A 288,358-nucleotide genomic window follows, 5' to 3' on the forward strand; every position below is an offset into this window, starting at 1 on the left:
ACATACAGATATCTCTGATATATGTATGCTTGATATGTTAAAGTTGGGTGTGCTGAAAAATATGACTGATTATTTAAGTTACGCGCCCGAAGGGCGCGCCGAAAAATACAACTGAATGATGAAATTTGTGGCTGACACTAGCATTTTAGGCAATGATGAGCTGTGTCAAAATTCAAAAACACACTGACCCCCCCCTATTGGGCATTTCAAAAACATGGTGACCCCCCCTATCACCAAAGTCAAAAACAGGGTGACCCCCCCATGAATCCACCGCCCCCCAGGCTGAAGAAACTGACCAGTCCCTTAGTTCTCTTTCTGTTTCCTCCATTCTTTGAGTAATTCTTGCTTCAAGGATTCCATATCTTTGATGAGGTCCTTTTCTGGCCAGAATTCAGTCCAATATCACCCGCTGGCGGCTGCAGATGCAATCGCACAGCAAAGGGCAATGTCAAGCTGTGAACAATTTGTGATTGTACGCATTCGTATCGACACCATTGACATGCTTCGTATACCTGCAAATGCCATTCCAATGTCAGTCTATGTTAGCTTCCAAAGAGAAGTTCCAAATGGCAAGATCGATGGACAGTTGCTTGAAGCCGGATACAGCAACCTTGCAGTATATTCCAGCCACTGGCTGCAGTATTAGGGTTTTGTTGTATACACTACTAGTAAGCCCCCACCTACAGTAGAAGAAGTACACACGAAACGGACCATTTAATAGGCTGTACGCCAAATCATTTACATAGGTCCGTGTTGTTTGACAGAAAAACTGACAGACAAGTTTCTCCAATTTCTTTTGTGGACAAAACAACTTATAAGAACTCTCCAAGTAATGATGTCTGGACACATTGATACAAGGGGGTTATTACCGGTCAATTTTAACCAAAATGCTCCAGAAGTAGTCGTTAAAATGACTTTTTCTCAGGGCGACGTAATCTTGTGACCTTTGACAAAGTAAGTGAGTAAGTAAGTGGCAAGTTTAAGTAGGTAGGTAGGTAGGAAGGTAGGAAGGTAGGTGGGTAGGTAGGTAGGTAGTTGGGTGGGTGGGTAGGTAGGTAGATAGGAAGGTAGGTAGGTGGGTAGGTAGGAAGGTTGGTGGGTAGGTAGGTAGGTAGGTAGTAGGTAGGTAGGTAGGTAGATAAGTAGGTAGGTAGGTAGGTAGGTAGGTAGGTAGGTAGGTAGGTAGGTAGGTAGGTAGGTAGGTAGGTAGGTAGGTAGCTGGATTAGTGGGTGGGTAGATAGGTAGGTAGGTAGGTGGGTAGGTGGCTGGGTGGGTGGATGGGTGGGCTTGGGTAGGTAGGTAGGAAGGTAGGTAGGTGGGTAGGTAGGAAGGTTGGTGGGTGGGTAGGTAGGTAGGTAGGTAGATAGGTAGGTAAGTAGGTAGATAAGTAGGTCTAGGTAGGTAGGTAGGTAGGTAGGTGGCTGGATTAGTGGGTGGGTAGATAGGTAGGTAGGTAGGTGGGTAGGTGGCTGGGTGGGTGGATGGATGGATGGGTGGGTGGGTGGGTGGGTGGGTTGGGTAGGTAGGTAGGTAGTAGGTACTGAGGGTAGGTAGGTTGATGAGTGGATGGCTAGTGGATGGCTAGTGAGTGAGTGAGTGAGTTGCTGTGGAAAAGCATTCCAAACGACATCTAACATATCGCAAAATTTCACTCAATGACATGGATGTGTAACTCCTTGGATGTAGAGGTTTGTTGTACTTTTTAGCATGCATGGTTCACTGATCAGTTAGCACTTTCAAATACTTGGAAAACTAACAATGGCAGCATTGTCACAAACTTTTCATGTTACGTAGTAGGGAAAAATGCCAAGTCCTGCTGCACTCGTGCGGTCAGAGCCCCTTGGGTCAGACGACACAAAACCGGGTCCATGTGTATTGTATGTTGTGGTGCTCCTTTGGAGTAGTATAAGAGCGTGCTTTCATTTGGTTGAATGTCCTTCAGGTATGTCAAACAAGTTTTCTGTCAGGACATTCCGACAAAAAGATCAGTTCACTTACACTTTCAACAATAGTTCCTGGTCGTACCACCGCCGCCAGGGTACAAATCATTGCAAAATCATTTCCGTTTTTTTTTGTTCTGCTCAAGAAATATACTCGATCGATATGGGCGTCGAGTGTTACAAACTGCTTGCATTTAATAATGGCATTTAATTGTGTGTGTGTGGTGAGAGAGAGAGAGAGAGAGAGAGAGAGAGAGAGAGAGAGAGAGAGAGAGAGGAGAGAGAGAGGAGAGAGAGAGGGAGAGAGACAAACATTTTACAGCAAATAAGTTTTCAACTATTGACAGTTAAACCAAACTTTCACTGAGTATTCACATGGACGAAAACATAGCGCGCTCAATGCAAAGAGTGTGTAGGCTAAGTATTGGTGATTATGATGTCATAAGTAACCATGTGTTCAGGTGATTGGCATACTGCATACCTGGATGTAAGTAAAAGAACTAAGTTTGCTTCTCTAACAAAAAAATTGGGATAAATGTATAACTAACTTTAACACGATTGGAACTAATTTGGGATAATTGGATTTTCATATTTTTCAAATTTCTCAAAAGTGTTAGGTGCCGTATAGCTGAATGTTGCAATATTATAAATTACTCATAAAAACAAGTGTGTAATGTACAAGTCATTGTCAATGACATAGTCCCCACTTGTAATAGGAGTATTAGTCTTGATGGGGCAGGGAAATGAGGTCATTAAGAAGTATCACTGGAGTGTATATGTTCAGATCTATGGACACATAGGTCTATGTCATTGTTCCCAATTTGAAACAAGAGGCATGTATAAGTTATGGTTCTAAATCAGGAAAAAAGATCAGACCTCAAGTTGTATTGGCCAGCCAAGAAATACATATGTGCATAATAAATGAGGTACAAGATGTGACATCTTAAGGTCTATTATCCTATCAAAATCAAAGCGTAAAGAACTTGTGGTTACTGAGATATGCATATATATGCATATTGAAGGTCAAAGGTCATCAAGGTCACGTGACATTTTGAAAAAAAAAAAACTTGTATTGCTAATTAATCCATATATGCCAAAATTCAGACCTCCAGCTCTATTGGCTTGGCCACAATTATATATGGGCATAATTAACGAGGTTAAGCATGTGTTGTCATAAGTTCTTCCAACCTACTCAATATAAAGGACATAGCACTTGTGGTTACTTATTTATTGACATTATCGTGTATTGTAGGTATAAGGTTATAGAGGTCACATGACATTTTGTCAAAAAATTTCTATCCTATAGTCTATCCCTATATACTAAAAATCGTACATTTACCTCTATCGGCTCGCTCAAAATTAGATATGCGCATAATTAATGTGGTACAATATGTGGCGTCATAAGGTGTCCCTTCATACCAAATATGAAGAGTGTAGCACTTGTGGTTACTGAGTTATGCACAAATATGTATATTTGAGGTCAAGGGTCATTGAGGTCACGTGACATTTTGTCAAAAAAATTGTATTGCTAAGTTATCCCTACAAACCAAAAATCAGACCTCTGGCTCTATTGGCTCGCTCAAAATTAGATATGCACATAATTAATGAGGAACAATATGTGGCGTCATAAGCTGTCCCATCATACCAAATATGAAGGGTGTAGCATTAGTGATTACTGAGTTATGGACAAATATGTATATTTGAGGTCAAAGGTCACCAAGGTCACGTGACATTTGTCAAAGTGTCTGAGATATCTGCGTGAACGGATGGACTCACATGGATGGACTCACGGACTGACATGACCCAATCTATGAGCACCCTGGACTTTGTCTGTGGGGACTAAAAACTGTGTCACTGCATCCTTTTTGCAATATGAATACTATGAGAAACTAAATTTTTATTTTTCTTGGCCTTATACATGGGAGTCTATGGACTGCCTTATACATGGGAGTCTATGGACTGCCTTATACATGGGAGTCTATGGACTTCCTTATACATGGGAGTCTATGGACTGCCTTATACATGGGAGTCTATAGACCGCCTTATACATGGGAGTCTATGGACTGCCTTATACATGGGAGTCTATGGACTGCCTTATACATGGGAGTCTATGGACTTCCTTATACATGGGAGTCTATGGACTGCCTTATACATGGGAGTCTATGGACCGCCTTATACATGGGAGTCTATGGACGGCCTTATACATGGGAGTCTATGGACTGCCTTATACATGGGAGTCTATGGACTTCCTTATACATGGGAGTCTATGGACTGCCTTATACATGGGAGTCTATAGACCGCCTTATAGATGGGAGTCTATGGACTGCCTTATACATGGGAGTCTATGGACTGCCTTATACATGGGAGTCTACGGACTTCCTTATACATGGGAGTCTATGGACTTCCTTATACATGGGAGTCTATGGACGGCCTTATACATGGGAGTCTATGGACTGACTGCCTTATACATGGGAGTCTATGTACTTCCTTATACATGGGAGTCTATGGACTGCCTTATACATGGGAGTCTATAGACCGCCTTATACATGGGAGTCTATGGACTGCCTTATACATGGGAGTCTATGGACTGCCTTATACATGGGAGTCTATGGACTTCCTTATACATGGGAGTCTATGGACTGCCTTATACATGGGAGTCTATGGACCGCCTTATACATGGGAGTCTATGGACGGCCTTATACATGGGAGTCTATGGACTGCCTTATACATGGGAGTCTATGGACTTCCTTATACATGGGAGTCTATGGACTGCCTTATACATGGGAGTCTATAGACTGCCTTATACCGGTACATGGGAGTCTATGGACTGCCTTATACATGGGAGTCTATGGACTGCCTTATACATGGGAGTCTATGGACTTCCTTATACATGGGAGTCTATGGACTTCCTTATACATGGGAGTCTATGGACGGCCTTATACATGGGAGTCTATGGACGGCCTTATACATGGGAGTCTATGGACTGACTGCCTTATACATGGGAGTCTATGGAGGTGAAAACTAAAAAGTCCTCTAACACCGCCAAATTTGATCGCATTGTGAAACAAATCGACGTGCATCTGTATGAGGTAGGGTACTATCCTTGTACCAAGTTTGAACGAAATCGCTCCAGGCGTCTCTGAGATATCTGCGTGAACGGACGGACGGACGGACGGACGGACGCACGGACGGACGGACGCACGGACGGACGCACGGACATGACCAAACCTATAAGTCCCCCCGGACGGTGTCCGTGGGGACTAAAAAAGAAAAGCAGATGAGCTTACATTTGCAGATTAAACAGACATTACTTCGCCATCCAATTATCCCAAATTAGTTCAAATCGTGTATTCTCTTCAATTTAGAAATTGAATTTCAGACAATAAACAAACTTTAATTCGTGTTTTTAATGTTAAGGTTTTTGTTTCTCCTCAACCATGCGTTATTCAAGTCCAGTGTTATGTGTCCCCTTGCCCAGTGATGTGTATCTCTTTCGTCGGACTGTACTTGTGATTACTGGTATCCATACTGGACGGCCTCACCGTTACACAAGAAAGACATTGTGAGAAAGACGACGCGACTCATTAGAATACACAGTACCGTAACGTATGTATCACGCACAGAACGATATATGTTAGAACCCCCCCCCCCTTCCAATAGAGATAATGGGATGGCAGCCATTTTGAATTTCAAATGTCTTAAATTTTCAGTATCCTTTTTTTTTCTATCAATACAAAATTTTACGTTACTTGATAAAAACCTCCTTCTCGCAAACCGAAGACTTACAGTGCAGAATTATCATCGAGGCAATCAATACTGGGTATATGATGTGGTCGTTGACATTCCAGACACATGAGGACCCGTATAAGCTTTGTCACGTGTTAGTAGTAGAATTTCATGGGCATATCAAATTTAGCAGTCGTAGGTGTGGTCAAATAATGTAAATAATCCTTTGTGTCTATATTCACACAGAGCCAGCACAGTACTATAATGCTCGTTAATCCCTGATTTGCATATTTGTTTGTGTAAAGGGAATGGTTTGAAATTTCCTTTAAGAAAGTTTGTGCAAAAGTGTTTGACTTTCGAGGCGCCTGCTACATTAATACACGCCTGATTTGATCTGTATTCAATTTCACTTCTGCCTCCTCTCTGGTATATGAAAAATATGAGATGCCAGAAAAGGGAAGTGTTTTTCACGAGTTTGCATGGCGACGTCATGACTTGGTTAAATATCGTACTTTCGTCGGTAATCTCTTTGTAGACACGCCAGCATGGCCACCTAAGTAAAGGAACACCTGTCTGAAGTTCAACCATTATATTTCACAAGATGAGCCTACCATGGAAGAGGAATTTTACGTTACTTGATAAAAACCTCCTTCTCGCAAACCGAAGTCTTACAGTGCAGAATTATCATCGAGGTAATCAATATTGGGTATATGATGTGGTCGTTGACATTCCAGACACATGAGGACCCGTATAAGCTTTGTCACGTGTTAGTAGTAGAGTTATCATGGGCATATCAAATCATCCGTTTTTTAGGTCTATGATCAAATTTAGCAGTGGTAGGTGTGTTCATTGTCAAATAATGTAAATAATCCTTTGTGTCTATATTCAACACAGAGCCAGCACACTACAATGAGTAAGGTAGAATGCGCCTCGGGGACAGATATTCAGACTCTAAACCTTTACATATTTTGGTATATCACTTGTGGCAGCTCATTTTAGAGCTCATGGAGAAGCCGAAGTTTCAACCACCTGATTTTTATGAAAATCAAAAATTTAATTTTCCTCCATAGAATTAACATAGGGATGGCGGCCATTTTGATTTCAAATATCATAAACGTTTGGTGATTTGTTTCTCTAGTGACAAAATTTGCAAGGCGACGCCTTATTTTCGTTCTTGATTGTGAAGGGGAATGGTTAATAGATTCCTTGAGGAAAATTTCAGCAAACGTGTAAGTCTTCTAATTTCGAGGTGCTAACCACCTTAAAGGACCCACTCTTTTCTGCATTGATTTCACAGCCAGCCTGAGTCATGAAGGCGGATTGTGAAGAGATGTACGTTGCTCTACTTCTACAAAATCTCGCCTTTATTGGCTCATCATTTTTGTATCTATATCGCTATTTTGTGTGTTGCAACCTTTCCAAGGTGTAATAGCGTCCCTTTTATAGAATGCTCTTGCTAGTTGTACTATTTTAATCAGTATTTGATGAGTCTGAAGGCAAATTTCTACATTTATTTTTGGACAATAAAGTAATTAAATTGAACTGGCGTATCACTAACACGAACGACCACATCCCAATCATTTACGGCAGAATCACAGGGTATCGCAAACATCACTCGTCTATAGGTTAGCAACACCTTGTGGGCTGAATGCATCTCGACGACAGTCTAAGACAGTCGACCTCTTTGCAAGTAACTGATCGGGTTTATTTTCATGAAGAGTTATTTTATGCACTGAGCTCATTATTAATATTTTAGGAACCATGTGCATGACGTCTAAGGGACAACAGCTGTAACTTTTGGTAATATTTTCATCATTTTTGATCAAGAAAATACGCATTCCTGCTTCCACTCTCAAGTTCGTTGAAGTACGAATTATTAGCCTTAGGCTGGAATATACATGTTATTGTTGAGAATGAATTGATTTCCGTCGAGCAAGTTACGACATCACGCAAAGACAGATGCTGTCAACAAGTATTAACACACTACGACATTTCGCACAGGAATAGAACTAGAAACTGTAAATTTACACACAGAACAGAAATGTTCGGAAATGCATCCAAAGACGCAACGTATAGATCTTAGTGCGAACGTACAGTCGTTCAGCTGAACGTACTGAAAAAAATGGTTGTTTTGTGCCAAAGGCACGGAAAGAAGTAATATTTACAAAGCGGCGAACGCAACTCAGTGTACATATAGCTTGGCTGACCAAACTTAGAAATATATGTGGAGTTAAGCTTCTTAAATTGTTTCTCACCCTCCCTGCTTTAAAAAAATATTCACGGGGACAGAAAGTTTAAATACAAAGACCGAAGTCATCTTTCTTGAAATTCAAGTACCTGTCATCTTACGTAACTCCCAAAAAACCAAAACAAAAAATAAACAACAACACAAAACAAAACGAAAATCCCCAAAATACCCGCTTTGGATGGTGAATACTTGCTTCACGTATTTTCGTGGCACGGCCATCATATACAACACTGTCGAATTCGTCTCGAGTGAGCTGTCGATCCGATCAGAAAGCGAGCAACTCATTATTTTTCACCGGACAAGGGTATCAGATTACAGAACGACAGTCGCTTACATCTTATCGTGAGAACCAGAGTTCTTGACGACTGGGAAAACGTCACTCTTAGTCGAAACTTGTGTCAAATTTGTCGTTCAAAATAGTCCTTGGGTCTGAAGATGCGGATTTTCCTCTTCCTTAAATGATCACGTAACCGCGCTGCCATCACGATTTGTTTTTAGTAGTGCAGACAATGCACCTCGAGCACATCGACCTCTCAAAATTTTTCAATTCTTTTCTGATATACCACTTGTGGGGGCTCATTTTAAAGCTCTTGGTGTGAGAAAACGTTTTACCGGCTTAGTTTTTCGAAATTCGATTTTTTTCATTTTTCTATATAGAGGTTAACATGGGGATAGCGCCATTTTGAATTTCAAATATCGGTAAATCTTGGGTTATTTGTTTCTCTAGTACCAAAATGCAGGGTGACCCCTGATTTTTATTTTGAGTTTGAAAGAGAATAATTGAAAGATTCACAAATATACGGACGTTCAAACTTTACAATACTTTTTGTCTCGCACTTGCCGTGGTTTATTTTGAAGCCCATGGAGTAATAAAAAAAAGGTTTTCACCGGATTATATATGTGGAAAATCGAAAATTGTAATTTTACCCCATACAGTTAACGCAGGGGGCGACCATTTTGAATTTCAAGAGTCGCATGTGTTCCCAGCAGGCCAGTTTCTGTGTGGGGAAAAGTTGGAATGCGGTAAATTTTGGGTAATTTAGTTCTCTAATACCAAATTTTGCACTGTGACCAAGAACTTGTATTCTTGATATTGAAGGGAAATGCTTTAAAGTTCTCTTTATACAGAAATTTTGAGCAAAAGTTTAAGTCTTTTCGTTTGGACGCGAGTACTATCTGAAAATCAACCAAGGTCACAGAGACCTACTGGTTGACATTTTAGACAGAAAAGACGCTGAGAATTAGCAACGAGGCGTTTTTTGCGGGCAGCATTCCCAAACCGATTCCTTTGCGTGCAATTATAATTTGACAAATAGCAGTGATTTTGGTGGTATTTCCATTATTTTTGTAGCAGGAAAACGAGTTCATTTTTCTTGAACGTTTCCGTAACGTATTATCCTGGCAAACTCGGCACATTCGTCGACCGGACGTACATGGGTGCCCTGTTTTTGTTGTTGACACTGATACACGTTGGTCGACAATGACCTTGAACATCATGTAGGCTGTTTTGCCAAGTTGATCGTCAGGCATCTCGACGTTATCTGGCGACTTGAACGAGTAACTACTGCAGTTTAGAAAATTAAAAGGAAAAAAATTGAAGTTTGAGCTTTTCCATATCATCGATGCGAACTTGGAGATCTTTCATCCCGAACAATATGGACAGACTGTGCGTGTTTCCAGGAGTTCCTGATAAACAAAAGACCAGCAGCTTTAACTTTTTTTGGATGCTATATTTTGATTTGAATGTCGACTACAGCCTCATGTTCTGTTCTCCAAAGCATGTTGAGATTCACAGCATTCAGTTTGTCAACTCAGCCTGTACATGTGTAGACTGCATTGTTATTGTTGACAAGTGAATTGAGGTCCGGACTAGAATTCAAATGTAAACAATGACAGTGCATGTTACACACGTCCCGTAGAGGCTGTGTTGACAAACTAAGGGAGCCGTCATTATTTACGGCCTGGGGGGGTCGGAGGAATTGCTTTCGAAACTCCAAAATTTCGAGTAACCCCCCCCCTGCCAACCATGACGTGTTTGAGTAACCCCCCCTCTCCGCTACAGAAAATTTGAGTGACCCCCCCCCCCCTCCCCCCAAAAAAAATTGGGAAAGTTAAATATCTATACAGTAAAATGGATTGCTGCTGCGACAGGCCCTGTACAGACCCTGATTAAACCCTGTGGTATAGGTCTTTGTCGGAAGGAGGTTCCAATTGCTGTGGCAGGGGCTGATGTACAGGTCTGTATCCAGTGCTCTGGTGACATGCAGTTATTCTGTAGGATTTTTTTTCAAGAGGGGAAGATGTGGTGCGAAAGCACCACAAGAGACCGCATAAGCGGTCGCGGGGGGAGGTCAGGAGGGGGTGTCCCCCCTCCTGCCATTGGAGCTTTTGAAAAATAGAGATTAAAATGGTGTTATTTGGTGGCACTTGGGGAGTATTTTTTTCGTATAAAAAACTCAAAGGAAAATAAATCTGAGACAGTATTCCAAAACTTATATTTCAGTTCACTGATTTCAACTATATTTTTTGAAACCGAAAAAATAGCGACAGACATACATTTATTCACATTTATTATTTATTATTATTTTCCTACAATAAAAGATGGATTTATTGTCAAGGCATTCAACTGGTTTTAAACTTCATAGCATCAGAATAAGCTTGCTTTACACATTTTCCCCTATCGGTAACCTATACAATGTAGAATATAGAAAGCAGACGTTTCTCATTAATGATCAGGCAAGTATATCAATCTTTAATCAGGAAATACTGAAAAATGTACTCAGTACTAGCCTCTAACATAAGGCTTGCCACGTCGAATAGCTGATCATTCTCGTCTGAAGATCACAATAACGTGAAACACATAGTGTAATGAGATTTTAGTTTCTACTTGAAACCACCTGTATTATTATATATATATATATATATATATATATATATATATATATATATATATATATATATATATATATATATATATATTGTGTGTGTGTGTGTGTGTGTGTGTGTGTGTGTGTGTGTGTGTGTGTGTGTGTGTGTGTGTGTGTGTGTGTGTGTGTGTGTACACAAATACCGGGTATGAATATACATATCTTTACTGTTATTGTTGTATTAATTCGTAACTCCACTAAATGCTTCAATACATGTCAACAAAATTGAGTAGCCCCCCCCTTTCTTGTTCTCCACTTTTGAGCAACCCCCCTTGTAGCTTTCGATTTTTTGAGTGACCCCCTTCAGATTCCTCCGACCCCCCCAGGCCATAAATAATGACGGCTCCCTAAATATCTAAATACATGCTTTCGGAGGGGGGGGGTAGAATAAGAACTGGCAGTTGACTTAAGGTAGAACGCACCTCGGGGACAGATATTCGGACTCTCAAACTTTTACAATTCTCTTCTGATCTACCACATGTGGGGGTTCATTTTAAAGCTCTTGGTGAAAGAAAACTTTTAACCGGCTTAGTTTTTCGAAATTCGAAAATTTTTATTTTTCTCCATAGAGTTAACACAGGGATGGCGGCCATTTTGAATTTCTAATATCGGTAAATCTTGGGTAATTTGTTTCTCTAGTACCAAAATTTGCACGGTGACCCCCTATTTTTATCCTTGATTTTGAAAGAGAATGGTTGAAAGATTCCTTGAGGAAAGTTTGAGCAAAAGTTTAAGTCTTTCACTTTCGAGGTGCATACTACCTTAAACAAAACTAGTGAAAAACCGTCAATAGTCAGCTACATACTTATTCATAGTTGTTTATTGTCCTAACTTTTGTTTCTGTTATAGGCCTACTTTTTTTAAAATAATCGCGATGTTCCTGTAACCTCCACAAATGTAATAATCTCCATAAATGAAACATCAACCATAATTGTAACAAAAATCAACCATAAATGTAATAAATACACCAACCACAATTGTAATAAATGGTAATCATAAATGTAATAAAAAAATCACCCATAAATGTAATACTTGTCAACCATAAATGTTATAAATCTATTTTGTCGTTGCAATTGAGGAATTAGCCCTTAAATATATATCTATGTAATAAGAAAAGCGACTCTACGCATAATTCATATCTTAGTGTGTTTTGTATATTTGAAAGTGTATTTTACGTTTCCCTGTTTTGTGTACAGAACTGATTGGCCATGGCGAGACACAGCTGTAATCTGAATGTCAGTGCAGTCTTTGCTCCAGAGTGGAGGAGACTGTATAATACTACGATTCTTTAACGCCGTTTTTCGAAAATTGCCGTACTTTCTTAATCAATCGCCTTAAATTCGTCTTCAGAGGATAAACTGTCTGGAGTAATCGATAGATTGTCTGTATTCCTATGTTGTCCCACTTGAAATTTGTTCCTTCACTGGGGATGCTAGGATGTCTAATTTTGTTCTATTATGTTCAAGGTAGGGATCTTATTACATGCCTCGTATATCGAACGTCGCGCGCTCCATAGGATTCAATGGTAACTCGTCGATGACGTCGCGGGCCGCATAGTCATCATCGACTGAAAGTGAACCGGAACTACTTTAAATTTGACAACTTTTCGATGTAAAAATGTTGAAATTTAATGTTTTGCATAGGAAATCCGGTTGTTGAAAAATTTTGCAAAAAGAAATTGATAAACCGCATAGGCCCTAACAGTAATTTTTATATATAATTGCGCCATTCGATGTTGAAAATCGTTCTATTTTTAACGGATTTTCGTCTAAGATGGAAATAAAGCATTTGTTCATCATTTGTCAATAAACCTAATATTTTGAGTGAAAATTGTGTAAGAGAGCCATGTAATAAAAATATTATAGCCCAAACATTGGACTATGTACCCTCGGGGCAGGAGACCGTTTGCCCTCCTTACACCGGGCAAATGGTCACCTACCCTCGGGCACATACTCCCATGTTCGGGCTATAATATATAATATTGCTTTTACTAGATTGAAATATGGATATATGTTCTCGTGAACATGTTTTGTGTCGTAAGTTTCTGTTATAAGGTTGTATATTTCTCTGTTATTTGTTCTGAGTCGTCTGTCATAAACTTTGTGTTGTATCACTGGTTGATGAGTTATTTTGACACTAGTCTTCCTGTTTATGTAATTATCAGTGTCTAGAACTGCTGTTCCACTTCCATTATCTAACGGTTTGATCAGTACCTCGCCGTCATCTGATTGTGTTCTCAAAGTACTATATTATGTGTTTCGGAAAGGAAACCTAGTTTCAGGAAAGTATGCAATAACATTACACTAGTCTTATTAAAGTTATTAATTTACTCGGGGCATCAATAAACAAATGATCACATATGCAAGTTCAAGTTTATTACATTTATGGTTGAGTTTTACTACATTTATGGTTAATTTGTATATAACATTTGTGATTGCGGGTTGTTACATTAATGGTTGACTGTTTTATTACATTTGTGGTTGATTTTATTACAATTGCGGTTGATATTACATTTGTGGAGATTATTACATTTGTGGAGGTTACAGTTCCTGGTTTTGGTTTGTCTACCGAACAAACGCGCGGCCAAGATCCTGTTCACAACCCGGGACGAATCAGTTTTTCTGTAGTTTGTTGGTCTTGGTTTTGAGTTCAAAGAGAAGGCCTGGTCTCTTCTCAGGATGCGTCATCGAACTGTCTGGTTCATGGCAGACAAACTATGACTCTCCCATAGATAACACTACATATGCTCGATAAGACGGAACGATTTGTTAAAGTTCACTGAACCATATCCCATATATCGCCCAAGACGTTCAACTTTCTTTCCTTAAAAGATGAACGAAGGCGTTGTAAGAACAGATACGTCCTCAGAAATGATCTCCTAAATCTCAGTGCCCACTACGATGCTAGTCGTGATTTTCTCGAGTTCTATACAGCGGAAACATTCCCGCGCAAAACACTTCTCAGAGTTTCCTACTTATACTCAGTTTAATCACCATGACCTACACTTTGTATGCCTCATAGGGGTGGAGACTCCTTGTGCATCGGCTCGGTCACAGACTCGACCCTGGATGTAGCGCAGGGTTCTCCGGGGTTTCCCATCGATTCAACGGCTATCCATGCTATTGCCAAACTCAGTCTCGTGAACTTCATCGATGACACCCTTCCCATAGCTTTGTGTCGTGACTCTGTTATCACTTCAGAAGGCCCGGTAAAATGTCTGTCAAGAAGTCGGATTGGGTTTTTATCCATGTCGAAAACATGACCATGTAAATATTTAATCGAATACGAATATTTTCAAGTATACTGTCTACCATGTGTTACTACTGCTCATAAGTATGATATTTTTGTCACAAGTCAACAACTAAATGAACCGATTTCTAAGACTTGTAACTACGAATCTTTCTCAGTGTTGAATAAACTTAAAGGGGAATTTCACCAAGGATGATTTTTACATATGTGCTAGCTTTTAGGTCATTTACCCAGGAAAAGCTATTTTCGCCTTATATAACTCGCGCGATTGTTTACAAAAACCGATAAAAATAGTACAGGAAGTTGCCCATGTAATTTGAATCATGGGAAAAAGCTCCAAGCTTGGAGCTTGCATCATGTGATGTGGAAGGGACCATCTTCCCGCGGGTATGGTTCCCACATTGTCCACTCACAGTAACACAGTAGTAAACAGCAACACAAAATCTGACAGTCAAAAGTGATTCATCGTTTCTGCAAGGATACTCAGTATAAACAAAAGTTATGTAAATACGCACAGCCTGGTTTGAGCGTGGCTGAGTGGACAATGCCATACCCATCCCCTTCCACATCACATGATGCAAGCTCCAAGCTTTGAGCTTTTTTCCCATGATTCAAATTACATGGGCAACTTCCTGTACTATTTTTATCGGTTTTTGTAAAAAATTGCGCGAGTTATAAATGGCGAAAATAGCTTTTACGGGGTAAGTGACCACAAATCTAGCCCATATGTAAAAATCATCCTTGGTGAACTTCCCCTTTACAATTGAAAAGAGAAGTGAAAATGCCATCATTAACAATTTGAAGATATTTTTCATCCCAGCATTCAACACTTAAACCAGCCCACTCGTCATTAAAAGTGCTCCGAATTGTCCTCTCAAGTTACAATATTGTGCTCATATAAGATTCTTTGGGAGATGCGCTTGCTGTAGTGGAACGCAATTTCCCCGGAAGAAAAAAATCCCCCCCCCAACACGTTCTCCATCAGATGATGGAGAAGGTGAAGAAATCGCCAAGAAATCGCCTATACTGACACATTTTGATCAAAAACAGCTTACGTCCTGACGCAAAAGATCTGTTGCATTATTGCTCCGTCTGGACATCTAAAAAGGTGTAAGACATACCATCGCCGTAACTTCTCACTTCGGACAGCAAGCGGAGGCGTTGCTAACGGACTCCTGTCGGTGTCTTTTGGTAGATTCGGAGAGCAAATGAAACACTTGGTCGTCAGAAAGAAGCTTTCAGTACACACACGTCTCTGTATCATCTCGGGTGTTGAAGTTTTGCGAGCGTAAATTGTTTGTATTTTGTGGATGGAAACACCTTTTCCACAAATTTCACATAATTCTTTTAAAGTCTGAGAAAAAAACGTCTCTGATATATCAAAGCTGCAATGAAACACACGGAAATACCAATCGCCTTGTCGGCCTTATTTCATGAAGTTCTACGATCAACTTGAACTTTTCGCTCATGTCGTGTATTTTCAGAGTAACGTGAAAAGTGGTTGACATGACTGCTCTGTATCTCAGAGTGAAAAAAATGATAAACAAACGTAACTCCTGTCGGTTTAGCAACCGGGTGCTTTATCAAGTACGCTATCGATATCGTCTCGGTGTGCATGTCTGGGTGTGTGTAGTAGTTAGTGAGAGTGTCAGGGGTGTGTGTAGCCATTATTGTAGCCGTTATTCAGTAATAATAAAGTATGCCTGATATATTTATCGGTAATACACAGACGATAGAACTGCATTGCTTCATTACTGCAAGTTGCTATTCCAAACTGCTATATACATAGACGAAATGGGGTCACAAAAAGGTCAAATGTAAACTAGGGGTTTCAATCTCTTGCCCGATGTCTTTTTCATTCAAGGGATGGCCAAATCCTGGGGCAAAATGCTGTACTACATTTCTGTTTACCGTACTTGGTACATTGCGACAAACAGTTGACTTGGAAATTTTGAGTGTTTTTCAAATCCACACTGTCAGGCTTTGTTATTTCTAGGCACAGGCGCTTGGCACATTGCTGGGATAATAATCGTATTTAATCTGTAGAATGTCTATATACGACTTGATTATTCAATAAAAGAATCACCGTACGTGATATTAGTGTAGGCCTATAGGCCTACATGTTGACATTGTAGTTGTACCTATGGCTGCCAGGCTCAGGCCCGGCGAACGCACTGCATAATCATCAATGTGCAGAATGTCTACATGACTTCATTATTTATTAAAGAATAACGGTACGTGATATAACTGTACATGTCAGCTAGCTTAACCGAGCGGCTGTAGAGCTCTGCAGGGCTTGGGCCCGGCTTTGGCCCGTTGTCCACTGCTGCACAGACTCCTGTCTGTGCAGCAGTGGACAACGGGCCAAAGCCGGGCCCAAGCCCTGCAGAGCTCTACAGCCGCTCGGTTAAGCTAGCTGACATGTACAGTAATATCACGTACCGTTATTCTTTAATAAATAATGAAGTCATGTAGACATTCTACACATTGATGATTATGCAGTGCGTTCGCCGGGCCCGAGCCAGGCAGCCATAGGTACAATGCCAGTCAACGTGTAGGCCTATAGGCCTACACTAATATCGCGTAGGGTGATTCTTTTATTGAATAATCAGTTCAATATAGACATTCTACATATTAAATACGATTATTATCCCAGCAATGTGCCAAACGCCTGTGTTTCTAGGCACATTTAAACCTACAGAATCTTACTATACGAAGTTTTTATTGACACAAGTATTATGTGGTAGCGGAGACAGACAGACAAATTACATAACCTGCAGCGGAGACAGACACACAGACAAATTACATAACCTGTACTTTGACAGTCACGTGTTGACAACTGAAAGCTGACACAGGCTTGTGAAACAATCGGACATACAAGATCACCTCCAGAATTTGTGGCTGGGTTTGTTGCATGATGTGGAACTGTGTAGAGCATGTTTGTACGTGCTGTCACCGGCCAGGGGATCTGATCTGATTTCATCCTGTTGCTTCAAAGAATTTCACGTTGGTTCCGCACACAAATTTTTCAATATCTTTGAAAGACTGAATGAATCTGTCTTGACAGTTACACTGTGGATGATAAATTGGACTCTGGGAAAATCCATCTGGATGACAAATCGGTTTTGGGAGATACGTCAGAGGAAGTTTTGAGCTAAAAACCTCCACTAGCGTCGACGTCCCATAGGAGTTGAAGCATGGCAAATTATTAAAACCCCTTAAGTAAATACATGTATATATAAGATGCCTCCATAGATTAGTTGAAATGTATTTCCTTGTTCGTGTGTCAAGAGATTAAATAGAAGCATGCCAAACAAATACCTGCTCCACTGTCTATACGGTATTTGAGGTATTTCAAGTGTGTCATACGCCGTTGAGAGCAGACAGATTTGAATTAACTTTATTTGTATATTTATTCACGCATTGAATACCATGGCTTTTATGCATAACAGTTATTCTCTGACGTCGACCGTTTTCATAATTAAGGTAGAACTCACCTCGGGGACAGACATTCGGACTCTCAAACTTTTACAATTATGTTCTGATATACAACATGTGGGGGTTCTTTTTAAAGCTCTTGGTGAAAGAAAACTTCTTACTGGCTTCGTTTTTCGAAATTCAAAATTGTTTATTTTCTCTATAGAATTAAAACAGGGATGGTGGCCATTTTGAATTTCTAATATGGGTAAATCTTGGGTAATTTGTTTCTATAGTAGCAAAATTTGCACGTTGACCCCCCTATTTTTATTCTTGATTTTGAAAGAGAATGATTGAAAAATATTCCTTGAGGAAAGTTAGAGTAAAATTTTAAGTCTTTCACTTTTGAGATGCATAGGCCTACTACCTTTTAGCGCCCATATTAAAATGCAAAAAATGTGACAATAAAGTCATATCGGAACAAACCAAATAACTGTCAAAAATATGGAGTAGGTTTTGTGAATTGAAACCCATTGCAGCATTAGAGTTTACGCCGATGAGAGCAATTTAGACCAGTATCACGGTCCCTCTGACTGTATGCAGTGCCCCCCCCCCCCCCGCCTAGTACATGTGTAAATAACCGCAGATTCACTGTAAATACTCGGAATATTTGAGATGCATTTGATATCGAAGAATTCACAGATCGAACCATGTCGTGGCAAACTTCCCGCCTGCCCTTAAATCATTCCGATAATATGTTTACAGTTAGTCGACTTGCTGTGGAGTAAATTGTGTTTTTAGCTTACCCAAGCCACCAACACGTGGCGTTAGGACTTATTTTCTAGAAATAGAAAACTTAAGATTCGTTTACGCGTGAAAGACCGATAAAGGCAGCGTGGCGCTAACGGTGCGGGGTATCAAGCTTTCCTTTGATGTCAGGAGAAGACGCTAGTATCAGCTCATTTAGCATCAAGTCGTGATACACGACGAAGAAAAGATTTAACGAAGTACAACGAAATCGACGTTAAGTGAAATCATGTCCAGACATACACCTACGCTGTGTAGGGGGTCATGACCCTTCCGTTGTCCACTCCACCTACCTTTGACCGGCGTTTCCTGTGCAGAGGCGTCCACAATAACAATTTTGTAAAAATAGGGCATTCTCCAACAATCAGGGTGAAGACGCTTGGAGTTTCTTCGCGAGAAGTTGGTTTAAATCCTTAAGGTAGAACGCGCCTCGGGGACACAAATTTGGACTCTCAAACTTTTACAATTCTTTTCTAGTGTACCACTTGTGGGGGTTCATTTTAAAGCTCTTGGTGTAAGAAAACTTTTCGCCGGCTTAGTTTTTCGAAATTCGAAATTTTATTTTTTCTCCATAGAGTTAACAGCGATGGCGGCCATTTTGAATTTTAAATATTGGTAAATCTTGGGTTATTTGTTTCCCTAGTACCAAAAATTTCAGGGTGACCCCCGGTTTTTATTCTTGATTTTGAAAGAGAATGGTTTAAAGATTCTTCAAGGAAAGTTTGAGCAAAAGTTCAAGTCTTTCACTTTCGAGGCGCATGCTACCTTAAAGAAAGGGAGATTCGAGAGATTGATGTTGCCAAGGAGATGCCTATTTTGCTAAGTCAATTTGAAAAAGTTGTTCTCATTAACTTTCCTGGATAACACACCGCTCGTCTGTTTTGTGTTTCCCTCATTTAATTTTTGCTTAATTTTTTTTGCTGAGTCATGGATCAGTTAAATTAAATTTAAAACTGATCAAAATCAAATGTTTGGGATAGTTGTATTTCAGTTAGAGGCAGATGTCCCAGAACAATATTTCTTCATTTTTAAAATCCTCATTTAAGGTATAAACGCCTCTGAGATAGATAATACGGACTCTCATATATTTACATTTTCTTTCTAGTCTACCACTTGCACTCGAGGGGGCTCATTTCAAAGCTCTTTCAGTAGATAAAGTTTTCATCATCTTGGTTTTGTGAAAATTGGCAATTTAATTTTTCTCCAAAGAGACAATATAAGGATGGCGGCCATTTTGAATTTTAAATACCAGCCTAGATAGGTAATTGGTTTCTCCGCTACAAAAAATATTGCACTGTGGTTACCCCTGACTGTTGTTCCTGCTTTGTTAAGAGGATGGTTGCAAGTGTTGTTGAGGAAAGTTTGAACAAAAGTTTAAGTCATTAAATTTCGAGGAGCGTACTGCCTTAAACAAATTTGTGATCGTGATGACCCGACAAAAACTAAACGAGTGAAACCAAAAGTAGAAGAGAGAATGTTCTCCGACGACTATGTTTCAAAAGATAAACTTTTCCCAAGAGACAAACTTTACCAATTAACATTGCAAACTACATGCTAACAATGAAAATCGTGTGTAGGCAAAGAGTCGGTGTATGAATTTACAGTCCGTCGTTTCTCGTGTATTTTTTAATTCGGAGTGTTATGTTACGTGGGGCATTATTATTAATTACAGATGTCTGCTTGTCGTCAGTCCAAGTTCGTAGAGCGGGATACGAGCATTGCATCTTCCATTGGGCGGCAGCCCTGTCAATGTGTACGGTGTAATCGCTGTTACCCCGTTCGCTGTGTATCGGTCTATACGTACTATGGGAGTCAGCGCATGAGCCGAGGTCTTAAACCCGGTGTTGGAACCGCTTTAAATTCAATTTCTGAGAGCACAGTGCATGATGGGCACAGCTAAAACACCTAGATAACGAAATAATTTGTATAAGTTCATATTAGCGGGTGGAAATTTTTCGTCAATCTACTTGACTTATTTGAAAATTGATTGAAATTGAGCGACCACTATGGCCGACAAAATGCTACGATATACTCGTTGAGGGACGCATCGATGATTGCGATGTCCAAAAGCTTCAGACGCTATCACATGTTTTACTTCTCCAGAAATTCAATTCCTTCTCGTCGTTTTGTCAGTGCTTGAAATCATTAAGTACTTTTCAGAAATGTCTACCTAGTGTGATTAATACGTAGAGAGATATTCCATTCGGCTTGGCCGTTTCCTAGTCACGTTTTCGAAGGGTGGGCGGCTTCTCGAGGCGTCGCCTTCGGAACGCGGTATTGCAAAACCGTCGCCGGAAGTACGGTAGAATGACAAGGAGAACTGGTAAAAATTTTCCCCTACTCTTCCCCAATAGAGATAATTTCTGAATTCCAGCATGGGTTGTAACGTGAGTTTGAAGAAATTTGGGCGTAAAGGAAGATGTATCTTCTCAATTTTTACGTTTTACCCCTAAACTGGTGACTTTTAAACCGGACCTTCGCCATGACGCAAGTCGCTGGACAAATATTTCTGAATAGCTGTATTAAAAAAATCACCAACATCCGACAAAATTTGTTCCCGTTTTCTCACTAGAAGGGGTGGAAATTTCCATGAAAGATTTCTCATAATTTCAATGTTAACAGAAAACACTTTCACTGATATGATATCATCGCTACGAAGCACTATTTGATGAGATTTTGCAAACCGTCACCGCTGGTATTAGGTCGTTGTTGGATCATACCACACGGCAGCAGTACAGCGTTGTCGTCTATGGATTATGTGAAAGCCACGGTGGCATGGCGGTTATAGCGGTGTTTTTTGCCAGCTCGTCTTCGGTAAGTTACGTTGTTTATTAAGCACAAACAGCCGTTTCCAACATTAAATGTCTTCCGAAGATCGAATATTTTTGGCAAACCCGAAAGACCAAGATTTTTATTTTTTCTGAAGCCACACCTCCAACTACAGTTCGCTGTTCGCCAAGACAGACTTTGTCTCAAAACAATGACAATTAACAAAAAGTAAAATTCTTCAGTTTTTAAGGTGGCAAGAAAATACATTAGATCACTGACTTTTTCACGGTCAAAATTAATCTTCTTGTGCTACAATATTCAAATGTGGCCTCGACAATATGTCGTCAAATTTTGATATTGTCTTCAGGCTGCCCATAGTCTGAAAATGGCCGCCATGTCCGAGTCCCACGACGTTGTCTGAGTAAATACGAGAAAACACAGGTTGAACATTTCTCCCGTAGCGTGCATACACTCGATCAAATACAGTATCAAGCGGAAAAACGTAGTATTAGAGATGTACTGTCGGCTGAAGTACCGTCGGTTATTTGACCGGAAAAGGACAAATTTAGGTTCTCGGCGGCGACAAGGCAATTCTTGGCGCTATAGGCTGTTTGCTGGAATTTTACTGAAGTTAAAGTTACGCAGCCGGTGACAAAACTCAAAATGTCCAGATTATGTTCTCGCCGTCTTCGTTTTCGTTGTTGTCGTCCTCCCGCAAAGTGGATCGTCAATGACAGTCGTCACGTGAGTCTGAAACGAAGTGTGACAGCCATCGCATTTTGCAATTTTTGGTAGAGATCCTTTTAAGAGGAGTTTTTCTTATAACGGTGGATACCTGAACGGGTTGTTCGAAGCACGGAGGTAAATTTTCACAGACACATACCATTTTTATAACAGTAGGGTTATTTGTGTCATGGCAAACTTCTAAGTCGCAGTTGTTTGAAAAAAGGAGCCATCAGAAGACTTTGTCACTTTGGTTAGGTAGCCTACGACACAGAAATGAAAAGATACAAACATTTCTGCGAAATATGTTGTGAGTAACACAGAGTACGGGTGTGAAGGTATAGGTTGGCTGGTTTCACCTCAATGATAGGGACTCTGCGAGAAACCGCCAATGCATGCTTTAAAAGCCCGTACGCCCTTCGTAAATAGTTCCAAAACTTGAAAAATTAACCACCTGCTATTGGAAATTTAAGCTGTTACATATAAAAATATGTGTATCCGGCGAATACAAGGGCTGAAAACGGACAACGGACATTGATGTATCGCACCCGTGCACACAGAACCAGGCTGAGAGAGCAGAGTAGATACCGATTCTGAATTAAACTACCGTGTCTTCTCGCAAGCAGGGTCGAGGTAACTGCCCATTTTAACCATGTGAACGGTAAAATTCTTAGTTAAATTTGAACAAAAAACTATCTCCCCTAATTTAACAGAGGCGTTGAAATTTCAGAACAAAAATATTCAACATTATGATCAAAGAGGTTATTTCAGATAAATGTCACTTTTTTATGGTCAAAATTAATCTTCTTGAGCAACACATGTGACTCATGTATGACCACTTATTTATATTTTGACAAAAAGTCGTGTAAAAAGATCAAAACTTAGCGAATTGTCTTCGAAATTTTATTTTTATTTTAAGGGAACACTTCACCCAACACAGGGTATTTTGCTCAAAATAACTTTTCAATATTCATTCAATTTCAAATAATATGTTAACTCAAGATTAAAATGTTGGTTAGGTTCACCTTTCAGCTTGTCAGGCAGTCGTAAGTTGATAAGTGATAAAGAAGTGTCAATTTATGCAAATCACTCGATTTCCTGGCCTCTCTTTTCTCCAAATTTCAAGATTTCCAAAGAATTTAACTCTATTTTGGTTGGGCCAAATTTTCTGAAATTTTACATTATGTTCTTTAAATGCTATATAAGAAAAAGACTATTTTGTTTGGTAATAAAAATATTACGTTTTGAATAAGAGGATTGTAATTTTGCTAATCATGCTTTAAATTGCTTTTTTTGAGTGTCAGTCTTTCAACCCATGCCATTTTAGAATGGGGATAGATAACGCAAATTAAAATGGTCGTGTTTTTCTTCATATATTCTTGCTTCATTTGAAATATTACATTTTAGAAAATAGTGTCAAATTTTTGACTTAAATCAATATTTATCATTAATTACAAAATTGAGGTTTTTTACCCTAAATATACTTCCTGTTCATCCTTCCAGTAAACTACTGCTACCTTACTAAACTTTAGAGTCTCTGCTTTTTTAAAACATACAGTATGAGGGGGTTTCCTTGTCATCTTTGATGAGAAATATTGGTTTGAAAAAAACTATGTTGGCAGCATGCAGCTCCACCTTAAAGTTCATTTCTAAAATTCAATTTACGATATATTACTGTTATGAAATATACTCAGTCATTCATGTTCAACAAGATTGGAACTATTTTGGGAGAATTGGATCTTTCTATTGTTAAAATTTCTCAAAAGTGTTAGGTGCTCTATAACGTCAAGTTGCAATATTTAAAATCACTCGTAGAAACAAGTGTGTTGCAAAAAAGAGGAGTAGATGAACTTGCATTTGTATTACGATATTACGTCATTATCCAATTATCCAAAATAAGTTCTAATTGTGTTGTCCTTAAATTCAAATGGTACCCTGATCACCTGACGCTATGATTCATTCCATTGATATTTTTCTGTATCGAAAGTCATCGTTTATAATGTGACGAATTTAATGTTCTGTGCACCTGTTTACAAACATTTTTGTCTTCATTTTGTGTCAGTACCCGCGTCGTTGCCAGTTTGTTGGGATGAGCTCAAACTTAAAACTTGTTAGTGGGCTATAAGAGGGTGCAATGTCCTGGAAGTTTGTCAGTCAGATTTATTGAATTATCAAGCCTGAGTACAGCCAGTGGGAGTGAGTAGATAGGGAAAGTTTAGAACAGGGGATGGGAAGTGGACCTACGCTGCGTGGGGAACCGTACCAAGTAGGGAAAGGTACCGGCCGTGAATACCTCAGCTTACCCACATCTAATTAAACGTTTCTGGAGGCATTCTGGACCAAAGCGATGGACCATGCTTCTGAGTCATACACTGTGTATAAACATCGATTGTTTACCCAGGTCTACGGAACAAAAACCTGGATCCCATCGAGCGGTGATCGGCATGCTACCTCGATTTTGCACGCTGATTTAAAAAAAAAACAACACTACGGCGACTTCCGTTCCGGGTGATTTTTAAAACGCATTTCGATCACACCCGGGCGATCACACCACTGCAGAATAAAGAGGTGGATAATCCGATAATAACGTTGAGAGTAAATAAAGTGTACAACTTGTTCATGGAAGACCCGCATATGGCGAGAGGAGTGGGAAAGAATTTCGAGAGTGTTTTTAAAAAAAACTATCAAGGAGTTGTCGTTTGAGAACCGCGGTGAAGTGTTTGACAAACAGCATGGCGTAACATGCATGCAATTAACGAGCCTCACCCGTTGTACCAATTTGAATTCTGACTCAATTAATGATGAATTTGCGAAAGGGTTGACACTAAAGAACCACAGTCACTGGGTTTTGGTGCTTTCTCTGTTATGATATAGGTTTTTACATGTTAGTCAGTCGCAGGCTGAAATAATATCGACCATGCGTGATGTACGAATAAAACGACTATAATCGTGCTGACTTCCGTTTGCAGTTTCCAGAAAAAGCCGTCTGGTCATTACCACATATTTGTCACCGTTTTCAATATAATTCTACTACAGTTATCTTTTCTTTCGTCTGTTATATCTCATCAAACGTGAAAGTGTTTTCTGTCGACCGCACTGTCGGGTATTTTTATATTTGATGTTTCAACAATTTATAATAGACATTTTCGATTAATGCGGAGCTCACACAAATTGAGAAATGTTAAGTCTGATCAAGAAAGCGTCCGAAAAGGCGACTCTTAATACGGACAAAAACGACAGACAAAAATACTACGAACGGACAAAAACCCCAAAAGCACCTACAGCTTCATTCTCTCACGTCTTATCTTGCAAGTAAAGACAACGGGTTGAGAAAGGCATGCATTCTGTTTTTTTTTTGCAGAGGAATATACTCGGTATTTTTCTCATCATGCTATGACAGGATGTGTTGGATCTGCTCAACGGTCCCCCCTGGATAGCAGCTTACGAATGTGATTGGTTTGGCTCGGGTGGGACGACTTGAATTCTTCTTGCACGGAGGAGACAGAATGAGGAAGGGGATCTGAAAGGAGAAAAAAAAAAGAAGAGAAATTTCGCGTCAGACTTGTTGAGATTTACTGTCTTTGGAATAGGAAGTGGCCTTGAGCCGAGTTTTAAGTCTGGAATTAGAAATGAACAGCAAATTACGTTATCACGACTGACAGTTGTGTCCACATCTTACTAGCAATATAATATTTGTCGTTTTCTTTCTTGTTTGTTTCCGTCATGTTTCTGTCACGTGAATTAGCATTGCTTTCCGTTCAAGTTCACAAGCATATCACGTGATTTTATGTTTTCAACCGGGCTGCCTATTCAGTGTTGTGGCTGACTGTAGTTTTGTAAATTGTCGTTTGAGCGATAATCGATGGCCGGAAATGAATACAAAATTTCTTCCAACGAGTCAACCAAAATATATCTGAGACCAATTCCACCTCACGACGTGATCTTAGAATGTCAGGAAACACACCCAGGCAAAGTCAAGCTCATGAAACGAGACATTTTCAAGATTTCATTGCAGAAAGTCGCTAATGTACACAGCGTCTGCATTCGCCCGATTCTTAGTACATGCGAATACAGTGGCGGAGGGGACTGCGACGCGCGAAAATGACACTCGGACCTAAAATTTACTCTCCAGTCATAACTCCTCCTGAAAAACATCTGAAAATTGAAAACAAACAAACAAACAAAAAAACAACAAAAAAACAGAGGGATAAACGCCCGATGTGTCTTAATTTTTTGCCTATGACGTTGATTGGTTGTTGTGCTGTATTCTTGACGAAGAGTCACTTGTTCATCTTTTCTATAGAATGTGATCAGGTTGGATAGTTTTGCAATTCTTTGACGTGGATCATAGGTATTTAATATGTGTTTCACTTGCAGTCTAGTCCTTTGGCGATTCAGATTTCTCTTTGCTGTTGAATTTTATTTACACTTGTGGAATTTTTTCAGAGAAAAGTTTGAATTTCTGCAATTCTGTAGTTGTGGACATGTTTGAGTGTTTATATACACGTATAAATCGGTCTTGTTCATTGATCTACCGTATATTTTGCCTGATGCAAGGGCAGCAAACCAACCTGTTCGTGGACAAATACGGTATTCGCTCACAGTTTCTTGTCGGACAAGTTACTTTTTCTCTCGTATCAGCGGGCGAAGAAGAACGGGTCAACTTTTCAGCGTCAGCGGGTATACCCTAAGACAAGTTATTACGCAGTCGACTTGGATACAGACCATAGGACGGGCGGAGAGTGAGAGACGGTTGTTTTTCAGGGTTTGCTGGTGAGGAAAATCAAAATAATGAGACGGATATAGGGTAGTGTGGAGCTTTTGTACATATCGAAAAGAGGTATGACTAGGTAGAGAGAGGTGCGGAAGGGGGGAGACACGGTGAGCGTAAGGGCAGTTGCTAGGAACAACCTTCACGTATCCTACAAATTTTTAGCGTTTTCAAAATACCTTACAATAAATCGTGTTCACAATGCTCTGTTTTTAGTAAGCGTTGTCAGCATTTTGCAGGTTTTTTCTTTTATTTATCTTCTTTGCGTATTCTGTCGTTGTAATACCATGTACGATATGGACAACCACACTTACATTTCATTGGGCGTCATCAATTGCTGGTATCACCCCTCCCCCCGGAAGTAAGAGCAATTTTCGTAGAAACACTTGGTTCCTGGAAAACACTGAAACACAGGGTCGTCCGTTCAAATGTGAATAAACAAGTCTCGTATTGTATTCCGAATGCACGGATGATTTACCCGAGAGTGCATTGCATTTTGTTGGCGAAAAAAACGGTGAAAACGACACGGCACCGATTTCCACCGCAATTTAAAACGGTCTTCCTCTATTCGATTAGAGTAACATGACACCTCAATGACGAGATTTGTTGTTATTCTCTCGGTCTCTCGGTCTCTCGCTCTCTCTCTCTCTCTCTCTCTCTCGGTCTCTCTCTCTCTCTCTCTCTCTCTCTCTCGGTCTCTCTCTCTCTCTCTCTCAATCTCTCTCTCTTTCTGATACTCTCTCTCTCTCTCTCTCTCTCTCTCTCTCTCTCTCTCTCTCTCTCTCTTTCTGTCACTCTGTTACAGGATGCACAAACATCTTTCATCGTTTTTCTCTCTTATAATTAAAGTCCTTATAAAGTCTTGATTTTAGTTACTTTAAAGTTATGCAAAGTGCGTTTGCTTTTAACGACCACCGTATTTCCCGAGAAGAGACTTTAGCATATCCCTTGGTTGTGGCATTTGGCCAACTGAATGAACACTTATTTAAGATTTGTTCAAATTTTGTCTCTTTTTCCCTAGGAAAATATACATTCCACACAATAGAACATCTTCATCGACTGATGACGTATCAGACAAAGATTATTAGAGGCATATTGGTTTCATCGGGGTTCTTCTTCTTAGGGGCCCAAGCCGACCGGCTGGGACCCTATTGTTATTGCTGGAGTTCTACTATTTCTTCCTCCTCTTCTTCTTCTTCTTCTGCCGTTTCTTTGTCAACCTAGATCTCTTAAACGGCTGCACGAAAACTTCTCAAACTTGCAGGACTTATTGGTGTCAATTAGTACTCGTGCACCTGACCCTTGAATTTTTAATTAGTCATGTGACCTGGCTACAATTTTGAAATGAAAATGTTTTTTACTGTCCCATTTCCATAAAATTTGACCGATCCAAAATCTTTTCGCAAACTTTATAGGCAATACTACCTAGATGCTATATATGAAATTTCAAGGAAATTGACCTGGCGGTTTTTGAGAAGAAGATTTTTAAAGTATTATTTTTCTGATTTTTCAATGACCTTTGACCTCCCCTATACTTCTGCAGCTAAGCTATATCAATGGCTTATTCTGGCCTATGTAAGAGTCATATCTAATTCTGGGCAATCCAATAGAGCCAGAGGTCTGATTTTTGGTATATAGGGAAAACCACGGAAAACAATTTTTTTAATAAAATGTCACATGACTTCCATGACCTTTGACCTCAAACATACATATATGTCCGTAACTCAGTAACCACAAGAGCTATATCATTCATTTTTGGCATGATGGGACACCTTATGATGACACATCATGCACCTCATTAAATATGCACATATCTAATTTTGGGCAAGCCAACACAGCTAGAGGTCTGATTTTTGGTATATGGGGATAGGTATGGGATACAATTTTTTTAACAAAATGTCACATGACTCCGATGACCTTTGACCTCAAATGTACATATATGTCCATATCTCAGGAACTACAAGTGCTACATCCTTCATATTTGGTATGATGGGAGACCATATGGTGCCATATGCGGTACCTCATTAAATATGCACATATCTAATTTTGGGCAAGCCAATAGAGCTAGAGGTCTGATTTTTGGTATATAGGCATAACTTAGCAATACAATTTTTTTGACAAAATGTCATGTGACCTCGATGACCTTTGACCTTGAATATACGAGTATATGTCCATAACTAAGTAACCACAAGTGCTACAGACTTCATATTTTGTATGATGGGAGACCTTATGACACCACATCCTGTACCTCATTAATTATGCACATATCTAATTCTGAGCCACCCAATAGAGCTAGAGGTCTGATTTTTGGTATATAAGCATAACTTAGCAATACAATTTTTTTGACAAAATGTCATGTGACCTTCATGACCTTTGACCTTGAATATACGTATATGTTCATAACTAAGTAACCACAAGTGCTACACCCTTCATATTTGGTATGATGGGACACCTTATGACACCACATCCTGTACCTCATTAATTATACGCATATCTAATTCTGAGCCAGCCAATAGAGCTAGAGGTCTGATTTTTGGTATATAGGGATAACTTAGCAATACAATTTTTTTGACAAAATATCACGTGACCTCGATGACCTTTGACCTTGAATATACGTATATGTCCATAACTCAGTAACCACAAGTGCTACACCCTTCATATTTGGTATGATGGGAGACCTTATGACACCACATCCTGTATCTCATTAATTATGCGCATATCTAATTCTGAGCCAGCCAATAGAGCTAGAGGTCTGATTTTTGGTATATAGGGATAACTTAGCATTACAATTTTTTTGACAAAATGCCACGTGACCTCGATGACCTTTGACCTCGGATATACATATATGTCCATAACTAAGTAACCACAAGTGCTACACCCTTCATATTCGGTAGGATGGAAGACCATATAGTGCCTTATCTGGTACCTTATTAAATATGCACATATCTAATTCTTGGCAAGCAAATAGAGCTAGAGCCTGATTTTTGGTATATTGGGATAGGTATGGGATAGAAACTTTTTGACAAAATGTCATGTGACCTCGATGACCTTTGACCTCAAATATACATATACGTCCATAACTTAGGAACCAAAAGTGCTACATTCTTCATATTTAGTATGATGGGAGACCTTATGATGCCATATCCGGTACCTCATTAAATATGCACATATCTAAATCATGGTTTGGCCGCCATCTTGGATTTTGTGGAAATCGTACTTAAATCTTCAAAATGTTTTTTTTCAAAAATAACCACCGATTGAGCTGAAATTTTACTTATGTCATCCTTGGAGTGATCTCTTTCATGCTTGCAAAAGACATTTGGATCTGCCAAGCGTTTCTGCCGTCATATTGGATTTTGCTTAAAACTTACGTTTACTAGAACACCAACAGTAACTATGAAATTATGTTCAATTTCCTTCTTAACAAGATGCAAAAGATTTTTCCAAGTTCAAATTTTGTACATATTATGATCAGTTGAAGGACTTCAAAACAATGTTAACCGCTTGGGCCCCGGCAACGCTGCTTGCAGCTTTAATTCTTTCTTCTTCTTTTTCCGTCAATTCTTTGACAGCCTAGATCTGGAAAACAACTGCATGTACGCTTCTCAAACTTGGCACATTGATCAGGATCAATGGGAAGTGGTGCACCTAACCCTTGAAATTTAATTAGTCACGTGACCTGGCGGCCACAATCTGATTTTATGAAAATCTATAAATAACTACTTCTCAAAAACCACAGGGCAAATCATCTCCAAATTTGGTGTGTGGCATGCTTGCACTTTGCTATATAGTCGTAACAAATAAAATTCTTAGCGGTCAACGTGACATTGGCCTAAGTCTTGGATTTTCGGAAAAATACCATTTTAATCTTTAAAAATCTTCTTCTACAGAACCAACACACTGATTCAACTAAAATTTTACATGTTTTTACATTTTACATCTTCAGTTTGGCCTCTTTTAAGTTTGCGAAAGGCATTTGGATCGGTCACATGGTGTGGCTGCCACAGTGGATTTTGAGAAAATCGTGGTTTAATCTTTCAAAATCTTCTTCTCCAGAGCCAACACACCGATTGAACTAAAATTTAACATGTAAAATAAATAGTGTGATGTCTTTCAAGTTTGTGAAAGGCATTTGGATATCGGTCGCGTGGTTTGGCCGCCATATTGGATTTTGCGAAAATCGTGATTTAATCTGTTAAAAAATCTACTTCTCCAGAACCAACACACCGATTGAACTGAAATTCTACATGTAACATGTAAAGTGTGACCTCTTTCAAGTTTGCAAAAGGCATTTGGATCGGTCACGTGGTTTGGCCGCCATATTGGATTTTGTAAAAATCGCAATTTAAAGTTGAAAAAATCTTCTTTTCCAGAACAACCACACGGACTCAACTCTTATTTTACATGTATCATTTATAGTGTGATCTCTTTCAAGTTTATTTAAGTCATTTGGATCGGTCACGTGGTTTGGCCGCCATATTAGAGTTTCCAAAAATCGTAATTTACTCTTTAAAAATCTACTTCTCCAGAACCGAAACACCAATTCAACTGAAATTTTAGCTTTACTATAATTTCATTCATCCTTGACCAAGTTCAGCTTATTTAGACTGTACAACATGAAAACACTTTAATTTACTTTGTTATACTAAGTCAAACTTTAAACATATACATGATTTAGGACTACACTTAGATATTACAAGGCCATTTTACAAGAAGTTGTACCGTAATTGTGCTTGGTTTTCATATGTTCATCAAATTTTGAATATAAACTCTTTCTTGCAGGTATGGCAAAAGAAAGTAAGTTTAGAAGCAAAACAGAATTTAAAAGATCGTGTTTTTAATTTAGCATGATTGTTTTTCACCAGTATGACGTCAGTGATAAGGATAGTTGCCATATCGACGGCGCACTGGCGTTCAAGCCCGCATGACCCGCATCTCTTTTATATAGTTTTGTGTGTTTACGAAACATCTTCAAGTTTTTACTCTCAGTTCCTCTGATTGTGATCATTAAATGAATACAAGCTGTGTCAGCTGTGACTTATTGCCCTCTCATTTGTCATTTGTCGACAAAAAGCGAATTTAAATGTAACATTTTTGACAGTCTTTCTGCCTCAGAATGCAGCTCATTTTTTTCTGCTCAAACAATCATGTCCATAATATTCTGCTTAAATGTCATTAAAATCCTGCGTGTGTGACACTCAATTTATTGGTAGAATTTCCGTCTTGACTGGAGGCAATATGAAATCATATACATACTGTAAACGATTGTAAATTGTACACAAACCATCGTATAGCAACGAAAACGTTATGTCTCCTGCAGAACAAAACTATAACGTATACACAATGTACATCGAAAAGGCACTTTTATTTTCCATTGAAATTTTACTGACTGTTACAGAGTACACTTTTTAAGCTAAGGCATAATTTAATACTACTATTATAGTAGTGTAATAATATATAAGATCAAACTCAATAACAATTGCTTGCTATGAAATTTCAAATGCATTTCAACATGGGGGGGGGGCGAGAATTTGGATATTATTACAATGAAGCAAGCTATACCTCGATCAATGCCTGTAGCAGTTTTTGGTGTAATTTTCAATATCGTTCTTCTTATTGGCTAGAAAGCAGTACTGTTTCTTGTTCTACGCCCCGAGTCCTATCCAAATACCCGGTATCCGATTTCGCGATACAACCTGTCTGTTGATGTTCAATGTCACTGTTGATATTTTAATTCTAGTCGGTTCTAGAACTCATTTGCAAGCAGTGACACTGTGAAATGTGTTTGACGGGGCTACTGTTTTACACTCCAAAGTCCTTGAATAAGAAGAGAGTGATTACAAATGTTTTTGATTTTGTCAGACCAAAATTATCAAATCCATAGCGAGGCGCGACTAGAAATTTGTGAACGACGACGCATGTTGTAGGCCTACACCGAGTGTTGTATTTGCAAGGCGATTACTATCAATTGTTAATACTTTGAAAAAAAAAAAGAAAAAAAAAGAGATTTTTTTTACAATTATAACATTTGTCCAAAAGTTATGACTATCGTCACGGGAAATTTGCTGCCTTCACAGAGAGCCAATGTGCAATTATCGGTTTCTTGATGTTGATTGGTTATAAGTATCAGTATCGCTGTGAGACGCGCTCGTGTGATTCAGTTCTGAAATACATTCGATGCAGCAATGGAACTCCTGGCATAGAAACCGGGAAGTTTTCACTTTTTCGATTTGTAATTGAAGAAGGGTTAAGGATTATCAAGCATAAAGCAATTTTGTAGCGTCATGGCGGCAGAATCCGGGTCACCAAGTGTTTCCAATAAGCGATGCAAAACTTACACACGGCCTCGTCGGCATAGCTTTTGACTTATAGGCCTGAGGTGTCACAGGCTGTAATGCTTCGTCGCGAGGATATGAAAGCGTGAAAATTGTCCTACATATCATGATGTAATTAGTTGGCCTCATGCAGAGACACTTTCGAATTAATGATAAAGTTGTTGTTTGTTTTTTGGCATTCTGTAATATTGTACGATCGCGAATAATGTATGAAATACCAGCCTGAATGTATAACCAGCAGCTTCCCGCCAACTCTTTCGTTCGAATTTTACATACTACACGCGCCTCAGGGGCAGATATTTGGACTCTCAACATTTACAATTCTTTTCTGATCTGCCACTTGTGAGGGCTCATTTTTAAGCTCTTGGAGTAAAGAAAAATTTGATTATCTTAGTTTTTTGGAAATCCAAAATGTTTCCCATAGAGTTACCTCAGATGGCAGCCATTTTGAATTTCAAATATCGATATAAATGTTAGGTAATTTGCTTCTCTAATACTAAACTTTACACTGCCTCTGGCGTTTATTCTAAATTGTGTGTGAGGATGGTTGAAAGTGTCATTTAGGAAAGTTTAAGGAAAGCTTAAGTCTTTCAGTCTTTCTTTCTGGGCGCACATTACGGTAATGCCTTATAGAAAACAGTTGAATGATAAAAAAATTAGCAACAATATGGCGATTTTATTCAGCGTTAATTTTCACTGCAGACTCCAAACGAACCATCCTCCACATATTTTTGCTCACTTTTCTCCACTTTTGACTCCTTGATAAATTTATCAGAGGATTCTTACAAGCGTTTTACCAGGTGTGCAGATGAATATACCAAAATAATGCCGTCGATAAATGGCCTCTTCAGCCAATGGTTGCATTCAAGCTTACAATGAAAGCTATGATGGTTTCTGTCTGGCTACAACACTGGAAACCGTTGTTGTGCAGGTTGAGTAATGTGTTAAAAATGTTTGGGTGAGATTTTAAAGGGCCAGTAATGCTAACTTTTGATTATATTTTCTATATTTTTATTTTGTTTATCAACTGCAACTTCTTATTCTACTGCCAAAAGAATGCTGACGTGACACAGAAAGCTTTTCAACTTAGCGTTTATATGTTTAAAATACACTGTTATTGTTTACATTTGAATTCTGTTCCGGACCAGAATTTACTTGTCAACAACAACAACAACAACAACTCAGTTTGCACAATGTACAGGCTGAGTTGACAAACTGAACACTGAATATCAACATGCCTTGGGGAGTAGAACAAGATGATCATGTACGGCTAAGATAGTGTAATTCCTAGCTCACGACGAACCAACATCCGAGAACTTAGAGTTGGGTTGAGCCGCGATGCAGATGTCCAAATGCAAAGTAGCAGACCCTCGGGATTATAGGCGGCTTTTTCATAAGGGTGCTTGTCAAAAGGAATTATCTTTGAAATTTGCCAGACTATCGATCGAATGGAAGAAAGCGTCATGAAAATGCACTGATGCGACGATCAGGGAGGGCCTGGTAGCCCTTCTTCTTGGGTGGGAGAGTAAAAATTGCCGACTGCGGGAGTCAAATTTGCAAAGCAGGGGGACAGTCACGAACAACCCTCTCCCCTCTGAATTTTGTTTAAGTTAAATGTTTCTGAAATCGGGGCATGGACACACAAAACAGGTTATGTTGCATTTTTCATAAAGCGAACAGTGTAGGCTGGTCTCGTTGCTACCGCCATGTTTAAGAGAAATCACCAAGTTCCTGTGATTGATCTTGGGCGGGAAGTCTGGACTTACTGGAAACTGTAGATCGGACCTTTTGGCAAGGTTTGTCTACACGTAGAAAGAAAATTGAGATGTTTGCGGCGTATAGGAAATAGCAGACACATGCCTTCGGCGCCAGTTCATTGACTCGGTAATGTGTTTAATATTATGCGTAATATTATGGTAATAGACGGTATTGGTGTGAAAGCATCGGCGGTGACTTATCGGCGGTGACTTATTTCGCTAGAACAGTAACTTTGTGATTTGCCGCATTTTGTCAATAAGCGTCATCCCGTACAGAACACCATTCCAAAGTCAAATTCATAAAATTCTAGCTTCAGCACATACACTTTAGACAGATTCCGTCCATTAAATGAAACGGACGCGATTAATTACTACGGGATATTGTCTTGGCCCTTTGGCCTTCCGCTGGAATCACGGTACGTATGGTCGTAGCGTACTTTGAGAAAACAAGCGAGTTTCCCGGAATCGGCATGTACGCCGAAGGTAACGCATGCGCCAATTCAACCGCTTTAGAATACACATCAGATTACATCAGAGTAAATACATATTTATATCCACTGGGAGATGAGAGGGGGGTTCCCATAAACAGATATGAAGGCCCATTTTATTTAATTGTCGCCTTCAAAATGAGGCTGGGCATACATCGCAATAAGGCCGACTTTATATGTCATGTAGATGACATGGCGGTAATTTTACTGACCGTCTAATTATATCATGCAGCAAATTCATAGATAACATATGGAATTATTTTGTCAACTACGAGAAATTCCTTCCGATAGAGTCATTTTGTATGTCTCTAGCCTATATGAAGACTCTACAAAGAAACGTCCTTGTTATTGTATTTGTTCGGATTTTATTACCTTGAATGACTTGTTGTCTGTTTTGCCTCGTACTATAAACATCCCAGCTACAGCTCCGGTAGACGTAGCTTTTGACGTATTTCCATTTTGCTTCTAAAATACGTTTTCCTGTTCTTTCCCGGGAATCATATTGGAAAACGTGTTCAGCCAACACCGCTTGGTATGTGCTTGTACACGCTGTCTAAAATTATTGTTGTGAAACGAGTTGCAGTCAGGACCAGAGTTTACATTCTTTACTATGACATTTTAACCTTTTGAAAACTGTCATTTTTTCCACCAAAATTTTAGCGCAACATTTACCAATCTCCATGATTTTTTCTGATAACTTTGGACCACATGGACATCACATTTCATTGGCTACAGTTTTTATCAAAATTATTGCAAAAATCTGAAAAAAAAAAAATAACTGAGGTATATTTTAGAAAGACGTCAAAAATTGACTTTGGCACTCAAAGGGTTAATATAATCATGATGGACAAAATTCGATGTATTGGTCATGGTCAGGTTGTTCAACATACATCGAGGAGAGAAGATGGCAGGTCTGGGACCCCTCCTTGGTTACGGTGTATACTTCCTCCGAAACCTTTGGAGGAAGAGTAGCGTACACTGTAACCAAGGAAAGATCTTAGGAAGAAGGAGAACAGACACATAGGGTTGGTTTTATTTTGCTCACAGTCCCTCCGGCACGTGCTTTACTGAAACAAAGGAAATGAAAGTACTGTTGAAAACTAACAGCTGTTGTCTCTAAAACGAATTCCTCGATGGATACAAGATGCTGTATATTAGACTGTTTATCCTGTCCGAGGGCTATCGCAACAGTCGTGACACACTGCAGGATCTAACAGTAGAGAACCGCTTCACTGTTTATGATCGAACAGAGATGTAGCAAGTGCTCTGGAACCATCGGCGTTCTTCGTGACTCTCAGATCATGCACGTGTTCTGTTCATGGAAGCGCTGTTCATGTGAGAGTCTTCATCATTTACAGGGAGGAGGGTGCCGGCGGAATTCAAGAAACGTATGCTTTAAACGTGACCACCTCAATGTATTCATTCTAAAATATGACCTCCTTTATTCATCAATTGTAAATGTGACCCACTGTCAAAATTATTGATCTGATTAATAAAAATTATAATGTAGCCATGATGTGCCATCGAGATGTGGCGCGATTGAAAACAGTTATTAAAACGTTGTACAACCTTATAGCTGTTTATAATCTCATGGTAATTTCACTTACTTGATTCATGTAGATAATACAAAGCTGTTTACCCTTTTTTCAGACAAGATGTGTCATATTGACACAACAAACCAGTATTTACTATCCCTTGCTACAAGCCGGGATAAGTGAAGTTTGTTGTTGTTTGTTTACCATTACAACCAGCACTGAAGCTGATAGAATCCTATTTATATTATTCCCACACTTCATGTAAGAATAAGCCATTTTTTTAAAATTTTCAGTTCTATTGTAAAATAGAGCCCTTCAAACTGTTAACTGAAAATCTTGACCCATTTCCATAACTGTTTTATAAAATTCACCCCCCCCCCCGCATCTCCATCTCCTCCCCATAAAAATGAAAGCTACCTAACTCCGTAGAGGATTTTTTCATCAACACTGCCATCGCACCGGTAAACACACTAGCTGGTCCCGTTTGGCAAGTCAGTGTAGATAGTCTCCCTCAAAAAGGGCGGGGGAGGGGGGGGGGCTGCCCCAGTAAACTCCCTTCGCTAGCGAAATTGCCATAAACAGAAAATTTATGCGCATGTAATTATCACTTTGAGTACACAAAAGAGACTTAATAAATCATGTTTCCACCGAGCATTGAACTTGAAGATTACATTCAGGGTGAAAACATACCGCCACCCTTGTCATTCATTCCTGGAGGGATCTTCCCTTGCACCTGGGGGACAGATATTTGGACTCTCAAACTTTTCCAATTCTTTTCTGATATACCACTTGTGGGGGTTCATTTTAAAGCTCTTGGTGAAAGAAAACTTTTCACCGGCTTCGTTTTTCTAAATTCGGAAATTTTATTTTTCTCCATACAGTTAACACAGGGATGGCGGCCATTTTGAATTTCAAATATAGCTAACCTTGAGTATTTGTTTCTCTTGTACCAAACTTTGCAAGCGGTGACCCCCGATTTTTATTCTCGATTTTCAAAGAGACTGGTTGAAAGATTGAGCAAAAGTTTAAGTCTTTCACTTTCGAGGCGCATACTACCTTAAAAACATATCCAGCAGACCAAGACTATGACCTGGAGTTAAATTCGAACCCTTTAACTTTGAGTTCCCAATAATTTTCGGAGTTCCATGCTTCTTTTTACATTTCACTCTATTTATATTAGGAAAGAGAGATAACTAAACATTACAAGAAAGTCACCATGCTCAACAGTGACTCTGGTTTTGCAGTTTTTTTCTTTCTAGTTTGCCACTGGCTTTGTCATGTGCTCTGGGAAAATATTGAAAGCATACACCGATTTTTTTTTCACACGAAGTTTCTTCTCGAACGAGTTCTTTCAATTTTATCAAATACGACAACATCCGGTCAAAATGGCGATCTTTGTTAACGGCGATGAGAATATGCCCTCTAAAGACCGCAATCCTCCAGCTTTTTAAAGATCTATCGAATAGCATTTCCACTTATTTGTCAGCCGAGGAAGTGATCTCCGCGTTCCTAAAAAGAGTTCTAACATGCATGCCGATAACCTATCAGTGAACAAATTGTCGAGTCTAGAGCTCACAATCTTCTGAACGAGGGTAGCATGCCCTGACATTATCAAGGGTATAGATGATCCTGGGCTTTGGCTACAGTACAGTGTAGCTCGAGACTTTACGTGGGGCTGTTAGTCGGATCCCCTCACACATACAAAAAAATACCATGAAAATAAAACAGAATAAACCACTCTTTGCAGCTTTTATGTTGCAAGTGAAATTGGTCTTGATCTTTTGCATAGGACTGTGGCCACCATGTTTGTCATAAGTTTGACCCTGGCACTGAGTTACAACTTAAATACAAAAAAAACATGTCCAAAAACGAAGTGTCTGTAGACAGGCGCTGGGCATTTGTCGCCAAAATGTTTAAAATTGTACATATATACTGCTCTTCATCACATTGTTTTGTCATGTAGAAGTTACAAAATTAGTTGCAATACGCGGATATTTAAATTTATATATATATATATATATATATATATATATATATATATATATATATATATATATATATATATATATATGTGTGTGTGTGTGTGTGTGTGTATGTGTGTGTGTGTGTGTGTGTGTAAAATGTGTGTTTATATGCATACGAATAACATGACTACACACACATACACACACACACACACACACACACATATATATATATATATATATATATATATATAATTATATAATATATGTGTGTGTATGTGTGTGTTTACAGTGCAAATGAATAACATGACTTGTATAAAATAATTATATGTCACGCGGGAGAGGTTTTGAGCGGGGGAATATAATGGGGGAATTTCACTCACTTGGTAGAACTAACTCGCTTGGCTAAGACTGGGCTGGGAGGTACCTTTACAGAATCGTGCTGACATCCGAATAGAGAGACACAAACACTGGGAATTTATGATGCAAAATAAAATGTGTAGAATTTAATAAAATAAGCTGACTCGAGCACTTACTAATACGCAAACTACTGCCTAAAATTGCCTAGTTAACAAAATAGTGCAGGGGTAGCGGAAAGCAAGATGTCTAAATCATGGAGGAGAGGAGCGTCCAGCAGTTGTCTTGTTCTGCGTGGTCTTCAGGTCGTCAGGATTCTCCTCCTACGTCGATGCTCCTCCGTCGATGCTCCTCCGTCGATCCTCCTCCGTCGATCCTGCTAAAACGTATCTTTTTAGTCCTTTTATTCTTATTTTAACCTATTGTATACACCCGCACGTTTGCGCCAGTCATGTTATGAATACTTAATTATAGTGTGGGCTGTGGCGTCAGCATTGTTTATCACAGTCATGGGGAATCTTATGTATATGGAAGTTAGAATTTAGCTTGGATTTTGAAATACCCACAGCCCTTATCCAACATCAGATTGATATCATAATATGGGAGTTCCTCAGCTAATGGAGTGACCTCACTCCATGAAAGAAGTAAGCGCTCGAAAAAAAAAATCCGTAAGTTTACATGTCGAGGCAACAAATCTAACTATACATCAAGTGCAGTCCAGGATACAGAGATGGTGGTTTCTGGAGTCGTCTCGTGTGTGGTCGCGGATTGATTGTATCACTGGACTGGTGCTAGTTTTTTTTTTAATGTTGCCTGTACTAAAAAAGTGATAGAAATCCTCTTCTCGTGTAGCTTTGAGAAGATAGAAATTACATTAGTAGAAGTATATACATTGAGAATACATCGTAAATTGTTCGTAAAAACAATGACTTTAAAATCGAATACAGAAAGTGACATGGTTCTTTAAGTAAAAAGATCTTTGAAAGCGAATATACAGAAAGTGTCAACGTCATGTTTTAAGTCAAAAGATCCGCAATCGAAGGGTCAAGAGTGTTGAAGAGTGGAATCTCGACAAAAACGGGTTTATTCCCGATCAATAAACGAATAGTACATCCCGTATCTAAGATTTTCCGACATGTAGAAGACATGCCAAGAGGTATTTGAATTTTTGAAGGCAGTGGAATGGTAAAAATAGTGTCATCATCGATGATTAATTTTGGTGCACGCCATTCCACGTGCAAGAAGGACCGAAATAGACCAGATTTGACCTCCATAGAGCAGATTGGCTTTCTAGCCATGTGCTTCACTCTATTTGGGGCGATTGCAATATGCTGTACGCACAATGTTACTGAATCGGACAGAGTAGAAATTTCTAAGAAAATAAAAGAACCTGAACTTTGAAGAAATGTTCTAGGAAATAAAAAGACTTTCAACTTATAAAAGAGTTGTTTGGACATATAATTATAGTATGTTCATTGTAATCGTGAGAGCAATAATGTATTTTATATAGGTGAAATGATCGAAATAAGAAGAAGTCACATCTTCAATAGGAAGATGTGGTGGAGCGATGGATGTTTGAGGGAGGTATAATATAGGGGACGCTTTTGTTTTCGGAATGTGACTGAGTAAAATTGTTAATTTTCCGACTTGCATATGCAATTTCCTGAGCTTTAAAAATAAAAATACAAAAGCAATTGCCGTTATGACAGCAAAAATTGCGGTCGGAGAAAAGATTTGTGCCAAGTAGGAAAGTGGTGAATTCTCATCGTCCTAGCCCTTCAAGTTGTCTCCAAATACAATAAAACGTCAATAAACATCCTCAATTATCTAATGGACCCACATTTTGGAAATGGGTCGAAGTGCTTCCTTTTCAAAACATACACGTCGGGGCAGCCTCATTTGTTGGTGATCAACTGTCTGAACTGTCGAGTTCTGTTAACTGAGGCTGTTAACTGGCACGCTCCTCCCATAGCCTGATTGTGTCTATTGACAGGCGTCGATGCGACATCGTCCACAACAACTATATGCCGCATTGCGGTGACTTTTTCCGTATTTCCGTGCATAAAAGGCTTTGTAAAGCTTTCTGAGAAGTATGATGGGGCACTTCATTCCGCCAATATCTGGAAACTATAGACGATAAACGTAATGCGCGCGTCATTACAAACTTTTGTGGATATGACACGCACCTGTCTATAGCCCGTGCAAAAAATAATCAAGCCACGGGACTACAGTCTATACCCCTGCTCTTCAACTGTGGTCTTTGCTGCAAATGACCGACTTTAATTCTAACGACAGAGAATTCAAACGCCTGTAGTTTTTTATGGTCGTTGAGTATTTTTTTAAAAACTAAATAAAAACATGCGAAATTACATTCAAGAGTATGTCTCATAGCCATTTACCAGGAGGGCATTACTATAAGTCGAGAAGTTATCCCTACGTATACCAATCTGTGTATTCCGAGCGTTATGCCGAGGGCACACGGTCCGGCCGGTACGCAGGGCTGGAGAAGTGAGGATTTTTGTAAATTTAGCAGGCACAAAATGGAGCCCGAGTTCCCCTGATCTTAAACTTCTCCCCATGAATAGGGTATTTACGTCCACTTCCCGGTGAAAATTCCTCATTATGGAACAAGGAAAACGAGAGATAAAGGTGGAAAAAGTCTATCATTTTTGGCAAGGGGATACTAGATTTCGTAGAGACGTATCCGTACCTCGGTATAGGGGTTTTCCCGCTTTGCTCTCAAGATATCGAGGCAACGTCAAGAAACAGTTTTGTCATTGACGTAGTCTTGATATCTAGCGATATTTCTTTTATTTTTCCAAGGAATTGGATTTTAAACATAATTTTACAGAATGCTAGCTGTATTTGTCATATTATTCGTAGCGGCTACCTAAAGACGACCAGCCAATCAGCGTTTACGTAACTACTCTACATCACAGGGACACGCTGACCCAAATCAAGATTACAAGTTACATATTTTGCGTGCTGAAGACTCTGTATCTTCACACATGTTTACCAGATTTTTGCGCCGAGAATGGTTGAAATTTAACCGATGTTGTAGGATATGAAAACATGCATGGGATCAGCGCGTGTTAAAACTGGTAACTCCTCAGACTGAAATATGATTTCAAGTGTACGTTCAAATCAATCATAACATTGATACATACTTTCGGAATCAGCAAGGGAGAGGCAAAGTTAAATAACATTCTTTTTAAGATGAACTTTGACCCGCGCATCATGCAGTGAGTTAGTGTTCAAAGATGTCGTTATCTATCCAGAGACCAGATGAAAGAATTTGAAGGTCTGTTTTGAGATGTTTTCAGGCTTTTATGTAATATTTCGGAGAAAAGTGCTTCTTATCAGAGTTCTGACTATTTATCACAATACTCCCTCAATATTTGTCTTTGGCAATGGATTACTGATAAATAAGCGATCCTATCTTGATTGACAGCTTGTATCTCTGATAAAACCCTTGCGGTTTTCTTTGAAGGAAAATGGAGAGCTTAGCGTTGGGGAAAAACCCAGTTTCATGAGTAAATATCGACGTTTGTGACTCTGCTCGTGAATTTGACCTTGATAAAGAGCATCTAGGAATGCACAGTCCCTTTTCAATCTAATAGTTTATCAAGCACTTCCTAACTACACGTTATGTTTGGTATATTTTCCAATATTGCTGTGTTTTTGTACAGTCCCCTTTTCTAGCCAGCAGATTATGTCGAAATATTCACTGTTCAACCATAGACAGTAGAGAAACTGTTCATGGTTCAACTCAGTCCATGAGAGTATGCTTTCCAAATTGCTGTTGAACTTGACATTTGAATTTTAGTCCAGACTTGATTTTTTTTAACCAAGACAAGATTGCACAAAATGTATGCTATCTGTTGTGTGTTCGAGGTTAACACTTGCCCTTCAAAATACATTTGCTCAGAAGAAATGAAAGACAGGCGTTTAAAAGCAGGAATATGAATGATGCAATTGTCAAATATTACATCTGTAGTTCTTCTAGCCATACGAACAACGCACCACAATGTTGATTGTTTGTCAACATCAATAACAGAAAGCTGGCTTTGGGCAAGCGAAAAAAATAGAACATTCATTTCAACGTCATCGCATATATGCATTCTAATTAGATTACATATTTTGTGTTGTGTCTCCTCTCTACCACTGGGGTGAGAAATGATTACAAATAGCTTGTTAAATGTCTAAATACAGATCTTGAACGTCCGACTATTTTTGAAGCTCGAACTTGTGTTTCTCATTCTCCGCCACACACAATTGTGGCGCTTCGAAACAGCCGTGCACGCCACGACCGACTGTACAACTATCGAAGCTTCTTGACTGGCACCGAGAGTTAGTATATAGTTTTCCGTACCCTACTCAGGCTTGCCTCCGATCGCCTGGCTTTTCTCGGCAGCAGTTACTGGCTGGCCAAGGCGTTCACCCCACGATCTAAGCGCCAGCCTACCATCTAGTGTGACCGTCTGCTGAAGTTGATTCCTGCAGTTTATTGTGTTCTGAATACTTATATGCCCACAGACTTGGAGCAAGTCTACTTTTGCCTTCACTTTGCACGCGACATTTATCTAAAGCTGGCTCATCTTTACGCCAGCGTGTTTAAAATTTGATTTTCATCCGGTTAGGGACTGCCATAACAACTACATTGAGAAATTTCGGCTCACCGTTGCTTGTGGTTTTAACACGACTGTCGACTCCTGTGACCCCAAAAATCTGGGTCATTAGGAGGCGTCCGCATTGCATTGCATCTAACAGGCAACTTTGTTTGGACTCGCTGTTTGGGAAAATAACAACAGAGATTTATTTAATACCAGAGAGAAGATAGAAACATTCTAGAGGCGTAGATTTTATGTCAGCCTTATCTAAATTGATCACTCTAATAAAAAGTTCAAAGGAAATCAAAAGACACAGGTCAAGTCAATAGTCGTAGCCAACCAAAAACTAATACCAGAAGCAGGAATTGTATTCTGACCGTCGTAAATTTGATCACCCTTTTACGGCAACAGCTTGGCGCTACCCGCAAGCCTGCGGAGCGGGAATTATGCTCTGGATATGAAATACTTAAACTTTTGATCAAACTTTCCGTACTAAAACTTTAAACCATTTCCTTTGGAGATAAACAGTAAACAATCGTTGGTCACGGTGCAAAATTTTGAACAAGAGTCAAGAGAAAGAAATTTCCCAATATCTACCGACACTGGAAATTCTAAGTGGTCGCCATCATGATTACTGTGTTAACTGTATGCCTTGGGTAAAAATTAGAAATTTTTTCGATTTCATAGAAATAGACTGTTGAAATCTTTATTTAGGCCTATTTCCATTAGCTTCATAACGAGCCCAAACAAGTGGTAGACCAAAATGGCGTTGTAAAACTGTGAGAGTCTGAATATCCGTCCCGGGGGTGCATTCTACTAAATTTGTTGGAAAGGTGAGTGCGACACACCTACTCCACTCACGTGCAGAAGACAAGATTCGCCATACATAGATTCTGTAGGGCATGGCAGTCTACCTCTCCGTAGATAGTTATTCGTACTTTAAATTGTACCAGATCGTCTGAACCATAGAAAATGGCTAACATGATTTGTGTATGATATATTGCTTGTTTTTTCAGTTGTTTCCACAGTCGCCCGTGGACTATTCAGCTCTGGGACTATTCGCCCCATAGACGAGTGTACAGAAGCGGGTTGTTTCTCGCTTCTGTACACTCGTCTATGGGGCGAATAGTCCCAGAGCTGAATAGTCCACGAGCGACTGTGGTTGTTTCCGTCAAACGCAGGAAGCAAGACGTCCCAATATGTTGCCATACGGTGTCCACATTTCACCGTTGGTGGCGTTTACGACACTTCTTGGAAGCTACAACAGACGATGACGATGCGAATGAAGCGTGTTACAAATAAACATAAACTATATAAACCACCTGGCCCAAAAATATGTTAAAGGGTATTTTTCGAAGTCAGTTTCCCCGGGGTAATGATTTGTAGGAGATTTTGCCCTGTCACATGACCATTCGCAGAGTGTCGTCTGCCGCATTGAAAGAATGGTGGGCGGTCATAGCGATGTACCTCTGAAATAAAAAGCAATATACTGCATTACAAGGGTAAAGAGCTTGAAAAGCTAATTGATAACAGAGACCCCTGTGCAATCAAGAATGTTATTCTGTATGCTTTGGACATCTTTGGGTTTTTTTGAAGAAACTGGTACTACCATGACTTCTATAAAGAACTTGCCACAATGTATTTTTGCAGTCCAAACTGAAGTAAGTACACCGCACGGGTGGAAGCAGTAGTATGTTGAATGTCATAAAATACCTCTTTAATACCAGGTCTATATTCGCAATGTAGCGCCCTTTTTTAATCACCCCGAGTAAATTGGGTCACTCATTGCTATTTCCCTTTAGCTACGGCGTCGGGAAATACAACGTCCATCTGGCGACACAAGACGAGTATTGGGTAATAGCCCGTCATGACCAGGTTAGAGATGTTCAATTTTGTGCAGCTTTCTCTGTAAAGTCCTGTGCAAGGCGTCAGATTGTCTTTCCGGGAAATTAACTTACTACACTCATGGAGGTAAAAAAGGCTACAATTCGAATATATAAAAACAAAAAGGCTATGATGACACCTCAACAATCCTCTTTAGACAGACTAGAACAAACTTGATCCCGGGGATAGTCCCCTACCTTTATGGCATGATCGATTGTCCGCCAATCAGACTTCATACCAGTACACCTATCTGCGTGTCTATTCTCCTGGGTCTCAAAACGCCGGTATGTCGGTATGTACACGTCTTTGTCCTTCGTTCGGTCTGATGATCAAATGATAGATGACCCATTCTTCTGTACTACGTCATCGACACAAATCCAAAATTAGAATGTTTCTAGTTTTCCCCGTTCTTTTCCCCCGTATAGAACCACAATAACGCTGACAGAGCAACCGACCAATTGTTACGAATTTATGAGCCATCCTTAGCAAAGTTAAGGTCATCTGAAGAGGTTGAGATCAAAGATAAGCCGATAATGTCGATAATTTTGCCGATTTTAATGCCGATGATTTGTCGGTAAAATTGTGATTCTTATCAGGCCAAAGAAGAACTGGTGATCTGAATTGTTATTGACCTTATTTTCCTCGGCTATGAGACGTCAATGATAAACTTTCCGGGTGATTTGTACGTGTGGAAATACCACATTTGGCACGAGGCATAGTTCAAGTATATTTGTGTGTAGGGATTTGCTTTTGTGGACAGATGTGCCAGAGGTCGAATGATGCGACCTCTACCTACTTGGCATATCTTGTCATGGTGAATTCAATATCACGCTGACTGGCAAACCTACAAAATATCGAATTACTAGTAATACGAAGTGAATGGAATTATGATATTCCCAGTAAGGGGTGGACCATTTGATATCCTGGGGGGGGGGCTTGGAAGATTGGTGGAGAGCCATTATTTTTTTTCCCATGTGCTTCACGATGAATTATTTTTTTTCTACAGGGCTTATGCTGGCAACTTTTTTTTTCACTTTCCTTCTTCGAGATATATTTTTTTTTACCAAATTTCGGTGCAATGTTTGTTTGCTTGGTTTTTCACACCCAGTAACAAGATGCTGTTCTATCGCACACAGACTATATTCAAGAAACTAAATAAAGATATGTAAATACATGTACATTTTTTATTCACTTTACAAAAACATATTTGTAAAATAATGTACATCTATGGCATTTACTTGTCCTTACATTGAAAGTAGCCGGGTAATTTAAGAAAGTAGACGGGTGGACTGCGAGGGAGCAAAGCGACTGAGTGGCGAGTGAGCGTAGCGAACGAGGGGGGAGAGTGCGAGAGGGGGGTGTCCCCCCTCTCGCAAGGCGAAAATTGAAATTTTGGAGTGGAAATGGTTTTCTCTGGTGGCATCTGAGGTGACATTTACAGACTGAAACAGTACTTTTGTTGTGTGTCTTAGACGTGGCTCACATACAACAAAACAAACAAACATGATTTTGTTTTGTTTGTATTATTTATGACTCACTTATGGTTTTATTTGCAGTGAAGATGTAACATTTAATCTTAAATCACCTGCTGTCTGCTCATTTCATTGCCCATTTCCCATTCTTCATTACCACATAGTAGTTTCCCCAAAACCATCAAACTCATTCAATTCTAATCAAAACACATTCGCTTTTGTTAAGAAAAACATTGGTAAGATAATTCACTATAACAGTGTTCGCATTTACGAATAAAACATGCGTATATAGAAAACTCATAACAATGAAAAAATGTGTAGAGAGTCGATCCAATGCGTAATAATATTACGCATTGGATTGAGTCTCTACAACGCATTTTTTCATTGTTATGAGTTTTCTATACGCAAACGATAATAGTAAAATGTTTGCAGGCTGTCTCTCTTCTTGTGGTATTTTGACAAAATCCATACATTCAGATTTACGCATTTCTGGAAAACACTGGTGAGCAACTACAATTTCAGCATACTTCCTCTAATCAGAAGGTCATGTATACTGTACAATTGTTCATATTCAATTATTGTTCCTCAAGCTTGAAATGGTTTATGCTTTATAAAACTCCAGAGCTACTGCTTGATTTTTATTGATGCTGCAGTGTGCATCGAACAATTGCCAAGATTTTTTTTTCCGAGTCGCAATGGTCCATAATTATTTTTCCATCAGCCACTTAAAGCCAGATTTTTTTTTTCGAGCAACTCCACCTGGCATCTTTTTTTTCCCCCCAAATCTTCCAAGCCCCCCCCCGGATATCAAATGGTCCACCCCTAAAATCATTATGGAGCCGCTTTACGTGACGTGTCGGCGAGTTGGACTAGATTGGTTGCCATAACTATTTTCGACGCCCTTGTCCGCTGTATCCAGTCTTACTAATATGTAATGTGCATGCATTTATTTTTATTGTATTACTGACAACAAAGAATTCATTTCGATTCTATTCAAATTGCAGCAACTGATAAACACGTTAAACTGATAAACACGTTACTGCAAGAGGATTACGTGGCATGCGTTATAAACAGAAATAAATCGCTGGATGACAAGAATGGAAGTAGACAACTGATACGATGGTAAAGTGACATGTAAGCCAGTCCCTTGGTGTAACGATACTGAAGCAATATTACAAACTTGTTTCGTATTATTATTCCCCCGTGAAAAATCCTTCGATACATTTCTGTTTGAATTTTTTTTATCACGCCATAGATTTTGTGAGTGAAAATTGACGAGGCTGTAACTTTTGGATAGCGATTTAATCAATCCATTAGTCCCTTCTTTCGTAGTCAGTTATAGACTGTGTCATGGAAGACTTTGAACTTGTAACCAGAACTGATATTATGATAGACACCGTTCAAAAGGAAAATTTCCATTGCGGTGACATTCACAAGACAACTATACATATTTTATGGATAGGATACGGTCTCGGATCAATCTTATTTTCTTTGGTTTTTGACACTGCGTTTGTCTTTTGACAAGTTTGCACGCCTTATCTGCCTAATCCTTCAACCGAGCGAGCGAGTAACGACAAGCAGTTTCCTGCTAGGCGGGACCATTATACTGTAAAACCTTTATGTATCAGTGTTATGTTCAGCCGTGCATTGTGAGAGTTGCACACTGAACTTGATTTTTTTGGTACAGACCATGAAATGTTCAAATGTTTAATCTTGCCAGGCTGTAAGAATAGCTTTTGAGTTTTAGCGCCGTTGACCTACATTTCAGCATGTTGCAAGGAGTCACAACAATACAAATTACTTTTCATATAGCAAAATTCTTTAAAAATGCTAAAAAAGTGACTATGGCCCTTTGAACATCCTTACAAATTTCAACGCTCGATCAGATTCCGTGTTACAAATTCACAGAGACGGCATAAAAAGGATATTTATAATTTGCTGCCTTGATTTCATCAGACCCTCTCGAAATTTCGGGTGTAGAGCCTTTGTTATCCTCTTCAAAATAGCGTGACAGGAAATGACAGTGCGTTTTCGTCGGATAGAAACTTTTTTTCGGGTACACAGTTCCAAATTGTAAACGATAACGCGTCGTCAGTTTGACCGGCGTCAGTGACCTTTATTGTGGATCACGACCGGTTAGTTATGGGGATTTTCCCTTCACTAGTCCCAGACTGTTTAAAATGCTTAAGTGTAGACAGGGCTGACTGTCATCCGCGCTTCCAGGGAAACCGGGGTTATCAGAGGTCAAAGATCACGTGATAATCACTGCTAAAGAGGGATATCGTATTGTGCATTTTCCCACCCCGCCATATAGAACTCGTAAACAGCTCATGCTATCTGGATGTAGTCTGTCAGCGGAAGTAGGTGGTAAATTACACTCTCTCGACTCCTGCAGACGACACATTGCTTCTGTAGGCTGCCCGTGCTTCAAACAGACCCCACGTTCCATCCGTTGTCCGTTCTTGTTTTCGCCATGGAAACCAAGTGAAATGTTGTACAATGTCTTGTTTCAAAATGTACAAAAATGTTGCTTCACAAACATACGGGTGATGATACGGGTTTAACATTCCTAGAGAGCGCTGGTAGTTATAAATGTTGTTCAGAACAATAAGGCTTAAAAACTTTTTTTATCACTCTTAGTCTAGTTTTATTGACGATCACGTTAAGATATGGTAGGGTCTTGGTTAAGGTTAAATTCAATGCCAATGGACACTACCGAGCGAGACAAATACACAAATATTAGATAACCAGTACACCAGATTTTCATCAAACCGATTTCATTACAAAAACTCGAAAGTTTAGGAAAAGGTTAGTATCTTCCTCAACTGACTGGAAACTAAACTCTCTGCTCCCTGTGGAAGAATGCGTGACTTTGCTTCGGTTGGCAAGACATCAGCCCTTAGGCTGAGTTCAACTTTAAGGACACCTTTGGAGAAGGCATCTAGAAAAGTTCAGCTTATTTTTTAGTACCCACATAACAAGCTCTAAAATTCAAGTACCCTCATAGTGATTGAGAACCCCCATACCCCAAATGTAAATTATATCTTCGGTCTGCAGAGGCAGTAGCGGGCCATACATTTCCATTTTTGCACATGGCAAAAGTCTTGTAACCTTTTCTTAAAAAACAAACAAACCTGACAATCGAAGGAAAATTGTGAACTATATGATGACCATATCGCAGAACTGTTGTGGGTGACCTCAGGGTCAAGAGGAAGCTATATGTACATGTTCAATAAAACCTCATGGTAAGTTAATATGTGTACACTGTTCCGCTTAAAGTTACTCTGTCGTCTTGTTTGGATATGTAGAAAGGGGGTTCCACATGTCAGGTCTGTCGGCACCGATAGTTTCACGTCCTTAACAGGGAACACTGCAACTTATTGTTTGTAGACTGTAAAGCATAAGTTCGCAAACATTCTGCACCAGACGAGAGAGTCACTGTATAAATCACGGACGATTCCCGGACAAATAACGTTTTTCTTGACACAACGGCGAAAGTGGCTGGAGTAGTTTCATGTAATTTGCGATAACCTGTATGGTTGTGAGAAAGTATTTTTGTAATGTATGCGTACAATATGGTACACAGCTGCGAGCAATTTTGGTTTGACATTTATATTTTGCGTTATTGTCTGTTCAATATTTGTCCATTTCTACACTTCCGATGAGCAGCAATATTTCTTTAAATCCCGCCCAATCTGCCATTTTTTCTTTTCAAGCCCCCGCAAATCTCCCCCTCCGGAGGTGATATCACAACTCCTACATAGTTTCTAAGGATCGGATTAAAATTCTCTCTCCCTGCTCCCACTTTGCAAGGCAGCCGTTTCAAAATCTGTGACATAAGTTAGTGTGCCCTCAACGGCCGAGGTCTACGGGGCAGGGTGACACCATTATCAAAATCAGGACAGGAGCCGGCCACACTTCGCAGCCATCAAAGGTCTGTACATTTTCACCCGTTGTTATTTGTGTTCATACAAATAAAACGACTTTGACATAGTAAGCACCTCGAAACTGAAATATTTTAACGTTTGTGTTAAAAAAATTCACGCCTCAAAGAAACGTTCTAGTGCAATTCTAAATGTATAACAACAAGTTCTGTGTAACGTAATGAATTTTTGTAGAACACATGATCAGTCTATTTACAACGTCTTCAGATATATATTTTATGATGTGTATACTTACGGGCCGGTGGCCTGTAAGCATAGTATGTGAATAAAAATATTTAACACAAAAGTAATTTTGTTTTTGAAATATTTTAACACAATAAACTTTTTGCAAACATTTCTCCCAAGAAAACTGTAATCTTTTCGTTTCTGAATTGATGAATAAAATCAGGCGTCATAGTGTAAATGTTGGTACTGTAGATCATATATATGATAAAAAAGCAAGAGAATACAAAATTTATTTACACATAAGTGTCAAAATCAATCTACACGACCAGCATACCAGCAAAGAATTTTTAAAAGATGCATTTCTATCTAAATGAGCATTTCCGTCAAAACAAATCAAGAATTTATGTTCTTTAAATAGACATGACGTGTTACATCACGCGGTGTCAAGATTGATGAGTGAAGCCTTGAGTGAAAGAATTAGACTTGGTTGGGAAAAGTTGACTTTGAAAGGTGGTAGAAAAATGACTGGTGAACACAGCGAGCAACTAATGAAGGGTTGGGAAGAATTCTCAACAACAGTCATGGATTAAGAACACAGATCTTGGAACTTTCTCAGGTTATCATCAAAAGTTAATTATCACAAAAAATTGCACATGACATAGAAAACGTGATAAACCGTGAAAATTTCAAGACCCAAACCCTTGTATTAATATTTATGCATGTCTGTGTTGGATAAGAGCTGTCATAAGTTCGTGCACATTTTCCTTGGTGAAATATTTGCCAAACGGGATGAGGCGGAAAACCTAAAAGGAGTGGTGAGTTTTTAACAAGATGTATGTATTGACAAAAAGTAACATTGTTGACGTCGTGATTCAATTTTACTGACTTTGATTTAATTTTGCACAATGAAATCCCTGTCAAAATACATGAGTCTTTTTTTTCACTGATTTGCAACCATGTCAGCGGGTCAATGGAGGTAGAACTGTGAATTTTCCATTGCAATGCATATGACTAAGAATAAATTTGTTGAAATTTGGACATTGATTGTTAGATGGCGTGTTTTTTTTATGGAGACAACTACAACGAAGACCAAATTCAGAGCAGGAGAAAGTTTGGAAAACCAATTTGAAGATGACGTAATGTGAAGTCAAGTTAAGACAGAGCAATTCGCAATAAGATTTCCATATGCTAATATGCTAACCTGACAGTTCTTTGCCAGGCTTTGATATGTGTTGGCCCATCTCGATATCTACGGAAGATATTGACTTTTCAGTGTCTCTTTTTTTAATTAAAACTGACAATGTAATATTTCCCTGAGCGTTAACATGGAGTCTGGCAGCCATTTTGAATCCCCAAACCAACCAATATGGCGTAATTGATTCTTTTCTCAAAACTTTACATGGTGATCCCGACATGTTTATTCTTGATAATAAGAGAGAATGGTTTTCATTGGCCTTGAGCAAAACATATGTGAAACATAAAAATATATAAAAGTTTCATTTCCAGGGTTTTTATCAGCCCAAACGCGTACCGTGACCCATATAGCGATGTTGACAAGTCAATGAACTTAATAAACTTTGCTTTGACGGTCATTGTAATGCGCATACTTGTATCGGACATCTGAACAATTTAGCGTTGCTAAAACTACAAAACAAAAGTAGCATGATGAAATCAGTTCCAAGGTAATTTTTAATCCCTTTTTAAACTGATGACGAGGCATGCATTGTGTACTGCCCATGTGCAATGCATATGTCCCTGTTTGTGTGAATACAGAATCCAAGTGTCCGGCAGGGCATTACCTGTGTTGTTTATTGAGATCACATGATATTTGTAAATGTGCGTCAATATTTTGGTGTTTGCGTCCAAATCAGTGACTAAGTACACATTTACCGGTAAACAAGTCAGAAAAAACATCATTCATTGAATAAGCACGTCTTATAGATATCAATGAATTGAAAATAATTGCCTCGGATAGATAATTGTTGCAGTAAGCACTTGTAGTATATGGATGGATAGACCGATTGATGATGCTATATGTAAAGTGCCATCGTGAACTGGGTGGAAAATATTGTGAGAAAGTATCAGAGCTCTGTAAAAAGGATGGATATTGGGAAAATACTTGTAATATAAACACAATTTGAACTAATTTGGGATAATTGGATGGTGAAGTAATGTCGATTTAATCTGCAAAATGATAGACTTGTTTTTATGAGTAATTTGTAATATGCAACATTAAGCTATAGGGCACCTAATTATCCCAAATTAGTTCCAATCGTGTTTATATTATAGGTGTCATTTATTTCTCTACATTTTGAAGTGCATAACATCAGACTTGTCAGCAAAAATGGACAGCTGCGGGACTTGCATCTCTGTACCGGTCTAGGGACCTCTAAATTGTGACTCGGGACTTGATTATAAAGGAAAGACCTTCGTATCTCATAAAATATATCATTGAATGAAAAATAATGAGATGTAAAAATGAGATGATATTCAAACGGACATAGTGACATATTGATAAGTCACGTGACAGTGTTACTCTTGATATCATCTCTCTTCGTGTACCGTGTTACATTTTTGAATGAAAGTACGAAGATGGAACTTGGTATATTTGTAGGTTTTGGAGTCTGATTCAGCATAGCTGTGGTACTGACTACATGATTGAGGCCACGGAAGTATCGGATATTAACTGTATTGACGACACAACAATTTTTCCCCAGTCAAACATACAACATTCTTGTCAAACTACAACATCCATATGGCGTACACCATTAAGAGTAGTAAAATGTTCGGACCACAGTTTTAGTTTCAATTTGAACCTTTATAAAAAATACCGACATTATAAGAGGTCCAATTTGTATATATATATTTTTCTGTACTCTATCGAATAGCTCAGCAATGCAGAAATCTAAATATTTTACCATAGTGACAGCTAACAAATACAGTTATTTATTAATGTTAAGTATCACTTAGTCTTTTGTGTAATTAAGCAAGTGTACACATTACACCGAGACTATAATCTTGCATAGCTTTTATGTTGAGACAGTATGCAACATTCACATCGCCCAGTGACAGTACAATAAAACCCAAATCTGAAATGACGATGCTTGGGAACGGTTAAACGTTAGACTGTGACCCTGTCCCATTCCTGCCACTGGCTGCGCTGTTTGGGAGCGGCAGAAACTCGGCAGGGAACTAAACTAGAGGTAAGGGGAGAACCATTTGATTTCTGGGGGGGTATGGAGGATTTTGAGAAAAAAAAAATTTGTCGCCAGGTGAGATAGAAGAAAAAAAAAATGATCCTGTCATGGCCTGAGAAAAAAAAATTGTCATAACAGACAGAAGTGAAAAAAAAAATTGTCACAATGCACCAGAAATTAGCAAAATTTGGAAACCCTATTCTCATGTATTCTTTGCCGGCGCGCCGCCATAGGCGGCGCAAATGTTTTTACCACAAGTAATTCTTATGTTTTTTTCCCAGCACTTATGATATAAGCATGCACTACATAGGTCTACTTTACACCTCAGTACACTCAATGTTTTCCTTCCCTTTTCTGACCCAAGAAATCATATTTCAGGATTTCTGTTGCAATATCTCAATGGCATAGGCACTATCTAAAGGGGACTTTTTGACTTCTGTAAATTGTGAAAATTTTAAAACACAAGACAGGAGTCAATAAACTAGTGTTAAAATCAATATATTATTCTCTCAATATAAATATATTAGGAAGATGTACAAGTTGACAATGAAAAATTGAGGAACAACAAATATAATGAAATACAAGGGAGGGGGCGTTACTCAAAATGTGGAGAGGAAGAAGGGGGCGGGGTTACTCAATTTTTTTTTGGCGAAATAAATTGAAACACATCTCAGATTACACCATTGCACACATCCATTTCTCAAAATTTTCAATGCCAGAGGAGGGCACCCCCTCTCGTGCTCTCCCCCTTGGGTCTTCTAACAGTTTTACTGGTAAAAGACAAATTTAAAATACCTGTGGGATTGCACTACACACTGCACCGTGGCGCACATCAATTTCTCAAAATTTTCACAGGATCTAGGACAAAACTGAACTGTTGTGAATTCATCCTTTATTATCACAGAAACATGTTCTCATTTACCTCAGTTCAATGACCATTTTGACAGTTAAACATACCATATTCATGTTTTTCATTAGAAGCTGGCAGCTGGAGAAATGACACAAGAAGGTCACAGATTTTCCGTTCCTGTATATTATTTATCTTCAGTCTCTGGCAAACAGAACTGTTTTTCACAAATTGTATTGTCATTGTTTGGTTGTTGAATATTGTGACACAAACACTGATCATGCAAAAAACGTAAAAAAATATTGCAGTGTTCAATGTCATTTTCAAACAGTTTTACAGAGTGCAAAATAACCTGAAAGTCCTCTCAGATTGCACCATTAAACACATCAATTTCCCAAAATTTCCAATACGAGAGGGGGAAACCCCCTCTCGTGCTCTCCCCCTTGGGGTGTTCTAACAGTTTCACTTAGTAAAAAAATTAAAAAACACCTCTCAGATTGCACCAGACTGCATCATTGCACACATCAATATCTTAAAAATTTCCATGCAAGATAGGGAAAAGCCCCTGTGACACTTTCCCCCTCAGCCTCTCGCGTGTTCTCCCCTGTACTTTCAAATTCTGCCCGGTCAGATATCCTAGTGAAAACTCTGTCATTCAAAATTTCTGAGTTTCAGGCCGTAAATAATGACGGCTCCCTTATATACAACGCATCACAAACTTGATGACAAAGAAAAAAAAATTTGCATTGCTACTCCATTTGAAAAAAAAAAATTGATGCAGCTCTGACAGTAGAAAAAAAAATTGCTGTCACTGTGACAGGAAAAAAAAATTTGCTCCCATACCCATTTCCTCCATACCCCCCTCAAAAAATCAAATGGTTCTCCCTAAGGATGTCCAACACTGGGCCTCCAAGTGAGTGTTGTATCTCAATCTTGGTTCGCCACATCACACAGGGACTTCGTGCAAAGTCGCTGTGAGCCAGTTACTGGCAAATATCCAGGTAACCATGCCTTTGCCAGGAAAAATTAGAAGCCTGCTTAAACGGGACAGAATTTATTGTTCAAGTATGGAGCTAGAAACGGATGGTTCAAGCAACTTGTGTGATAATTTATTATGTGAATGAAATTGACAGTGTACATGTGTAGGGAAAGATAGTGGATGCAACTGCGCTTTCGCTGACTTGGCTTGAAAAGTTTATTGACCAGATTATGCAGATAAATTAATTATTCTCAAAATTGTCTTGTCACGTACTTAACTCATCTCCGACACACCTTTGACCACTTTACTCTTACAAGCCCGCCACTTCCCTATCTGCAAAGTCAGTGAAAAGCAATATTGGGCAAAACCACAGTCCCTCTATCCACTGGGATATCCAATGGGACTGTGGCAAAACCTACATGTATATATTTTCTTCTACGTGGAATGGAATGTTATAGCGAATTAACGTCAATAAAATCATGCATATAGACTCTCCATCCCCAGAAGCATTCAAATAGCTGAGTGTTTGTTAAAATACAACATACTGGACGTGTGTGTGCCTCACTTGTTTTAACCAACTTAACTTGACAGGTGACGTACGAACTACACACGATGTGTGGCATGTTTTACAATTGCACGCAGCGCCCTCTACGGCAGAAACCGATTTTGTGAAGCAAAGCGAGACAATTTTCTACCCTTCCTTGCAAATACTGTGTAGAATCACCGTCAGTTTCAGCAGTCAAATAGACCGAACTTGTCGGGGGGGGGGGGGGGGGGGTTGAGAGAAAGTGTTCTTAATGCTTTATAAGTGAAAGGCACTGTAGAATTCACAGTCTTTTGTTTGGTATCCCTTGAGGACAACTTGCACGACTACAGTCTCTACAGAATGCTGCGGCGAGGTTAGTTTCTCGTAAAAAAACCGCGCAAATTCGATCATAGCACACCCGTTCTCAAAGATTTACATTGGTTACCGGTAGAGGCCCGCATCAGATTTAAAATTCTATCGCTAACATTCAAAATTATCCATGGAAATGCACCTATTTATCTGAGAAATTTATTAGATTTATGTGTACCAGCTAGAGACATGCGATCGAGTGACAAATTGTGTTTAACCCAGCCCCGTGGCAACTTTACCAAGACATATGGACACAGAGCGTTTTCAGTATGTGCACCCTTACTATTGAATGATTTGCCATTTGAAATTAAGACCGCCAGAAGTGTAAATTGTTTTAAGCGCAATTTGAAAACCCATCTTTTTACTCAGTTTTATGAGTAATTTTCTGTTTTAATTTTCTTGTGTGGTTGTACTTTTAAATTATTTTATCCAGCTATGTACAATGCACTGAGAGGTACGTGTAGTGCATTTTAAACAATCTTTAATAATAATAATGATAACAAGGCAGTATTGCTGAAGGCAATGAGTACTTGGGCCGTGATAGAGTAATTTTGAGGACAATATATACTACTATTCAAATATGGTCTTGAATTTCCTCCTGTCAATTAGGCATTGATTAACTGGTTATTAAACGAAGCAATGGCATGACAACGGCAAAATATGTCTAGCAACTTTTGTGGAGTTTGAGGCAGGGGTTCTTTATTTATAGTGGAAATTGCTTAAACTCCTTAAATATTCAAATTACAGCAAATTTCTTTTGTTCTCGATGGTAGATGTCTAATATTTAGATGGGCATATTTAGATTTCTACCCTATAGTTATCCCTATATACCAAAAATCGGACAGCCAGCTCTATTGGCTTGCTCAGAATTAGATATGCGCATAATTAATGAGGTACAATATGTGGTGTCATAAGGTGTCCCATCATACCAAATATGAAGGGTGTAGCACTTGTGGTTACTGAGTTGTGGACAAATATATATATATATATATATATATATATATATATATATATATATATATATATATTATATATATATATATATATATTTGAGGTCAAAGGTCATTGAGGTCACGTGACATTTTGTCAAAATAATTGTATTGCTAAGTTATTCCTATATACCAAAAATCAGACCGATGGACTCACTGACAGATATGACCCAATCTATAAGCCCCCTGGACTTTATCCGTGGGGACAAAAAACTGTGTCACTGCATCCTTTAGGCAATATGAATACGATGAGAAACTGAATTTTTATTTTTCTTGGCCTTATACATGGGAGTCTATGGAGAACTGCCTTATTCATGGGAGTCTATGGAGGTGTAAACTAAAAAGTCCTCTAACACGGCCAAATTCGATCACATTGTGAAACAAATCGACGTGCATCTGTATGGGGTTGGGTACTATTCTTGTGCAAAGTTTGAAAGAAATTGACCAGGGCATGTCTGAGATATCTGCGTGAACGGACGGACGGACGGACTGACATGACCAAATCTATAACTCCCCCAGGACTTCGTCCGTGGGCACTAAAAACAACGCAACAGTTATTACAGCTACACCGGCGGTAGGTTCATATCCAGAGCCCAGTACGGTCTGCCGCCGTCGCTTGAAAACAATCTCATAAACCTGGCCATAATATGGGCAACTGTGTCTGGGCAGCTGGATGCTTGACTTCCCGGAGAAGGCGAGCTGTCACGTTCAAGCTCAGGATTATTTGTCGATCAAATTTCAGTAAATTTACCTTACCTAGATGAAATTTTGTCTATAGGCTGAAATTTCGCCGAAGTTTGACAAAATTGCATCGATTTTTCAGGTTCATATCCGACATTTTTGAGTTTTGAGTGCAGACAGAAATAAGTTTTGAGGCAACATGGCTGCGACCCCATGTTGACCCCTAGCCCTGCGTACGATGCTATGTGCTACAGCTAACACACAGCATCGTACGCAGGGCTAGCGAGAGAGTTGCCGACATCGACGGTTATTTACGAGAAGTGAATAAAAGACTGTCATTTTTGGAAGCGATCGAGTAGCTGAGGTAGGCTGGGATACGACTTGGGCCCAAGAACGCTGAATTTCGGCAGTAATTTGGCTTTTTACGTCAAGTCCCAAAATGGATTTGGAGTCACCGACCCTACGTACGGGTCTTTGCAGGGCTGTGGTGAGCGGGGCGATTAGCTGTAGCGGAACACACAGCATCGTACGCAGGGCTAGTTGACCCCAAGTGAAAATGTGTTTGCGATCAAATTTTCTATATTTTTTTCAGAATTTCGACAAAATCATTGCTTCTAAATCTTTTGTAAAATATAAAATATTAAAATAAAAATGCGATGTGCCATGTCTCCAGATTTCTAAAATATCGTTCGTTGACCGTTCGACGGAATACTCATTTCGCAAACTTGTGACGCAGTTGAAATTCAATACTGACCGCCAAATAATCTTAATGAGACGAGATCATGCTAGACATCCTCCAAATTATCCAACCATTCGCGTTAGAGTTCAGCTCGCTTAGAGTATCATAACATATCCTTCGGTCTTCGTTTAGATCGACCCTAATCTCTCCCATTTAGGAAATAAATACACAAGCTTCCTTGACAAAACTTCGTGCACCATCCAGGACCAAACGCACTACAAATCTGTCTTGACGTCATCATCTCCTTACATGGTAATCCACGTACGGCATACCGTATTTTTAGCAAAGGAGACACAGAATACGTCAGAGTATTCAGTTTCAAAACGTATTACATTGTGTGATGTTGTCAAAAAAAGGTAATGTTACTGCAGTGGTATAAATTACAAAACACAAACGTTCAAATCAGTTTATTTTGGACTGGCTTTACCCAACATTTCATATTGTTTCTTATGCCAGATTTGACCACGTGCTTACTGGCGACCCCTTTACATGCAAATTTTGTGTCAAATGGTGTGTTCTCCTGGAAAAACAAACGTACGATTTCTATATGAAGGAGGCGAAATTTGCCCTCAAAACTCGAAAGCACCCCTTTATGGGGTGTACCTAGCTATTTTGAACGAGCTTCTCGAATCTGCAGCTCTATTTCGAAATGATGGTCTGGTTTTCTCAGCTCAAGGATAAGTGTTCTCCATCGCTGTGGGCATTACTATTCTCAACTGGGGGTACAGTTTCCAGTCGTAATGTTTTTCATTGTGTCCGGGATATAAAACCTTTCCTTTTCTCCACTTTTACTGTGATTAACACTAGTCCACATCTTGTCAGCGATTAAACATGTTTCAAGTTTAAATGTTAAATTCTGGTCTCGAGCCCTCTTGTTCGACCAAACTGAAATTACCCCTCCCACTTTGGCTCGTCCAGTGGGTGTAGCAAGGGTCGTGCCATCGCCTAGGAAACGGAGGGTGCATTAATTGTTTCATTTCGATGCACATTTTGATTATATTCAGAAGATTTTGTGGCAAAAACTCAGATAGAGAAGCATTAATATTCACATCTCACTTATTCAAGACTGGCTGAGAGCAGTACTTCCATTCAGTTAACATCATTACGCCATTTATTATGCCAAGAAAGAGAAGCCAAGACATTTTGCCCTCCCTGGTCTCAGCCAGAAATGGTTATACCTTACAGTTTTTTCCCACGGAATGAAAACAAATGTACTTGGGCTGAGGCCCAAGTACAACCAGATATGAACTGAAAATGCTCACGTGTTTCATTATATATTGCATTTATGTGCAAGTTTGAACCTTTGCTACATGCTTTGCTACATTTAAAGTGTTATGATCAACACAATGAATTTCACCACAGATCAATTCTAAAGGTCATTAAGTATTCAAATATGTAATTAGCTGAAATAAAAATAATAATTTCTTTGAGTACTGTCATTGTATCACAATATAGCATGTGTAATTACCTTTGGTCAAGTCTTCAAGCTCTATATGCCAAACCGTGAAAGCTTGTTAGCTATTTATGCAAATTATGAATTAGCTGACATGAAAATGCAAAATGACTTTCAATACTGTTGTAACCTGGTATAATGATCAATGTACACAGCATGTTTCGCCAAATTTTATCAAGTAAATGCCAGTATATATCCCTAATTTGGAAGGTTCATTAAATATGCATATTGGGAATTGGCTGAAAAAAATGTCAAATGACTTTCAATAATCTTGTATCATAGTACCTTTAATGTACATAGCAAGTTTTGCCAACTTTGGTCAAGTCAAAACAGATAAATATCGCTAATAAATGCGGGATATCGGACCGCAGGCGGGCGAAGATTGCATTATAAGCGCGCCAACCCAAACTCACTGCATGGACATCACATTTACGAAATCGAAGTCCAAAGTCAACTACGTCATTGTTAGAATAAGAGAGGTTTTCCATCACACGGGAGCATACCACCACAAATTTTGCACAGATGGCGTTGCACTGGCATTGAAAAAGGTGCATGGGAGCATGGGAACGCGGGCAGTTTCCCTCGCTATGGGTAAGGGGTTCGCAAAAAAACGAGGATCCCATTTACGGGGCGCTCAAATATAACTATTGCTGTGATACATAGCAGAGGCGTATATGTTTGTGATGCTGAGAATAACATCAGTAAATAAATGACGGGTTTTAAAAGTTGACGTTTTTTGCGATGAAACAGACTTCTGAAGGTAGCTCGCTTGGGGAACACGTCATCCCGGCCGCTGTCCGCTTTGACCCCAGTAATTCACACTGGTTTGGTCGGCCCCAGGTAAGTCACTTCGACCCCGTCACACTTTTGCCTAATGTCCACGGAGACGATTCAACATGTTCCACAACAAAGCCAAGACAAAAATTGAAAATATCAATAAAATGGCTTCACAAAGGCTGAAATACACGATACTCGATGAAGTATGAAGTTTATGAAATGAAATCAAAATTGACAACACAAGTGTTTGTCTCGGGTAATACCACTTGAAGTTGAATCTTCATCAGAATTGAACACATCATGATTGTACACGAGTATCAACCGTGAATGCACGTTGAGCTCGGCAGTTACACAAGCATGGTACGCTACATGCATAGCCCTACGAGTATGGCGACAGTGTCCGGCTTTGGCTACGCCGCCTACCGGAGGTGGGAGGCGGCGTAGCCAAAGCCGGACACTCTCGTCATACTCGTAGGGCTAGCTACATGCACTGCCGCGATGCCGATCGTATGCATTCCAAGGCCTATCCCGGAATTTGTTTCACAAACAACCTCAAAGGAGAGCAAACATACTTCTATGGACAATGACGAACACGTTTCTTGGCGAAGCAAAATCAAAACAGTGCAGAAGTACATGAAGTAGGTCATGGCCTTGGACTCTGTGCACGAACCTGATTGGACACTTCAATACCTTTGACCCAAAGTTATTATTCATCAGCACTTCCATGCCATGAGGCTAGGTAGAGAACGTATGTACTCATTTCTGGCGATCGAGCAGCGAGGGAAACAATCAATTACCAAGGATAAAGCTAATTTGCTAAACGATATTTTATCTTGAATAGTGAGTTGAATGAGTAATAAAATATCATCCGTATTTTAATGTTCAATACGAGGTTGAAACACGGAGGGACCGTGGTTGAAACCAGAGCTATCCAGCTAGCTGTAGCCAACCTGGACAAGCACATTTCACAGCGCCCTCAAACAGTCGATTGTTTTTACTTGTCATACGCGGCGTAACAGAAAAATTAAAACTTTCATAACTTCATTAATATCCAAGCCACGCCCACCAAAACCTTTTCAGTTCTAGCCATTTGAATTCTGAAGATGTCTACCAAATTTGACTGAAATACGTTCAGCCGTTTTTGAGAAAATGGACCAACAGACAGACAGACAGACAGACAGACAGACAGACATCGCTGCGACATATGCTCACGTGTTCACACGTGAGCAAATAATTCCATAAAACCCACACACACACAATCCACTGGAACAGTGTCCCTGGCAAAGATAAAGATGACAGCCAGATAAACAAGTGAAACTGTTTAAACCTTGTAGCAATGTTGGGTCTTAGATCACTCTGTGAACTAACAAATAGAGGAAACGCATCTTCCTCAATAAAAACTGACAATGGCCAACACCTTCTGTGAAAAATAACCATCTTATTAGGAAGCATTCGTGTTTTACAAGGGGGGGGGTCAGTGGAAATCAGGGGGGGGGTTTGACTTTTATGAAACTGTTTTTAGGGGGGGGGGTCAAATTTTACAATCAATGAAGGGAAGGGGGGTCAAATTTTACAAGGGTTTGCATGGAGTTAAGGAAAAAAAAATTGACTTTGGAATTTCACCGAAATGTTGCTTGATCCTCCATACATAATCTATGAGTAGTCTATGAGGAAACTATGAATAATTTCTTTTAAATACCAGATATGAATGAAAATGCTCACGTGTTTCATTATATATTGCATTTATGTGCAAGTTTGAACCTTTGCTACATGCTTTGCTACATTTAAAGTGTTATGATCAACACAATGAATTTCACCACAGATCAATTCTAAAGGTCATTAAGTATTCAAATATGTAATTAGCTAAAATAAAAATAACTAATTTCTTTGAGTACTGTCATTGTATCACAATATAGCATGTGTAATTACCTTTGGTCAAGTCCTTCAAGCTCTATATGCCAAACCGTGAAAGCTTGTTAGCTATTTATGCAAATTATGAATTAGCTGACATGAAAATGCAAAATGACTTTCAATACTGTTATAACCTGGTATAATGATCAATGTACACAGCATGTTTCGCCAAATTTTATCAAGTAAATGCCAGTATATATCCCTAATTTGGAAGGTTCATTAAATATGCATATTGGGAATTGGCTGAAAAAAATGTCAAATGACTTTCAATAATCTTGTATCATAGTATCTTTAATGTACATAGCAAGTTTTGCCAACTTTGGTCAAGTCAAAACAGATAAATATCGCTAATAAATGCGGGATATCGGACCGCAGGCGGGCGAAGATTGCATTATAAGCGCGCCAACCCAAACTCACTGCATGGACATCACATTTACGAAATCGAAGTCCAAAGTCAACTTCGTCATTGTTAGAATAAGAGAGGTTTTCCATCACACGGGAGCATACCACCACAAATTTTGCACAGATGGCGTTGCACTGGCATTGAAAAAGGGTGCATGGGAGCATGGGAACGCGGGCAGTTTCCCTCGCTGTGGGTAGGAAATGCATTGAGCAAGACACACTTCCGGGTTCGCAAAAAAACGAGGATCCCATTTACGGGGCGCTCAAATATAACTATTTGCTGTGATACATAGCAGAGGCGTATATGTTTGTGATGCTGAGAATAACATCAGTAAATAAATGACGGGTTTTAAAAGTTGACGTTTTTTGCGATGAAAACAGACTTCTGAAGGTAGCTCGCTTGGGGAACACGTCATCCCGGCCGCTGTCCGCTTTGACCCCAGTAATTCACACTGGTTTTGGTCGGCCCCAGGTACCCAAGTCACTTCGACCCCGTCACACTTTTGCCTACATGTCCACGGAGACGATTCAACATGTTCCACAACAAAGCCAAGACAAAAATTGAAAATATCAATAAAATGGCTTCACAAAGGCTGAAATACACGATACTCGATGAAGTATGAAGTTTATGAAATGAAATCAAAATTGACAACACAAGTGTTTGTCTCGGGTAATACCACTTGAAGTTGTTTTTTCCATACAGTGCAGTATTTGTCAGTGACAAATTAATCTTTGCAATACATTTTTTTGCGATGAGCTGGAAATTTGATTAATATCGAGTTATGTACATAAATATTCCGTTATTTACTGGGACACGTTTATTTTCTCGATCCGCTATCTGCGGACTACGTGCTGAATTTCATGTCAACGATCGTTTCTCCCTCTGCAGAGTTTCTGTATCCCGTTCAACAACGCTGTACCTCGATCACACGATAGTGACGCTATGTAGCTGTGCAGTATTGAAACTTATCATAAATGGCCACCTCGTCTAACAGTAACACGTATTGTCGGGATTATCGTACGGAAAAAAGACTGCAAAAGTAAGACTTATGAATCTTCATCAGAATTGAACACATCATGATTGTACACGAGTATCAACCGCGAATGCACGTTGAGCTCGGCAGTTACACAAGCATGGTACGCTACATGCATAGCCCTACGAGTATGGCGACAGTGTCCGGCTTTGGCTACGCCGCCTACCGGAGGTGGGAGGCGGCGTAGCCAAAGCCGGACACTCTCGTCATACTCGTAGGGCTAGCTACATGCACTGCCGCGATGCCGATCGTATGCATTCCAAGGCCTATCCCGGAATTTGTTTCACAAACAACCTCAAAGGAGAGCAAACATACTTCTATGGACAGTGACGAACACGTTTCTTGGCGAAGCAAAATCAAAACAGTGCAGAAGTACATGAAGTAGGTCATGGCCTTGGACTCTGTGCACGAACCTGATTGGACACTTCAATACCTTTGACCCAAAGTTATTATTCATCAGCACTTCCATGCCATGAGGCTAGGTAGAGAACGTATGTACTCATTTCTGGCGATCGAACAGCGAGGGAAACAATCAATTACCAAGGATAAAGCTAATTTGCTAAACGATATTTTATCTTGAATAGTGAGTTGAATGAGTAATAAAATATCATATTTTTAATGTTCAATACGAGGTTGAAACACGGAGGGACCGTGGTTGAAACCAGTGCTATCCAGCTGTAGCAACCTGGACAAGCACATTTCACAGCGCCCTCAAACAGTCGATTGTTTTCACTTGTCATACGCGGCGTAACAGAAAAATTAAAACTTTCATAACTTCATTAATATCCAAGCCACGCCCACCAAAACCTTTTCAGTTCTAGCCATTTGAATTCTGAAGATGTCTACCAAATTTGACTGAAATACGTTCAGCCGTTTTTGAGAAAATGGACCAACAGACAGACAGACAGACAGACAGACAGACAGACATCGCTGCGACATATGCTCACGTGTTCACACGTGAGCAAATAAAACTAGCTAGATCTGTGTATTCATAGACTCTCGATTATTGATATTAATGTACTTGATTAGACAAGGGTAGTTACCGGTGCATGTGTGAGCAAGAAATTTGATTTTGGAATTTCACTGAAATGTTGATTCACTATATTGTCTATGAGGAAACTATAATTTTTTCCAATACAAAACTAGCTAAATCTGTGTATTTATGTACGCTTGATTGTTGATATTAATGTTCTTCATTAGACTAGGGTGGTTGTTTGTGCAAGAAATTGGATTTTGGAATTTCACCGAGATATTGATTCACTACACATGTTGGTCTATGAGGAAACTATGAGTAATTTTTTCCAATACAAAACTAGGTAATTCTGTGTTTTTATGTACTCTTAATTACTGATATTAGTATACTTGATTAGACTAGGGCGATTACAAGTTCATGCGTGGGCAAAAAATTTGATTTTGGAATTTCACCAAAAATGTTGATTCTCCATACATTGTGGTCTGTGAGGAAACTTTGAATATGCATGTCACATGGTCATCACACATACACCAACAGCACATCACATGGTCATCACATGCACACTTGCTGTACAAGGAAGTCCGAATTTTGTATGTTGTTTAATGATTTCCTCATGAAGCTTAGAAAGTAATGACAGTGCTAAACATAACCTTGATCAACAATGATTAGTATTCATGTAGTATTCATGCATGGACAGCAGCTGTAACTTTTTGACACATTTCTAACAATTCAGTCAAATATGGTCCCTCCACAAAGGCGTAGGTTGTTGCATAAGCATTTGTGAGCTGAGAGTTCAACACAATAATTTGCATGCAGTGGTTTAACGTAGACTTATCAGAAGTGCATTTGTTCACTTTAGTGAGACAAATCAGTTACTTCATTGTGTCAAGAGCAGTCCCGCACAACTACTGTTGTTCAAATAATGTTCAAGTTAAGACTTTAGTTGGTCAGTCAGCTACAACTTTGCCTACGTGATCATTTGAAGTCATATTATCGTTAATTTTTGAGTTGTGAATTTTTGACTTTTTGAACAAAACAAGGGAGGGTCTTATACATGGATGTACAGCAGTTTTTTAAAAATGCCCAAACATTGGGAAGGGTCTTAGGGTCTTATACTTAAGGTAGAGACACACGTTAGATGATACTTATTTTAAGCTCACTTTTTCTCAATAAATTTCACTTTTAGACCTCACACATTATATATTTTCTGTTAGCCCTATATCTCAACATTATGAAATATATGTTAATTTTCTGAAATCACAGTGTTTGTGACCATTTCTCTCAAAAATATGCGTTTTTGAGTTTTTTTACCTAAAAAAATTAGGTGTTACAGGACTATGGCGACTTGAGATCTTGTAACAGAAATCAACAATTGAGTAGTCTGGGGAAAAAACAGTGTCCCAGATTTTTTCTATTCCCTTTTGTTTCAGCACAATAAGGTGTGAAAGTAACAACTCTGGGTTTTTGAATAAATTACCGGGTTTCGTTCACTTCAGCAAGAATTTCTCTTGTTCTATCAATTTACGAAAATCTGGGACACCGTTTTTTCCCCAGACTACTCAATTGTTGATTTCTGTTAAAAGATCTCAAGTCGCCATAGTCCTGTAACACCTAATTTTTTGGGGGTAAAAAAACTCAAAAATGCATATATTTTTGAGAGAAATGGTCATAAACACTGTGATTTCGAAAAATAAACATATTTTTCATAATGTTGAGATATAGGGCTAACAGAAAATATATAATGTGTGGGGTCTAAAAGTGAAATTTATTGAGAAAAAGTGGGTTTAAAATAAGTATCATCTAACGTGTGTCTCTACCTTAAGTAGGACGCAAATATAGAATACCTCAACATTTTGCACACATGCTATGCAAATAGGTTTAATACTGGTATTGATGCACCATAACATACATGTATCTCACAGCACAGGGTAAGAAACTTTACAAAAGGCTTTTGATGTTCTCAAAAAGATACAGATGCTGTCCATGCAAGAATTATATACACAAATTTTATCAGCTGCCACGGATAAAAGACATTTGGATGGCAGAAACACTGCCGAGATAGATCTATGCTTTCTATGCTTGTAGCTGTAAGTCTACCGTTCAACATTAAGGGATTAATTGGAATTTATGATGCCTAACATGTGGATGCAAAGAGCTAAGTGATGCTAACAACACTGCCAAAAACCGACCGATAACGTTATGAATTGTGTTGCGATCTTCTTGTTTGTTCAAGAAATGTTTAACATTACAGAAAATGTTGCATCCTACAGCTCATTGAAGTGACATAGATCACTGCAAGAGAATTTCAAACACAGAAAGTGTTGTCTGTGTTTGGTTCTGAATCTTATTTGCATAGTCTGCTGAGGAAAGTGACAACCATTGGTTTCAGAATCCCTCTAAACGTTTCACACAAACATGATTCCAATTCTGAATTTATAGGCATCTGTTAAAAGCGGTCAAATAGTGTTATGGATATCAAAAATAACAACTGTCTTCACATTTGACATCATTTCTGAAAGATCATCTTCTGATGTAAATTCAAACAGAAAACAATTATGGCTGAATTTGTTTTAGTAACCTTATCTTGTCAATTTGGGTGAAAACGGCAGCTATGAGACCTGAAGCTGAATCTGATGCAGGCTTTGCTTGAGGTACTTGCTTCAGAATCAGATTTAAAATATCTCAAAACATGATTCTGGTGCCACTGTTTCTCTTGTTTTTTGAAAGTAAAAATGAGGATTTTCAAATTGCAAAAAAACAGAATTATTTTTAACCTAGTAGTAATACCCTGATTTCTCTGTCTACTCTCCTGTACTATTTGTTTCAAATAAATACTGAATGGTATGATAGTTTCTCAATAAATACGAATACTTTACACAGGTAACTCAATTTTGAATACAATTTTTAGTATGCTTTATATGAACAATGCTTACATTACAGGCAGGCTAACAGGCTTATTGAAACATTCAGTGGTGTACGTGTGTGGGTAGTCAGGACTGTAGGTTGACGATCACCGAGTGCTGGCACATGACTGAACCCCTCAGTTGACATTAATAGGCTGAGAACTAATAAACACTGCTTTCTGGGTAAAATGAAATCATCCAATGGGAAAAATCCAAAGGATCGACCCATATTAATGAAATAGGGGTGAGTCACTGACGCTAAAAAAGCACTAAAAATATCATAAAAAATACGCAAAATAAAACTAGCAACAAAAATAGAGTTCATAGCACAGAAATTGCAAAGCCTTTTTTTCTCCATTTCATTAAAAAATATAGTCAGACTTGTGAATTTACTAACTCTGAATCGAGTTCACTGAAAGGATCTAACTACTTGTCCACTGCAACATATTTCAGTGCCTTGAAGCCGTATTTTTTGGACATATCTCTCTGGAATTCTCCTTTTAGAATCTTCAGACACCTATTAAAGGGAAAAAAAGTTTTGTGAAGTTAGGTTAAATGCTAAAAGGGTATAGATATCCTGAAATTTTTACAACACTCTTTTGGTCTACCCTTGTGGGGGCTCATTTTGAAGCTCGTGGATTAAGTAAAATTTAACTGGCTTACTTTAGTGAAAATTGAAAAACTTTCCCTGTAGTGTTAACATAGGGATGGGGGCCATTTTGAATTTCTAGTGTTGGTAAATATTAAGTAATTTGATTTCAACAAATTTGCACTGTAACTCGAAAGTTTGGGCAAAAATTTTAAGTCTTCAAATTTTGAGGCACGACCTGCCTTGTATCTGTGATAAATTGCAATTATTGAATGAAAGAAATGATAAACACTTTTTCCCCCTGGGCCCCAGAAAATCTCAATCGTCCAACTTTGCAGGGGACCACATATTCTGGGGTGAGGGGTGTCAGCATTATAGTACACTATGGTGTTGAAAACATGGTGTAGAAGATTTACTGGTCCAATGATTAATAATGAAGTAAGAGGAAACCTGGTTAAATTGTGTGGAACTTTTTGATTGTAAGAAATGCCGTGACAGTGTTTAATGCCGCGAATGGAAAGTTGATATATTTACATTAGGATGTTCAATACTTTGATAGTGGCCAAAGTAGAAAAGGAATTCACAGATGTGTGTTTCTTCATCGATGAGAAAAATTTTGATAAAAATACCCAGCCAACAGTATTGGGTAGCTAGTCAATTTGACTGGTTTCTGCAATAGTATCTTGCAATTACCAATGTTTTTTCATTTTATTGTAGCCTATTGGCCTTTGAGGATGTCATGAAATAAATAACTTCATCAGACAGTGGACAACGCCCTCTATGGTGAGGGGGATTCAGTGAAAGCAAATCTGCACCAACATAAACCCTTTCACTACCATAGAACTTAACCTTCGCATTGGCTACTTACTCTCTGTACTGTTCGCTTGCTCGGAACTTTGCGATATCAAAGCTTGGTGCATGTGGCATGTGGATCATGAAGGCGTTTGGAAGAACAATGAATTCATACCTGGAATGAAATAGACAAATAAACAAACAAATAAGTAAATGGCACGTCCATAAATTCATACATATATACCTACATATACCTGTACACATATGTACAGAAATACATACATACTGTACACATGCACAATTATAGTCAATGGCTACTGGTGGATAGGCTTATGCTGATGCAGGGACACGACACTGCCCTGCCAATTCACACAGCCCAAATAACAATAACTTATGACACTTTTGTGTATTTTTCTTCCTTTTATGAATCACTTTCCAGGTCTATCCGGAGCAGAATGTGTATTTGGTGAGCCATGACTGCCTGTACACGTTGGTAAGTGTATTGTTGTTATTCCTGGTGGTGTAATCTCTGTCTGAACTTCAATTCCATTGTTAACAATATCATAGCACTCAACAGATGTAACCTGTCTGCTCCAAATTCCCTGTAAAAAATTCATGGTCACTATTGATAGCAATTTGTTGGGCTGAACCATGGTTTGGAAAGGATTACACACCTTGCAGATTTATATAAATTTCCACCATGCTGCAGGGGGCATACCACATCGTAAAATGTTGTTGATAAATACAAAATACGTGTTCTGGCAGAAACGATTACTATTTAGAGAGATTGTCTGAAGGCAAGTGTACCTCCTAAACTTCTGAATTAATTATAGTCCTTGGTTCTACTGTATGGCTACTTTTTTCAAATTTTGTGGTTTTCCCTCACTCCAAACGTGAACCCACATATACAAGAATGCTTCACATAATGTCGTATCAGTACAAGGTCTTATGTGCAAATTTCTATATTTTCATGGTTGCAGAAGAAAAATCTAATTTTTTAATAATTGCAACAAATAATATAAACGTGAAACATGTTCTTATAAATATTAATTCTTCACAATTCTACATGAAGACTTTTACTTTTGATTGAATTTAAGTCAATGTACTGAGTCATTTCAGATCATTTTCTTCAGAAGACCGATTTTTTTCCAAAATGTCAATTACGACCTGCTTGTATTGTGTTGACGTTTTTGAAGTTTTCTGCTCTTCGGTCTTGTTGAAGTGGTTAAACAGAAGAAATAAAGAGCACAAATAAATGGCAGCTTACCCGAGTGCATCTAACTCCATTATATGTGATACTTTGTTCCATCCAAAACCTACAAATCTATTATCGTAGAGAGGACAGTCTCTCTTGACAACAACATAGGGTTCAAAATCAGACTCCCATTGCACCTGGAAAAGAACATAGCTATGTCAGTTTTCTTGCTGATTTGTGAAATTATGATAGGGCTGATTTATAATTATGCAACACTTTTATCATAAATATGCAAACATGAATACCGGTCTATTTTGGACACCTCTCTAGTAGGACCCCTTTTGCACTCAATAAACAAGTATTGCTATCGTTCAAAGTAACTACATGAGGCAGTGTTACCTTATATGGAATGATAAATAAAAATGGATTGCCTTATATGGTACGTAGTGAAAATACATTACCTTATATGGTGTTGTTGCTGTCCTCCATTTTGCAAAATTTGTTGGAGAGTGACCCTTCTGCCACACATGATATCTAAATGTGTACAATGTTCCCATATCCAACATGGTCAACAATTCAGCCTTTGATTTAGGAAAAGTTAGTCGATATCGCAGAGTCTCAAAGGCTGGAACTATAAGAGCCTGAAAGGTAAAATTTTCAATTTTTGTCAGGAAAATTAGCTAATAATTGGCAATTTTCGAGTAACCTTTTACTGGATGAGCTGATGGTTGCTATTGATGTTGGGCTGCACTTGGAACCATGAAAGTATACTATTTGTGTATAACACTATATTGAATGGAGGCACACAAGTATTATATAGTTTCTATATAAGATATGGTACTCAAATGCATTTGTATTTCTAGATATTACCAGTACCATCAGTGTATGAATAAGTAATGTCAGAGTTTAATCACAAAGCAAAAGGTCCTTCCTTTTAGAAAGGGTAACAGTGTGGTACACTGTGTTATACTTCACAGATTTGTCTGCTGTAGTGAAATGTAAACTGGCTACCTACATGTTGAAGATTGCTGGATAAGGCCCATAAATAGTGTGTTGGGATACATACTTTTACCCATGCCTTACTTAGACGTATAGCGCCTTCAGAATGTAACACTGAAACTTCCGGACCTTATACATGTACTCTCTACAGCGCCCTCAATGGGTGAGATATGATTCGCAATCACTCTTGGGTAGGTAAGGCCCTCTAGAGGCAAGACACAACACAATATTTTCCTACCTTGTTACTCTTTGACATATCCATCATTCCTATTGCCTTTTTCAGATACTCATAGAGTCCATACATTGGCAGAAAGTCTATATCTGACAGATAAACGTATGGTGTGTTCACTTGCTTCAAAGCTACATTGCGGAGGAAGTTAACAGGATAAAATTGCTGCAATGAGACAAAGAAAACTCATCACTACAGTGTAGTAAGACGGGTAAAATACTATCCTATGATGTTACTGTAGTATTATGAAAGGTTGTTCAAAATTTTATCCTCTTTGATAGTTTATAGAAGAATGAAAATTACAGGTTTCTGGAGCACTGATTACTGCTAAATCAAGTGGAATATTTTGACCTTCCATGAGTAAATTGAAATCAGAACTCATATGAAGCCATACAGTAGACTATACTTGGATTAGGAATGTTTGGATGGCTGAAGAAGACATAAGTTTTATATCTCTCCGAGTCTAGAATCAAGTCAATCAATCTATAGCTCTGTAAACCCTATGAATCAAATTATCTGGCTATACTCTAGACTGCATTTCCCCTGCACATGGTTGTCATGGCCTGCTGATGCACTGAGAAAGCCATGTTGAGAGAATTTCTACAACTACTGTGGCCAACTACATTTCTCTCAGTCCTGTAAATACCCTAAGCTATCACATATTTTTCCCCTATGGAAATTTCATGAAATGGCTCATACTGTAATTTCAGAATATAAACTATGTATCACCAAATCAAAACATGATGTACATTGGACATCTTTGGAAAGGTAAAATAATTGCAGAAAATAAATACTCTAAGCTTTCAATCTTTTAGTAAAATGTTACTTTCACACAAAATCTTATGATCATCACTTTTTTCTCAGAAGTATTTGAAATATGAAGACGTCTTACCCCATCTTTATACACAATGTGATATCCAACATTTTTCCTTGACATCAATATTTCAGAACTAAGTGCATATCTAAGGAATTGTTGAACTTCGGCATCAGACATGTACAAAGCAAAACTTATTGGACCTGGCAAAGCAAGACAAAACAAGTGATAAAGAGATCTTACACGTAGGGTCATTATCTATCATTTACAATCCCACAATGCAATGGTGTTAGTTTGGGACATGTTACCAGACAAAAATTACTGGATTTGAAGTAGGAATTGAGAAAATATATCTCATATAATAATAAGGTTATTTTTTGACACATGGAGTTGAATAAATATTTCTAAAAGCCATTAGATGTGGAAGTAAAGTGTGGGTGTATATTCTTTGATTGGGACTTTTAGATTTTCCTCTCTTGTACTTTGTGTTGTAACTTTTTGTCAACTCAGCATGTACATGTGTGAACTGCATTGTTATTGTTGACAAGTGAATTCTGGTCCGGACTAGAATTCAAACAGTGCATGTTACATGTAAAGACAACGTGTTGACAAGCTGAATAGTGATTGTTTCAACATGCTTTGGGGAGTAGAACAACAACTTGCAACTGACATACAAAATCAAAATAATGAAAAAATCACCAAAAGTTAGCATTCCTGGCCCTTTAACCCTTTCACCCCAGTTCCCTGTATACAGGTCCAACTTTCCCATAGAAAACAATGGATTTGGGACAAACCATGGTAGTGAAAGGGTTAAAGCCATCCTTCCCCACTACTCTTACCCCATTTTGTTATAGTAACTGCAGTAACCCTACCTTTCCAATGATTGCAGATAGCTTCAACCATCTGTAACCTATCCATGGATAGCTGTGCAACCAATGTCACATCTGTGTCATCCAGACTCTATCAAGGAAATCAGACAACCAAAGTCAAGTACGTTGAAAAGATCGATGCTATATTTAGAGTTTTCAGATATGTTGTCTTTGTGTGAACTTACTGACATTTTAGAGACTAAAATTAACATGTACAGCTGTTTGATTTACTCTTGAAACTTGATCCTAGGAGAACTTTCCGCCTTTAACACAAGCATGTAATGTGTTAACTATCACAAGATTAATTTTCATGATAGAATTTTTACACCATTTTTATGATAAATATCAATGTAAGAGTATAGCATGTTCCGGAAGTGAAAATACAAATGTACATGTTTTCATCTGACTCTGTTCTCCTTGAAGCAGTTCTCCTTGAAGGCAGCAGTTTAAATACTCTGTTTGTAACCCAAACCCTCACAATTTCTTGGCTCACTGGTGATTTACGACAAATCCTTATCTGTACTCTTTCCTTGAATTTTGTCTGCAACTCATCATTGTTCTCTATACACCAAATATCACACAATGACATGCTACACACACAAAGATCTTCCTGGTATGTTGGGAATATTTTTCAAAGTATAAAATTTTTTTGTATCGAACTTTGATGTTTTCCTGCTCCAAATCATTATCACATCAAATTCAACAACCTTAGTATGCATGGCAGCAAATAGCAACAATTCTTCAATAGTATTCATTAAAATGATTTTTGCAAAATAGGATTGAAGTAGCGTGAATCACTGACACTAACTATTTTGATATCAAAGTAAGTGATGATTAACTTCTGTTTGTTTAAATGTACCTTGAACTAGAAATATGTTATCGGGGTTACTGAAAATTCAAGGACTCTCATGGAGTTTTGTGGCAAGCATCAAACAGTACTTTGAGGCCAAAATGATATTGTTATTCATGAGTGACTTCCAAGTCAATATATTGTGAAGGTCTCCACATGTTGTAAAAATATTTTCACGACACCTTATATGTTGCATGAAAGCATTTCTGATTACACAGATTGCAGCATGCTGATTGGTTATCCATGAGTTTCATCAATAAGTCACTTTTATTTTTTCCGGGAATTTTCAAGAGAGCTTTAAGATTCCGGTACTTTTCATGAGTGTACACATCCTGATCTCATGATACTAAGAAACTCAACAAATAGAATTTATGATTTAGTGATGGAAAACATCATCACTATCTTCAGCTACCAGGGATTATTTAACCTGTTCACCCTAATTCCCTGTAAACAGGTCCACAATCACCATTGATAACAATGGGTTTGGACCAAACCATGGTGGTGAAAGGGTTAAGGTAGAATGTACCCCAGAGACAAATATTTGGACTCTTAAACTTTTACGATACTTTGTTGGTCTACCACGCTCATTTTGAAGCTGATGGAGGAAATAGTTTTCACTCGCTCATTTTTGAGAGTACTGAAAATTTAATCTTTTCACTTTGAATTGACACAGGGATGGCAGCCATTTTGAATTGACACAGGGATAGCAGCCATTTTGAATTGACACAGGGATGGTAGCCATTTTGAATTGACACAGGGATGGCAGCCATTTTGAATTGACACAGGGATGGCAGCCATTTTGAATTGACACAGGGATGGCGGCCATTTTGAATTGACACAGGGATGGCAGCCATTTTGAATTGACACAGGGATGGCAGCCATTTTGAATTGACACAGGGATGGCAGCCATTTTGAATTGACACAGGGATGGCGGCCATTTTAAATTGACACAGGGATGGTAGCCATTTTGAATTGACACAGGGATGGCAGCCATTTTGAATTGACACAGGGATAGCAGCCTATTTGAATTGACACAGGGATGGTAGCCATTTTGAATTGACACAGGGATAGCAGCCATTTTGAATTGACACAGGGATGGTAGCCATTTTAAATTGACACAGGGATGGCAGCCATTTTGAATTGACACAGGGATGGCGGCCATTTTGAATTGACACAGGGATGGCAGCCATTTTGAATTGACACAGGGATGGCAGCCATTTTGAATTGACACAGGGATGGCAGCCATTTTGAATTGACACAGGGATGGCAGCCATTTTGAATTGACACAGGGATGGCGGCTATTTTGAATTGTCACAGGGATGGTAGCCATTTTGAATTGACACAGGGATGGCGGCCATTTTGAATTGACACAGGGATAGCAGCCACTTTGAATTGACACAGGGATAGCAGCCATTTTGAATTGACACAGGGATAGCAGCCATTTTGAATTGACACAGGGATAGCAGCCTATTTGAATTGACACAGGGATGGTAGCCATTTTGAATTGACACAGGGATGGCAGCCATTTTGAATTGACACAGGGATGGCAGCCATTTTGAATTGACACAGGGATGGTAGCCACTTTGAATTGACAAAGGGATGGCGGCCATTTTGAATTGACACAGGGATGGTAGCCATTTTGAATTGACACAGGGATGTCGGCTATTTTGAATTGACAAAGGGATGGCGGCCATTTTAAATTGACACAGGGATGGTAGCCATTTTGAATTGACACAGGGATAGCAGCCACTTTGAATTGACACAGGGATGGCAGCCATTTTGAATTGACACAGGGATAGCAGCCTATTTGAATTGACACAGGGATGGCGGCCATTTTGAATTGACACAGGGATGGCAGCCATTTTGAATTGACACAGGGATAGCAGCCATTTTGAATTGACAAAGGGATGGCGGCCATTTTAAATTGACACAGGGATGGTAGCCATTTTGAATTGACACAGGGATAGCAGCCACTTTGAATTGACACAGGGATAGCAGCCATTTTGAATTGACACAGGGATAGCAGCCTATTTGAATTGACACAGGGATGGCGGCCATTTTGAATTGACACAGGGATGGCAGCCACTTTGAATTGACACAGGGATGGCAGCCACTTTGAATTGACACAGGGATGGCAGCCATTTTGAATTGACACAGGGATGGCAGCCATTTTGAATTGACACAGGGATGGCAGCCATTTTGAATTGACACAGGGATGGCAGCTATTTTGAATTGACACAGGGATGGCAGCCATTTTGAATTGACACAGGGATGGCGGCCATTTTGAACTGCAAGTGTCCAGAAATATTGGGTAATTCTTTTCCATAATGCCAAAATCTTAATGATGACACCCCTATTTTTAGTTTGAAAGAGCGTGGTTGAAAGTTTCCTTGAGGAAAGTTTGAGCAAAAGTTCAAGTCTTGCACTTGAGGTGCATATTACCATAATCAGATATGCTGTGCTTGATAATTTGTTTGAAATGATAAGTTCAGTAGATGATCTTACCGGAGTATACTGATAGTCTAGGTAATACAAATGTGTTCTGTGATTTAAAAGTTTTTCTCTTCTGAAATCATAGCACTGGTCATCCTCATCAAGCTCCGCCAGCTGTTAAGAATAATGACAAAAACAAAAATAGTAATTCCAGATATTAGTGAAAAAAATGATACGACTAAACTCTTAGAGTTTTTACTGCCTAGGGATATTAGTTACAACGACCAGACTGAATTTAGTGAGAATAAGGTTTAATTATGAGTAAAGTTGCAGATCAAACAGTCTTGTCCAGCTTTCTTTTGATTTAACATCATAAATAACCTAATTATGGAAATATATTTTTTAAACATCAAATTACCCTTTTTCAGTAGTTGATTTTACCTTTGAATTTGCTTATGTTTTTGGAGATAATGACTTTCACCAAAATTATTAACCTATATACTGCCAAGTTCATATTTCTCCATCAGGTCAAGTTGAGAATGACATAGTCCCATACATTGCTTTTTAACAAAGACTTGAATATTTGACAGCTACTGAAAACACAGATACTGTAAACATGATTTTTACAGACTAAAGCTGCTATAACATACCAAGCCATGTGAGTGAAAATATATATGGTTTTGACTCAATACCGCTTTTGACTGACTTAGCCAACAATTAAGTGATAGGCCTTGGCAGGATTAGGGTTGAACTTGACACAAAAAGATAATTTCACACTCTAATTCATATCAAAACAAAGTTATTTGATCAAACAATAGTTTCATATGAAACCAGAAGACTGTAATAATTACCTCATTTTCCATCACAGCCAATCGTTGGTAAGTTTCACAACCAAACAACTCTCTCCTCAGCAGATTGCCATCATATTCCAGAAATGTTAAGTACAAATTACGGAAGAACTCAATATGTTTGTTCTTGACGCGGAGCTTCTGCGGAGAATTCCAGTGTATCACTTTGATGTCTGAGATTTCCGTGTAACAGGTCTGGATGAAAATGAAATGGAATTAATGGAATAATTATATGTTCTACACTAGGCAGTGTTTTTGCCAAGGTTGGTGAATATTGGTAAATGATTTGGGAACTTTGGTAACATCTCTGTTACCCCGTAATCTGATTGCATTGATATACCAAAGGGAACCCTGGTAAAATGACTGGGGAACCCCAGTAACAGTTACCTGCTAATGGCCCTTTGCAAAAACACTGCTAGGACTAGAAGAGATTGGGAAACTAAAGAGATTACCTTAGAAATTTGTATTCATAATAAATAACTTTAGTTATGGACAACTGCTGATCAAATTGTGATGCCATCAAATTATTCATCTGTAAGTGGTTGAAATCAGATGAAAATACAATTATTGAGCACTGGACAGAACTTGTGTGAATACTAATCCACATTAATCTTCCTATCTGGAATTATGATGGAGCTTAAAGTGCCTTTTCAATGAAATTATATAAGAAATATTATTCAAAAGCACACATACCTCACTGCGTGTATTTTCACTCAATTGTACATTCCAAGCACACGGCAGTTGATGAACAATATCTGGATGTTGTTTATAACAGCATTGAAAATATCCTGTGGAAGAAAATGTCACCTGTGTCAGCATTCAACTTCAATGTATCAATGTTGAATTTGAAACTGTAGTATTTCATGAATTTACAAAGGTGTCTGCTAAGCAAAAATTGGAAAATTGAGTTTGGTGGAAGAAAACATTGTTGTTCTTTTGAATATTCTAAAGGTCCTTCAAAGTAAAGAACAAAATTTCACACTTGAGATGATACGACACTGTAATTTCTTCACAGAGATTAATAAAGTATTGTATTGTATTGTATTGTATGTATTGTATTGTATTGTATTGTATTGTATTGTATTGTATTGTATTGTATTGTATTGTATTATATTGTATTGTATTGTATCTTTTTCACAAGGTATATTTTCTCTGTTTGATGAAATCTGTAAGATAGCATAAAATTGGAACTATTTTACAAACAACTTGTGAGCTAAGTGATATTCGACTATTAATAAATGAGAAAATGGAGTCATCTAAATCTCTACACTTTGAAACAAATATAAATCTTTATGCCAATAGGAGTATCATGCAAGCAACAGAATAACAAGAGGAACCTTTTTGATTAGTAAAGAAAATATTCCATGTCTACTGATATTTGAAATTCAAGGGAAGGATTGTTTCAATAAAATTGATCAACTTGCGAATACTTTACATAGAAAACAAAGAGTCTACCACATTTTGAGTTGCCAATGTCGATAAGAACTGATGTGAGAGCTGGGTATTGAGATCTGTAGTTTTATAGGTTTGATTTCAACAAAACAATTTCAGATGGGTTTCAAAGAATCAAGGTACAAGTTGGCCCTTGACAATGACAGCCTAAAAGGTGAACTCTCATTGTCGATGCAATGTCATCAAGAAATGACATTATGCTTTAAATAAGGTCACAGAATATTGATAATCAGACCATAGATCCTGGATGAGTTTTTCTTGAGGGTCTATGATCAGACAAACTCTAACGCCGCCTAGTAGAATTAATCACACAATCAGGGTTTCTATTCTGTTATATCAGCCTTTCTTATGGAAATATATCATCCAAAGAAGATGTGTTTGTTCACAGTTTTTTGATTTACAAACCAATCAATAGGTTAAAGTCAACAACACATCCACACATGAACTGATATAAATGCATGACACAATTATGGAACTGACAAGTCCAGGAATAGATAACCGATGCATATTTTACCCTTCTAGATTTCAAAGTTGGCAAAAAATACTTCTTCCTAGAAATTTCTGAATGATGCATCTCATAAAAAATATAATTATCAAATGTTTTATTGTCTGAACAATAAATGATTCAATTATTGTGATATTTGCATACTAAACACCTACACAAATCTGTCATTGTGCATTTATAGGTAGTATATGGAGAGACAGACAGGTACAGATATATTGTAACCTGGGCAGTACTTGACCTTTAGCATGGTGTGTGGCACCCCCTGGTTTTTCTGAATGAACTTGTACGAATAGTTTCAATTGTTTTCTTCATTTTGAATGTTGACCTACCTGATCAGCCAATGACGTTGACAGCATACTCATCAGTTCCCTCTCTGCCGTCAGTCTCCACATCTGCATCCATTTCATTTCTCTCAGCTTTTTCAGATCGAGCAAAATCACACCGGTGTTAAATCCCCGCCCCTGGAAAAAACCCCCAAATATTCATCACAGTCAGTCAATTGCTATGTGTGATTCATGCTCACACCCTTTGGTTTGTTCTCACCTAGCAAAAAAGTCAGCGATTAAAACCACTCAGCTACACTCCTAGAATCTTTGGTATGTCGTTACTGTTGTGTTAAATGCTTGGAAATTTGATTCTTATGGACATAATCATGCTACTGGCTCAATCCTCTTTCTACCAGGCTCCGTAGACAACCCTTAGAAATAAATACCACTTGAGAGAAAGATGATTAATTTGAATCAATTTCACGTAATAATTTCAACCCTATAGGAACCGGTCTCTTTTAAAATGCAGAGGTTAATAAAAAAGACCAGTACGGATGATACAATTCAGCAACTTTGAAAACAAACTTTCTGTCTTTTTTCTGTTGGCAAACCAAATATTGCATAATTTAACAGACATGCATACTGCATAATTGGACCTACTTTAGGGTAGCACAGGAAGAAAATTTACTTGGTTCTTGGTGAAAATATTTTAAGAAGTTACAGCTACTGTCTCTTCCAGCATAAAAATAAAAAACATACTTCATCAAAATGATATGCAGTATCAGCTTTGGCATAAAAATATTACAATGGAAATAAAAATGTTTGTTTTTCTCAAAAATTTTTGATCGCATAGCAGGTTTGTGCATATGGCATGTGATGAAAGGCAGCAGAATTGAGGTATTGAAAATATCCATGTGAATCAATAGAAAATTGGCAAAAAATATGGCAACTAAATCTTAAATGTGTACACTTTCAAGAATAAATAAAATCCATTTGAAGGTAAAATGTGCCTCACTGACAGATGTTTGGACTCGATTTTTTACAGTTCTTTTCTGATCTGCCATTTCTGATGGCTCATTTTGAAGCTATTTGGATGAAAAAAACCTTCTGGGTTTTCACCATATAACTTTAAAGTCTTTCATTTTAAAGGCACATATTATTGTAATTGCAATTGTGCCTCCAGTACTATTGGATTAAACAGAAACGTCTGATGTACTGACAATGTTTGCCCTTTGCAAAAAGTTAGTGTATCCATAAAATTCTCCTCAATAATTTACATTTCACGTCCAGACATTGAAAGATTGACAAAATTAATGGTCATCAGAGTGCATAAATAATCTACGTGTACCTACATGTACACTGACTGCATAACGATATAAATGACTGACTTTCCCAGAATAGGCACAAAGGTTGGCATGGTTACCACGCACTGGCATAAATGTTAACTTTTCCATATTTTTAGATTATTTGTAGCATTAGGGTAAAGATGAGAACAAAGCCAAATTTTTCATTTCGAAGAAAATAATCGAGCTACAGTGAGCACATAACAGCTGCAAGAATGAACACTTTCCATACAGCTTGCTCACACTTTCGTAAAACCTGTTAGGTTAAAAAGACCTTAGAAGCTATGAACAGTCTGGACCATTTACTTTTCATCCACCTGATCTTCATTGCAAATGCCATTGCCAATTATTGATGTTAATTAATTCAATAATTAACAGCATAGTCACACAACCTGCTATGATTATCTGTCCCGTCAAGAATGTGAAATTGCAAAATTCCTCTGATGTTCAGCTGAATAAGCTGTTCTACAGCTAATAATAACTTAATTTAAAAAAAAATCTCAATAACATTTATTTAACAAACTGAGCAGACACTCATGCCGATATAAATTAGATTTAATCATTGGTCAAAGCCCCAGTAATGCTAACTTTCAATGATTTTTTCATTGATTTTTTCATAAATTTTATTTTATAAATCGATTGCAACTTCTTATTATACTCCCAAATAAATGTCCAAACACCCACTATTTAGCTTGTCAACTTATCGATCAAATGTGTAAAATGAATTTTTATTGTTTACATTTGAATTCTAGTCCAGACCAGAATTCACTTGTCAACAATAACACAATGCAGTTTACTCATGTACAGGCTGAGTTGACAATTAAGCTGAATATTGTGTATCTCAACATGCCTTGGGGAGTAGATCAGGAATTACCGTTCATATTCAAAATAAAAATAGTGAAATTATCATCAAAAGTTAGCATTATTGAGGCTTTAAGGTAGAATACGGTAAGCGTAATGGACAGATATAGTTGGACTCTCAAACTTTGAGAACAAACTTTTGGTCCACCACATCTTGGGGCTCATTTTGAAGTTTATGGAATTTCACCAGGTTATTTTTGTGAAAATCGAAATTTAATTTTTGTCCACATAGAGTTAACACAGGGATCGAGGCATTTTGAACTGTAAGTGGCAGTAAATTTTGGGAAATTGTTTTTCTGGTACATGTATCAACATTTGCACATTGACCCTTGATTTATATTCTTTTCAAAAGGGAATAATCTATAGTTTCTTTGAGGAAAGTTTGGGCAAAAGTTTAAGTCTTTCTAATTTTGAGGCACACACTACCCTAAAGGATACTTAAATATAAGGTCTATGTACCCTCTTTGTTCTCAATCTCAGTGTCATATCAATTTCCTTTCTTCAATTCTTGGAAGTAAATCTGAAAATTTGCATTTCATCAAAACTACTCCAAAACAAGTCACAAATTGAATCAAAATAACTTTCAGTTAAATTTGATCACATTCAGGCTACCTATACCTGTGTCATATTCATTTGTTTGTTTGTGATGACTACTCACCAGTGCTGGCCAGGGTTTGTGTTTTCTCCACAACGTCCCAAGGTACCAATCACTTTGATTTTCCACCAGTCCAATCGCTTTTCCATTTTTTAATTTACTAAATATTTTCCACAATTCGGCGATGTCTGTGGCAAATGTTATATCAGTATCTAAAACTATGACCTGAAATTAGAAATTGGGGAAAAAGTGTCATACCGGTATATGCTGTTTCATGGTGTATTCACTTCAAAAAAACCAACAGTTTGACTATGAACTACATATACTATACTGGTAGTGTATAGAAGATTTTCAAATTTTACAATTTGAATAATAGTACACATGAAAGGTATACAGTCACCTGTAATCTAAATATGTCCAAATATGGTCAAAGGGGCTTTCCTTGGTATTCAAAATGCCCATGTGAGGGCGGTGTTTTTAAAAAGCGGCCACCCGCTAAAAATCTGTGATCGGTTAGATTTTTTTCCACGGTAACTGTGGCATAATTGTAATAGGTGACAGTATACCTTTAAGCGGGAAGCAGAACACCATGAAGCTTAATCTATATTTGAAAAATGAAATCATATCAAAATTCATGACATTTTGTAAATTGAAATATGAAAAATACGTTTGTATGATTTCATGTTTTACCATATCTCAATCACATGATAAGTGAGTAAACCATATACACTCTGTAAAGAAGTGACATATGGTATATTGTACATTTAATTTTCATACAAGACAATTAGTCTTTGCAATGATGACAGTACGGTTACTAATGTATTTACCATCTTCAAGCCATATGATCACTTCTATGCAAAGCTTTCTATAACCTACGTGTAAATCAGTTTCCATAGATGCAATCCATACTCTATGCACTGTCAATGAGAATCCATGCAAGTACAAATACTACTTCTGCATGCCTAATTTCAACAGCTTTTATGGAAAAACAAACTTTATAAAACCTAGAATTTCCATTTGCTTTTACCTAACATACACTGCATATTGTTTTTTAGTGGCACTTAAAGATTCATCATTTTTGTGTCTTTCTTGTTTTAACTGACATCTCCTATCTCAGACACGGATTATGTAAAGAGCAAGTTAACATTCTGAGTGTCAAAGTCAATTTTTTGTCACTTTTATAGAGTATACCCAGTCAATTTTTATCAGATTTTTGCCAAAATTTTGATAACAAACTGAAGCCAATGAATTTTGATATCCATTTGGTCTAAAATTATCCGAAAAATTACAGAAAAATTCATAAAAATTTGTAAAATGTTGCACTAAAATTTTGGTGGGAAATATTACAGTATTCAACAGGTTAATGCAAATTGTTTCCTAACATTAATAAGCCCTTCCTGATGATTGGGTAAGACATCAGAATAACAGTTCTATAAAAACTTTCCTTTGCGTGTCTTTGCAAGTAAAGGTGACAGGTTTATTGCGATTTGTGACTTACCTTGGCTAGGTGTAGAGGTAATGCTTTGGTGAGTACTAATTTCATAAGTCCGTACACCCCTGAGTAATGTTTGTTTGGTATCCAGGATATGTCATCCTGCAAGTGAATCAATTGACGTCACCGCTGTCAGTATACAACATTAAGCAAGCTACTCTTGTGTTGAAAGCTTTAAAATTGAGCATGGCAGCCATCTGGTTCTATTATTCATATGTCTCACCATACTGTCGCAGGATTGGTTCTGAGTGGCATTTACTTTACTCTCTTTGTTCACGGTGGATTTTACCTCATTTCAACTTTCATCAAAACATTCTTACTCCATCAAAAAAAAGACTTGCGTATGGCTACTATACAAATGGACTTTGATTGTTTGTTGTTCATGGAAGATGTTCAAACAGAGAATGGAATATGCGTGCCTCCATATGCCAAGGTGATAAAAATATCATGATAAACAACCAATCTGATTAAAATCAGCCGTAGAGTACGGCGACCTGTACTTGTGAGGTATTCTCTTGCTGTCGCCTCTCACTACATCTGACCAACTCCCATAGAAAGTCGTTTTCAAATCTCATGCTCTGAAGCAGCCAATCAGATTGCACGTTACGCAATCGCGAGGTTGAGTGTGTCGATGCGATGTCGCGTTCCCTTGCTTTTATCCATGTAGACATTTGATCGTTGTTCAAATCTGCAGCGACAAGTACACAACACGACGCACTTTCAAATTTCAGTCTAGAAATTTGTGACCGCTCGGCTGTCTTGTACACAATATACTGGAGTGTATAAGTAACACAGCTGAGCAGCCAAAGTTGTTCACTGGGCGCTGCTCACTGTATAGCATTGCGTGGCAGGGCTGTGTGTTACCGGCGTTATACGGCCTCCCACCACAGCCCTGCTGATAGGCGGAATACACGGCGACCGCGGTCCCGATTTGGATTACGCACGAAAAACTACCTTTTCTAACTACTTTCGGCTGAAATCAGCTCGATTCTGATGTACGTCTACCCAAGTCACTCAATCGCTTACTCGCAGACTGCAAAAAGGTAAAAAGAGGTAAAAATTGGCAGTAACAATGACTTAATCATTGATCGTTGGATGAATAAAGTTTTATGTTATGGTTTGACTGTAGTAAATCGTGGGTTTAAAGGTTTTTTAATGGAAAGCAAAACACGATGTACCACACTGCGGCCGATGTCATCGTGTAGTTAGCGTTGAAGCGAGGTAACCTCCATGGCAGAAGGAAGTTTGCAAACATCGCACTCATGAATGACATTGACATCGCTTTCACACTATAACTTTGGCGAGACCTAGAAAACAGAAGAACACTATAGTCTCATCATATAACCATACTCCTACTGGCCGAGTTTGCCTACTGGCTGACTTCTCTAGCTGGCCGAGCTCGTAACTGGCTGACCTCTTTTGTATTCAAAAATTTGCCCTCGTCCCAAATCGTTAATATAGTTTACCAGCGATTCACGGTCGGTCAGGTGTCCAGGGACCAGCCATATCTTGCAAGAACGTTATCTAATGGCGTTATCTAATGAGTTATTTGGCCGAAAGTAGTTAGAAAATGTAGCTTTTCGTGCACGGTCCAAATCGGGACTGATGTCGCAGTGTATTCCTGTGAGAGTCAGCAGGGCTGTAGTGGGAGGCCACGTTTACGCCGGGAACACACAGCATATCGGACGCAGGGCTGGTCTCAAAGTCTGTCCGCATGATTTCCGTTTGCACAGTTATTAATAAAAGGCATGTTTCAACATTAAAATTACAGACAGGTGATTTTAAAATTCGCCGTGCGCCTGTGTTTTACAACTGGGTTGATGGCTCGGTTACATACCTTAATGCCATTTGGATTTTCGTGGGTCTTCTTCGTGCATATGCATGCTTGCGAGTCATACCTATTGTTCTCTGTAAGGCGCCTTCTGATAGGTCGGCTGTTCTGGCCAGAGTGCGAGATTTGAACGCGACCTTCTATGGGAGTTGGTCAGATGTAGAGAGAGGCGACGGCAAGAGAATACTGCGCAAGTACAGGTTGCTGTACTCTACATCTGATTTTAATCAGATTGGATAAACTACCAGAGAAAATCACAATTTAAGATTCTGATTGCAGTAAATACCCATCAATTCGACTAGAAAAAATTATCAGTTTAATTTGTTGAATTATTAGAAAATTAACAAAGCCACTATAATTATTAGGGATTTTTGGTTAGTTCATAAGTGATATGCTTACCATCTTGGATGATTGAAACATGTACATGTAAATGTGACTCTCCTGAAGTCCTGACATTCTGTGTTGTGCATTTTATTGTTCTGTGTATTTTATTTAAAATAAAATGTTCAAACTAGCTTGTCATGATTGGTTGGTGGAATTATGAGAGACAGAGATAGTCCCAATTTCCATCGGTGGTTGAATTGATAAGGGTTTTTGAGGAAAAAATAGGGTGGCCGAATTAATAGGGTTTTTACGGTATGATACATCAAAGGATGACTTGCACGTGGCACAACAATTGCTGATAGTGAAAGCTATCCTGATGGGTTTTAAAATATTGCCTTTTGAATTCTTCAGAGTCCAAATATGAAATCACTGTTCTACACTCAATTATAGAGAGTGCAAAGTGAGAACTGTTATGAGGCTCTATACTAAGGATCAAGTATAGTGGGCAAGTCACTGAAAATTTTGGGATAATGTGCAGAATCTCGGAAGCTGTTATCTAATTGGTTGGCTGAATCTTACTGTTATCATTGAATTATACACAATAGACTCCCTAAGTTAGACCAATCAGATATAACCTTCCAAACCAGCTGCACATCAACAGAAAATTTTCCCAGGGGTTCCTAAACTTCTCCTGTAACAAGACCCCCTAAGTTTGGGATATTGACAACCACTTGTCTCTTACTGAGTCATGATTCTTCTTTGTGTCAAAAAATGATATACTTTGCATCTTAATCTACTTAGCTCTGCAATGATTTATATCCACCTTAATAAACTTTGTCAGATGAACTGACATGTCTAAATAAATCTCTACTATAAAAAGATTACCTTGAAGTCATCTGCTGCATAGAAACTAACTTCAACTGTAAAAAAAGAAAACAAGAAAATTGAAAAAATTCAGTTGTTTAAACATTTGAGTAATTTCTACATTCAGATATGACATCAGCTTGTACACCCATACTTCAATATATTACCTGGAACGTTGTTAGATTTCTAAACAATTACCTACATCCGTGTTGCAACATTAGAGTACAAACATAAATGTAATCCCAACTTTCATGTTACCGAATCCATATGCATCACTGTCAATATATAATCTGATACTGATAGCTAATCAGCCTGCAGTGTAACAACATGGCTAGCTGCTTCATTGAGGTGAAATGTATATTGGATTGTTGGTGTATAGTACAAGGTAACGCTATCGTGATGATACAAATGATACACATGAACCAACAGGAAGTGGCTAAACTCATGAGGAGGAGAGTGATTGCACGATTTGAATAAGAATACATGAAATGCTGTTTTCGAGTACAGATTGATCTGAAAGCCCCTATTTGCTATGCAGTTCCTATTCTATGCCTTTCAATGGTATGCAAAGGCCAACCTAGCAAGCTATACAGACAGAGAAACAGGACCACACTGTGTAACCAATGAAGTGGTAGGAGAGAGTATACTATTGATACTAGAGAAACAACATAGCACTAGCATCTTTAACCCTACGAGTACCAAAGTCAATTTTTGTCAACTATATAAACTATGACTCAGACAATTTGTTTTAGATCCAAGCAATTTTTTAAAACTTTTCTCCAAAATTTTGTTCAAAAACAGTAACAAATGATGGGCAATGTTGATTTGGTCAAAAATTACCAAAAAAAATCCCCTAAAACAAAAAAAACCCAAATTTCTAAAATTTGGTAAAACAGCGCACTAGAATTTAGGGGGCAAAATTACAGCTGTCAAAGGGTTAATGGTAGCTTATAGTTATATCTCCTATGCTTTATTGTCTTAGTCAAAAAAGTTAGATTATACACAAAGTTAAAGTCAGAATTTTACGGAGCTCTTGTTTCCTTGTCCTCTATGGCCTGATGAACAAACAGTTCAGAGGGGATAATAATGGTAATGGATACATCCCTTGCTATTGATTCATGAGAGATGACTTGCTATTGGGTGAGTTTTTGTAAATTGACAGTGATAGACGAATTTTGATTGGTCAATAGAATACATAACATTATGGACATTCCATGGGCTAATGTTTAGTGTTTCAGAAGCTTTTAGCCATGTGGTTGGGCATTCTTATTGTTCTCATTGAATTTTTTCAAAACAGCCAATCAAGAAGAGAATATCTCCAGTTTCAGACTCCTTAAGTTGCTGTAAATAATGACATTTCCAAACTGCCAATCAGGAAGAGAATATCTCTAGTTTCAGACTCCTTAAGTTGCTGTAAATAATGACAATCTACAAATCAGCTTTCACCTTTTAGCCACTACAAATAATTGCCTGCATGCCATTGGACAAGAACTGTAACCAAACAATGATTAATAATATTAATCTACTCACCACCTGGTACATTCCATGTATCAAATAATGTTTTCAAAATTAATTGTGCTGGTGTGTCTGATATAAAATGTAAATGAATAGGGTTTTTTCTGTAAAATAACACTGATTTAATCAGCGTCATGACTTCACGGCTGGCATTGTATCCGGCACAAACTATTGCAACATGTAAAACCTGAAAGATATAAGAATAATACGGCGTGATTACAGACCCAGAGTTGTGCTTGTGATTAAAGCTATAATGTCTTTGAATTTTTTTTGGATGTTAAGTATGGAGACCAAATGCAAAAAAACATTGCAAACGACTTTATTTGTAATATAGTCTTACAAGGAGCACGTCTATCCTTGTCTAGTCTGCTTATAAGTTCAAAAAGTGGCATTCTCAATCCCGGGTTCTTGCATCAGTGGTGTTTGACATTGAATGTTGATGTGGTTGTAGTCTTTAGTTCTCCTTTGAGAGTTGTTCACAGTTTAGTCAAATTTATTCAGAGATTAAGCTGATAACAATCCTGCCCCTTTACAGAAGTACAATAAACCTAGCGACAAGCACTTCAATATATCAACTTCCATTAAGCAGACTAAGCATGTGCAAACATGTCTATGTGGCAAGGGATTACAAATGCAGTTGTAGAACCAACACTTTGGCATTAGACAGAGAGACAATACAGCTTTAAGACAACTGTCAGCTTTGGGGAAAAAAAGAGTATGATTTAAAAGTTCCAGTTTATTTATTTGCACAAGAAATTTGACCCTAAATGTAAATAAAGTAGAAAGGAATTGTCTCAAAGTAGCGATTGGTAGAAGCACGGTCACTCCACAAAAAAGCAATATATTGGCTAAAAGCAACTCCTTTTACTAGCAAAATCAATCCCTGTTACCTATAGGAAAATCTAGACTGAGTATACTTCTTGTACACTGGATTGGCTGTACGGTACATGTATGTTTTATGTACATAGACCTGTACCATCATAGTCACCCTTTTTGAGAATAAACCAATACCATAACAATGTCAAAAAAGTCTACGAATATATTTTGCGTGCTCATTAAAAAGCAGGAGAAACTCTGCTGATAATTTTATGAGGGAAAAAAATAAATATGGACCAGATTTATGAGCAGTTACATAAATTTTCTGACTCACCTCACACTTTGGCACGTTTTCCTCTACATTGGTACAAATAATAGTTTTGTTTCTAAAATCTAGTTCTACGTTGTTGCTTGCATTGAGTCTATTCGTGCCAGTCTGACTGTGAACTTGGTAACATTGCTGGAGTTGAGTCTGTGATAAACTGCAAAAACAAACAGATCTTGCATTGTTGATAAATGAACACAAAATATCCATGATTCCTGAACAGCTGATACTAGTAATTGACTGCTGTTCGGAGATATTCACAATAGAGTTAAATGTCAAGCATTTTTTATTCTTCTGGAAATAATTTTGTGCACCAGCAGTTTAGTATTTTTCTGAAATACATATTGTCTACAGACTTGTACTGGAATATATAAATACATAGTTCTGGTTGATTTAAAAAGGATGCTTTATGAACTAAGATCACATATTGCAATAGTCTTTATCAATCTTCAATTTTCAAAAGTCATTCTCTGTCATGTAAAACCAGAACCTGAAGTTTGCAAAATTCTGATTTTGAGTCATTTGATCAAATTCACACTTTGGAAACAGTTACACCTTCCCAGAGTTGACTGTTCAACTCATCTAGTCCATTGGAATAACTCTGCACACACAAGGAAATGAAACATTCTTTTGAAGATCTACATAAAATTTAATCATACATGTACAGGTCTGGGTATTGACATTTAACCCTTCTATACTCTAATATGTTGTTTCATACACCATTACTGATATTTGAAATTTTGCTACAATTTGCAGCACCAGTTTCACTTCCACAACAACATACCGTAGCAACAAAATTTTTTTGTTTTTGATGGTAGGAAATAGGCAATGTTCATTGGGAAGGGCTTGCCAGAAGAATATTTAAGAAGTGTCTGTGAATTGAAAAACAATACAGTACAGACAATCAAGTCACAGAAATACCGACTTTATCATATGTGTGAGGATGGCAATTACACAGTACTTCAGAGGTTGTGATAATACTGACTGACTGTGAGAAAACATGAGTGTGTAAAGTGTTATATCATACAAGAATAATGTCACGATAAAGATGTCTGAAGGGGGGAGTGTTGTGTACGACTGATTTCTGACAACATCATACTTCTATTTTTAGCAATCAGGATTATAGTTATCTTCTAGACATTTACTACACCAACATTTACAAACAGACCAGTTAGCGCCACAAGCGCTTCCCGAGTCCCATTTGGTATACGCAGAAAAAAGGGAAGGAATGATGTGGTTTTGCTCTCCAGACCACGAATCTCATTTAGTATATTGTTTACGGTTGAATAAAGGGTCTACACCAATTGCTAAATACCTCCTGCGTTAAATACCTGAGTGTGAAATGTGTGAACCATGATTTAGTCACAATTTCAGCTCAAGAACCTTTTCCTGCAGCTGTTTCATGTGTACGTATGTAAGAGCAGTGGATTGTGAGTAGGCACAAGTTTTTGGTGAAAAAATGGTATTAATCATAATTAGCTTGTGTCACACTTGGACCACAAAGAAGGTACATTTATCCATCGGTCAATGGTGGTGATTTAACTGTGTGTACAGATCTTCCCCTTTTTACATAACTACCTATATAACTGTACAATGCACTCCAAGCACTGTGATTAGGGCTGGTGTTAGAGTGAGTGTTCTGTGAGACATCAGTTGGGTTGATGTCAAGGGCATAATTGTCCTTGAACATATCATTATCGATAGTACCATGAGCATTTGTTTAAAATCTTGATAAGACCTTCGGAAATCACAGCACAGGATTGGTGAAAACAGTTACCACCAATGTTATGATGAAAACAATCAAACCATGTGAAAAGGGCTCTAACCACATGCAGTAGTAACGTAAATACCACTCAAAAAAGGCAATTTATTTTTGGACATTTCTGTCAGAAACAGCCAATATCACATTGAGAATCACATGTATATCATAACTTTGTCAACACCAATGAATTTTGTGACCTCATCCCCTCAGATTATCAAGTACTGCGGCCCAAGATGTTTTCTACACCTATATAAATTCATTCGTACTGCCAAAACTATGAAATAATATCAATAGTGTACACCTCCCAGCCCATAATGGACTCAAAATTTGCACTTCATAAAATAATGAAATCAGATTTGCCTTGTATCGTTACATTATATCATGCAAGCTTTCCTTTCATCCACTGTGGGCCACGATGCGTACATTATTGCTTACACAAACCATGGTAAGAATGTAAAGATAAAGATTTTCACCTTAACTGTCTCCTAAGCATCTTATTGTCATCTTCTACTTCACGTACTCTTTCAGCAAGAGCTGCTTCTCTGTTGTTAAAACCCATCAAATTATTTCTATTAAAATTATCTGAAACAAAGAAAAAATACAAAATTCTTGTTCAAAAACAGCAATATGCAAAACGCTGAGCAGATCTCACTTGGGTTTTAACCCTTCCATCCCTATTCCCTGTATTATAGTCACACACAAATGGTTTCACCCAACCTATTTGACAACAATAGGATCGTACCATAATCAGGTGATAAAAGGGTTGAAGCAAGCACTGGTTCTGTTGCATTTTGCTAATAAAATCGAAATGCACAATTCTAAGATTAGTTGTTTTACGGTCCCTCTATGTGATAGAGGGACCGTGATTGTTGACAGGGTACAGTACACAGGCTACTTTTAAACCGATCAAATAATTTGTTTTCAATCGCTTATTTCTTAACAATTCAAACACAAAAACACTTTGTTCACATTTTTTTGTCAAGTGGTTCAACTTCCCTCTAAATAATCTAGCTACTTCTTGCATAAAAGTGCACAAATGGATGTTTTAACAGCTATTTAAATACCTAACATCCCTCTTATGGAGAATGGAATAAGCCAACACAATAGGTTTACACCATGTTGAATAAATTCAGAGGTATTTAAACTTACCATCATGTGTAAAAGTAATGTAGGTCAGTATGATCAATGGTACTGACATTAAAACCAATAATAATAAAATATATTTTTTCCTAGGTCGAAACATGACTTGTCCCCTCATTTCCAACAAATCTCAAAGATTTTCTTTGCAGGAATCACACATCTCTGATACCTAGAAAACAAAAAATACGACAGTGTAAATACATCGGCAATGGTTCTACTCTGGAATAAAAAGGATGCGCTGTGTTCTACAACTCAGAACGCCTAAGAGATCACATGATACCGGTACAAACCAACCCACGTGTATGAAAGCATATAGAAATACACATACTTCTGTGTGTTTGTGTAGCTGTTTTGTTTGTACTGTGGTCCATTCGAATTCTGGGTTTTATCTATAGGCATGTAGTCTCCATATCTAAGGAAAGTTGCCGACAAACAAAACAATTTTGCTTGCCGCCTCTGCAGCTTTGCCAAAAATTCTGAGGGACGATAAATTTTTTCTCTCTGGCCTAATGGAAAATACAATGTACATAAAAAAGCAACATATTGCTAATGGAGCTTTGGTTTTTGCCATTGTCAGTTATGACATGAATCCGGTCTTGATGGCTGTCAATTTTGGCGTACCTTATACATTTGTAAACTATAATGTTTTCAGTAACCATATATTTGATTGATGTAATTTGGTCACGAGTACAAATTCTATGTACACGATACAGCAATTCTGGACAGTGTTACACATAGGTCCCATTCTAAAATGTACAACCGCAATGTTCGGAGAAGTTTTTAAACAAATAAGATACTGTAGTCAGTTGTGTCAGTGCAAGTACTGTATTGCATGCCTTATTAGACTTGATTCAAGAATAGACAGTAGAGGAGGGGAGGGGGGATCCTCTTGTGTCTACTGTATGGTTCAAGTCAGTGATTCAAAATTAAAACAAGTCATCGTTGATGACACAGTCCCCACTTGTTAATGGGTGCTTTGATTACAGGTCCTCAGAGAGGATAGTCCTCTTCATTAGGTCTGTGATAAAAATACTTTTGAATAAATTCGCTTGATACATGTCTGAGTTGTAGTTCAGGACATGAAAAAATCGTAATAAAATGGCCACATGGTGGCCATAATGGATCGAATCACAAACAAATCAATGTGCATATGTATGACATACGGTAGGTCAATGTCCTTGTACCAACTTTGATTAAAATTGGTTGAAATATGTCTGAGTTATGGCTTTGTACATGAAAAATCATAACAAAATGGCCGCACAGCAGCCATATTGGATCGTATCACAAAACAAATTAACATGCATATGTATGACATTGGTCAATCTCCTTGTACCAACTTTGAATAAATTTGCTTGATACATGTCTGAGTTATGGTTCTGGACATGAAAAAACGTAATAAAATGGCCACACGGCGGCCATATTGGATTGTATCACAAACAAGTCAATGTGCATGTGTATGACATAGGTTGATGTCCTTGTACCAACTTTCAATAAAATTGGTTGAGATATGCCTGAGTTATGGCTCTGTACATGAAAAAATCGTAACAAAATGGCCGCAAAGGCGGCCATATTGGATCGTATCACAAAAAAAATTGATGTGCATAGCTATGACATTGGTCAATGTCCTTGTACCAACTTTGAATAAAATCTGTAGAAACATGCCTGAGTTATGGCTCTGTACATGAAAAAATCGTAATAAAATGGCCGCCTGGCGGCCATATTGGATCGTATCACAAAAAAAATTGATGTGCATATGTATGACATAGGTCAATGTCCTTGTACCAAGTTTGAATATAATCGGTTGAGATATGCCTGAGTTATGGCTCTGTACATGAAAAAATCGTAACAAAATGGCCGCACGGCGGCCATATTGGATCGTATCACAAAAAGAATTGACATGCATATCTATGACATTGGTCAATGTCCTTGTACCAACTTTGAATAAAATCAGTTGAAACATGCCTGAATTATGGCTCTGTACATGAAAAAATCGTAATAAAATGGCCGCCTGGCAGCCATATTGGATCGTATCACAAAACAAATCGACGTGCATCTGTATGACATATGAAGTAATCCTTGTACCAAGTTTGAATGAAATCGCTTCGGGCATCTCTGAGATATCTGCGTGAACGGACGGACGCACGCACGGACGGACGCACGCACACACGCACGGACACGACCAAACCTATAAGTCCCCCCGGACGGTGTCCGTGGGGACTAAAAAGAAGTCATTTGAAATAGCTTATTGCGTACCTTTACTGTTTCATCAAAAATTATAGGATTTTTGATGAGTGTAAATCGGCTTATCATTAGATACGCAGATTACGGCAAACACATCAGAGTGGCGTCAGTGCAGTTGTGCTGAATATGATTGAAAGCATTTTAACAGATATACTGTACTGGCTAGATTTATGCTTTTATTAATATTTTGTGCCTTCCTCTTTCTACCAGTAACACACCTTGTGAACCAAGGGCCGACATTTATGATGTGGAATGCCAGAGTGGCAATGAAATTCAAATACAAACACAAGTCATCGTTGATGACACAGTCCCCACTTGTTAATGGGTACTTTGATTACATGTCCTCAGAGAGGATAGACTCATCTTCATTAATTAGGTCTGTGATAAAAATACTGCGATACAGATGGTGCTCAATGGCCAAGAATGAGTTCCATGGTGATGAAAACATAAAACCAATGTAGGCAACCATCCTAAAGTTCATAAAATGAGTCAACTAGGAATTAATCAACAGGATGTTGTAAAACACTTTTGCATACAATCCTAACACTTAACAGATTATCACTGTTACCATATTTCTTGATGCAGTATTTACAACACTATGAGATCAACATCTGTATCAGGTTCATCAAATTTGACGTTGTATTAATTTGTGGCTATATCACTCTAATTAGGAAAGTTCATTACTTATGCAATTAAAAATTAATGAAAATGACACTGATAAATGTCTTTTTCAATGTTAAAGCAATGTGAGCTTAACATCTGTACAAAATTTCATGAATTTGATGCAGTATTTCTTGACATATCAGCCTACTTACGAAACTTCAATAATTGACATGTTACTGCTACATGACGTGAAACAATTGACGAGCATATGTATGAAATAGGTCAATGTCCTTGTACCAACTTTGAATGATACTGGTGGAAATATGTCTGAGTTATGGCTCTGTACATTCGAAAATTGTAACAAAATCACAGCCATGCAGCGATATTTGATCTTACTGTTTAAAAAATCAGCACGTACGGTATATGTATAACATAAGTCAAAGTCCATGTACCAACTTCGAATAAGATCAGTTGAGACTTGCCAGAGTTATGGCTCTCGACATGAAACAACCATAACAAAATTGCTACCATGTGGCCATATTGGACCATCTCGTGAAACAAATCGACATACATATGTATAAATAAGTCAATGTCCTTGTACCAACTTTGAATAAATTCGCTTGATACAAGTCTGAGTTATGGTTCCGGACATGAAAAATTCAGAAAAAAAAATGGCACCACTGCGGCCATATTGGATTGTATCACAAAACAAATCAATGTGCATATGTATGACATAGGTCAATGTCCTTGTACTATGTTTCAATAAAATCCGTGAATAAAATCAGTTGAGATGTGCCCAAGTTTTGGCTAAGGACATGAAAAAATTGTAACAAAATGGCTGCCATGCAGCAGTAATTGATCATATCATGAAGCAAATTGACCTACATATGTATGACATAGGTTCATGTCCTTGTACCAACTTTGAATAAAATCGGTTGAGATATACCTGAGAATTATGGCTCTGTACATGAAAAATCGTAACAAAATGGCCGCACGGCAGCCATATTGGATCGTATCACATAACAAATTGACATGCATATGTATGACATTAGTCAATCTCCTTGTACCAACTTTGAATAAATTCGCTTGATACATGTCTGAGTATTATGGCTCTGTACATGAAAACATCATAAAATGGCTGCCTGGCAGCCATATTGGATCGTATCACAAAACAAATCGATGTACATATGTATGACGTGGGTCAATGTCCTTGTACCACACTTTGAATAAAATGGGTTGAGATATGCCTGAGTTATGGCTCCTTACATGAAAAAATCGTAATAAAATGGCCGCCTGGCGGCCATATTGGATTGTATCACCAAAAAATCAACGTGCCTATCTATGACATTGGTCAATGTCCTTGTACCAACTTTGAATAAAATCAGTCGAAACATGTCTGAGTTATGGCTCTGTACATGAAAAAATCGTAATAAAATGGCCGCCTGGCGGCCATATGGATCGTATCAAAAAAACAAATCGATGTACATATCTATGACATTGGTCAATGTCCTTGTACCAACTTTGAATAAATCGGTTGAAAAATGTCTGAGTTATGGCTCTATACATGAAAAAATCGTAATAAAATGGCCGCCTGGCGGCCATATTGGATCGTATCACAAAAAAATCAATGTACATATCTATGACATTGGTCAATGTCCTTGTACCAACTTTGAATAAAATCGGTTGAAACATGTCTGAGTTATGGCTCTTTACATGAAAAAATCGTAATAAAATGGCCGCCTGGCGGCCATATTGGATCGTATCACAAAAAATTCAATGTACATATCTATGACATTGGTCAATGTCCTTGTACCAACTTTGAATAAAATCGGTTTAAACATGTCTGAGTTATGGCTCTTTACATGAAAATCGTAATAAAATGGCGGCCATATTGGATCGTATCACAAAACAAATCGACGTGCATCTGTATGATATATGAAGTAATCCTTGTACCAAGTTTGAATGAAATCGCTCTTTGCATCTCTGAGATATCTGCGTGAACGGACGGACGCACGGACGGACGGACGCACGCACGCACGGACGCACGCACGGACATGACCAAACCTATAAGTCCCCCCGGACGGTGTCCGTGGGGACTAATAACAAAGCACTAAGCAGATGTACAAAGACTAAGGTATGTTGACAGGCCCAATACTGGGTATTTCCACATGTTATCAGCATGAGACAATGTAATTTTTGTTGACACACTGGACAAAGATTTGTTGAAGGAATTGCTGAAAACTTACAGCAATGGGGCTTACAGTGCATTTTCATTGTCTAATTATTAATTTAACACATTTCTTACTCTCAAATTTCATAGCATAAGAGTGTATACAATGTTGGTACGTTTACATGTGCTCACACTGACATCCCTACAGTTAGTTCCAGTTCCTGAGAGACTCTGGAACTCTATTCGACACAAGTTCTTCTCATCAACTATATACTGAATGGTTTTTGTGACAGCCTACTATACATATAATTGTACCAACATGAAAGATACTGCATCGGGGTTTGATCATAAGTGTACACACACTTTTCAAATATCCCCTGAATAATATTTTGATGGCATTCTGTGGAATTCATAAAAGGCAGGGAATAAACATACAGTACATGTACACATTCACTTCCGCAATAACTTACATGTACTTGTTTCTCAAAAAATTATAGGATGCAAAAAATGGTGATAACTAAAATCACCTTCACAGAAATCTTTAAGTTTACAAACCTGCAGACACCAGTTTTAACTGAAAAAACCTTTGCCTCGGGGGAGTGCTTTTGAAATTACGCTGTTGTGATATCACCAAAAAAGCGTGTAACACTCGTGAAAACAACTTAACCCTAACAGTTACACCAAGAACTTGTGTCTACAATGTACATACATGTATGCACTACCATGCTAAGGACAACGACAATTTGTCCAAAAATTTGAGAACACAAGTTGAAACTCAGATCTTTGCAATGCAAATTTCCCTTACACTTACATATAAATATGTTAAAAAGAATCTGGTAAGCTCCAGCAATAATATTCCTCAAGACTATGTTTACCTGGCAAAAAAAAAACTGTTCAGTTCAAGACAATATTTCAATTGAGGGCTATAAAATAAATCTCAAATTGCGTCTAAATATTTTCTGCGGGAGTATTTTCCTAGGAACACAGGCAGCAGGAGTGAAAACCTACGGCTAGAATTGAAAATGACAGCCGAATACCAGGAGGAGTGTATTACATGAAAACGGAGGCTAAAATTACAAATTGCGAGGTTTCCTTGGGCACAAAGAACACCGTTGATACGTTTGCTCTCATTTCCTTACTGCCACGGCTGTGAAAGGTCTGACCGCAAAATAGTCACCAAGAATAATGAGATTTACATTTGAGTCGACACGATGACCTGGAAAGACGTACATGTACAGTGTGGGTAATTTGGAAAGATACAGGACACAGCTTGAAGATATTTGCTGCGTACAAAAACAGAGAAGTGTTATACATACGGATGAATCAAGATTCCCGGTGCACATACACATCTGCAATATCACACTGACTGTTATGGAATGACCTCGTGTTGAACTCTGGCGTAAGCGTTGTAAGATGGCCCCTCCTTTCCATAATCAGTGGTTGCTTAGCAACTGTCAAAGTGCGACATTAGTGATAAGAAGAGAGCAAGTTTCTCTTAATGCCTGTGATTTTTTTCCCTGTAGGTCAAGTGCATACTCAAGGGATACAAAAGTAGGCCACGGGTAATGGCTTCTCATTGTTCAATGCACAGCCTGGGGAACTACAAACTACCCAGTGTGCTTGATGACAAACATTTTTGGGGAAAAAAAGAGAGAACATTTACCGTTACTTTCACAGGGGATTTTTGAAATACGAGTTGTTTTTGTGTTTTCTGGTGGATTCTAAGACATTGAGTATTGTTTACAAAAAAAAAAGGAGATTGTCAAAAAAACGAAACCAAAATCATATGAATGAACCCTTTCCATCCATTACCGAGTCAGACATTTCATTATCTAGTTGGCTTTACACTACTCAACCAAAGACAATTCTCATCAGATAAGTACAGTATTCATGTGTACCCATTATTGATTTGCTTTTTCAAAAAAATTCATTTTCTGTTACGATCAGTCAAAATTTTTGTTGTCTTTCAGTATCCAACTGTTCAAATTGTGTGATGTATATCAACGTCTGGCATAAAAACCTGACAGATGCCAAAGACATCATGCGTGACTCAAAAATGCTGACAGAAATCCTGTTACTATGGCAACCAAAGCGATAACGTGATTAGGAAAGAGACAGCCTTTCCACGCCGCAAGTAACATCAAACATTAACTTGTTTTTCTGAGAATAAAACTTGATAAAAACAAAAACTCCAGAGGAATGGAGTTCTGTGCATGAAAACAAAACTTGAAAGTTTCCTGTGGTTTTGAAGTAAAATGTGAGAACCATGATGATGCAATCTTAGTATGCTTTATCACCATGGATCACACGCGTCATTACAATTTTTGACGTAATATTAACCCTTTAAGTGCTAAAATTTTTCCCACCAAAACTTAAGTGCAACATTTTACCTATTTTCATGAATTTTTCTCTAATTTTTTTGATAATTTTGGACAAATGGACATCACATTTCATTGACTTTGGTTTCTTATCAAAATTTTTGCAAAAATCTTAAAAAAGACTGGACTGGGGTACGGTATATTTAACAAGGCTGCAAAAATTGACTTTGGCGCTCAAAGGGTTAACTTGCATATACCAGTGCATCTCAGATTGTACCTGTATGTATTATGGAGCACATACCGGTATAAGTGTGCACGGAGCAAGCCTTTGGTATAAAAGGAGGCATTATCAAAAATTTTAAAATGCATCTCAGCTGGTGTACCAACTGTGCCAGTTAACTATGTTCTTGACATTGTGTGAACTTGAAAAGGAAGTAATAAGACCTGCATCTGTCGTATCAAATAATCTTTTGAGCTCATTTCCGATCTACTACACACCAAGTCACTTTTACGCAGCTCATTATGGCTGTGATATTGGCTCATGCTTGCTAATATGTGTCATTTATAATGAAGGAAATTGTTTCAGATATAACAAATGAGAGCAGTATTTCTATCATAGACAGTAGAAGTGAGATAACTCTACAGTAATATTACTTTAAAACTGGTTTTCTTCCCAATGAATTTCTGGTGGTCTTGTATATTTTGCAAAGCAACATGTATATATTGATGTAAAAAAAACTATCATTTCTCAGTGAGCATATTACATATTGCACAAAATGCGTTGACTTCTCAAGGCTTATACATGTACTCTGCGTGTCAACATCCTTCCTGTCAGAGAACAAACGTCTACACCTATTGTGCCTTTAATTACTGGGGAGTGGCCAGTGTCCCTGCCTTGGGGGGGGGGGGGAGAACATCATGCTCATTAATTAACCGCACACATTCTGACAGACTGTGCAGAAGAGGTAGCACATTTGATCAGAGTCCCTCTATGATTTGATGTATGTGTACACGTGAATGTCTACAAACCTGAATAGATACTTGTACGCAGAAATTTCTCTCAACATTATCATGGCTTACGTTGTAAAAACAACGTTGTAATTTGTTGAAGCAATATGGTATTTGTGTGAAGTGACATTAAATCTTATAGCTGTGGGCTTTTACAAAGTGTCTCTCTGCTCACACATGGTCATCACATGCTGTGAAAAGCTTTAACAGTCTTGACATGAAATGTCTGCTATTATCAAAATAGCCTGTAAAGTATTTCAACAGACATAACATTGTATACAATCATATAATTGTCTCTTCACAACATTACTGTACCTGATGACAGATATATGTAATTTACAAAGGTAGCTCTGATCTCCATGCCATAGATGACTGACTGCCCACTTTTTTTTTGTACAATGTACACGTACTGTATTGATGATACAACTGAGGACAACTATTTTCAAAGGAATTATCTTTCCAGCAGTTAATCCCTTTCCTGTCACACAATATCACTTCCCCGTCTGCCACATTTGGAAAAGTGGTATTGAGCCAAACTACATGTATGTGTATTTCCACCGACTTGGCTTGGTTTATTGCAGCAGCTTATAATAGTCTGTAAAAATCATGTTTACAGTGCGTATGTTTTCAGCGGCTTTCAAATCAAATGTTAAATTTTTGTTTAACCCTTTCACCCCCAGTTCCCTGTATACAGGTCCAACTTTACCATAGAAAACAATAGATTTGGGACAACATATCATCCTTCACTAGTTTTCTGTACAATGTATATGACCAACTTGACCTCTTGGTGAAATGCATGAACTTTGTTGGACCAAGGTTAACCCTTTGAGCACTGTAATTATCAACTTTAATGAATTTTTCTGTAATTTTTTCATGCTTTTGGACCAAATGGCCTTGACTTTTATGGGCTACACTTTTTTGACCAAAATTTTGGGAAAAATCTGAAAAAAAAATTGTTATATGTCTAGATCTGAAAGAAATTGTTGCTGTTGACAGTTGTGTAGTATAAATGCAACAAAAATCGACTTTGGTCTTCAAAGGGTTAACCCTACACTACACCCAAAAGTGCAAGCCACATCAACACAATACAGTGTGGAAAGATTGTTGTGGGACGTTAATTAAAGATTCCTCTGACAAACACAATTCACATCTTGTTTTCCAACCAAATAATCTGCAGAGAATACTGCGTTCAAGTCTATAAATTATGCACCATCACTGGGAGACTGGGAATGACTCCATGGAGATTGGACAGATTTTGTTACCTGGACCTCAATGCAACCTTGCCCTCAGTGTAATCAGTTTAAGATTTGGATTTTCAAAAGCCTGGAAACCTAAAGCAGACTCAATACATACATAAACAGTACATGGTTTACGTCAAGGGCATTGAGCTAGCAAACATCACAGGGGCAAACTATGGTACATATCTCTCAAGGCAAATCAAAGAACAGAAAAGGAAAACAACTGTGAAATTACCTTTCAAATAATCTCTAACCTTTGCAAAACTACTGAATATTGTATGTTGCACATGTAACATGTACCATTCTAAAAGTGTATGAAATGGATAACTGACACCAAAAATGTACAGTCATACAATGATACAGTACTGTACTTGTTCTTTACTCTTCGGTTTGCCATTTTGGTGATTTCACCGTCAAAATCTGAAGCAAAATTTTGTGTCGCTTAAGGGAGTATGCGCCTTGAGTCTTAAACTTTTGCTTAAACTTTACTAAATGAAACTTTCAACCATTCTCTTACCAAATCAGCAATAAATATCGGGGGTCACACGGCAAAGTTTGAAACTAGTGAAACAAATTACCCAACATTTTGTGATATTTGAAATTCAAAATGGCCTCCATCCCTATGTTAACTCTATGGGAAAAAATTTGGATTTTCGAAACACCAAGGCAGTGAAAGTTTTTTCTCTCTCAAAGAGCTTTAACCCTTTCACCGCCATGGTTTGTCCCAAATCCATTGTTTTCTATGGTAAAGTTGGACCTGTATACAGGGAACTGGGGGTGAAAGGGTTAAAATGAGCCCGCACACAAATGGTAGACCAGAAAAGAATTGTGAAAATTTGAGAGTCCATTTATCTGTCCCCGAGGTGCTTTATACTAAAAGTGTATACCAACATACAGTTACAACCACATGTACATGTATGTACACTTGCATTGGTATAAACATGAATATGAGTTTACGAGTTCATTAGCAGTCAAGGCCACATATCTCCTTGAAGCTGACTGATGCTTTGTGGCACATGTGCGGTGCTTGTTTCGTCAAGACGAATTGTAATCAGTAAAAGTGTACCATGGCAATGATAGGCCAATGTGCAGCAGCCTGGAAGGTTACCATTGATGTGACGTTTTGCAATAAATATTCCACAACCTTAGAGATATTGCGTATCAGCCTGTAATTATTTTTGATAGGAAGACATGTATAATGTACACTGCAATGAAATTGGAGAGGACCGTTTATCTGAGTGGGAGTTTTTACCTGAATAATAAGGTCAATGCATTGATCATTTATTAGGTTTTGATCTTAATCTGGCTATCAAACCCCTAGGAAAAGCTTACTTTAAAGATATTACAAACTTGGTTTACAATGATACAAAGGCAGCAGATAAACTTTAAGGTAGAACGTGTCTTGGGGACAGATATTTGGATACTCAAATATTTACAATCCTTTTCTGATATACCACTTACATGTCTAGGGGGAAATTTTTAAGCTCTTGGTTTAAGGTAGAACGCACCTCGGGGACAGACATTCGGACTCTCAAACTTTTACAATTCTCTTCTGATATACCACATGTGGGAGTTCATTTTAAAGCTCTTGGTGAAAGAAAACGTTTCACCAGCTTAGTTTTTCGAAATTCGAAAATTTTTATTTTTCTCCATAGAGTTAACACAGGGATGGCGGCCATTTTGAATTTCTAATATCGGTAAATCTTGGGTAATTTGTTTCTCTAGTACCAAAATATGCACGGTGACCCCCTATTTTTATTCTTGATTTTGAAAGAGAATGATTGAAAGATTCCTTTAGGAAAGTTAGAGCAAAAGTTTAAGTCTTTCACTTTCGAGGTGCATACTACCTTAAGAAAGATTTTTGCCGGCTTAGTATTTTCCAAACTTGAAAATTTTATTATTCTCCATAGAGTTAACATAGGGATGTTGGCCATTTTGAATTTTAAATATCTGTAACTCTTAGGTTATTTGTTTCTCCACTGCTTAAGTTTACAAGGTGACCCCCAGATTTTATTCTTGATTTTGAAAGAGAATTGTCGACAGATTTCTTGAGGAAAGTTTGAGCAATAGTTTAAGTCTTTGACTTTCGAGGTGCATACTACCTTAACAGAGAAAAGCAAAAATCTGCATATTGCACTGTGGATGGTGTAAAATGGGAACATCAAATCCAAGGCCAAGAAAAACAGATCATTTGCTTCTGGCCCCTAGCATTTAACAAAAAGTGATGTGACAATGCTATCTCCCTTTTAAACCTTTGAGTGCTGTAATTTTTCTGAACAAAATTTTACTGCAAAATTTTACCAATTTTTCTCCACTCTTTCTGCAATATTTTTTTGATTTTGGACCAAATGGACTTTGCATTTCTTTACAAGCACTTTTTTATCAAAATTTTGGCAAAAATCTGGAATTTATTGACCGGGTTACACTTTTACCCAGGTGACGAAAATGGACTTGGGCGCCCAAAGGTTAATGCTTTCTTTCCCTGACTTTCCACTGACATATAAATGATCATTTTAATACAGACTGCATAATACACGCACTATAATCTCTTCCTGTTAAGCATTTTGTGGGTTTCAAGAGAAGTCAGCTTTACATGAAGTCAACAGAGTTGAAGAGTGTGTATGCTGCTGCTCATAACTGTCAATCATTTATTCTATATGTCAGCTGTTGGGAAACCTATGACCGGCAATTTCAGAACTTACCAAACAAGGGAAAAGAAACTCAGTATCGTAGTTGAAGTGCTCTATATGACCAGAAACAAATCTAATTCCTTAAGGCCTAGGCGTCAGTGGTTTTTGGTACAGTACCATACATTGTATACATGTACCTGTATACATGTATGATAAACCTGAAGCCAAATAACTTTATGATATCCTGTGAGAGTAAAACTTCGTATCTGTAACATGTAGCATGGGCTAACTTTCTCCTTTGTCAATTGAAAATATAAAATTTATCATATGTGGATGTAGCGCAAACACACCAAATCTTTGAACTGGTGGCCACTGTTACGAGTCCTACCTCTCAAAGCTGTCATCTCTGTAGACATATCCAATCAGCTACAATGTACTTACATGTAGTACTGTACGGATATAAAGTATACATCTGCACATGCTCGGCGGGTGTACACAAGAATGCTTATTGAAGAGCACTATGTTCCGTTACACGGAACTGCGGCATAATTTGCATATTGTAACAGATCCCAAACCATCCTACATGTACATATATACAGTACACATCAGATGTCATTTACCGGTGAAACTGCCATGCAAGGTATCTTATTCCAGAGGTGACCCCCATGAACAAACAAGCAGGGGTGTAACAAATCCTAGACTGCTTCCTATTCCTTGTTTGGAATTTAATCAGCTTTTTATCTGATTTGTTCCAGGAAATTCCAAGGCTTCCAGGATATTGTATCTCTTTTCGATACCTTCCTGGAAAGTCCTGGAAATGTAATTATTATCTACGAAGACAAAATTGCTTTCTTTCAAAAATTCTATTAGCCACTGTACTGTACACCTACATGTATTCTTCTTTTTGTAATATAAAATGTCATATTTTGACTTTATTGATTGGCAAACCATATACGTTTCCTGAATATATCCTTATCATGCATTGACACCACTTGGTCCATGAATACACCGGAGTCTGCTCAATTCTTTCTCTTTTAGTTTTAATATTCAAATGACATTAATAAGTCTGCAGATTTGTGATCAGTCAAATGTATCATTGTAAGGGGAGATCATGTTGTACTAATTAGAAAGGAAATTTATCATCCTGGGGCCTGGGAGATCTATATTTGTGCAACACTCATTCAGTCTGTTTTTCAAATGTAAAGGAAATGTAAAACCTGGGTGTAAAACTCGTTTCACAATGGTTTCTTAGTCACTAAGGTTCCGAAATCACTGTTGTTGAATTCTCCATGGATATTTGAAAGCAAACATATCAGTGAATGACAAGAAACTACATAAACATTGTCACAGTTTCTGACTTCACAATCCATGAAACTACCCCTTGTAAAGTTCTTTCCTGTATAAATACATACACATGTACAGTGTACATGTAGGTCAGTGAGTCAACAAACTCACCAACTCTCTGAGTCAATGTCAGCACCTACATACATCATCATCGTAAACCACGCGCCTCTTTACGGCAACAGCTCAGCGCTACCCGTTTACAGATTGATTTTTGATTTTTGCGTAGGTCAGCAGAGCGGAAATTATTGCTCTGGCTCACGAGAATGACATACATGTATGTACGGCAAGTTCATTGTTGTGTCGGCTCAACATGTACTACATGAAATTTTCTTTCTTGCACAAAGAGAAATTTTTTAATGAGTCAGTTTCGACTCGGTGGTGTATACTTCATTTAATTAGTCTCTCTGGACTTAATTATCCTATTACAGCGCACTGATGTTGACCGTTGCACGCGTATTCTTTGTGTTTCTAATGTGACATGATGGAAGCTCAATTATAGTTGATGGCAAATTTGACATGCTCATTAAACATTTACAGACCTGAATGAGTTGGTGTTGAAGTAGACATGTTATTACATGTAATTGTGTTTTGGTAGACAGATATTCCGATATCATTTGTTCAACACGTGTACATAAAGAGATCATATTACTTGTATTGCTACTTACAGTGTCTTTGTACCGGTACATCAATGGATCTGACAGACACTGAAATACCAAGGGGCAGTGTTTGTATTATAGACATGTACAAACACAATCATGGCATTACAGGGTTTATTTATAAGACCATCACATCTCAAATGGTACAGTACCATAACACAAATGTAATCTGCTGGTTTGGAAACACGTACGCATCTCTGTTCTGTGCCTTCAAATTTTGTCCCACTTTAATATGTGGACGTTTGCCATGCCCACTTGGGCCTACCAGTATGTCATCATCACCGATGTGTGTTTCTGTTCCCTAATGAAACAGTTCATTCCACAGATATATTGAAAACAGCTTATGGTTGATGTGTTTGCCATGCATTTCATCCAAAGGTTTTCGTAGTCCGTATCTGCTGATCTAACAAGATTTTGCAAAATGAGGCAGCAGGCTAAAAACACAAGTATTGATGTTTTAACACCCAGTTCTTACTTATCTAGAAGTGAAGCAAAGCAGTCTGGGTAATGAAGATTGTTGGGTTGATGTATGGATAATAATATACGAATAAAAATAGAAGTAAACCATTGTTTAACATTGATTGTCTTCAGTCAATACTGAGTCCAATGCATTTATTTGTACCGGTACATCGTTATGTCATTCTGATTTTTGACGAAATGATTTGGGGTCCACAGCATGTAAGTGTAACCCAATGGTCTACACACAAATAAATATTGTACATGTATGTCCCTGAATGGATTAATGTGTCTCTAATCTTCCACTGGGTATGTATGTACATGTACAGCAACAAAACCCAATGTGTCAATCATTTCCCTTTTCTGTGTAGACATGTACAAATATTTTTATGAAACAAAGAATATTTTATCCTGCTTAGGCCAAAAAAAAGAAATGTTTCTGGTCAGCGCGCGTGTCACTTGAACAACAGCGCGTCACCCTTTTTTTTTCTGTTTGTGGCCGGCGGCCGTGGCTGACACCAAACCAAAATGGCTGAAGAGAAAGACAAAATTCTTTGGGGGGAATGATCAGTGACTGCATGAACAGTATTTATGTGACTATATTGATAAAACTATAAAACTGACCCTCCTCCCTCCCTTGAGGCAAAAAATAAAAATAAAAATGCGCGTCACCGCACCATTTTTTAAAGAAAGACCTGACCAGAAACATTTCTTTTTTTTTGGCCTTATATTATATTGTTTTGTGAATGGTGAGGGAATTTTTTCAGCCATTGCTAAATACTGAATATCGGTAGTATGCAATATGCGCACGATGCAGTAACAATTAACAATTTGAAGATGAGGAGCCTCCATCTTGAGGAACAAAGAGTTCACATTTTCTCTGACGGAAGTGTCTTTTTCATTGGAAAACCGTATGGGGACAAGCGTATTAGTACATTTAACTTTATGTCAATACTATCCAGCAAGTGTTATTGAAATTTTACTTTGATATTTCACCACGTTTTTCAAATTGCTGTTTTTAAAGAAAACATCTGATTATGAATTGTCAAGATCAAATATTTGAATTTACTGTTTTCAAGCATCAACTCAAGCTTCCACGCTACTTCCACTTTTCTATAAGACCTAAAAGGACTTAGTGCACGTCTGTACACAATATGGCAGTACAAGAGTTCTGTTTACACACAGAAAGAGAGTAGAAAACAAAAGGGTTCACTGTAATCCAAAATCAAAGGTACATGTAGTTTGAAAGTAGGCCAGTGTGCACTCTAATTTACATGTATAAGACTCTTGAATCTCCCAGTCAGCTGATGAATTGCGCTAAATTCCAACGCATAATCTCTTTACTATATATGCAGTCGAGGATTCAGACCTTGTTTTGAACTAAAAAAACAACTAAAAGGTTTTGAGAGAAAAGCCATGGATATCATACATATACAATGCATGTAATTGGTAAAATTTTCCTAGTCACAGACGACTTTCTCGAGTGGCAGAGGTGTACAGCTTACCACCTTTCTAGATAGATACTGATGACAATCTATATAATGTATTGCTAGCATGAAAACACAGAATCAATAGCATGATGGGAATTGACCCTTTAATAGCCCCTTTTCCAATTCAGATGGTTCAACTTTACCAAGAAGAGATTGTGCCGAACTATGGGTTAAACCTACCTGTATTTTTTGAGAGGGCTTCACACAGTCTGACACTGTCACTATTTACTGGTACATGTACACAGCATACATGTACCGGAACTAGCACTGAATGTATGCAGATGTACCGGTACATGTAGTGTGCCCTCGGTGTACATGTGCCATGTCCAGCATAGTACATGTATTTGGCCTACATTCATCACAAAGACAACTCAAGTAACGTTTCATTGTACACAGAGTTCTGCACCTTGTTACTGGTATGCTGGCATTCGCGTGATTTGAAATTCGATATTTGCAGACCCTGAAGTTGGGTGAGATTGGAGATGCTGGACTGAGTATGCAGAACACACGTGGGTGTGTATACACACTGTATATGTGATCCTCTGTTTACATGTGCTATGTGCACTTTATCAGGTACAAACGGACTTTGGAGCAATTCTTTATGCCCATCTTTGAGCCAATGAAACTGACACACATACCGTAAGTTATTGGAAAAGACATTGGTCCATCAAAAAGACATGAAATGGCCACCCATTCACACCTACATGTACAGTTCAACATAACACCAACCTTTACAGAGCGATATTGTCTACACATAAATTCTCGAGTACCAGTTGAGATACATGTAGTAGGACAGGGTAAACCATTACCAATGAATTTAAGCATAACCCCTACACAATATTAGATTACACAACGTTAGATTTTTACTTGACATTTTATCCAACAGAGTGCATTTGGACTTAAAACCTTACCACAACATTAAATCCAAGTTCATGTGACATAAATTGTAGCCACAGGCACCTAACATGTAACATATGTAATATCATTACGGGAAAGCTCCATTAACTTAGAAATACCCTACTTCCCTAGAGGATCAATTTCACAGACCTGCCTTTCCTACAATGGCACTACAATAGCACCAGCTGGATTAGATAAACATAGCAACGGAACATTCACACCTTGGGGATTAAAAGTCTTCTGTTTGTCACCCGAGTTGGTCAGGCAAGGACTCGGGTTTCAGGTACCATGCAAGTTAATGCAGTCTTCCCCTAATGTCACATGTGAGTGTAATCTAGGTGAATGTACTTTTTCTTGTTGATTACTGTAATTCATTTTTCAGGAGTTTGAATATGTAATATATGAGCTATGAGATGATGTGCATATTAAAACCAACATCATTAGAAAATTTCCACAAATGACCTTACTATCATTCGAAATAACGGTAGATTATCTGCACAAACCCACCGCCACAATGAGTGATTCTTCAATAAATATCACATGAGCTTCAAATTTTTCTGAGAAAACACACATATTCCATCTCTGGAAAATGCGTATCTTTCTCATATATCTCTCACATGATCAAAAGAAATCATTAACATACATGTGTAGAACCCATCATTTTCCCGGATCCCACTTCTGGCACCAAAATTTACATGGATGTAGCATTAAACATTCATTCTCAATTGATCGGAGTGATATTTTGAAAAAGAAATCATTGCCATAATAGGGATGATAGTTTTAACACTCATACCAACAACACTGGTAGTATCACTTATCAGTTTCATAATATTCATAATATTGGTTTCATTTACTTTCGTTATAAAAACGATACAAATGAGAACACATCAAGTGTACTTGGTATCAGTTCCTCTAGGTTTATGCATTCACGTGATTGTCAGATGTACAGTAGGTACAGCATCTCTAATTTATTTTTTCCTTCAAACTCTACATGTACAAATACTGTTACAGTATTATCATTTTCAATTTGGGCAATACCATATTGTACTTATATTTTCAATTTAGGCAATGCCGGTACTATATTGTACTTATATTTTCAATTTGGGCAATAACGTATTGTACTTATATTTTCAATTTAGGCAATGCCGGTACTATATTGTACTTATATTTTCAATTTAGGCAATGCCGGTACTATATTGTACTTACATTTTCAATTTAGGCAATGCCGGTACTACATTGTACTTAAATTTTCAATTTGGGCAATATTATATTGTACTTATATTTTCAATTTGGACAATACATGTACCATCCCTGGTGATCAACTGCGCGAAGGTTTGACCAGTAAAATTTGCTTTCGTGGAGGCATTTGGTTGTTTTTGTTGTGGCATTTGGAGACCAACTCAGAATGTCAATTTCACAGGTTTGATATACAGCTAATCATAAATATTATGTAATGAATTCTTACATCTCTAAGCAATGTAGATACATGTACATGTATGACACTATATACGGAAAATCTCATTTCCAATATTCAGTGACGAAAGATGAGAAAATTCATTTTGCAGCTCAACTGTCTAATACTATACTACACGTGATTGGTTTGTCTTGATAGATTTGCTATGGTTATCTTACGTTCATTCTTTTTTCTAAGGCACACAAAGCCACTGGTGTGAACACAGGTACTGTTGTGCTTGATCTTGGCAATGCTTAATTTCCTTATTCTTGTAACTTCTTAATGATAATCTCTTTACCATATTAATTTTCATTTACAGTTTTCATATGTTATTAATATCAATGGTATACATATAACAGAGAGGAAATCAATTGACTGCCCTAAAAACACATTCTTAAGATTATGAAATTTAAAACCCAGACATTTAGTACGTTCAGATTGACGACTTTGCGTCGGCCCAGGTCTGGACCTGGGCCTGGGCCGACGTAAAAAACCAATGTGGACACGCTGAGTCGGCCCTGGGCCGACTCAGTTTGGTCCCGGTTAGAAGGGGGGGGGGGGGGGGGGTTTTCAGGGCCGACTCAGGGCCGACGCAAAATTTGGTCCAACGCAAATCGCCAGTGTGGACACGTTACGTCGGCCCTGGTCCCAGTTGACCAGGCCTCCGCCATGGATCGAAGTTGAACTAGTCACCCTATTTGCACAAAACAAACGACGTTTGAAACTAAAGTTTACACCTATCGAAAGTTTTCAATCCAGTCTTTACATTTTAATATCATCCCATGTACGCAGAACTTCCCACCAACCTTTGTTCCGCAAACGAGACCATGTCATTCGATTCCACAGTGCACATAATAGACTAGAGAGGCATGTCAAAAATGCCGCGCACAGGTTATTTCTCCACCGCGGTCTTATATATACCATATACTCATCCAATAAATAGTGAAGATCTCTCCGATGATTAAAAGGGTGAGTGGTAGTCATATTTGCCCTTCTTGTGCGTAAAAACACAGGAAAATCATGAACAGTAGAAACAGCGTGCCATATTCAAATGCGCCATTTTGAACTTTGACAGGTCAGAGGTCACAAAGGAAGGTAAAGTTACGTCGGCCCTAATTCTGGTACCGGTAGGTGTGGACATGGACCAAATTTAATTCCAAAAGGACAATTATTTTGCGTTGGCCCAAATTTCAGCTGGGTTGCCAATGTGAACAAGATAATTATGGCATAGTTACCTTGTAGATAACGATTAGATAATTGCTGGCTTGGAGACACTGTGATACGCATCATTATTATATGTAATTGCATCACAGAAACCAGTTCATTTCACGCAACAAACACATTCTTGACAGGAGGAAAGATAAAACCTAGATATCATGCCATTTGCTACCTGGTTGTTAACCATTAGAACACTGTTGACCAGGAAATATATGGATGTTTCATTATGCGTAATTGATAAGTATGTACAGTGACATGTGTATACAGAGTATCGTACACCTAGAATGTGCCTCGGGGACAGATATTCAGGCACTCAATTTTTTTCAATATTTTCTGATCTACCATTTGCGGGAGATCATTTTGAAGCTCTCGGTGTAAGAGAAATTTTCACCATCTTAGTTTTCAAAAATCAAAAACTTAATTCTTTTCCTGTAACGTTAACACAGGGATCGACGGCAGCCATTATGAATTTCATATCTTGGTAAATGTTCTGAATGTTAGGTGATTTGTTTCTGTAGTACGGTGACCCCTGATTTTTATTGTTGATTTGGTAAGAGAATGGTCAAAAGTTTCATTGAGGAAAGTTTAAAGAGCAAAAGTTTAAGTCTTTCACTTTCGAGGCAAATATTACATTAATCACATAAATGTACATGTATCTGCATGGAAGTTACATATACTACGAAAATTAAAGATAGTTACATTTGAGAAGTTACCTACCATAATAATGAAATACATGCAGCTTTACAGATACATGTATTTTACTTGAAGACAAATTGTACTGACTGAAGAATTTTACGCTTAAACTGACACATATCTCTAATGAATTTTTCTGCAAATTTTGATAATTTTGGACCAAACAGACATACATTTCATTGGCTACACGTTTTTTACCAAATTTTGGCAAAAATCTGAAAAAAATAACAGTAGTTATATTTTATAGGCAACAAAATTTGACTTTGGTACTCAAAGAGTTAATTCCTTTTAAATTCATCTCATTTACAATAGACAATACATTTTTACATTAATAGAAGTGAAAGGCATTGTAAATATTTGCACATATACATACTATTTGATTTTATTTGAAATTTCCTCAATAAGTCAAAGCTAGTAGTTTGCAGCCTGACCCTGGATGAACAGGGATTTAATTATTCAAGTCAGACGATTACCAGGTACGCAAGCAGCTTTACAGATACATGTATTTTACAATGTGATTGAAGAAACCTATAAAAACATTCTTCAATGTACACAAACCCATTTCCCTAGTTCTTTTAAATTATTCAACCTGGAAAAAAATTTCAATCAACCACCTTCTCTTTAAATTGCCTATAAGAATTTAGGTTACAGTATTTTGATGACCTTACAATGAAAACTATGTGTATCTTATATTAGTCCCCTTTGAGTTGCTAGGCTACTTGGTTCTCATCAACAGCATAAATTTGGATGTTTAGGTGTAACCCTTTTCCTGCCAAGTTCATATTTCACCATCAGGTCACGTTCATTAAAACTACTGGAGCACAATATGTCCCATTTTAACAAAAAATTGAACATTTGAAGGCCCCTGAAATCACAGATACCATAAACATGATTTTTTATGGACTAAAGCTGTTGGAACTGACCAAGCCAAATGGGTGGAAATACATATGGTTTCGGCTCAATACTGCTTTTTACTGACTTGGCACATGGGGAAGTGATACTGTCTCACAGGTAAAGGATAAATAAAGATTCCATTTTATTTCATAAGTTGGTTTCAATTTGAATTTTTATCATTTGTGGACGTCATGGGTTGATCCCACACATTAATGAAAACATGTGGGTTGGTTGACAACTCCTTGGTGAGACAAAAATATCTCCGTACAGTTTACATCCTTGTTTTGAAACAAAACCTCAGTCTTAAAATTAGATCTGTCTGTAAACACAGACATCACGAGTGTCCATTGGACTCATTGGAGGTATTTTAGTACCTTTTCCTTAAACACGTCAGGTACCGGTTCATGCATGTTGTTTCGATGTACCAGTTCTGATTTTCTGATGTGGGGAGTGGAGAAATTGATGGCAGACAGCTGTTGGAGATTCCATGTGTTATTTTTATGTACTATTTGTATAAGGAATGACTAACAGTGACTGTAATGGGGATAGAATAGCGTAAGATGTGGTTACAGAAACTTTCTTTTACAAATAAAGGAAATAAATGGGTGTACATTTCAGTGTTGTAATTATACAAATGTTTTTGGGTCAACTTCAGGATAGCTTGAAGATGTCTACAAAAGTGGGAATTCTCCAAATTTTGTGTTGGATGTAATTTTAAACCAAATTAGAATGTTCAATTTATCATCTATACATGAGATTTGATTTATCAAATTATTTCAACTTTCCTCCTGGAATTAGGTGTGATGATTTCAGTATTATACAACAAGACAACACGCTTTCTCTCTCTCTCTCTCTCTCTCTCTCTCTCTGTTTATATATCTACAGCCTGGCGATAGTCTTGGTACATGTATCGTAACTCAAAACTTTTGTGAGTTTTGGGATATCATATCTAATCTATAGAGAGATTCTAAACAATATCTGTTTATATATTCATGTGTACTTTATACATTATTGACTTATATTTATCAATGATTTACAAGAGATTTATTCTATATTTCCTTAAACTATTTTAAAGGTTGAAAACTTCCAAATTTTTTTAGGTATGGTACACTGAATGTTAATACTTTTATTAAAGTTTTGAGGAAACACATGTGTGACTCACATCTGTCAGCTGGATTTCCACATTTCCCTGGATACCACACTACACACGTACATTGTACATCACTGTATACAACAAAGATACCAAAGTCACACCCATCAGTATTTATATATGTATGTACTTATGGTATGTTCCGATAGGCGAGAATCGTGACTTCTGAAATCACATGTGACCATGAATCACAACATCTGTGTGGGTCAAAGTTCATGTGTGGGGTCAAAGTTCATGTGTGGGGTCAAAGTTCATGTTGCTTAAACACATGGGTTCAGGAACACTTCGGAATGGACTTTATCCTTGTAATACAGAGCTCCAGTATTGTCAGTATTTGATTCAAGATGCAACATTGATCAGTCTCTTTCCTTCTATTACATAATGTGTGCTCACTTTTTTGTGTGTTACATCATCATTCGTCAAGGGGACTTTTCAGTGGGCAATGCACATACACATACCGGTACTAGGGACATTGATGACCTTGCAATCACATATACACACATCTGAGTCAATCAAATGGGCCTGATGTAGATGCTCATATCAAATCTAAGTACATCTATTTGCATACACTGCTCCTATGGTATAAGTTGATAAAGTGTCTTGCTGTGTCCTGATTTAATAGCACTGGCAGTACATGTTTGGATGAAACCCATTCGGAAAGTGAAATCTAATCTATTTTTATGTATATCTTGATCACAATTTCTATCATTCACTCATGACTTTTACATAAACCGGGATGAATTAACTTCTTGAAACAAAAACTATAAACAGTGGGAAGACATGGATTCGGAAAGAAAAAAGTTTGCCCTTTCGATATCCTGATCACAATTTCATTCATGTTGTATCAAACACTGATTGTTAGTAAACCATGGGGCTGAATTAACCTCTTGGAACAAAGGTTAGTCACTTAATTGGATGTACATATGTAATGTTTGCATGTAGGTATTTCCAGGTTTTGTACTAGCGTTCACTTCCTGACCTATCTTTCTTCGCAAGAATTTCTAACAACATTCCTTTTCGTCGATCTGAGATGCTTTCACATAATTCAGGGCTTTACATGAGTGTACTAAGCCTGGCTGTAACATTATAAAGATGAAACACAGTATACGCAACATTACTATAACTATGTGTCTGTACGTATGAATGGTCACATGTTAATGTACATGTTCAATGCAGGTGAATGTCTGTGTGTCTCCTTGAACTTGGTATGAAAACTGAGTTGACCCTGACATGTCCTGATGTATATTAATCAACAAAACATTATCTATTATACACACATAAAAGGTGCTGAAATGATTGTAAATGCACACCGTTCAATGTATATGTAACTTAGATGACTACAAAAAAATAAATAAAAAAATATTTTAATAAAATAAATAAAGTAAGAAATATTGCATTGCTGTACAAAGTTTAAATCTGTTTTCAGACATTGACTAACATTGTTGACTTACATTACTTGACATAAGCAAATATGACCTTTGATGAATATTTTCCTATTTTCTGATCAAAGCCCATCATATGATCAGATCCATGGAGCCACCTTATTTGACAACCCTTGAGACAAAAAACGCGACTTGAATATCCTGCAATTTCTTGTTGCCATTTTGTTTCACCTTCCCTGGCTATCAGAGAGACTATAGCAATCATAAGATAAAGATCTGATAATGGAACGGTACACTCACTAGTGTAATAGGAAACAGCAAACAGGCCATAAATTTCTCCTTGCTGTCATTGGGTAATAGGACAGTTGATACAGATGACAAGTACTGCATGTGATCCAAGTGGCCATTCTGCAAGCACATGGTATACATGTATATATTTGATTGATTCAATGCCAGTGTTTGTGGTTAAAGGTTAATATCTGTTTGACCAAGAGGGCTTGCCCTTGTTTGTTAAAATTACAGTCAACATGGAATGACAGTCACATGGTAGATACATCTGAATTTAACCCTTTGCCGCAATTTTTTCCCTCCAAAATTTTAGTGCAACATTTTACCAGTTTTTATGATTTTTTCTGTAATTTTTTTATAATTTTTGGATTGAATGGACATCACTTTTCATTGGCTACACTTTTTGATCAAATTTTTGGGAAAACTTTGTAAAAAATTCACTGGATTTTATTTTATAAAGGCGACAAAAATTGACTTTGGTGCTCCAAGTGTTATTAATGGCAGTGGCAGGTACATGAAGGCACCACCTTCAGATCTAAACCTACTGCCACGCTTTCACATCTTCCCTGCATCTACACGTACTACAAAGGAACAAGTCATCGTTGATGACACAGTCCCCACTTGTTAATGGGTACTTTGATTACATGTCCTCAGAGAGGATAGAGTCCTCTTCATTAATTAGGTCTGTGATAAAAATACTTTGATACAGATGGCGCTCAATGGCCAAGAATGAGTTCCATGGTGATGAAAACATAAAACCAATGTAGGCCACCATCCTAAAGTTCAGAAAATGAGTCAACTAGGAATTAATCAACAGGATGTTGCAAAACATTTTTGCATACAATTCTAACACTTGACAGATTATCACTGGTACCATATTTGAGACATGCCCAAGTTTTGGCTAAGGACAGGAAAAATTGTAACAAAATGGCTGCCATGCAGCCATATTGGATCATATCATGAAACAAATTGACATACATATGTATGACATAGGTTAATGTCCTTGTACCAACTTTGAATAAAATCGGTTGAGATATGCCTGAGAGTATTATGGCTCTGTACATGAAAAATCGTAACAAAATGGCCGCAAGGCAGCCATATTGGATCGTATCACATAACAAATTGACATGCATATGTATGACATTAGTCAATCTCCTTGTACCAACTTTGAATAAAATCGGTTGAAACATATCTGAGTTATGGCTCTGTACATGAAAACATCGTAATAAAATGGCTGCCTAGCGGCCATATTGGATCGTATCACATAACAAATTGACGTATATATCTATGACATAGGTCAATGTCCTTGTACCAACTTTGAATAAAATCGGTTGAAATATGTCTGAGTTATGGCTCTGTATATGAACAAATTGTAATAAAATGGCCACACAGCAGCCATATTGGATCGTATCACAAACAAATTGTCGTGCATATCTATGACATTGGTCAATGTCCTTGTACCAACTTTGAATAAAATCGGTTAAAACATGTCTGAATTATGGCTCTGTATATGAAAAAATTGTAATAAAATGGCCGTCTGGCGGCCATATTGGATCGTATCACAAAACAAATTGACGTGCATATCTATGACATTAGTCAATCTCCTTGTACCAACTTTGAATAAAATCAGTTGAAACATGTCTGAGTTATGGCTCTATACATGAAAAAATCGTAATAAAATGGCCGCCTGGCAGCCATATTGGATCGTATCACAAAACAAATTGACGTGCATATCTATGACATTGGTCAATGTCCTTGTACCAACGTTGAATAAAATCGGTTGAAACATGTCTGAGTTATGGCTCTGTACATGAAAAAATCGTAATAAAATGGCCGCCTGGCGGCCATATTGGATCGTATCACAAAACAAATCGACGTGCATCTGTATGACATATGTAGTAATCCTTGTACCAAGTTTGAATGAAATCGCTTCTTGCATCTCTGAGATATCTGCGTGAACGGACGCACGCACGCACACACGCACGCACGCACGCACGCACGCACGCACGCACATGACCAAACCTATAAGTCCCCCCGGACGGTGTCCGTGGGGACTAACAAGGAGCAGCCACAGACAACACAAATGAGAAATAATGCTGAAAGCATTAACAGTGTAAATATTCTGACTGAGAGGCTGAAAAGTTCAGTATTTCCAGGGCACAACTCAATAGTGTTTACACTGATAGTCACAGATTGCAAATCTGCAGTAGCAGAATTTGTTCTCTCAATCTGACTTGTGACTTCAATTCTCTAAATTATTCAAAGCACGCAACCAGGGTACACACAGCGGATGAGGCTCTGGATTTTCTCTGCTCTGCCCTTTTTTTTGATGAATCACCTGGACTTGTGTAATGACACAGCGGCTAGGTTTACTGGCACCGATGTTAGAGACAGTCTTTTGAGTCACAAACCGATCGGTAATTCCCTCTGGAGTGCGCGCCTGTTCAAACTTACAACAGAATAATGGCAAAATTACTCTGCAAAGCTAATAGCAATACTGGAAGTTGGCGTCAAGACTGAACAAAGCAAATCTATCAAATATTTGACATGTATGCAAATAAGTCCTCTTTTTCGTGGCATGCAACAATATAAAGAAATAATTCTGAAATGCCGAAGATCGATATTTTGCACAAATTTTTATAAAGTGATTATGATTGCAAATGAAATTATTTCTAGTTGATAAAAATGGTCAAATGCTGTAAAATTTTGTAATGCAATTTATTTACCAAACAATCATACAGTTCACACACAGTTTTATCTCTTTAAATGTGTAGAAGTTCACCTTTAGATGTACTTGATTGATGACTGAATAAAAGGGGATTTAATCCTTTTAAATTTCAGGTCATTCCAAATTGACATAAAAATCCAGGTACCTTGAAGATTGCTCTCACACACTATCAGGCCAAGATATTCAAATCACCAGGTGTTAATGTGCGTCCAGCCTGACAAGTCAGTCAAACTTTCATTATTGTATGTTTTTAGATGTTTACGTGTGGTCAACTCTGTTTAAGGGACACTGGCTGTAATTTTTGAAAAAGTTCCCAACATATTTGTTCTATAAAACTAATATATTTTCCCATTTTTTGCTGTGCATTATGTTGCAGTGAAAAGTGTTATAGCCAACAGGCAAAATGCGTTGTTTACAATAGACAATGCTATTGTTGACAATGCTATTGTTGAAATATGACTTCTAGTCCAGACGTAATTCTATTGTCTACAATTAAAAATTGGACAATCCTCTATGGGTTGCTACTGGCAACATCACAAGATATTGCAAGTATTTATTGATATGACATTTCAATTTATCACAAGTCATATTAACATAATAACTATTTTGATTAGATAAGGGGTTGTGTAAACATGGATTCACTAATGCTTGAATTTTTTTCAATCCATCATCTAACAGGCAAGCACCAGTAATTAGAGGATGAGGTACCCATCACCACTACCCAATTGTGCAATGCGGAGTATCCATACAGGTTAAAACCCATTTACAGGATGAGGTACCCATCACCCACTGCCCAATTGTGCAATGCGGAGTATCCATACAGGTTAAAACCCATTTACAGGATGAGGTACCCATCACCCACTACCCAATTGTGCAATGAGGAGTATCCATACAGGTAAAACCCATTTACAGGATGAGGTACCCATCACCCACTACCCAATTGTGCAATGAGGAGTATCCATACAGGTTAAAACCCATTTACAGGATGAGGTACCCATCACCCACTACCCAATTGTGCAATGAGGAGTATCCATACAGGTTAAAACCCATTTACAGGATGAGGTACCCATCACCCACTACCCAATTGTGCAATGAGGAGTATCCATACAGGTTAAAACCCATTTACAGGATGAGGTACCCATCACCCACTACCCAATTGTGCAATGAGGAGTATCCATACAGGTTATTGCCCATTTACAGGATGAGGTACCCATCAACCACTACCCAATTGTGCAATGAGGAGTATCCATACAGGTTAAAGCCCATTTACAGGATGAGGTACCCATCACCCACTACCCAATTGTGCAATGAGGAGTATCCATACAGGTTAAAGCCCATTTACAGGATGAGGTACCCATCACCCACTACCCAATTGTGCAACTAGGAGTATCCATACAGGTTAAAGCCCATTTACAGGATGAGGTACCCATCATCCACTACCCAATTGAGCAATGAGGAGTATCCATACAGGTTAAAACCCATTTACAGGATGAGGTACCCATCACCCACTACCCAATTGTGCAATGAGGAGTATCCATACAGGTTAAAGCCCATTTACAGGATGAGGTACCCATCACCCACTACCCAATTGTGCAATGAGGAGTATCCATACAGGTTATTGCCCATTTACAGGATGAGGTACCCATCACCCACTACCCAATTGTGCAATTAGGAGTATCCATACAGGTTATTGCCCATTTACAGGATGAGGTACCAGTACATGTACCCATCACCCACAACCAATTTGAGCAATGAAGAGTAAAGTGCCTTGTTCAAGGTCACAACACAGTGCTGGAGTCTCAAACTCACCATCCTTTGACAGCGAGTCTGCCACTCTGCACGTGGTGTTGAACTCGCTATCCTCCGATATTGAGACAGGTAGCCTAACCATTGCCCAGAGGTGCCTCCCACATTCTCTAATATCATGAATTGCTACTTGCCTCTTTTGTGCAAAAATACATTTACTTGATTCACAGTGAAATGAAGTTAGCAATATTACTGTGGATGGAAGCATATGTACTTATTTTTTATTTGCCCACAGCACAAGTCAGAAACACAGACTACATGCATGTGTATTGTTGCTGCTCGCATGCATGACAGTACATGTATTGATGAAGTTCCATAATTGTATTTGCACTGCTGTCAATAAAATTCTATCTTTAACATCGAATTCCCTGTCGACGGGAAGTGGCTAACATACCTGCAAGTGGCAGGATATATGAAATTCAATAATTTTATTTGTTGTCAATAAAATTTTACTGTAAACATTGAATTTCCTGTTGATTGCAAGTGGACTATGATCTACAGAGTATTATAATTTGTTACTAATTACAGAAATTAATGAGAATCTCTCCCTACTAATCAACCATAATTAGAAAGTAATGAAAAAGCAATTTTCACACAAGTACAAGTATTATTATTGGTTTCTCTTCTGAGGGTTGAATTCTGTGGAAGTCTGACATACTTTACACATTTGGCAAAGTTGAAATTTGACTCAAAGAGCAACATGCATGATTTTACACGTATCCCTATCGTAAATTACTTAATATTTATTTATATGATAATTAACAGAGGATTTGATGTATGGCAAATTATACGTGTGTAATGTTTCATTGTATTCATAACAGACCATGTTGTGACAGACATGTATTTGGAGCAGAATATACATAATAGTGTACAATATATATATATATATATATATATATATATATATATATATATATATATATATATATATATATATATATATATATATATATATATATATATATATATATATATATACCGGTATTTGGTAAACTTGACCCTATAGGTCACCAAAAAAGGATGCTGACCTGCTGCACACATTTACTGCTGCAACTTGCTAATACATATATTATAATTAGCCCGTGAACCAAACTGGACCCAACCTCCCTTACAACAACAATTTGGTTTTCATAGGGGACTTTCCATACACTGAACCGAATAGGAATCCCTAAGATTACATTGATTTGTACATTTTTTTCTGACTGGACGCAGTAATCTTCAGTGTAGCACCTTTTAGAGCTATTCATGACTGAATACTATATACAATGCCTGATTTATCCCCGCACCACCATGGTTTGTCCCAAACCAATTGTTATCAATGTTGAGTGTGTAGACCTGTTTGCAGGGAATTGGGGTGAACAGAATAAGCCCTGTGTTTGATCGCTTGAAAGCATTACTGTTCATAAATTATTGGAACTAGCATAAATAAAATTATGAGATGGAAATGGAATGACTAATCACATGTTTGAGGGTGAGGCCCTTTTCATGTTCTACTAAATTGATCTATTTCTAAATGTAAATTCTGTGCTGTGCTCTGTTCCCATGTTTGGCACTATAAATATACCTACTGAAGTTAAGGAATGGAAAAACCTTGACATTTTAAAGGATGGGCAACACCACTAAACCAGCTGCGGAAAGCTTTGCTGTATCAAACGCCAACTGTCCAACTCTTCGTCAAGTGTAGGAAATTAACTGCCTGTAATCGGCAATCTGCATCTGTTCAGCGGAAGACAAATGTCCAATGTACAGATGTTTTTATGGAGTGACCGTGCATAAAGAGGCATATTCCTGATGAAACTGAACAGAAAGCAGATTGCTTTGACTACGATGTACATGTAGTTATGATTCAATGCAAAATAAAGGCTTGCAAAGTGTGAATTCGATACATGTAGGTACTCACACGGGGCAAAGCTTCACCTTGAGAAATAGATGTACCTTGCTGTGATCTGCCCACGTATCTGTGAATTTTTTAAGGATACGGTGGCCTTTTCAAAATTATAGTTTTTATATACAGCTTCCTTGTTATATCGTCATTTTGTCGTCTTACTTAAATCCTATGTGGCCATCAGTAAATTTCATTGGTAGTCCTGTAAGTCACTTTGTTTTCCATTTTCTAAAACTGGCAGTAAACGAAATTTGTTGTAATCTGAGAAGCTGCATCCCAGAGAAAGACACACAGATGACAACTTTTCAGGATGGCCTTTGTAATAAAATGAGTTTTGAATGATATACACATGACAGATTAAAAATTGATATTGATTTCAAAAAAATTCAAACAGTAACCTACCTACAGCAAGTTGCAACAAGTCATCGTTGATGACACAGTCCGCTTGTCCATTTTGTTATAATCATTGGTGTCTAGGTAGCTGTGGTCTAGGTCGCTGTGGAATGACATTGATGCAATGGGTGCATCAGGCCTGTGACTTGCATAATAAAGTAATCTGAGGAACGTGTAATAAATGACTCATCTCTGCCGGTAATGACCACTGAAGGAACTTTTGATTACATCACACATAACGATGCCCTCACTGCCTCTAGTGTCATGACGGCACATACTATACACATGGTTTGGTGGAATTTTCGAAATGCTATGGGATTGGGTATGTTGTTGTAATCAGCCATTTCGGATCATATAATGAAACAATTTAATGTGCACAGAATGCAGCCATAGTATTTTATCTTCGTATCACGTTTGAACAAAATCAGTCAATCGAGGGACAGTGACCTATGTTTATGTTTCAAAGACATAAAAAAATCACACCAAAATTGAAATCAAATGGCTGTCTCTTGACCATATGGATCATAGCACAAAATTAGTAGACATGCATATGTATGCAATAGTACTTTATCTTTGTACCAAGTCTCAACAACATTAATTAAGGAATATTGCATATGATTAAGAGATATTGGAAAAAATTTACAATCTGGCAGCCATATTGGAACATGTCACGAAGTAAATTGACATGTATGCCATAGTGCTTGATCTTTGTGCCAAGTTTGGACAAAATGGGTGTAATGACCTTTGAATTATGCTTCAAAGACATGCAAATTCCAACAAAATGGCAGTTCTGCAGCCATATTGGATCCTATCGCAAGGTTAATTGATACATGCATATGCATGCCATAGTACGTGCTTTGCCTTTGTGCCAAGTTTGAACAAAATCGGTTCAAGGATGTTTGAGTTACGGTTCAAAGACATGAAAAAATCGCAAAAAAATGGCCACCTGTCAGCCATATTGGATCATTTCACAAAATAAATTGGGTTCATATGAAGGGCATAGTGTTTTGCTTTTGTGCCAAATTTGAACAGAATCGGTTCAAGAATGTCTGAGTTATGGTCCATAGACATGAAAAATCGCAACAAAATGGCCGCCTCACGCCCATATTGGATCGTATCGCAATATAATTTGACATGCATGTGTAGGCCATAGTGTTATGCCTTTGTGCCAAGTTTGAACAGAATCGGTTCAAGGATGTTTGAGTTATGGTTCAAAGACATGAAAAATCGCAAACAAAATGGCCGCCTTGCGGCCATATTGGATCGTATCGCAAACTAATTTGACATGCACATGTAGGCCATAGTGTTATGCCTTTGTGCCAAGTTTGAACAGAATCTGTTCAAGGATGTCTGAGTTATGGTCCAAAGACATGAAAAATTGCAACAAAATGGCCGCCTCGCGCCCATATTGGATTATATCGCAAAATTATTTGACATGGATATGAAAGCCATAGTGTTATGCCTTTGTGCCAAGTTTGAACATAATCTGCTCAAGGATGTCTGAGTTGTGGTCCAAAGACATGAAAAATCGCAACAAAATGGCCGCCTCGCGGCCAAATTCGATCGTATCACAAATAAATCGACGTGCATCTGTAGGTCATAGTGCTATGCCTTTGTGCCAAGTTTGAACGAAATTGGTTAAGCAGTGTCTGAGAAACTGTTGATGACGGACGGACGGACGGATGGACGCACAGACGGGACCCAATCTATAAGTCCCCGCCGGACTTCGTCCGCGGGGACTAATAACTATAGTATCTAAGTGTATAAAATGTTATCAATCTACACGTGACAGAGAAAATTGGAGGAAGGCAGAAAATATAATTACCTGAGATTGGCAAAGTTTTGGCTGTAAAAACCAAGGAAAAAGTACCAAAACACATAATGCTGAGGTTTTTAGAAATACAATTCACCTGGCAGCCGATGGATTTTAGTCTCAGTATATGACACCAAATTTTCAATGAGGTGAGAGAATTTTCCATATCCCTGCATAAATAATAATGGATGTATTGGAAGTGAAAAAATTAATATATAATGTTTGAATAGATGAGAAAGAGATTATATAATTAGTTGAAACACAGAAATTCAGAGGATGCATTTTAAGTATTATGTATATGAATTACGGTAGGAATCTAGGTCAGAGATCATGTGTGTGTACAGTGTGTAAAGGAAGACAAATCTATGTATGGCTGAAAGTGTATGTTTCACTATTGCACACTGTCAGATGAGATGATAGCGTCTTCAGTGTCTTAACCAGGAGAACAAGGTGATTTAGTGTCTTGCTAGGATGATACCCAGTAGATGTTTTTGATTTGTTGTTTATTGTCTGCGTTTTGTACACCTGAGATCAGAATTGGATACCTTGGAGACAGTGTGCAGCCATCCGTAGAACATCGCGTCATCAGTGATAATTTGACTGGAGAATTTAAAACATTCATTTGTACCTGTCCTGAACAGTATTTCACCTTTTTACACTCAAAAAAAAAAGACAATTTATACATGCATGCAATATTGATTGAAATTTTGCAGTCTGACTGTACCAATCTTTAATTAATAAATTCTAGAAGTTTTGCTCAAAGAATTCAGGCATCTTGTATCAAATTCACTGCTCAATTACCTAAGTTGTACATAGCCCCTGACAAGTACATACACATTTCACAACACATTAAAGACTGATTATCTGCACACAGACAGGAGACAGTAGAGGAAGAGGAGAGAACTGCTGGTTGGAAATGTATACATTGTGCATGTACACAGACATAATGTAGCGGGACTAACGGTACAAAAAATATGTTAAATGTTGAAGAGATTTGACAAAGGCAGTAGCAGTGAGCTTTCAATATTACTGCTAGTGATGTTATCGTCTATACACATGTTGTAAGAGTTGTGGCTAAAATTACAGAAATGTATGGACCACTTTCCAGTCTTCCTTTCTTTCCCGTAGACAGGAAGATTTGTCGCTCAAGGCAGGGCTATACCCTTCAACTGAAGGGTACAGCCTTGAAGATTTGTGCGTTGGATCTTCCGGTTTACATGTACCTTCCTGCATTCATAATTTTCATTGCTCCCTTCACCATAATAAGGAGTTGTAGTTCACAATGACCAGGCTGCATTTTGATGAAAGTACAATGTATGGCCAATGTTTGGTCAATACAGCAGGCTGCTTGAACCCTTTTATTTACAAAAAATGCCTTAATTATTTCATTATGAATTAAGAATGAGGAAAATATTTTAAACGCAAGTTTTAAATTTATTTCCGTCAAAGAGGTAAAATGTTTGAATGTTTTCTGTACAATTTTTGTTAAAATGACAATCACAAAGTCTAAAATGCACATTCTATGATGAATGTTCTGTAAGTGGACAAAAAATTTCCCTTGGTTAAGGGAGTTTCCCCTGGTGGTTATCACCGTCTTTGAAATGTAGATTTCACTTCACATTTTAGATGTGCGACACGTAGACAGATACTACAACAGAGAACATTCAGAAAGCCTTGTTTTGAAATCAGTCATGATGTGCTAAGCCTGGGATCAGAGTGCAACATGAAAGTAATTTGTAATGGACACCCACTTACAGCCACATGATTGCTGTTGTGTTATAGGGTGAAGAAGCCCTGTAAAATTGAATGACATACGATGTAAATAAATAGGTTTCATTACATTTGTAAATTTTCTGGTGATCAGTGACTAGCATTCAGTAAGCCTGTCACCTCTGTTTTGCAGTGGACAGGTCCATCTATCCTACGGAAAACAATATGAATGTGTCAACAGATCACCTAATACAAGTGAGGACGAGAAGCTGAAGTGATGAGAATTTATGAGTTTATGAAATAGACAGGTAAACGGAATGCCAAATGAAAAGGTCTCATAGAGAGCAGAATTGTGTCACTGATGAACATGAGATGCCTTAGAGTAAAGTCGTGAAAGTCTGTAATACTTAAACTTGGCAAAATAAAATTTCTTATACATGTACAACAACCTAGTTTCTTCGGTAAATTTCGATCACTTAGAAAACGGATTTGGATGAAAGAGTTTCTTTTCTCTCGGTCAATGCATTAAAAATCTTGATATACCTACAAAGGTACATCATGTAAGCTCTGTCACGACAAAAACTTGACATAATTTTTTTCTCCTGCAAACTGGGTCAAAACATAAAGTAGATAAGGCATGGTCGAGTGCCCAGGTCAAAAAAGGTAATACATGTTCTAAGATTCAAAACCACGAAACTGGTTCTTTCTTCACTTTCTATCACCTACAGCGGTTACAGTCTGTGTTTGTAATTTTATATCATAAATTTATATACAGAGTGAAATGCAAAACTTCTGTTTGTAAATTTTGTAATTCAAATGTATGTACATGTACGTACACAGTGCACTGCAAAATGTCTTTTTTATATCTGATTGCCCTGGGCATACATGTACAATTGAAAAGCTGTATGTGTACGTGTGTGTATGTGTGTGGGGGGCGGGGTGTTTCAAGTCTGCAGTTGAGTTTAGTAATCATATAATACAGGTAAATGGCTGGTTGAGTAAGGTACGTATTTGCTCCTACTTGCCACATATACTGCATAAATGTAAATGCAGTAACACATCAAGTGGAACTGCAGTGACATAGCTAGTCAACCGTGTTACTGGCTTCTTGGTCCATAAGAAAAGACATTTGTGTGACTTCACTGGCAGCGTTTAACACCACAATTGGCACAAAGACAGCCACATTCCAATTCTACTTCGGAAACCACTGCACTGACATGTACCTTTATCATACACAGCAACAAGTTTACATCATCTCCTTGAAGTTGCATATTCCTGTTTTTTCATAATTTTGTTTACAAACATTTCTAAAGGTCCACCTCCTGTTATTTTTTATGCATATTCCTATAGTTTTGTTCTGTTTGACAGCAAACTAACCTTTTCCCCCAAAATAATGTAAACTTTTCTTATGTTTGGCTTGTCAATACTGTCTGTGGATGCATTAAAAGTTCATTTCCTATGTTATTGTTGACATTACATTTTTAGTTGGGACAAGGATTCACTTGTCAAAAATAACATCGTATATTGTACACAATACCTTACACACTGCTTCAACATACATGAACATACATTGTATGTAGATGCATGCCTTGCTTCTTGTGGAGCAACGACGACAGACCTTCAAAGTGCATGGGTTGAAAATCAGAAATGAACATGATTTGACCCTTTCACCACTATGGTTTGTCCAAATCCTTGTTTTCTACGGTAAAGTTGGACCTGTATACAGGGAACTGGGGTGAAAGGGTTTAAAACATCAGGCTCTGTGGGTTGCACTCAGAAATCATTAAATTTTTCGCCTATTGTCTTTTGTTTACTTTATTCCAAGGTCAATCAATGAGCACTGGCATTAATTATCAATAAATTAGACAATTAAAAATACTACAGCCAAAAGAAAATACTAGATCGTGATGCCAGTATGTTGTTGCAGGTTACAGGTTCATCCACTCTGTGCACCAAAATTTACATGGTTCAACCGTTCATGGACCCCTGGTTTCTATTATCGTTTTTGAAAGAGAATAGTTTTAAGTTTTCTTGGGAGTTTGATCAACACTTTAACTTTGAGGTGCATACTACATTACTTGATGATAATAGTCAGTCCCTTACAGTGACAAATCACATTAGATTGTTACACTATCTCAGTCAAACAACAATATTTAAATATCTGTCTGGTTCAGTCACAATCACTGATGATAGTAGTTTTGATTTAGTGCTCTGCTATGGGTAACACAGTATTTTCAATTTCTTTATCTTGCAACTCTATGGGGGAAATAGAATTATAGATGTACATGTATGGACACTTTCTTACAAAGTGTGACATGGAAGACATGCTGTTGTTTATAAGGAAAGACAAAAGATTAACCAGGAAATCAGCTAGGATAACGATCACATGTACTGAAGTTTCTCATTATGTAACACTACCGGTATGGATGCTATTTCACAAAAAGTCATGAGGAAAGAAGTCACATTTCCTGAGGGAGACCATGACTTCAGAAAAAGGACTGTGTCTACACTACAACAGACTTCAGCTACATGTGTGCTGCCCTACCTGCGTATGTACCAATATTTCAGATATATTTGGACAGGCTCTGCTCCATTTCCTGTGCTTGCACAGTACCAGTGTAAAATCACGGTCCCTCCACAAAGTGGAGGACCGGTGTAAAATAAATGAACAAGAACTGACCCAATGTGACATATCAACCCTTGGCTTAAACAGTTGCTACTGAACCACGGCTGTGGAAATAGAAGCTAGTATATATGGCATCTACATGTACATGTGAGCATCCACATGCCCTAATGGTGGTTCTATGGGAGACGTCTACATGTATCCCATGCCTGTCAACTTGATCTAGATGCTTTCAGGCTGAGAGAGTCTCTGTGATAATGCTATTTCCTTTCCTTTGTGGGGGAAAAAAATTTGAAAATTGAAGTGGAAAGTCTGATTCTCAAAGATAACTTAATGTAGATGGGAACATAGCACTTAAGACATGGGAACTGTTTAAATGCAATGTGGAATACGGTTGATGCTTTTGGTCACTTAACTTTGAGTGTCTGTGAATAGTCGGGGTCAGGAGGGGGAATTTCGATGGGTAAGTCTGAGTCTGATTAAACATAATATTACACTGAATTCATGTTTATGCCCTTTCCTGGACTCAGCTCTGGAGCTCCATGTAAGAACAATGCCTCTAAACTCTGCTGAAAGAGATGAAATGGATTGCAGATGGGGTAATTATACCCACAGTCAGCAATCACTCTTAAATTGTTCTTCATTGAGCTGGCTCCCATTGTTCGTTGGCTTTTAGTGGCCAAATGCATTTACCGATATATATCTAAATATGCAGACTGTCTGAAATACCAGTACTTTGTTGGCTACAACTTGGGGGGGGGGGACTTGAAAAAACCGGGGGAGGGGGTAATTCATTTGAACAATGGCTATATAAACTAGTGCACTATGAAGCTTTGAATGTAAAGATACCATATCTGTTAATGAGAAGATCTTGAGTTACTAACACTTCGTAGTTGAATTAGATTCAAATTTCGTTTCATGCCTTCCGTCCAGTGTTACGTTCACACAGTCCAGAGGGACTCTGGTTTACAAAACCCACAATCAAGACCTGTCTGGTTTACAAATCGTTGTCAGTTGAATCGCTGCTTCAATTCCCATAGTTGAATAAAGATCAAGACACTTACTATAAGAAGAAAAGAGCACTTCGGCTTATTATACGTTCAAGGTCAAATTTACTCCTGAGTTTTCCTCTGATTCAGAGGCCCTTATTGTCTGCCTGCTGCAACTAGGCGATGGTCTACTCCTGTTCCGGTTTTAACTTGTCAGTGAACAGTTGTATCACACCAATAGTACACAATGGTTTCAGCATAACAGTGAAACCAAAAATTACAAAGACAAGTAGCGTTGTACCAAAAGTACATACTAGCTACTGTCAGCCCCTATGTGCACCCTTCTGTACGATCACGATGTAGGCGCGGGGCTAAAGACGATTTAGGATGAGACCGTGTTGGCAATGCGTACACCCTGCACCGCACATACTTACAAGGCAGCACATACAAACGAACACACTATCGCTGACACATTGTGACAGCTACAAACTTCAATCCTTACAGTTGCTGGAGAATCCAAGCAGCACGTACATTACTGAAAATAAAGAAGTATTCTACTCACCAGTACAGACTTTCTCTAAACAGATTAAATTTGCGTGTTTAGTGTCAGAATAAAGTCTCTTTTGGTGCGTTATTTCGACACAGCACCGCCTTTTCGTCACTCATGGCCACCGCCGCGCCGACGTTCTGTATCAGATAACTTTTGAGCTAGTATTTGCATACGTAATAGGTCAACGTCGTGTCAAAGGTCAAATCTTGCATACGCTCCCAGTAAAGCACACGCTTAATTGCTTAATGAACATGTTAATTCCTGCAGGAAGACTTAAACGTATGATTTTTAGAAACTTTGAATAGTTGCCTGCTATAGATGCATTTGTATTCCATCCCGAGATCCACGACAAATATCAACGGGATTGTTTATTTTTGAAGGGGACTGAGTGTAACATGTTTTTGACAGTCACAAGATTGAAAAATTGAAACCTTAATATACTTATCACAATAAAATTAAAGAGTTTAAAATATTAAAAAGTTCAATAATTAGTATTTATTACAATTCAATTTAAAATATGACGTAAATTTAAATTTGAGAGAAAAAATAATAAACTGAAAGTACAGCCTTCGAATCATATGTTATTTTCTATGTCGAAGGTATTCCCCCAAAATGGCGGAACTCAGCGGCAGGGCTCGCGTGAAAGCGCTATTCTCGAAAATATCATCAAAATATCACGGATATTGTACATCCTACAAAGAATGGGTCGCAAAAAACCCAGAAGTTGCCTCGCAAGTCGAGCAGACTTTCAGAATAATGTCATATTTTGTCGCAGGTAAGAAAGAATGTGTTGCTCCGATTCTAAAATGTGGCGCATTGGCCATTGATTGCAATGAATTCAATGATGCTAGTGCATTCACGGGCCCTGTGTAGCGACATGTTGTGCGCACGTGTACGTGATGCGTGCCCAGAAAGACTAAAAGCCGGCTGAATATCAGTCTAGTGCCAACACTAGTGTACTAGTGTAGACTTGTAGTAGTACATAATTATGTAAACAGTGTTGTTGTTGATATTAAATGTCTTGGCATATGAAACCTGGTGCAGATTGAATGCTGCAGTGCCCCCCAGTACAGTAGGATGTGCTCATGGCTCAATGCTGTGCAGTAGCTAGAGATTCTAGATTTCGCCTGGGCACATTTATGTGGGCCTGGTTTTGCCGTCCGACTCACATACCGTGGCAAAAATTCAATACCCAAACACCGTGTCTTGTGATTATAAATGCATGAATAAATGAATGAATAAATAAATAAACAAATACAGTAAATAAGCAAACAAATAAATAAATGTAAGAACTGAAGGCACAAGGGGCGAGAGAAAAAAATCGTCACAATAGGTCTGTCTGGGAATTCTTCACGTCAAGTCTAACTCTTTCAATGTATAATTGCTACATGTTATGTACCGTATACAATTGCAACTTCACTTGGTTCTATTCTACTCCAGAATAAAAAGGACGCAATGCGTTCTACAGACTCAGTACGCCCAACTAATCACGTGATGCCGGTACAAACAAGCCCACATGTGTACTAACATGCATGGAAATACATGTACGTCTAAGCGCGTTTACGCACGTGGCTTTGTTTGTACCGTGGTCGATTCGAATTCAGGTTTGGCCAATTCCTGTGAATAAGACCACAGGCACTTTCACTTTTGATAGTAATGGATTAAGGCCAAACCTTACTGCTCTTTTGACACTTATACACTTCGATCACAATATAAAAGTTGCTTTAATTTCTCGCTCAAGTACATGTATAGATGACAAAACATTTTGATGATGTAGGGGTGAATTGCTAGTGTCTGATGAGATAAGGAAATCTGACAGTTTGATGATAGTGAGTCAGTGACATTGAGACTTGCTTCACTAACTTTAGTAGAATGCAGACATTGTCGTAAAACAACATCACTAAAATACTGCCAAGGAAAAGGTTCATCACAAGAACAGCTGTTTACCGTCAGACTACAAGAGGACACCTTACCAAAACTAAACTGTCATCATTGTTTCTATAATTGCCCATGTTATGCTTGTCAAAGTTCATTGACATTGGAACTGACTAAGAAAATTGCTGATCCTTCCATTCTTTTTGAAATACAGTGAAATATATCTAATTTTTTGATTTTCTATTGTTTACAACACTTTGGGACAAATTTTAGCCTTCAAAAGCCAGTACGCTGATTAAATTGAAATATTGTCATATCCTTTCTACAGAGATTTCTTAAAACTCCATTAAACTGGACTTTCAAATGAACAAAGACACAAATGGGTCACTGATTGAGTGATCATGATGCAGGAGGATATCTTTCAGAGAAACTGCAGAGTTTGCAAAATACCAATTTGTCTAAGAGGTCAATAAATGTCTTCATATCAAGGATGGTTCAATTTTACAACTAAAGTTTTCACCATTTCTTCATGAGTTTCATGAAAATGAGAGTACTACAACGGCATTTTCTTGCATTGCTGCTCACAAGTCAATGGAGTGAGCTGACACTGTGCTAAGCATATGTGTAGATAGTTTACTTGAATGTGAACTTTTAGATAACTACATATAGGACTGCTTGTTTTGCACTTTTGTTTCCAGCTATTAGAAATCAAGGTATCAGTTATTGTCCTGTATGTTAGACCATGGAGCTCAGAGGTCTATAAAACATGTACCTACAAATACTCATGTTGGTGTGTTCTTCATAATCTTACAACTGCTGCATTACAGTTATTGTTCAAACCTAGAATATCTGGAACACAAAATTCACTTGATATGACTCCAATTCTTTTGTTTAAAATGTATATAAAAATAATACTTTCTCCAAAACATACTTGACTGGTACTGTTATAGCCTTGCCAGTCATGGTTGTTATAACAGCATCTTTTGCAACCACCATGATGATAAAATCAACACATGATATGTTATAATATAAAGATGTTGTATACTGACATCTGCACAGAAAGTTCTTTGACTTTTTTGGCATTCATACCAAATACATGCCTGTTATAAAGTAGGTTCAACCACAGTCCCTCCACACACTGGAGGGACTGTGATTCAACCATGTCATTGAACATGGCCATTGTGTGTGACCTTGATCTCATCAACAGGTTTCCTCAATTACAAATTGCTATCCTCTTTACATGTGCAGTACATTCATGTATTCTTTGCAACGCAGTCATTTAATAATTATGTGTACACTTTCAGTTATCTAGCTTGTATTTCATTTTGAATTCCAGGTCGTTTTGAACAGTCCCAGGAACTTGCAGAATTAGGTAAGTTATGTCATATGAGTAGACCCTTGAAAACTTTGAGGGTTAATGATGTTCAGACTTGTGATATGTTAGGCCATCTGTTTTAAGTACAATTTAACTTAAAACTGATATGGAATCACAAACTTTAACTTCTTGAAATAATCTACAAGAGTTCTTCAAATATGAAAGAAAAACAGTAACTACTGTAACACACCTCATCCGCAGTCTGTATTCTAATTCGCCAATTGATAGTCACGTGGGATGCGTTCTTTTTGTGCTGATCCACGAAACGACGTCATCAGGCATCATTCGTTTGAACTGTTGCCTGCCAGGCATCAGTTCTGAAAAATGATGCCCGCTGACGTCAAAAACGATATTTGACGCGAACGCGGACCGGAATGTAAACAAAGATGTCGTCTGCGGCCGATCGAAACGATAATCCAGAAATTTATTGGTTTATCCTACTTTCTGAAGAAGAATTGAATGCTTTGGTTTCCAACAAGGACTCGATACGGACAAAAACTATCATCAAAGGTGAATTGAACGTTTTGCAGAAGTATTGCGGTCTTTTTAGGAAAAACATTTTCTTACTGAACCACTCCAACATATTACATCATAGACCTACATGCGACAAGTTTTGTGTATAGTACGTTCTTATGCATGGCTACGGATGAGGTGTGTTACAAAACACATATTGACTGGCATGAGGGCAACAGCATACGTCTTTAACCCCTCGGGCCTGTGAGTCACCCCCAAAAACAGACTGTTTCCCTCGGCCTACGGCCTCGGGAAACAGTCTGTTTTTTGGGGTGACTCACAGTCCCTCGGGATACAGACGTATGCTGTTGCCCTCATAGCCAGTCAATATGTGTATACTTTATACTGTTGTTAAGATGTAACCAGTTTGCCTGTTCACTGATATGTACAGGACAGGGCAAATCATCGAGCAGTGCGCCCTCTATGGCAACTTGATTTTCTGCTGAAACATAAAGCTCCATAGTGTGTTGCATGAAATATCTTTGATAGCACATCACATTGAGGGACCAAGAAATATGCTGATGCAAAACTTAAATTTTAGTAGAAGTCCTAGAAAGATTAGAAGCAGAAAAGTTACAGTTTGTTTGTGGATTAATCATTTCAGGTGATACAATGTAAATGTGTTACTAATAGTGTAAACATTCAGAAATGACCTTTGATCTTTCCCACCAGTCTATGCAGCATCAAATCTTATGGTGTATGTCAACGATGCAATCTTAAGGAAGGCCACTAAGCTCAAATTGAAACTGGTGAGTAATGAACACCTACATGTATACATGTGTACATGACCGAATTTCATCACAGGCACAGAGTTATTGATTTACTGTAATAGTACCATAATGCATTCACGGCATGAGTGATCCCATTGATCAGGCTTGGTTTATCAGGCTGAAGCTGTCACATACCTGAGTTGAGGGACACCTATGACCCTGTGGGTCATAAGTGGCATGCATGCCACAACAGGATCGCAAGCGTGGCAAGGCTTGCCTTGTTTTTCTGTTCCAGTGAAGTTTTCATCAATGAAATCTTTTGACTGAAACACCCTTCAGTACCTGTACTGAGTACTCATACCAATTTCAGTAATTTGACAACTACCAGGGTACATGTATATACCAAAGACACCTTAACTTTGCAATTAGGATTTGCCATACACTGTTTCTTCAAATCATTCAAGTTTGTCTAGATATTGTCCATTGATGACAGATTCTCAATCAGAATATAAAATAATGATGTCCCTACAAAAACGAATAAGAGAGTCGACAATGTTTGTATGTTTGACTCATTCGGTACCCACATGTAAAATATGTAAAATTTTACATCAGACGATAATTAATAACAGATATTGATACAACAGACTCAGTGTTCCTGCTGCCCGCTCGCCAAACCACAAATATGAGAAAAAAGTAACGTATGTCGAGACGATTTTTGCAAAAATTAGCCAAACTTGCGAATCAAAAATTGCACCATGATGTCATAACTTTGTCTATACGCATGATTTCGTGCATACAACTTGAGACGTAATGCTTTATCGCCTCTTTCTCGACTGTCTATGACAATACATAGGAAAATATTGATCAGAAAATAAGGCCAGGATTAAGTGTCCACTGCACTGAACAAATCTTGACACTTTTATTGCTTTTTTGTCTCCATGGCAGCCACCTCCATCTCAGTATAGGTTGATGTCATGGCTTACTATAATTGAATACATTGAAGTCTTTGTGGAGATCGCTGCAAAGAGACTCTGGGGTGAAGCAGGACGATGGGTTGTTATTGTAATTATACAAGTTTTAAAGTAAGTGTTGTTATAAGGGTCAGAGAAAGACTGTAATTTAAGCCCTGTTAGCTGTATCTTCTTGCACTTTTTGTCTTCAGAGAGATGTTGTAGATTTCCATTATTAAAGGTATACAGTCACCTGTAATCTAAATATGCCCATATATGGTCAAAGGGGCATTCCTTGGTATTCAAAATGCCCATGTGAGGGTGCTATTTTAAAAAAGCGGCCACCCGCTTAAAATCTGTGATTGGTTAGATTTTCTCTTTCCATGGTAACTGTGGGAAAATTGGAACAGGTGACAGTATACCTTTAAATCACAGTGTCTTTGCAAATGTCACTATGCCAATCCTTGGTGATATGGTTTGGTTGATTAAATTCTAGTGTTACGTGTATTAAAGTGGCAGCCACATTTGATTAACCACTCAAAAATTTAGTTGTTAAAATCTAATTTGTGCTTTTTGTAGTCAAATATTTGAAAAACATGACTGTTCTGTGATCACACCTCGGTAAGCATTTGTCACAGGTAAGTTACATTTGATTTCAAATTATCTTTAAGGCTTAGTTATCAAAATTAAAATGCAAAAAGATACAGCTAATGGGCTTTAACGTGACTGTTTGGGAAAATGTTTAATCTTTGCAAATGAAATACATATATCTTGTATTGCACACTCTGTTTGTTTGTTTGTTTGTTTGTTTGTTTATATCAAGATTATTAATTTTGACATGATTGCTGCTATTATCCTAAAGATTCTGCCATTGAAAAGATTTTTCCATGGCATATGGCGAGAATATTTTTGCAAAAATTAGCCAAACTTGCGAATCAAAAATTGCACCATGATGTCATAACTTTGTCAATTTTGTTTATTTTCTGTTTTCCAAACAGACAATGCAGATGGGCGGCCTTCTTTTTTATTGCAGCCTGTTTGTGTATGTTAACACCAAAAGAATGAATTAATTATGACATAATGGAAACTGTGAATAGCAAGTTGTACACTTATTAATGAAGCTGTAAAATATGAGCTCGGAAATGCGATGATTTGGTGGAAAACTTGATAATTTTTTGAATAGCATCATCCATGTGTGTTGTAATCATAAGAATTTATAAATACTTGTCTATGTACTTACGTAGAAGTGACTGCCCACTTTCTCTTTCATTGTTCGTGAAAATCATGATATTGGTTTTTAGGTTTTTCCTCACCTTCCCTGAACTGTAAAGTATAAGAACAGCAAATAGGAAAGCCATAACATTTATGAAGGTGGAGCACATCTCTACATGTTATTTTATTTTCTGTTTTCCATTCAATCTTGCAGGGCAACACTCAGAGCCGTTCTTCTAATCTGTCACAAAGTGGGCCTGCAGTCCATGCCGCCACTGTTTCCACTGAACAGACAGAGAGATGTGAAAGTTTCAGATGATTTTTCAGCAACCACGGAGTCAGGAGTAGATGCACAGAATTTCTCTGAATTTGAGGAAGTGTACCGACAATGCGAGGAAGGGGGGATGCAAGAAGCAGCGGCTCCAAAGAGAACTACATTCAGGGGTAAACGAACTGGGAGAGTTGTCCGAACTCTTGATGCAGGTAAATGGGCAGTATTGACTACAGATTTCACAACAGTGTAATATTTCTAGGAGATTTGAATGACATCTCTCATGTTTATTTTATGTAACATACTGTGTTTTATTTCTGATATACCTGCAGTTCCACACAAGAAAGCCAACCGTGAGTCTTCACTGGGAAATCTTCATGTCAGACACATATGTGTCTGCATTTTTCTGTACTGCTTAATAATTCATAACTTAATCGACTGACATGATGCTTGTCCTTTTTATTGGATCTTCACTTTTGTTTTTTCAAAACGAGAATGAATACAAATTTTGTAATTAGAGCATACACAACTTGTGTACAATGTGGTCCAGTAAATAATAAATGTATCCAGTAAATGAAAACCATCTAATTCAACACTGTGCTCATCCCATCTGAATTTCCGATCTCTCCTTGTTTGAAGCACCACCTCTGAATCTGAGAACTTGGAAACTGCCAACAGAAGATGTGATCAAGGAAGAGCCTCGGTGCAAATATTTACCTCCAACACAGCTAACAAGACAAAGAGTTATAGCAGAAAGTTTACATATAGCAAGACCACTTGTACATCGTATCCTTCAAAATTACTTTTGACAAGAAACTACAAACTCTTCCTTGGCCCTTTTTCAGACATTTGTATGTATGAATGTGTTTTGTTGTGTTTCTGTAATTTTTTTATGTTTATGTATTTCTATATCTGGTAAATAAGGACATGTATGTGGTGAGTTGAATACATGTACAGTACATTGTGTACTTTATACTGTATGTACCAATTGGTGTGTGATATGTTATGTCCATACAATGAATGGATTTTGTATTCACTGTGTGTGTTTGCTTCTGTTCTATAAAGATGAGTATGCCTAACTTTAGGTTTTCTAATCCAGCAGTGTGAGATAGATAAAAAGTAAGTAAATGAATGGCTGTATATTATAGATTATATCATACCAGTATATTGATGATGCAAATACAGCGATCTGATTGGTCGAGACGCGAAAAGAACCGTGGTATATTGCCGATATACCACGGCTGGCATGTGCACTAGCTCTCGGTTTGAGGAAAAGTCCTTTTATGATATTCCATGCCAGAATTTCAATATACTGTGATGATATAATAGCAATAAATCACACCCAGCGACAGTATACCACCCGATTTTGACCATTTTACTTCATATATGCACTCGCTATCGCTCATGCATAAATGTCATGAACTTGTCAAAATCTCGTGGTATACCATCGCTGGGTGTGCTTTATTGCTTAATTATTATCCAGATGTGAAGGGTTTTTAAAATGAATATATTCAGCTTGAGTTGTGCATGATTGACACATCAGTTGAGTTTACTATTGATTCAGCAAGTTGTATGAAAATCACATCAATAACTTGTTCTGTTTGACAGTGTTATGCCATGACAAGATTATTCAACTTATCACCTGACTTGGAGGTTATAGCATAACGTGATTGGTCAGAAAATTTGGACTCGCCATGCACTGTTGATGTAGCTTTTCATCCAAGGGGAATTTTATCATACAGTAGACTCAATGTTTAAGATAATTGCACTCACATACAACAGAGTGCAATGATACTGTTGGACTTTTCTTTAACTGCTAAAACCAGTGGCTTCAATGTTCAAGTTTGGTCAACAGTCATGGAAACCATGGTTACTGTCATGTGGCCTTGATGTATCAAGGTAAGGAAGGATTTACAACTTACACTATAATATGTTTGCCGGTGTGCACAAATTATGTTGTCAGATCATTTTTTTATGAATTGTTTAGTATAATTTGTCTTTATGTTTTGCTAAGAATCAGCTTATCAATGTTTTAAAACATTTTACCATTGAGAAGATATTTGATGCATCTTAGATCAAATACAACTTTGCTTTCATTTTCATATGGCATGCTGTTGCTTCTTGCACTTTTAAGTATTCCAAACCATAAACAACAAAAAAGAATTTTTAAAATATCTGAAAAAACAATTGAAGGTGTGTAGAAATTGATATTAATCAGTACTTTATAGTTTGGCAAACTATTTCAGGTCCTCTGTATTTCAATCTGAAAATTAGTTAGATACGAGGTGTGACCATCTGTCCCTAAATCAGAGCTGAAGCTATCAATAATCATAGATTACATGCACATGTTGTATACCAGCAAATAATTATACTGCAGGCTTTTCCATGTTGATTTTGCTATGCTATGATTCTCTTGCAGTATTCTTATGATGGGAAACACTAAAGACTTGAATGTCAATGAGGAAGCCGAAATGAAAAGACGGACAGTGTATCTTTTATATTACCTTCTGAGATCTCCTTTCTATGACAGATATTCCAAGTAAGTGATACAGTATCATCTATAAAGTTCAGTCAGCTACCTTGTAACCATAGGAAGAGTACTGTTCTCTGATATGCAGAAATCAAAAGTATATGTATTGTGTACAAAGTTGTGGAATGACAAATAATTACTCATGTTTCATACCATTTGTCATGTGGCAGTATGCACCATACATGCCTGTACAATCATGTTCAATACTACGTTTTAAAACACTGATGATTTTGTGCTTCCTAGGGAATTGATTTGTCAAAGTTGCCTGTGTGTAGGACGTACACTCCTTTCATCACACAAGAAATGTAGAAAGTAAAGGAATCGACATGCACATTCAGGGCAAGCAGGCTCAAATGTGATTCAGGAAGACAATTTGAACAAGTTTAATATGAAATAACACCTTCTTTGTCTCAATGATTTGTCAGTGAGCAGCTGTTTTCAAAGTAGTTCCTTTTCTAGCTTTTTTCTTCTGTTTTAATTTTATTTTCAGATCAAGAATAATATTTCTATTATCAGCAATGGCAAATAAAATACCAGGTGTAGGGCTTATTGCAAGTAAGTATACTTTGTTTGCTCTAAGTGTTTGTGAGTAATGAAAAATGATCAGCTTGAGCCATGTATGTATATATATCAATAGAGTTTGTCATCAATTCGGTAGAGTTCTGTCTTGTTATAGTCACATCCATAACTCATTCTGTTCAACACTTTCATGTCATGATAAAATTATTTAACCTCTCCAGAGCATATCAGTCTTTTTTTAATGCATGACAATATAGTATACCATCTGACAGTCCACACTGTATCTTCTGCTGTTTCAGGACCCCTCATGGAGTACCTACCTTACTGGCAGCAGGTGTATTTCTATAATTGGGGATACTAGAAACAGTTCAAATTCAATGCAAAGTTGTGATGAAACAGACATATCATTACAATTGGAATATTTACCTGTCATACATCAGACAATATTCAGAAAACTGGAAATGTGAAATGGTATTGCCTACTCTTTTGGAATTTCTGACAATGATAAGAACATTGTAATATTTACAAAATATCTTGAATTATTGAATTTTTTATTTGTATGCCTTTTGTGGATTGATTTAGTGCTAAATTTTGATTTTGATTTTGGAGCACAACTTTTATAACAAAGATTTCACATCTTTTTCTAGTTTCCTTTCCATAGAACAGTAAAATATATTTTGTTTATGTTGGTAATAACAGTGTAAACTTCAATTTTATTGTGGTAACAAACACGATAGCTGATAACATTTGCATGTTATGTTCATTTTGAATTTATCACTTCCTGACTAGTCATAAAGTCTTACCATGCTAAACTGGTATCAAGGTCCATTTCAATAGACATATTTTCTTACTCCATTTGACACTTTATCCCAGTATCTCAGTACTAACATGTTAATTTTGATTAAGACATAAACTTTACCGAAAGTTTCACTGGAATAAAATTGGTTTTACAATTTAGACATTTGTCTTGAAACTGATTACATTACTACACTATAATTATTTGTACATTCAGTGTTGCCATTGGCTTAGTGCATACTGATACGCATTGTCCCCTTGCACGGGTTCGTTAGTTTGACCACAGTCTCCCACTAACTAACCCATGCGGGAACCACAAGCTATATTGTCTGATGAAAGTTGGATGGATCTTCAATATCTGCCGCACCAATCACTGTGGCAGTGTGCGTGTCACACGTGTTACATGAACAGAGAAGACCCAAGTTGGTGACGGCCAACTGCTGAGTGTGCAACTGCAACCTAGGTGCAATAGATTGATAAACTGACATGGTCTCCGGTACTCTGTCTTTCCGATATATGTTGCTGACTGGGAAGCATGCCATAATTAGGCAACTTGTTTCTGCATATATAATGCTAACAAGTAGGGATACCACTATGCACTAAGATTGCTTTGTTTGTACTGATGACGCAAAGTGATTGATAGCACAGAGATTTTCAAAAGACACACTGTTGCCATTTGACATTGAGCTTACTGCTTTTATGAGTGTCGGTTAAACTCTAAACAGAAATTACGCTCGTGATACACTCTGCTATGTTGTTCAAGAGTAGTAGAAGGCCATTACGTGATAGGCTATTTACGGGTCATGTGGTGGCCCTTAAAAAAACACACAATCCAACCACTTGTTCTGCTAAGGTCTGATTTCAGGGATCCGAGCATCAAGCTGCCTGGACAAGAGATCTTGGCAGGCAAAAATTACTGATCTGGCCTGATCTGCCCTATCCATGTGTAACTAAAGGTGAATCCCACAGAGGTAAATTTCATTATCATTCCTGGAAATGAAAGAATATTTGTGCTCTTGTTTGTACTTTTTTTTACCCATCCTTAATTAAAAAGGGGCTCTTTACTCAGTTTCAATTGAAAAATAATTTGACTTTAATAGAAAGGAAATTTAACCAACATTTTAAAGAACAGATGTAAAGATCATTAATCATTAATCAAATATTAGCCAAGTTGAACACTCTTGTGAGTTAATAGTTTCCTCAAGCACTGCAGTACATGCTCTGTTTCTTAAGGATGGTCATTGTATGATGCAGAATACCACAGTATTAGACTAGGACTGGTATGCAAAAATGTAACAGGCATGGTCAAAGTGGTAGATAACAGCTACTCTTATGATTAACATTTTGAAGCTCTATTTGTACATTGAATAGATTCTTGTATAATGCAAAGCGAACATCTATTCAGACCGCTTTCAATCAAAGAATGCACAGCTGTGGGCATAATTTCATGAGACATTGCCAATTTAAGTTCTGCTAGGAGTTATTAGAAAAAAATCCAGTGGAAGTATTGCCCAACACACAATGCTAGTGTAAAGATATTTAGGAATTTATTTTTAGTAGTTCCAATTTATAAATTTTAATAAATGTATTTCTTTGAAATGAGTTGCTAATTAGTTTTCAAAGAATGTGAAGTTGACCCTAGGATAATCTATGGTGACACACTTAATGAACAACAGCCTTTTGGATTAACTTCTAGCTCTCCCGACTTACATTTGCCAATAGGCATCTTCATGCATGTCATGAACAATATTCACGTAAATAGTATCATTATTAATAATAATAATATTGGGTTCTTATATAGCGCATATATCCACAATACTACCGAAACTGAATGTTTAATAGTCATATTATTACATGATATGGTGACATGATTACGAATAGTGTCTTATATTAAACTTTCAAGTTTTCATGTGTCACCTGATGTACCTCCTGTTTGTTTGTTGGGAGAGGAATGGACTATTTGGTAACATTGATTTCTGTTTGAGGTGAGTAACTATTTTCTGTAAAGTCACAAGTTTTTAGAAATACGTATGAATTTTCTGCCATATCTCTGAATTTATGTTTTGGCCAACCTTTATCTGTGCTGAACATAAAATCTACAATGACCAAATACTTAAATACTTTCAGGTATAAACTTAACAAATAAACAAGCTGAGTACATGAGTGTTGGACTTTGCTCAACATGTGATAAGTGGACCACCTTTCCAATGCTGTCTTTTTGAGTGTGACTTCAATAGCTTTGTCACTGTGTCCTTTCAGAACTTCGCCCTTGTGGAAAAGGAGAGAAAAATGTAATAGCTGTTACACTAATATTGATCAGGACATGTTAAAATGATGTAGTATATACCAAAAAATGTGAAACCTTTCAAGTAAATCAACACATAAGTGTAGCTTGTAACACTAATGGTAGATAATTTAAGAGACGTCATGCGACCTTTGCATTATGTTGATTGTCAGATTCAGTTGAAGTACAAATGAATGATACTTCATGTTATGTCGCTAATGGGGATTCTGTTGCAGTATTCTTATGATTGGAAACACTACAGATTAAAATGTCAATTAGGAAGTCTATGACTGATATTCCAAGTAAGTGATACAGTGTCATCTATAGAGTTCAGTCAGCTACTTTGTTACCATTGGAAGATTACTCTTCTCTAATATGCAGAAGCCAACGATACCTGTTATTGTGTAATGTAAAGAGTTGTGAAATGACAAAGAATTACTCCTGTTTCATACCGTTTGTCATGTTGCAGTAGGCACAGTACATCATGTCCATATAATTGTGTGCATTGTTTTGTTGAAGCTCTGTTATTCTATTAAAACACTGATGATTCTGTGCTGTGTAAGGGTTTTGATTGGTCAAAGTTTCCTATATAGTATACTGTATGTAAGACGTGTATCATGTGTACATTACCTGTACAAGTAACATGCTATGATAGTGTGTACCAAACATCACAGTACTGCCAGAAACTTTCACATCAGTGGCTGCTGTAGTACATGTAGATACAACAATGAAGATACAGAGAAAGGGTTGTATAGCTTAGACACTAGTAAAACTACACTTTCACTACTCTACATAAGTCTTGCCAGTTGCATGGTCTTGTATTGATTAATCCTGAATGTATTTGTATAGATGATGTTACATGACTTACCAACATGAAAAAAGTGAACAATTTTACCCAATAAATTTCGTTATCATGCATCTTCTTTCATGTGAAAGACATGTGGACATATATGTAAATGTTCTATTTATAACACCCATGCTTCAGTATTGCAGGATATGCTCTTCTGTAAATTCCTATCACTGAAATAATTTGAGTAATAGGATTATAAAAGTTAACTAACCAAAATTGTCGATTACCAGTCATTATTGTGAATGACAGCTATAGTCTTGTGATTAACATTAAAATTTTAAAAAATTCAACCAGGTCCCACCTCCAGCATTAGGCCTTGGGTGAGATGGCTGGTCTAACTTTATATATATATATATATATATATATATATATATATATATATATATATATATATATATATATATATATATATATATATATATAATATATATATATATATATATATATATATTATATATATATATATATATATATATATATATATATATATATATATATACTTGGGTGAGATGGATGGACTGATTTTATATATATATATATATATATATATATATATATATATATATATATATATTATATATATATATATATATATATATATATATATATATATATAATTTCATTGCTAGGCATGTTGATACTGTAGGTTGTAAAGTTGAAGACCAAGAGTGAAATTACTGAATTTTCACGACCCCTCTGAATTAAAATGGCATACTGCCAACATTTAGTGTAGACTCCTGGGTGGAAAATGCTTTTATCTATTGGGGGCATGGAGGTGGAAACAACAGTGTCGTGCCCTCACTGGGTGCTGATACACATATCATAAACTGAATAAACAATGTGAAAGCTAAGTACAGTATCAGACTTTTACCCACTGAAATACAGCACTCTTCATATACTTTGTTTGAATATCTTTACCTTTAGGAAGAGCGGGAGAAAGTATAGTTGTGACAATTTGACCAAAGCACATATCAAAAATACTGTGTTATACAAAAGACTTGTATCAATAAACCATACACTGCATGTTAGGTGTATAATTTAAGAGAAATCATATGACCTTTGCCTTATTATTTATTTTAAGTTGTCAGTTGTAGTTGAGCCACAATTACATTTTTTATTAACATGTATTATAAAGTTAAGTCACATGTAAATTAGCAAAATATGTGTGGCAAAATGTAATAAAAGGACATAAGTTCTTGTATAAGCTGCAAATCATCCAATTACCTGGCCTCTCTCTTCTCCCAATTTTGAGATTTCCAAACCTTAACTCCGCTCTGGCTTGGTCAAATTTTCTGACATGTTCACAATATCTTCTTTAAATACATAACAAAACGAATATATGTTTGTTTGGCAAGAAAGTTCTTACATTTTGAATAAGAGGCATTGTAATTTTGCTAATCATGTTTTTATTCTTATTTTTAGTGTCAGTCTTTCAGCCCTTGCCATTTTAGAAGATAGATAATGTAAAATAAAATAGTAGGTTTTTTTTCTACATATACTTTTGTTTCAAGTGAAATATTACATATCAGAAATAGTATCGAGTGTTTGACTTAAATTAATTTTTATCATTAATACCAAACTTTAGATTTTTTACCCAAAATATACTCCGCCTTCATCCTTGGATACACTATTGCTATTTGCCACACAAAACTTTAGAGTCTCTGCTTTTTGATGCTTTTTGAAAATATATAGTATGAGGGGGTTTGCTTATCATCTTTGATGAGAAATACTCCTTTTAAAATAATCCTGTCGGCAACATGCAGCTCCACCTTAAATGGCAACTTGGCAAATGACCCCTGAACTTTAACCTGTTTGTACTGTTTCATCAGATCTGCCGAAGACTGGTACAAGTCACATGACCAGCATTCCAAACCAGTGGCCCAACCCATGTACAGGTAGTGCAGAATTCAGACACCCTTTCCAAAGTTTACTACCAATATTACATTGCCGATACTTCAACATCCAAGTTCAGCATATCCTTGTGAGCAGTTTGACATCTGAGTGTTGCAGTCTACACCCTTGAAGGAGCTAACAACATTGCATATAATCTGTTTTAATAAGGTATGTTGCAGTACTTTCAATTTTCCAATTTTTTCCTAACAGTCTGTGCTCCATTCTTTAATGAGGAAGGCAGTATCACAGCTTGGTGACCTTGTTTCAAAGACATAGTAACTTGGGAAAACAGTTAATAATCTATAAGCTTATGACTTTGGTAGGCAAAGCCTTGCAATAGCTGTTGAATTTGTAAAATTTCCAACACTAAAGTAATTTGTATATCTATTCAGCTCTCCATGCTATGTGTCATGTACCTCATTTTTATCAGATTGTTCAACCATTTTTTATCGCTACATTGTTTTATTCCTTGAAGTGCATTATACTCATATCACCAAACAGTCTATGTAATCGCTGAAATTGTCAGTGGCTGTGTTTACACATTGCCACTAATAATCAGATATTTGGCGAGCGGTTTTGTCTGTGCTTCTCCTCTAGATAGGTGACTGGGTACCGTACGTTGTGAGTTCGAACCCGACTGAAACCACCGTATTGGAGTTGATTACACAAGTGCCTTTGTAATTAACAATAAAAGTTTCAATATATTCATGAATTTCTGTAATTAGGCCAAATATATCAAATATGACAGAAATCATTGTTGCATTTGAACAGGTATGATGGCATTCATGAATCACCTGTCTTCAGCTTAAACATTATAAGCATATGAATTAGCATCAACCTTGTACAAAGCAGAAAATAAACCTTCAAGAGCATGCACCTGTTTTTTTGTTATTGGTGCTATACCTTGTTTCCCATGCATTCCTCTTAGAACATAGTGTCCACTGATATCTTACTTTAAAGGGCCAGTAATGCTAACTTTGGTAATTTTTTACCATTTTTGTCTTGAATGCCAACCATATTGCTTAATGAGATGGTGCAACTATATATTAGCCTACATATATATTTCACACACACACACACACACATATATATATATATATATATATATATATATATATATATATATATATATATATATATATATATATATATATATATATATATATATATATATATATATATATATATATATATATATATATATATACACAAAATGTATACAATTTGCCCTCCCGGTTATCACCATAAGGCTTTATGGCAACCTCTGAACTTGGGCACAGAGAGTACGGTTACACATTGTCGAAGATTGAAATATGGACTCACCAGAGTGCTCTAACGGCAACATTTACCATGAGCGAAGCAAAGTGCCAACAGTGAACGCCCCTTATATTACGCAAGAGGCTGCCCAACAATCTCAGAGTGCTCCAACTGCTAAGCAGTGAGCGAAATATTATACACCAAAATGTATACAATGTGCCCTCCCGATCACCATAATGGCTCTTTGACAATCTCTGAACTTCGGCACAGAGGGTATACTCTCCCCAAGGCATGTTGATATACACAGTGTTCAGCTTGTCAACTCAGTCTGTACATGTACATATGTAAACTGCATTGTTACTGTTGAAAAGTGAATTCTGGTCCGGACTAGAATTCAAATGTAAACAATACAATACATTTTACAAATATAGATGCTAAGTTCACAAGCTATAGCGGGTGTTTCAACATTCTTTTGGGAGTAAAGTAAGAAGTTGCAGTTGACACACAAAGTAAAAATATTGAAAAAATCATCAAAAGTTTGCATTATGTGTCCTTTAATTTCTTGATTTCAAAATGGAATGGTTTAAAGACTAAAGACTTTCACACTTTCAATGTTGTAGCTCCAATGATAATGATTGCACACTTATGAAATAGCTGAGTTTTGATTTAGTTGTCTTTTTGGCAACTGTGAACTTTATACAATAAACTCATGATTCCATAGATTTAAATTTATGTTTAGTTTACATAAGTGATAAGATGCGCTGGTTGAGATGTATTCAAATTACTCATTAAACCTTCACATGTAGGGATTATCTTTATCACTGTGGTTAAAAATTCTTTTCAGGATGATGAATTGTTGATTATATGAACCAAGGGACACGGCTTAATTAGTATTTAGATATATTTATGATTTGTTGAAAATGCATGCATAGTTAAACTGTTGAGCTTGTTTCTTTAGTGCGGTTGAAACATTCCACAAAGTATAGTGTTTTTGTAGCTCAATAATTAAATGAAGTGCACACTGTGCTTGCGGAGAGTGAAAAGGCAGGGTGTACACACTGAGATTTGAGAGACAAGTATACAAATAGGAGGGCCTAAGAAGTAAGGCAATTGATATCTTTTAAAAAACTTGTTCTCACATTAACCACAATTAATGCATGATTGTCCTGTAATTAATGCATTATTGCAGTAATATGATGACATGTACATTTAGCCAGTGGATGGCTAGCTCACATAAAATTGTGATTTGACTGGACTCTTCAGAGATAATCAGAGGTTAAAAAGTGTTGGGTGACGCCTCCTCCTCTTCAATGTACGTGTATGAAATGTCAGTCATGCCCCATGCCACATTTAAAAAGGAATGTCAAATCTCAACGTGTTTTCTTTCCATTAGACACACAGTCTTACAATGGAACAAACAGCAGCTGCAGGAGCATTGTTTCTTTACACTGAATGGAGTAAAGACAAGTGTGGTCTTACAGGTTTTCACAGAAGAGTTATCCAGGAGTTCTGTGCAAGAAAAGCGCAAAGTATCAAAGCTTACTCTACAGTACTTAATACTTTAAAACTCACAGATGGCCAGATGGCAGATGCTACCAGGTGTGGTGTTACCTTGATTCCAGCACAAATAGATAAATATTCTGATGATCCTTAATGGCTGACGTATTATAACATTCATTACGCAGACTAAAAAAATTAGAAAATATCCAATATGTTGTTGGTTACGCCCCAAAGACTGGATTTGCTGCAGCTATCATTAAAAACAGACTGTTCCCTGGTGCACAGCTAGTGCTCATCAATCATATCTGTCCAGGAGAAAAGCACCTGTTGGTAAATGTAGATGAGCAAAAATTGGCCAATATTATGCTGGAGATGGCTAGTAAAGCTGATATCCTGTTTTCTATTGGTCCTAAAATCTATGAACATTTTGAAGACGAATATAAAGCTAACTTTAATCAAAAGCAGCTATCAGACATTCCTCATGAGGTGATTCTTCCAAAACCTGAAAGTATTTTCTTTGAGCAAACCATAAAAGGTGGAGACAGGTGCAACATCCTGACATATGGAGAATATAATACCCAAGAAACTCTGAACAAGAATCAGGTAATGGCAGAATCAATTGGAAAAGCAGCATACTTCCGGAATGAATGTTATTATAGTCTGCCATGTTGGAGGATTCAGGGAATTTCCCCAAATGCAAAGGATAAGGACAAAAACAAACTGATGGAACACATGAAAAGTCCTCTTATTCACCCAAAATTTTACAGTGACTGTTCAGTTGGTGCCTTGATGACCACTTTGCAACAGTCTGATCTCTGTCTCCCCTCACCATATTATATGGATTACGGTCTTCAAGGTCTAGAAGCAATGGCAGCAGGTTTACCTACAATGACAGAAGACGATTCTCAATTAGCTTGTTTTATGAAAGGACACTTTGAAGATCATGCTGATGATTGTATTATTCGTGATCCAAAACAGAATCTATATAAGAAAATATTGTGGACTATGAGATTTCCTGATAAAGCATTTAGAAAGGCAGCTGCACTCAAAAAAACCTTTCAGGAACATGCACTTTTAGGCAGTGCAAAGTTTACATCATTGTTAACTAATAACGAAACACTTCAACCTACCCAAAAGAACAACACAGTGCCAGGAGTTGAAGGAAAACAAACAAAAACATCAGAGAAAACATCAAAGCAACGACAAACTCTGGCAGTGCAACATGAGGTGAACGTGCCTGCAATAAATGCAACTCAAGGAGCACTTACAATGCAATTCAGTTCATCTTATGCAGCACCAGGAAAGGCAGAGAACCCTAGATCACAAAATAACAACCCAACCAAATCAGAGAGATCACAGCAAGAAGGAACACATTTTGAAACAGAGAACCCATCACAAACTAACATGAAACGACAACACACATCCTCTGGAAAAAATGATAGAGCTACCGAAGCAAAGAAGAGAAAACAAGAATTTCAAGAGCAACCAATAAAGATAGATGATACAATGCCACAACAAGGTGGAACAGGCTTCATCCAACACAAAAACAAAGCAGCATTAGGTGAAAACATAGAAACAGGTGAAACATCAGAGTTGCAGAGAACCAAGGGATCGCAATCAGAGGTGATAGAAATGGATGTAACTCAAGGAACCCAGGAAGCAGAATCACAGCCAATGACAACATGTGCTATGACAAGTCACAACCCACATAAAACAATGACACTACATAATATGGTTGAACCAGGAACTGTTCCAGGCAAATGTGAAGAAACTCAACCTGAAAAAGCTGTACAGAGAAGCAATGGTGTTGAAAACGCGGGAGAGATGAAATCTCAAATGGAGACAGGTGGAGGTGGGGAACGTATCTCTGAAAAACACACTGGCTCTGGAGAAGAAGAGCAAGGTAATGTTTAGGTGTACCAGTTAGTATATTGCATTTGTTTCCTTTTCAGGACAATGAAGGCAAAGATCATTTAATCCTGTGCCATCTAAATTAAAACATGTTATGTTTTTCATATACCGGTAGTTTACTGTATTATATTGTTGTTTTGCAATGATGGCTGACTTTATTAGCATGGCAATCACGATTTATCAAATTCTAAAAAACATTTTTTTTCCTATCTTATAATGTAGGATCAAACAAATTTAAATTGAAAGTAAGAGTTGATCAAGAACCCTTCATGCTGAAAGATGCTGAAGATGCAGAACCTGCATTGACTGTCTGTCAAAATAGATTACTGCAAACGGTTATAGAGAGGTTAGCTGATGAAGGTGGCCGTCAAAAAATTGCTGATATCTGCAAGGACAACCTTGGTGTGGACCCATCTGATCTGAGGGCAGGCTGCCTTGAGATCTTGCTTAAGTTACCAGGCCTCTATAATCTCTACAGGGTGAAGCAGACCTGCAAGTCTGCAAACCTTGCCAAAGCATTTGAACCACTCCTGATAACAGATGAAATGAGGGAGATTGCTGCTAAAGTTGGAGTAACGCTGCAGTTGAAAGCAACATATGATGAAGAGAGTTTTAAAGAAGTTGAGCTTTTCTTTATTAATCGTAAGTGGAAATGTTTCCTCATAAGACTTTATACCAGTAGTGAGATTAAACATGTAATAATTGTGTGTACGCATCCATTTGAAACTCTTTGATTGAGAATTAATAGAGATTTTTATAAATAATTGGCTGTCAGTGACATATGATAGCTGTCATTTGCTTTCAGGTGATGGTGGAGGTGTCAAGCCAATTGAAGTCTACACTTATTTTGAAAGAAAGGACATTGAAGAAATTCTCTTTGATGCTAATGTGAGTATGAAACCAAGATTACTACCTTTAGGCTTACTTTATTCTACTGTACATATATCATTTACGTCTTTGCAAAGTGACATAGGCCGTGCTGAACTCATTTTGATGCAAATATTGGTAGGTTAACTTTGTTAATCACATGACTATTATGAAAACAAACGAAGATTATCTTGAAAAATATTTGATTTAAATTCTTAACTAGAAGGTACATTTTCTGTAACTTTAACATCTGCTTAATATATTCCTAACAGTATTTAGATACAATGTGTTCAAACAAGAGTTTGTAGACTGACTGATATGCAAATAAGCCATATAAACTTCAAAAATGGTCAAAATCAAAAAAAATTACTGGCTTTGAAGTTTTTCTCAGTGAAGTTCAGAATGTAGAATTTATGGAATTTTTCCTGAATATGTGTGGTATTTTTACACATTATTCAACTGGAAGCACACTGCTGTTAATGGTGCTATTTTTGACATTTTTTGAGCAGTATGCAATGGAAAGAATTGCAAGTTAATTGATAATCTATGGTCACTATTCAGCTATTGGTAAATACAAATATTTGTCATTGATTATGATATTCAGTTCAGGTTATCAATTAGGACAAATGAAAAATGCAAACTTAGAACGAAAAAGATCAAAATTTTGGTGTTTTAATCAAATTGTTAATTAAGAAAACAATCATGAAGTGATGGAAGAACTCATGACATTACGTTTGTAAATACTTCAAATTGCATTTGAAGGGCGAAGATGATTCTATGAAAACTGAAGAAAAGGTCACACCACAGCAAGCATCTCAGACTGAAGTTGATATGACAGGTATTGTGAACCACATTGATCTTTATCTACTGAATTTTCTACCCTGGGACGATAGCTGTGCTGGTGGAGAGAATTGTACTTGAGGCTGTGAGTGCTTCATGAACTCTACAGCGTGTTGAGGAGTTGCAGTCAGAAAAGTTATAACACTTAGCTCGGTAACTGAACCACTCTTTTTAAGGGTGGGGATTTGGCAGAGCGGTTTTGACTGTGGTGTCTTCACTGGATGACTAGGTGCTGTATGTTTGAGTTTGAATCCGATTGAAAAACCTACTGAATTATTTAATATCTCAAAAGATAAAATTTGAATTCATAATTCATCCAATATTTGCGTTGAGCATTGCTGCTAAAGTTGGATTAACACTTCAGTTAAAAGCAATATTTGATGAAGAGAGTTTTAGAGCAGTTGAGCTTTTTAGCTCCACTGTCAGCGACGCGGAGCTTATCAAATAGGTTGATTTTCCGTCGTCGTCCGTCGTCGTCGTCCGTCGTCGTCGTCCGTCGTCGTCCGTCAACAATTGCCTTCTCCTCTGAAACCGCAAGTCCAATTGCTTTGAAATTTTATATGCAGTTCATTTGGGGTGACCTTACTTCAGTTTGTTCAAATCGTGGTGAAATTTGCATATTTGTATTTTTTGGGGCATTTTTTGGTGTTTTTGGTAAAAAAATCTTCTTCTCTGAAACCGCCTGTCCGATTGCTTTGAAATTTGATATGCAGTTTACTTAGGGTGACTTCCAGTCAGATTTGTTTCAAATCGTGGTGAAATTTGCATATTTGTATTTTTAAGGCAATTTTTGTCATTTTTGGTAAAAAAAACTTTAAAAATCTTCTTCTTCAAAACTACCAGTCAGATAGCTTTGATATTTAGTACATATGTCCCTAGGGATGATCTATTTCAGATTTTTTCAAATTGTGCAGAAATATGCAAATTTGCATTTTTAAGGCAATTTTTGCCATTTTTGGTCAAAAAATGTATTTCTCAAAAAGTACCGGTCTGATAGTTTTGAAATTTGGTATACAGGTTTCTATAGATGAACTAAGTAATATATATTGAATTTCTGATGAAATCTGTAATTTTGTATTTTTGGGGCAATTTTTGCCATTTTTGGTCAAAAATGTGTATTTTCAAAACTACTCATCTGATAGCTTTGCAATTTTGTATACACGTTCCTACAGATCACCTTAATGATATTTATTGAAATTATGATGAAATCTGCAATTTTGTAATTTTGGGCAATTTTTGCCATTTTTGGTCAAAAAATGTATTTCTCAAAAAGTACTGGTCTGAAAGCTTTGAAATTTGGTATACAGGTTTCTACAGATGAGCTAAGTAATATATTGAATTTCTGATGAAATCTGTAATTTTGCATTTTGGGGCAATTTTAGCAATTTTTCGGTCAAAACATATGTTTCTCAAAAAGTACTGGTCTAAACAGCTTTGAAATTGGTATACAGGTTTTTATAGATGAACTAAATCTGATCTTTTGAAATTATGATGAAATCTACAATTTTTTTTTTTTTTGGGGGGGGGGCAATTGTTGCCATTTTTGGTCAGAAAATTTATTCTCAAAAAAACTACTCATCAGATAGCTTTGGTTGACATGTTCTTAGGGATGATCTGATGTGATATATTCAAAGTATGATGAAATCTTCAATTGTGTATTTTTGCAGCTATTTTAGCCACTTTTTCTGGCCACTGCATTGAGCTATCAAAGATTTCCACCTTCTTCATCAACATGTGTCAAAAATAGTTATTCTCTACATAAACACAGCGGAGCTATATCGGCCGCTAGGTCGCTTGTTTTATTAGTGGTAAGTTGAAAGACTTTTTAGCTCCGCTGTCAGCGACGCGGAGCTTATCAAATAGGTTGATTTTCCGTCGTCGTCCGTCGTCCGTCGTCCGTCGTCGTCCGTCGTCCGTCAACAATTGCCTTCTCCTCTGAAACCGCAAGTCCAATTGCTTTGAAATTTTATATGCAGCTCACTTGGGGTGACCTCACTTAAATTTGTTCAAATCATGGTGAAATTTGCATATTTGTATTTTTGGGGCATTTTTTGGTGTTTTTGGTAAAACAATCTTCTTCTCTGAAACCGCTTGTCCGATTGCTTTGAAATTTGATATGCAGTTTACTTAGGGTGACTTCAGTCAGATTTGTTCAAATTGTGGTGAAATTTGCATATTTGTATTTTTAAGGCAATTTTTGTCATTTTTGGTAAAAAAATCTTTAAAAATCTTCTTCTTCAAACTACCAGTCAGATAGCTTTGATATTTGGTACATATGTCTCTAGGGATGATCTATTTCAGATTTGTTCAAATTGTGCAGAAATATGCAAATTTGCATTTTTAAGGCAATTTTTGCCATTTTTGGTCAAAAATGTATTTCTCAAAAAGTACTGGTCTGATAGTTTTGAAATTTGGTATACAGGTTTCTATACACGAACTAAGTAATATATATTGAATTTCTGATGAAATCTGTAATTTTGTATTTTGGGGCAATTTTTGCCATTTTTGGTCAAAAAATGTGTATTTCCAAAAGTACTCATCTGATAGCTTTGAAACTTGGTATACAGGTTCCTACAGATAAACTAAATGATATTTATTGAAATTATGATGAAATCTGCAATTTTGTATTTTTGGGCAATTTTTGCCACTTTTGGTCAAAAAATGTGTATTTCCAAAACTACTCATCTGATAGCTTTGCAATTTGGTATACAGGTTCCTACAGATCACCTTAATGATATATATTGAAATTATGATGAAATCTGCAATTTTGTAATTTTGGGGCAATTTTTGCCATTTTTGGTCAAAAAATGTGTTTCTCAAAAAGTACTGGTCTGATAGCTTTGAAATTTGGTATACAGGTTTCTACAGATGAGCTAAGTAATATATATGGAATTTCTGATGAAATCTGTAATTTTGTATTTTTGGGGCAATTTTTGCCATTTTTGGTCAAAAAATGTGTATTTCCAAAACTACTCATCTGATAGCTTTGAAATTTGGTATACAGGTTTCTATAGATGAACTAAATGATATTTATTGAAATTATGATGAAATCTGCAATTTTGAATTTTTGGGTCAATTTTTTCCATTTTTTGGTTAAAAATGTGTTCCTCAAAATTATACTGTTTTCGTGTCTTGTAAGCCCTTGGGGCTGGGTGTGGCAACCAAGCTGTTTAAGACCACACATGACACTTTAATAAATAGATATAACATAACATAACATAACTGCTCTAACAGCTTTGAAATTTGGTATACAGGTTTCTATAGATGAACTAAATTTGATCTTTTGAAATTATGATGAAATCTGCAAATTTTATTTCTGGGGGCAATTGTTGCCATTTTTGGTCAGAAAATTTTATTCTCCAAAAAACTACTCATCAGATAGCTTTGGTTGACATGTTCTTAGGGATGATCCGATGTGATATATTCAAAGTATGATGAAATCTTCAATTGTGTATTTTTGCAGCTATTTTAGCTACTTTTTTCTGGCCACTGAATTGAGCTATCAAAGATTTCCACCTTCTTCATCAACATGTGTCAAAAATAGTTATTCTCTACATAAACACAGCGGAGCTATATCGGCCGCTAGGTTGCTTGTTTTATTAGTGGTAAGTTGAATTATTTTTCTCGTAGGACTATTACATCTGTTGTAGTGAGATTTAAAATGTTACCATTGTGTGCATGCATCCACTAGGAGCTCTAAGAATAAGATTAAGAATTAATAGGAACTTTTATGAATAATCGGCTGTCAGTGACATGTGATAGGTGTTATTTGCTTTTATTTGATGGTGGTGGTGATAAATCAGTTGAAGACTACACTTATTTTGAAAGAAAGGACATTGAGGAAAAAGACTCTGATGCTGACGTAAGTAACCAAGTTTACCTTCAGATTTACTGTTTTCCACATAAAGCATTTGCATTTTGTTCAAATCAAACATTGACTGTGCTGAGCTTGTCAACAACAAAGTTGTCATTCAGGTTCATTTTGATGCAGTTCTTGTAGGTTTAAACAAAGTTGATCACTTGATTAGAATAGTACTATGCAACTGAGCATAAATTATCCTGAAAATGTCAAAATGTTCTTAACTAAGAAAGTACTTTCTTGGTGACTTTAACATTTCCTTAATATATTCATAAGAGCATTTTGATACAATTTGTTCAAAGCAAAGTTGGTGGAATGACTGATATGCAAATAAGACATATAAACTTGATAAATGGTCAAAAATTAAAAACAAAGAATTGCTAGCCTTGAAATTTTTTCTGAATTAAGAAAGTAAAATTTATGGAATTTTACGTGAATATATGTGGTCTTTTCACATATTATTCAACCGGAAGCACACTGCTATTAATGGAGCTATTTTTTTATATTATATGAACAATATGCATTTGAAAGAATTGCAAGTTCTTCGATAATCTATTGTCAGTGTCCGGTATTGGTAAATACAAATATTTATAATTAATTATGATATTCAGTTTGAAACACAGATTATCAATTAGTACAAATGAAAAATGCAAACTTAGACTGTAAAGGATCAAAATTTTGGTGTTTTAATCAATTGTTAATTAAGATAACAATCATGAAGTGATGGAAGAATTCATGACATTGCATTTGTAAATACTTCAAATTGCATTTGAAGGGCGAAGATGATTCTATGAAAACTGAAGAAAAAGTCACACCACATCAAGCATCTCAGACTGAAGTTGATATAACAGGTATTGGGAGTCACTTTGATCTTTATTTGATGTATATCAAGGATTATTCTATTCACTTATGATCTATTTATGAAATTTTAATACACACTTCATCCAATTTTCAACTTGAAGCTTCAATATAATCAATCCTCAGGACATACTAAATCAAGACTAGGAAAATTAATTCACTTTATTGAGACATTTTTTACTGAGATTAGTGTGGTCTCTGACAAGTGGAATTCAAATATATAATGATGATGAGATGAAATTTCCGTACATATAGCTATAGTGGAAATGCAATTGGTAACAGTTAAACAATTCATGTAACAATGGCAACTTCTAACTCATGAGTTCCTTTTTCAGCAGGTGAGAAACCATCTCAGTTGTTATTGCTTGAGGTTGATCCAAAGGCTGAAATCCAAGACTCTGCAGAGAAATACGCACCCTTGATCTTCAACAGTGGAATATATACAAGGTGGAAAGGGAAGCACTATGACATGATGCAACTACAAGTGAAAATGACGGGACAAGTTCAGCATATCTTATCCTGCAGGCCTGAGATCTTAGCATTGCTTGGAGTTAGAAATTATCTTATGAGAGACACAGATGTTGCTGACTTGAGTAACACAGGTAATACTTTTTTAGCTCCCATAGCCATATGTATATATGGCAATGGAAGCTATTCTTATAGGCTAGGGAACTGTCTGTATGTATGTATGTCTGTATGTCTGTATGTCTGTATGTCTGTCCGTCAACATCAAAAACTCCAAAACCGCTGCACATTTCATCTTGATATTTGGTGTGTACATGGATGATGGGCTGTAGATGAGATTTTGTTCAAATGAAGTTGTCATTGCCAAAAATATGCAAATTAAGTGAAAAAATGTAAAAACAGTCAAAATTGAAAAACTCAATAACCACTGAGCAGATTACATGAAAAATTTGCATGTAAGTACTTTGGGCTGACCTGAAATGATTATGCTTTTTTTTATTTTTAGCTCCCATATATGCATATGTATATATGCAAATGGGAGGTATTCTTATAAAGTGGAAAAATGTCGTCTGTATGTATGTATGTATGTATGTATGTATGTATGTATGTATGTATGTATGTATGTATGTATGTATGTATGTATGTATGTATGTCCGTCCACATCAAAAACTCCTAAACCGTGCACTACTGGCTTAGTATTTGGTGTACAGGTGCACCTAGGGTGGAGATGTGAATTTGTTCAAATGAACATGTCAGTGCCAAAAATATGCAAATGAGGGGAAAAAAAGGAAAAATCCTGCAAATGGCTAAAACTCAGTAAGCATCCTTGTGTAATTGGTTAAGTTTATAAGTTGTTCCAGATGTGGATGCACCAGCTGTTCTGGAAGAAAACAATGTTTACTTTCCCTGTAGGGTTTCTGAGTTGATGATTGTATGTTGAAATTTCTCCATGTATCTGGTGTATGGGCAAAGTGTAAACATTGGTTGCATGTTATGTATTTCAGTCTATGTCAAATATTGTAAATGAAAAATCAAGAACAGTTTACTGTGTGCTTGTAAAAGATAACATATTTGTCAATACATAAACTGCCTTGCAGATTGATTGTCTTAAAGATTATCACAGAAGTAGAAAAGGAAAGAAACTAATCAAATTGCTGTAACATATTCACTCTCAGTGCCTGTATAGGCCTATACTTAACTATTTTATCATTACATTCAGCTGTTTGTTATATCTTTATCACTCTCCATGGGCCAAGGCACACTTGGGGTCAATGTCATCACTCTGTGCATGTCTCAGTCTGTCTGTAGTATAGTCCATGTTTCATACAATTGTTGACTTGTTTTGATAACTATATGGGAGCGAACAGTGATGTTGTCACTATTTTTTGATATTGTTGAAAATATGCAAATTAGTGCCAAAAAAGGCGTTTTTGGTAAAAAAATCTTCTTCTTCATAACCGCTGGTCAGACAGCTTTGATATTTGGTATACAGGTCCCTAGGGATAACCCAACTTGGATTTGTTCAAATTGTGATGAAATATGCAAATCTGTATTTTTAAGGAATTTTTTGTCATTTTTGGTCAAAAATTTATTTCATCAAAACCGCTCGTCTGACAGCTTTGATATTTGGTATACAGGTCCCTAAGGATAACCCAACTTGGATTTGTTCAAATTGTGATGAAATATGCAAATCTGTAATTTTAAGGAATTTTTTTGTCATTTTTGGTCAAAAATTTATTTCATCAAAACCGCTCGTCTGACAGCTTTGATATTTGGTATACAGGTTCCTACAAATAAACTAAATATGATATATAGAATATATGATGAAATCTGCAATTTTGATTTTTGGTGCAATTTTGGTCTAGGTCAAAAATGTATTTCTCAAAAACTACTTGTCTGATGCCTTTGATATTTGGTATACAGGTTCCTGGGGTTCTCCTAGTGTGATATAGTGAAATTTGATGAAATCTTCAATTTTTGTATTTTTGGTCAATTTTTGCCGTTTTTGGTCAAAATATTTGTTTCTCAAAAGTTACTCATGTGATAGCTTTGATATTTGGTATACATTTTTATACATAATTATGATGAAATCATCAATTTTGTATTTTTGCAGCTAATTTTGCCATTTTAGGTCAGGCCATCCTGAAATGAGCTATCAAAGATCTCAACCTTCTTCATGTCACAAAAAGTTGCTCTCTACATAACACAGCAGAGCTCTGTCGACTATTGGGTCGCTTGTTTTTTTCAAAACCGCTGGTCAGACAGCTTTAATATTTGGTTAACAGGTCCCTAGGATGACCTTAGTGAGATGATTTCATACAGTCAGGAAATACTTAATTTTGTATCCATGTCTATAGTAGCTTCAGGGACATTGGCCCTATGTTTAAGATAATGTTGTGATTCAGTAAGCATTTGAAATGGTAAACTGTATTTGGTGTTGAAATGCGTAAAAAATAATGAGAAAACATAGCTGAGGTGATTTCAGCAGGTTTGGTTTCCAACAAATATATTCAAAGTTTTTTTCAATGTTAAAGAGTGATGGAGGGGGGGGGGGGGGTCCTGGCAGATTTTGAAAAAAATCCAAACAAATGTCATAAAAAAAATCAGCCACAGAAGGTTTGTCAAAAAGAAAAGGTGGGATAGTGGGAAAAAAAGAATGTACAGTGTATCGGATAAAAAAGATGTTCCTCATCAATCTTCCAGACAACCCCCTTTTATCAAATGGTACACCCCTGATGTATTTTTGTGTGCAATTAACCATGCAGTGTATTTTAGTTTAAGATGTCAATCAAGTTAGGTAAGGATTTGAAAGGAATAGTCAAGTTCACCACAGTAATTTCTTAACTTTATCTCTGTGTCATCATCCTTGTTAATTGGTTAAGTTTGTAAGTTGCTCCAGATGTGGATGTACCAGCTGTTCTGGAAGAAAACATGTTTACTTTTCCCTATAGGGTTTCTGAGTTAATGATTGCATGTTGAAATCTCTCCATGTATCTGGTGCATGGGCAAAATGTAAATATTGGTTGCATGTTATGTATTTCAGTCTATGTCAAATATTGTAAATGAAAAATCAAGAACAGTTTGCTGTGTGCTTGTAAAAGATAACATGTTTGTCAATACATATTAAAACTGCCTTGCAGTTTGATTGTCTTAAAAATTATCACAGAAGTAGAAGACGAAAAGAAACTAATCAAATTGCTGTAACATATTCACCCTCAGTGTCTGTAGGCCTATACTTAACTATTTATCATTACATTCAGCTTTTTGTTATATCTTTATCACTCTCCATGGGCCAAGGCACACTTGGGGTCAATGTCATCACTCTGTGCCAGTCTGTGAATGTCAGTCTGTCTGTATGTATAGTCCCATGTTTCATACAATTGTTGTTTGTTTTGATACTCTAATGGGAGCGTCACAGTATATGTCCACTATTTTGGATCTATATTGATGAACCTGTTTCTTTCCATTGTAAACAGTGAGGTGGCACACCTTATTATTGCAGATTTGTTTGCTGACATAACAATGTCATACTTCTTCCTTGTAAGTCAATCACTTCTTCATGAAATTGCAAGGAGTATTGAAGTGACACATGCTCAGAGTTGAGATTTTCTTTTGTGTCAGATCTTTGTTATGGTGACCTCCTTTGTGTAATACATTTATGATCTGGAACAGATCTCAGGTTTTGATAGTCTGGCATGCCAGACCTCGAACCTGCGTCTGCGCTTGATCCCTGTGCCATGAGCGGTGATATAGCTGCAAGCTGTGAGTAACCGCAGGTTACGAGGTTTTGCTAGAACCAACTGCTCAGGAACGTGATGATGTCAAAACTGGGCTGTCTTTCCTATGCTAATAAGTATACGTGTAACTTTGGATCACCACCCATGATGATGACAGGGCATTTTCACTGTATATACCATACCGGTAGTAATGTACCCACCATGTTTTGCGTATATACAATCCGAAAAAATATGACAGTAAAAACCTATGTTGAACATTTAAAAGGAGGACATTTATCACCAGCTCATCGGCAGTCAAATGGGGCCAACAGTCTGTCAGTTTCATTGGAACAGAGAAATAACATGAAAAAGTAAACTCCATAGAGGATGTCGAGGATCGACAATCGCAAGCAACAGAGCTATCTGGTAAACAAGAGGTTTGCCATATGTCCTGTCGACAAATTCATGAAAACGTAGTTTTTATCAAGAAAATCTGTCATTGCTACCTTGCGCATAAAAATTGGTAATGATGAACAGCCTGAAAATGAAACTGGTCATCATTACCAATTTCTTCAAACCATTCTCAATTGAATTAAGCATTTTCAGCACATTTTGTTTTCCATGTCATGTAGTCGCGTCGTACAGTCTGAGATTAATGTGCATGACAGTTTACTTCCAATCACAATCTGGGACGTACTGTCCCAGTGTAAACTTTTCGCGATGCATGACACAATCATTCAGTCAAGTTCAAAGGCTCTTTCTAGATGCTCTACCTACAGACATGAATAATTAATAGATATGCAAATTCATCTAGCAGATTTTCGAAGCAATCTATGGGACAGTATATACAGCATGCTGGTTCTAGCCATCTCCGACTTCATAACCTGTGGTTATAACTCGCAGCTCCACCACTCATGGCACACTTGGTGTGCCAATCAACTGCACATGCAGGTTCTAGGTCTTGCATGCGAGACTACGGTTTTGAATATGTCTGGATGCCATTCAGGTCTGTATTTCCCATCCCAAACGGTCTTTGAATTCATTTCAATAATGTACATAACAAGTAAAACTTGAATATCTACTCTCCTTTATTCCAGATCTGGAGGAACAAATCACTGAAAGTGGTAGACCTATCTTGTCCAGAATAGATGTGACATCCTCTGTTAGCACACAGGCTAGAAGTTTACTTCTCTGTGATACTAGTCCAAAACAACACAAAAAGTATGACATAAGCTACTATCTAGACTTAGCTCAGATGGAAGTACCTTCCCTAGCAATGAAAGTATCAAAGCTAGAACAAATGCTTCATACATCCTTGAATGAAAAGTCAAAATTTGAGAAAGGGTCGTCAGAAATAAAGAAAAAGCTTGAAGAGAAAATTGTTACACTGCAAACAGAAAAGGTATGTATCAGTAACCAGTACATTACTGGTTATTTATTGTATTTCAAGGCCTCCAGCCCATATACATTACAACTCTCAACAAAAGAAAGATGAAGTCATACATGGCTCTGGAATCAGCTATTTTACAAATTCTGATTTCTTTTGGAAAAAGCATAATAAACAAATTTACATAGATTAATTAAATATCTGGCTGCTGAGTTCGCATAAGACTGTAAAACTTGTCGTAATTCACCTCAAAATGAAAATATGTAGGAAAATTTTTTGTCTCAGTTCTCTATAATAGGGCAAATAAGAAGAAAATGATATTCATCTTCTACCTCTCTCAAGATACAAAACTTACAGACTCTGTCAATTAAATCAATATTATGGTGCCTCCCTTCTTCTATTGCCAAACAAAGTGGAACATCGGAAACGGGCAAATGCGTTAATGTATTTTCTGTTACAAGTTAAAGATAAATATTTCTCAGTTTCCAGTAAACTTTTGAAACCTGAGTAAATACGCAATTTCGGTTTTTGGGAGATACCGTATTGCCATTGTTGCTTACAGACATCAGCTACTCGACTACAAAATTCTGAAAGAAAAATCTTTTTGTCGCCAACTTCCTGAAATACCCAGGCATATCCAAAACCATAAGAAAAAAGAATGTTTTTCAAGGATGTTGCCCATGTGTGTCTCCCTAAATCATCGAGTCTAACTAGCATAAAATATGCATGTTTTGGAAGACGGTCCCTGGGCATTTCAAGAAGCTTCAACCAGTAGCTAACACAACGTTTCATCGTTGTTACAAATATGGGCAATCGCCCACATTCCCCAATCACTGCTTCACTAGTTGTATTGCTAGGAACTCCCATATATTGAGTACACCATTTTCTATGTACCCTTTCAAGTACATCATAACGTTGAAACCCCCAGATTTCCGCTCCGTAACATAAAATAGGAAGAATCATACTGTCGAAAAGCTTGAAGTGACAGTTCATTGGGAAGCTGCCAATCCTATATGAAGCCAGAGAGATTATTTTCATGGCTTTGCTGGCCTGATCAGCTAGGGTTGATACTGCCTTAGACCATGAATTTCGTGAGGAAAGTAGTAAACCGAGGTATTTATAATACGACACTACTTCTATTTCGGAGTTTTCAAAATGCCAGGTCTCAAAACGAGACTTATGACCACCTTTACGGAAAACAACAACTTTTGTTTTTCTAGGTTTACTGTATTTGCCATTTTTTACAAAATTGTGCAAGAACATCGATAAGATGTTGAAGATTACTGACAGAGTCGGCAAATAAAACAATATCGTCAGCATAAAGAAGACAAAATAAATCATACATTTCTTGCGTTAATTGTACACCCAACTGACCTGAATTCATCAACATTGAGTTAAGCTCTTCAATAAAGAAAGAAAACAGAATGGGACTTAAAATACAGCCTTGGCGTACGCCATTGGGACACTCAAAGTATTCTGATATGACATTTCCAGATCTTACACACGCTTTAACACTGCTATACATGGAGTGTAGAATGTTATACATTCTCCCTTTAACACCCAAAGATAATAATTTATACATTAACAAGGTGTGGTTAATCCGATCAAAGGCTTTTGAAAAGTCAATGAATAAGCAGTAGAATTTCCCCCTTCTGACACTTAAATATTTTTGAATTATGGCATGCAAAACAAATAAATTGTCAACTGTGCTATGACCTTTGCGGAATCCTGCTTGACAATCAGACACTATATTCATTGATTCCGACCATCTGGTGAGCCTTGCGTTTAGAATGGAAGTAAAAATTTTACCCAGTACATTTAACAAAGAGATGCCCCTATAGTTGTTCACATCATCCCTGGATCCCTTCTTAAAGAGGGGAATGACAATAGCACTGGACCATTCAGTGGGAAAATTTCCAGAATCAAAAATATAATTAAACAATTCAACTAAAAGTGGAAGAATTACATTAGCAGAGTACTGGTAAAATTCACTTGGAATCCCATCGGGACCAGGTGACTTGCCATGTTTTAAACTACGTAAGGCACTTATGATTTCTTCTTCTGTGATAGGTGAGTTGATGACGTCATCAGAATGTAAATCAGTTTCCCCTAAAGGTACATAATTGTCAACTAAATCCTTAATAGTGTGATAAAAATCCATGTCATACTGATTACCATCTTGTGTGTTACATTGAAATGTTTTGTACAAATCACGAAAATAAGTATACCATGTATCCATGTCAATGTCATTACGAACAGAACCCTTTTTAATAATAACTGATTTTAGCACACTCCAGAACTCCTTGGAACCTGTGGAAGACGCTTCAATTAACCGTGTTTTGATGGAACGTTGATATTCACGTTTACTTTCACGACATGCCTGTTTGAAATTCCTTTTCGCCAATTTGTAACTGTCAAGGCTTGAAGTTGTGAGATTTTGTCTGAAATGAGACAACTTTTTATACATAACAGATTTTGCGGTTTTACAAGTCTCTCCAAACCAAGGTGGTTGTTTTTCAAACGTACGCCTATTGTGTTTACCACCGGGGGAGTAGCATTCACTACCCGCAATCTGGAGTGCTTCATTTAACTTTGCAATGGCGATACTTGCATTAGGCAGTGAAAACGTGGCTTCATCCAAACACATTTGGACATTTTCAGAAGCCAGACTTGGAAGGAATGCACGTTTACCTTGTTCAGACCATCGATAATGACCCTTTGTATTAACTGTGGAATTCAACACATTTGCATGGTCGGGCAAACTGAAAACTGATTGCTTTGTAGCCAGGTGACAAATAAGTGGGAAATGATCTGATTCGGTCCTCAAAAGAACATCAAAATGTGTAATATAATTGAAAAGTACAGAAGACATAATGAAATAATCAATGACACTGGCTCCATTTGCTGCAACACATGTAACATTCCCGTATTTGTCATTTGACAGCCTACCATTTACAATATGCATATCGAATTTTTTACAGATACCTACAAGTGTGTGACCAGCTTCATTTACAATACCATCCTTGGAATTACGTTGGCATTGAAAACTATCAGATGTATACTCTGTGCCCATAATAGGTAGATATTTTGTAGAATCATCTAAAATAAAATCTGGTTCTGTTCCTGTCCTTGCATTAAAATCCCCAGTGACAATAAAGAAGGAATGTGGAAACAGACTTTGTAAATTAGCAAGATAATTGCCCAGCTCATCAATGGTAGAAGCAGCATTTTGTGGTCGAATGTAACAGCACAGAAAAATAACATCTCTGTCAAAGGAAAACAAGGATTTATCAAAACACATTGAAATGCAATTGTCGAATTGTTTGAAGTCTACGAACAGAAAGGAAAAGGAAATCCTTGAGAATCAACTAGCAGTCTTAGAAAATCAGAATAGTAAAAGCACTCTAGATCGTCAAAGTGCTGAAAGGGTAACTGTTGAACAACTCAATGACATCCTCATTCTGAAGGATGAAATTAGAGCACTTGAGGATAGAATAAAGGACAAGGACAAAACCATAGATTACTTTAAATATAAACTATCAAAACTACATGTATCTGATGAGAAACAAGATGCAGAGCTTCAGCAAAAGATTGCAGAAATTCGTGGTGAGGACTATCCATCAAAGGAGCCAGAGAAAGGTGAGACTTGAATTGGTCTGTTACAATGTTTACGCATGTTGTGAATGATGAAAGTGAGGTAATTATTTTCATTTTGTTTAGTTGGTGTTCATGACAAAAATAATATTTTATTGAAGGGGACTATGTTGAACTCACAATCTCCCAAAACAAACATGCTCAGAATCACAATATTTACTCATACAGTATCTCAAAATGAAGTAAAGATAGCGTTTTGATGTAATGCAGTGTTGGTATCATTCATTACCTTAGATGTTCTGCCATCTGGTATAAATGTTTAGTTTTGTAAATCTAAATGAAGTATTCTTTTGAGGTCTTGCTGGTAATCATCAAGTAGTTGAACCTATCAGTTACTGCCTCATCATTCAAAATCAATCAAAGCAAGAGTGGAATGAAATGTAGCCCAAGTTTTGCAAGGCAGAATTTAAGCAAAATACTCTTACCTCAAATTCCCCATTATAAAAGATGAAGGCACCAAATAGCTGACTCTTTAAAAATGAAATTTTTACATTGATGATATAAACGGTTGTAGAGGTCAATAACTGTGTTTGATGTTAAACATGCTTGAGCTCAGAAAATTCTCAAGTAGGTGCAGCACTATAAATTCCTCCAGTAAAGTAGTTGACAGCCTTTAATACCTATGAAACTGTATTATGCACAACTTCTAGTACTATATCTCACATACTGATCTTATCACCATGCCAGAAATATAATGTGCCTTGATTAAAGCAACCAATTAAGAGATCCAGGCGACTTAGTAAATTGTTGGGTTTCAACCACTAAGAGAAGTGGTTGAATGCCCTACCAATGAAACTGAATTACATATGACTTCTAGTACGACACCTTATCTAATGATCTGATAACCATCCAGGAAATGTAACACATGCCTGAGCAACCAGCAGCTCTTGGGTGGCCAGGTAAATTAAGGTTTTCACAGCTTTTGAGGGAAGTACTCACAAAGCATTGCTTTGTACTAGAGATACAAGCTACTACTGTGTGACAAAGATGAAGTTACTGGTCAACTTGCACAAGAAATGCCAATGAAACTTGACATTAATTTTATGAAATGAAAACTTTCAGAAATTAAAAGGCTTATTCGGCCTAGTGGATGAAGACTTGGGAACTTACGGATTAGGCTCTGTTGATCCGTGCATGTCTTATGTCCGTCCTCACAGATATCCCGGACATGCCAAAGCCAATTCCTTTTGAACCTGGTACAAGGATAATTCATCATAGCATACATATGCATATCCATTATTACATATGTACCACAGTTTACTTGCATCGAAACGCGCGCGTACTACCGGTATTTGCACTGCAGTGCAAATACCAAAAACATTATTCCATACCTGCATGCAAATGAATAGAACAGCGCGTGATCCTTGTCTTTCAATGTGTTCGCTTGTGTTTTTTAGTTCCTTTGTTTTCTCGATAAAATAAACAGGGGGAAACATATGTAATAATAACAGAACCCCATGGCGAGCGAGCAAGCTTGCCGTACCTGGGGTATTTGCACTCGTGTTTGCGTTGAATCCGGCTGTCCTTTCACTCGCTGCGCTCGTGAAAGCACGACCGCCGATCCCCGCAAACACTCGTGCAAATACCGCTGGTACGGCGCGCTTGCACTCTCTCGCCATGGGGTTCTGTCATATTATTTTTAGCGTGGCATGCATCATTAGGGCTAATTTGCATAATTAATTATATTTGGAAAAGAGCTCTCTTTCTAAGAGAATTCGCCAAATTTGGTGAAACTTTGCACAGATATTGGTCACACAGACCTCTAATATCACATTTACTTGCTAATTTAAATATTTAATGAATTTTCACAGTACTGACTAAAATTTGATGAAACTTTGTACAGATGTTGATATACCAGGGCTGTAATAGCGTGTAAAGACATTTAGCATTTAGTATGAACTTGCATAATTAGTGTGATATGTTTAGAAATACTGCATCAAATTTGACGAAACCTTGTACAGATGTTGATCTACAGTGTTGTAACAGCATGCAAAAGCATTTAGCAGTATCATGTCAATTAATAGCTAATTTGCATATTCAATGAACTTTATAATTAGTGTGATATGTCTAGATTTACTACAAATTTGATGAAATGTGGTACAGATCTCACAGTTTTGTAATAGCATGCAAAGACATTTAGCAGTATCAGGTCAATTAACTGCTGATTGGCAGATTTAAGGAATTTTTTTTAAGTGAGGATGACATATCCAGAAATACTGCATCAAATTTGATGAAATGTGGTACACATGTTGATCTAACTATGCCGCTGATCAAACAAAAACATTCAGCGCCATTATGTCACTTAATTGCTAATTCACATGTTTGATAAACTTTCATAATTAGTGTGATATGTCCAGAAATACTGCATCAAATTTAATGAAATATGGTACAGATGTTTATCTCTCAGTGATGTTATAACATGCAATGATGTGTACAAGTATCATATCAGTTAATTGCTAATTTGCATATTTAGTAAATGTTCATAATTAAAATGATATGTCCAGAAATACTGCATCAAATTTGATGGAATTTGGCTATGTATTTTTTGTTTAAAAGTTTGCTAAAAACACCATCCACTTTTCCTCATATTTTGCTCAAAATCATGTTTTGCAAGATTCATGCAATTTTCATTAATTTATTAACCCAAGATAAAAGAATTGGTTTGGTTCACCATTTAAGCATGACACACCGGCCTATCTCCCCGCCGAACTTCCCCTTTTGTTTCTTTTTACTCCATCTTATTTCATTTATTTTAGTTTTTTCTTCTTCTTTTATTTCCTTATTTTCCTCTAGTGCCTTAGCAGCGGCATCTGACCTTACCTGACCTGCACTGCGCCCCTCCCCCGACCGCCTTCCCTTCTCTTTTGTTCTCTTACTGCTTTTTCCGATTCCAACAACCTTCATTCATTTTTTCACTCATTCTCCCGGCCCCATCCATTTATTTGTTTGTTTTGCCTATTTTACTCAGTACCCCAGTTTCAGTCACTCACCTTTTCTTTTATACCCGGTTTTCTCCCCTGCTTGCCAATATGTTCACACACTCACGATCAGTCCAGCCCCAAAGGGTTGAGGATGAAGTAGACACCATACGAGAAAACACTAATAAGTTGGGTGAGGAAAAAGGGTACACTTTGCAAATTAATGTCAATCACCCAATTTCCTTGCTTCTTTCTTCTCTTCTTGCCAACATTTCAAACGGATTGAACTTAACTCAGGCTGCATCAAACTTTGTGAAATTGTCTCATCATGTTCTTTAAATAACAGCAATTTTGTAGGGCATTAAGTTTGTATGTTACAAATGAGTCATATCAATTTGCTTAAATGTTTTGAATGTCAGTCTTTCAACTCCTGCCATTTAGGAATGAGAAGAGATAATGCAAAGCGATATCAAGTGTCTTCTTAAGTTAAATTTTATCATGAATACCAAAATTAAAGTTTACAACCAAAAGATACCCTTCACTTTTTTCGGAGTGTTTATGATTTATTCAATCCTCAACCAAGCCTTACCGTACTCATGGTGAATTACTTTTTTGTTAATTTATTTGTGAACTTAACTCAGGCTGCATCAAACTTTGTGAAATTGTCTCATCATGTTCTTTAAATAACAGCAATTTTGTAGGGCATTAAGTTTGTATGTTACAAATGAGTCATATCAATTTGCTTAAATGTTTTGAATGTCAGTCTTTCAACTCCCGCCATTTAGGTAATGAGAAGAGATAATGCAAAACAAAATCATTTGTTTTTTTACATATCCTCCAGTTTCAAATGGGAAAGTGATATCAAGTGTCTTCCTCAAGTTAAATTTTATCATAAATACCAAAATTAAAGTTTACAACCAAGATACCCATCGCCTTTTTTGGAGTGTTTATGATTTCATTCAATCCTCAACCGAGCCTTACTGTACTCATGGTTCACGACTTATTTTTTTTTTACTCTATTTGTGACAGGGGTTTCATCTGATCAGACTGAAAGTGGTATTGGAGCTTCAGCGAAAACCCTTGAACCAATACCAATCAAGGAAAATCTGAGTGATTTATTCACTAAAAGACTGTTTGACTTAGCACAAGAAATTACTGATGGTAAGATAATTTACATAATCATGATTTTTTGACACATTAATGGTCCTCCTGCTGAGTGCTTGGCGGGTGAATCTATTAGAAGCATAAACTGAATAAAATAATAAATAAAATAAAAGAACTTGAGTTCTTGTAAATAGAAAAGGCAATTTAAAGGTCACATCAGCATCACAACATACTGTAACGGCCTCGCTTGTAAATATTTTATCTTGAAGCCTCCCTCATGTGGCCAAGGCATATGAAGGTTAGGTTCAAGATTGTATGAGAAGGAGATAGGAGATTGTGTCACGCCTTTGACTATTGGTGAAAACTTATTAAATGAGATCAATCGAGAAGGAGATATTCCATAGTGACATGTTTAATCTGAAGAAACAATTAACCCAAAGAAATTGCACAGAGACAGGGCTTGGCCGAAATCAAGGGGCAATGGAACATCCAGGTGTCATAGCGGCCTTTCCCGTGAAGCCAGTCGCAGATTTGAAAGACCACAAGGGAGGGCAACGCGTTACCCAGGATGCACCTACTGCCAAAGCGGGGATGCATAGCGTCGTGGCGGCTGGGAAGATGACACGGACCCCATGGTACCATGGTCCCTCCGGGTCTGCGACAGCAGCTCATGAAACTTTATTGAAATTTTATCATCCAAATAACATCTAAACAGAAATATGACTAACTGTGATATATGTCTGTATGTGAACTGCTAACGCCACAGATTTTTCTATATTGGTGGTCGGTGGGAGGGGATTTGTGATGTGTACGTTAGTGTTGCAGGAGCTGAAGTGGCGGCAAATGGCTTTGGCCAAGGGGGTATGCATGGATAGCTGATGGTCAGTGATGCGAGCAGATAACGGGTTGGACGTCATGCAAGGCATGCATGGCATTCATATTTGATAGTGAGGGTGGACAAGAAGCAGCTGTGATTCGAGAGGCAAGGGTTCATTGTGTATTTAGTGAAAGTGAGAGGCGTGGTTTTGAGGCAAAGGTAGAATGGCCTGCGTCTCCGTGCCCTTCCCCGAGTTAACAATGATTATAGCAAGCCATAATCATCCATTAAAGACTGACGAAAATTTCCATGTAATGACCACTGTAATGTGATGATAATTTCATAGTGATGTAAGTTTAGAAAAGCGAGCTCAGCAATTCTGATAATCGCAAACAATGAACCATATTTTATGTAGTAAAATGGAATTTAATTTGATTTCTGCTGATAAATCTCTATAAACAATCTTTCTATTGATATTCTATTTTTTTTTTGCCTTGCCTGCTGCATTTTTGCATATTTCTAGACCCTTTTTTTCCTTTTCCATTTAGAATTGAACAATACAACATTGTTTCTTTAAGAATGCTATATTTAGCCAGGTGGAGCTGAAAGAATTGGCATTGCCTCCTTGAGCTAACCAAACAACCACGAACTATGTCTTGAAAATATATTTTAATGTACTCTTCCAGTCTATTCTTCATTACCAAGGGCAAAAGGCTTCTTCTTATAAAAAGAACGTTCTCCTTTATCTCCTCCTTAAACAGAAGAGCTTATAAGTCCCCACGGACTTATAGATTGGGTCATGTCCGTGCGTCCGTCCGTCCGTCCGTCCGTTCACGCAGATATCTCAGACATGCCCCGGTCAATTTCTTTCAAACTTTGCACAAGGATAGTACCCTACCCCATACAGATGCACGTCGATTTGTTTCACAATGCGATCAAATTTGGCCGTGTTAGAGGACTTTTTAGTTTCCACCTCCATAGACTCTCATGTATAAGGCAGCTGTCCATAGACTCCCATGTATAAGGCAGTCCATAGACTCCCATGTATAAGGCAGTCCATAGACTCCCATGTATAAGGCAGTCCATAGACTCCCATGTATAAGGCAGTCCATAGACTCCCATGTATAAGGCAGTCCATAGACTCCCATGTATAAGTTAGCTCTGCATAGAATCCCATGTATAAGGCCAAGTAAATAAAAATTAGTTCCTCATCGTATTCATATAGCAAAAAGGATGCGGTGACACAGTTTTAGCCCCACGATGAAGTCCAGGGGGCTTATAGATTGGGTCATGTCCCTCCATTCACGATGATATCTCAGATATTTTGACAAAATGTCACGTGACCTCGGTGACCTTTCACCTCAAATATACATATTTGTCCATGACTCAGTAACCACAAGTGCTACAACCTTCATAAATGGTATGATGGGACACCTTATGACGCCACATATTGTACCTCATTAATTATGTGCATATCTAATTTTGAGCAAGCCAATAGAGCTAGAGGTCTGATTTTTGGTATATAGGGATAACTTAGCAATACAATTTTTTTTGACAAATTGTCATGTGACCTCAGTGACCTTTGACCTCAAATATACATATTTGTCCATAACTCAGTAACCACAAGTGCTACACCCTTCATGTATGGTATGATGGGACACCTTATGACGCTACATATTGTACCTCATTAATTATACGCATATCTAATTTTGAGCAAGCCAATAGAGCTAGAGGTCTGATTTTTGGTATATAGGGATAACTTAGCAATACAATTTTTTGACAAGATGTCACGTGACCTCAATGACCTTTGACCTGAAATATACATATTAGTCCATAACTCAGTAACCACAAGTGGTACACCCTTCATATTTGGTATGATGGAAGACCTTATGATGCTACATACTGTACCTCATTAATTATGCACATATCTAATTCTGAGCAAGCCAATAGAGCTGGATGTCTGATTTTTCGTATATAGGGATAACTATAGAATAGAAATTTTTTGATCAAATGTCATGTGACCTCTATGACCTTTTACCTAAAATATACATTTTTGTCAATAAATAAGTAACCACAAGTGCTATGTCCTTTATATTTAGTAGGATGGGCGACCTTATGACAACACACGCTTTACCTCATTGATTATGCACATATCTAATTCTGGGCAAGCGAATCGAGCTAGATGTCTGATTTTTGGCATATAGGGATTAATTAGCAATATATTTTTTTTTCAAAATGTCACGTGACCTCGATTATACATATATATGCATAACTCAGTAACCACAAGTTCTATACCCTCCAATTTTGATAGGATATTAGACCTTAAGATGTCACATCTTGGACATCATTTATTATCCACATATGTATTTCTTGGCTGGCCAATACAGCTAGAGGTCTGATCTATTTTCCCGATTTAGAACCATAACTTAGACATGCCTCATGTGTTTCAAATTGGGAAAAACAACATAGACCTATGTGCCCATAGATCTTAACATATACACTCCAGTGATACTTCTTAAAGACCACATTTACCTGCCCCATCAAGACTAATACTCCCCTATTTCAAGTGGGGACTATGTCATTGTCAATGACTTATTGACTTGAAACGTGCCTACAGCTTAAGTTAAAGTTCAATCAACAAAAACTGGTCAGTCTGCAGAATAAAAACAAATGACAAAACTAAAGAGGTCCCTCAAAGCACATATAGACAAGGGTTATTGTATGGTCAGCATCGCTGGAATCACACAATTTGTCAAGATCGAATGAGAAGAAGATAAAAGCATTCGATTTCTTATAAATGGAAAGGCAATTTTAAGGTCACAGCATCATACAGATAATGTCAAATAATGAATAATGAAAAGGTTAATTTAACATAAATATCAAATGTTTACCTCCGTGATTACAAAATACTATCACCAGTCACGTCCATGGTGCTTTTTGACAGTGAGTATTTCTGTTTATCTATTCTTCTTTACTGAGGGCAAGTTGCTTCTCATTGCAAAAAGAACATTCTCTTGCATCTCCCATTTACAACAGAAGAATTTATCAACTTTAAACATACCAGTACAGCAAAGTATACAGTTCCTCAAAGCACATATAAAGTAGGGTTGTTGTATGGTCAGCATAGCTGGAATCACATACCTTGGCAAGATTGTACGAGAAGAAAATAAAGCACTTTCTTGTAAATAAATAGCAAAGGCAATTTTAAGGTCACATCAGCATCATTAGATGCTGTCAAATAAAAGTTATTGTAATGGAAATATTGCATGTTTACCTCCCTATTTTAAGAGTGTTCATATTGCTAATTTTGAAACTGAATTTGTCTGTTTATCTTTTTTAAAGAAAACTTTATGGACTTGAAACTTCTCTGCAAGGATGAATTGACTGCACTAGAACTTACCACCATGCAGTGTCAGTAGTGCTCTTCTTTGATAACTAATTTTTGTGTTTATCTTTTTTTTTAACAGCAAAGCTTGAGGATTTGAAACTTCTCTGCAAGGAGAAATTGACTCCACGAGAACTTGATTCACTCAGAAATCCCAGCAACTTATTCAATATGTTGCGTGAAAAAAATCTCATCAGTGCATCAAACACAGCACTGTTGGAGGATATGTTGTGTAAAATTGGTCTGAATGCACTGGTTGGCAAATATCTCAAACCTTCAACATATCAAGGTAATTGAAATATGAACTGTTTGATTAATGTCATCAATGTTTTAATTTATTAACAAACAGGGAAAGATCATATCTAGTGAAAAAATTGATTGGAAAATCCCTGGAAAATCCCTGGTTAGACGATAAAGTGTTTTTTTCTTTTCAGGGATCATATACGGATGGATAATGTCACACAAAATGACTGGTAATTTATGTGTGTATTTTTAGTTCACGAAATCGAAGCATTGACATGTAAACCACTTGAACAAACTATACAGATATCTTGTAGGCAGTGGCACTTATATGAACAAGAACATGCTTCATGTTTAGCAATGGTTCTGGAATTAGATCACAATAACAAATGTTTTTTTACACCTGTAATTTGGAATCAAGGTGCTAAGTGTTTCTGAGCTGTTTCATCCAAAGTAATGCACACATGATGAGTATATGGTACTCTTGATCTTGAAGTCCAGTGTTGTCCTTAGAAGCCGGGTGCCGGGTAAATAACCCGGCTGTTTTGCATTTTTCCCCGGCTACTTTTAACGTACTAGATTCGGGATTGTACTGCCAGCTGTTATGCGGCACACGTACGATTAGCAGTTTCGCGACCCCTATTTCCCCGCATGGAACTGCACAAACACAAAACAGTTTCTAAATACCCATTTGTGGCTTTTTGAGCCCGATCTTTTATTTGTTAAATAGTGTGATTGGCTGATGGACGCACCTATGGTGTTGCCTTTGTTACGAGCAGTGTAATTGGTTTGACTAGTATCTCAGGTCATTTTTAACGATGGCGTCGAAAAGAAATGTGGCGTCGGCCACTGGCACCTTGCCGATGGAATATTTTTTCCCAAAGAAAGCCCAACAATACATTAGTTTATATATGAAAAACTTCAATTTCGCTGAATTTGTGAGAGAAAGGCGCCGAAAAGATGTGATTTTGATCGACGGTTCGAAGTTCATGAGACTGGCAAGCTAGTTTTCCGCCGCCGCGATGGCTGCCAATGTCACGATCACTACGCGTATGATCTTCTCAACAAATCAAGTTATTCTCAGAGCAATACCAACGCATTTTCTAGATTAATTTTTAAAAAATGAGCTAGAACTGATTTTTTTAGAACCAACTGTTTATTTGAATGGGTATTTTATTTTCATTGATTATTTTTACGTACTAGAATCCATGGTCACAGGCATGTGTGTTGCCGACCGTTGCCGACCGGCGCATCATCGTCACGGCTCACAGCTTCACCGTGGCGCTGATCCCCCGTTGTTTAAGACAACAGGACAATACGTCGTGGATTCCGGCATGGGTTCAATTTCACTGCGCTTCTCCATGTTCTCCATGTTGGGTTGCCCGATAGTGTCTTTCGATGGACCCTCTGAATCATTTTTTTCACGGACTTGTGGAGCAAATTTGAAAGAAAATAGAGTTGTTTCCTTCCGACGCCATACTGCATATCTGCTTTGATCAAATTTGGGGACAGCGAGACGCGAGGATCGTGCACGGTTGGCATTTATTAGTAATTTGTTGCAACATTTCTGTCAATCACTCACTTTGTGTCATAAGTTTCAGAAACTATGTGGTAATGAAGAATGGGAAATGAGCAATGAAATGAGCAGACTGCAGGTGATTTAAGATTAAATGTTAAATCTTCACTGCAAATAAACCATAAGTGTGTCATAGATAATACAAACAAAACAAAATCATGTTTGTTTGATTTGTTGTATGTGAACAACGTCTAAGACACACAACAAAAGTACTCTTTCAGTCTCAGCTAAATGTCACCTCAGATGCCACCAGAGAACACCATTTCCACTCCTAAATTTCATTTTTGCCTTGCGAGAGGGGGACACCCCCTCTCGCACTCTCCCCCCTCGTTCGCTACGCTCACTCGCCACTTGGTCGCTTCCCTCCCTCGCAGTAACCCGTCTACTTTCTTAAATTACCGGCTACTTTCAAATATAAGGACAACACTGGAAGTCATGTTCAAAAGCATCCCAAAGTCAAACTTTTACATTCAGATAATCTGTATGTCGGAACGCTTGAAAGTAGCTAACACATGAAATGCATTCGATGCTGAATTAGGACTGACTTTCCCTTCAAGATAACGTCAATTAATGATTACTTATATATCAACAACATGGAACCAGGTCAGTGTTTTGCCCAGAGTGCGTTCTTGCGTCTTTTGACGCAAAATTAGCAACAATGTCCCGCAAAAATACCGGACATGGGTCACAGGGACGCACTAAAATCAGGGCTAGAATTGTAAGTCCAGCGTCCACAGAGAGACTACTTAGCTAATAGCTACCAAATTACATACTTGATAGCCCGTACAGTTATTGCTTCTCTATTGAGACAATGAAACATTTAAAATTTAGTCTATTTTTTTCGTCACAATGTAAACACTATTGGAAAATCAGTTAGTTTGTTACAGTTTACGATTCAGGGTATGAGCAAGGCGATGTGCGTCCACTGAGCCCTGCAGGCTTGGGGACAGACTCAAATACCAGGCCACGTACGATCCCGATAACCAGGCAATGATTTCGGAAGCGGAAGGCTTGTAAAAAGAAACAACAAACTTTTCACAAAGCAAATTTTATTGACCACCAACTTTGAATGAAACTTTAACTTGTAAATACATGTTTATGCTAGTACAGTGAAGTACGGAGAATCAAATTTTCAGTCACTATATACTAGCCCGGGCACATGGCATCAAACGGAATTGACTGTACGTGTATTTTGGTGTACTGGAAGCTCATGACTTCACCTAAAAATATCATCAACCCCACAATTTTGTTGAAAAACTATATCCCTGACTTTCAAAGTAGTAATTTGCCTTAAATTTCCCCAGAAGGAATCTCATACACTCTCCGATCGTCTGCAGGCCAGAGAGATCGAGGTCACCATGCTGAATTCCTTATATAGTCAAGACCCCCTAGCTCGATTGTAGCTGATCTTAACAAGAACCACCTAGCTTGTCAAAACAGCTTTATGGCAATGTGCTATTGCTATCATGAGGATCAAGGAGTTCTATTTTGTTTTCAAACTTTATTTTTTGCAATTTTCAGGGAAAATTGTCAGTCATTGGAGCAATTATAAAAAAGAAGAGAACTTTATAGCAGTAATGATAAAAACCCAGGTTACAATGTGCATCAAACTATTGTCTTCAACCACTTCTAGTTCTGGAGTCATAAGCGTAATGAAACATCTTCTTTATTTCTGTTAAACACATGTAATGCAGTCACTGGCAAGAATCACCATAAAAGAAAAATGTGCATGAAATTGATTTTATCATGATGATGTTTTTTACAATTCGAAACTGTAAATACAACGACTTTAAAATGACTTTGCCACAAACCATTATAGGAGACGTCCAGCAATATTAATTTTAAAATGAATGTATACCTTTCTGCCTTGGTGACTTCTTTGCGTTCTTCGCTCACACATTGACCCCTATTGTAACTGAGTGTCCCCTATTTTGACAATCATGGGACACAGTGTCCCACCTTTACAATTCCTGGGCAAAACACTGAACCATTGCAGCACCTTGATTCATCTGTTACTAGTAAGAAAACCAGAATTTTATCCAAACCATGACCACCAAGTCAGGATGAAGCATATCCATAGTCCTGCAGTGAGATTCCATTTTCTCACATTCCTGGCCGCTGGGAGTGCGGAATCGACAGTGTGGGAAAACTCGATCCCACACTCTCAGAAACCGTCCCACACTCTGCAGTAGATATTACAGGAGCTCTGATTGGATGATAATGGATGACTATGGCTTGCTATAATCATGGTTAACGCGGGGAAGGGCACGGAGACGTAGGCCATTCTACCTTTGCCTCACAACCACGCCTCGCACTTTCGCTTAACACACAATGAACCCTTGCCTCTCGAATCACAGCTGCTTCTTGTCCACCCTCACTATCAAATATGAATGCCATACATGCCTTGCATGACGTCCAACCCGTTATCTGCTCGCATCACTGACCATCAGCTATCCATGCATACCCCCCTTGGCCAAAGCCATTTGCCGCCCTTCAGCTCCTGCAACGATAACGTACACATCACAAATCCTTCACGCATCCCGACCATTGGTAAAACAAAGAAAAAGACCGGGCAAGCTGCCCGCCGATCTTCATCGCGACTGAAGAGGACTCCGAAGCACCTCGATCCCTACTTGGTACGGAGACAACAGGCTCAACCCGATGACCCGCGCCCTACCACTTCGAACCCCGATACAGTACCAATGCAGGGAGCGACAGACCACATCTCCAACTCATTGAGGCCGGAATCGCCACAGCCGTCGAATCGATCCGACGTGACCTGCAAGTCCAAACGACCGGTGCTGCTGGCCTGACGGCGCATCACCCATCAAGCCACCCTATCACTTCCGCTCACACAGATACTGGACCTCTGTCGCCTAGCTGTTTCGATCATCGAGACCAGTGTGGAGCGGGCAGCCCGACCGGCCCACTCGCAGACTCACCAACAGCAGGCGTACGCTGTAACACAACAACAACCAGCCATTACAGCGACCCACACAACTGACCTGGTCACCGCTGATGGCGTACATCACTTCCTGGATCAACCCACCGTAGGAGGCGCGCCTCATAACAACATAACAGCCAACATGGCTGCGCCCATGTTGCAGCGGACCCAGCTTCCCAGTTCCACAGAAACAACGCGGCGTCCACCCCCTCGTTCAGGAACACCGGCTAACGCACCAGCAGCTACGCCGCCAGCCGACCTCCTTCTACTGTACGTTGAGCACACGACTCTGAACAATCTGGCGAACATCGGTAAGTTCATCGACCTCAGTGAGCTACACCCCGATGCCTTGCCCCAAGCGCATCAAGGGCCACAAAACACAAATAGCCTTTGATCCCGACAACCCGGGTATAGCTACGTTCACCACCGAAGTCAAACGAAAGAACATTCCCTTGACAACTTTGAGATCTGGTCTCAGTGTTACAGTACCTTCTTGATGTATAGATCATTCTACCATCCGCACCTAGCTATCCCCCTGGCTAACTACCACCGTTTCATAGCAGCACAGGCAGCTGCCTATAAACCTGAGGCCTGGCTAAACTACGACAAAGCTTTCCGCCTGAATGCGGCACGCTACCCTGACCAGGTGAACTGGGGCAAGCCTGATCCGGAGCTGCACTTCTTCCACTTCCAACAACACCCACACCTACTGATCCCCACATGCTTCGGATGTGGGCAACGAGGTCACGTCAAGACCGAGTGCAACAGACGTCCGAACAGCACCACGAACCCTTACTACTGGGAAAATACCAATGCCAAGAAACAGCCTGAATCCACTCAACAACAACAGCAACAGGTATGTCGTTCCTTCAACCGTGGGACTTGCAAGACCCCCTGTCCCTATGGGAGAATACACAAATGCACAGTGTGTGCCTCACCTGACCACAACGCTCAACAACACCACCTGGTCACAGGTCAGCAGCCACCCCAGCCCTTTCGAGGGAATGATCGCCAGTCCGGCGATACTCGAAACGTTGCAGCCAACAACACCAATCAACCTCGCTAAACTAGCCACAGCCCTTGAAGGCCACCTGAGCTCTGCCACCCTACTCCATGACGTGCACCTACGGCGCCAACATCAGCTTCACCGGGACCAATGGCCCACGCTACACCCGCAACGCAAACTCGGCCATGAGAGATCCTGAGGTTGTTACCAAAGCCATACAAAGGAAAGTCAATAAGGCCACATAATTGGCCCATTCTGCACACCACCACTACCGAACTTAATCATCAACTCACTTGGGTTGCGCCCCAAAAAGTCTGGGGGCCATCGAATCATCATGGACCTATCACGGCCGAGATATGACTCTGTCAACCACAACATAAACAAGGATGACTACACCCTCACCTACTCCCGTATCGACGACGCAGTCGCCATGGTGCACAGACATGGCAAGGGCACTTTGCTTACCAAGGTGGACATTAAAAATGCATTCCGCCTATGCCCGTTCGAAAGGCAGACTGGCACCTCCTTGGTTTCAAATGGCAAGGACTATACTTCTTTGATCGCGTGTTACCCTTCGGCTTACGCTCTGCTCCATTCCTCTTCAACCGCTTTGCCGAAGCCCTGCTTTGGATCATTCAATCTAGGGCAGGGACGAAGGACTTGTTGCACTACCTGGATGACTACCTTGGGGCCGGCCCACCACACTCCGGACAATGCCAGCATCTGCTGGACACAATGCTCAATACCTGTGATGACCTAGCTATCCCCATCGCACCAGAGAAGATTGAAGGGCCATCCCCGGTAATAACTTTCCTCGGTATCATCATCGACACCATCTCCATGACATTGCGGCTTCCCAATGACAAATTACAAGACCTCCTCGATATTCTCCCAACCTGGCTTCAGCGGCAAACATGCACAAAACGAGAGCTACTCTCCCTCATTGGCACCCTCAGCTTCGCGTGCAAATGCATTCCAGCTGGCCGCATATTCCTCCGTCGTATGTTAGACCTCAGTGTGACAGTTCAAGCACTCAATTCCACCATCACCTTGTCCAGTGAATTCCGCCTCGACGCGAAGTGGTGGTGCGACTTCTTGCCAACGTGGAATGGTACTGCCTCATTCCTGGAGCCCAACTGGACCTTCTCCCGCGACTTGGATCTTTTCACCGACGCCTCCGGTACCCTTGGCTGTGGTGGCTCCCATAAGGGCCACTGGTTTACCGTCACCTGGCCCACCTCACTCACTGCCTCAATCGCCTGGAAAGAGATGTACCCAATACTAGTGGCCTGTTCAATTTTTGGGGCATTCGTGGCACGGCCGCCGTATCCTCTTTCACTGTGACAACCAAACGGTAGTGCATATTTGGAAAAAGGCTCAGCCAGATGCCCGAAGATCATGCACCTCAGCTGGTCAGAGGCATCTTCTATCAGGCAGCCAAAGGTAACTTCCATGTCTTGATAGCCCACATTAACGGAACTGATAACTCAATTGCTGACTCACTTTCTTGTTCACAGATGCCGAGATTCAGAACGCTGGCACCCGAGGCACAAGCACAACCCACGCCAGTACCGCAGCACCTGGGACCATCGCACCTGATATGCGGCAACTGATGACGCTGGCCACGGCCTACATTCACAACAGTGTTGCTGAAAACACGCGACGCACATACCAGGTAGGCCAGACATGCTACGCCAACTTCTGCTCATCATACGGACTACGCGCAACGCCCATCACGGTTAGGGCGGCAATCCTATTTGTCACCAATCTTGCAGACCGGGCCTCGCATATAAGACTATCAAGGTGTACCTTGCGCGTCTGCCAATCACAATCAACGTACTTCGCCACCTAAAGGAGAGCCTACGATCGTGGGAAGGCCTGTGTGATCACGACAAGGTCATGCTATGGGCAAGCTTCACCCTCGCCTTCTTTGGATTCTTGAGAGTGAGTGAATTCACTGCTGCTGGGCCACTGCAGTTCGACCCAGCCACAACGCTGCTTGTTCAAGACATAGTGTTGACCAGTGTACTAGAAGTGAGACTGAAATCCTCTAAGACTGACCCGTATCGACGTGGGTACGTACTCCGCATTGCGCCAACCAGGACATCTGTTTGTGCGGTCAACGCCTTTGCAAAATATCGATGGTCACATTGCCTTACGAATATACAGCAGTGCCGGTCTTCCAATTTGCCGATGGCACGTGGTTCACACGTCAAAGGCTGACGCACTACCTGAGAAAGCTGCTCGTGCACTCAGGGATTAAAAGTGCGGAGCTATATACCACACATAGCTTTAGAAGTGGTGCTGCCACAACCGCCGCTGAGGCTGGCCTACCAGATTGGCTAATAAGACCCTAGGACGATGGCGGAGTGATGCGTACCAGGTCTACATAAAGACAGCGAAAGAGACCCTGACTCTGTGCCTCGCATGCTTGCTACAAGGAAGTAGTCTCTAGGACATGAGGTGTTAGAAACACCTACTAGTTATTGGGACTTAACGACGCTCGATCTAATCTACAGTACAAACTCTACATGACTATGTTAGCAAAGTTGGGCATACAATATGTGGAACTGTACACGTGACCTGATTAAACATCGAACTGTGGACTATGAACTATGAACTATTCACAATTAAACGGTGGTTTATTCTGTAGTACACGTAGTGGCAGTCGCCTAAGGATGTTCCTTAATCAGTCGTACGACTGCCAGGTCTGAGGGCTGGCTTTAATTTGGGGGCTGCTGTCGCGGATCCGGAGGGACCATGGTACCACGTTGCCCGATGCATGGCATGATCCCGCAAGGGGTCCGTGTCATCTTCCAGGCCGCCACGACGCCGTGCATCCCCGCCGTGGTGCATCCTGGGTAACACGTTACCCTCCCTTGATGTCATTCAAATCTGCGACTGGCTTCACGGGAAAGGCCGCCACGACGCCCGGATGTTCCATCGCCCCTTGGTTTCGGCCAAGCCCTGTCTCCGTGTCGTTTCTTTGCGTTAATGGATGATTATGGCTTGCTATAATCATGGTTAACGCGGGGAAGGGCACGGAGACGCAGGCCATTCTACCTTTGCCTCACAACCACGCCTCGCACTTTCGCTTAACACACAATGAACCCTTGCCTCTCGAATCACAGCTGCTTCTTGTCCACCCTCACTATCAAATATGAATGCCATGCATGCCTTGCATGACGTCCAACCCGTTATCTGCTCGCATCACTGACCATCAGCTATCCATGCATACCCCCCTTGGCCAAAGCCATTTGCCGCCACTTCAGCTCCTGCAACGATAACGTACACATCACAAATCCCCTCCCACCCACCACAAAAAAAAAAAAAAAAAAAAAAATGAAAGCAAGCTGCGGCATTAGCAACCCACATACAGTACAGACATATTACAGTTTGTCACATTTCTATCTGGATGTTATTTGGATGATTAAATTTCAATAAAGTTCCATGGGGCTGCTGTCGCGGACCATGGTACCACGTTGCCCGATGCATATGGCATGATCCCGCAAGGGGTCCGTGTCATCTTCCAGGCCGCCACGACGCCGTGCATCCCCGCCGTGGCAGTAGGTGCATCCTGGGTAACACGTTGCCCTCCCTTGAGGTCATTCAAATCTGCGACTGGCTTCACGGGAAAGGCCGCCCGACGCCCGGGATGTTCCATCGCCCCTTGGTTTCGGCCAAGCCCTGTCTCCGTGTCGTTTCTTTGCGTTAAACAGTCTGTTTTGTTCCATGTAGAAAATGTATCCAATGGCACGACGAGTAACACACAGACCAGAACTACAAAGACTCAGTAAGCAGGTCAAAGTACAGTGGCAGACAACAGACTTTTCACGATTTTGGATAATGTTGGAAATGTCCAATGCAGTGGTCCAATGTGAATTTAACGCATTTTGTGGTCATGTGAGAAAAAGAATCTCACACACCAAGGACCTGCGATCAGATTTCTCACACTCGTTGGGGATATTTTGTCTCAAACTCGCCTGCGGCTCGTGTGAGACAAAATATTCCCAACTCGTGTGAGAAATCTGATCCCAGGTCCTTGGTGTGTGAGATTCTATTATTCTGCAGTGCATGATGTACTCTGCATTTGTCAAGCTTAGTGACATGAATGGTTAGGATGAAAAATGAAGTATTTTTTCATATTTATCTAAAATCTTTGGATAATTGGGCAGAAGGAAAATGTATAAATCTATATTCCAGAAGCGTACATATTCCATCAGGTGAGAATTATTCAGGAAGTTGTATTAGGAGCAATTGACGTGAATGCTCTGGTAAAAAAATATTTCAAACCTTCAGGGAATCAAGGTACCAATTTAAGAGAATGTGTACGTAATGTTGATAACACAAGTTTTGCAACTATTCATGTCATTTTCAATTTCCCATTTTTAGGCAAAAAGTCTTTGTATCTTGATAGTTCGTCTGTTTGCTTTGAAATTTAGCCTGAAGTTTGATTGCAAATTCAGATTACTGTACCCTAGCTTCTATTATATTATAGAGCCCAACAATAGTAATACATAGTAAATTATGCCAAACTTTTCAAACCTAATAGCAGAGAAGTAAAAGTTGAAATAATCATGTTGAAAGTCTGTGTACAAATATCTGCACAGTCAGGAAATCAAGTTTCCAAAGACTTTGTTTACTTCTTTCTTATTGGTCTTTGCCAACTATGTCGATTCAGAACAGCTGATCCACATAAACATGTTCACAACCACCTTGCTTGTTTGTGTTAAAGACAAATGCATGCCGTCTGGTATATGAATATTCATGATTCTATTAGATTGTTTATCATTTCATTCCTCAACAAAGCCTTAGTGTACTCATGGTGAATTGCTTTTTAGCTCGTTTTTGGTTTTATATATAAATACCAAAAAGAGCTTATATGATGAGTCAGTGGTGTCTGTATGTCTGTATGTATGTATGTACGTATGTATGTGCGGATGTACCGGTATGTCCGCCAAAGCTACCGTTTCAGTATTTGGTGTACAGGTAGATGTAGGGGTTTAGATGTGAATCTGTTCAAATGAACACATCAGTGTCAAAAATGTGCAAATGAGGTAAGAAAAAGGGAAATCCTGCAAACAGGAGTGGTGGCAGTCACTGAATCAGCACACACATCTGAATAAGAGGATTTTGACCTTTAACCTATTTGTATGCAGGGTACCTATTATGTCATTGGGAGTGGTAGCAGTAACTGAAACAGCTAATTGGTCATTTCCTGTCATTGTTTATGAACTGTGACATATTAACAGACCTGCTGAAACCATGGATGTCTATGATTTCTGTACATCCATGGTTGAAAGATTCTCTGCTATGCATGTTGCTAAAGTTGACCTTCATTACCTAAAGTTTCAGACCTTAATTACTTTTGTCATTCTTGTTTTTCTGGTTTAAATATTTCTAGTTGTTTTTCGGGTTGTACTGTGCAGAAATTGTCATAACATCAACGTATAATTTTCCTGCACTGAACAGATAGAAATAACACTTATTTTTGATCTTTGGTATGTATCAATTTTGATCAAATTTGAGCGACACCGTATAATTGCGGTATTTTTTGTTTATTTATTTGTGACAGGGGTTTCCTATGATCAGATCGAAAGTGGTGTTGAAGCTTCAGGGAGTACTCTTGAACCAATACCAACCAAGGAAAGTCCAAGTGATTTATTCTCTAAAAGACTTTCTGACTTAGCACAAGACATTACTGATGGTAAGACAATTTATATAACTGATAATTTGACAAATTAATGGTCCTCTTACTGAGTGATTGGATGGTCAATTTATTCCCAGCCAAAATTGAATATACCTGAAAAGCATTAAATTGAGTTGAACTTTAACCAAACAATGTGTTTACACTCTTCAACCATTTTTGCAGCTTAATTTGAATTCCACAAGCAAAACAACTGAAGCTTTTTAATTGAAAATAAAGGTACTCCACTACTTGTAAATAGAAAAAGCAGTTTTAAGGTCTCATCAGCGTCATTAGATATTCTAGCACCCTCCATTGAAGCGTTTCTCATTTGGCCAAAGAACGAGATAGCTGGGAGATAACGTCACACCTTTGATTAATTATTGGTAAAAATTTGAATGAGAACAATCAAGAAAGGGCACATTCCATGGTGTGATCTTGTTTTATCTTAAGAAACAATCACAGACTGACAGAAATTTCCATGTGATGACCATTGTATCAGGATGATAATTTTTCAGTCAATAAGTAAATTTGAAAAGCAGGCTCAGCAATACTGATTATCGTAAACAATGAGTCATATTTTATGCAGTAAAGTTAAACTTTAACTTGATTTCTGCTGATAAATCTATTAAATATCTTTCTATGTATATTCTACTTTTTCTTGCATTACCTGTTGCAATTTTGCATATTTCTAGACCATTTGCTTCACTTTTGATGTAGAATTGAACAGCACTACATTGTTTCTGTAACAATGCTGTATTTAGCAGGGTGACGCTGAAAAAGTCAGCATTTCCTGAAATCAATGAAAACTTGTCAGTCTGAGAATAAAATAACAAAATCAACAAAACTAACCAAGATCCCTCAAAGCATACTAGGGCAGACTAGGGTTATTGTATGGTCTGTATCACTGGAATCACACAACTTGATAAGATCATACAAGAAGGAGATAACAGCGCTCAAGTTCTTGTAAATAGAAAAGGCAATTTTAAGGTCACATCAGCATCATTAGATACTGTCAAATAATGGTTATGTTACAGAAAAGTTATTGTAATGAAAATATCAAATGTTTACCTCCCTGATTACAAAAATATCACCAGTGTCCATAGTGCTTTTCTTTGAAAGTAAATTTTTGTGTTTATCTTTATTTTACAGCAAAGCTTGAGGAATTGAAACTTCTCTGCAAGGACATACTGACTCACCGAGAATTAGATTCACTGAGACATCCCTATGACTTATTCAATATGTTGCGTGATAAAAATCTCATCAGTGAATCAAACACAGCACTGCTGGAGGAGATGTTGTATAGAATTGGTCTGAATCCACTGGTGAGAAAATATCTCAAATCTTCACTATATCAAGGTAATTGAACTATGAACGGATTGATTAATATCATTAGTGTTTATTTCATTAATAAAGTAGAGAAAGATATGGTGAAACATCGATTGTTCATTGCCTTTTCGTATTATTTCTTTCACTATACTGCTGATTTTCTCACATAACACAATGCCCTTTCTTTTTACTCTCCAACACTGACCTCTTCCCCAAACCTGAAGGTATACCTGTAAATCCTACTCCTAGATAGTTGCAAAGATTTCATGTGCCCTGGATGACATTCAACCTCACTTTCACATACCGGTATATATGCATATAAATCAGTAACAAGTGCTGAACCCTTCATCTTTGGGAATAAGCATGTGCCACATCCTGTACTTCATTAATTATGCACATATCTAATTCTGGACTAACCGATAGAGCTACATGCCTGAATTTTGGTGTAGAGGTTGAAGTGATGGAGCAAATTATTTGCCAAAATGACATGTGACCAGGATGACCTTTGACCTCTATTTAACAAATGCACCTACAATACAAAATTGATTTGCTAAATATTTTGGATAAATGTTGCATGTCCTATGACCTATTTCATTGTATCCCAGAAAGTTAGGCAAATGCAAGATTCTTGTCTAGTGGATAATGGTACAGTATGTGTCATGCCGAATTTTTCATCAAACTTTTTTTATAGATGACTTTATCCTACTTCTGTGTGTCTCAGGAGCAACAGGTATAAGAATTGTCAATATAGCTGCTTGCAACTTTTCTCATTTGTTTGTCTTTTTTGTCTTTAACAGGACTTTTACAGAAGAAGATAGAAATTCTACGTACATACCTGAAGGACAAGTACAAACGTCACTACTCTAATCTCCTACCAATTCCTTGGAATGATAAGATTCGTCTCAATCTTCATGAAGTATATACATCACTGGAAGTGCAAAAAGTAAAGAGGGGGGCTCTCACAATAGATGAATCACTAGAAAATCTTCATGACATGTTTAAATCATCTGATACCAGGCGTATAAGGATAGAGGGCGCACCAGCTACGGGAAAGTCAACTCTCTGTAGAAAGTTTGCTTACGATTGGGCTTGTGGTGAGTTACAGCAGTACACCCTGCTTTTCTTTCTGGAAATGAGACACATAGCAAAAAATAATATGATTGACGAAATATTCAACCAGCTCATACCAGATGACTTTGACCTTTCAAAGCAAGAGCTTTCAGAACTAGTTTCACAGAACATAAACTCTGTTTTATTTTTGTGTGATGGTTTAGATGAACCTGATGAATATCAGGTTGAAAGTTCTGAAATTCCTGAGCTTATTTCAGAGAAACTGTATCCTTGGTGTACAGTTGTTATCACAACAAGACCACGTCTTTGTGATAAGTACTTGAGCATGTGTGATTTGTATTTACTGGTAAAGGGGTTTACATCAAAACGTACAAATGAGTATATTTTGAAATATTTCAAGGATGATACTGAAACAGGTAATTCACTGATCCAACAAATAAAGGATCAGAAAGAAACTCAGAAACTTATGACAGATCTTTTGAGGAACCCATTACATGTTTCATTTCTGTGCATACTTTGGGAATATCACAAAGAAAAAGGCTATCATTTCCCAGAGACACTCACAGAATTATACTCTGAAATATTAGAATGTATCCTAAAAAGATATTGTGTGAAAAATAACATTGAATTGGAAAATGATGAGATACCCAAAAAGGTACTCTATGATAGGGACTCTCTTGCCTCAGATTCCTGTAAGGCCTATAGAAACCAACAAGTATATTTTGATAGGTCAGACATTTCCTCTGAGGCAACTCTTAATTTTGGATTGTTAGTGAGAGATATTGGACATAGCAGGATAAAAGCTAAACAAATGTACTTTTTCTATCACATAACATGGCTTGAATACTTCACCGCATTACATGTGATGTCTCAACTGAAATCAAAAGATGCCACATTGCTTGAGGAATTTCTGGAACACCCACACAGACATTCTCAAATTTTGAAATTCATTGCTGGCATTGTCCAAAGACAGGAAGGCGATTTGTTTTTCGTGGAACTAAATAAAAAACTGCAGAACATCATCTCCAGCCTTTGAATCCTGACTGTAAAGGAACTGGGAAAAGCACTCACTCTTCAAAACCTTTATGGTGACTTTATAAAATGCATTTTGGAATCAAGGTGTTCTGATGCCATAATGATCTAGTACTTAAATGTATATAGCAAAGAAACCATTGTTTACAGCAATCCAAAGAGTACGGTAAGTAAGATTAGATTCATTATCCACACGTCTTCCATTGAATTTGGAATGCCAAAATTTAATCAGATAATGCACGCTGCAGCTTTCAAAACTTCCTAAAGTCAATAGTACCAAAGCAGGACAATTGGTATCATCAAGTTTATGAATCAGTTTATTCAGATATACACTATCATTTCATATGCTACATGCTTCTTATGCTATGGAAATATAGAACAGCAGAAAGTTTTCATTTGTGTAGGATGCAGAATGTCTGCTGTAGCATATACCTTTAAGGTATGTAATAATTTTCATTGTTACATCTATATATAATTATAATTATCATTATTGTTATTGTCATGGATTTATATTTTTTTTAACTGGTAAAGTAGTCTATTTTCTGTCCATTAAATTTTGGATATGTGATCGTATGTGAGAAATATTCTGTCCATTGGTGAGATTTTTCACTATTTTGTTCGATGGGGCAGTCCCTGTACATTGAACATAATTGAATGATATGTAGACTGACCATTGATCAAATGAAAATTGCTGGAATGACTGGTGTTAATTAGAAACTTCAACACTTCTCCCATGATGCACTAGGAGTTGGAATCACAGAGTGTTGCCATAGATCAATGATGCATGAGTTGTTGAGGCTGAATAAACTCAGGTAGATTTGATGCTGTAATAAGTACTTGTCCTGTTTTAATCATGATTGTCATTATTCACGGCCATAGTCATTGTCAGAGATGAAAGATTACTGAAATGTAACATTCACTGTTTTAAAACCATTCATTTTAAGAAGTGGCTCAATATTCTCAGTATACTTTAGAAATATATCCATTTTGATGGCAAGACTTCTACTTCATATTCTCAGTATACTTTAAGGAGAGAAATAAGAAAATTTACTTATTTTCTGGTACAATAAGAATGAAAACATGATCAAGGGCCTTTGCATACGTGTACACACATACATGTACGGTTGGGTCTGAAATTTGTGCGTGTCTTTTACGTGCATGTACTTGAGATGACAATACTATCATTTCTGTGATTACTGCAATTTCCGCATATTACAAAATTTATGAATTCTGTCACAGGGAATGTTTAAATACTCACTCAGTGGACAATTGAAATGTAATTTTAACTACCACTGTCTGTATGATTTTGAAAACTGATGCTGATATTAATATTACTGAATAATGTAGCCTTTGGTAAGAAACTAATTTACTATGGTTATACTCTGTCAGTTTTTGGAGAAATAGTATATTCAGCTTTATTAAATTTGGTTTTAAGAGTGACGTGTCGTCATGAAATATACAAATATTTCAAATGTTAGTGTTAGTCAAACCAACTTTTGTATCAGCGAATGCATTTTAATATTTCAGCAGCTATACTCATATCACAGCAATTTTTGTTTTGTATGGGGTATAAAGGTTACCAGTATTTGTGGTTTTAGTTTGAGTTGTGAACTTTTGACATGCAAAGATGCAGTGTTGCAGTCACATGTTGCAGTCGTCGATATCAATGACATAACATCGACAAGCAGCAACGTGATCAAGATGACTATAACAAAATTGTACAGTTTGTGAAAATATATTTTACTAATCAAAATGCAACAGTTAACAGATAATTTCACTGGAAATGTAAATATTGTATTTATAATGAGAAGTTAACAGTGTCCAAAGGAATTTGGATTTTACAAACAGTAGATTTTATGAACAGAAATGTTTATATTCCTGCAAAGAACTTTACTCATAGCATTGTGCAACAAATAGCATTGTTACTTGTTTGTCTATGAAGATGTTATTTGTAACAGTAATGAATGATTACAGTGATTTTCAGAATGGTGTCATTATATATAGTTCTCAATTGTTGTTTATCATTGGTAGTATTTTAATCAATGTACAACAGTGTGTCACTTGTCTTTTTCCAGAGCAATTTCATATTCCCAGTCACCCAGTGGTAGTTGTGTGTAACTTGTAGCAAATACAAAGAAACTGATGGTTTCCTATTTTTGATTTTTATTGCAAAAATAAAGCAATGTACTTTAAGTATGAGATGATTTCTGGGTTAAGTTTGTACAATTTCTACAAAGAGTCTCTTTTTTTCTTTGTGTGATAATGATGTACTTTCTGGAGACGCATTAAGTGCTTTAGATAGCGAAGTCACTTCTGTATATACAAATTTTTGTAGAACACTGTGAAAAATGGCTAGTGTACCATGTTATACTACTGAAGTGTTGTTTTCATGTTCTTCAATACAGAACCTCTTGACATATAGCCATTGTTGTAGAAAAGTATTTACCAGTACATACAGTTGTAAAATAAATAAAAGAAGAATCAAACACAAGTGAGTTGTGTTCTGCCTGTATATGTCCTTATTTCAGCTATTAACACGATTGGAACTATTAAATTTGGGATAATTGGATGGTGAAGTAATGTCAATTTAATCTGCACATGTAAGCTCATCTGCTTTTCCTTGTAAGTTATACACTTGGTTTTATGAGTAGTTTGTAATATTGCAACATTCAGCTAGTGGGCACCCAATCTGATTAAAATCAGCTGTAGTGATGTGCTCGGTATTTTCGCCCTTACCGTTGTGGTTGTTTACTTTCGCGTAGTGAGGCGAGGCTACGCGAAAGTAAACAACCACAACGGTAAGGGTGAAAATACCGAGCACATCACTACAGCTGATTTTAATCAGATTGGTGGGCACCTAACAATTTTAAGAAATTTGAAAAATATAATGAAGATCCAATTATCTCAAATTAGTTGCAATCGTGTTTATTGTCCTATTAACCTGTTCACCCCTAATTTACTGTAAACAGGTCCACAATCACCATTGACAGCAATGGGTTTTCACAAAACCATGGGGGTGAAGGGGCTAACGAGATAATAACTTTTGATAATTTTTTTGTTGTTTTATAAAAAAGCAATTTTTTTACTTCTTCCGTCTGCTATGTTAAGTTGAAGTACAAAGCATCAGCCTTGCGGACATACCTCAACAAACCCACAGACTTGGCAGTATGGTTCTGGAATAAAAGCTTCTGGACACCCTGAAAATTAATGTGATTTATTTCACTTGACAGGATTAAGGTTATAGGCAGTGGGAAGAGTTGCTTGAGAGTTGTCTAATCTTTTATCAACCCTGGACATGTCCTTGAAAATCAGTGCAGCTTATTAGGTGTCACTGATTTTGTCAGACATTGCCAAGAGTTGTGAGAGGAAGAGACCAAAAGGATTCAGTCTTAAGACATTTTCCTAAGCAAATGCATGGTATGCCAAGAGAACAAAACAAATTCTGTGGAGATGAATCAGGGGGGGGGATCCCTAGGTAGATCATAAAGTGAAATATGTTAATTTGTGAACACACCACCGCTAAATGAATGAATGAATGAATGAATGGGAGCGATGAGACAAAGGCTTGATTATGTAGTGTCGTGTGCAAACATTGCTGATTGGCTGGGAAGGAGGATTGATAACAGTCATGGGTAGAAGAGCCGATTGGCTAAGGGGACGACAGTGAAGATGTACGGAAGGCAGATAGCTAGGTGTAATCACAAAACACATCTGTGATAAAACACAGATTCCACATTAAGTGACCAATATAGCGTTGCTGTGAAATTTGAGATAATTAAGATAAGTGGCCATGGCTGGTTTGTCAAGTACAGGAATACTGATGAACAGGGGACATATTTGAATATCTGAAGCAAATTGCTGTACATGCTGTTAATTGTTTTTTTGGGGGATAGGAAAGTCCAACCTGACATAAGCATGCACTGATCAGTGCCAGCTGATCTATTTTGTGTAAGTACATGTACTGTCATTAAACCTTAGCTCAAACATCCAAATGTTTTGACCAAACCAGTAAAAATTCCCCAATATATGTGTGAAAGTTTTATCATATTTTTAGCAAATCTGAGCGTGTCATCCCTACAGATCAGCGATAACACATAAATCAGACAGTCAAGGAGATACTACGAAGATGATTTTTAGAATTGTTTAATCAAAAACGGCAAAAATTGCGTGAAAATAGTTTAACATAATTTTTTAAAGGTTTGTACAAAACTGCATGTTCATATCAAATTTTAAAGCAATCTGACAAAAAGTTTCATGGGAGATTTTTTTCTAAAAAAATGGAATATGCAAATTCCAGCATGATTTGGACAAACCTTACTGATGTCACTCAAGTAACCTTAAAACCAAGCTTAAGTGTTGTATTCATTGATCTGATAAAGTTTGTGTGAGATGTGTAATAGCGAGTACGTAAGCGTGAATGCTTCATGACCTCTATAGTGTTTGGAGGGTTGCTGTCAGAACAATTGTAACAACTTAGCTTGATTATGAACCACTCCTTTTTAAGGACAGGGATTTGGCCGAGCAGTTTTGACTATGGTGTCTTTGCAAAGAGACTTGGTACCGTATGCAGTGAGTTTGAATCCCATCAAAAATCTGCTGAATTGAAACTAATTGGACAAGTGGTTTCAAAGATTTTTTTGCCTAAAAGGAAAAATTGCCCAAAAAATACAAAATATGCAAACTTGCATATGCAACATGCAATATGCTACAATTTGAACAAACTCAAGGTCACCCCAGCAACCTGCATACAAAAGTCCAAAGCAATTGGACAAGCAGTTTCAGAAAAGATATTTTGACCAAAACAGGAAAAGTTGCTCCCAAAATACAAATATTCAAATTTCACAACAATTGAACAAACCTGATATAAGTCAACCCAATCATCTGCATACCAAGTCTCACATCGATCGGACAAAGGGTTTCAAAGATGCCTGGCATGCAACAATTGACAGAAAAGATAGATGATAGACAAGACGACAACAGACAACCAGCTATTTGATAGGCTTCACATTGTTGACACCAGAGCTAAAAAAGTCTGAGAGAAAAGAGACAAAATCTCCATAGCAATTAAAATGAAAATTTTGACTTTATTAGAACAATTACATGTAGCTACAATACAAGTACATTGATTTTCAAAATGAAAGTACAAACAATAAAAGGGTAGAAGATAAAAAATAGGAAGTGACCCCACAGCCAGATATACCACTTTCATTCATATTTTTAAAATTTCTGCTATTTACAAAGTTAGTTTTGTAGTGACCTGTTTCATGTTATCAGCTATACAGTCATTTTCCATCTATTAACTGAAATATCACATTGAAGTTAATCTGAATGTATTACTGGATTTACCAATTACAAATGACTTTCCTTACCTGGCCAAATCTAAGTAATCATTGACTGGTTGTCAAAACAGCCTTCCATGTATTCACCTCTATTTACATTAGATTTATTCATTACAAAAGCTAAGACATATCAGATTCATCAGTCAGTGTCATTTCCATGCTGCATAATTTGAAAGGTATTAAATTACAATTTCTACCAAGAGGTACTGGTAATAATTTCACACTTTGATACTAACAGTAACTGATCAATAAACTGACCACCTGTCAAAATTGATCCTTAGCCAATCAAGGAACTGTGTCAATCATGATTTGAATGTTAGACCATTGTTTATCTGTTCTCTAGCCAATCGCCTTATGATAGTGTGTCTCTGAAACAGTGGTGATAACACAGAAGTGACTTCGGATGAGCTCAGATGAATTCTGTGAAAGCCTTGCTTAAATGTGATATTTTTCTGATAAAACATTGCCCAAGTCATTTGAATGTCAAAGAGTTAAATCATTCAATGTTATTATATGCATGTAATGCTGAATCATAACCACATCACATGAATACACAAAACCTAGCTAATCCCAACTGTTTCTTCACCTTGTTATTGGTTCCCAAAGATCTGATTGTTGCACAACATGACCGTATTACGATACTTTCAAATGTATCAAAATGAAAACAACTATATCTTAATGGCAATTATACAATCATTTGAAGTGACCATTTTTGTACAGATGGAAGCACAGCGATGATAAGGCACAATAAACACACACCAACCTTCTTTTCCAGATTCTAATCATTGAATACGATAGCATAGTTTAAAACGATAAAATGCAGCCAGATGGAAGACTGGCTAAACACTTCACAAATTGTGATGTTAACAAAACCAATTAAAATGGTTGATGAACACAACATATGATACAAAACTGATTAAACAAAATAAAGAAATGTCATTACAGAGTAAAAAACTCAAAAATTTCGTTTTCATTCGCATGGGAAAAGGTGGCAAGACTTGTTTCTCATGGAATGTTCACCTGACTTTGACTAAGTGAACTTGAACTTGAAGTAAATGTATGACAAAAACCTGCCTGAACGTTTTGCATAACATGCACTAGCTGAACTGATGAAATGTATATTTTATGGTACATATAAAGCAAACATCAATTTACTTTGTGGCAAATATTGAAGAAAATGACCAAACACAGGAAAACAATGTGCAGAATACTGGGCCTAGTAGGGTTTTGAGACAATTTTGATCTACACAGTGAACTGCTGATTAATTTGACTGTAAATATGTCTTGAAACTTGATTTTGACTTGTCTTTTGGTGAATATAACACAATCAAGCTGCTGTCTAGAAACATTGTGAACATAAAGTGCCAGGAATGTATCTTGGTGAAATGTAAATGCATGATGAAATCTACAATGTTTGATCTGGTAATGGCCATTCTGCCTTGAAAAGACTCAAAGGTTTCTCAGGTTAATCTCCATGGTGCATATGGTAGGGTGTCAATTCTTTGTAAATATAACCCCCACCCCCACCCCCAGCAAAATTGGTTGTTAAAACATGAGTGACATTTAAAAATTCAACAATAACTAGATATACCCGGTAGTCAGATGATGAGAACACATCAGAGTAGAATGGTATATGATGTGAAAAGCTACCTTGTTACAACAAGCTGTGCTGAATTGGATGAAAATGTTACAGCACGTTTCACACACTTTGAATTCTGGTAAAGTCAACAGAGGTCATTTACTCTTTGAAAGTTTTACATTGAAAAGATTAAAAGTCAGCAAATGAAAAAGTTAGGAATCTGGCCTCATAATAACTTATGCGTATTCCTGTTTTCCATGCATGCCCACTGCTGACATTCTATATCGTGCCCAGAAATGACTGCTAAATGGACTATTCTTCCATGTGTTGGTAACAACAAACATGCTACCTTTGCTTATCTTTCTCAACTCATGCTGCAGGAAGACTGGTATAGTAATAAACTCCTACGCATTATTTCAGAGTGTGTTACAAAATCTGTATTCCAAAAATTAACTGGAATGGTCAATTTCCTTTCCCTATGATGGCTACCTCATATCATTGTAAAATCATTAATCTAGAAAGTACCACTTAGATAGTCTTTGAAATATTTGGTAGCATATCACTTGTCTGTGTGTGATATCCAGATGCATGTCTACTGACAGTAATTTGCTGTCTTCTGCAGCTAGAACTCAGCGCTAGTCTTTAAAACAGTGTAACTTTGAACGACTTTTGTCCAAGACATCTGTAACTTTGGTATTATATTTCAGCAAAAACCAATAGCTTCACAATCAATGAATAGATTTTATCACTTAAGGTAGAACGCACCTCGGGGACAGACATTCGGACTCTCAAACTTTTACAATTCTCTTCTGATATACCACATGTGGGGGTTCATTTTAAAGCTCTTGGTGAAAGAAAACTTTTCAATGGCTTAGTTTTTAGAAATTCGAAAATTTTTATTTTTCTCCATAGAGTTAACACAGGTATGGCGGCCATTTTGAATTTCTAATATCGGTAAATCTTGGGTAATTTGTTTCTCTAGTACCAAATTTGCACGGTGACCCCCTGTTTTATTCTCGATTTTGAAAGAGAATGATGAAAGATTTCTTGAGGAAAGTTAGAGCAAAAGTTTAAGTCTTTCACTTTCGAGGTGCATACTACCTTAATGAACTTGGATGGTGTGTTGATGAGGTTTACACATAATTGAACTGGTTTCTGATAATTAACGACTCAGTATTGAGCACATTCACTGATCATAATTGTTCCACAAACTATATAACACACTTACAGGTGGCTATATGTTAGTACTTTACAAGGAAAACAGAGACCAAAATTGAACTTAGAAAGGTACACAAAAGAACATGTTAAAATGCAATGTATGTAAAAACAGGATTTCTCCTTTCTGCAGTGTTTGTAAATAATACTTCTTTAAAAAGCTGTAAAAGTTGAGCATTTTCTTAAAAAACATTATCTTAAAGTTCCCTTCTTTGTAACAAAATGCATCTTGTCTATTCAAAATGGTTTATTGATCAAAGAGTCTGTGTATTCAAAATACCTAATCCTGAATAAGTCCGGTTAGTTCTATCATAGAAGTGAAAATGGCTGACCTATCCTGTTTGATGGCTTCATAGTAAAGTTATGTACACTCGTGACAACTGATAAAAAAGCTGAATAAATTCAGGACATTGAGACAATATTAAAATGTACAATGGAAAAACACTGTCACGATGATGTGCAAAGCCGTGTTGGCAATGACACTTTTTGGTTTTATAAAAATGTTTCTTTGGATGATATGACTCATTTTAGGTTTAATTTGGTAATGTTTTTCCAGGCAATGAATGATGTCTATGGTTGTAGAGGATATGATTGTTTCGGCAGTGAGTTGGCCCTGTATCTTCTTGTTTCCATTCTTCTTCCCTTGTTTTGCAATCCAAACAGTTCTACACATTGGAAGTGATTCCATCATTAAATTCTTCTTCAGCCAACATATTCTGGACAGAAAGTTGAAATATCTCAATCATTGTCAAGTTATAATCTGAAAAACATTGGAAGGATCTGTGAAACATGCATTAACTGACTTGCCTTAGCTGCTTCTTATGTTCATTTATGAAAATTCCTTTCACTATCTAACTCAATCAACTCGGAGTCATTCAGCTGCTCTGAATATCAATGTTACATGTACGGTTTCACTGCTGCAAGACCTACAGTGATGTTGCACACCAGAAGAGTGGCACAGTCAAGACCAGGAGAAATGACAGTGACAGACTGTTTTCAAAAATTACATGAACTGACATTATTTCTATACCTTCACGGAATCTTCTTCCACAGAGTTTAAATCCTTTAAGTTCAAAACTTTTGTTGGTTACTTGCATAAAGTATTAATCTGTAAACTTACTGTAAGTTTGTTCATGTCTTCTGAAAATGCCCCGATCTGCCTGACAGCGCCCTCATCCATCTAAAATACAATCAAAGAGATTCACATGTGAGATTATCATATGCATCTCGTGATGGTTCCTGATGCCAGCACCATTAATCCTGAACAGCAGCATAGAGAAATTATCTATCCTCCTGTATTGAGGATGACAATGTCTTTAATAATGGTCTGTAACTTGTCTTATGCTTGCAAGACTAGACTGTTTTCTACATAACTCACATACCAAGTATAGACTGGAAGTACATCTGATATTTAAACGCTATTGGCTACATGTACCTGGATCAGACCAATGACATTTTCCGAGGTAGATTTGATGGCAATAAACATTTTGGACAAAAACAACAGAGCTCTCATTGTGTAACAGACTTTTACCTATTTCTGTCTACTCTGGTGCAATCCTGATCTGTACATTTTAAGACTCACTAATATATGCAATCTTTTCAAAGTTGTACATACATAACAAAATATCACACAATATGAATGATTGTTTTGACAAGGCAGCCAGTACATATTACTGGAATTTCCCATTTGTCGTACCAAAGTTCTTCCACTACACCATGCCAATCATATTTGGAAACACCAAAAATATTTTCTCCATTTCAAAAAGTTCACTATTAGGTATTTGGTCCTACTTTAGCAAAGATACTGACCCATAAACACACAAACAATGATTTGAATTACCGTATATATTTGAAATGGGGTTCATTATTTAAAAAAACCCAAAGATTTATACCTCATCATTTGGTTGTTCCATTTCAGGATCATGTTCAAGGTCTTCATCACCTTGTCTATGAACCATGTCAGCACTGCGTACTTCCTGACGGTAGCTGCTGGTGATAGTTCCATTTGTGTGTTGGTTTCGTGGACCTTGACGTGACTTTGGCACTGTGGGCATTTCAATGTTCATTGGACAAACATAGTCATCCATTTCGATTCCTGATTTCTTTTTCCTGATGCCTGCATTCTTCTTTTTAGCCTGTGAGTAGAAAAGGCAAAGAATTGACAGAATGAATGAATGAATGAATAATTCAAATATGCATAGTCAACATTTATTTGATTGAATATAGTCATTTCTGAACTCTACAAGCAAATTTTGAAAAATGTAAAAAAAATAAATAACATTTCATTACAAGTAATTTTGAAATTCATCAGTCAAGTGTGTTCTGAAAAGTATAATTTTTTCAAAAAAATGAAAAAGAACTGCTCAAAATTACAAATAAGCAATCATATTCTAATTTGAAAAAATTAGAATTACAGCTTTACACATATGAACATTACAATGTGAAAATTTTTGAAATATCAAAACTATGCAAATTTTTGTTGATTATGCAAGCTTTATCTTTAAAATCATTTACACATTAACCATATCAAAACTAAAGTGGTCTCATTTGCTTTGGTAATTTTGAGTTAGGAGAACCATTGATTTGGTCTACAAACAGATGGACAGCTCATTAGGGAAGGCTCCATTAACTTTGATGGTACCTGAAACCCGAGTTGCTGCCTGCCAACTCGGGTGACAAACAGAAAACTTTTAATCCCCAAGGTGTTAATTTTCCATTGTTGCGATTATCTTATCGAGCTGGTGCTATGATAGGAACGTCAGGGCTGTAACGACTCACTCAATGCCACCGGCACACACATATGCTTGCACATGGAACTATGTTGACAGGAAAAAGTGAACTGCCTTTTTTTCAATGCAAGTAATCTAGTTTATTCTTTAATTTAGGCTCTAAACTAAGTTTTAGAAATATGGTGAAACAAAATATCGTTCTTCGTTCATTTTCATTCAAGTTTCCTATTTTCGGACGCTTCACTTCAGTAACGCGCATTGATCATATATGCAAATGTGATCAGAACAGCATGGAACGTTCTTTCCACGAGATTTTTCTTGCACTTGCAAACAACGTAACGAGTGAGTAAGGACTCCAAGAGCTGCGCGTATCCTGTGACGTTACATCTTCTATAGAGCGAATTTCAGTCAATGAATTGCTAGCCGGATCCGTCTGTAAACAGTATGGCCACTCGTACATATTATAAGAAAGGAGATATAGTAGAGGCAGTTAACGAGGCCGGTCGGCGGACGGCACAATTTTCAGTGATTTAATTCACGTTATTAAATTCACAATAAAACGAATTCGCGAGCTTACCATTGATTTTTGGTGATGTTGAATATAATTGAAAAAAGAACTAAATTCCAGTGTTCATGTTTGATAAAATTCCAAATTGACGACACCCAACGTCAACCTGTACGACACCGTATGTGTACAACACAACCTGCAGTCGACTAGTCGATTGTGACACAGTAAGCTTACACATAATGCAATATATCGGTCGACCCACAGTCCCTCTATCCGTGCATTTCTGCAGTTGTCTTTCCTATTCTGTTCAGTTAACAGACATGATTTCACAGAATATTATTCAGAAAAACATATTTAGATCATATTTGGAGGCACTGAATATTGGCATTGCAAGAGAAAGCGACGACAAATTTTCCGGTGTGATTCCAGCCGTTGCTTGTGCTACGTCAACCATGGATGTAAAAAATAGACATCCATGCGTCAACATACTCGCAGCGATCAACCCCAGAAATTATCGCACACTATCATCATTTACGATGGGAGAAGGATCACGAAAAACAAACACCGGTTTCAGGATATGATAATTTCTGTCTTCGTGTCGTAGATAGACGCAGAGAACACTTAATAGAGCCAAAAACTGCGAAAATTCGAGAAAAGCGTACACACAATCGGGGACTGTGGCATGCAGGACAAACCCTAGTCTGGCAGAAACCCTGCGATTCGCATTCTTCCCTGTTGGAACAGCGCGCGCCCTTCAGAGACGCGACGCGCTGTGTCTGGCAGCGCGTGCTCACAGCTGCACAGCCTCCGAATGCAGGCCCATCGCGGCGCGCACAAAACAAGGCACAGCGACTGTGGAGAGTCTAGACAAACCCAAGCTACGCATTATCACGTGACTGCCCCTCGTATCGCGGTTTGGCCGGCTGTGCGATCCAGGTGATCGCACAGCCGGCCACCTTTTGACACCTTTTACAATAGGCGTTTCTAGACCGGTGGATAGAGGGACTGTGGTCGACCTGAAAGTTGACACTGTGTTCGACGTAGCGTTTCAAAAGTACGAAAAATGAGACCAAATAATTGTTTGTTTATTTAGATTTGATCTAAAACCTCCGGCAACCAACAGACAAAGTCCTACTCTTACGCAGAAAATCAAATTTTCAAGCGTAGACTCCCGCGTAGACTTTCCCTTCCGCTTAACCACGGCCCCTCCACAAAACGCGATGTAGATCTATGATCGACTTTTTGGATTGACGTGGCGTTTCAAAAGTATGACAAACGAGACTCAGTAAATTTTGGTCGCTTTACATTTGATCAAAAACCTACCCAGCAGACAAGGCCCTACTCTTACGCAGAAAACAAAAGCTCTGAAGCGTCGACTTTCTCTTCCGCGTTTGAGACTTTCTTCTCTTTCGCGTTTGAGAGAAACAAACGTCGGCTTTATTCAGAAATGGCCGGCTATTGGTGGGCGTAACGTCAGTCCAATGGTAAGCTGCACCCGATGTGAACGTCGGAATAATTCGGGCTGTAGTCGGGAAAGCAAGGATGACCTCGAGAGCGATTCCCAGTACAGTACACGTTCGCAGATCGCGGTACTACAGGCTGATACTAGATAGCAACAAGTTCACCGCGTAAATTGCTAGATTACATATAGCCACATAGGCACTTCTGAAATGTTATCTCCGGCTTGCAAGACAACAAATATCAAAATATTATTATCAAAACCAGAATTTCGGGGCTAGAGAGCGAAACATTGCTGAAAAGTAGCCGGCCAAAATACGGAAGTAGCCGGTCAATTTGGCCGGCATCCGGCTAAAATGAACACGTGGATTCAAACAGAGAGGCTTGTTGCGATGGACAAGTAGCCTTTGGCTTTTGACCAGAAAAATAAGTGAGTGTTCATTAATAATTCAAAGACTGGATCCGTTGACACCAAAGTTTGCTCGTGACTTTCATTACATTGCATGCACCTTTCCGCAATGTGAGTCTGAACTGAAATTGAAAGAGTACGTTTTAGTAAAAGTCCTGTTTTGTTGTGCTGAAGTCCTCTTTTGTTGTGCTGATTTTCGCTACCGTACTTTCTCATACAAAAATAGCTTTTCGTATGCAAAATCAGCGTACGTTAATTAACTGCTTGTATTGTTTAAACAGCATTTTCTTTGAAAGGAATTCTATTGTACCATCGTTTTTGTAAACTCTTCATGCAATTTCATGAACTAAATGATGACCTCAAAGTAACAGCAAGTGCTGGACGGCACTTTTAACGCTGGTCGGAAATCATGAGTGCCGGACAAGAGCCGTCACGGCATGGGCCATGCTAAAAGTAGTTCCGGCAGTGCTAATGTTTTGTTTACACTAAAAGATAATCTGTTCGCATATGTTGACATAGAGATTAATCCTCTGATAACCAACTCGGGTTACTCGGGTACGTCCAAGTTAATGGAGCGTTCCCCTCATGTGGTTGACAGAACTATCAGATGATCAGATGGACAGACATAAAGACACCTCCACAGACTGACAAAGTGATGATATTGGCTGCCAAGCTTGCCCTCAGCACATGAAAGCTAAAACTCTTCAGTATTTGGGGTACGATAAAATACCTCAAGTTGTTTCAAACTGAAATTCATATTGCGCGTCATGCTTTACCTTCATTTTTGCAAGCTGTGAAAGTGGAATGGTATTTGGGTTTTGTTCAGCCTCTCTCTTCTTGGCTTGGCAGTCTGCACCCACCAGTGCCACATAGTGTGTTGTCAAGTGTCTTCTCAGTAGTGTCTTGTTTGGTGGTATCATGAGCAATGATGCCAATGTTTCTGCCGTGAAATTCATGTCAAGGACCTTGGAAAAGAGAAATGATACAGCGAAGGGTAAATTAACCTACCTGTGTTGGACAGCTTTGATATGTGGGGCAACTACACGGCACAAAAGTAAGATTTAATTTCAGAAAAGCTTTGTTTCACGATCAAAGGACTTCAACTGTATGAAATGCACACTTTTTTCATGACATATGCATGAACTTTATTACAAACTTCCTATGCAAGGAACTGAAAATTGAATTGAAAAAATATTGCCTAATATAAAACTTGTTGTCCATCATGTCCTCTTTATATGAAACAAAGTTATTAATTGTGTAGCACTGCAAATGTAGAGTTGATTAAAAGTTGTCATGATTTCATCCATTGTAACCGGCTAAAAACATGGCATTGAAGTCCGCCATCATGGATACTTCCATAATCTGAACACTTTCCCAGGTTGACGGAAGCTTTTTGCTGTAAGTTTCCTGATGATATAGAACAATGTGTATTCTAAAAAGGTACATCTTTCTCCTAGCAAATCTTGTGTATAACCCTAATAAGGGCTACAGGAATGGAATGGTTCAGATTTCTCTTACCATGAAAGCACCATGGACACCACTGCCTCTGAGATTTGGTGCATACTCTGAAAGATCCACTGATCTGAGCCACTCCATCACTCGGTGATTTGTCCAAAGCATCACCTCAGCACCATTTTGCCATGACTGCAATGGATGGAAACAGTCGTTGAGTAAGGTCAGTACGAATGTACTTTTGTGACATCAGCTACACAGCTAAGTTCCACAACAATGGTGGGAAAGCATTTGCAGGGGTACTACCGGTACTGTCACCATGCTCAACTCCACACCATGCTTGCTAAGTGAATATGTACACACTGTATGAACCTGGCAAATGCAAGGGAAGTTTCACCAAACACAAAAGTGAACCTAGCCTTTTTGGAAATCATGGTGAGTTGTGAACCACGGGAGTTAGATTTGCAGGTTGGTATTGAACACATGACCACTGCCCTACATTTCATGCAAAGTGGGATCACATACACAAATGGTATCAGCTGGTGATGAATATTTGGTTACAACACAATAACATGTCTGGAATCAGGTTACTACAAGACATTCTGCAAATGTGATGCTGTTACTGCTAAACAATAGTTAAACCTTTGCTGCAAAGTTTGGATAACAACTTCAAGCTCTTGTTAAATATTATGCACATATAACGAGAGTATTTTTCTCTGCTGAAGTGACATGTGGATCTTATAAGCAAGTTTTGTAACTGTAAAGTAAAAGGCCCATTTTGTTATATATTCTTCATATGTACAATATGTCTTCATAATACACGGCTCTTTGGTTGCATTCTAATGAATATATTATTTAAGTTGATTTCTTGCTTTTAGAGTTAATGAAGATGATTGGTTACTGAAGGAGCAATATTCAAGTCGTAATTCCTTTGAAAGATATTGTGAAAAAGACAAAAGTTATGGAAGATGTTGGTTTTGCTGAAAGAGGGTGCAACAGTTAGAAATTCTAAAGACTCAAAAAAAAGGCTTAGATAGTTTTCATTTCATGTGGCAGTGACGACCATTTGTGGATGGGCTGACTGGCAGTAAGACAGTTATGCTGGTGATTGTGTACAGACACACAAATTTATTATAGTGTGTGTGTGTGTGTGTGTGTGTGTGTGTGTGTGTGTGTGTGTGTGTGTGTGTGTGTGTGTGTGTGTGTGTGTCTGTCTGTCTGTCTGTCTGTGTCTGTATGTATGTAAAACAGAGACAGAACATGTATTGATGAGTGGAAAGGAAAAGAAACTAGCGAAAAGGAGGCAGATGCTGTTACAATTAACTTGTGTCTTGAATCTCTAGAAATCTCCATCGAATGCATATTCATGCTCATGTGATGTCAGCTCTGTGAAAATATCATGCAGCTCTTTGCTGCAGAATCACCAAGACAATGGATTGAAACTAATAAATATACCAGCTATACGAACAGTAAAGTTTAATGTGATATTTTGGGAAATGACATAGAGATGAACTTTCATTTTGCATGCAAAATCAGAGAAGAAAGCATGCCTTCATAAGCAGGGAGTATGGAAAGTGCTGGGAAAGTCTTCAAGCAAAAGATGGTTTGCTCTAAGTCAGAGATGCACACGGACTATATTTCAGTGACCTTAAAATAATTCATCTTTTTATCTGTAGATATCTTAAATTTTTCCTTCAAAAAGACACCATTATAATCTCAGCTATGCCTCATAAATACAACCGAAAGGACTGAATGGAACAAGTCTTTCAGTCTTTCAGCATTTACAGTTGATATAATAGTGGCCTTAGAATTGTGTAGACTTCAACAAATGTGCAGGACTGCATGATCCTTCATTTGTCTTTGATTTAGAGTGGCTGGTCCAATTCTTAAAGGCAGCCATATCTTCACTTTAGTCTAAAGTGCCTCAGTCTTTTTTGCAGGATTTGATTAAACAGTGTAAATATGTATAGCTGTAATCTTGTAGTGTGTGTGGCAATGAAGTTAAATCTGCTGTATGTAAGATCCACACGTAGTAGGTTAGGACACCTATTGTGCAATGTTCATGCCACTATTTGCATAATCTTTTCAAATTACCCATTGAGAGTTCCACAGAAACGTCTCAGAACCATCTAAATACTGCAGAGGAGAAAAGAAAGCATAAACTAACAGTAACACAGGAGAAAAGAAATAGTAAACAAATCGACAAGTAAATGAAAATGATGCAGAAGCAAACAGAATGTTCAATTTGACAGATAAGAAAACAGCATGGACATTTCCATGAAACTTGAAGGAAACCAAGCAAAAGATGTAATTCAAAGAAGCAAAAGTTTACAGAAATTCGACAGAGAAACTGAAAAGGACAACTTATTTCAGAGAAACTGATTGAGAAAGAAATGTTTTGGAGAAACAGCAAGCTAAAGCAATTTTCAAATAATACAATGAACAAAACCAAACAAACTGATTGGCTGCTAAACTGATCAAAGCCGTAATTCCTTCAAAACATCATTATTTCCACAGTATAAATTGACACTTTGTCCTGCATATGCACTTAGTACTGTCACAAATCTTTAAGAATCATCCGGTCACTATAGCAACTACCTCTCACCTCATCAGTGGTCTCCCTTTAAGGCAGTTAGGTGAAAGTTTTGTATTCTTAGACACTGGATTCCTCGTTTAATGCTGACATGATGCAAAGCATTGGTCACTTTTAGATAGAATAGATCATCCTGGAAAATAAACATATGAATTAAAATTTGATTATCTGCACTGTATTTCCAATATCAGTGTTCTCCCTAGGCCCTTCAAGCATCACGTCTCCGTGACGCTTGCCTTGATCGCCATGACGCTTGCCTTGATCGCCGTGACGCTTGCTACAATGCCGTGACGCTTCAGATTTTTCCCGACACCCTTGATTGACAGCCCCACTTGACAGCTCAGTGTATTCACTGGCATGGGACATCTGCCAAAACTAGCCTTATCAACATCGTTTTAGTCCTGAATAGACTTTTTCGTGTCGATTGACGAGTTTATTGACACGTACATAGGTGTTGAAAAACACCGCGCGCCAGCCGAGCGGCACATCGGTGTGGCCGCGACTTTGATCATGTGGTTGGAGCGCCATGTCAATGGCCGTTTATCAAGTTACGTGGCCGGGGATTACAGTGACGTCGACGCCGTGAAAATGCTGGTGGTGGTCAAAGCTATCGGTCAACATCGCGACCCTCAAAAAAGGTTTATAAGCGTCTATACCTGATGACGGTTAGTCTACATGAAATCTCCATGGCAGTATTACGAATGCGCATTTGTATTTTAATTATTTTTCTGTTCTTGTTGTTGAGACAAACGGTGAAAGTATCAGAGCAGGAGAACGGTAGAGTTCGTGGACGTGGGCTGCACACGTTACGTGTGGTTACGCTACGCTGACTTGACCTAGTTTCTCGATGTTGGGGTCACTGTCATTTTACAAGTTTTTTGGCTAATCGTGCAATCGTTCTTTTGCATTCTTGTCGTCTTTTTTTTTATTTCGCGCAAACTTTTTAAAATATGAGTTTGGATTAACTTTTTGGTCACGAAATGATGTCGCTACAGTGCCATGTGACGTAAACAGGTCAGGCGATTTCCAAGATGGCGGTCGAAGTGTGTGCTTTGAGCGTTTCACGCTGTTTTCAAGTTCAGGTCTCGTTTCAGGTTCGCTAAGGAGGCAAGTTACTGAAACGACAGGGGTTTCATAAATTTTGGTGACGATCATTCGTGTAAATACGTCTGAATTTTCTGTTATGGTAAACCGTAACAGTCCCTCTATTCATTGGGACCGTGACCGTAATGTGCTCAAAAACTCGCTGGGGTACACAGCCCTGATTGTGTGGCTTCGTTGCTCTGTATAATTTCGTAAACAAGTGACGCAATGTTTCATCGCAAATGTTTCTCCATGCAATGAGAGTACGAGTTGAATTTTTACAACTGAAGTTGGACTGCTGAAGAAAGCAAGATGTGACCGTTCAGTTTTCATGTATGAATTTATTGCAGTTCATGGTGCCACCTGTAAACTTGTTTATTCCCCTGATATGTATGTTCATGCAGCAATGTGTAGGTAAATAAAAGGCATATTACAGTAAATGACTACAATTTGCAGTGACTGTTTTATGTGTGTTTGTATTTAAATATATGTTGATGTATGCAAATTAATTATGTAAATTTTATGCAAATTTCCGACATGCTTGCCCTTGATCCTAGGGAGAACACTGAATATAATTATTTCCATTTGGTGATTTAATAATTTGATATGACAAAGCAGTTGCTGAAGCAATATAGCTTAATATGTTTGATTTGTTATCAGCATTTGAGAAATTTGAGTCAAGGTGAATTTTTACCGTGGTCAGGTAATGCAACATCCTCCCATCAATCCTTGCTTCGTTGAAGGCATCCTTGTACTGAGGTAAGCCGACATCATCCAGCCACCTAGTGACCCAGTTGTAGTCTAGCTCTCCCATTTTGTCGGGCTCTTCCGACGCAATGGCACGGATCGCAAGCTGTAATTTCTTTCTGTGCAGAAAATGTTTGATTCCGAGTTCCTGAAACGAACAAAACACATTACAGTATGTAAAATTTTCAGGTTAACGTATCACTTACCATGATCTGCCAATGGCTTGCCTCAACATCACTGACAGCCCATTAACTTATCAGCTTAACGTATCACTTACCATGATCTGCCAATGGCTTGCCTCAACATCACTGACAGCCCATTAACTTATCAGGTTAACGTATCACTTACCATGATCTGCCAATGGCTTGCCTCAACATCACTGACAGCCCATTAACTTATCAGGTTAACGTATCACTTACCATGATCTGCCAATGGCTTGCCTCAACATCACTGACAGCCCATTAACTTATCAGGTTAACGTATCACTTACCATGATCTGCCAATGGCTTGCCTCAACATCACTGACAGCCCATTAACTTATCAGGTTAACGTATCACTTACCATGATCTGCCAATGGCTTGCCTCAACATCACTGACAGCCCATCAACTTATCAGGTTAACGTATCACTTACCATGATCTGCCAATGGCTTGCCGCAACATCACTGACAGCCCATTAACTTATCAGAAAAAGATATCTATGCACAACAACATTTTTTCTGGTTTACAAGAATCATCCAATTCTTTATTTACCTTTTCAAGGAACTGTGGAGTTGCCTTGATAAGTGTAGCACCATTTTTCACACAGTGTCTGCATGCACTGACGTAGTTTCCAAGTCCCATCTCATGTAGCCATGCTGCAACAGTCTCTGAGTCCCATTTGGCAAATGGGACATCAATGTCACTGGTTATGGTGAGAAAAAAAATATGCAAGTTATCATCATCTCTGCCTGCGTTGATTGTGAATGAAATGATCATACATCCACAGCTTCATGGTCAGGAGTAGTGAGGAAAGGTGAACTGCATTCTGATTAAAGTGAACACAACCCATTTTGAATATAGACTGTTTGTTTCAAAACTATCAGCATGTAGAGGTGAAATAAGTCACATTCCCAGAATGCTTCCATCCTTTTTACCTTTCTGCTAGCATTTCACCTCATTTTAAAACAACTGTAGTAAATTCCATCACAGAAAGAATCCCATCCAATAGAGGGGAAGAGCTGCTCTTACTCATTTTTGAAATCTCTGGACCATCCAAGTCTAGCGCCAGCTGTAGCTCGGAGACGTCCACCTCTTCTGAAAGCATTGTAGTCCTCATCATCTTCAGGTTCAGATTCTGGATTCCAGCTCCCTGAACTGCTTCTTCTCAGCCTGAAATACACCACAAATGACTCTTGGTATAGTTGCAGGTAATACAGTTAGTACTGTACAACTACTTAGAACTGAACTTCCATACCGATGGTACATTCTGCCTTCCATGGTACAATGTTTGAGGGTTGCACTCATAACAGAGAAAACAAACAAAAAGAGAGTCAGACAAATTAAAAGATAGACTATAGGACTTCTGCATGGGAACTTCTTGTACACTAATGTTATGGAATGAATAGAGAAAATAGGTTTAACTATGAAAGGTCTGAATGCAGACAGTTATCAAGTGTAGGTAATATCATTCTATATACCACTGTTTGTACATAAGATAGTTCATGCCTAGAAAATCAAAGACTTAGACTTTTGCTAAAACTTTCCTTAAGCAAACTTTCAACCTTTCTCTTTCAAAATCAAAAATAAAATTGGGGGGTCACTGTGCAAATTTTGGTATTATAGAGAAACAAATTACCCAACGTTTAGCAATATTTGAAATTCAAAATTGCCGCCATCCCTGTGTTATCTGTATGGGGAAAAATAAAGTTTCAGATTCTCATGAAACTAAGCAAGTGGAAAGTTTATCTACTCCATAAGCTTTAAGAATATTGTAAAAGCTTAGGGTCCAAATATCTGTCCCAAGGCATTCTACCTTAAGCGCCATTTTCTGATGCAAAGAATCACTGGCAAAATGAGAAACAATACGAGGATATTTCAGGCTTTTGTACAGGCCTTGAAGGCTGACAATGAGGGACTACGGATCATTTTTGTCCCGATTTGTCCAAAGCTATGAGGAAATGATGGACTACATAGCAACAGTTTTGGCGAGTACATTTAAGGTAGAACGCACCTCGGGGACAGACATTCGGACTCTCAAACTTTTACAGTTCTCTTCTGATATACCACATGTGGGGGTTCATTTTAAAGCTCTTGGTGAAAGAAAACTTTTCAGCGGCTTAGTTTTTCGAAAATCGAAAATTTTATTTTTCTCCATAGAGTTAACACAGGGATAGCGGCCATTTTGAATTTCTAGTATCGGTAAATCTTGGGTAATTCGTTTCTCTAGTACCAAAATTTGCACGATGACCCCCTATTTTTATTCTTGATTTTGAAAGAGAATTATTGAAAGATTCCTTGAGGATAGTTAGAGCAAAAGTTTAAGTCTTTCACTTTCGAGGTGCATACTACCTTAAACTAGGAGCAATAATTATCACAACTTGCCTGCCAAAGAATCGTTTGATTCCACTTTTCTTTTTCTTCTGTTCCTTGGGAGACCCTGGATAGTGTGCTTTGTCCAATGTTGTGAAAGCTCCATATCTCTGAAGCCCTGCCTGGGCTTTCTCTTCCTCCATCCCGGCAACTTCTGTTTCAGCTTTGAAAACAAACAAACAGAAAGAAAATTTGTTGATGATTTTGTGTAATTGTTGTTTTTTTGTGACATATTGGACAGTTAACATAATTATTTTGAAGTGACATAGTTGCCATCTTTTGATATCAATTTTATATATTCTCAGTTTTGATACTCAAGTTATTTTGTTTTGCGTATGATATGTGCTGAAAGAGTAGTTTGCATAACATGCACCACAGCCTACAAATGGAGTAAAAATGTGCAATGGCATAATTGTTTGCTTCTACTGAAAATTTATGCTTTTGGAATACTAGGTCATTGCTGTGATAACAGCCAACAAACTCTGGTATACACTTAATTTGTAATCTTCTCATGTCATCCGTTGATGTAAACTCAATTTTTGGTTGGTATTTCATTTTTTCTTGACATCGAAAAATGCCATAAAAATAGCAACTATGTCCCTTCATTGACATATTACATAGTGTGATGCACATTTGCTGGTAATGTGGTTTGCTTTCATGAAGAAAGCAATGATCTCATGAAATGGAAACATAAGAACAGCCAATATTTTGGCATTCTTGTTGTAAATGCCCACTTATAGAATTACTACAATACCTTATTTAACATATGAAAACATAAACACAAATGAAGAAAATTATCTATCATAAATGAATATGCAAATATCAATAAATATGAATGCAATGTTATTTTTTTTTAAATGTGAAATAAGAAATCACATGAGTGTAATGTTCTCCTGATACCAATAATTCATAATACTGAATAGACTGAGAAGTGTTTTATCTGCCTGTATCGAGAGAGGCTTTGTTATGGAGACTCAGTCTTTGATTATATCTTTACATCATCTAGTATGACAGGAACTTTTAGCTGGTCTTGAAATACTTAACTTGTCACCAACACATATCCAAGAAACTCTCAAGAAATTTACAATGACAGGCAGATAAACATTCTTTATGACATGGCCCAAATAATATAAAAGAAACCTCTTCACTGCTTTGCATGTTTGAATTTTCAGGTGCCATTATGAATTACAATATAAAAACCAAATGAATTGGTGATATCCTTTAAACAGTGAGAGTATGTTTGATACACCAAGTTTACTATATTATGATAGTCCAGAGGTTAAAATGACGATGATGACAGGAATGATAGGAGGAAATACCAGCACTTCTTGGCCCACTACAATTTATCTACTTTATTACCCTTTCACAACCACAGTTTGGTTTAATCTTACTATTGTGGTGTGGCATTATTGAACTGTGGAATACTCAGAAAGGGTGGGTGAAAAGCTTTGGCCAAAACATGATCCACATCACCAAACATCTGTACATGTAGATACACTCTAGCTGTAAAGCTGGGGAAACATTACAAAGTTACCCTGCCATTAAGCCTTATGAAGCACACAACATCTTTTGACAATGTCTTTCATGAATATATTGGATTTCCAAAGTTTTATTTGAGATTGTTTCTGCACTTGACATCACAATTGAAATCTACATTGAATTGTAGATGGCAATGCTCATTAAACCAGACATTTAGTATGGCACAACTTACAGCACTTCACTTTTTCACATAGTAAGAGTAGATCGGAAGTCAAATGATGGTGTTCCAAGATGAGGATGACCAGTCAATGAGTAGATGAACATATCCCCGCCACCTTTAGTTCTGTATCACATGCTTTTATACCGAGCATTTTATATAGTCCACCTTTTGTGCAAGTTGAAGGCCACTGCTGCTATGATTTCGACAAACAGTACTTTTATCTCTGCTTGTTAGGTTCCTAAATAATTTCTGTGTTTTGATATTTTATTCTTTGAACTTTGTTTTCCTTCTGACCATACTGTCTATCACACAAATCTAACTGTCCATCAGAAATGGTCATTCTAGAACTCTTTTGCATCCATTTATTTCTGAAAGTTGCCTCCCTTCTCTACACTTTATTTTCTTGCCTTACTCCTGACGATCTAGAAATAATGGACATATGCACATTCCACATGCACCTATGAACTACAGGTACGAATGTGTCAGCTACATCCTGCCCAGACTGAAAACTGAGTGTACATAATGTGGTATGGATCTTTGTTTTGTGTATTCCTATTGCCAGACTAAAGCCAGTTAATTTGTCAAGCCACTTCTGTATAGTATAGTGGTGTGATGAATTTAACACTTTGATTTCTTGCCTGCCTTCAGTTGCCACTGTTTTTGTCTTCCAATGATACTTTAAAATTTGCAGATTTCCTTGAGCAAAAAACTTTAATTTATTTTTTTCATGTTTCCAACAACAATAATTTAACAGAGTGGCCTTCAACTTGGATCCCTTCACAACAATACATGTCTTTCCAAAACAAACACTTTGGCACCAAGTATTTTCATAATCATTGACACAGTCTGTGCCAGGTTTTCTGACATCTGCTTTAACATGATGGTTATGAAAGGGATTGAGATCAGCTTGCTATACATTACCTGTTCTCACATTTCAATACGTTTTGCGAGATGATCAAATGCAATGTGGCTGCATATACTTATACCTTCAACAATGCATACAAACACATCACCCAAGCTGCCACAATACAAATCACAATAGCATTGCCATGATGATTCACCAGTCTTCAAGAGGGCTCCAGTCCTTTATCATGATGGCTTTCCAGTCAAATTGTTTAGTGGGAAGTTTTTACACAGCAGAGACATTTTGTAGTGAGGGTTTTAAACTCTTGAGGGCAGTTTAAATGGGAGCATTATCAAAAAATGGAAGACTTAATGAATTATGGAGGCAGGGTACATGCAGAGCGTGGATGTGTCTGTGTGAATGTGGGTACATGTAAACGTTGACAGTTAGGGTGTACAACAACATAGAGGACACACTGTGACACTGTCAAACATACATGACACAGGTATACTGTATAACATGTCAGTGAAAAATGTGACATTTGTCATAACTGTGACATACAAAGGACATGACACCCTGAGACATTGGAGCAATACTTGATGCTTTCATAAGTATTGTTGACAAATTGACATTTCCACAAGTTGTGACAGTTTGACATAATGGGCACATGTCAGTGAAAGCTTATTCTTGCATATGTTTTCACAGTGCAAAGGATGGATAACGCACTGCTTGATATCTGTGTACCTACAGGTACCGGTACATGGTCAATCCCATTGGGATCTGAATGATACATACAATGGTATTATAGGTACACACATTAATGAATCTGAAAAGCATGCTGTTTATGAACTGTTCAATTGAAATTTGACGCATGAATGATCAATGTAGCTGTGGTGAGTAAAGAATTAGTAAACTATTAAATGGACTTTCAACTGGGTATATTGGATTATTTACTATTGTTTTAGATTAAGTTCATTTATTGTCTGAATTGGGAATATTTTGTGATTTTTGGCACTAGATTGGTACAAGTCCATCAATCAAATAAACTACAGGTTAACACTGATAGAGAAGCTAGGATCACAGTAAGCTGAATTTGTATGGTCAATCAGGTCAAGATAAATTTGATTCACAAAAATATTTGCTTTGTTGCTTTTAATTCACTGGAAAATGATTCTAAATCTGTTTCTTTCATGAAATGCTCAAAGAGTGGGTACACTTAAATGTCTGTGGGTTGCAGTGATTTCAGTGTAGAATGTGACAGTTGACCTCACACTGATACATTGAATTGCAGTTGGGTAACAGTGGGTACACACTGGGTGCTGATTGGGTAAATCAAGGGAACATTGTGGTAACAATGGGTACATATTGGGTACATGTTTGGTAAATTAAGGGAAAATTGTGGTAACAATGGGTACATATTGGGTACATGTTGGGTAAATTAAGGGAACATTGTGATAACAATGGGTACATATAGGGTAAAGCAAGTGAACATTGTGGTACCAATGGGTAAATATTGGGTACACACTGGGTAAATCAAGGGAATACTGCAGTAGCACTGGGTATATACTTGGTACACATTGGGTATTAAAATCATGGGAACATTGTGGGTACAGTGTACACTTTGTAATTTCCAGGTACCTATTGTGCATTATTATAGAACCCAAATTAGATTAACACTGGGGGAAATAAATGTTTTAACGATAGGATAAAAACATTTTGTGTGTTAGGGGATACTCCACAACTCATTCAAGCTTGTTATGTATAACACACTGCAATTAACTGATAATGTTGTATTCAGAGAGTGTTTCTGAGGGGCTTTTAGAAATAGGAATTCATGAAGAAAGTAAAACTTTTTTGCTTTTGGCAAAACACTTCAGAATAAGGTTAATATGAATAATTTTAATTGAGTTTTAATTGAGATAATCTCTTTGCATTAACCTTTGGAAAATAAATGCACAAGGGTCAAGCCTAGAAAGATGTCATAAATAACTGAAGTATCTACTTGTAGAAGTTTTTGCTGTGACTGAATGAAATATATATAGAAAAAGTGAATACCCCCAGTACTAGGTTTTATTTAATTTTCTGACATCCACTTAAGTCTTCAAGAAGACTTGTATTGAAAGATTTCATCATTAGAACTATCGACTAGGAAAGATTATGTTATGGTCAAAGGTTATATCAGGTCAGGGATATTAATAGCAATGTCACATTAAAAATAGTACCAATCCAATGTAGATGAGGCATAACACATTAGATGAACATCACAGCCAAATAGTGTTAGTTAAAAGAGGCTAGTCACTAGTTTGGGTTAGTTGAGACTGGTTAAAGCCGGTTATGATACTTACCTAGGTTAGGAGCACTGGATGACCTCTTGCCACCACCTTTAAATTTGAACAAACCCTTCCCAAATGATGCACCTGTTTTACCTCGGTTACTGAAATGATTGTCTTCTGGTTGCCGTGGTTTTGCATCCGGTTGCTGGGGTTCCTGCATCCTTGGCAACCACTCAAAGCCGTTCTGGTGGAGGTTTTCCTGCGGCGACTGCTGTTCCATATTGTTTGGCTCTTCCTGTGCTGTGTCTGTTGGTTTCTTTGCTGAGTTTGGTAAAGTGCTGTAGTCTGGGTAAGGTTGACTTTTCTAAGTTTGGTGAAGGAAAACAATGTGTTATTCATGAAAGTACACTGTCTGTAAATAAATGCTGTGACTTCCACGTAGACTGTCATACCTTTTCCTATCAATAGAATTTGAATTATCTGCTCTACAGTGACACTGAACTTAGAAAAATCCACTAAATACTGCCCTCTCATTAGTATTCTAGGAGGATTTATGGGATAATCTTGAGACTAAAAAAATGTGAAAAACAGGATTGCCATGGTACTGTCCTTAAAAAGAATTCCCCCTAAACAGACATCTTATGTATGAATCCTATAGGATTGTAATGTGATCATAGTGGCATTTCTATAGGATTGTAATGTGATCATAGTGGCATTTCTATAGGATTTGTAATGTGATCATAGTGGCATTTCTATAGGATTGTAATGTGATCATAGTGGCATTTCTATAGGATTGTAATGTGATCATAGTGGCATTTCTATGTGACAATGGAATGCATATGTGACTAACTTAAAGTTAACATTGAAAATCTGTAAATATGGTCCTATTTGATTCCTTTGGCCTTTTATCCCGGATATTTTTTTATCTTTGTCAGGGTTGTGGCAAACTCACTGGTGCATCTGGTATATCTCTGAGTTCTTCTAAACTTGATGATTTCTGAGTTGGCGACTGAATTGTCCACTGTTTTCTTGTTTCTTCACCAGTCGCCATGGTAATAACGGCTGTGGTTGTCTTGGTAGTGGTGATGGTCTCTTCCAGCGTTGCCTGTGCCATGTGAATCACAGTGTCATTGCCCTGTGAGTCACCGGTGATGGGACTGGCTATGTCCTGCATTTGTATCTGTCTTTGTGTGGCATGGCTGCCTTGCGTAGTGACTGGGGTGGACGTTGCTGTTGGACTTGGCATTAAGACTTTGATTGAGCTCTCGCTTCCCTGAAATACAGATGACAGTTAATGGCTACTTCACAACTTCGTTGCAGTCTGATTTCTATGTACACTTAGGGGCTACCAAACTTTTGGTAAAAGCCCTGTGCACAGACAGGAAATAGGATTAGGCCATTGCAGGGATTTAGTGAAAGGGAGGACATGAATTATGTGGTGGGGAGACGGCACTAGGGAGCTTTTGTGATAAGAATGCATCAGAAAGAGTTTTCCTGATGGGAAGGGAACCTAATGGATGGCAGAGAATTTTTTTTCAAATCACTTAACAGGAGAGCAGTTGCAAACAACTGTAACTTTCCCTTTCAAAATTCTTATTCAAAATACCCTACAACAGAATATTTACATGTAAAGAGACAGTGATTATTACTACTGGTATGTCAACACTGAATGAGAGACCACCCCTTCATTCATTCATTCATTCATTCATTCATTCATTCATTCATTCATTCCTGGTAGTTTTCTTACCTCTCTGTCTTTGGCAAAGTCTTCCACTGCACTGGATGGTTGAGAGCTGTCAGTGGATGCAGTGTCACTCTGATCACCCTCTGTCAATCCATTCTCTGTACGGTAGATCAGACCACAGTGGAATGTCAGAGACAGAGTAATTACATTGGTGTGAGTGAGAGAGACATGGAGATTTTTAGAGAGGTAGGGATGGTAATATTTTATTAAGAGTTAGAATACGGGTGGTCCAAAAAATGGTTCTCTGTCTATTGTAATGGAAAGCTATCTACGGAACACAGCTGTACAGGGAACAAGAAGGACAATGTATTTGTGATACAAATTTCTTCAGCATTTTGCAGTTTGATTTTGTCGTTTATCATGGTAACTCGTGCTCAGTTAATGTCAGAATTCTGGTTGGTTAAATTCTTAGAAAGCATCTGTGGTAAAGTAACTGTGTCTTTTCCAATTCTAACTATCTTAAGTCTGTCAACAATGCATGGAACAATAAGAACAATGCATTTGGATTAAAATTTGTTTAGCATTTCTCAAAATTTTGGCAAAAATCTAGGAAAAATTGACTGGGGTTTATTTTATAAAAAGCACAAAACTAGACTTTGGGGCTCAAAGGACTTGTTTCTGACACAATGTCAGGGTTTTTTCTTCCTACAGGTAGAGCTGCCAAACCTGAGGCTGAGATGCATCTATTTTACTATTTGCAATTCCACAATTCAAAAAATAACACTTCTGAATTAAAGTATATCGGCATCAAATTTGGAAAGCAATTTACGTTTAAAAATGTGTGAATGAACCACAATGAATTTTGTTAACATTATTGCACATGATAAGCACTAAAAAGAAAGCAAATCACTACCATAAAGGAAGACTGGGGCGGCTAAATTGTCACCAACTTTCCTTCCCCAGCTGTTTATTTATAGTCTAAAGTTTTTCTTTACAAAAGCTACATACGTGTATGTATACACCCTTAAACAATCTCTAGGCAAGACAGAAATGTTTGGTACCATGCAAACATACTAGAAATTTGCTATTTCAGTCAATACGTTAGCAGGGAATTTTCTATCAGACAAAACTAGCAACAAAAAGAGTACGGTATACTGTATAATTCATGCATGGGATAAAATCAACAATATCATTGTCATGGCAGTATCTCAATGTGTAAAGGTTAATATAATTTTGATACACTTGATTGTGCTAGGAAGGACCAGAACACACACATGGATACATTGGTTAAACAGGAGTGTAATTTTCTTTCTATGAGTGAAAGCAAAGAGAAACTTATTTTGGCACTTCAAAATAGAACATCAGGTCTCAAGAAAACAGCCTATTTCACTTTTAATTGATGCCTGAAAGTGGCTTCCATTCCGTTTTGGGACAAATTTCATGATTAGTAGATTCCCTTCATTTCAAATGGAAATTTCAAATCTCCCTATCCGCCGGAAAAAAGTATTTTCCACTGCTGCTGTGAATGAATTTTCCACTGCTGCTGTGAATGAATTTTCCACTGCTGCTGTGAATGAATTAGACTGATACAACAGAGTTGGTTTAGAAATGAATTGTCATAGGCTAAATATGCTCCTTCAGATGTACTAAGTGGATAGGCAGCTTGACTTGTCTTGTTCACTGCAAGATATTTATATTATGAAAATTTCAATGCATTACATTTCATATTGGTAGACCTCGTGCTCAATAACAAGCAAATTGTTCCTTTAAATTTTTTGAAGCATATTGTGTTCTGCAATTTTTTGTTTGGGTGTGTTTTAAGTTTCAACGGATAATGTTTCATAGGCTACCACACATTTTCCGTCAAATTTTTCTGGACACAGAATAAACTGTCCATTGAAAATAAAGATGCTCACAGGACTGTGTTTCTGGTTTGCTTTGTACACTCAGAAAGACATGGGAGGAAACAACAGTGCTGATCAGACACACAGACAAACTGTGACAGGGGTCAAAGGTGAAAGGTGACACATGTAGTTGTCATGCACATACAGATAAACCTGCTTATACTGGTTATAAATGAACTACTACCATGAACATCTGTGAGACGATCTTTCAGTCATGTTGGAATCAAGTACTCATTAATAACTTTTTCAATGGACTTTTCTGCTAATTCATATTAAGATGCTTATTATATTTTTGAAACTAAATCATTAATCCGGTTCATAATTCCTTATTCAGACTATTGAGTTTTTTCTTTCTCTTATGTTGACACAGGATGCTTTACTTTCCAACAGAAAACAAATTCTTGTGCATATTTTTTATTTTTTTATTTTCCATCTATTCGGCTAAAATTGTTTTGTCAGCGGTGACTTTCATAGCTCCAGTACTATTCTGAGAGAGAGCAAATATGGTGAAGAATAGGATTTTGGTTGAGTTTTGACATTGGCAGGTTTATCTGTACAGCTGAGCAGAGATGCAAACTTGACCATCCCTGTTCTACGTGTACTATTGTTACTGCATGCAAGCGATGCTAGGATTGTTCTACACAGCAAAGCTGTAGGGGTGGTCAAGTCACAAAGTCTGTACGAACAAAAAAGCGACAAGACTGCAATTTGAACAGAGACATCCATGCCTTGGCTGGTACGAGATGACGACAGATATGTGCCATAACTGTATCTCCTACGAGAATGAACTTGGCCTTTTTCAAAAAAATATGAAGAAGAAAAAAAGAAATGACAAAAGATAGATCATAGACAGTCAGATCAAACTATCATGGCAAAATCAAATTCCTGCATGTCATAAATATGAATTCAAAATTTTAAGAAATCGCCTCAAAAAAAAATACTGATTTAAAAAATATGTTAGGCAGGATATTCGGGATAAATAGATAATGTAACATGTCTGGGTAATTAGTGTTTTTTATTTTAAATTTCCAAGATAAATGGCATGCAAATGTTTTGGGGTTTTCGAAAGTTGTGAAGTTAGACTGAAATTTAAGGATACTGACTGGAGGAAATGGAAAACTCTGGCATGACTTTTGTAAAACTAAAATTGATCATGGAAGGGATTGGAGATGATCAGACATGCCACTTTGAGATTTTGTTTTGTGCAAAGTTCACACGACTGGAAGTGAGGATGACTAGTCCAAGTTCACTCTGGAGGGAGAATGAAATGGAATGATAGAAAGAAAAAGGAAATTGAAAAGGAAACACAGAAAGCCATAACAATGCTGAAACGCAAGAGCGGTACTACTGACACAACAGAAAATTGGAAGCAACACGTTTTCTGTGAAGATGCTACTGGTATAGCAGAAAAATATAAAATCCAATGATTCAATGAATTTATATTCGGGACCCTGGTTTCCAACAGAGAAAAATAAGTTAATGCATACAAAAATTCTTTTTTCTGTATGTTCACTGATTTGCTTCTGCACAGGCTATAGTTCTAGTATTCCACTTATAATTTGAATACACATGCATCTATTATTATCTGATAAAGTCACACAATATTCATAAATCTCTACTACTGTGTACATAAACGAAACAGAAACAATACAAAATTTGAAAGTGCAATAAAGTTACAAAAAAGAGCTCAATAACGATTTCCTGACTGGCAACTCTTTCTTCTTTTAAAGATCTATTAAATGTACAAATCCCTAATCTACTACTTTTTTATGACTTGAATGTGTATATATTGATGGCATGGTACAGAATCTAAATTTAATGTTCTGTGTTATGAAGTGTAGAATCAAGAAATGAAACGACCACAAATCAGGCAGAAAATGTTAAAATTATCATTACACAACAAAAATGACACTGAAGTAGATCTAATTTTGTCATGGTTTGTAGGTAAACCAATTATAGAATTAACTGTTCTCGGTGTGGCTCTGGCTGTTCCAGAATATATACCAAGCAAACTACAAGTTTTTCTTTGTGCGGGGGACAAAATGTTGACATTTCTCCCCATTCAAAATAGCACATGGATGGTGAAAATAGATTATCAGAAGACAAACAAAACAAGTGTTACATGGCAAGTGAAGTGGGTGGATCAAGAGAGTCAGAAACAATGTCAAATGTGTCATCATTGTCAGTCACTATGCAGATTTTAGTACTATGGTGGTCTGGGAGTCAGGGTAGACCAGGAGGGTGTTGGTTACAGGTAAACCATACTGTTATTGAAAAAAAACATGACTTTCAACAGATTGAGTGCTGTATGCTGTGGAAGAAAAACATTTGATTGATATCTAAAATCATCTGTAATGGATGAGTATAACAAAATGACTTTGTCTGTTGTTATACGTAGACCTGGCATTCCTTAACCAATAGGAACATAGGTTATGGAAGAAATACTATATCCCCACTGGGCACACATGCCCTATTGATACTATCATTACCATTTTTTCTTTAATTTTGCAAAACATTGACAGAAGGTGTACATATATCATTACAGGTAGAATGCACATTGGGGACAAATGACCAGCCTCTCAAATTTTTGTAATATCTTTCTGGTCTTGGGCTCTAGTTTTATTTTACCCATGGTGTTAAACACACGGAAGGCGGTTATTTTGAATTTTAAATATTGTGAAATGTTTGGTAATTTGTCTCTCTAGTACCAACATTTGCACAGTGACCCCGATTTTTATCAATTTGGTGAGAGAATGGTTGAAAGTTTCACTGAGGAAAGTGTGAGCAAATGCTTTATAAGTCTTTTACTTTTGAGGCACATAGATCCCAATTATAGAGGACCACAAATCGATGTCTTTTCTGTGTTTTATTCACGGGAGGGGTGAGCAGACTGGGCATGGCTCGTTGTTTGGATCATATGCAGGCAGTGAGCTTTCTACTGAAATTTGTGTTCCCATTGGTTAACAAAGCTGTCACTGTGAATGCCACAAAATCATCATGATCATCAGACAATTGGCTTGAACAAACAAATTATCATTCAAAGATCAGTATTTGTAAGATGACTGACAGATCTGAGAATAATGACCGGCAGAAATAATTTTTCTGACATAACCATCGAGATCATCAACAATGCTACATGACCATACCAAAATCACAGACTTTCAACACAATGGACAGTTTGTAGGCCCCTTTCCACATAGACTTACACTGCAACACCATATGACCTTTGACCTTACCTTTCTTTCCCTGAGCAAGAATCACCATTTCATGGACTCTCTTGTATCGACTCAGAGACTTCCGAAGATCTTCAATCTTCAAATCCTATCAGATGACAAAACAAAGTAGAATTATCTGCTGTCACATTTCCATAAATTGTTTCGAGATGTAATTCATGATTTGTGTTCTATAAACGAATTGAAGAAGGTTGATCTATTACGCTGCACGACCCACAACACTACATGTACCTGACTGTCTTATCGACTATCAGAAGACTGCACACACCACATACATCAAACATTCAATCAAAGGTGAACATGTAACAAACAACAAAGTTCAAATCAATTTAAAAATATTTGTCACAAACTATACACTTTGCCTTGTGCTATTTATCTCTAACTTTAAAGAATATGTCATTTATTTCACATTATGTTTTATTTGCACTGATCATCATTTCCATTCATTATGATTACTGGCAGTTAATAAGCGTTGAGATTTGGTCTAGCATCTACCCTCTGTACAAAAGGTAAGATTTTAAACCATAGGGTCAAAATACACCTGCACACTGGTATTGCAATATCATTCCAATGCATTGCAGACATTGAAATATTGAATAATACAATGTATTGAGTGTTCATACCTTTTCACTATTGGCGGCCATCAATGACTCCACTGCCTCCTTGAGTCTTGATGACTCTGAATCTGCAAAGGGAAATCAAGTCAAAGACAAACATGAAACATCATAAAACAACAACGTGATTAAACTTTGCCATTCTTCATTCAAAAATATCATCACAGCTCACATCTATGCGTGAAGTAAATATTCCTGAATTGCATGACACTTCAGGGCAAAAATTTTTCAAATTTTTGTGCAACAAAATTTGTACAAAATTCATTAGGTACCGGTAGTTTGACCTTTACTTTCCCTTGATGAAGACATCACCACTGTAAACCATTTGTTTGTTTTTATCAATACACTGCATACTTGTAAAATCAACATTTCTGCCTTTGCTTTAATTACTGACAATTTTTTCCTAACATCAAAATAATTCTTAGCCTTGATCTTTTACAAAAAAGATTCTAGAATAACTCAAACACTTCACACTATATTTTTTTTCTCAGGAAAGGAACTGAATATAACTGATGGCCGTTATTTTTCATATTTTCCCATCAGAAATGCAAGACTGCGAACAGAAATAGGCTTTACTGGAATGTTGTCTAAGAAGAGACACCAAATGAAGTTTAGTGGACTGATGATCAGATAAGAACAAGTCTTGTAGAGTTTAATGTAGACCACAAAGATTGTTTATTTATTGAAGGTGGGTGGCTAAAACAACTGTTCAACTTCTCTTTCAACTTTTGGTTGTATTATTGCAGGCCTTGACACTCTAATACTCCAGTTACAGTTTTTTCTAACTGATGCCAATAATGTATGCAGACCAATTAGTCTTGTATGAAACCTTGTTCCTGATTGGTTAGTTAATAGCAACTACTGATTATTACAGTCAATCATATAGTGGTCTGAAACATTGTGACAATGAGCAAGAGCAAGTACTCCATCAGTGCATTGAATGGCATTGAATTTGATAAACTTTAAGTTCAAAACAATAATGGTGATTAGTCTAAAAAGAAAAATATGAATAACAATATCTACAAGTTAGATGTGTTAGATTAACACAGATAACCATTCTTCAACATGCTTAGATTTCACAATGGTTGGACACACATAGATTGTACAAAACTATAACATATGCATGTGAAAGGTCGTAGCAAATTCTCGGTAATGGGCACTGACTGTACAACAAGTCAACACTGTATCAAAATTTACATATTCACATACAACTGCAGAAATAAGTAGATTTTTTGCATACTATAAATGAATTGAATTCTGGTATTCTCACTTAGTTTTCAATTAAGTATTGTGATATTGATGGTCAGTAAAAATCAATGAAACATGTTTGACCTGGTGAGCTGGACTTAGCAATGACAAATATCTCTGAAACCAAAGTTTGACTTATTGGTCTGGATTAGTCAATACAAGCACGACAAGACATCCAAACAAAGATGTATAGAGGTAATGTGCTCCTCAGAGAGTTTCTTGGACTCTCAGATTATATTACAATTCTTTTATAGTCTACTGCTTGTGCTTGTGCATTTTGCAGTCTGGTGAATGTAAAACGGCCAATGCCTGCAACTATTGATGATTTTTTCACAGTTTTTGTTTTTTTATGTCAATCGTAAGTTCTTGCTCTACTGGCCTCAACATGTTGAAACACCTACCATATTGCCTGTCAACATTGCACTTATATGTGTGAAATGCATCTGTTATTGTTTTCATTTGAATACTAGTCCGGACGAGAATTCACTTGTTAACAATAACAATGCAGTTTACACATGTACAGGCTGAGTTTACAAGTTGAATACTGGGTATCTCAACATGCTTTGGGGAGTAGAACAAGAAAAGCGTTATAGTCCTCACATACAAAAAGAGAAAAACATAGGGCAAAGTCCCTGAAGCTACTATAGACATGGATACAAAATTAAGTATTTCCTGACTGTATGAGTCATCCTAGGGACCTGTAAACCAAATATTAAAGCTGTATGACCAGTGGTTTTGAAAAAACAAGCGACTCAACAGTTGACAGAGCTCTGCTGTGTTATGTAGAGAATAACCTTTTGTGACACATGTATTGATGAAGAAGGTGGATATCTTTGATAGCTCATTTCAGGATGGCCTGACCAAAAATGGAAAAAAAAATTCCATAAAAATACAGATTTGCATAGTTCATCACAATTTTAACAAATCTTAAGTTGGGTTATCCCTAGGGACCTGTATACCAAATAACAAAGCTGTCTGACCAGTGGTTATAAAGAAGATTTTTTACCAAAAATGCCTTTTTTGGTGCTAATTTGCATATTTTCAACAATATCAAAAATTAATAAAAAGAGTTTCTCAAAATCATATATTTTTTCCACACAACAAATATCAAATCAGTAAGTACTGCAGTTCTCAAGATATTTGAGTGGACGGACGCCTCATAAACGGACATACATACATACATACATACATACATACATACATACATACATACATACCGGTACATACTGACAGTGCACGCCGGACAGATACCCATCCCAATAGCTTCTATAGACTATATTAGTCTATAGTAGCTAATAAACGAGAGTTAATTACATTCTAATTAAAGTAAACAAGACTTGCTTAAATCAAGATTTTCATCATAAAAAAACAGCATATCTGTCAGTTATAAAGAATCTTAAGCTGGTTATCCTTTTATCAGTATTTTCATCCTATTAACCAAGCACATTTTAACTTTCAAATTAACATTGTAAGTAAGTTCTGTTGAATAAGTTGAGACTGTACTACTCAGAGAAAGCACACTGAAGAGACAAATGTTTGAAACTTAAGAAGTTCAAGGTCATCAAAAGCATCATGTAACACTTTCATTGCACTGTTTACACAGATTGCATAATTGCTATAAATAGCACATGAGGAATCTTACAGCCCAGCTTTACCATAAAACCCCTATCACTTTGACCACTCTTTTAATTGACCACTCTATTTTTTCCCTCAAAACGTAATTTTATTTTATCCTACCAAGTCAACCATAAATGGAAATTAGAACTTTCTCTATCTCTATTTATTTGACCACCCTATCATGACAAACTATTTTGAGCAATTTCTTTTAGATGACATACAGGGCACAATAAATGACAGTTCAGAATATGTCAAAGTTGGGATTCAGGAAAGTTGCCTTTACATGTTTTAATCCTCCAAGATGGTAAGCATTTCACTATGAACTGTCAAAAAGTTGAACTTTCTGATAATTCTACACTAAAATTATTTGGCTTTGATGATTACCTAATTAATTCAATTATTTAAAATCATATTAATTATTTTTTCTGGGTGAATTGATAGGGTTTATACAGTACAAGAATTACATACAATGTAAGTCAAATTTTGACCAAAATAAATTTGACAAAAATGACAAAAAAATTCCTTAAAAATACAGATTTGCATATTTCATCACAATTTGAACAAATCTAAGTTGGGTTGTCCCTAGGGACCTGTATACCAAATAACAAAGCTGTCTGACCAGCGGTTATGAAGAAGAAGATTTTTTACCAAAAACACCTTTTTTGGCATTAATTTGCCTATTTTCAACAATATCAATAAATTAAAAAAAATAGTTTCTCAAAATCATATTTTTCATCTACACAACAAATATCAAATCAGTAAGTACTGCGGTTCTCAAGATATTTGAGTGGACGGACGCCTCACAAACGGACATACATACATACATACATACAGACTGACGACGGACGCCGGACGGATACCCATCCCAATAGCTTCTATAGACTATAGTCTATAGTAGCTAAAAACATCCAAAGATTGGCAAAGTTACAACTAGTAACCCTTCACACATGTGAAAATAATTTTGTTTTATTTTTAAAAAAGCAAAATTTCATTAAATTTAATTTTCCTGATAGAGTAATAACCAAGAGTATATTGACCATTCTGAATTCCGAATGGATATTTTCCGTGTAGAAAGTTTGAGGAAAAGTTTGAAACTTCCACTTTGAGGCGCACATTACCACAATCAGCTAAGTATGGAAATGCAAACACCATGTAGCAAATCAAATGATGTTGATACGCTGATAGATAATTAATGAGCTTTTGGTTAGTTCAATCACAGGGCTATCATCACATCATTGTGAGTGATTGATTCATACACAAGCTCTAAATCAGGTTAAGAAATCTAACGTCTTCCACATGCTGGTGATTGGCCAGGCCAATCCAGTGTGTTTTTGCTTACATTTCTGCCTTAATTTTACTTGCAAGAAAGCAATTTCTTCTGTAGCAAAGAAACATAAAAGACAGTGGCACACCAAATGGTCATAGGTCAATCAAAAAAAAAATATTACAACAGAAATTCACACAGCCAGTGCAAAAGGTGATAATTAACTAACAAACAAAATTAAAGCTGTATTTCTGCACTACCTACTGCCAGTAGCTACACATAAGTGTTGAATACTGAGATTTTCTTGTTTATAGGTGGAGGTTAACTGAACAATCAAGCTAATTACTTAACATTTCATCACAAAACATGGAAACATCAATAATTAGACAATTTGTTAACAAATATAACATCTGCATTTTCATTGAAATGCATGAGTAAATATGGTTTGTTTGAAAATATGTATGCTTAAGGCTCATGTAGTTAGGAGTTTGACAGCTTTTTCTAATTGAGAAAGAGTTGACATACGTACAAATAAATATTACAGTAACAAACATTTTCATTTTTGTTATTCCATTCTGTTGGTTTAAAATACATTTTCAAACATTTCGCGAATTGAACATTGATTAGTAACCGACAGACAATTAATTCAAAGACAATATTGTGAACGTGAAAATTAATGCTGTACTGCATTTCATATACCAGCCAATTTTTTTCTTCCACACTAGTGTATACAAAATACAAAATATCTTGTCATTACCTTTTTCCAGGCTGGCTGATGCTTCTTTCACCTTTTTCATAAGAGCAATTTCTCTTTGCAGTTTCTCTATATCTTCCTCTCTCTCTTTCAACTGGACTTTTGTATCTGCAAGTTCATTCTGGAGAAATAAACACAACACTGCCATCACAATTCTGCATGATACCATGATATCTGATCACACAAGTACAGGAGTACATGGTTGATCATCATGTCACTTTCATTAATACCAGTATATCTACCTGCACTTGGGCATTATGACAAACACTACAAAGAGAACTGACATGGTTGTTCTACAACATTGAAAGGCAGAAGCATACACTAATAATATTATTTTTTCTTTTCCTGTACATCCTACCCTACACTAATTCACATAAAACTTACTAAATATTTTCTGATAACACTTACAATTTTCCCTCAGAAAATCAACGTATAATCTTCTTCTATTTATTTCTGACCACTTTTTTTATATCAACCAATGTTGTGGTCTTTGGAGTAAAACTGGCAACACAAACTGTTCCATTAAAACATGCCACATAATAAGACTTTCACAGAAAAAGTTACTACACAGCCATTGTTACAGAGAAACTTACAACACAATCTCTTTATAGTAAAACTTACCATTACAATCCCTCGTGGTAAAGCTTGCAACAAATTTTGTTACAGACAACCTGTTTATGTTAAAATCAAAGGCAAAATCTTTTTTGAAAATTTTTACATAACATTTCTTGTAAAACTGACTATATCACTCATTCTGTTCACACTTACCATAGATTCCTTCAGCCTCTCATCTGGTTCCTTCTCTGTTGAAGCAAGTTTTATTTTCAGATCTGACAATTCAGCCATCAACTCCATTTTCTCTGATTCCAGTGCGGCTTTGCTGGTTATTACCTGAAACAACAAAAAACAAATGTAACACCACAAATTGAAAAGAAGTTCCCGAAATTTTCCTCCAACTACATCTTCGGTTTGAAAAAAATTTCAAGATGATAATTTCTCATTCTGGTGTTATTTGATACAAGATAATATCCATAGTTAGCAAAAATTTTTTTTTTTTCTATTGTGTTTGAAGGAATGTGGTTTTACCATTGTGCATTTGTCATTTCAGAGTACCTTTTTAGTATGAGTTGTATTTAAACAACATGAAATCACTATGAAGTTATATGATGATAACTATTGGTACATGTCTCCATCCGATTGCAAAACAATTATTGTGTGTTCTGGATCAATGATTCAAAAAATGGGGTTTATCTGACAAGGCTACATCAATATTAGAAAGTGGAACTCTTGATAACGAATCTGAAACAAATTGATGAAAATTTTCAGTAGCCACTGTGGCAAAAACAAAAGTACTTTGATAATAAACTTTCTGTATATTCTTCTAATAGCAGCAAGGGTAGAGAGTTTGTTCACCTGTTGTAACATTTCTTCAGTTTTCCCAAGATTCTCCTGCGTGTCTTCCAGTTCTTTTTGAAGTTCTTGGACACTGCTGGCTTGACCTTTGACCTGTTCTGTGAGTACACTGATTTGCAGTAACAGGGATTCCTTGTCTCCTTCCATGCTCTGTATCTTCTCTTCATAGTTGTCATGGTTACATTCACACGAGTGGCCATTTGTCTAGGAGAAGCCAAATTTACAGAGTGTATCAAATGTTTACCAGGCAAAGGCTGAAAGCTGTTCCATGGAATTTGTTCAAGGAAAATCATATCGATTACTTTTGGAAATGTATATAGACATGTGAGAACCGTATGAGGAACAGATCTGTTCTCAGAAGATGAAAATAGCCATGCATACCACTGTACACTATTTCAACAGGCAATGAGATGACATAGCATTACTCTTATCAAAATTATAATTTCTTGCACTTATTAAAAACACAGCTTGGAAAAAAAAAATGTATCGAATTCTGCTGATAGTAATAATCATGGCACGTCACTGCGATATAGATTCCAGCCACCAGATGTGAAACCAAAAGTGAGTTGAAAAACAAAATAAAAGCTTTGTCAACACAGCACAATGTATACAAAATGTAATGTTACTGTTGACAAATGCATTCTAGTTGAGACTAAAGTCATTTTGTAGTCAAAAAGAACAATGGATGTTACTAATGCACACCCAGGTTGACATGCTGGTTCAAAAATTGAACTTTTAGCATTTCAAAATGATATCAGGGTAGAACAACAAAACATTATTTCAAGGATGAATAAAGAAAAATGGAAAGTACTGTACATTTAAAAGATCAGTTAACGGAGCTTTGGGTTTACCAAACTTGAACTGACATCATATGCGTATGGAATCTAACACACACACTGAGTTGTTAATACAGCAATGCTATCACTGAGTACAGCTTAGAATTCCTCTCATACCATCATGTATAATATCTCTAGAACATCAAACTTCACATTTAAAACCACATAACCCACATCCATCACTGCAAATTGATGTCAGATCACATTCACCGAGATCTTTGCAAGCACTGGCCTTTGAAAAAAAACCCATGTCAACCGGATCAAGCTGTAAAAATATTACAACTTGTTACGACCAGTGTTGCTTGATGAAGAACACATGATACATACTTGGGAGTTGTACTTTGCAAAGTAGCAAGTATTTTTTTTTTTTATCAAAACAATCTTCTGCCCAGGACAAATGCAGTTGATTTACATGGACAGGGTAAAAGTATTTAGACAAACATCGCTGGTGTGATCATAAATCTAATCAAATTCTCCATACTTAAAATGCTAGTTTCTTGGTAATTATTTTGTCTACCTTTCTGTGACTGAAATCTAGCCTATTTTTACAATACATCGACAACACATCTTTGAATGCACATGCAAGCATCATGCTAATTATGCTGTATTCAACAAATCAGTTTATATTTTTTCTATCAACTTTGACACTTAATTATTAACATATTCATCACAACTTTGTTCTGTTCATAACCAGGCTTGAAATGATGAAATTCAATTTTTTCCATGACAGAAAATGAAAAACATACATATATGCATTGATACACACAGATAGACATGTTGACTAATCCCAGCACACCCCTCCCTTCAAAAAGGTATGCATGCCTGCATGTATATAAAGTGGGAGTTAAAAATGGGATGTTTTTATACTAGCAGATAAATATTGAAAGACACAAATGACAACTTATATACACATGCAAAGACATCAAGAACTACTGTACACATAATTTTACTCTTTGACCCTAATTCCTTGTATACAGACCCCCGTGTCCATTTTGAAAACAGTGGCATAGAACCAATCCTTGGTGATTAAATGGTATAATTATAAGGATTCTGGTTGAGACTACAAAGTATCTAAGAATACCAAAATGTGCTATACATAGTATTTATAATACATTGTTAGACATAGATGTAAGATGACATGATATTCAATGTACTGTCTCTTATCGGCCTTGTGAAACACAACAAGGCCTACATGTACCGGTACATAACACTGGGGCGGCTCTACTAGCATAGTCTAACTGAAAATTAAGTGACATTTGTATCATGTACTTTTTTCCAAACTAAAGATGATGCATAGAAGTACTGATGTATCCCGAAGCTTTTCCTGATATTTGATGTTTGTGTGTGTGTAGGGAGGGAGGGAGGGAAGGATGACCTGTCTTTCTCTTTCACAATGTCTGGTAAAGCAGTGCAGACTACATCACTATGGCTAAAGGTGACACCCGATTTGTCTGGGTCTTGTCGTCCTGCAAATATCAGAGTGGTGCAAAACTTAGGGAGTTCCAGTTGTATGACGCTGGAAATGGTCATGATAAGAGTGTAAGCATGTCAGATGTATATTTACTGTGATAGAAATCAGTGCCCTCAGTGGTCTGCTGAGTGTAGACTAGCAGTGTGCATCCACTGGGGTTCTATAATCAATTCCTGTACAGAATGCACAACATTTGGAATGCCTTACTTGTTTCCTTAGTCTATATAAGTTCCTTCGAAATTCCCATTGCCTTTGAAAAACTGCTTTAATTAATTGGTGAAATGGCTGTTACCATGGTCTTTAAAACATGAATGTAATGAGTAGATGAAATTTCAAATGATCACTAAGTCAATATTAATTTCCTACGCATGAATTTACACTGCCATAAATTTTAAACCGCTACTCACTGTTACTGATTTAGACCACAAACACCTGTTCAAAACATATATTTGTGGTGCATTTAATAATTATGTATTTACCACAATACAGTAATACAGTATCATATTTGTGATGGTCACTGGTATTACGGTATGCTCTGCACAGGCATTTGCTGAAAGTATACATATCCTTGTAACAAAACCTCTCTTTTTGCAGGGAGCTTGACATTTTCATGTTTATCTTCCAACTGTTCCCAATGTCATGTTATATAAACACTGATGCAATATGGCATCATACTTTGACCTTGATGAGGTCTCTGGGAAAGGTCTTCAAAGAAACCTACAAACACTGGTGCTGCACTTTACTTAGGTTAACTTCCTGATGGTAATACAGGAATTTGACAATTCCTAATTAGATAGTGCTAACCATAATACAATATCATATTTTTTCATGCACCCTCCATTCCGAGCTATGTGAGAGGTCTGAAATCGGCAGTCTGCGCCCCAAACTGCGCTAGCGCATTTCAATTTGCGCTATCAATCTGCGCTCCCATTCTGCGCTATCGATCTGCGCCCCTGTTTTGCGCTCTCTATTTCTCCAAACCATATGTGCTGTGAAAACGACCCAACTAGCACAAGAACGTACTACGTCGATCATGATTTTACTATTTCCATCATTTGACTTTTTGATATGACATTGGATCGAGATATGGTGCTGCAGGCCGTTAGGGAGCTGCATTTAGGACCCTGGTAGCGAGTCCTGTATCATCGATGGCTGCCAGACCTACGTGGAGATAGAGTTGACCTTTCAAAATTCTGCCTTCTCGACATACACCTACGTACTTTTTTGACTTTCCAAACATGTAAACTACATGTATGAGTGTGATAGAAACGACACATGTGCAACCACTTAACTTAACCAAGTATCCGCGGTTTGAAACAGTCCCGACATTTACGTCCCTCGGACTGGCACTGTCACTCTACAAACCCTCGCCCCGTCCGGCTCATTCATTGACTCGGATGTGATACATTGTGGATGAAATATAAATATTGTAGAATCAGTAGACAGTCCCCTGTAAATCAAATAGGTGTGTACATACAGGTTCAGTAAGGTTGTACTTTCACTCGGCCGCTAGTTGACAGGTTCACAATCGATGTGATTGTGAGTGCACTGAACAGCTAGGACGTATGTGTTGTCATGCTGAACTGTGGCCCACGGTTAGTGGTTTTCAATGTTAAAACTCGTTGAAGTGCAAATATGTGCATAAAACTACCCGTTAAAGGATGACCGGTCGATGAAAATACGAAAACTTTCCATGCAATATGCATTATTCACACCGACACGGCTTCATCAACTGTCCCCGTACTAAAGGAAGATGACACGCGTATTTTATTCAACATATTCGGTCACCTATTCGGTAATGACGTAGCGCACGATCTCCTTCAAATGTTTTACTAGCCAAGCCTTTTTAATGAGCTTACTGTTCTGACTGAGAATTTAAAATAAGTTCGAACTAAATTTAACTTATTCCAACTTAAAGTCGACCGTACATCGGTAGATCCTGCACGTAACGCTTGGCTGACGGATATAGATCGGAGCGCGGAGGGAGGGGGGTGTGGCCCTATATACCGGAAGGAAGGAAGTAAACCAGTTCAAGTGACCTGAAAATGTACTTCCAGATGATTACAAGACGCTTGCGACGCTTGATCTCGACCAACATGCCACGATTTTCGTTGCTTGATAATCCGGTCCTACATTCTCTCCAAAACAAAACGAAAACTGCCAGGACTTTCTTTTGGGGAAAAGTGTTGGGTCATATCGTACCGGGAAATTCCTGAAATATTACTAAAATGGCAAACTATCAGCTAAAATCGGTACTACAAGAACACATATAAATAAAGTTTAAAAAAATAATACGAGTCAATCTCTCCCGTTGTAACAAAGGGCGACAGGTTTGCAGCGCGGTGCAAAAGCTATTAATTATAAGAAAATACAACAAACATTTTATGTTGTCAAGAGTTAGATGTGTTCGTTTCATCTTGAGGTAGGAAAACTACAACCGATGTCGGCGCTGACATGAACTTGACAGTCATTTTTCACAAAGAACATGCATAAATTGCCGCGCGAGACAGGAAGTAGACACGTGAGTCAAGAACAAGTGAATGTCCAACGCGATCGCGCGACGACAGCACAGTACTAGGTCTCGATCAGATAGCCTTTTTTACACAAGTTTCGACATCTTCATCTTGACTGTGAACTCTGGTAACCAGATTGTAACTGTTGAGACAACAGTATACAGTTAATCTACTAGTTAAACATTCGAAAATTGGATTTAAACCAGGTTTAGCAAAGATGTGGTTGCGGTTTTAAATTGCCGTCTCCGGTATAGAAATAAATACATGCACCACGGTGTTTGGGTCAAGTATGGGTAACTTTATTACTACTAGTCAAAAGTCTATATTCCACAGAGTGCCGTGACCACCCCAAAAATGCTAGCAAGTGGCGAGATTACAGAGTTGTGGCTGCCGGGGTGGCCACTGGCACTACCACTATGTATTAAATGTTTCTAATAACTATATTGCTGAAAACGTCACGGTTATCTTCCATTCCGACGTCTTGTGCCCCACTTGCCAAAAACTTTGAAAAACGAATTTAGGCTATCGCCGGGCAGATCGTCCATGTAGCCGACACGAACACAAAGTGTCTGTTTAGCGGCTACCAAAAACTATTAAAAATAGTAAAGAATGAGCTACAAAATCACTATCAGTTTCGCTGGGAACATATTCGATGGCTTGTTACACAACTGTTACCAGATTTCAGGTAACACTGTTTACCACACGATGGATCTTTATTTAATACAGTAACCTATAGAGATAGCTGATTGATATCGTATATAAGACAGGTGCCTCTAAACTATAGTTTATCCCTATGTAAATCTCGGTCTCCCGAGAGTTGAAATGTCCGACTTCTGCATGGTCACCGCGCCGTGCAGTGTAGCGACAATGATATGATTGCAATTTCGTTTGAAGTTCGTTTACATGTATGTTAACGCAAATAAGGTGAAAAATATCAATGTTTGCCAGTATCTTGTTATACGGGACGAGATTGTGCTGCTCTTGTACTGCATGAACTTTGATCGAAGTGCGTTGGCCGTCTTTTGATTTTGAATGTCGAAAATTGCATATGTAACCTCTCCTAAAGCCTTGTGAACTGCGATTTGTTGCATTTTTTCACGATTTTACTTTCTAACAAAAATAAGTTCACGTAAAATGTACTGATAGATGCGTAGGGAAGTTTTATTACTCACAAAATTTGTACTGTGTGTACAAGTTTGAACAATTATTATAAATAATGAACGGTTGTTGCTCTCATAAAATTGCCGCTATATGGACGTGCATCTGGGCCCTATGTGTCATAATAACCTTCCAAGAAACAAACATGATGTAATTTACTGATATGAGTAACACTGGATTCCCTTGTAGTTGATTTCCTTGATGTTCTGGTTGTAAGCTTTACTCTCTCCCTTACATGGCTAGTTTTTGAAAATGTCGGGAAATCAAAGACGATGTAAAAACTGCTCAATTCACTTGCTCATTCCGACATAAACAACAGTGTACTAGTTTATCAACATATCATGTAGTGAGTAGAATTCAAAGAATATCCATATGTCAGAACATTAAAATGAACACAATATGAGAAGATTCCTTTCACAAAAAGATCAACTTCAAGTGATACTTTTGAAGATTTGAAACCGAGTACGTATACCTACTTCACACCTCGTCAGTCTTACGTCATCGACAAGTCACCCACTGCGTCGGCAGGCTTGACGTCATGGACGTAGACTTGTCAATCATCACGGAAGTCGCGAACATGTATGATCTGTCGGGTTCAAACGTTTCTGTGAACATGAACAGAAATTCTCAGTATCGACAAAGAAATCGTCAAAAAAGAAGTTGAAAATCGTGATGCTAACGTAAACATAATTTTGTATCCACTTGTGCCATTCCATGTTGCAGGGTTGCGTCGCCAGCCCTGCCACTCACTCTGCTGTGCATTGTTGGACTCGGGGAAATAGTCGCCGTCGACTAGCAGCAACGTCTAACCATGGGGATACTAACATAATTTTAGTCAGAACTTGACTTTGAGCTTTAACTACTTGATCACTTCCCGACCTCCTTATACGAGAAAGAAAATCATCTAATTTTTACTACTTCACATATCTTTTGTGTCGGATCCACTGTCCACAGAATGTATGTATGTCGTGATTGTACCGGAAATATATTTGATCTTACATTACTCATAACCAGTCGTCCTGACAATCCTGACATACGTCAAAGTTTTTAAAAAAATTACGAAAATACTGAAAAGTTTTCTAATATTATGAAAAATAGTGTTGCAAAGTGTTGGCAATGGCATGATGGTGGGAGGCAACCGACAGCTATAAAGTTACAAGTAAATACAAATATATTTCGACACTGATATGTCCTACGATCTGGCTGGCAGCTTTATCAATCTGTGGCAAAGTGCCACGGATTTATATCGCGTTAGTTTCGTAAATGTCGCAGCTACAAAACTAAACTTACAACATTCCATAGATAGCGCAGAAGAATGTGGGCGCAGATCGATAGCGCAGAATGAGAGCGCAGTTTGATAGCGCAAATTGAAATGCGCTAGCGCAGTTTAGGGGCGCAGACTGCCGATTTCAGACCTCTCACATACCTGCCATTCCTGCTCATGGAATAGGCTCAATTCAACTGCGCTGAGTACTGAGAGCAAGGGTCAGGGCAACTGTAAAATGAAGTCAAAATAGTTATCACATCATCTTGACACTGCATATATCAACCCTTAGAGGCCGAAACTCTACAGTATAAACCGGTATAGGGGTAGCTCTGGTATATGTAAGTTACCAGAAAGTCAGGCCTCACTAGGGTTAACCTGGCTATGCAACCATGAAACCAACATTTTTTTCAAACTTCATTTCACAGAGGGTTGGAAGACTTCCTGATTCATACAAGTTTTAGCTGGACTTGAATGATGATAAAGTTAACCCCAAATCGCATCAAAAAAGGTTGATGGATGCTCTCTCAATATTTTGTGCAGCAACTGCAAGGACCATGTTATTGGTCTGTGGGATCAACATCTGGAATACACCGGAAAGGTTTAATCACTTCCATGGCAGGTCTTCTATCTCATTCCCCCGGAAGGCAATGGGACCATGACAGTAACATGACAGAGATTAGAGAAGTTGTAACGAGAAGGCAAACATCATGGACAGTATCAAGGCAATGAACAGTGAAGGAATGAAATATACCCACATAGTGATACATTGTAGTTTCATGGAAAAAGACTGGTGTAATGCAGATGGCAATGATGATGGTGCATAGGAACAGGGTACACACCTAGGAATGAAATGGTGTTTCACAGGTTTCCATATATGATCTATTCTATGCACATCTGAAGAAAAGTGGACTCAGTCTTCATTATATTACAAACCTGTCTATTTTAAGGGGGCCTTTCATGATAGGTAAATGGAAACAGACCCTCTAGGATGATGTTGAACTGTAATACATCTAAAATGCTGTGTATTTTCTAATCTTGTGGTATATTTTCAACTTGCAATAAATATTTATCACAATGTACACTATGCAGGCTTCATAAACCAATGGCACAACATGTTGATGCCCAGAATTATAAACTCAATGTATTTTAGGCACCATGATGAGGTCTTACTTTTTTCTATCTTGATGAAGGAGAAACTCTGATGCTGCGTCAAATGAAGGAGAAATCTCACAAACTGACCTGGACAGCTTTGTCAAGTCTGTGCTTCTGCTGCTCCATGCCGAGAAGCTGTTCAAATCGCCACAGGGCGACGCTGAATGATAGAAACGCCGGGAAAGATAACCAGGACTCCAATGACATGGCTGCAAGATAATCCCGTATGCACGGAGTAATCCCGGATACCCGATATGAGACGGAAGATTTGATGGGCCTGCCCTGACCTATGGCTGGCTACTGTCTGTAATTGGCCTGAAACACAGCCACCGCGTAACGTCGTGTTCTTGAAGAATTCCAAGGAGACGCAATGGGTGTCCACATGTAACCCCTTGCAACTGCAGTTCAGGTCACTCGCGGAATACTTCTGACACACGTTCCAATTTAACTTCCTTAATTGATAGCTCTTGTTTAGTGCTCCAAAAAGACCGCACCATGCGGTGCTTCTAATATGACATACAAGAGATGTCTTCTTGACTGGTGCGATTGCAGTGTACTTGTTCCCAAATCAGTTTGTCAGACGCAACGAGTGAGACATGAATTATTTCAAAAACTTCCTTTCTGCACCACAACAATCAGGATTTTTTACGGCCACAAGATAATCAGGGCAGTTCTTCGGTGGCACTCTGCACTGAAACTTTCAAAAGTTGACGCAGCAAGTTTCAAAATGTCTGACCAGTGAAATGGATATGTTACCCTCGTTTAGTTGCAAGTTCTGCTTAGACAGAATATGATTCCCTCAGCTGAACTTGAAATCAGGACTTTGCTTTTATGAGGCCTTCTGCCTTCCTCTTCGAGCAGATTATTTTTCCCAGGACAATATTTTGTATTGCAATGATACACAACTGAATCTTGGTAGCTGGATCTGCTACCCTGGAAAAAGTCACTGTTGACAATTTTGAGAATGGTTTAAATGAGCTTTAACTGTAAGATCCTGTCGTCTCGCAGCATGGAACCTTCACCACAAAATTTAAAATATGTTGAAAAGTTATAGGTCCACCATAAGGTAACATACAAATTTCACTGTCAAAGGGGATTTCTAATTCACTTTTGTAGTCACTATATCTGCTGGAATTCTGTTTAAAGTACACTCACTTGGTAAACTGGCACAACTCTAGACTTGTGATGAAACCCCTCAAAAACTCTGTAATTCAGAATAACAAACACATATAAAGCAGTACCTTTTCAGTATTTAGGACCTATAACAGTTAAATGACTAAAACCAAGCAGTTTCTTTTTGTTGATGTCTGCAGGTATTGGTATATTGACTATACTCTTGTTGATTACATTTATCTGACCTCAATTGACCTTATGACTAAAATTTGCCTGTGAATGTGTAAGAACATAAATTTAATCACAGTTAATGACATCCAGAAAGAAAAGCGTCCATGGGGCTCTATCCCAAAAGTATACAATGAAATTACTGAATGATACAGAAAGACCTTGACAGATTATGTGAAGGTGACGGAGACAGGATTTCTTGTTTTAATCTCTGGTAGACTGGGCATAGAGTGTCTATATGCTGATAAATCTTGTATTGCTTTACTTCCAGACAGCTGATACAAATGTTATCTCTCCCAGTTACTATGCTTGGAAACCTTGAAAAGATCCCTGTCTTGAATTCCAACACGACCAGTTCAATTTGGTTTTATCTATAGGCCATTCAAACACCATTATGCAAGAATATGGCACTGGTTTCAGGTTGAGACTCACAAAATGTGCAAAAACTCACAAAATCTTCTTGAAATACAAAGGTATAATCACATCATCCACTGGTCTTTGTGGTGCTTGTGAAGATTCAAATGAAAAGTATTCAATTCAGCTTTAGACAGGTCTTCTGGTAAAATTCTTCAAGCCTTGTTGTTGTCTTGGCCTTGGCATCAAAGGCTCAGAGTGCCAGAGGTACAATTTTCTGACTTTCAGTTCACATGAATAGGAATGACACTTAATTCAGCTTCAGCTTCTTGGCAAAATGTGCAATGAATCACTTTGATCCAACACAGACTGGAGTGAAGTCAAATACACGAAGTCAGAATTCTCATCACGTAAAACTGACGGAAGAGAACGTATCAACAGCTGTACATAATATCCCAAACGTGATGCATAAGTTCATCTGCTCCCAGTAGCCTTCCTATTTATCTGTAAAGAAGTTTTAGCTTTTCAAAGCCAATGGTTTATTGGCAGAAGTCAAATGTAAACAAACTTTCCAGATGACATCACAGAGTATGGATTTTCACACCAGTCAAAATTACCCTGGCATCATGAAATGTTTGGATTTCTGATTCCTAAAATACCACAGTTGATCTGCTACCCAGGCCAAGTATTTTGTCTACTTGACATCTCCACGGTCACATTTTAGAAGCCTGGCATTCAAACTTATGCAAACTTGAAGAGTTTGACTGCTACCCTGATCGACAAACCAACAGAGATGTCTTGTAGGGTAGACTGCAAAAGCATTCGATGCAATGCTAGAAGAGTACACAAATTTCCAGGAATACGAAGTTTGCAGCAGTGACTGCTCTGGAAAAATTCAGGAAAATAGAGTGTAGCGCAGTAATCACATGTAGTGGAAGATACCTGTATTGGTATACTTGAACACATGTATCTCTGCTGTTATACCGGAATATCAAAGGTGAAATATCCAAATTAAATTTAGATGAGACTTCAAAAATCCATGTGTGGAGACTGGAATAACTGCAAATATCAAAGACATCACCTTTGAAATCTGCCCAAATTTTACACTGTAGCTGTGAGCCTGGTAAACCTTCTTGCCAATAGGAGTATTGAAGCCCTGTCTCCAGTTACAGCCACCAGCAGTGTGTTCACAAAACAGTCAGCCAGCTCGCTACTTGAGAATTCCTTCTTAAATCCTGATACTGGATTTGATTCCATGGAAATCGGCCAGCATCTGGCATATAACGTCACCCAATAAAAACACAATTATATCTCTGTGATTTCTATCCTGGGTAATACACACAGACATCCCACAGTTATCGCAGTCTGCTAACCTCAGAGGACCCTCCAGACACGATCACTGGGAAACGGAACATTCCGGAGTGAACTCCACTGTCGGAATGTTCCCAAATTAGCCTTTTCTCGGTGATTCATTGTTTGCTTTTACACAAACCACACTTTGCTTACTTCTCAATCATTTGAAGAGCCTTTGCAAAAACTTAAGGCAATAAATATCCAGAACCAAATAATAGAACATATATGGGCTAGAAACTGCAATGATGTAGAAATCCACATAAAATGTTACAATCTCTTCAGATTAAGCAGGCATTCAATATTTCGATCAAAAACAGGAAACAAGTTTGTTGTATATCAAACAGATACGAGAGCATTGAAATTGATGTGGAATGGCAAATTGATGTGGAATGGCAATTATTCTCCTCCTAAGATTTGAAGACTATTATTTCAAACCCTCAAAGTTACACGTCAACTTTTGTCTGTCTGTTTGACTTCACGGTTAAATGTACACAATCTAGTCTTAAACTGCTATGGAGTTTAAAACCCTATCAGAAGGATTTGCTGGGCATTGCATATTTTGACATACCACCATGTAAAGAAAAGTCGTGCATAAACAAACCTCAAGGGGTTTCTCTGTACTGTGCAATTACAGTGGAGAGTTTTCACCTTGGCATTCTTTGATGAGAGTACGGCAACGTTTGCTTTCCACTTACAGGCCTAGTTTGGGAGGATCATTGCCACTAATGTAAATGTACTGTAAGTGTTGGGTTATCTCTCAAACAAGTCTACCAACAAACCAATGGTAGTCTAGATTATCAACAATTTAACTTGATATACCCCGGTACATAAACAGATACTGCCTCCCTCAAATATCCTAATCCTTCTTGAACTCCTGTCTTACAATCCAACGGTTCCTTTGATGGTAAAATCTCTTCTAACTGATGAGATACCACTAGTATTATTGGTGCAGCTGGGTATTAATTAGCAATAATTGATAATGCATGTTGCTACAGCTTACCTTGTAAGTGAATAGAGACAACAATGTGAGTGAGACCAATAACCTTTGACCCACAACCTTTGATAATTGCAACACTAACACTGTTTTTGTTTTAAAGTAGTACGCGCCTTGAAGACTGACAGACTGAAACTTTCACGCAAACTTTCCATAAGGAAACTTTAAACCATTCCACTCACAGGCAAGTGAATACTGAAGCACTTGCACACTTTACTGCAGTACTGGTAGCTATTGAAGTTTCTATACTAGTAATTCAGGGGCATTCAAATACAGATTGATATCCTCACCACTGACCACTAACTTTCTAATGACTAAAAAGTTAGTGTTCCTTACGCAGCAAAATAAAACATTATGTAATAAACATCTGGCAAAACAAAATTGACAAAATTGGCAGCAAGCTTACTGACATGAGCCACATTTACAGAAAGTACATTTTAAATTATTGATGCACAGAGAGTTATGATACATGTATGCCACTGATCAAAATGAGCGTAAAAAAAAATAATGCAATAACTTTTTATACACTGTACATGTTTACCCACTGTAATCTAGCATTACTGTCAGCAAAGGAAAATAGCGGCAAAATGATTCGTATTGAATATACCCAGTATACACTATTAACAGAGTATCAACACCAAGTTCATGCAGTTCATAAAAATATTCTGAGATGCATTATTGACATTGACACAACTGGTACTTGGGTTTGATTCTTACCAATGGTGACAAAAGTTCTGGATACCTCCACTGAGTGATTTTTGGAAGCAGTAGAGAAATATAAGATGAACTCAAAGTTGTCAGTGGAAAGAATGTACAAGTTTTAAATTTACTTGCAGTATATTTATCTGTTATCTATGTTTCACAAAACACAACTAGTTATGTGCTCTTTTCTCCTTTTTCCAGTTCAAGATTGTGGCATTCAAGATAGTGCTGTACAAATGTTACTGAATTTTTGAGAGAGCACTAGTATACAATACATGTATTATGCCCACGCATTCTTTCTAAAAGGTGGCCTTCATATGTTGGTAGAGGGCGCTCTTCATAATTTAGCAGAACATGGAGCGGACCTGTTCTGGTCAAGTTGTTTCTGATTTGTTGTATGTAAATTTTTCCCTTTTCAAGGCTTTGGTTACAGTGGCATCAAGACGTTCCAGGTACAACACAGATGGTGTTGTAAATCTTACCGGTAGCAGGTGTCCACTTTGTAACCATTTGACGATCTGGTTACTTGTGGCTTCAGGCACTTGGTTTCTGGTGGAAGCACTGTCCAGCATCTCCTCTGCCAGCTCTATCGCCTCTCGTAAATCTTCAAGAAGCTTCAAAATTTGGACAGAGTTCTCCTCTGGGCTGATTGACTTCTCTGAATCCAAAATGCCATTTTGATATTCCACTTTAGTTCCTTCAGTAAAGTAAACATGATGAATGTATGTCAATATTGATTGAGGATTAATAATGAAAAGGTCAATTACAGCAGAATTCAGAGAGCTTCTTTAGTTTATTAACTCATTCAACTCTTGAGGGCACTGTCACACCAACAGCTTTACTAACCATTTCACCTCTGTGCCTCTGCAGAGAGGTCCACTTTGCCAGTAGCAAACAATGGAATCAGACCAAACCATGGCACTGAAAGGGTTAAATCAGTGTATCGTACCCAAACATATCGTTACAAGTAGATAATGTAGCTACTTACAATTTAGTTTATTCTTTTGAACATAGCTGCATTATAGTACTACATACATGTACATACATGTACTACAAAACCCACAGCCATATGACAAGTCAGATTACTTTGAAACTCAAACTACTGTTTACAATATCATGATGAAGATTGAGAATATTTTTGATTCATTATTGAATTACATTATACTGAGCAATGCTGGGACAACCTTTGCTGTACAGCAAACCGGACAAGTGATGGCCAGACTCACCAGCTATGATGTCATCCATCTGTTCCAGGGCTGCAGCCAGCATTTCACTGGCTTCATTTCCCGAGGAAGACATTTCTGGGTGGAAAGTCAGCGAGTACAGCTACAGCTACCTCCTTGGAGTTATTCAGTCACAAATCAGGGAAAACATGGACGCCTGTCTACACTCTAGGCACTGCACAGTTAAATATGGCACAAAACACTATCACTAGTTCCTGGTAAGCAAGCATCCAAAGCTAACCTGTGAAGAAAATGATATGAGGAAATTTCATTAAGACTTGTGAATTCTCAACAAGTCCTACTTTTGATACATCAGAGGAACTGAAAAAGTTATAGATAGAAATCCACCACACAATAGATTATGAGCAAGGCTGTACTTGCCCTGCAAACATGCTATATATTCCCTCTCATATACTACATTGGACATATACTAAGGTGACGTATGTGTGTCGTGTTATGTACACGTTTCTACTGGAATGCCAATCCAAACAGAACAGAATGGTCTAGCCAGGGACTATCTTATAAAAAGAGATAGCAGCTTAACAAACGAAAGTATAAAAGACACAGGTTTTGTTCTTAAGAAATACTAGTACCGGTAACAACAATTTTGGTGAACTCAATACATTTTGATGTTCTTTTTTCAATTTTTTTTATAATAAATGAAACAAATTTCTGTTTCAGTTTGTGTTTCATAAAATGATTATCAATATCATGCACAATGAAAAAGGGAAGAGAATGAAAGCATGAGATGCTGTTAATAGAGCACAAATGTTTTATCACAGTACATGTACAAAATCCTTGAAAGTTACAGACTGTCAACATCCTTTGAAAATATTTACTCTGTTCGGTCATTACATAGAACATGAACCTAGCAGGTCAGCAATGACTTCAGCAGGTCATTAAAGGTCACCTACTCTGTACTGACCTCTAGGAAGTTAAATACTTTTCATGGTTGATTTAAACCAATTAGTATCATGGCGTTGACGTCTTTTGACCTACATTGTGTGCATTCCCGGAGCTTTATAAAACAGTGGGAAGAGTCTTGATACGTGGAAAAGTATGGATAAGTACAACTAAAATGCAAAGTGTAGTGGTTATACATGAAAAGTGGTTTTGTGAAATTTTACAAGTTGTTGCAGATGTACACCAAATTATCTTGATAAACCAGCTTATATCAATGACAATTTAAGCCTCAGTGTGTATTTAATATTTAAAACAGCGTCTCCTCTGCCAGTTTGATCGCCTCTCGTTCGTTCTGCCAGTTTGATCGCCTTGGTTTACAGAAAAGTTGAATGATACAGCTGAAATAATTACACTATTGCTAGTGCCCCAACCATTGGAATGGTGCATTTGCTGTACATGCACTGGTGCTATACTGTTTTACAAAACACTTTCATCACTTTATTGAATTTATTTTGTTGAAAAACCAAGTGTATAATAATTGACTTAAATAGGTCAAAACCAAGTATACAGCATGATTGGTTAATGTGAGAAACATTGCTAATTTATATTTGTCGGGGGAAAAAACAAAAACTGTAAGTTGAGCTTACTGTATATTGTGCGTACATGTTAACCGTAGCTTACACTGTGTGAAATATCAGATCACACATTGGGTCTTACTATCCTAAGGGGAGACATATATATCCATGCACATTTGTAGCAGAACTCCTGGGGAGCCAACGCATCGTTAAAATTTCATTAAAATCTCATCTGATCATTCAAAGAGAAATAAACTCAGTAGGTTTGGTCCAATTAGCGATTGTCAGTTTCTGGTTTCACACCGACAATATACTGTACATGTATATGTATGTTGTGCACTGCATATGGATATCCTAGAATGCTGGTGGTGGATTAATTGCATCTCTATTTCATGTATTTTGTAATGTCTCAGTGTCTGGGAGACATGTGATGTAAAGCTTTCACACTTTCCCTGTCCAAGTTGAAAATCTTCAGGGAGGAGATAATGTTTAACCTTTATTTCTTTACAATTTTAAAATATCACTATTAAAATGAGACACCTTTTTCCAATCTCACAACCTAGTCACCACTACTAATGGTGCTTCTGAAGATGCACACTGCCAACAGATATTGTCTGTATCCAGTCACAGATGTTCAAAGCATGTTAAATTATCGTAATCTGACCAATGCCATTAAATTATATCTAATCCAATTCAATATGACTTTGTACAAACATGTACATTCAAAGAAATCAGAACTATTAAATCGTACATCAAATTTAATTGCCATACGTATGAAGGCCGTACTGTACATGTATGTATTATGTGGATCCCATTTTACAAGAATTTACACAATGAACACTCACTGGTGAAATTACTTACGTATCTAAATGTGGAGCTACAAACAGACTACATGTTTGCCTGTGTCCGATATCACACTGCATGTAATTTTATACAAAATACTGAACATCACATTATATACATGTAGGGGCACAATGCATTGTACATACAGCTTTATGAACATAGGCCATAACAGAAATCATAAACTGGATCAAATGACTTATTGTCTGTGTGCCAGGTCACGGGGCAGGGGCAAGACTGTTCACACATAATTCATGGGTAATTAATTGACAAAATCTTGGCAGAGTTTAAATTTCCCTATTTGTATCAAATTTCCATCTAACAAGCCATAATTGAAGGGTCAATAAACTCTGACATTATCTCAACATATGTTGCTGATTTGAGGACTAATTGGTTTAAACCACAGGGTCATGACCTCTTAACGCCTTACAATTCATTCACAATGTCAAGGGCAAATGTAGTTGTCAAAACTCTGGGTCACTTCTCACTGTGGTGAGAAAAACAAAGTTTCCTGAATGTCTGGTGAATTTCCAGACTTTTCAAACACACACTGATGGTGTGAAAACAGCCATGTACTGAAAAGGAAACATTCTCATCATAGAACCTTGAGAAAAACAACGGTCTACCGGTATGTTCTCATCCTGACAAAATGAGGTTTAAGTGTATAGTTTTTTCAGACTTCTATGATACCATAAGCACATTTACATGTAAGACCACTGCAAAAGAGTGCAAGTCGTAATGTCAATCGTCCAGGACCTCTGCTAAGTTGGGGTGTATGCCATGCGTCCTTTGAAGCGTAGCATACATTGTAACCAAGGAGAGTCCCAGACTATAGTTTCAAACCCTGAGATTTCTTTTCATGAGATACATGTACATGGAAAATGAGAAGACCATCGTGGTAGTTCTCCCACTTGGTATCACCTTTACTCAAAAGAGTACCGTATACTTTAGTTCTGGAGGACAAAGGCCACGCTTCAACATAACGCTTCACTAGTTTTGCATGGTTTATATGTGATCCTTCCACACAATGCCAGACGGTCACTTCAAATATAATGTATCTCTAGAACCAGTCTGATTGATTCCAGACTCTTCCTATGGCTGTTGTATTAGTGGGAGATTTGATCCACTCACTGTCTCTCTTTCATGGTTACAGCTCATTTGATCCAAAACTAATTAAATTCCATCCATGGATGCAAACCAGCATTTCTAGGATTTCACTTGGTTATTAATATCAAGAGCTGGCATTGTTTTTCATCATTTGTACACAATGAACATCCACACACTCAATACAGAATTACAACTTTGAGCACCAAAGACAATTTTGTCAACTTTAGAAAATATACCCTGTCACCCACAACAGAATTACAAGTATCAGCAACGATGGCTGTAAACTTCATGTACGACAACATGAACATCTACTGTCAAACTTTATACTCTCTGTGAAAAACTCACAAGTTCATGTAACAAGTATTTTTGGCATGACTGCAGCTAAAACTAGTTTACCATTGCAAGTGGTATGCAGATTTCTATAAATAACACAACTTCTAACGCATGGCACACACTGCATGTTCATATTCTTGGCAAAATTCAATCTTGTTGATTATGTGTCACCCACTTTGGCCACGGCTTACTCCCATAGAAACTTATATTTGCAATTAAACTGTCTTGTATTCATTTTGTCATCGTAAGATTTCAAGAAGAAAAATAATTCTAGGTTATACTGCTTAGTATTGTACATCAATATTATTGTAGCCTAATGCAAGATACCAGTATGTGAAACCGTAAATGAATAATATGATATCATGTTGCCTTGTCAACTCTATTGTTGTCGTTAATGTGAACTATTTCATCCATCCCATTTATGATATTCTATATCTTTTGTACATAAATGTGTGTGGTCCTGTGTGACTCCACTATCTTATCATGGACAATGACTTCGTTCAATGACATCTACTGATGTAAAATGTACATATGCTGTACACTGTCCATGCATATTGATAAATAAACAATGAAGACTGTGTGTACATGTACCAAGGATACATGTAAAGTACACAGTATGTTGGCCATTTCTTTTAAAGCTTAGCCCCATAGCTGTGTCTTGTTGCATTTGGTTTGCCAAAAAATACCACCCAATCTTCAGAGAGATGCTTTTAATTCCTGTTCTAGCCATATTGTGTTGACTTTGAAAATATGTACATCCTTTAATAGCGATGGATTCAGTCCATTGTAAAGTTTTTATGTACTCGCTCATGGTGGCCTTATATGCCTCTCTGGCAACTTGGCAATTATTTACTAGTTTTTGAAATCTAAGTTTTCAATTCATCACCAATTTTTGAAAAAAAAATTTTAGACCTGAGTTGCTTTTGATTTCAAACCATCTTATCGAAAAAAGGGAAAAAGATACAACTAATGGGGCTTTAAAATTGAACTGATACAATTGATACAACATATACTGTACTGTACGTGATGGACCAGTCGTATATCCACCAGTGTAGGTCAGGATGGTTTATTTAACCCTTTTCCTGCCAAGTCCATATTTCACCACCAGGTCAAGATGGTTAAAGTTAATGAAACACAACGTATTCCATATGATGTATTTTAACATAATACTGTACATTTGAAGGCTGTTGAAAACATAATACTGTAAAGTTGATTTTTTTAGGACAAAATATGATATAACATACCAAGCCAAGTGGGTGAAAATACGTCATGTTTTGGCTCAATACCGCTTTTTACTGACTTGGCTGATGGGGAAGTGATACAGTTATTACTGTCTGGCAGGAAAAGGGTTAATAGTTTGAAGATGATATAATTATAAATTCAATTTTCTTATCACAGCCATTCAAAATAAGATTCCTGTTTGTGTAGTATTCATTACAGAATGCATTGACAGCTAATTTGCACTGTATCAAGTTGAAAAACTGTAATTATCTCGGCATATTGTCATCATGTATCATGGGATATGTTTACTAGTTTTCAATAATCAATACAGGTGTATGAACAGTGCATCCTTCAAAATGCCCTGGGCTTCTTTGCTGAACATTTTATCTTTAGCTTAAGGGGTCCAAAACCAGCTGATCATGGCGTGTCCTTCAGTTTTACAGAGTGGCATTTCAGACTGTATGATTAATCACTTCATTCTGATGACATAAAACATGATGTAATGTATACCAGTACATATCTTTCAAGGTTTCAGTGACCTTCTATGAGAAATGAATTTTCATTAACATGTATCTTGTAAACAAATCTATACAGACTCTCCTTTAGATACATGTAGATAATGGGTACGGTAATAAGAAAACCATGGTTTCTGTCTGTTCTTCCTACATGCAAATTGAAAGTATTGTTTCACTGGAGACAGAACAGCATGATTAAAGGAAGTAAACATCCAATTGTGTCATTTCAGAACTCATGTACCAGTGCACTACATATATGCAGGAGCAGTGTACGTTTGAGAAGTGAATTGAAGGAAGTCTCAGACTTGATGACTTTCAGGTAAGCGTCTGTTAGAGGTACACAGTAACATGTACAAAAACTTCAAGAAGGTATTCACAATTATGATTTTCATGAAGTTAAGCTGATTAATGTGTTTATCAATGCTTCACAGCTCTATCTATATTGTACAAGGGGGGGGGGGGAGGTTAGTGTCAATTGGCATGCTTACATATTTTTAAAACTTTGCTGGGTGACACGGGCAAGTTATTTTAGAACCTGATGGACATCTCTGCTGCTCTCCCAGATAGACCTGATTTGACACCTTGAGAAAACTACCACCTTGTACGGTAAGATGCATGCTTACATAACTTTGCTGGGTGACAGGGCAAGTTATTTTAGAACCTGATAGACATCTCTGCTGCTCTCCCAGATAGACCTGATTTGACACCTTGGGAAGACTACCACCTTGTATGATAACATTTATTGATCTCTAGGAAGGTAGAATTCACCTGGGGGGATAGATATTCAGACTCTCAAACTTTTACAATATATTTTGACCAACCACTGTGACTTGTGAGGGCTCATTTTGAAGCTTGTTGTATGTAACAAACAGTTTTTCACCGGCTCAGTTTTGTAAAAATCAGGATTTTATATTTCCCGACTGAGATAACACATGGATGGCGGCCATTTAAATTTCAAGATTTAATATATCATTGGAAATTTGTTTCTCTAGTGTCAAAATCTGTACAGTGACCCCCGATTTTTATCTTGGTTTTGTAAGAGAATGGTTGAAAGTTAGCTTGAGTAAAGTTTGAGCCAAGTTTAAGTCTTTCAATTTCAAGTTGAGAACAACGTTAATAAAATCCTTGCTATTTATATTCAAACATTGTATGCTGGGCTATAATTTAGATTCTCAGTCCATTTTCCAAGCTGCTAGGCTGTATTGATGGTACACACACGTACGTGGACAAAAAATCACGTTCCACCCACACAAAAGTTTTGATGGGTAAACATCCACCTCTCCATAATTCTCAAACAGTCTAGACTCTGACAGATTTCTAAAACGTTGGATGAAAAGATTAGCAAGATTGATGATGATGTGTCGCTGTAGAGGTCATCGCTATGGCTACAACCTCCACCTGGATATCTTCCACTTGTGGAGGATACATGTACTCAATTTGCAACGAAGTACATGAGTCACAACTTGTATACTGTACACGATTTCTAATAATTCAACAACACTGGAGAACACAGAGTTCGTGTGCAACAATTTTAAACTATCTTGGGGGTATTCTGGCCTATCTGAACAACACTAGACCAAATTTTTCTCATGGCAACAATTTAACTTACTTAGGAGGTCTTATTCTTGGTAAAAAAGGAACCCCTAAGATTACCATAATTTGTAAAATTGTTCCCCATTTCCCAATGTTCTGCAGCCTGTCTGTAGTAATATTAAAATGTTTCTACAAAATGTTACACATGGATGTACACATACCTACGTGTATTAGTATGGTTATACCACAAGCCTTGACATTACTGCTTTCTTCCACAATGCTGACAAAAAGTATACCTGCCGAAAGTTACAGTTCAGCGTTCTCTGACATTTCATTTACTCCACAATTCATCTGCAGACACATGACCTCATCAGTCAAATCATCCACCAAAGCATTCTGGGATAGACGAACATGTAAACAAAGGAACCTCATGGATACCAAACAGGAAGTCGGTCAACCAAAGGTCGCTGAAGGTCGCTCTTTAATATTTATTGACTTTTCTGCCACCGTGTACAGTTATTCAAATAGTTGTAAGTCACAGAAAATTACTGGTAATTGATGTCAATACAATATTCATACCATCAGTTGACCCATAGACCTTGGGTTCATTCTAAATATCTTGAACTGCAGAGAAGGAATTTCCGACAGTAAATGATAGAGTCACATACTTTCTAGGGCAAAGTCATCAATCAAGTCTTTCCTAATTTTGTAAGTACTCCAGGACAGAGACACAACATAATTTTTCTGTTCAAGGACTCTGCTATACTATCAATACACAGTATATACTCCTTAACAGTCACTGAAATTGGCTAAAACATAAAACTAAACATTAAACATAAACTTTTACTGAATTTACCTTACCAGTAGTTATGCACATTCTTGAAAACCCATTACTATAAGGTTACTGACCCCTTCAAGTCTTAACAAATGAATATTTCATGTCTCAAGTGACCTATCAGAGTCACAGAGCTTATAAAGGAAAATAAAGGTTTATAAATACATGTACCGTAGTACATTTTTCCTACCCCTTGGGAAAGTATTATGGAATTTAATACTTAGCCTGGTTTTGGATATCTGTCTGGGGCGGTCATTTATTTCAAATCATCAAACTTTTACACAAATTTCACACATTCAGATGATTTGACAAAAGCTGACTGCATTATAACCCACTCACTGACAGTCTGGTGAGATTAAGACATTACATGTGCTGGTACATGTGTACACATGTGTGTGTGCAATAGATGCACATTAGCCCCTTGCCACTTGCATGCTCACTTTGTACCAGTACACATACAGTAATAAAACAGTTTCTTTTTGAAATACTTCACTGCACAGGTACAGTATACGGTATTGAACCATAGGTTTATCCACTTTGGCAAATATCACATATTTGAATTATGGGATATATACCAGTATAACTTCTAAGTATATGTAAATCATATGTACAATACATTCATATTTTGCACTGATATTTATGATACAATGCTTGAAGGGGTTCAATATAAAATAAACATGCAGTACCTTGGTAATTGATTTCATGGTGAATCAGCCATGCTTTAAAAGTAATTAACTGTGTCTAATCAATAATAACATTAGATAAGCTGCAAGGGCTATAACAGCTACAAACCTTAGGAAAGACATGAATAATACACATACCTGCAGTTATATAACGATGTGAAATTTCTTGTTCATTGAACTTTGAATTAGAAATTTTTTCCAATTTAACATGTAGGTAGAACTTTATACGGATACTCAAAGGTAGTACACATATTAATTTTGCCTGACATATATACTGTACGAATATTAAAATTTCATGGTGTACTCGCGAAATGAGGTCAGGTACACTCAGGCATTCTGCATATAACATACCAGCCAAAGGCAGTTTGTGAAGTGAATATATGTATGTAACCTTTAGCTATAGGGATTTGATCCATATTACACCTATATGTACATGTACTGTCTGGCCATATTTCATATCATAATTTTTACAGCAATATTAATTATACTGGTGAATATACATGTCCTATCATTAATTTCATATTTACCCAGTAGTATTGATACATGATGTAAGCCATTTAGAGGCTTACTTTTAGAAGTTGAGCAACTCACTTTCAGATCCACTAGCCAGATACTAAATGTAGATCTGAAAATGATCACCAGTCTAAACTCAGTTTCTAAAATCCCAACAAGTTGCGCTTCCAGTTGCCAGCTGAATAACACACTGGTCTGAGTGGCTGATGACAGCAAAACAATATCTACTACTTACTAGCCTGGATATAATAAACGCTGCACTTGCTGTTGAGTTTCAGCTCAAGCTTATGAATTTGCTCACTACTGAACGTGCCTTGTGATTTTCATGTATATTACCAATGTGTGTGTGTGCACCAAGACTTGCCTCCAAGTACGCACTATAAATGTACTCAATACTGACTCAGATTCTAGTCGGGAGTCACGACCACCCACTTGCGCCCATTCAACACACCTCAAATACCTTTACACTTCAACACTCTCAAGGTTGTAAACAACCAGGACTTCCTTTGTATTGACCCTTTAGAACCTGTCAGGCCCTCAACACTTCATCTTTACATTAGGGAAAGATTCCCTATGGTGTAAAACCCTTCAGCTATCTACTCACGCCAGACTACTTTTAGACATCCAAGAATCATGATACTGAAATTCTACAGGTCACCTTGTGACCTACATTTCGACAATGATGAAAGCAATGCCTGTGGCTTTTGGTTCCTGTAGCTTATCAATAATCTAAGTCTCTGTATAAAAAAATATTGTTCTCCCATAACAGTGTCTGCTCAGGGGCATTTAATTTGTGATCAGATATATCCTACAAAGACTGATTGCTTAACAAGATCAATATCATTCATCCTCACTGTTTGTCTTCAGAGAGTTCACATATGGGCCATATGCGTATGTGCAACTTTGGCTTCACAAGCAACACCTGCAAATGCATACGTAAACATTCATGTATGTACCGTATATCCACATGTATGTACTTGACTATGCATGAGAAAAAGTTATCCCATTTAGCCTATCAAGGAACAACAAGGCAGAATTTCCAAGGCTAAAAAATTTCTTCCATATATCTACAAATGTAGCCTTTACATTAAAGAGTAGGTGTATTTTTATTCACCTGTTGTGAGAGGATATGGTTCACCAAGGGCAATCGGCAAAATATCCAGACAATATAAAATTTCCAATAATGAATGTCAAATTCAGAGTCATAAATCCATTATATCATGACAAAACATCATGGGGGAAACCAAAAAACTCTTAACAAATCTTTTCTCAACCATAAGTACATATGATAAATACCTCACTTCAAATACACTGACACAGAATGTCCCTTGTCATGTATAGATATACATACAAGCCCTATTTAGTGCAGCCAAGTTCTGTACATATTTCTGAATACTGATATCTTAATATAGGTTAAACAGTCTTGATGTACCTGCACCTTATTGGAATGTACATTTATGGGTTGGGGCTTACAACTTGACTCCTTGTCTGCAAGAATTTTATAATCTGCATCGATAACAATGCACATATTTTGGGAACTAAGAAACAAGATCCCTGTGAGGAAGTGATACGGTATGCCAAATCAAACAGTATTAAGATCTCCTCTGATCTCATTGATCTGTCTGTCTGGAGACTGTCTCTAACTCTGACAGCCTTGCAAAACAGCCTTGACAGAATTTTTCTTTCATATTATAGCTGGCAACCTCCAGACAACTTGTCATAAACATAGTCTTGCACACATGTAGCTTGTCTCCGTGAACACAAAACCTCACAAGAAATACCGTACTAATCAGACTAGTATGATAAGAATGCACTGGAGGAAAGACTAAACATTTTCGTTTTCATATCAGTAATTTTCCTGTGAGTAGACTTCAATCTGACCAATTTTTTACCAAAAATATACCTGTTTTATACAGATAAGGAGTCAGAACTGAGATACATGTAACTGATATTACAAATCATATTACAATTGATACATAATTTCATTAGTAACAAATGAATGTTTAGTCATTTCCAAATCAATGTTGTTTCAGGGTAATATGCATACTTTATGTGAAAGTTAATCTTTATAGACGGCATGGCTTGGAAATAGTGTATACTGGTACCTGTACATGTGTGTTATGATCAATATAATACAGCTGTGAACTCTGACCTTTTAACAATGCAGCCTAACATTAAACCTTTGAGTGTCAATTTTTGTCGCCCTTAGAAAATATATCTTAGTCAATTTTTGTCAGATTTTTGCCAAAATTTTGATAAAAAACTGTAGCCAGAGTTTATTTGGTCCAAAATTATCAAAAAATTACAGAAAACTTCATAAAATTGGTTAAACTTTTGGAAAATTACAGCACTCAAAGGGTTAAAACATGTATATAATTCCACATGGAAATTTACACTGATAAATGCATATATACATGTACCATACATGTATTACATGCACGTACATACATATATAAATATATATATATATATATATATATATATATATATATATATATTATATATATATATATATATATATATATTACCATATATATAGAGAGAGAGAGAGAGAGAGAGAGAGAGAGAGAGAGAGAGAGAGAGAATGTATTGACAGTGAATATTACAATATTAGCAATCTTGTTTACATGTTGGTCTCCACCCTTCATGGGAAGAGTTTTGCACGAATTCTGTTACATCATTGCTATTTATATATTTGTAAAGCGATATTGCCGGAAGGGCATGCCCTTGACATTATTGTCAACATTAAAGTTTAATTTTAGTGTCAACAAAAGTTAATCATATCGTACATGTACATGTAAGTGAAATGTACCGTGAAGATAACACATTCAGTATTCATATTTGGTGGATTTGGAGTTCAGTACATTGAGTGCTGACATAATGCAAATAAAATCAAGAGTGTTATTGTTAGCGATTGAATTCCATTCCTGATTGTTCTACTGTCAATGCTAAAATTCAAATGTCTAATGTAAACAATAATATTGGACAGTCCATAGTATGGATACAAAGCCCGAGGCGTGATGACAAGTTGATCACCATCTGTACTTTAACATGACTTGTATGTAGGAACGAGAAAATGTATAGACAAACTGAACAAAAATTTTGGAAAATAGGTAGAGTTACAGATGATGAAGCTAAAATTGAAAGTAGCACACTGTCCTGGCGTTCATGCACATCAAGGACGTATGGACTTATTACTCTTCAAGGACGCAAAACTTACATGTAAAAGGCTGACATTTATGGATTGTTAATATTTGCATTCAAAATTTTTATCAAAATGTACTATGTATTATAGTTGTTTCATACCAAAGCAAATAATCCTTTCAATTAGCCTAAATCTTTAATTCCTGGACTATAAAATCAGTGTGGGAAACCTTTTGTAGATCTGTTACACTTTTCAAGGTTACGGCTTGTATAACCCATTGACCACAATGGTTTGGTCCGATCCCTTTGTCTTCACTACTGAATTAGGACCTCTAAACAGGGAAGTAGGGGTTGTACCCTTGCTACAAAATGAAGAAGAGCAGCACTGGATTGACTCATTGGAGGTCTCTGTATGCAGTTGATTTATGGATACAGTGTCCCTTTCGTGACTTCCCTGGGTAAAATGTATCTGGTATACAGATGTACTTACCCTGAATATGTCAACCAGGACAAGATTTGTGAGGATGACCCCAATTGTCAGTACACAAATGAACAAACTGGCATCCTCCTGCAATTTATGTGTGGTTCACAAAACAAAATGAGGCTAAGAATTCGTACAGAGAAATCAATTTTTTTGTGAAAAAGCATTGTTTAAGTCAATTACATGTAAGTCACTTTTTTAAATATATTAAAAAAAGCAATCTGCCTTGACTTACATGTACATTTATTTTGACAAAAGATGGTCACCAAGTATCTCACGGCAGTTATAACTGGTAACTTTAATGGACATGCACTGTGTTGGTATGCATTGTTTGTAAGATTCCAGTGAATACATTGTGGACAGCTGTGCTTCCATTTTAGCAAGAGCACACATGTTGTACATCTGCTATTTGCACTGACACCTAGAAATTTACACACACTGAACACATACATGTATCTTTATTAAATTAAAATGTTATCTCATTAGTCTAAAATCACTCTCCCCCCCTCTGTATGTATGTACATATATACAGTGTGAGCTTGTATGTTGTTGTCGTTATATAATATATATGTGTGTGTGTTTGTGTGTGTGTGTGTGTACATACTATATGAATTTATGTATGTATGTATGGATGCACAGTATGTACACCATACTATGTGTGCTTGTACCAGGGTATATTGCAGTCACATTAACTTCTTCGACCCATATTCCGGGTAAAGAGCTCCAGTCTCACCACAGTTTTAAACAAAGTGTTTGGGTAAAACTAATGTGGTGAAAGGTTTAAGATTATGATACTCGTAACTGTCCAAAGTTTGTCTGTTTCTTAGCAGTAGTGTCAGATGCAATTAAAGATCTGGATGCACAAACTCACACCATGCACCATAAAACTATTCTTCTTTCTATAGACTATTCACTGCACGACTATTCTTCTGCTGAAAAGGCCCTTTTCCAGCATTCATTGTGTCCGCAGAGCAGTGTATTGAAATACCTGGGATGGGGTGGAGCAAACCACAACATGACCCATTTTGTCTGGACTTTTCTGAATAACCCAAGGGATGGATTACACATGGACACAGTGTACATTTATCACAATGAATGTTGGTTTACCATGTGTATGTAATACTGCACATTCGTCAATGCCTTGCCAGCACGATGCAGGCAATATCTATGACCTGAACCAGTAACCTTTGGGTCACCTTGAAAAACTTTGGTGGTTGCTCCTGACGTCAAATCTGTGTCATTTGGCCAATGGTATTCAATCAAACACAGTCATCTACTGAAATTCTCCTTCATGATCAAAGCTCATTGGCAAATTGACTGTGAAATTTTTAAATGAAAGCTACATGTAAGCATTGTGATGTAGAGATTTAGTTACACATGTAGGAACACCAATACAGAGTAAAAGTCTATATACAGAGTGTTTTGAAGAAAATACTACAATTTATATTCTCATTGCAAAACACATTGAACAAAAGCAAGAGCTTAATTTCACAGACAGTTAATATTATGTTCAAGCATCAGTTTTGTCACCATAATACATTCTATATCACTCAACACACTGGAAAACAGTACTTATTTCCTGAATATTGATCACGACAAATAACCGTTTTCAATGCTACATACAAGTGTGTATGATGCGTCAAAAGACAGATTTATTTTATTGTCAGTTCTCTATGTGTACATGGTACTGCACAGTGTATGATTCCATTGGATTTCTGTAATTTCTGTGTAAGAACCAATTGTTCACATATTATCAACTTAGTTCTTAATGCAGAAACTCCATCAATAATCCAACAACTGAACTTGTCAACCTTCTTCTTTCATTAATCTGACCTCGCTTCACATTTTGAAGTGCACATTATGGGTTCACATCTAGGCCCAGGGCCGGCCAGAACTAATCCGGCAGAATGTGAGAAGATAAGCTAATCTTTTGTCCGCGTTCACATTACGTTCAACGCTGTCCTAGCCTAGATCATTTGGTAGCGTCTAGCGTCTTTCAAATTTTCATATGAAAGTTCCTCACACGAAATAACATATCTTGACCTAGTCATTTACAAAGGTCAACGATACAACAAGGAAAACATACTAGACACCAGAACACACACAAAACCAACAGATACATTCCAGTTCCTACATAGAAAATCATGTCATCCAAAATCAACCTTCAAGGGCCTAATCAAAGGCGAAACATTAAGGTACATGAGGACATGTAGCAATGAAGAAGACTTCAACAACAAAGTCAAAACATTTAATGAAAAGCTATTACTGCGAAAATATCCACAACAAGAAATATCAAACATCAATGTGGAACAAACAAATTACGCTACACGAAGAACACATTTAAATCACAAACAAACGCACAACAACGCACAACAACAACACAAATAAATTGATATTTGCTACCAAATATAGTCCACACATCAAAACAAAAGACATCAAACAAGCACTCCTGAAGAACTCGGAAGAAATAGAAAAAGACCAAACACTAAATAATTTATTCACGATGAAACCGATCATCGCTTACAAAAGAAATCCAAACATTGGCGACACACTCATAAATGCACAAGTACACAATCTTAGAGAAACGACCGAACAAAATGAAACACAACAAACTGACCCAAACATAAGTATTCTAGCCTCCTTGCTAGACGAACAAAACATTGACAATAATTAAACCACGAACAGTGAAACATAAATCTAAGGAGAGCAATCTCAAAAAAAAGCGACTGAGGAAGAAACCACACACTGGTTTCGAAACGTAGCGTCAAAGGATCACCTTGTCATTCGACAGCCAGATTACGGCTACGTCTCGCCATGGCTTATATCTACACCAATAGCCAAACACACAAAATCAAACACAAACACAGAGAACGAAAAAATAGTGTAGGCGATGTGTGCAGCCGCTTTCCCTTTATTACAAAGACACTTGATTTCTTCCGTAGCCCAGTTGACTCCTCGACTCGCCATGTCTAAAATGATACTGAATCGTCGAATAGGTCAAAGACTACACTGCATGTCAACTACAGAGGGCGTCAACTGGGACCTGAGTCGGACAAAACGCGTTCACATACGCTGTTTACTGCTCGGCCAGAGACCTGGGTCGGCCACAAACCACCCCTCTCGACTAGGACAGAAATTGTCCGGACAGTGGCCGGCCAGAACCGTTCACACCTGTTTTTTTGGTCGGCCACGAACCTGGCTAGGACAAGGGCCTAGTCTTTTTTGGCTAATGTGAAGTGCACATTATCTTAGCTGACCAAAGTGTGTTGTCAAAGTATACAGAGAACCAATCCCTGTCAAATAGATTTGGTGAATCAGTCACCATACTATAAAAGGTCTTGACATACCTATGGAGCCTATGGCAGTATTACAGATGTTGATAATTAAACTGACAAGTTTTGCTGATACAGTATTTCTTTACTGTATTTTTGTGGATGATTCAAACATGAAATTATTTCCAAAAGTGAACTTATTTCTTTCTGAGAAAAAAAATACTTTTCAGAATCATTTCCTTCTGAACCTTAGACATGACCTAGATAATGATAAAGAGAAGAAGGCTTCCAAGCAAATCATCTGAACTCTTCCAGTTTGAAAGTTTCTGTCAAACCGATTCTATTCAAGTGAAAGATATTCAATAATTGTGTGAATATTACTTTTCTGCCTTTGTTTCTAATCATCGTGTTGTGTGATTCTTCTTATAGTATGAATTGGTCTCCAAAAGCACAGCAGTATTAGCCTTAGTACATTTAATTCACTGACAGTAAAATAGTACATGTAGATATCTTTGGTGTCTCAGTGACATCACAGACCCACCTGCAAAAATTGCAGCAGTATGCATAAATCAAACATGTACATTTTTATGTGTATTGAAAATTAAGTTTGACTTCTGACCCACAGTGAGCATGACAAGTGGAACTAAAATTGACTTCATCGGGTATCCCAAGGGACTGTGTTTACCTGTATGCATGATGAACTCCTTTGTGAACAGAACAATAACAAGGTCATGGTTAAGGTCAAATGCAAGTGTACACTGACAATACCTTTGATTGTACGGTTGTCAATTTAGCAATTTGCTTTGCTCACGCACACTGTATATGTACTAGTAAAGAGATTTGCTGTACTGGGCTACAGGTGCTCAATGATTCTAAAAGTGATGTATCAAACTTCACAGCATCATCATGATTCGCTTCGGTATCATTTCATCATTCCAGTTACTGAGTATCAAATGTTTTCTGACGCCAATGTTATTGAATTTTCTGATACAACAGTCCTCCTAAACAAGATGATGACAATACAAACTGTACATGCCAAACACAAAAAACACACAAAACTGACAGGCTATATTGGTAGTTAGGATTTGGCATTGGAATTATCAATGAAGTCTTCAAATTAATGCATGCAACAGAAAGTTCTGGAAATATTTTAACTGTATGTGGAGATTAATGCACATGCGGACAAATCAACAGATATCATTCAGACTTTCAAAACCATACACCCGCCTATTGGGCTGCCATCTCTGTTTTTCAAAGCCATATACATGTAATCTGTACACCCATTGACTTACAAAGTGTCAATGATACCAAATGAAGAATTCTGAAGTTTGCTGCAGCTTTGCACGCAGTTCAAGCAATGAACATGTGATCAAAACAAATGTGTCACACAGAAGATACATGGTACATGTGTTTTTGAAAAAGACATCATGTAACAATAACCTTGGGGATTGTGTGGACCCTAGGGAGTAGACTATACAAAGTAGATAGGGGGTGTCTTGAGCAGTGAGCAAGGCCAGTTCACATATGCTTATATCCTGAGCAACACTTCAATAATGCACAACTTGTGAGTGTACCAGGTAGCCAAGTTCACTTGCACAATGTGCGCAATGTGGGTACCAGGGATGTGTACACATGTACACTGCAGCCCTGTCTGCATACACAGATGAAATGTAGGGTTTGCCTTCAACCAAACCAGAGATCAGACAACATTAATCTCTCTAGGTAATCCCTTGAAGTTGAGCTATTTAAAACATACCACACTGACGTTATCACAGAGGTACGGTGTATATCTTGTACTGTACGCATTCATGCACACTACCGGTGACGACTTTCAGAAAAACTCTGAGAAAATTTCTGACTTTTTGACACGTACATGTGTATATATACACTGTGTACGGAGCATGTATACAATTGTATATATCAGAGAATATGTACATTCATAACATGAACATAAAGAGGTCGTATTACTGTTACAGGTCAATGAGAATTTTCCCGGGTGATTAAAGAATAACATGAAATATCCAGAACATTGCTGCATAGAATTGATATGACTGAGAGTCTGCTTCCAATGCATGAGTAAATCCCTACTTTCTAAACACAATGTGTAAGTCAACTTTCGATGACTAGGATACAATAAAACCCCAGTTCTGCTTGTGATTATATTGTACACTACGAATGTATCCCTACATATAGCTTTTCTTGAATGAAAACTGAAAGTGCAAGCGAATGTAAAATGTAAACAAACATGAATAATTCCTCTGGTCAGGAAGCAGACATCCCACAAAAATGTACTACATGTATACGATAAATGGAGATTATTTTCAGAACAATTCATCCCTATAGTCTATCTTTATATGCATGTGTGGCAAGATCTCTCGGTTGGAGAAAGATGACACTAGACAAAGATCAAGAAACAAAAACTCCAATGTACAAAAGTCCTGTATAATAATAGTGCAGCAAATGATAATTATATCTTCACCAACGATGACAGATGTATTAAATTTAGGACGTGCATATCAACCAAGTAGTACGTGTTGTTGCTGCAGTATAAAAAAGATTTGACACTCGGAAGGAAATTGAAAATTCCACTGAAGTCTGATAAAATTAATGACAATATCCCCCTTCATGCATGTAGATAGCCAGCCAACACTGTCTCATTTCACTTCCTTCTCGGCCAAAGCACTTGATATTTGTCTGCCATGTGTACATGTATATTTTTATCACTGAATCTTCCGTTTCACAATATGTTTGACCACAGTCCCTCCAGTACTGTGGTTTGACAATATGTATTCCTGACTAAGGATGTATTTTTAAACTCTGTCAGATGCTTTGAAATATGCCCATTCATGCTCTTAAAACACCAGGCAGGGGCTCTGACATGCCAACATAAGATAAACACAACCATAACTTTTCCCCATTACCGGCTACACTGAAAATAACAGTTTGTGCAGTTGTCCAGTGCCCAGAATTCCATTAATACTCCCATTATAATTTGACGGAAGATTGAAACCATGAGGCGGCTGTGGTAGCTTAATGTAATTGCTTCACCTTCTGCCTTATACATGTATAAGCTGCTCTGTAGAACTAATGCAATAGTCTAGCATTACAGTGTGCTCACATGTGTGTGCACCCAATTGTTCCATAAAGCTTGACAGCAATGCCGAAGCTTGTGAACTATAAACCAATTTAGCTTGACTATTCTAACTTGTGGAACATTCCAATGACTGGCTATGACACTACTCAGTACAACATCTAGGATATGTGTGCATTTGGTGAAGAGTGAAAAAGTAACCAAGAATTTCTGAACCTGTCACTTCAGTAAATACAACTGTTCACTGCCAATGAAGAGGACAACAGCTGTAACTTTTGATTGCACTTTTTTCCACAAAAACTTTAAGATTTTGTTCTGCTTCTCCCAAAGGTATGTATACATGTAGTATATTAGCCTTGTCAAAACATTGCATTGGTAAATGTATTGTTTGCAATAAAATTCTTTTGTCAACAATAACATTGGATTTTACATACCGCATGTATGGAATGTATTGGCAAATTGACCACTTGGAATTTGACCATGATTTCGGGAGTAGGTCAAGAAATTTTATGTTACAGACAGAACCGAAGCAAAAGTAAACACTCCAAAAGTTGTGTAGCTGATGGAGCTTTCAGCAAGCTATCTTTATTCAAAGGCTCCTTCAACACATCCTTGGGAAGCTCTCAGTCTTACTCTAGTATGACTGACATGTGCAATATGCGGTTTTAAAGAACAATCACATGTGAGATGTTATGCAGAGCAAATCACTTACATATGGGGACCATTCATGCGGCCACAACTATCAGCTATCATGTAAAGCTTCACGCAATTTGAATGATAGCCACCATATCATGTACCGGTATGCTACACACAATATTTTTTTCCTTTTCTTATTGTAAGATAGTCACATCAACCATTTGAGTGCTGTAATATTTCCCACTACTGTAACATTTTACCAAATTTTATGAATTTTTTCTGTAATTTTTTGATAATTTTGGACCAAATGGATATCACATTGCATTGGCTACAATTTTTCATGAAAATTTAGGGGAAAATCTGAAAAAGTTTGACGGAGATGTATTTTACAGAGGTGACAAAATTGACTCTGGCACTCAATGGGTTAATGCCAATATTTTTCATCGTCACCATGACTTTCTAGAGAGGTTCCTGGGTCTACCTTATTAGCATACTAAACATAAATAAGTAAACACGTGTTTGGGAAATTTCACAAGGACATGGTCACAGCATGGACAAACAGCCATGATCACAAGGAATGATTACCAGACCATGTGTACCATATGTAGTTTTCAAGTATACAACTCGTTCCTCATCCTGCACTATATACCAGTACATTGCATACAACTGTATATACTGCAGGATACAATGCAGGTTGCAAATCCCTAGTACCATATGTGTTGTCAATTGGGGGGGGGGGAGAGACAGGACGTTTGTGATACAAGTCAATGAGTTTTCATTCACCATGTGCATGTTTCAATTTTCTCGTCTCAATCGAAAATGTTGCCATTTATTGGCAATGCAGCTCGGAGTGTGTATATATCAGTGTTTTTGTTAAGGCCGGTACCCCGGTTAATGTTACCGGAGTTCCCCAGTCATTTTACCAGGGTTCTCCTTGGTATATCAATGCAATTAGATCAGGGGACAGTAGAAATGTTACCGGGGTTCCCAAATCATTTACCAATGTTCCCTAACCTTAGCAAAAACACTGTATATATATATATGTGTGTGTGTGTGTGTGTGTGTGGTGTGTGTGTGTGTGTGTGTGTGTGTGTTCACTTCACATAAGATTGCGAAGTGTCACTTTTTACTAGGATTGGTACAGTCCTTATAATATCAAATGAAATATGAAATGTGAATATGTTATGATATCAAATGAAATGTGTAATGTGAATATGTTATGATATCAAATGAAATGTGTAATGTGAATATGCGAAAGCAGCAGAATCCCTGCTGATCAAAAACCTTTTGCAGTCCCTTGAAATTTTCAAGTTCAACTGTCACAAAGCGTTGCAAGATTCATTGGGCTAGTTTAGACCTCTGCGGGTTAAAACAGTAATGAAAATACACAACAACTTACTCTACTGCAAAATAAACTTGCACTTGCACTTTGCAGACTGCAGGCAACTTTCTGAGGTCACTCCCTGGGTAAACCTGCATCACATAAACAGAGCTGAATGATTAGAAACTGCAATCAACATCAATGCACTAGAAATTTAGAAAAATGTGGCTGGCTACCCCTGGGATTGAGTTTTCAAGAAAGTGGTGTATCACTTATAGATGCCATAAACTGCACAGTAAAGGTGCACAAAGGTCTGTGCTAATGAGTATATAAACACCTTGACATCCCGTATATATGTCAAGTACTTTATTGCTGCCACAGGGCGTGTACATGGCAGTGGTTGAACTTGAACGTGAGGGTTTCCTGAAATCGAATCTATAGAAGTGACGTTTGCCAAAGAAATAACACACCAGTAAATGGAATGTTGTTGTTATGAACGCTCAGTTATTAGACTGAAACTTTCTGGTATACCTGTTTAAGTTGTGTTCAGAGTTAGCAATTGAAGTACACTCAATATGCATTCCAACTCTACTACACAGAGAGTGTAAACGAATGAGTGTGCTTCAACATAGACACTCGAAGAATGAGTGTCCCAGGCTGCAGCTGTGCTGTAAATCTCACTTGGCCTTGTCTAATGGGAAGTGCAGTTATATGCAATTAGCATTCCTCCAATGGAAAAAAGCTAGAATGGGAAATTCTTGTAGAACTTTTAAAATACCCTTAAAGCCTGTCGCGACTGACAGGCACATACATGTAATACTAGTTGTTTTCCTCACAAATGAACTTGGCAGCGGGCCGGATACGCCGTACGGTACAGCGAGAGAGACAGATTTGTGTACCGCCCAAAACGTTTGCGTCCTAGTTTCCTGGCTTATAAAACTGTCCCTTGTGTAGTAACACTACGAATCATCCATCTGTGCTTTTCAACAATGGAAACGGTATTCTAAAGACTGCACCTCGGGCCGCGTGTATCCGGTGCGCCGCCGAGACTGAGACGATGCAATCGATCGTTGACGTACAGACTCATCGTGGGCTGCACTGCACTGCAACAACCGCTTGCCAACTTTTCCGTGAATGCCCGAAGGGGGACTACATGGCCAGACTAAAGACGAAATAATGATTCTCGACGAAGACCCGTTGATTATTTTAAAAGAACTGATAGCTTCTTACCTTCAAAATAGGATTATGAGTTCCGTTGAAGGAAAGATTTCGGTTACGGGGTAAAATTCCAAACGAAAGCTCGGCGACTCGCTCGAAGCAAACTACGCGCAAATGACAACCAACTTGGTGAGTCAAGTTTTAGGTCACGTGACTATGTTATTTACTTCCGGTGTACGTCCTTTGCTGTCACCCAGTAAACATTTTTTTTTTGGTAAATCTTCATCACCTATTTCTTGGTTTAATACTGGTGTGATGATAAAAAGCGACTTTTGGAGTAGTATAACTAATGGGAATAAATATATACCTTATACCTCAGTTGTATAACATTTCTCATTAACATTATAATTAGTTTCCAGAAGTTTTGATTCAGTGATTGCATTAGCATCCCAGAAAAGTAGAATTTGAATGCTACATTTTTACTTGTATTAAAACTTTCATGTCGTAACAGATCGACTGATAATGCCAGACGATATGTTTAAATCAAAGGATAAATCTCACGGAATGAAGGGGAAAGAAAGAAATGTACTTCAACATTTTCTGTCATATTTTTAATCAAAGCTGATAGAAGTATGATCAGAATTACTCATTTCAGTGAAAAATTGAGAATTTATTTATTTATTTATTTATTGATTTGGAAGAAAGGTGTATTTTAGCTTTAGAATCGAGGGCAGGAATGAGCTTTTATTACATTTTATCAACAACTTAGGGGGCATAGAGTAGTTTCTCAATGCGCATTATGATTGCGCAGTAACGAAACACATGTGCGGCAGGCCTGACACTGCTGTTACGTATGGTTGGTGCAAATATACGATAACAAAATGGTGAGGAAAAAGGTAGACAATCGAATAAGAGTACTTATCGAAAATGGAGTCGCTACTAGACAAAGAAGTATGTTTGTCGTCGTTGGTGACAAAGGCAGAGACCAGGTATGACCCGCATTGATCTGATGGCGCTATGCTTATGAACGCAGCTCACTGTCAGCTGTTCTTCAATTTTCGTTATCGTCTGCTCGTTTCGGCAACACACAGTGACATTACCACGCTTTTCCCCACTGTACCTGTGTGGAGGATGATGGACTTCCTTTCTGCACGATGCATCGCAGAAAACCGCAGTCTACTTGTGTACATCACTATGACATAAACACTGCGTATAACACTACCATGCAGAGGTTCTAACTTCTATTGTACTTTGTAGTACAAGTACTTTTTGCAACATGCATATGTAGCCAGCGTCCGTCTACATCTCTGCTGTATAGCAGTATGCTACATGCAGTATACCAGTATATCAATGTCTTCAGTATGTATATACTGTATATACGTAATGTATATTGCACAAGTCAGTGCCACAACTCCATTCATCCTGTAAACCTGACAGAAACATGAAAATGTTTGAAATACAGGCACATATATATCTTTGTTTAAACTTTCTTTTCTCTGCAGGTTGTCATCCTGCATCACATGCTATCCAAGTCTCAAGTCAAAGCCAGACCTTCAGTACTATGGTGTTACAAAAAGGAATTAGGTTTTAGCAGGTAAGAACTGTACATGATTGAACCACAGTCCCTCTACTCACTGGGTAGAGGGAGTGTGATTGAACAGACCAATCTTAAAATTGCAGTCTAACTCAAATATTTCAAGATGTTTGTAGGGTTTAGAAAAAAACTTTCTTCATCCCTTAGAGATTTGCAGTAAACCATTACTCAGTATTGAGTTACGTTTCCAGTAAACTGTCCTAACCTAGAAAAATCCACTGACCCTAGACATTTTGTTGCACATTTTTTGTTAAATTTGTAATTTCTCTAAAATTTACCTTATCTTACAGTAAACAAAAAATTACAATTAAAAAATTTTTTAAAAACCTGCCTACCCTAATTTTCAGAGGCATGTTACCAGAAACACCAATGTCTTTTATTTGACCGTATCACATGGCCTATGTCCCTATAAGGTGCATTATAATTTATGACTTTTGTGCACACTGAATTCAAGCAAACAAAACAATGCACGCCTGAAGATATATGCATTGTGTACATTTCAACCAGATGTTGAATGCTCCAATATGCAAAGGAGATACATTAAATACCAAGATCATACATATGATGCAAGAAAAGAATATACTGAGCAGGGTTTTCTCTCGACTGCGCAATTGCGCAAATTGCGCATTTCGAGCCATTTTCTGCCCTTTTAATGTTACTGACTGCGCGAAAATCGCGCATAAAACACAGCAAGCAAATACGCCCATATGATGGTGATTCAAACGCATAGTGTAGGGAACTGTGAATTTGCTGTTATTTCTATTCAGAATATTCCCCCGGAAAAGACAAAATATCGCCTGTCATTCAATTTGGTGACGTGCATAACGTGGAGTGGACACACCGAAAAGAAAACACAGTAAAGGACATAGTTGTGCTTCAGTCTCCATGGATACTAGTGCCATTTTATGTTCATGTTTTGATAGTATATGTTGTTTAACCCTTTTCCTGCCAAGTCGGTGAAAATCCGCTTGAAATTCGGTGTAGCCAGAATCTAAGCACTGGTGACCGTTATTCTCCCAACCCGGTGGAAATCGGGCCCTTTTTGGGTACCCCCTTTCCTGCCAAGTCGACGGCACTACGTTTTGCTATCCCCTGTGCGTTTAGGGGTCATCCGAGGAGAGGTTTTCTGACAAGGAACGCCTTTTCCCCTCGAAATGGGTTCGCAGGGAGTCGATAGACAGGGAAAGGTGCAGAAACCTGTCCGCCAGTCCCCCACACCCGAGGGGGGTGGTTTTTTTTACCGCTTTTTAGCGGACTTGGCAGGATAGCATGGTGACGTTTTCTGGCGGAGTTGGATGTACTTGGCTGCCTGGCACTATAGAGATTGCTGCCGAACTTGACCAACTCGGCAATGCTAATCTAGAAGGCTACCTCTTGCAAACGACTTGGCAGATATGCCGATGGTGCGAGACGAAAGTCACTTATTCATTTGTGCGTGACTGAAAATGAGAATGTATTTTTGACGAGACAGCTCGATTTGTTCCTCCGATGGAACGGATATGAACGACTCGGAAATACCATTACAAACTGGTGTCCGACGTACTAAGCTGGGCTTCAGCTCTGCAAGTTCAAGCCAGGCAACGTCCTTCACCGCCTTGGCCGTGCCATTCAATGGACGTAGCTTTGGATTTTTTATTTATTCCATCGTCCGAAGTATTGGCTCTGGTTTGCAGGCAAACGTATCCTCTTGCCGACGCATTGGTAACTACGTACGCTGTTTGCGTACAGAGAATTCAAAAGGTGACATAAGGTCAATATGCTGTACGGGGATACCGCCTGCATTTAGCAGGGACTGCTTTTGTTATGCAAACCAGCTAACAGTACAATATGGCTGCCAGGCATGTGGACACGTCGATGGCTAGAACAATGGAAGCATATTGCGTTGTACCCATGCATCGCAAAAGTGAGACTGACGACTTTGGTGTAGTGACTGGTTATCACTGGTTAGCTGCAGCCCAATCCATGTAGGTACAAACCCGTACCTGACTGAGGACCACTCGATTAAGTCGGTAATGAACGGTAACACTTGTAAGCCAACTCCCAAATGAGCTGGCTAAACTACGTGGAGCTGTGCTTCAATGGCTCAGCCATGTCGTTAATACAACGGCAAAAACATAGTTTTTGTGCCACACTGCCAAGTCGTTGAAGGTACGTATTCAATTGACCCTACCCTGGGGAAACAGGACAGGTTTGCCGGTGCTGCCGCACCCCTAGCACGACCCCCAGGGTCTCTGACTAACAGACGAGTGAGGTGATGTTTGTGCCTAGCGGACGTGCACAATACTGAAGGAGTTTATTTCAGAAAAAATAAACATGAAACGGCAATAAAATGACGCACTCCCAGGGGCAAACAAAGCCGGTGACCTCAATTTTTTTCTGCAGTAACCCTTGAGCTCCTTCCCCTGTCTACGGGCATGTAGAAATTATCGAAGTCTAACACGTATAAGTACGGCTAAAACAACCCTGAAAATGGGCGATTTCTGCCAAAATGGCTGGCAGGATAACATGCAGGAGAGCCAATCTTTTGCAGGCACATATTATGGGGCGGTTTTCTACTGACTTGGCAAAATAACGGACAAGGGCGCTCGGCAGGAAAAGGGTTAAAGGTATACTGTCACCTATTCCAACTTTGCCACAGTTACCACGGAAAGAGAAAATCTAACCAATCACAGATTTTAAGCGGGTGGCCGCTTTTAAAAACAGCGCCCACACATGAGCATTTTGAATACCAGGAACGCCCCTTTGACCATATATGGGCATATTTAGATTACAGGTGACTGTATCCCTTTAATGTCATTAGTAAGCATTAAACAATACTGCCCCCTCAAATGTCAAGTTTGCCCCCTAAGTTTGATGAATGGGGCAGAAATTGCCCACTTCAGTGAACATGCAGAGAAAACACTGACTGAAATTTGTCCAATATTTCGGTGAAGAACGTTTGAGTGGCATCAATGATGTTAGTGCTGTCAGTGCATAACTGTGATTTCTCTTTTCAGCCATCGGAAGAAGAGAATGAGACAACTTCAAAAGAAAATTAAAAGTGGAACGTTAGACTTGAAAGAAGATGATCCTTTTGAATTGTTCATAGCAGCAACAAACATAAGATATTGTTATTACTCAGAAACACACAAGATACTTGGAAATACATATGGAATGTGTGTTTTACAGGTAATTACTTGTTTGAGTTTGTTTATGAAATGTTTGTTTCCTAAAATTACTGTGACACAGATATGTACGACACTAATACTAAAAGTAATTCATTGTGTGCCCACTTTCTCCATGATAGTAGTGTATGATAATATCAGTTTTTAGGGTATGAACTTGTACGTCTCCACACCTTAAAGGGAAACAGTAACCAGAACTGAGCCTGTGTGAGTTTCTCGTTTACAGACAAAGTATTTTGTGCACCATATCTAGATGCTCCTCATCATCATAGCTGCAACATTTAAATTATACGATGTAGATTATGACAGACATGTTTTAAGTTTAACTTTCATGAGTCACCATCGTATCTTGAATACAGTGTTTACATTGGTTGTATGAGTCCCATGCGACTTTTGAGCACAGTTCTGACAACTGTATCCCTTTAAACTTGAAAGACGTAAAACTTTTGCTCAAACTTTCTTCAAGCAAACTTTCAAACATCCTCTTATCAATATGAAAGAAGATAGAATCAGTGTTTCAGCCAGCGTGCGGCATTGCGACATTTGACGCAATTTTTTGGTTTTGTCCCCATAAAATAATCTTTGTGGGTCACCATGACGCAACATACGTAAGCCATAATTTACTCGATATTCCCGGTACGAGAAACAATAAGAGAGACTGGTCACGTCGATGCCAACAAACATGTAACTAAGATACTGAGTGACTGGCACGTGCACTATAGAACAATGTTACAATTTTTATATTTGTGAAAATGTGATTGGCGGCATCGTTTTCGTGGCATTTTAGAAGTTTATGCGCATACCACGTGATAGCAATAACTAAATGATACCGAACGTTCAGTTTCACGTGGGAACACGTAGATCGATATCGATGCCCAGTCATGTCTGGAAAACAGAAACGAATCACTTCGTTTTTCGATGGCGCTCCAAGGCCACAACGCCGGGCTGCTCCGACTGATACCGGTTGCAGTGAGAGTATTTCCGACCCGGGTGAGCCGACTCCGACGTCTATATCTGAGCCTGTGTCTAAAAAGAAACGACCCGAGCGAAAATTCAACGAAACGTGGCTTCAGAGACCCCAATATTCGCGATGGTTGGAACATCATCCTGATGGTAAAGGCATGTTGTGTCGGCTTTGTAAAGACACTGGTAAACAAAACCCATTCACTGATGAAAAGACAGGAGGATGCTCAAATTTCCGCACATCGACACTGGATCGACATATACAAAGTTTTGATCATAAGAAAGCCATGCAAGAAATTTCTCTTCGCAAAGATTTACAAGTTGCCGTGACACGTGCTCGTACCGATAAAGAAGAGGCAATTCTCACGGCCATGCGTACAGTCTACTGGCTGGCTAAGGAAGATGTGTCTACCAGGAAATATTCGTCACTACTAAACTTGTTGGAACTACAAGGCGTATCTAGCCTACAACACCTCAACTGTGGTGATAATGCCACGTACGTATCATGGCAAACTGCGGATGAAATGCAGGATGCGATCGCATCTATAATCAGATCCAAGATCAGTGTTTTCATTAGAAGCCGGCAGCCGGTGAAATTGTAGTCTGTGACAGCACTTTCGTCGGCTGTAATTTGGGGGAAAATATTATAAAATGGTACAAACTTTGGTTAATACTTCACAAATTATGACCATCGACTGAGTGACAAAAGTACACGACGTTTGGGCTTGGCGCGACAAACGAGCCAAAAACGGACGAACGTGCACACGTATAGTAGGCCAGGCTCCGTACGCATAGTGTACAACTTGGGCTATGTATACATACAACGTCTTTTTATGCGAGGTCAGACTAGGTCAGTGTACTGTTCTAATATCTTATATCATTGGGTGAAAGTACGCCTGTCCTCTGTAAGCGGCAATATCATTGGGTATATTTCCCTGACCTCATTAATATTCTGCTACGAGTCAAAACAATGGCGACCGGCCATAGGAAAGCGTGTAGCTGTCAGCGATCACGTTTTGATGTGGTAATGGGCCGAGTGCAGCCGTCCGATGAACGTATCAATATAATTTTTTTAGTATTTTGGTGAGGTGTTCTTCAGAGAGCGAAATCAAAGTCATGCATCGCCAACATGTTGTATTACGTGGGCTAAGTACGCGTACGCGACTATGACGCCAGAGCAAGGGATTTGTTTATAGAACTGTTCTAGAAAGTAGAATTACGTGATCAACCATCTACGTTAAATGCTAAAATCCTGAGAGTGGTCAGTTATAAACTCGCGGTTGTGGTTGCAATTCGATATTTTACCCCCGAAAACGGTGATTTGGCGGTGTACAAAATTTTGAGAAATATTGTACGTCTCAGGGCTGGCTTTTCACGTACATTTCTTGTGATTTCAACTCAAAGGAAAGTGGAATGGGCACGCTCTACCATATCTGCCGCCTGCTCTAAATTTAGCACGCGATCCATGCTTTCATGTACATTTGTAGGTAAATGGCCCGATCATGAAACCTTTCAATGCTGGAAAAAGTGTCTCAATTTTATCGACTAAGTTTTGAATCTAGTAATAAATAACGTGTTTTGCCCCGCGTGAACTCTGTTAATTTTCTTGGTAAAAAATATCCAATTTTGTAGCATTTGCAGACGGTAGGCAAATTTATAATTTATGTAAATATTATTCACGTAGTTCATTAGATACATCACAGCCAGCTGGAGACTTCCCCTCATTTGTTTTGGTGGCGATGCAATGTTTTTCTTTTTTGCTATTGATACTAGTGCGTGACTGCTGGGGGAAAAGAAAGCAACACAATATTTTTCAGGACTTGTGTATTTTCTTTGATACAGCATATGCTTATGGAAAAAAGAGACAATATTTTTCTTTCACAAGTTTCAGTGTACTGCACTTAAAAGGTCAGAGGTAGGAAGCCCATTATAGTTGTTACTGATACTGCAAACACTTTTCTATTGTCATTTTGTTGCATCTAACTGAAATGTGTATTCACAAACTTTTTAGAGGCCTTTTGTGAACTGCAGGTGAAAAATAAAAAACAAACTCCAATGCCAACCCTGAGGCTGTACGTCAAGTTGTTTTACTGCTAGAGCAGCTAACTTTTTTGTTTCATTGAATTGGTAAATAAAGGGGTTGTATCTCACACTTTTCATCACTTTGAGTTTCTGCATTGACATGATTGTGCATACTGAGTGTAATTATTATGCAAGTATTCCCTGTATTCTTGATATCAAAAAAAGTCAAAACTGACTTTGTCCCTTTAAACTGAAAGAGAAAAGGAACTACTTACCTGGGATTTTCTAATGACTCCTGTATAATTTTAGTGCGACATGTTTTAATGTGAACAACATATTCTTTTAATTGAAATGTAAATTCGATACTACATTCAGTTTGGCATTAATCACAAAAAAGTTTTTCGCCAAATTCATGGAATATCTGCCAGTAGTTGTAGTACTCTTTATTGAATATAACAAAAGTTACTGTTGCTTCCCTGTTGATTCTAGTACACTGTAATATCAACACATAGGATGATAACTTAGGGCACTGACCATCTCTGTAACTGTTTGTGTTCTCATGGAAAATGTCATCAGACAGTGACACAGTGAAGAAAGGACAAACAAAACAAATGATATGAGTAAGATGGTACATTGTTTCTACTTAACACAAAAAACCACAAACAGTTTTTGTTTTTAAAATACAGACTTTTTTACACTGACATTCAACAAAACTGGATAAATTGCTGTTCAAAATACCTTGCCAATGTTATGCTGCCGCCGCCGCGACACGACGTCCCCACCCCAACCTCGGCTTCCTTCTCCACCTATAATTTACATTTCTCCGCCTGGGCAAATTTCTACTGAAAACCCTGCAAGATTGAAGCACAGTTACGGGGCAGCGAGTTTGTGAGTGTCCTGACAGACGAAAGCACTGACATTTCAGTGACAAAAAAATTGGTTGTTTACGTACGTCTCATGGATGAAAACTTTTTGCCGAAAACGTGCTATGTTGGAAATGTTAGCGTGAAGGACGGTACAGCTCTGGTCATCACAAACGCGCTGAAAGACATGCTACTTGAGACTCGAATAATTGAGGCACGACAACTCGTAGGGTTCGGTAGCGACGGAGCCAGCGTTATGAGGGGCAAGATTAACGGTGTCGCTGCACAATTACGTCGGGACGTAAATCCGTTTCTCCTCAGTGTACATTGTGTTGCACATAGACTCGCCCTTTGCACTAGCCAAGCGGCAAATTCAGTCGAATACCTGAAAAAATATCAACAAGTGTTGACGGACATTTTCTATTTCTTCAAGCGCTCAGCAGTCCGTGTAGAAGCCGTCAAGTCTGTTCAGACTATACTCGACGATCCACAGCTAAAGTACAAAGAAGTACACGAAGTGAGATGGTTCTCATTTTATTCTGCGCTTGAAACGATTTATCGTACGTTCGGTTCACTCGTAACTTATTTTGAATTTGTTTCAAGAACCAACCGGCAGCGAAAGGCATCATGAACAAAATGACGCAGTTTGAATTCGTTGCGACAATGAATTTGCTGATGGACATAATCCCGATACTGACGCAGCTAAGCCTAGCATTTCAGAAGTCGGACATCGACATTGCCATGGTACAAGTAGCGGTCCAGGGAACAATTACGCAGATAAAATCTGTTGCCGATGATGGCGGAAAGTTTAGCAAGGAATTCGAATCTCTGCATGGCACCAGTAAAGAGTTCAGTTACAGCGGTCATCAAATAAAGGTTACATCAAAGCAAACAAGCCATTTCGAGAGCATCAAGAAGACCTTCATAGCTAATATCCTGGATAATATTGAGGAGCGCTTTCCGACAGAAACAACTGACGTCATTTCCGCTTTTGCCGTACTGGCTCTACGTCCAATTTCTTTTCTTGGCAAGGAGAATTGGAATCGTACGGGGTGGACGAAATAGACTCTTTAATCACCCAGTTTGGAACCGACCGCAAGGCAGGTGATAACTCTACAGTTCCAGCACTTATCAACGCTGAAGCTACGAAGAATGAGTGGAGCCAATTAAAGCATTTAGTGATCCAACAAAAATACCCACGAGACAAGATGTCCACTTTGTGGAAATTACTGCACGATTACCATACAGAGCAGTTTCCGAACCTGATGAAGCTTGCCAGCATCGCGCTTGTATTGCCAGTTCAAACAAGCTGACTGCGAACGGGGGTTTTCGATACAGAACAGGATTAAAACGAAATCCCGAATCGACTGCAGCCAAACCGTGTCGATGTTTTGTCACTCATATCGGGTGAAGGGCCGCCGATCCAAGAATTTCCGTTCAGAGAAGCAATGAATGTGTGGAAAACGACGAAGGAAAGAAGAATGTTTCACAAAAGAAAGTGAAAACCTGTTTATGTATTGACAAGTATCAGACTGTGTAACTTTTCACGTAAAAACTACACTTCACAGTAAAATTTCGGTCGAAAACCCAAATGATATATATACAAACTGCGACTTTGATCTCTGCTCATGATGTTTTTACGCAGTGGCATTCCAATCACCGCGGGGAGTCTAAGAACAGACAATATTTTACACATTTAAACGAATCGAGTGGTAGTAAATCAAACTTCGATGTGACATGGTAATTGTTTTTCACCGCGGACCTAATTACCCCGTTTCAGAACAGTATCAGTATCGCACTGTTTTCTCATAATAGGCATTGAAACTTTGTTCTAAGTGTGTGTCAGTTCTCAATTGCGTTTGGCACAACACCAGTGGCTTATGTACCGGTATGTACTTACCTGTATGTACTCACCTGACTCTGCTTACAGTATTGAACACCAAATAAAGTACCAAAGTCATGATGACACACAATGACACTGTAATGTTTATTTTATTGAAATACAGTATGTCCCTCAAAAATTCAAAATGTCCCTCATTTCAACTCAGTATGGGTCACTGTGTCCCCATGCCATCAAAAGCTGGCTGAAACACTGCCGCAGAATGGCAGATTCAATGTACGTTTTCCTATTACGTGTATTTCACAGGATTTTGAAGCTATGACTCCAAATCTATTAGCCAGAACCATAGAGACTGTGGAAGGTGGTGGCACAGTGGTAATTCTATTACGTACGATGGCATCATTGAAACAACTGTACACAATGACAATGGACGTACATTCAAGGTTTAGAACAGAAGCGCACAGAGACGTGGTTGGACGTTTCAATGAAAGGTTTGAGTTTCAACTTTTCATTAATTTTCTTTTCCATAATTTGGGGTTTTTAAAACAACTGGCATAACCTGACTCGTTTATCAAACATAGCAGCATTTAACGATTGCAAAAACTGTATGATCACTGCAAGTTCTGATATAACATTGCCAAACTAGTCTGCCTTCTGTCTTTAAATTTTCCTGCTTTTTAGCCAACCGAGGAACTTCCTTGAGTCAGTCCTATGTAATGCATGCAATATGTAAAATTCATTACAAATCAGAGAGAATGAGCAAGGGTCATTTGCACATCTTATTTGTATTAAAGAGCTGTAACACTAAAGCACTAAATCACTTTCCTAAAAATCATACACTTGTGTTAATAGTATTGTTTGATGAATTGACTTGATTCGTCAGGATACACCCTTCTGATGCTTTGCAAAATATATGAATAAAAAGAATGAACTATCGAATATGTTAAACTGGAATTCGAATAGACTACTGTACAAACAACAACACATGCACAACTGAGCTTCGATATACACTTATTTCCATACACATTTATACACATGGGTTTGTTTGTGCTGCAATCACATGATTTCCTGGATGTTTTTAGTCTGTAGAACACGTCGCATCGTTTTATTCCAGAGGAGAACCATTACAAAACTGCTCGGTTAGGACCCCCTGACAACTGATGTAAAGATGGTGATAAGTTTGAAATAACCAGTAAATTTTGAAGCCCTGCAAATTGTCAAAACTTACTATGATTTATGTAACTTCTCATCCACTGCCAATTTCAACCACTTCTGTGTCTGTGAAAAGTATTCAGTGATTTTCATTTTTTTCAGATTTCTACTATCCCTGGCGTCCTGTAAAAACTGCATGGTGATAGATGATCAGCTGAATATACTCCCAATATCATCCCACTGTCTGTCCATTGCACCAGTACCTCCAAGGTCAAGGGTAAGTGATTTCTGTATATAAAACAGTATGAGTGATTAATTTTAGAAAATCAAAAGCAAAGAAAGATATTTCTAATGAAATAATTTCTCTCTCAGTGCATTATATGAATGAAAGTCATTCATACATGTCAAATGTTTTAAAACAAGGAGGTAGGAATAATCAAGTGAATTGAGGTCTAAGGCTATGAAATATTTAACTTGACCAACGAAAGTTAATTTTGCCAGTGACTACAATCAGCAATATGTAGCAATATGATGAAAAGTGCATTTGGGACCAGCAAACTGCTCTGATTGATTTACATGCTTGATGACACCAGTCAAGGACCACCAGTGCCAAATTGATTTGCTTGCTCCTGATAAAGAATAGCATGCAACATGAGCTTGTCATCTGCCTTCCTGGTATGTCTCATAAGACCGTAATGTAAAATATCCACCACAGCATTGTGCATGTCACAGGATTTGGCTGGCTATCATACATTCAAATTCCATTGACTTGTCAGGATAATGGCCCCTGAATGTCACCTTGAAAATCATTGCAATTTTGGCAGACTTGGCAGGAAAAGGTTTGGCAGTGACAAGTTTACTTTCAATAGGTGATTACTAGTTAATTATAAGTATGGTTTTATTAGCTCATATTTGGTATTTATATAAATACCAAAAAGAGCTTATATGGTGAGTCGATGGCGTCTGTATGTCTGTATGTATGTGGGTATGTATGTGCGGATGTATGTCCGTCACACGCAAAGGCTCCCATACCGCCAAAGCTACCATCTCAGTATTTGGTGTACAGGTAGATGCAGGGGTTGAGATGTGACGTTGTTCAAATGAACATGTCAGTGTCAAAAATATGCAAATGAGGAAAGAAAAGGGGGAAATCCTGCAAATGTGCAGGAGTGGTGGCAGTAATTGAAACAGCCCACACATCTGAGTAAGAGATTTTTGACCTTTAACCTATTTGTATGCAGGGTACCTATTATGTGTGGGAGCGGTGGCAGTAACTGAAACAGCTTATTAGTCGTTTCCTGTCATTGTTTATGAACTGTGACATATTAACAGACCTGCTCAAACCATAGACAGTAGGGGGGGGGGGAAGACTGTCTATGCTCAAACTAAGAGGGGCTAGCTGTTTCTGCTATGCATGTTGCTAAAGTTGACCTCCAGTACCTAAAGTTTCAGACCTTATTTACTTTTGTCATTCTTGTTTTTCTGGTTTAAATATTTCTTGTTGTTTTTCTGGTTGTACTGTGCAGAAATCATTGTCATAACATCAACGTAGAATTTTCCTGCCCTGAACAGATAGAAACAACACTTATTGTTGATCTTTGGTATGTACCAATTCTGATCAAATTTGAGCGACACGTGTAATTGCGGTATTTTTTGCTTGTCTAATCTTCCAGGAGGAATCTTTAAGTGCTGCTGAGCTGGAACTCAAAGAGCTTAAAGAATCTCTTCAAGATACTCAACCTGTAGGAGTTGTTGTCAACTGTTGTAAAACATTAGACCAGGTAAATAGTAACATATGAGGAACACAATTTAATCCTGCAGTGAGATATATTTCGTTGATTATACCATAATATCATATTGTACATTGTCTCTCTACATACAGTATGTCAAATTATTTTCTTTGAGTAATGTTTTTGAATTAATGTTGACATGAATTGAAACAGATTGATGTCATCATAGATACTAAGTTGTTACTAAATTAGTATGATTTTTGTTTCAATATCAGGCATGATGTCATTTCGATGCAACATTTTTAGTGTCAGAATAACATCTTAGTTTAGGATCACACAACCTTAGCATTTCGGTACAGGACTGTAGGGCCTGTCAACACCAAAGTGAAAAGTTTCTTCAGAACATAGTTTCTCCGAGTTGGCTGTAGATTTGTTGAAAAAAGTACAGGTCAGTTAAAAAAAGCAGCTATCAATCAGTACTGCAGAGGGTCCAGTAAACACTGGCATAACCATCGTCTCAACATTCTAAGGCATAATTGGGACAGCTTGCAAACATGCTGTATGAAAACTGACCTCAATTTCTCCTCTACCTACAAATCACTGAAATGGTTGTCTAATCACAAGTGCAATTTAAAACGAAATTTCTCAACACTCAGGCAAAAGCTGTTCTGAAGTTTGTGGAGGCCATATCAGAGAAGACGCTGAGGAGTACAGTTGCCATGACAGCAGCCAGAGGAAGAGGGAAGTCAGCAGCCCTTGGCCTCGCCATGGCAACAGCTGTAGCTTTCAGTTATTCAAACATTTTTGTGACAGCACCAAGTCCAGAAAATCTGCGGACTTTGTTTGAGTTTATATTCAAAGGATTTGATGCCTTGGAATACCAGGTATTTATTTATGTAGCAGAGCTACACAGTGTTATTGACTTGATCTACTTTCCAAGGAACATAATTTTTAACCCAAGGTCAATATCATTTTAAAATCTAAAAATTCTTATATTTCCAGAATTTTTCAAATGCCACAACAAATAATATGCATCACCATCAATCAACGTGTGACTTTTCCAGAAAATGTTGTTATTTGGGAATTCAGAATCATCATTCATCATCATTGTTTTCTCTCACACTAGGAACATCTTGACTATGAACTTGTGCAGTCCACAAATCCAGAATTCAACAAAGCTGTCGTCAGGGTCAATATATTCCGTGAGCACCGGCAAACAATACAGGTCAGTTAACTGAAATGGTTTGTAAACATTAACATTTTTTCTGAAGCAACAAATGACATAGTTTCATTGATGGCATTTTAAAACCCAGATTACATCAATTTGAAACTAGAATTTCAAAGCTTGCAACCTTGAAATTATTTCATATTTGCATATAATGTACACATTTTCTGGTTCCAAATGCAGGCCACAGTGAATGAAAACCAATCATGTAAAGTTTTGTCATTTCGAATCTGAAAAAATTTACCACAACAAGTATTGCCCAAGAAAAGGCAATCTCTAACTCAAACTTTAAATCCACTTTTTTTAACAATAGTATTTTGGTAGAAGTCTGTTTGCTGCCCATAACTACTCAAAACATGTTAAACATTGAGAGTTCAAAGCTATGAACAATAGTATTTATAGATTTTCTACTCTCAGACAACACAAATGCTATTATACAAAGTCAAATGGAAATCATATGAGATAGTCTGACCCACAAGCTCATCTACCGGTATGTGAGGCACAATTTTAGGCCAATTAACATGGTATACTCCACGGATACTGACTCATTATCAGCTGAATTGCATAGTCAAACGATGTCCATCACTACAGTTTACATGAATGAATGTATTTATTTCTCAAACCGAGGATTAGATGAGCTCATCAGGCATTGAATTCATTTTGAAGTAAATTTGACAGAGTAGTTTCAAATTGTTACCTCTTTAGATTATGTAATATTTGTGTATTATTTACAAACAGTACATCCATCCAGGAGATGCACATAAACTTGGTCAAGCTGAGTTGGTTGTGATAGACGAAGCAGCAGCAATTCCACTGCCACTGGTCAAGAACCTACTTGGACCATATTTAGTCTTCATGTCATCTACTGTGAATGGGTAAGCATCAAGTGTGCCAGAGATGTAAGAACACTGTACTGAATCTTCATCTATAAGTAATGATGGTACTTTACAATCAACAATATTTGCCATAATATTCATCTCGCTCTGTATTGCAGTGTTATTTAGAGGAGGTATGAGATTCCAGCAAAGGGGAGGATTAGATTTAAATTTGCTGAAGTGATGCCAAAATGTGATTTGTATTTAACTCAATTTCTCAATTATCTATACACCGGTAAAACAAAATCTTTTAAACTTTGTGGAAAAAGTGTCATTCAAGATCGCTTGCTTTATCTTGCAAGTATAAACCAGAAAATCATGTTTGCAATTTTGATAATTATTGTAAAGTCTTAATACTGTCCAGGTTGGTGAGTACTATGACTGTATAAAAGATTTTGAAACAAGTCTTGCGACCTACATTTGTTTGTCATGTTTCATATACTCTAGGTATGAAGGTACTGGCCGATCACTTTCATTAAAGCTGATTCAGCAGTTAAGACAGCAAAATTTGACCTTTGGAGGTGGAAACACCACAGAAGCCAAGGCAGCTGCTACCATGGCAACCAAGTCTGAGGCTGGGTCTTCAGCATCAGGTGAGTTTCATTTGGAAGTCAGTTTTCTGTTTGTTTATTTGTTTACTGTTTGCCATTATCATGGTTTTTAGCTAACTCCGCCTTGAAATTTTATCTAATCCCTCAACTTGCACCATATTTGTACACTTGGAGATGTCATTGTGTTCACGTTTTCTCTTTTCAAATCATGGTGGTAGAATTGTTTCTTATTCTTCAATCAATCAATCAATTAAAAAACTTTTATAATACCAATTTGGGCAATAAGTATTGTGGCAATGACAAACACATATACATGATTTGCAAAAATGACAATTTAAAATACATATATTAAATTTAAGGCAGTGCACAAACTTGATAAAAAGCATACCAGGGTAAAATGACGGAAAATACAAACTTGTAAAGCTAGTTGAGTCTGCTCAATTAACCAATAACCCTTTTGATAAAAAAAGCATTGAGCTCTGTTGATTTGAAAACTGGGTACTCTGAGACAACACCAGATGGGATCTGCTAACACCATAGATTTTTTTCCTAATGAATTTCAGGAAGAGTGCTGCATGAATTTACACTAAAGGAATCTATTCGATATGCCACCGGTGATGAAGTGGAGAAATGGTTGAATCACTTACTGTGTCTGGACGTGTCCAACATTTCCAGAATTAGCTCAGGCTGCCCTCTTCCAGAAAATTGTGATTTATATCCTTTTTGTGAACACATGACTTTGAAAATCTCACAAAGTTGTCGCAGTAAAATATCAAAGAAGTTACCGTATTGGATTTTATTACACTCTATGAGAATTGCAACATATTACTATGTCTACCTCCATGATGTCACAGGTCAGTTGGTTTCCTTGACAATGACACGTATTATGTAAATAGAGATACTCTTTTCAGCTACCACAAAGCATCAGAAGTATTTCTGCAGAGGTTAATGTCTCTCTATGTAGCTTCCCATTACAAGGTATGTCAACTTCCATTTATGAAATACATCATACTAGAGACATACTGTTCAACCCTTTTACCGTCACGGTTTGGCCCAGACTGAGTGTTGTCAATGGTGAATATGAGCCTGTTTACAGGGAATTGGAGATGAACAGGTTTGTTCAAGTTGCAGGAGATAATTTTTTCTATGGATAGGTGCGTGTAAGTTGGATTGTTTAGCAACATTCATAACATTTCTACTGCTTCAAATGGTGTTATTGTTTTGATAACCCAAACTGAATGCCAGTGAAATGACCGAGGGAACCAGTACCATTCATTTGGTTACCATATACCGAGGAAAATATTTTGGAGATAAATCGTTTCCAGTTGTACATTGCAGTAATGTTTCTTGATCATCTCTAGTTCCAGAAACTTTCACAACAGAAAGATTAACTGTGCTGTTGATCAGTTGTTTTTGTTTGTGAATAAATTATTATTATTCACATCTGTACTGTGAATAGGTATGGCAGTGTCATGAAAGTTTTATTATCGCCAGACTTCTGTGTATAAAATTAAATAAATTCATAACCCATCTAGCAGAAACTGAGGGCAAAGTACATTGCTCCATGCTCTCTACAATACAATTCAACACCATCCTAGGGGATACATTTGTTTTATTCATCACAATAAGCCCCCTCAGATACTGATGTCATGTGGAAGTTGGGTTTAGTGTCATAGGTGTGCTCACAGATTGACCAGTATTATAATCTCCACAGAACACACCGAATGATATGCAGATGTTATCAGATGCACCAGCCCATCATCTCTTCTGTCTGTTGCCCCCTGTGGACTCTACCCAGAATGCCTTGCCTGAGGTACTCTGTGTGATTCAGGCGAGTTTTATAATATTGTTTAAAGTTAAAGGTTATACTTTCATGTCCCAACAGTTTCAATGATATAGGTATGATTTTGGAAATCATACATTGTCACAACGAAATGAATATGGTGCTATACATGTGTGTCATATTCAATTCTGTCATGTAATTTGTTGTTTATGTACTCCTCGGTGTGGTCTTTTATAAGCTCTCAGTACACAATATGCTTATACTTACTAATGTAAGTTGATATCTCTTCAAATATTCCAGAAATATAAATCTGTATGCTGATATCTGCAATACTGATCAATGCCATCAAAAATAAAATGTTCTATAGGTTTTGGATGCAAATTGTGCAAAGTCAGTAGTCATATTGTGTTCTCTCTCTGTATTGGGAATATTGAATGAGAAAAGAAATTTCACAATATCCTTTTATTTGATCAATTGCACATCAACAGGTGTGTTTAGAAGGAGAGATTTCCAAGAAATCCATCATTGACAGTCTTTCGAGAGGCAAGAGAGCTTCAGGAGATCTGATTCCATGGACTGTGTCCCAACAGGTGAGGACATGGTGAAGTTTTCATGCATTTACACAAATTTGAGTTTATGTTTGGATTGTGCATGTACATTCAGAAAAGTAGGGAATCCGTTCAGTGTCAGTGAAACTTCATACATCAGTTCGGAACACCTAGGGAAGAATTTGAATGAAAGTATCAAAGCGAGTTTAAACACTGTGGCAAGAATATTGATATTTGTGCTGTAGACAGTGCGTGAATATAGGCCAGTGAGTATACTCCATTGATAATAACTCACGAACGTTCATTAATACAATTTGCATAATTGAATAAATTAATTCAGAAAATTAAGAATAAGTTGTAGAACTGAATGGCGAAGGAAAGTTGAAATTTCATGACATCTGTTTTATGGGGACTTTTAATTTCCTATGCACAATTTTTATGCTAAAATTTCACGATGATTTTTTTGTAAATGACTGATTTCTTCACATTTTGAGACACTGTCTGTGCTCACAAAATATTCAACTATTCTTATTTCTTTACAGTTCCAAGATCATGAATTCCCAAGCTTATCCGGAGTCAGAGTTGTCAGGATAGCCACGCATCCGGATTATCAAGGGGTAAGAAAACTGAACAGGACCCTTGGGAATGAACAGATTGCCGTGACTTAGATGAAATTCCAAATTGTACCTTTTGGATAATGTTTGGTTCATATGTTGTATCAAAGTTTTACTCAAAGAATTCAAAGACAAGGATATCATGTTGATAAAAGGAAATGGTTTATTTGTATATGTATCACATATTCACAGAGTTCATATGACATCAACAAAAACACAACTTAACCCTTTTCCTGCCAAGTCCATATTTCACCACCAGGTCAAGATGGTTAAAATTAATGAAACAACGTATTCCACATGATGTATTTAACATAATACTGTACATTTGAAGGCCGTTGAAAACATAATACTGTAAAGTTGATTTTTTTTGGACAAAAGATGCTATAACATACCATGCCAAGTGGGTGAAAATACGTCATGTTTTGGCTCAATACCACTTTTTACTGACTTGGCTGATGGGGAAGGGATACAGTTATTACTGTCTGGCAGGAAAAGGGTTAAACTTATACTAATATTGTCATGTAGCAGCTAGTCTAATGCATCTAAACATAAAGTATGCACTGTAGGATCTAATGTGTTGAATGCTACATATATGTTGTAAAGTGAAGGACGTGTAAATATGCTGCCATAGCACTGATCGCAAATGACGTCATGGTTTTTCTCTCATTAATATGCATAAATAAATATTTGTCTGCATTTTCAGCATAAACGACGAAAATAAAACCTGCAAGTGTTACAATGCAAACTAAACGTCACACTTATTCATATGAATCTATGGCTTAGACTACAAAGCTACAACAACAGCCGAGCATGCAACAACAAAATTTGTCCAAATTTCAGGCAGCGTTGTCGGAAAATTGCGCGCGTGCAGCTATATTTAGTAACAAACCTGAAATCGCGATCAACGCTGTTGAATCAGATATATCAGTTGGGACGTTAATGCTTCCACACCTAGAGCACTGAATGGCCAGAGATTTTAATGTGTAATGTTCACAGTAACATTTCTCAAATCCTTGTGACTAGTAAATAACAGTTGTACCTTGCAATGTCTTCAGTTGATGAAAATTTCCTGTGTTGACTTTATAGATGGGTTATGGAAGACGTGCGTTAGCTTTACTGCAACATTACTATGAAGGTAAAATACCCAGCCTGTCAGACACTTCAGTCAGCCATCAAGATATCCATACTGTGGACACAGAGGTCAGTATACTGGAGTCACAACTCAACATATCAAACCCTGTTGTGTAGAGTTACTTATTAGAAGAATACGGGAAATAT

The 288,358-nt window shown here is 37.7% G+C and overlaps 6 protein-coding genes across 7 annotated transcripts in view; 4 read left to right on the top strand and 2 right to left on the bottom strand.

Annotated features, from left to right (window-relative positions):
* Positions 1-66,546: 66,546 nt before the first annotated feature.
* LOC139131186 (xylosyl- and glucuronyltransferase LARGE1-like) lies at positions 66,547-132,351 on the bottom strand. The gene is given in 21 exon segments (XM_070697160.1): positions 66,547-67,081; positions 67,784-69,386; positions 70,327-70,425; positions 71,518-71,642; positions 71,907-72,086; positions 72,683-72,838; positions 73,566-73,690; positions 74,360-74,447; positions 77,712-77,813; positions 78,491-78,682; positions 79,181-79,248; positions 79,251-79,275; positions 80,774-80,905; positions 83,573-83,734; positions 85,008-85,103; positions 88,042-88,076; positions 89,551-89,722; positions 90,686-90,833; positions 92,912-93,020; positions 93,588-93,747; positions 132,217-132,351. Coding segments are annotated over 19 exon segments (2,214 nt in total). The 5' UTR covers positions 93,697-93,747; positions 132,217-132,351; the 3' UTR covers positions 66,547-67,081; positions 67,784-69,295.
* Positions 132,352-132,800: 449 nt separating this feature from the next.
* LOC139131198 (peroxisomal membrane protein PEX16-like) lies at positions 132,801-143,116 on the top strand. 2 transcript variants are annotated; one of them, XM_070697168.1, is made up of 10 exons: positions 132,801-132,979; positions 135,416-135,451; positions 136,640-136,716; positions 137,623-137,759; positions 139,054-139,322; positions 139,750-139,896; positions 140,937-141,009; positions 141,530-141,649; positions 142,131-142,195; positions 142,459-143,116. In XM_070697168.1, exons 1-10 carry the CDS (start codon positions 132,817-132,819, stop codon positions 142,518-142,520), a joined length of 1,149 nt encoding a protein of 382 aa, XP_070553269.1. In that variant the 5' UTR covers positions 132,801-132,816; the 3' UTR covers positions 142,521-143,116. The 2 variants fall into 2 exon arrangements, with proteins under 2 accessions (XP_070553269.1, XP_070553277.1); XM_070697176.1 differs by having other exon boundaries at positions 132,804-132,979; positions 142,137-142,195; positions 142,459-142,712.
* Positions 143,117-149,294: 6,178 nt separating this feature from the next.
* On the top strand, positions 149,295-154,052 carry LOC139143064 (uncharacterized). Its single transcript, XM_070713234.1, has 5 exons — positions 149,295-149,419; positions 150,924-152,641; positions 152,872-153,291; positions 153,455-153,537; positions 154,026-154,052. Exons 1-5 carry the CDS (start codon positions 149,295-149,297, stop codon positions 154,050-154,052), a joined length of 2,373 nt encoding a protein of 790 aa, XP_070569335.1.
* A 4,944-nt stretch (positions 154,053-158,996) lies between these two features.
* Positions 158,997-191,407, top strand: LOC139143076 (putative leucine-rich repeat-containing protein DDB_G0290503). The gene is made up of 9 exons (XM_070713243.1): positions 158,997-159,066; positions 159,412-159,675; positions 164,352-164,656; positions 167,992-168,280; positions 172,243-172,374; positions 176,602-176,808; positions 187,861-187,992; positions 189,124-189,330; positions 190,098-191,407. The coding sequence occupies exons 1-9, from the start codon at positions 159,006-159,008 to the stop codon at positions 191,405-191,407; spliced, it is 2,907 nt and encodes a 968-aa protein (XP_070569344.1). The 5' UTR covers positions 158,997-159,005.
* Positions 191,408-199,568: 8,161 nt separating this feature from the next.
* On the bottom strand, positions 199,569-268,356 carry LOC139131212 (liprin-beta-1-like). The gene is given in 24 exon segments (XM_070697188.1): positions 199,569-200,252; positions 200,657-200,716; positions 201,429-201,671; positions 205,417-205,605; positions 206,159-206,284; positions 208,691-208,728; positions 208,731-208,818; positions 210,463-210,663; positions 211,267-211,417; positions 211,744-211,884; positions 213,097-213,247; positions 217,973-218,264; positions 218,853-219,173; positions 219,648-219,742; positions 224,725-224,809; positions 225,345-225,406; positions 230,222-230,339; positions 230,987-231,109; positions 231,632-231,835; positions 244,788-244,817; positions 245,255-245,469; positions 245,999-246,236; positions 267,077-267,150; positions 268,229-268,356. Coding segments are annotated over 22 exon segments (3,057 nt in total). The 5' UTR covers positions 246,072-246,236; positions 267,077-267,150; positions 268,229-268,356; the 3' UTR covers positions 199,569-200,201.
* A 608-nt stretch (positions 268,357-268,964) lies between these two features.
* Positions 268,965-288,358, top strand: part of LOC139131247 (RNA cytidine acetyltransferase-like) — a 26,026-nt gene continuing 6,632 nt past the window's right edge. Inside the window, exons 1-16 of the mRNA XM_070697236.1 lie at positions 268,965-269,145; positions 269,659-269,750; positions 272,747-272,918; positions 278,909-279,093; positions 279,917-280,031; positions 281,428-281,535; positions 282,141-282,368; positions 282,611-282,709; positions 283,448-283,584; positions 284,032-284,177; positions 284,699-284,849; positions 285,017-285,113; positions 285,850-285,966; positions 286,407-286,508; positions 287,009-287,083; positions 288,167-288,280. Coding sequence (XP_070553337.1) covers positions 269,038-269,145; positions 269,659-269,750; positions 272,747-272,918; positions 278,909-279,093; positions 279,917-280,031; positions 281,428-281,535; positions 282,141-282,368; positions 282,611-282,709; positions 283,448-283,584; positions 284,032-284,177; positions 284,699-284,849; positions 285,017-285,113; positions 285,850-285,966; positions 286,407-286,508; positions 287,009-287,083; positions 288,167-288,280 — 2,046 coding nt within the window. The 5' untranslated portion in view covers positions 268,965-269,037. The remainder of the gene's footprint in view (positions 269,146-269,658; positions 269,751-272,746; positions 272,919-278,908; positions 279,094-279,916; positions 280,032-281,427; positions 281,536-282,140; positions 282,369-282,610; positions 282,710-283,447; positions 283,585-284,031; positions 284,178-284,698; positions 284,850-285,016; positions 285,114-285,849; positions 285,967-286,406; positions 286,509-287,008; positions 287,084-288,166; positions 288,281-288,358) is intronic.

The sequence above is a fragment of the Ptychodera flava genome, chromosome 1, assembly GCF_041260155.1.
Source record: "Ptychodera flava strain L36383 chromosome 1, AS_Pfla_20210202, whole genome shotgun sequence".
In the NCBI taxonomy this organism is placed as follows: Eukaryota; Metazoa; Hemichordata; class Enteropneusta; family Ptychoderidae; genus Ptychodera; species Ptychodera flava.

Excerpts from the sequence above, each read along its gene's own strand:
- LOC139131198 (XM_070697168.1), top strand. The coding sequence starts at position 132,817 with ATGGCGGAACTCAGCGGCAGGGCTCGCGTGAAAGCGCTATTCTCGAAA. Across the intron at positions 135,452-136,639 it reads CCAGGAACTTGCAGAATTAG|TCTATGCAGCATCAAATCTT; the intron begins GTAAGTTATGTC and ends CTTTCCCACCAG. Across the intron at positions 139,897-140,936 it reads AGCAAGACCACTTGTACATC|TGGCTTCAATGTTCAAGTTT; the intron begins GTATCCTTCAAA and ends TGCTAAAACCAG.
- LOC139143064 (XM_070713234.1), top strand. The coding sequence starts at position 149,295 with ATGGACTCACCAGAGTGCTCTAACGGCAACATTTACCATGAGCGAAGC. Across the intron at positions 149,420-150,923 it reads AGTGCTCCAACTGCTAAGCA|ACTAAAAAAATTAGAAAATA; the intron begins GTGAGCGAAATA and ends TTCATTACGCAG. Across the intron at positions 153,538-154,025 it reads AAATTCTCTTTGATGCTAAT|TATGCAATGGAAAGAATTGC; the intron begins GTGAGTATGAAA and ends TTTTTTGAGCAG.
- LOC139143076 (XM_070713243.1), top strand. The coding sequence starts at position 159,006 with ATGAAAACTGAAGAAAAAGTCACACCACATCAAGCATCTCAGACTGAA. Across the intron at positions 159,067-159,411 it reads GACTGAAGTTGATATAACAG|GTGAGAAACCATCTCAGTTG; the intron begins GTATTGGGAGTC and ends CTTTTTCAGCAG. Across the intron at positions 164,657-167,991 it reads TTACACTGCAAACAGAAAAG|GAAATCCTTGAGAATCAACT; the intron begins GTATGTATCAGT and ends AGAAAGGAAAAG.